This window comes from Notolepis coatsorum, assembly GCF_963971535.1.
Source record: "Notolepis coatsorum genome assembly, chromosome: 4".
Classification (NCBI taxonomy): Eukaryota; Metazoa; Chordata; class Actinopteri; order Aulopiformes; family Paralepididae; genus Notolepis; species Notolepis coatsorum.
This window is the reverse complement of record NC_140168.1, coordinates 94,939,939-95,226,957: the sequence shown is the minus strand read 5'-3', so window position 1 is coordinate 95,226,957 and position 287,019 is coordinate 94,939,939. Positions and strand designations below refer to the sequence as shown.

The following is a 287,019-nucleotide window of genomic DNA, read 5'->3' as shown; positions in this document are numbered from 1 at the left end:
GAGAGGTAGCTCAGTGTGACGTGACGGTGTGAAGACAGGTAGAAGCAGGGGGAGAGATGGCTCAGTGTGACGCGACGGTGTGAAGACAGGTAGAAGCAGGGGGAGAGAGAGCTCAGTGTGACGCGACAGTGTGAAGACAGGTAGAAGCAGGGGGAGAGGTGGCTCAGTGTGATGCGACAGTGTGAAGACAGGTAGAAGCAGGGGAGAGAGCTCTGTTGACACGACAGTGTGAAGACAGGTAGAAGCAGGGGGAGAGAGAGCTCTGTGTGACGCGACAGTGTGAAGAAAGGTAGAAGCAGGGGAGAGATGGCTCAGTGTGATGCGACGGTGTGAAGAAAGGTAGAAGCAGGGGGAGAGGTAGCTCAGTGTGACGCGACGGTGTGAAGACAGGTAGAAGCAGGGGGAGAGAGAGCTCAGTGTGACGCGACAGTGTGAAGAAAGGTAGAAGCAGGGGGAGAGAGAGCTCTGTTGACACGACAGTGTGAAGACAGGTAGAAGCAGGGGGAGAGAGAGCTCTGTTGACACGACAGTGTGAAGACAGGTAGAAGCAGGGGGAGAGGTAGCTCTGTTGACACGACAGTGTGAAGACAGGTAGAAGCAGGGGGAGAGAGCTCTGTTGACACGACAGTGTGAAGACAGGTAGAAGCAGGGGGAGAGAGCTCTGTTGACACGACAGTGTGAAGACAGGTAGAAGCAGGGGGAGAGAGAGCTCAGTGTGACGCAACAGTGTGAAGACAGGTAGAAGCAGGGGGAGAGAGAGCTCTGTGTGACACGACAGTGTGAAGACAGGTAGAAGCAGGGGGAGAGAGCTCTGTGTGACATGACAGTGTGAAGACAGGTAGAAGCAGGGGGAGAGAGAGCTCTGTTGACACGACAGTGTGAAGACAGGTAGAAGCAGGGGGAGAGATCTGTTGAGCTGTGTATAAGCAGTTACTTGAGTAAAAGTAGAAATACCCAGATAAATGAGTACTCTGGTAAAAGTAAAAGTCCTCCATTCAAATTCCACTTAAGTAGAGAAGTATTTCCCATTGAATGTACTCTAGTATCTAAAGTGAAAGTATGCATTCTTCATGACGTTTGTGTATTCCGGTGCTTGGGAGCGTTCAAAGCTCCATCCACTGACGTCTAAAGGTTCATGTTAAAGTGGTATGTGGTCCAGTTATGCTGCCCTGATTAAAGGTTGTGTTACAGTTTTTCTCAATTGCTTTGGTGCATTTCTCTGATCAGAATTAAAGTTCTCATAACTGTTAGTGCATTTCTCAAAACAATTAGTACAAACTGCAAAACCTAGTTGATAACCTGCAGAAGCGTGTCACTTGCTCAAAATGGATAGTTCATTCCTCAAAAGCAAGTATCCATGTCAATGAAAGTGTCACTGTCATCAAAATGAAAAGTCCTGACACCATTGTTTATGAACAAGATAGTCAAATGGCTTTGTCATGTTTTCATTATGACAGATCACTCTGTAAGTGTTTTCCAATGCAAAAAAGTCAGATATTGGTGACACTACTTGAAAATGCTCAAGACAGCACTATACACTATTTGCACAGCCATTTGAAATCTACAGTTACACATTACTGTACACACATTGTACACATTGTAATATTCCCTCCTTGTTGGTCTGGGACATCAATGGTTGCTCTCTGTCCAATGGGATTTCTTCCACGCGGTCTACCTTTTGCCAGATTGAAACCCGCCTCATCAACGTATAATGTGTGCAGTGGTTCCCTGGTACACGCTTTATCCCAGAAGAGAGAGAGATAAAAACTATAAACTTTTCCTGTGTAACATAATGCATTTTGGACAACATATTGTACAGTATGAACTGTCATGTAAGTGTACTGCATGGCACTACACAAAGTAACCAGTTTACAGCACTGAACATTAGAGTATGCATAGAACACATAAATGTTTTACTTGTGCATACTGGTGGCGGATCTCCTTCACTCTGTTCCAGTCAAATGGCTACTCATTTGTCAATTGTACTACAATTGTTTCATGCACATATAATTTCCACTGAGCACTCTGTCAATTGTAGCGATTGAAACGGATTCAATATTCCCAAAGATATTGTCATCATCTATAACAGCGCTTTGTATCTCTGTCAACCTTATGGCATTGTTTGCAATCACCATTGCACAAATGGCTTCCTCTTGTTGCGGAGTAAAAAGGGGCCCTCTTCTACCTCTGCGAGGTTGTCTTGCAATCCTATGTGGTGCAGAGTAAAATTACAGTAATGTACAGCAAACATGAGATATACTGCTTTACAGTAACCCATATTACTGTAGTGTACAATAATAGTGCTTCCTACTTGTAAAATAATGCAGTACAGTACTGTAATGGGAAATATTAATATTAATAATAGAAAAGTGTATTAACAATAAGAAGAAAGGTTATTTCACCGTGGCCACGTCTGAAAGGACAGTTTACAGTCAGAAACACATGTTCACACAGTAGCCTCTGGTCATAAAGTGACCCCGAGCTTTGGTCAGACATACAATTAAATACATGAAATGACGTAGAAGAAACAAAATGGCTGGTTAGAGAAATTAATAATACGACTATGTTATGGCTATAGCCTGGAAGGAAAACAGCTTTGTCTAACAGTTCCCATAACCTTGGGTTATGGCTCTGAAGAAACACAATCCCGTGACCTATAGTCTGGGCCTTTATAATAGAATACTCATTGTAACTGTCTATGTGGCTTATGGCCTATATGGCAGAACATAGTTTAATACACAAGGATATTCTGAAAGTCAACAGAAATGGCTCCCATCTACAGGAGTTAATAACAACATTGTTTTGGCTGGCCGGGGAGGACAGAGGATTATTGTGTGTGTCTTTTAAAGAGACACACACACATTACGCTGATCTCAGTGTAACAGTCTGTAAAATGATAAAACAACACAGATCCATAATGGCATGATAATATATTTCCACGACAGTTCCCTCCTCTGATAATAATCAATCATTATCACTTCATAAAGACAACAAAAAAAGATTATCATTAAACCAAAAATAACACAAATTATAATAACTCACAATCAAACTATTTTTATTATCCAAAAAACAAAAGATCCTCTGCACAGACCCCGTTTCATGTGCAAAAGAGAAGTTGCCATAACAGCCAACCACCATTAGCGTCTCTTTGCAAATGTCCAGACGGTGGTCTGAATAGTACAGTCCAGCCCCTGGTTTTGTCAAGGCCGTCACCAAGCTGAAAAATAGAATCACAAAAAAAATAAAAACAGGACAGTATTCCGCCAAAACAAAAACAAAATTTGCAGACTCTTCACAAAGAATGAAATATAATCTCAGGGAAGTCACACATAACTCAAGTTTACCATTGCAATGTACAGCATATTCAAAAACATCTCCATTTTTGCGTTTTGGTTCAAACTTGCCTCATTTATCATCCGTGACGAATCCCGGAACGGTCTCTCCTCCTTCCCCCGGCCGATGGTCCAAACACCCCCCTCTGCAGTCCATGTATGCCGTGGCTCGGTCCTGATGATCCTCCCCTCCGATGCAAGGAGCCTGTCCGGTGAATGGCTTAGACCTGCTGGAAACTGTCTCTAAGATCTTTATCTCTGGACCACTGATCCTATCAGACTGGAGTCAGCTGTCGGTTGATGGTCTTAGCGCCCCATCGTTCACTAGCCAATAGGCCCTCTGCCTCCTAGTTCTGGAGCAGATTGGGACAGCTTACTTTCTCAGAAACCAGCTGTAGTCGGTTCCCCCACTCAGGCCCTTGGTTGTGGCCCTGATGGAACAGGCCTGCTAGAAACTGTCTCAGTGTCCATGCTGTAGCTGCAGAGTGGAGCTCTGGTTCAGTAGATTAGCTGGGCCAGCGCTTGTCTCCCCGTGCTAGAGCAGTGGCCCCAGCTTCCTCTCAGTGGTCAGCTGGGCCCGCACATGTCAGTGGTCAGTGTCCTCTTCTCGGGCAGAGACGGGGTACTTGGACCGCACAGGAGACTGAAGAGAGACACGCCCATCGAGAGACTTCACCAAAGGAAAAGGAGAAAAAGAAATAAAAATAAAAAGCTGTCCGGTAACATTTTACAGTCAAAGCAATACATAGCTCAAAAATAACTGAAAACAAACATGTGCACGCCTGTGACAGACGTATAAGATTAAAGAGAGAGAAAGAAATAAAAAATAAAAAGTAATGTATTCTGAAGCTGGACGAAGGTCATTCAATTACACTGTCACTCAGGTTTAGAGGTTGGGGGTGACATGTTGTAGTTCTCACATCCTTACCAGAGGACAGGTCTAAGACTGAATTGAACTTAAGGGGAGACACTGCAGGTGAACTAATATATATCACAATGAAACTTCCCCAGTTGATTACTTATATTAAGACAATACTTTTTTTGTATTACAATTGTATGTTTAAATATGCAAATGAGGCCTGATCTACTTAAATATGCACAAATTTGCATATAATTCCAGGACAGAAATCTAAACATTGGATAAAGCCATTTTCAAAATTATAGTTTCATTTTGTTGACATATTAGAGCCAAAGGTTATTACAGAGGGGATTTTGGATATCTCTTTTTATCACTCCATAAATCAGAAAATACTCCATTCAGTCAATTTTTATGGTAAAATTCCATATTTCCATGTTTTTAGGAATAAAATGTGATATAAATCAGGGTATGAATGCGATATCAACAAACCCCTCTGCAAATACCTTCAGAACATAGATATGAAGAATAGAACTGGAAGGTTTGGTGTATGTGAGTACTACTGAAGTGGAGATTTCTGGCTCAGAGTATGAGGAAAAACTCTTAAAACAAATTTTTTTTTGAAAATGCCTTAAAAGTTCTGTATTTTTTTTAGATAGGTCATTGTACTATATTACTTGACCTCTTTATTTAAAATAAGTTGGTGAATGGGGGTGTGGGTGGCACAGAGAGTGAGCAGGCTACAGTAACCGTATCTGTACATGTGTGTATTGTATTGTGTACTTGTACTGTATGGAATGTTTTACCAATAACCAAACTCAAACAAACAAATCATAACACATAGTGGACCAAAAAGTCAAGCTCAATAATGCATACCACCCACAAGACTAACCCTGTGGAGTCACATATATATATGTAGACATTTATCCCAAATATAATGGAACAAACGCTCTTCAGCAACACAAACAAAGTGAGGCAAAACCTCCTGTGTCACCCTCAAGCAACATCTAATAAACAAACTCAAACAATTCAAACAGGTGCTCCTTACAATCTGATATGACTCACAAATAGCTTCTAAAACCTACACTGCAGCCCAAAGAAGGACTGCTAGGCCCACCACATGTCTAATCTAACAAAAAATACTTACATCAGGTCCTAACACTAATTATTTCTCCGGCCCCCTAACCTACCTATATTGAAAACGAATGCACTGTAGACCTAGCGTTCTTCAACCACTCCTGCTACCAGCCAAAGATCATATCGACCATATACCCGTCAAGTATTTTGTATAATACAAGATAAGTATATCGTACTAATCCCTTCAATGACTGCCCCAGGGTTACGTGGTACACAGGAAGCTTAAACACAGCCAGAAAACAATGAAAGTACCTACCTGTGGTGTCCACTAAACTAAATATTTAAACAGCATATAAGTGGTCAAATCAAATTATAAATTAAGAGCATACTCACCTGTTTGAAGACCCGCTAGAGCCCCCATGTTACATTCAAGCCTAAAGTATGGCTCGTGTAGGCCTTGAATGCAACGTGGTGGACACAGAACAAAACAGGAGTTTATCAAAAATAACAATATCTATTGGAACAGCTATTACATGGAAAACAAAAACAGGAAGAAACAGTGTGGTGACGTGTCTTCAAGACTCTGCCTATTTATTAGGTGTGAGAAAGCCCCCCTAGAATTCAAATTCCCTCTTTATTCCATAACTAACCCATTCAAATAACTGCACCATCTCTCTCTGTGCTCATTAGATTCTCTAACTTGAATCACTCCCCCACTTCGCCACTAGATGGTAGTACAGACCCAGAGGATTTTAGCTGACGTGTCACTTCCTGGTTCTAATCTCCCCGTGGCTCTGCGGCCATTTTGTCTTGGTGCAAATTTGTCGACCTTTCCCCTGCCCTGCACTGTTCTGGTCCCACACTCGCTATCTTACATTGGAATGTAAACATTCAGCCGTGCTAGTTGTCAACTGGCAGCTGCATTAAATTGGTATGTGTTCCATACAAGCTCTTACATTTCATACATTTATTTATAATATTAATATAAATGCCCCCCCAAGAAATGTAATACCTGTGCAAATTAAATTTAATATCTTTTAAGGCCTTAATTTCTTGCATTTTTTGCAAACCGCCCAGAACAGAGCTGCAAGGTTAGTTTTTCAGGAACACTGTCTTTTCGTCTCAACCTGTTTTCTTATACCAACAAATTGTCAGATGCAACCAGGTTCATTCTTATTTTACTAGGTCAGCTGATGACGGACAGATTATGTTACCACGTCCAAAATCAAATGCTTTAAAAAGGACTGTCGTTTATCGTGCCATCAATCACTGGAATAACTGCCCACTGAACATAAGTAAATTGAATAGTAAAGTGTCTTTCAAATACCACCTGAGAATGCACTACTTAAATATGTGAGCAAAATATTCTGATGTTGATAATGATGTCTACAATATTTTACTGTTTTTAGATTATCATTGTTGTGATTGTCATATGTATCTCATGTTGTTATGTTTTGTGTCTTCTAAGCCAAGCACATTTCGACCTCTCTGACCTGGCACCTTTAGATGCTACCATCTTAAGATGAACCTCTCTCCCTCCTGCTCTGGGCCTACAGTACACTCTTATCTATGTTTTCTTCCAAGGAATTCAAAACAAACACCCTCGCTGGCAATGATACTATAGAAATGTGACCATTAATTTGCTACTGTCTGTTTTAGTAAACTTTAGAGCATATTGCTTTATATTAGTTTATAAACCAAAATATACATTGAAAAACTCTCTGATTCCCCCCCCTATGATTCTAATAACCCCAGAATCATAAATCATTATTTGGTTTCTCAATTAATTATACCCAAAAATAGGCCCCCTCCTCTCGCTCCCATCAAACCTGTCTCAATGTATAGCAAATGGACTTTTTATCCATGATTGAATGAGTTTGAGCAAAATGAAACTGGACACAAGCCCTCTGTCTGGCTCTTTGTCATCCTTTTAACATGTACATGTATTATTAATGTACTGTTGGGGAAAATGTGTATATGAACTGAACTAGTTTAATATGGGTCAACTAAGCAGTACTGAAAGACGGTCTGGCTGATGTTCTTAAAACAACTTTGCAGATAGACATTTCGGTACATCACGTCGTGTGCTTTAATCTGGTACATCATATCTTAATCTTTTCTCTCTTTCACACACATACATATACACACATCTCACTAATCTTTTCTCTCTTTAGTCTTTTCTCTCTTTCACACACATACATATACACACATCTCACTAATCTTTTCTCTCTTTAATCTTTTCTCTCTTTCACACACATACATATACACACATCTCACTAATCTTTTCTCTCTTTAATCTTTTCTCTCTTTCACACACATACATATACACACATCTCACTAATCTTTTCTCTCTTTAATCTTTTCTCTCTTTCACACACATACATATACACACATCTCACTAATCTTTTCTCTCTTTAATCTTTTCTCTCTTTCACACACATACATATACACACATCTCACTAATCTTTTCTCTCTTTAATCTTTTCTCTCTTTCACACACATACATATACACACATCTCACTCAATCGCATCTCTCTTCGATGTTAAATCTATGTGTCATTTTAATGTACGTCATGTCATATCTGATATAATGTGTCACGTCATCTTATCTGTCATGGGGGGGGCAGGGCTGAGAAGGTATTTATGGGACAAGCAGAGGGATTGAGGAGTTAGAGTGTTTTTCTTCAACTGTGGTGACCGTCTGCTGATCCATAGCTTCTGCTGTTAAAACTTTCTTTCATTAAACAAATTGCCTGTTGAAATTGGAAATATCGTCTCCTGCTGTGTTAAACAACCTTCAGCCACAACATTTGGTGACCCTTGACCTGTAGATCGCTCCACCGGGCCTTTCATACGGCCAGTTCCTGGAATCTCCCGTAGACATTCTGGCGGTTGTCGACAAAAAAGGTAAGCGTTGTGCTTTTTATTATAATATCCGTCAGAGATTCTGCGGGAGGAAAAAGTGAGCTGGCTGTGTGACTGGTTTTCGGGGATGGACGACTAGAAAATGAACACGAGTGGTGAGGTGTTGACACTAGGGCGAATCCTCTTTTAACAGGCTATAAATGCGCCACTAATCAATTTTTAATTGCATGTTTTCGACCTCTGGTCAAACTTTTCTCTCTGGTCAAACTTCTCTCTGACCCTTTACAACACTCTCCCCATTCCCCACTTCCTTGTTATAACTGTGGTTGGCTGGTCATGGTTGGTTTTTAGGTTCCGGCCCTCTCATACACACACATACACCGACACACGTACACACATAACTCTCTCAGAGACACATACACACTCATTCTCATCTAGGAGAGACAGATGTGAGTTCACTCTGATCCTTTTAAGAACGAAGATAAGTAGATAGTGCATCCGTGGGTGGGTAGCTACAGAGAGGCTAGCTGTGATAATATGAGCAGAAAGTGAAAAACAATTTGGGCAGCGTTTGACGAGACTCTAGTTGTTTCCACTGTTGGGCCTAGACACACACACACACATTCCTGTGTCACAATACACACATACAATACACACACACGTCTGTGCAAAGACACACAGACACACACAGACACACACAGACATACACACACACTCACCACACACAGACACACACACACAGACACACACACACACACACACACACAGTCACCACACACAGACACACACACACACACGTCTGTGCAAAGACACAGACACACACAGACACACACAGACATACACACACACTCACCACACACACACACAGACACACACACACACACACACACAAACACACACACACACACACCGACACACACACACACACACACATTCCTGTGTCCCGGTAGACAGCGGGTTGTGAGGCAGGCGGGTGGAGTTAAACCTGCTGATTACAGACATACACACACACTCACCACACACAGACACACACACACAGACACACACACACACACACACACACACACAGTCACACACACACACACACACAGTCACACAGACACACACAGACACACACACACTCACCACACACAGACACAGACACACACACCGACACACACACACACACACACACATTCCTGTGTACACACATACAATACACACATACAATACACACACACGTCTGTGCAAAGACACACAGACACACACAGACACACACACACTCACCACACACAGACACACACACACAAACACACACACACACACACCGACACACACACACACACACACATTCCTGTGTCCCGGTAGACAGCGGGTTGTGAGGCAGGCGGGTGGAGTTAAACCTGCTGATTACAGACATACACACACACTCACCACACACAGACACACACACACAGACACACACACACACACACACACACACACACACAGTCACACACACACACACACACAGTCACACAGACACACACAGACACACACACACTCACCACACACAGACACAGACACACACACCGACACACACACACACACACACACATTCCTGTGTACACACATACAATACACACATACAATACACACACACGTCTGTGCAAAGACACACAGACACACACAGACACACACACACTCACCACACACAGACACACACACACAGACACACACACACACACACCGACACACACACACACACACACATTCCTGTGTCCCGGTAGACAGCGGGTTGTGAGGCAGGCGGGTGGAGTTAAACCTGCTGATTACAGACATACACACACACTCACCACACACAGACACACACACACAGACACACACACACACACACACACACACACACAGTCACACACACACACACAGTCAGCACAGACACACACAGACGGACACACACACACACACACACACACACACACACAGACACACACACACACACACACACACACCGACACACACACATACACACACACACACACACACACAGTCACACACACACACACAGTCACACACAGACACAAACAGACGCACACACACACAGTCACACACAGACACACACACCGCATTGTAGAACCAGGTTAACTGTGTCCTGGCTGTAGTAGAACCAGGTTAACTGTGTCCTGGCTGTAGTAGTAGAACCAGGTTAACTGTGTCCTGGCTGTAGTAGCATTGTAGAACCAGGTTAACTGTGTCCTGGCTGTAGCATTGCTGTAGTAGAACCAGGTTAACTGTGTCCTGGCTGTAGTAGTAGAACCAGGTTAACTGTGTCCTGGCTGTAGTAGTAGAACCAGGTTAACTGTGTCCTGGCTGTAGTAGCATTGTAGAACCAGGTTAACTGTGTCCTGGCTGTAGCATTGCTGTAGAGTAGTAGAACCAGGTTAACCGTGTCCTGGCTGTAGTACAACCACACACACACACACACAACACAATAAACACACACACACACTAAACAACGATGCATACAGCAGAAGACATACTGTTAGACCGGAACCCGCTCCTAAAAAATATAATTCTCAAGGTAGGTGTCCGTTGGCAGAGGCGTACAAAGGCCGGGGACACAAAATGGCCTTCCGGAGGTACTTTTGATCTCGACGTATGCGAAGAGATTAATGTAATGATTCGTAACCACAAGCCAGGCGACAACAGCAAAAAGAGGGTGAAAAAGAGGACAGAAGAGTTGGGGGTAATGAAGCTCTACGCCCAGAAGGGGAGAGCATACAGGCAGGAAGCTTTGGCGCTAAATCAGAGAGAGACGGATATAGGGAAACCAACATCCCCACCTTATGTCACGCAATTGCCAGTGGGCACTGTGACAATAAGAGGAGAATATGAGGAGGCGGAATTAGAGACCTCCGCTAGGTCAGAGACCCCCGCTAGATCAGAGACCTCCCTTAGGCGAGATACCCCCCCCAAACGGACCCCGCGGGATCTCTATCCGAAAGTCCCGGCGGCATATAACGAGACAGTACGTCTGAAGTTGTATGATGCAGAGGAAGAGGCGGTAGAGAACCTGGGCAGGCAGAGGGAGGGAGTCGGGAGGAAGATAGAGGAAGAGGCCCGTCAAAATGTGGCACAGCAGACATCAGGGAAACACGGGGCGTGTGGCCACACTAAACTGTTGACTGAGGAGGAAGATGAGAATGACACGAAACCAGGACAGGAGAAAGGAAACATTACAGGAACCCTGACTTTCGCCCCTACATTCGTGGGAAGTGTGACAAGCACAGGCCAGTTTCCCCTGCTAATAAAGGGGAACGATATCTTTCACATGCCATGGTCACCTCTAGACATCGATGGTTTAATAGTAAGACTACCGGACCTTTCAGAAGGAGCCTCCAGGTGGATCACGCAGTTTGAGGAAAATACGTCATCTTTTCTGCTAGCAGTGGGTGACGTCAAATCCCTGTTGGCGCATTTGCTAGGAGTTGGTGCCTGCCGGGACATCATGGGTGATACATCGATGCGAGTGGCATGCGACATGCAGGCCCATGATGGAGACATATTCAACGCGCATAGAGCGGCGTTGTGGTACAAACTCAGGAATCAATATCCATCACGTATTAATCCGGCAAAACTGGCAGGCAACCCCATAATGGAGACGGAAGGGCCTGGCGCCTATGTGAACAAAGTACTGAAGGAGTGGAGAGGTGAGCTAAAACACAACCCAGAAATTGACCCGTTGCAGAGAGCGATGTTTAGAGAAAGTGTGATGAGAGGGCTTCCAGAGGTGGTTAAGAATAGACTGGAAGACGTGGTGGGGTTAATGGACATGACTTATCCTTTGTTCTGTGCACATGTAACACATAGTGTGGAGAAGCAAAGGGCTCAGGAGCAGAAAGTCAGGGATCAGGATAGAAATGACGCAAGGAAGTTAACTCAGCAACAACTGCAGCCCCAAAGGAGGCTGCAGGCAGTAATGGTGTCATCTGCTACCTCTCCACCCATGCAGGACCAGGGACCCCCGCCTGCACCTCAGGTAGTGAGAAGCTATGGCTATGGTTCACAGAACCAGGCGTCCAGGCGGCAGGCAGGGAATGGGCAATCAGGCCCACGGTTTACACAGGGAACAGGGAACGAACAACAGTTTCCCCGTTTCCACTGTTGGAACTGCGGCATGCAGGGACACAGGGAAATGAGATGTGGGCAACCATACCGTCCCGGCTCGGAGTATGGAAGACCCGTGCGCCAGGGGGAGTCACAAGGGCCCCACAACCAGGGGGAGACAGGAGGGCCCCGAAACCAGGGGGGTAATCACTAGGGGTGCCCAGAGAATGCGACGGGGGGAAATCAAATGATTGTGGTTTCCAAGGGAGCTGAGCAAGAACCTATTCTGCAGGTCCTAGTGGAGGGCAAATTAACAGAGATGATGGCAGACACTGGAGCAGGTTTTTCCTGCATAAAGCAAAAATACGCCGCTCACTTACCCCAGTCTGGACAATATGTTCGGACGGTCGGATTCTCGGGAAAAACACAATTAATACCCACGTCAGATCCAATCTCTATGACGTATAACAATAAGACCATAACAATACCTGTATTAATTTCGGACAGCACCCCACGCAATCTCTTGGGACGAGATGCAATGTGTAAACTAGGCTGTAAAATCCTATGTACGCCTGAGGGGATTCAAATTGAACAAGACGTGTACCAAATTATGTTACAAGGGACAGGGGAGAAAGAGGCCACTGTGTTCTGGCTGGGCAACATAGATGCAGAGCTGCAAAGGGTCTGTGACCCCTGGGAGCCATTTCTGAAAACCCAACTGCCTCAGTCTAGACAAACAAACATGGAGGCACATTGCACACTACAGTATTTGACTAATAGTGACCTAGTTAGGAACAAGGCATGGTTGCAGGGACAGCCCGAGCAGGTGCAGATTAACTCATCTACGATAATTGTAGGGAGACAGGGCGCGGCGTTGAGGGTTAACACGAGTAAGTATCTACGGGAACAACATAGACTAAGAGACGCCGCCCCACACATCACTCTGAGAATAAATCCTGGTTACGAATCCGAACATCTAGGTTCAATGATACAGGAATCCGAGACTCAAAGGTGGGTCTCCACGGAATCTCCGCTAATTTGGAACAGCGCAGATGGGAGTTTCATAAAAATAATGATTTCCTTTTCAGTTTTGGCAAAACCGCAAGTAATCAGATTACCAGGAGACCCTTGCGTTATTCCAGAGGCGGATGCTTTGCTGGAACAGGACATGTTGGCGCGCACCCCAGAACGGTTGTGGTCAAAACACGACACAGATGTGGGTCTAATATTGTCGGCACAGCCAGTGAAGGTCAGGTTAAAGAAGGGTTCTAGACCACCCTTTATCAGACAGTATACAATGAAGCCAGAGTCGGAGGAAGCTATATCACATCAGATTGAGGGACTGTTAAAGGCAGGAGTGCTCGTCCCTTTCAAATCCAGATGTAATACACCTATCCACCCAGTGCTAAAGGCGGACAGGGCTAGGTACAGACTGGTACACGACTTGAGGGCGGTGAACGACGTGGTGTCTGGACCAGAGGCGGAAGTCGCTAATCCACACACCCTCCTGACAAACATCCCGAGTAGCTCTCAGTACTATACGGTCATTGATCTCACGCAGGCATTCTTCAGTGTTCCATTGGAAAAAGAGTCTCAGTATTTGTTTGCTTTTACCCACAGGGGGAAACAATACTCTTACACCCGGTTGCCACAAGGGTTCGCGCACTCGCCACATTACTTCTCGAAGGCGCTCAAGGAAGACTTGCAAGGAGTGTGCGACACACTACTCAGCACGGTCTTACTGTATGCAGATGACATTCTAATCTGCTCGGATACACGTCAGCAGTGCCATGAGGACTCCATCAAAGTTTTGAGTGGATTGGCCGTGGGAGGCCACAAGGCATCCCGTTCAAAACTGCAGTACTGCCAGCCAAAAGTTGAGTACTTGTCTCGCGTCATTCAAAAGGGCATAAAAAACATCTCACCCACGCAGCTCGAAGCTGTATCCAAGGCACCTAGGCCATTGACGGTCCGACAGATGATGACGTTTTTAGGGATGACTGGGTACAGCTCTGAGTGGGTGGAGGACTATACGATAGCGACAGCGCCGTTGAGGATGATGATAAAAGAGGCGGGTACAGACAAGCTTCGCGCTCCCTTGACATGGACCGAGGAGGGGGAGGACGCGTTCATAAACATTAAGCGTCTGTTGTTACAGGCCCCTGCCCTGGCGCTGCCGGATTATGAGAAGTGTTTCCACCTATTCGTCTCACATAGAGCGCAGCATGCGACAGCTGTCCTGACTCAAACACAGGGGGGGGGGTGGGAAAAAACAACCGATAGCATATTACTCTAGAGCTCTTTCGCCGGTAGAGCAGGGTCTGCCACCTTGTTATCAGGCCCTGGCCGCAGCACATTTGATGTATGAGAAAGCAACGGCCGTGACAATGGGATATGACATTTGCATTTGGACACATCACAAATTGGCAAACTTGATTGAAAGAGGCAAATTTGTTCTGACCAGCCAACGGCAACAGGCTTACATGAGGCTCCTGCAGTACTCGGACGTTACGATAAAAACATGCCACGGCAGTAACCCGGCGGATCTGGTACCACTCCCGAGCGAGGGTCAACCGCATGAGTGCGAGGTGGAGGTACAGGCTTTCGTGAAACTCCGTCCTGATTTGGGAGTCGACCCGCTCGCGATAGCAGAACTCTCACTTTTTGTGGATGGGTCCTGCTATCGGGAGGGGGAAAATTTAAGGTCAGGATACGCCGTCGTACAGTGCAAACCTAACGGAGAAACACTAACAAGAAAGGCCGGACAATGCATGCAACCATGTTCGGCCCAGCTTGCAGAACTAATAGCACTAACAGAAGCATGCATAATAGCTAAAGATCGCACGGTTAACATCTTTACAGACTCTGCTTATGCGCATGGCGTATGCCACCTATTCGCGGCCATTTGGAAGGCAAGAGGCTTTAAGAAATCGGACGGCTCACCGATCCTTCACCACAAGCAGGTTGTGGCGCTTATTCAGGCTGTAAAGTTGCCCAAAAGCATTGCTATCGTAAAGTGCCAGGCACACAGAAAAGACCTGTCTTTTGTGACGACGGGAAACAACGCGGCGGACGAGGCCGCGAAGGCGGCGGCTGCGGTGCCGTCCACGGCTGTTCTGATGTTTGCGGCCGAACTGACGACTGAGGTAACTGAGGATAATTTGAGTGATCTTCAGGACTCAGCCACGCAGGCCGAGAAACAGTCGTGGACGGAGAGGGGGGCTGTAAGGGGGGCAGATGGTCTGTGGAGGAGTCATAACGGTTTGATAGTCGCCTCCATCGATCTTCTGTCCTTGGTGATACCTGAGGCTCATGGTGTTGATCACTGTGGAAGAGCAGAGATCCTGAAACGAATCACGAAAATGGGATTTTGGTCCCCAAAGCTTCAGGCACAAATTGACGTTACACTAGCCAGGTGTTTAACATGCTTACAGGGCAATGTGCGCAAAGGAGTACCGACAGTGGCGGCTTACACACCCCTCCCTGAGGGACCATTCAGACATCTGATTATGGACTACACGGATATGATAACGCCAGTGCAGGGCAAACGATACCTCCTGGTAGTAGAGGACTGCTTTAGTCGCTGGATTGAGGCCATTCCATCTAAACACAAGAACGCGGACACAGTGATCAAGTTCCTGTGTCGCGAGGTCATTCCGAGATTTGGAATTCCCACGATATTACAAAGCGATAATGGCCGCGAGTTCATCGACAAGGTGGTTAAAGGGCTGATGCAGAAATTAGGTATAAGACAGCGCCTTTCCTGTGTCTATAGTCCCGGGTCGCAGGGAAAGGTGGAAAGGGCCAATCTGGTCATTAAAAACAAACTGTTGAAAATCTGTATGCAAACTAAGCTTAACTGGATTGATGCTTTGCCACTTGCTCTGATGGCTATTAGAAGCAGCGTAAACCGCCAAACACAGCTAACACCGCATGAAATGCTTACAGGCCGCAGCATGCCAGCACCGCCATTTAGACACCTGGCTAGGGGCCCGGCATTAGATATTTTTGAGCAAGATCTGAAAAAATATCTTCAGCAAGTGACTAAAATACATGAAGCTGTGTTTCGACAGGAGCAGAGAAAGGAGAAAAAGGGGGTGAAGGAGGCGGAGAAGGAAGCCACCAAACCGAGGCTGATCCCTGGGGACCTGGTCTTCGTAAAGGTCCACAAGAGAAAGTGGTCATCACCCCGGAGAGAGGGCCCGTACGAGGTGATCCGATCGACTGGAACGGCAGTCCAAGTCAAAGGATCAGCGACCTGGTTCCACTTCAATCACTGCATAAAGGCCAGCGGCGATCTCTTGGGGGATACAATCGATCGCAGTTATGCAGAACCCGACATGGAGGGCCCGAGACGGCAACTGGAAGGTGCAGTGCCTGCTGATGCTCCCGCAGATGTTGGCAGCAGTGTGCGGACGGTCGGCCGGGCGCAACGACGTCATTGAGAACCGTCACGGTCGACCCGTCCTTGAGGATGACGGGTTTGAGTGGGTAGGAGTCCCACGGGGTCCCGCTCAGGCTCAAGTACCGGCAGGCTTTCATGACCAGGCTCAGAATCAGGCGCCCCCTCTGCCCTCCATCGAGGAAGGAAGGGAGAAGATAAGACTACAACCAAAAGGGGTGTTTCCCGGAGGACCGCAAGGGCATGTTTTTGATTTTGACCATTCCCCTGTTACAGGCGGGGATACTTACCATTATACTAACGAGGATCGGGTTGTGGGGGTAGATAGGAGGGTTGAGCCTGTCCCGAACCAAGCACAGGGGACAGGGGTGAGGGGAAAAAGGGAGGTCAAGGACGCTGAGTCGGAAGAGGTGGGGGGACAGGATATGTTCCAGAGGACAGCCGGAACGTTGAGGGACTCAGTGGGCTCACTCTGGGCCAGGTTGAGGGGTTTGCTTCCTTCCGGGGAACAAGATGGGGGCGACTATGACTATGACGAGGAAGACCCGGAGGCTGACCCGATGTATAGGGCGGCTTTAGGGAATGAGTGGTTTAAGTGGGTCCAGTACACGAGCGCGCAGAATCAGATAGAGGATTGTTATGTCTGCTCCAAGGCACGTCCGGATAGGCTGCTGGTGAAGGGCACGAAGTTCAGTTGGGCTCAGTGTGACAGGGACGCAGAGGCATGGGAGGGGCCCCATAATAGTCGCCCTTGGTGCGAGCCAGAGTGTTTGGGGTTTCTCGGCTCTAGTCGTTTTAAGGCGGCAGGAAACGTCATGGATTTCAAGGATGTCACTATGCGGGAACGTTGTAGGAAATTGGATGTACGTGTGCAGGGGGTAGCGACGGGGTTGCCAATACCCAGAGGTGTCAAACTATGGCTGACCAAGGATTTCGAGTGCTTGCAAAAGGAGGGGACCCGGGACGTAGGGGAGGTGGCAGAGGGGCGGTGCACTACTATTTGGAGCATCACGACTAACTGCACGAAAGAAGGAAAGTGTGGACACGGGGTCGTGTTAAAGGGAGTGGATACCAACCCACGGCCTGTAGCTTGCCCTTTTCATGTCCAGGATATAGCACTGGCGGACCAATACTGGCTCTGCGGCGGTAGGAGGTTGAGGAATACACTTCCTTTAGATTGGTCAGGTAGATGTGCCCGGGTTCAGGCGATCATGCCAATGGTGGTCCTACCATTATCAGTGACGGAAGGACCTTCTGAGTCTCCTATCTCTCGAACGAAGCGTAGCTACAAGGCAGACCCAAGGGTGTATCTGGACAGCATAGGACAGCCAAGGGGCATTCCAGCCGAGTTCATGGCTAAGAATGAGATTGCGGCAGGGTTTGAGTCTATTCTGCCATGGATATCGGTCAATAAGAACACCGGGTGGATCAACTATTTGTTTTACAATCAGCAGCGGTATCTCAACTACACCGAGGAGGCGTTGGATGCAATGGGGGACCAGATGCACGCGACCAGTACGGTGGCGTGGCAGAATAGACAGGCTCTGAACTGGTTAATGGCGGAGAAGGGTGGAGTCTGTTCCATGTTTGGACAGTACTGCTGCACATTCATTCCGACGAATGTGGGGCCAGGGGGAAAGTTCTCCGAGGCCATGGCTAAGCTGAAGGATTTGAGGGAGGAGTTGAGGGGGAATTCTGGCCGGAATGAAGAATGGTGGGGGAGTGGGGTGTTGGAAAGATTGGGACAGTGGGGAAGCATAGTGATGCAGACGGGGATATCCATTGGGGTGGCAGGGTTGATATTGGTTCTCCTTTTCTGTTGTGGTATGCCTCTCTTGGGTAGGCTGGTAACTTCACACGTAACGAGCCGAATGCTGATGGTGGGACAGAAAGAGATTGAGCCACAAATCGGGCCATGCCCTCAGCTTTATGCTGCCTTAGAGGGAGACGAGGGGATAGAGGATTAGGGGTATGGTGAGGTAGGGACATTTTCTTTCTGTTTGGTTCAGTTTTGTTTGTTTTATTCCTTTAACTAGGCGTATGGTGAGGAAGGGACATTTTCTTTCTGTTTGGTTCAGTTTTGTTTGTTTTATTCCTTTTAGAGTGACGGGGGATGGTCTGAGTGATGGTTTATTTTTTATTATTTTTGTTTATTTTACTCATGGTCCTGGTCAAACCGGAATGGAAGAGGCATCGGTATGGAATGGTACGGAGTGTCGGTTCTGAGCCTGAGGAAGCATTGAGAAGAAGCGTTCTGGGGATCGGTTCTGGGGACTGAAGGGACAAAGGGGGGGGCTAACGCAGTGGGCAAGATGGGCACCTCCCGTCGAAGATGGGGGGACACGTGGTGAGGTCGGGACCAGCGCCTCCCGTCCAGGCATGGGGACATGCTTCTACGGGGACTGGAGGTGTGGCGTGGTAATTGCTGTATTGGCAAAATGTGACTTTTGGCAATACGGTGAGGAGACTATGGCGTGGGCATGGAAGGGGGGCTGAGCGATGGACACTAGGACTCAATGTTATGGAAGAGACAATGTCATTTTTTTTGGGGGAGGGATGTTCTATGTTTAGTTCTGACGGTCAACTTCTCCTTTCCCTGATGAGAGTCGCGGTTTCCGGCCGGAACTGTGGCTCATTTGGTAAGCGGTGGAGGTTGGGGGGATTTGTCTGTCAGGTTAGGATTATAAATTGGGGTATTTTTTTGATGTTTTGTTATTACTCTTGTTTTGAGCGGTTTTGTGTTTATTGTGAGAACGGTAATCAGCCTTTGTTGGTCCGTTAGGGGTCCAGGGAATGAAGTAAGCGTTCTTGTTTATTTAGACATTTAAAATGTATTAGGTTTCTTGTTTAGATTAGGCATTTAAACTTTTATTATGTAAATATGGTTTCTCGTTTAGTTAGACGTTCACATTTTCTTGGTTATATGATTTGGGTGGGACTAGGGATAGCCCCAAATGGGGGAATGTTGGGGAAAATGTGTATATGAACTGAACTAGTTTAATATGGGTCAACTAAGCAGTACTGAAAGACGGTCTGGCTGATGTTCTTAAAACAACTTTGCAGATAGACATTTCGGTACATCACGTCGTGTGCTTTAATCTGGTACATCATATCTTAATCTTTTCTCTCTTTCACACACATACATATACACACATCTCACTAATCTTTTCTCTCTTTAGTCTTTTCTCTCTTTCACACACATACATATACACACATCTCACTAATCTTTTCTCTCTTTAATCTTTTCTCTCTTTCACACACATACATATACACACATCTCACTAATCTTTTCTCTCTTTAATCTTTTCTCTCTTTCACACACATACATATACACACATCTCACTAATCTTTTCTCTCTTTAATCTTTTCTCTCTTTCACACACATACATATACACACATCTCACTAATCTTTTCTCTCTTTAATCTTTTCTCTCTTTCACACACATACATATACACACATCTCACTAATCTTTTCTCTCTTTAATCTTTTCTCTCTTTCACACACATACATATACACACATCTCACTCAATCGCATCTCTCTTCGATGTTAAATCTATGTGTCATTTTAATGTACGTCATGTCATATCTGATATAATGTGTCACGTCATCTTATCTGTCATGGGGGGGGCAGGGCTGAGAAGGTATTTATGGGACAAGCAGAGGGATTGAGGAGTTAGAGTGTTTTTCTTCAACTGTGGTGACCGTCTGCTGATCCATAGCTTCTGCTGTTAAAACTTTCTTTCATTAAACAAATTGCCTGTTGAAATTGGAAATATCGTCTCCTGCTGTGTTAAACAACCTTCAGCCACAACAGTACCTTGCCCCGCAGTACCAAGTACAAAATGTTAACAAAGTGTGAGGAAACAAACTGGAAACCTTTTAAACATGATGTACTCGAGTACTCGCGGAGGAAAACGCTGTGTTTTAGACCTTTATTTTGAAGCCCACCGACCGGACCGGAAGTATTGTTGTGTGATTATCCTATGCGCGAACAACTTGTCTCGTCCGGTTCTGTGTTTGATAAAACAAATGTTGAGATTGTTGGTGAACAACTAACTTTAGGTTCGTTTTAATGTTAGCTACTAACGTTAGATGCAGCTACTACAGGCAATCAACGATGAGGAGGAAGCGTCAAATCCGTATATCCTAGAATAGCAGCCCTGTGGTGTGTAGGCAACCTACCCGTTATAATAAATTGATTCATGTTTAACTTGTCCCCGCTGTCAGTCCTTTGACCAGTGCCCACCCGTTTATTGTAAACAATGATGCATGTAATTGTGTTAACGTTATTCTGTGTCGTAGCCACGCTATACGTTGTATTCATTTTGTTAGCTATTTAGCTAATGTTGTTATCACTGAACGAACACCACCGAACGTTACTGATCTCTAATCCTCATTTAGCAGCCCAATTTCTCCGGCAGTAGCAAGTAACCACTTGGGCAGTGGCGGCCGGTGGGTATTCGCCACTAGGGGCGCTATACCAAATATTTTGTACAGTACAGTACAGTACCACGCAACACTCATGGCAAGACGTGAGCGATTCGACTCACGCTCACGGCAATGAATCGGCTCTTATGAACGAGTCGCTCAGCTGTTACTACAACAACACACAACCAGTCAAATAAAGTATAGTCTAGACTCTAATTCACAACTTGAAACACAATATATAAATAGAAAAGTTAGAAACAAAACTCGCCCGTCTACAAACACAGGCAGATCTCTCCCTCTCTCCTTCTCTCTCTCACACACAGCGCGACGTGGAATCGATTTGTTACACAATCAGACCTATTATATACCAAGAATAACTTCAGTATGAGTACAGGGCTGTACACATATTTTGCATATTGTTAAACGAGCCAAGGCTAGCTATTAAACTATCGATATGAATCGAAAATCTGGGACCCTGATGTAAACAAGACAAACGTCTTTCTCTGGTCTGCATCCCCTTAACAATTGTGTGTATTGAGCCGTACTGTATTGTACCCATTCTGCAATCTGTTAATAAAGTTCTCATTCATTCATTCATTCAAACATAGACGATCTCTCTGTCTCTCGGATCAATCAAATCAAATAATTAACACATGTATGTTGTCATTTTAAACAACTCACCATTCATTCATTATGCATCAGCAGCATCAGAGAGCATTTTAGTAGTTACATTTTCAACAAGATTGCTGCTATTTAAACACTTCATGGAAACGGGGTAACGTTAACCTTATGTCGACTGTAGTATTGTATGACCTCGACATAACGTTTAAACGTTAACGTTACTCCGTTCCATGCACTAAGTGGCCAGCTAAGCTAACGGAGCTAACAGCTAGCAGTACAACGTTATGCCTGCGGCATCAGTAGACAACGTATCATGTATTAAACTAGAGTTAAGATCGCTAATCTACCTTGTTGTTGGCTTGTTGATAACGTATATCCACTCCATGGCATTGTCCATCCAGCCTGTGTTGATGTCCATCCATTGTCCATACATGTCCCTCCACACTGCATCCATATATAGCTTGTTGTTAGTTAGCCAAGAGCTGTGTCTTTGTCCAGACTCCATTTCCGCCTCGAACAGCCTGCAAACTACCTGGCGTTCTATCGCCATGCTCTAAGACAAACTCTAACCTTAACCAACTTTGAAAGAGTGCCTAAGCTCAGTGTAGTAACAGTTGCTGTTGTTGTTGACGAGTCGACTGAGTTGCATTCTAACCAACCCGAGAAATGCGGCAATGGAAAAAAACTGGCATCGCGTCGGCCAATCAGAGAGCGTCTCCGCGAAATGCGGCTATGGAAATTCTTCACGGAAGTTCACACGCTGCTGGCTAGACCGCTTCAAATCGCGCTCGGATTCCAACATAATAGTCATATTTCAACGCACAACGCCGTATGCACTGATTGGCTGTGACGGAGACAGCGATCAAACTGTGACGCGCACGCAGAGCGCTATCGCTTCTTGCCCGGGCGAGAAATACGAAAAAATAAAAAAAAACGTCACTTCCTGCCCATGAAAACGCTGTTTTTTTAATTTAGATAATAACGTTATATTGTGCATTGGAAATACAAACATACTTAAAATGAGTAAATATTATTCATTTTAAACATGTTTATATTATTTATAGGGCTATAAAACAAAAAACAAAAAGGTTTTTTTTTCTTCTTCTCTCATTTAACAGGTGGGTCGGCGCCCTAGCGCCACCAGTGGCGAGCCGCCACTGCACTTGGGTCTAAAAAACAACAAACGTTACACTACCCATAACGCTACTCGGTTAAAAGGAAACACTATTGAGAAATGTAGTTAAGCTATATGTTGCTGGTGTTGCTATAGGCAAGCTCAAAATCATTGCATTCATTTTAATCCTCGTGGCAATTAATCGATTTATTTATTGTATGATAGCGCACATAATTCCAGTGGGTCCCTTTAGACCAGGGGTCAGCAACCTTTTTGACATGGAGTGCCTGTTTGAAATATAGTTGTAACTAGTGTGCCTCAACAATATTCCATGCATCGTAATTTTTTTCTTCTCATAATCAGGTATTTTTAATGATAATTTTTACATTATTACATCATTATTGTTATTGTTATTATTAACAATATTATTATGATGGTTGTATCAACCCTAAATCTGAGTTGGGGGGGGGTGGAATGCAATGCAGACAAACAGCTGCATACAGTGCGACCATTTCACTCACATTTGCCCATTCATTTTTGGACACATCACACACCATCGGTGTGTGTACTGTACGTGTGCTGTCATAGCTCCACCTACAGGCCTAATGGAGAACACCAGGATGTGAATGGAGGGTGAATGTGAGGTATATCGTGTAAATAAGTTCTGATTGATCGCAAGACTACACTGTAAAAAATTTTATAATAATAAGTTACCAGAACTTTAAAATATTGAGTTCAGTTACTGTGCATTAAAGTTTTCAGTTTTCAATCCATAATAAGTTAACAGAAAAATAAGTACACAACCACATTATTTCAACCTAATAAAACTATGTTTATTGTCATTGTTTTAAGAACACAAGTTGACTTGGTAATACTCACATTTTGAGTAAAAAAAATGGCTTTTAACATGTGCAATGTTCAATGAAATAGAAAAATAAATAATAAAATTTGTTGATTAATCCCACTGGTCACAATGGTGACCGTAATAATGTTTTTGTTATAAGGCTCTGCAAATGTTACTGAATGTATTTCCAGCTCAATTGAAATAATAAACAAATAAAGGGTCTCAATTAAATATGTGGTAGTAAAAAGAACCTGTGGGAGGATTTCAACAAGATAAATGCGACAACAGTGCAAAATATTTCACTATAATATTTCAAAGCAAAAAAAAAAAAGATTATAATATTTTTTTTAAATATTTTTTATTTTTTATTTTTTATTTTTTATGCTGCCCCCTGTGCCTATGAAAATGCCCCTGTGTGCCTATGCAGGCACGCGTGCCTATGCAGGCACGCGTGCCTAGGGTTTCCTACCCCTGCTTTAGACCTTTAGACCTAGTGTCGTCTCTCTACGTGATACGTGCTCATATCTCTGACCATATGCCTGTCCTATTTTCTACTGCCCTCCTCTTCACCATTGCATGCTACTGTACTATATCTGTGCTGTATAAAAACAACACATTCGACCCGTAGGATAGTTCTATGTATTGATCACAGACATAAGTGTTTATGTAAATATTGATGAGTACTTTGGTGGCTGGTACAATGTGATGACGAGAAAAAACAGTCCTCTTCTGTATTGGGGAGAAGTGATAACAAACCCTGCGTTTATAAAAAATAATGTCACCTAGCCGGTCTCAACTAGGAACATGCATTGCAAACTACTTTCAGTTATCAGATCATTGATTAAGAAAGATTTGTTGCTCAATGATCTAACATTCAGAAGGGCCATTGTCAGAGATTTGTTAACATGGCCGGTCTTAATAGATTTCTGTATCTGTATTTCTATCGATCAGCACTTTGCTGTGTGCAGACCTCAATGTACACTGTGCCTTTCTAAGACACTCTGTTATAAATTTGATAGGGTTTTTCAGTGGAAATATCTAATGAAAAAAATGCATTTCAACTAGAATTGTTTTCTTCCCTTCTCATAGCGTGCGTGCATGTAAACATGTGTGTGCGCTATACTCTGCCTGCCATCATCATGTCCTCAGGTCGATGCCTTCCAGCCGTGCCCCCCAGCCAATGCGCTGCCGGCCTCCGTCCCGCCTCGCAACTCTGTTTTCTTCCGTCTCGGGATCCTCTGCCCCACGGAAGCTGTGAGAAAAGTCCTCACCAGGGCTAACTGTGACTGCCCGACCGTCCAATCTCCTCGCAACGAGGCCGCTGTCGTGGCGGGAGGGCCGGTAACGCATCCGGGAACCTGCAGACGGGAAAGCACCGCCGTGGGGGAAGAAAAATAAAACAAAGTGTTAGCCTCTTCCCTCACACCCCCCACAGGCTGCTCCCTGCTCCTTTAAATTGTCCACATCCTCCATTCTTTACAGTAACACGCTTCTTTTTCCTTAACAGACAAAACCTAAACAAAACAAAAATAAAACATGTGGCCCAAAAACAAATGTGTTTCCCCTAAGCACTCTGGGATAAAAAGCTCTGTGAAACAGCGTATTAACAACGCCCTATCCTATTTCTTTTCAGAAAAACTGCAGTTTTGACCAGATAGGTGATAGAAACTAATCACACAACACAGCACCTGCCTCCCCTCTTGGTATTCCCCACGCACGGACTCTCTTCCCGCCTCCTTGTGAAAGAAAAACCCCAAAAAACTGAATCAGTGCTAAAAGATAACCCACGCCTTGTGTCTAAATAGTGGGATTTATTGCATGAACTCCTGTAATTCCCAACATGCTCACAGTACACTTTGCACACGCCTACCTTATCGGATACAAATGTAATTCTCGCTAATTACCAGAACGTACCCCTTAAATCCAAGTGGTCAGAGGAAAACAAGAGGGTTACACACAAAAAGAAAAACTATGTTCTAATGTTAGACACCCACTTGACCCAGAACCCCAAAAATAACTTCAATATCCCACTCGCATCCCCATAGGTTTACCTGTCAGAGTTGACAAGACAGTCGTAGACAGGCGTCCCCCTTCTCCTTGTTTATATCTCGGAGGCTTTGAGGCAGGAGATATTAATTCTCCCCTGGACTGCTCGTCGGCAATCACCACTCTGTGTCATACGCTATCTGGTCAACCTAGACGTCCTAATCTAATCGTAACCTAACTACTTTATAGATGCAAAACAAAACCGCTTTAAACAGAATGCCAACAGCTCACCGAATGTTCCCCACGCGTTCCCAAGGTTCAAGCCGGAGGTGACAGCAAAACGGACGGCGCAGCTGGTTCCCTCCCCCCCCCAATTCGCGGAGGAGTTTGAGACAGGAAAGCGCTTCCCTGGAAACCCAAAATTCACCCCGTCTGCAGAGCCCGCTCCGCGGCCACCTCGACTCCCATCGCTTTAAAATCGAATAAACTAGTTAAAAAAAATATCCCATAATTTCTCTCGTCGCCATCTGTAATGGGAAATATTAAAGGACTAAACGATGAGCCATTTACAAATCATTCTGAGTCATTATTAATAATAGAAAAGTTTATTAACAATAAGAAGAAAGGTTATTTCACCGTGGCCACGTCTGAAAGGACAGTTTACAGTCAGAGACACATGTTCACACAGTAGCCTCTGGTCATAAAGTGACCCTGAGCTTTGGTCAGACATACAATTAAATACATGAAATGACGTAGAAGAAACAAAATGGCTGGTTAGAGAAATTAATAATACGACTATGTTATGGCTATAGCCTGGAAGGAAAACAGCTTCGTCTAACAGTTCCCATAACCTTGGGTTATGGCTCTGAAGAAACACAATCCCGTGACCTATAGTCTGGGCCTTTATAATAGAATACTCATTGTAACTGTCTATGTGGCTTATGGCCTATATGGCAGAACAAGGATATTCTGAAAGTCAACAGAAATGGCTCCCATCTACAGGAGTTAATAACAACATTGTTTTGGCTGGCCGGGGAGGACAGAGGATTATTGTGTGTGTCTTTTAAAGAGACACACACACATTACGCTGATCTCAGTGTAACAGTCTGTAAAATGATAAAACAACACAGATCCATAATGACATGATAATATATTTCCACGACAGTACCATACTGTAAATATGGCAAATATTTACTGTAACACTACTGTACACTACAATACAGTAAATCTGTGCTGCAGTAAAGCTGTCTAAATGTAAAATGTAAAAAGTGACAAGTTATTGTCCCACTGCAAGCTTCATGTATGACACAATGGCAGTAGTGCAGTGCAGATTGTTTAGTGCTGAATTACTGTCCAGTATACACACCTGCTCTCCTGACGAAATGTTTGAATACAGTAATTTAATTTACAGTGGTTCTCTCAACATTTGGCTGCACCCTTTGACCAGCCTCAGCCATTGTGAGGCCGTAATTGATAGATTTTGACAACTAGTTCAACATTTTTGTATGTAATGACTCAATCAATGAAATGAGGACTATTCGTTTTATAGGGAATGACTATTCAGCAGTCATAAGTATAGTTAATTTTGACTGACATGACATAAGCAAATGATAATGTTATAAAACAGCAGAGAATTGTATGAAAGCAATTGATGCATGTTCAAAAGCATTTGCAATTTGTTCGGAGGAATGAGAAACTGCTACTATGATGTGCACAAATGACAAAATGTTGTGGAGGTTGAACTAACAGTTATGAGAACTTTAATTCTGATCAGATAAATGCACCAAAGCAATTGTAAAGTGGTATGTGTTCCAGTTACGCTGCTCTGATTAAAGGTTATGTTAAAGTGGTATGTGGTCCAGTTATGCTGCTCTGATTAAAGGTTGTGTTAAAGTGGTATGTGGTCCAGTTACGCTGCTCTGATTAAAGGTTATGTTAAAGTGGTATGTGGTCCAGTTACGCTGCTCTGATTAAAGGTTATGTTAAAGTGGTATGTGGTCCAGTTATGCTGCTCTGATTATAGGTTATGTTAAAGTGGTATGTGGTCCAGGTATGTTGCTCTGATTATAGGTTATGTTAAAGTGGTATGTGGTCCAGTTATATTTCGTATCTGGCTTATCGCGTCCCGCTCTTAAGCCTATTGAGATACCCCTTATCTCCTGTACCTACTGTACTCCACCACGAAAACAACTTGTACACCCACACCTGACCGGGTCCCGCCTCTATGGAGGCGTAGCCTATAAGACCATGGCCATGGTCACCAACGCACCCTTCCTCTATTTTCGTTCCATCATATTGGATGCAGTGCACCTTATGTAACTAGTAGTATGAAAAAGATTGGAGGAATTGCGTAATGTTGAAAGCTTACCGGAGGTTTGCGTGCCCCTGGCATCTTCGAAGCATGTTTCAGCGACACGACGGGCCCATGTTGATGTTTCCTCGTCTGACGACAGCAGATCGAGGGGCAGCGTACATGGTTTGGCTATCGGGGCGGCTTGTACAACGGTGAGCCCTGTGTCATCAGGCACGGGTATTAGTGTTAGTAATGCTGGGTTGTTTGTTACACAACCATGTTGTGTGTCGGCGCCAGGGGGGGATGGTTTAGTGAACGTTCACTGCGGTGAACCGGTTCAAAACGGTCCTGCAAGCGTGCTGTTAAACAACTAATGCTAGCTACATGCTAATACTAATGCTACATGCTGAACTCTACTGCTACGCTGTTCTAATGTCTCCGCCGTGAGATGTTGTCACTTCTCCCTCCTCTTGCCCGGTTCATCAATGAAGGTCAGTCGGTAGCTGTTGTGGGGGTTTTGCTGAGTCCTATTTACCTTTTTACGGGTAAATGGGTTGACAACAGGGTAGGCCGTGGCTAGGTAGCCTAGCCAGGTACGTTACCTTTGTGTTCCGGCGGGGTCTGTTGAGAGCTATACTACTGCAGGATGGGACTTAACGGCGGGTTAGGGCTCAGCTGGCTAGTTCCTATCCACATTGGCGTCGGGTAGTGGGGCTATGGGTCCAGCCGACATTGTAAACATGTTGCGTGTTTGTGCGCAGGTGGTTGTTGATCTGGGTTCCACATCGCCTCACGCTAGGCTGTAGTAGTGTAGTGGGCTACTGTTTTGTTCTGTCACTCTGCTATGAGAAGGTCTGTCTATGCTACAGCTTTCTCTCCTCTCAACCATTCATGCTGATGGTCAATCTGTGTCTATTGGGGGAGTATGCACGGGGGGGCTTTGTTTACCTTTTTTGGTAAATGGGCTAAGCTAGGGCTGGTGTGCTGTTGTAAATATTTTGAATGAAGGCGGGACTAGTTCGCTCTGGTCCGCCTCCCCTTAACGTTGTATATGGGTTTGCTCATTCTACAGTATTTTGTGGTTTAGTTCTTTTATTCATTTAACCCTTTCATGGTGCACACCACAGTGGAGGGTGCTGTTTGCAACCACCAATGGTGCTCCGTGTTAACATCAGTCCTTTGCTTTTGACATATTGAAACAGTGCCCCGCCCGGCCGACGCCATGGGTGGGTCGGCCTGGCGAGTGGCTGGTGGGCTGCTAAAGCCTGTACCGCCACGGTATGGAATTGTCAGCGATTAGAACTGTGTTCGAATTGCTGTTTTTTCTATAAAAAAATGGTGTCTGGTGGCGGGGCCTTGAGGGCCAGCCGACGTCGACACATCGCGCGAGGTTGTTGACGTTATTAGCTTTGACCTAGCCGCAAGCTATAACCGCTCAGGGTTCTCCTCTTCGCAGGGGATTTTGGTCTGCAGGGCTACGGTGTGTAGGAACCCATGGGGTCCTTACACCTTGCATGTCCGGCTGCAGAACAACTCCTCAGCATGTTCTGGAGGGGTGTTCAGTGGGGGGGCTTTTTTCACCTAGAAAGCCCCCCGTATCAAACCGGCCCTTTCTGTCGGGGTCCCCCCTTGGGTGCGATTGCCTCATGGGTGGTGTCAGGGTCAGATGTCCCGACACGGAACGCTCTGCTCGCACGGTTCCAGGGTTGGCTACGCACAGCGGGTGGGACCGGGCCAACTATCTACAGTTCCTGGCGGACCTGCGCCACATGGCGGCGGGTGCGTTGGGAGTGTCATCACATATGACTACGGCAGTACCATATGTCGAGGTGGATGGAGAGAACGCTGAGGCGGGGACTTGTGTTTACACAACCCCACCCGTTTTCGGGTTTGGTACAGACCCTATTGTCAGGGTCTCCAGCAGTGACAGCTCTGGTCAACGAGATCCAATCTCTGTGGACGAAGCAAGCCATCGTCGTGGCGTTCTCCTCCCGGTGTTCTCTGGTGCCTGAGAAATCGGGAGGGGGGGGTGTCAGACCCAGGCTGGACCTGTCCCATGGGAAGGTTCAGCATTTTTTGGATCGTCTCCTACCTGTTGAACACTGTCAGGTGGGGGTCTGGTTCTCCTCCATAGACCTGTAGGATGCGTATGCGCATCTCCGATCTTCCATCCTAGGGCTTACCTACGCTTCCTTTGCAGGGTTAGCATATGAGTACCAGAGGCTGCCGTTCGGTTTTCTCTGGCTCCCCGCATCTTCACCAAGTGCGTGGAGGCCGCACTGGGGCCTCTGCATCGTCAGGGGTTACGGAGTGTATTCTGCCCTGACGATGTTCTGGTCCTTCGCAGTCAAGGTGGATCGTCAGGTCTCGTACCAGGCAGGTCCCTACCTGCCTAGGGTTTGCTGTAGAGTGGAAGTAGAGTACTCCTCTTCCCAGTCAACGGTTGGAGGGCTATGGGCATCCCTCTCAGAGCGTGTTGTCAACACGCTCGGGAGGTTCCGTCCTAGGACGGTTACGGCGCTGTCTCACGTCACGTTTTTCACCGACGCCTCCCTCGCTGGTGACGCGTCGGGCCAACGCAGTAGGGGGCAGCTGGCAAACCATGCTGCCCGGTCTGCGCTACATTCAATGTGTTGGTATTGAAAGCGGTCCTTCTGGTCCTCAAACGGTGTTGATCAGGACGGACAATGCGACGTCAGTGTCGTATATCGACAGACAGGGAGGAGTACGCTCCCCCCGTCTGCACCAGGCGGCTGGCTATGGGTGTCCTCCATCTGCGCGGCCTGAGGGCTCCCCACATCCCCGGCAGGGAGAATGTGGGTACAGGTGTACTGTCGCGGGCGGTCCTCATCCTGACGGGTGGGGATTACGTCCGGACATAGCCAGGCAGGTCTGGGACCGATGCCGTGCCGCCTGGGATTCTTCCCCATACATCTGTTGTTGGGACGGGTACGTTGAGGGGCGCAGGTTCTTGATCCTGATGGTGTTACCATCCGGAATGCGCATGCTCCCTCCACTGTCGCGCTTTACGCGGGCAGATGACGTATGTTCCAAGTGTGGTGTAAGGCGGGGGGCCGGGACCCAGTCTCCTGCCCCCTGGATGCTGTCCTTAGTTACCTCCAGTCTCTCCTTGATAGACTGTCGGCTTCGACGGTGAGGGTATATGCAGCAGCTATATCCTCCTATCATGAGGGATTTGAGGGGATGTCTTGTTCAGCCACCCTCTTGTGAAGCGTTTCCTGCTTGGCGCTCGACGCGTTAAGCCGGTGCAACGCTCCTTGGCTCCGACTTGGGATCTTCAATTGGTCCTCGGTCGGTTGTCCTTGGCCCCGTTTGAGCCGCTCGAGCAGGCGCCGTTGGAACAGCTGTCGTTCAAGACCGCGTTCTTGCTGGCCGTCACCTCCGCTGAACGTGTGGGTGTGCTTTGTGCTCTCTCGGTACGTCCAGAGTGCCTGTCTTTCGTCCGATTGCGGTGCCACTCTGCGGCCTAATCCTTGATGTGGGCTTACGGGTCCTCAGGGGGTACATCTGTCGGGTCTCGCGTCCGCTCTAACCCATATCTCAATAGGCTTAAGAGCGGGACGCGATAAGCCAGATACGAAATATAACGATAGGTTATGTATATAACCTAGTTATATGAGTATTGGCTGAGCGTCCCGCTCTTAAGCTGCCCTGAGTTCCCTTTTGAGGGATCTTTTACTGGAACGGGATTTTGGCGAGGAAGGGTGTGTTGGTGACCATGGCCATGGTCTTATAGGCTACGCCTCCATAGAGGCGGGACCCGGTCAGGTGTGGGTGTACAAGTTGTTTTCGTGGTGGAGTACAGTAGGTACAGGAGATAAGGGGTATCTCAATAGGCTTAAGAGCGGGACGCTCAGCCAATACTCATATAACTAGGTTATATACGTAACCTATCGTTATGCTGCCCTGATTAAAGGTCATGTTAAAGTGGTATGTGGTCCAGTTATGCTGCCCTGATTAAAGGTCATGTTAAAGTGGTATGTGGTCCAGTTATGCTGCTCTGATTATAGGTTATGTTAAAGTGGTATGTAGTCCAGGTATGTTGCTCTGATTATAGGTTATGTTAAAGTGGTATGTGGTCCAGTTATGCTGCCCTGATTAAAGGGCATGTTAAAGTGGTATGTGGTCCAGTTATGCTGCTCTGATTAAAGGTTGTGTTAAAGTGGTATGTGGTCCAGTTACGCTGCTCTGATTAAAGGTTATGTTAAAGTGGTATGTGGTCCAGTTATGCTGCTCTGATTAAAGGCCATGTTAAAGTGGTATGTGGTCCAGTTATGCTGCCCTGATTAAAGGTTATGTTAAAGTGGTATGTGGTCCAGTTATGCTTATGTTTGTGTTGTGTTTCCGAAGGGATCGACAGAAAGCTCAAAGAGTCTCGACAAAGGCTGGTGGGGTGAAAACACTGTTGCTTTCCAGTAACGGCACCTTCTTCTGTGGCTTTCCGGTAACGGCATCTTCTTCTGTGGCTTTCCGGTAACGGCACCTTCTTCTGTGGCTTTCTGGGAAAGTCATTAAGGTGCCATTACCGGAAAGGAACAGCTCAGCTGGAGGATTTGAAAGGAGACTTCGTAGTGAAAAGTGTAATTCTATACTGGATCTGGATGTACAAAAAATCTTTCTTAAATGGGTATCTGGAAGAGGAAGTGTGTTGATTGGGAGTGTGTGTAAGATGTAAATAAAAAAATAGAAGAAATTATGTATATCATATGGTATTTATTTAGTATATTATATATTTATTGGTGCTGTCAAACGATTAAAATATTTAACTCGATTAATCGCATGATTGTCCATAGTTAACTCGCGATTAATCGCAAATTAATCGCATTTTTATTTTTTTATTTTTTTTACCTAAAAACAGATATTTTTCAAGTTCCAAGTTTTAATACTCTTATCAACATGCGAGTCAACAAATGCTTGCTTTGTGCAGCCATTTAACACAAAAGGATGACCCTCATGCATTGCAAATTTGCATCAAATTCAAAACAGAGTGATGCACAAAATAACTTAAAAGAAAATAATAATTTAAAACAATGAATAAAGTGTGCATGAAATAATAGGGGAAAGAAAACGTTAGGAACTTGTTACATTCACACACACAAGGGCTGATTAATCACACACCCCCCTCTCTCCCTCACACACACACTCTCCCAGCTCTTTTTCTCTTTTGCCCCTTCCTCATCTCTCTCACCCCCCTCTCTCTCTATATCTCACACACACACACACACACACACACACACACACACACACACACACACACACACACACACACACACACACACACACACACACACACACACACACTTCAGAAACAAACATAGTATCAATGAGAGCATCAATAATACACCTGATGTGAGGTTTCTGTCCTTGCCTTCTCACTCGTTCTGTTCCTTTAACCACCCTCGCTTTGTTTTCATTCATTTTTTCTGTCAAGTATTTCAATTCCCTCGTTCACACGTTTCTCCCCGCTGACGTCATCTGAGACGTCGCTGATTGGTTCCCTCACTTCCCCACGCTTTTCAATCACATTCCCCAGCTGTCACTGCCTTTCAATCAATCGATCCCTCATTATTTATACCCCGTTTTCCCCACCCTAAGTTGTTGGTTCGTCTTGATTTGTCGCTGGATGTTTTTCCCCGTTGCTTCTGTTTCACTGTGCTATTCTCCAGGAATTCCTAGAAGCCTTCGCTTGGATACCTGCTCCGTGGCGCGCGCTCGCCTCCACTGTAGTTCCTGTTCCTTTACGCAGCTCGTCTGGGTGAGTTTTTCTAGATTGACTGTCTTGACCTATTTCCGATTTTCGTGTGTAAACCTTTACACTGAAGTCTACCACCTTTTTGTCAGACAGTCACTCACCCAGCCATTATCGTTTTTGCTCTTTCCTTTTTTGGAATAATATTTTGGGGATCTTCCACCTCCCACTGTGTATTGACACGAAGATATTATTTCACATTTGGACTGTGTTTGGATTTTTGCTCACTGTGTATTTACACGAAGATATTGTTTCACATTTGGACTGTGTTTGGATTTTTGCTCACTGTGTGTTTACACGAAGATAGTATTTCACATTTGGACGGTGTTTGGATTTTTGCTCACTGTGTGTTTACATGAAGATATTCACTTGGGCTGTTTTTGGAATATTGCACATCACTGTGTTGTTTAACACGAAGAATATAACACCCTGTCCTCCAGCTCGTTTCAAGTCTGCTCTGTCACTGACCCGTTCCCTCTCTCCCTCTCTCGGTCTTACACAACATCTGAGAGGTCCGCCGTGAGAGTCTGCAGAGCGGTACAGAGGTCTGCTCCTGCTTCCCAAGACTACCCTTCCGGGAGAAGCTGCAGAGCAGCAGAACTTTGCCCCTTGTTCATTGTACCTGTTCTTGTTGACCTGCTTTCCCTGTTTCACTAATTCCTATTATCAAATAAACAAGCCCTCGTATTTGGCAACTCTGAATCCAACTCTCTTGTGTCGTTAGCGTTTGGGGTCGGTGTCAAACCATAACATTACGAACCAACCATGACGACCCCAGCCGACACAGAGGGGGTCAGAACCGCACTTGCAATTCAAGTCGAGTTGACCAGGGATCACGGTCTCCAACTTGAGCGGGCTGCGGCTGCGGTGCAGAACCTCAGGGACCAGGTCCTGCCTATGCAGGGTTCAATGGCCGCTATGGCGGGACAACAGTCCGAGATTCTCGCCCAGCTTAACTCGCTGGGCGACGCCGTTAATACTTTTCATCTCTCACACCCTTCAGGAACATTCCCCGCAGCCCCAGCAGATCTCGCACCTCGGGAACCCCTTCTCTCCGTCCCACGGCTGTTCGACGGTAATCCCGAGGAATGTGCCACATTCATCATGCAATGTGAGTTGGTTTTCCGTCATCAACCAAGCCGTTTTTCTGCTCAGGGGTCCCGAGTGGCTTATATAACCAACCTACTTTCAGGCCATGCTGCCCAGTGGGTCACTTCCTCCTGGGCAATGGAAGCAGATTTTTTGTTCTCCTACCCAGACTTCGTGGCGGAGCTCCGCAGAGTGTTCCACCATCCAGCCCGAGGTCTGGACCCTGGAGCCCGGTTGGGGACCTTCCGACAAGGGAGCAGCAGGGTGACGGACTATGTCATGGAGTTTCGACTGGCGGCGGTGGAGAGTGGATGGAACGAACCTGCTCTTCGCCTAACCTTCATAAGGGGGCTCAGTGACGCAGTCCGGGACCAGCTCGCTACCAGGGAGGTGCCCGACTCCCTCGAGGAGCTTTTTAGCCTTGTCATCCGTATTGACGGACGCCTCCTGGAGAGAAGGCGCGAGAGGACCCGACTGTCACCTCCTGAAACACCCCGGACTCCTGGACGCCCCGTCCCCAACACTACTGATGGTAACAGGCTTCCCCGTCCGGTGCGCGAGGAGGAACCCATGCAGCTGGGACGCTCTCATCTGAGCCAGGCGGAGCGTCAGGCAAGGCTCAGGTCCGGTCTCTGCCTCTACTGCGGAGGTGCGGGACACCGTATCGCCGACTGCCCTATCCGGCCAAAAGATCGGGCTCACCAAGACCCCGGGAGATCCTGGTGAGCCGTTTTTCCCATTCCCAGCGCCGCGCACCACCTGACCATCTGTTGAGCGTCACCCTGGCCTGGGGGGACCAACGTGCCACGGTGGAGGCCCTCATCGACTCTGGGGCAGACGAGAACTTCCTCGACTTCGAGTTTGCCACCCAAGCCAACATACCTCTTGAGGCCCTTGTGAGGCCCTTGGAGATCTTTTCGTTGGACCAACACCGCCTGGCCGACATCTCTCAACGGACCGGCCCAGTCTTGCTGACCATTGCTGGGAACCACGTAGAGAGGATCCAGTTCCTCATTACCCAATCCCCCCTTGTCCCGGTGGTCCTGGGTAGGCCCTGGCTCGCGCTGCACGAGCCCCACATCGCCTGGGCCTCCGGTACCATCAGGGGCTGGAGCTCCTCCTGTCACGCCCGCTGTCTACAGGCGGCGTCTTGTCCCCCGCCCCGGAGACCGGCTGGTGAGTTGCCCCCGGATCCCTCGTCCATTCCTCCCGAGTACCACGACCTCATGGAGGTATTCAGTAAGACCAGGGCTCAGTCCCTTCCACCTCACCGCCCCTATGACTGCGCCATCGACCTCCGCCAAGGGGCTCCCCTTCCCGGCAGCCGCCTCTACAGTCTGACTGTCCCGGAGAAGAAGGCGATGGATCTCTACATCTCTGAGTCATTGGAAGCAGGACTCATTCGGCCTTCCTCCTCCCCGGTGGCGGCCGGGTTCTTCTTTGTTGGTAAGAAGGATGGGGACCTGCGACCCTGCATCGACTATCGTCAGCTCAACGAGATCACCATCAAGAATAAATACCCCCTACCTCTCATGAGCTCCACCTTCGAGCCACTGACCCAGGCCTCGTTCTTCACCAAGCTGGATCTCCGAAGTGCCTATCATCTTGTCCGTATCCGTGAGGGCGATGAATGGAAGACCGCCTTCAAGACCCCCAGGGGCCACTATGAGTACCTTGTGATGCCGTTCGGCCTCACCAACGCCCCGGCGGTATTCCAGGCACTCATGAACGATGTCCTCCGTGACATGCTGGAGGTGTTCGTGGTGGTGTACCTGGACGACATTCTTATCTTTTCCAGGACCCTCGAGGAACACATCCTGCATGTCCGCCGGGTGCTGGAGCGCCTCCTCCACAATCGGCTCTTCGTCAAGGCGGAGAAGTGCCGTTTCCACTCCAACTCCGTCGACTACCTGGGCTTCATCGTGGAGAAGGGCTTGACCCGAGCGGATCCTCGCAAGATCCAGGCTGTGGAGGATTGGCCGGAACCCACCACCCGGAAGGAGCTACAGAGTTTCCTCGGGTTCGCAAACTTCTACCGAAGGTTCATCCGGAACTACAGCCAAGTGGCGGAGCCTCTTACCAAGCTGACCTCCCCCGCTCTGCCGTTCGACTGGTCCCCAGCGGCACGCGCTGCGTTCCGCTCCCTCAAGAGAAGGTTCACTTCCGCTCCTATCCTGCTCCACCCTGACCCCAAGAGACAGTTCATCGTGGAGGTGGACGCTTCGGATTCTGGCCTGGGCGCTGTCCTATCTCAGCGTTCTCCTTCCGACCAGAAGGTACATCCTTGCGCCTTCTACTCGCGTCGCTTCCTCCCCGCCGAGAGGAACTACGACACCGGCAATCGGGAGCTACTGGCGGTCGTGGCTGCTCTGGAGGAGTGGCGTCATTGGCTAGAGGGTGCCGAGGAGCCTTTTACCATCTGGACGGACCACAAGAACCTAACGTTCATCCGCGCTTCCAGGCGCCTCAACGGTCGGCAGGCGAGATGGGCCAGTTTCCTCAGTCGGTTCGACTTCTCGCTGACCTTCCGCCCCGGTTCCCGCAACACGAAGGCCGACTCCCTGTCCCGGATGCACTCCAAGGGGGCTCCACCCTCTGAGGACCCATCTCCCATCATCCCGGAGGCCCGAGTGGTTGGAGCCATCTCCTTGGGCATCGAGGGTGTGGTGAGGCGTGCCCTACGCTTCCAACGTGCCCCAAGCAACGTTCCTAGGAGCCGTCTCTTCGTCCCTGACTCTGTCCGGTCCCAGGTACTGCTGTGGGGCCATACCAGCCGGTTCGCCTGCCACCCAGGCGTCCATCGCACGTTCTCCTTCCTGGCTCGTCGTTTCTGGTGGCCCACCATGCGGAACGACGTCAAGGAGTTCGTTTTGGCCTGCGCGGTCTGTGCCCGCAGCAAGGCCTCTCACCAGGCACCCTCCGGGCTCTTGCAGCCACTTCCCGTTCCAAGCCGTCCGTGGTCACATGTGGCGCTCGACTTCGTCACTGGTCTACCCTCCTCCCAGGGGAACACCTGCCTTCTGACCGTGGTGGATCGATTCAGCAAGGGGGTCCACCTCGTGGCCCTCTCCAAGCTTCCCTCAGCAGCCGAGACGGCGGACCTCCTGACGCACCACGTGTTCCGCCTTCACGGCTTTCCCCAGGACATCGTCTCTGACCGGGGGCCCCAGTTCACCTCCCAGGTATGGCGGGCTTTCTGCAAGGGATTGGGGGCAACGGTCAGTCTCTCCTCTGGCTACCATCCCCAGACAAACGGGCAGACGGAGAGGATGAACCAGAGCGTGGAGTCTGCTCTTCGTTGTGTGGCAGCCGAGAGGCCGGCATCCTGGAGTCGTTTCCTTCCCTGGGTTGAATACTCGATCAACTCAATGGTCAGTTCCGCCACCGGCCTCTCCCCTTTTGAGGCCTCCCTGGGCTACCAGCCCCCTCTTTTTCCCGCACTGGAGACGGAAGTGGCAGTTCCCTCCGTGCAGGTCCACCTCGACCGCTGCCGTCGCGTTTGGGAGATCACCAGGACCGCGCTGCTCCGGACATCTGAGCGCGCCTGTCGTGGTGCCGACCGGCGCCGGGTTCCCGCGCCGACTTACCGCCCTGGGCAGAGGGTGTGGCTCTCCGCGAAGGACCTCCCGCTACGGTCCTCGGCCAAGAAGCTCAACCCTCGCTTCGTCGGTCCTTTCGAGGTCCTGAAGGTACTCAGTCCGGCGGCCCTGCGCCTGAAGCTTCCTGCATCCATGCACATCCACCCCGTGTTCCATGTCTCCCGGGTTAAGCCCGTCTCCCTCAGTCCCCTTATGCCTCCGGCTCCTGATCCACCGCCTCCTGTGCTAGTGGATGGTCACCCCCAGTGGCAGGTCCGCCGGTTGATGGGCGTTCGTCGGCGGGGCCGGGGATTCCAATACCTGGTGGACTGGGAGGGTTACGGCCCTGAGGAGCGTAGCTGGGTCTCCCGGCAGCTCATCGTGGATCCCGGCTTGATCACCGACTTCCATCGGGCCCATCCTGACGAGCCGGGTCGGCCTGGTCGCCGGGCGGCTCCCGTGGAGGGGGGGGTACTGTGAGGTTTCTGTCCTTGCCTTCTCACTCGTTCTGTTCCTTTAACCACCCTCGCTTTGTTTTCATTCATTTTTTCTGTCAAGTATTTCAATTCCCTCGTTCACACGTTTCTCCCCGCTGACGTCATCTGAGACGTCGCTGATTGGTTCCCTCACTTCCCCACGCTTTTCAATCACATTCCCCAGCTGTCACTGCCTTTCAATCAATCGATCCCTCATTATTTATACCCCGTTTTCCCCACCCTAAGTTGTTGGTTCGTCTTGATTTGTCGCTGGATGTTTTTCCCCGTTGCTTCTGTTTCACTGTGCTATTCTCCAGGAATTCCTAGAAGCCTTCGCTTGGATACCTGCTCCGTGGCGCGCGCTCGCCTCCACTGTAGTTCCTGTTCCTTTACGCAGCTCGTCTGGGTGAGTTTTTCTAGATTGACTGTCTTGACCTATTTCCGATTTTCGTGTGTAAACCTTTACACTGAAGTCTACCACCTTTTTGTCAGACAGTCACTCACCCAGCCATTATCGTTTTTGCTCTTTCCTTTTTTGGAATAATATTTTGGGGATCTTCCACCTCCCACTGTGTATTGACACGAAGATATTATTTCACATTTGGACTGTGTTTGGATTTTTGCTCACTGTGTATTTACACGAAGATATTGTTTCACATTTGGACTGTGTTTGGATTTTTGCTCACTGTGTGTTTACACGAAGATAGTATTTCACATTTGGACGGTGTTTGGATTTTTGCTCACTGTGTGTTTACATGAAGATATTCACTTGGGCTGTTTTTGGAATATTGCACATCACTGTGTTGTTTAACACGAAGAATATAACACCCTGTCCTCCAGCTCGTTTCAAGTCTGCTCTGTCACTGACCCGTTCCCTCTCTCCCTCTCTCGGTCTTACACAACATCTGAGAGGTCCGCCGTGAGAGTCTGCAGAGCGGTACAGAGGTCTGCTCCTGCTTCCCAAGACTACCCTTCCGGGAGAAGCTGCAGAGCAGCAGAACTTTGCCCCTTGTTCATTGTACCTGTTCTTGTTGACCTGCTTTCCCTGTTTCACTAATTCCTATTATCAAATAAACAAGCCCTCGTATTTGGCAACTCTGAATCCAACTCTCTTGTGTCGTTAGCGTTTGGGGTCGGTGTCAAACCATAACACCTGAGTGAAGTCTAGTAAAAAAAAAAAAAAAATGTTTAGTTAATCTTGAGTTAAAAAAATTAGTGACATTAATAGAATCGGGAGTTAACGCGATATTAACGCGATATATTTGACAGCCTTAATATTTATATAAATGTATTTATATATAAATGTATTGGATTGTATAGAGAGATACAGCGTTTATACATATAATTAACAATAGAATAAGATTATATAATTTGTAAGGCTGTCAAATATATCGCGTTAATATCGCGTTAACTCCCGATTCTATTAATGCCACTAATTTTTTTAACTCAAGATTAACTAAAAAATTTTTTTTTTTTTTTACTAGACTTCACTCAGGTGTATTATTGATGCTCTCATTGATACTATGTTTGTTTCTGAAGTGTGTGTGTGTGTGTGTGTGTGTGTGTGTGTGTGTGTGTGTGTGTGTGTGTGTGTGTGTGTGTGTGTGTGTGAGATATAGAGAGAGAGGGGGGTGAGAAAGATGAGGAAGGGGCAAAAGAGAAAAAGAGCTGGGAGAGTGTGTGTGTGAGGGAGAGAGGGGGGTGTGTGATTAATCAGCCCTTGTGTGTGTGAATGTAACAAGTTCCTAACGTTTTCTTTCCCCTATTATTTCATGCACACTTTATTCATTGTTTTAAATTATTATTTTCTTTTAAGTTATTTTGTGCATCACTCTGTTTTGAATTTGATGCAAATTTGCAATGCATGAGGGTCATCCTTTTGTGTTAAATGGCTGCACAAAGCAAGCATTTGTTGACTCGCATGTTGATAAGAGTATTAAAACTTGGAACTTGAAAAAGATCTGTTTTTAGGTAAAAAAAATAAAAAAATAAAAAATGCGATTAATTTGCGATTAATCGCGAGTTAACTATGGACAATCATGCGATTAATCGAGTTAAATATTTTAATCGTTTGACAGCACTAATAATTTGTGATAAAAAGGGGTAGGAATTAAAAAAAAATTATACTTCTTCCTACTCCTTTTTCAAACAGGGTAAACTATGATTTGTTTATCTGTTTCTCTTTTTGTTTGTTTTTATACTTGTTCGGAAATAAAAAATCTTTCATTCATTCATTCATTTATTCATTCATTCATATACTGTGTTTCTGCAGCGGCTTTCAGCCCACCAGCCGTTGTCGAGACTCATTGAGCTTTCTGTTGATCCCTTCAAAAACACAAGGCGAACTTGCAATAATAGAGTATTATTACATGTTAGTACTCATGGCCAGTACAGAGAGACTCGAAGGAGCTTCTATCCCCAGGCCATCAGGACGCTCAATGACTCTCTATGTAACATCATCAACCCACCCATCTACACTCATTGCACACACATCCACATGCACACACTCACTTTAAACAAACACTCACCTTAACACTCAATTTAGACACTCTAAACACTACACTATATCTTATCTATTCATTAAAGAGATTTGCACTACAACAACCATACCTAATTTTTGCATTTAGCATTTTTTTTTTTTAAGTTTGCATTTTCGTACCTCATTGTCTGCATTTTTACCTCATTGTACTTAGGTTGTACTTTTTACTGTATGAAGCACATTCTCTGGGGCTCATACAGAACCAAGCATTTCACTGTAACATACATGTACTTTATACGTGACAAATAAAAGCAAACTTGGGACTTGAACTTATGAACTTATGAGCTCACAGCCAGCTCTGTACATACATATCATCAAGCCAGAGATAACAGCCCTGAATTACATGCTCCAGGCAGCTTCCAGCTTTACAAAAGACAACACAGCTAAAAAAAAAAAGGCGCAGGTGTCAGTACATATAGTGCCGGCCTAAAGCTCGCCACTCCTACCAAACACACACACGTATAGTGTGTATAGATGTAGTGTAGCAGTACTGTCTATCTATGTCATGTATGTCATATATGTTATGATGAATTGAAAATGGGGGACCCTGATGTAAACAAGACGAAAGTCTTTCTCTGGTCTGCATCCCCTTAACAATTGTGTGTATTGAGCCGTACTGTATTGTACCCATTCTGCAATCGGTTAATAAAATGTTCAATCAATCACGAGGAGTGAAGGTTACTCTGTTGCCTGGTTGAGAAAGTGGGAAGCTGATTGTAATTGTAGTTCTTAGACAATGTTGTGAGGGTGGAGGGTATAAGTCAATATGACGCTTAGCTCTACCAAGTTAGCACCTTCCATGGCCAGCGTTTCTAAGCAGAGGCACAGCCACATAGAAGGAATTCATCAATTATGCCTCAGTCTGGTAAATTACTTTAATGTTGTTTTGTGGTGGAAGTCCCCTTTTAAGTAGTATAGGCCATATACCAACCAAATATATCAAGCATTTGGCTTGTGGCTGGTGCTGGTTAGAATCGTGAGATTATTCTCTGCGTGTAATCTGATACAGATAACTGATCACCTGTGCATAATGGTAATCAGTAATGTAATTTATTGGATTATTAAAACGATAATGTAATCTGATTGTTTTGAATTGTTTTGTTGTTATCCATTTACAGAACATCCGGTTTAGATACAAAGTCTTTGTGAAGCCTTCTTCTACCCCTGACTATTCCATCTATGTTTCACATAGGCTTGTGCAAGGGGCCAATGACAGTGATATACCATGAATGAATGAATGAATGAATGAATGAATGAATGAATGAATGAATGAATGAATGAATGAAAACTTTATTTAACAGATTGCAGAATGGGGACAATACAGTACGGCTCAATACATACAATTGTTAAGGGGATGCAGACCTGAGAAAGACGTTTGTCTTGTTTCCATCAGGGTCCCCCATTTTCAATTCATATAGACATATATGACATACATGACATACAGATAGTCAGTACTGCTACATCTATACATTTATGACATACCAGATTTGCAAATACAGTACTGTTTGTGATACAGAAGGAGTCAAGAAAAGGGAGTATATACATTTGACGTAGAAACTGTACATTGGAGGTTGGGTGGGGGGGGTTGGGTACATTGGGATATTGACAACCATACTGGGTAATTTACATTGGAGGTGGTTGGGGGGGGGGGGGGGGCGGGGGGCACACTGTATAAACAAGTAACACTGTACATTGAGGGGGGGGGGGGAGGAGACTCTGTACAAACAAACACAATTGTACATTGAACTATTGACAAAACCATACTAGGTAAATGACTGTACATTGGAGGGGGTTGGAATGATTGGGTTAGGATATTTACAGGGGCCAGTGTTGAATTGCAGTCTCCCGTAGGTGTCCCTTGAGAGAGGTTTTGAAAGTGGGTAGTGATCCACATTCCTTTACAGCTTTGGGTAGGGCGTTCCACATTGATGTGGCATAATTGCGAAACGTGTTTAGTCCCTTATTTGAGCCGAATCTGGGTTTGACATGATTTGTGGAGCTCCCTCTGGTGTTGTGATCGTGGTATTCACTGACCTTTGGGAAGTATTTTGACATGTACATGGGTACCTTGGTCGTGTAGTGTATCTTGTAGACCAGGCCCATTGCAAGTTGTTGTACTCTGTCGTCTACTCTAAGCCATCCTAGGTTGTCGAAGTGGGCAGGGGTGAGGTGGGTTCTAGGAGTAAGGTCAAGCAGTAGTCTGACCATTTCTCTGAGGTCTACAAATCGAGATGCCTATAGGTTAATGTTACTAGTCACTAGCCTCTTCAACTCGTCAATGACCTCACTTTGAGAAGACCATCAAAACAAAACTATGTGAAAATACAAAAGTAGTAGTGTAGCGTCAAGAGGAGAGAAACTCAGCTCCCCGTCACTCCGTCCAGCAGGGGGCGATCTGCCATCTGTGGCGCAGAAAAGTGCGCACACCCGGAAAAGCTCTCTGACGTCACCTCCTGACGATGGTCAATGGTGGCAGCCAGTCAGTCCAAGCTTTTCAGTCACGCAACATTTCTTCTGAGTTTATTATCATTTCTTGTATTCCACAATATGTCTCACTTACAGCTGTTGCGACTGCTCATCAGCGACCGCTTGACCGCGGCGGCCAACGAGATCTTCGGGGCCGTGGAGAGGACGATAGCCGAGTACGAAGAGGAGCTGTCTCGGTCTCAGTCTGAGAGCAGTCATCAACAACACAACATGCCTCCCGAAGGCACCGTCCTGAAACACGAGATGCAGCAGCTCCGCCGCGGTGCAGCAGGTTTGTGTGGATATATTAGGGTTCTCTGTTGTTCACACGCTTTCTTTATCACCACGTCGACTAGTATCAACAGTAACGGTGTCAACAACACTGTTGTTAAGGTGCACTCATGGTGTGTAGCGTGTTGTTATGAATTATGAAAATGGGGGACCCTGATGTAAACAAGACTAGAGTCTTTCTCTGGTCTGCATCCCCTTAACAATTGTGTGTATTGAGCTGTACTGTACTGTACCAATCAATCAATCAAAAGAAAAGCTGGATGTAGCCAATTACTTAAATAGTTTCTTCACAAACATAGCCACAACACTGGTAAACAAACTACCCTCCCACTCAGGGCATTATGGGGTAGAACACATAGTAGCATACTACAAGAACCTAGGGGTCCACAAAGACGACTTCAAACTTGAAATGGTAACAACAGATGAGGTACTCAAAACTGAGCGCCCTCCAACCTAACAAGGCCACTGGCCATGACAACATCCCCTCCAAATTCCTCAGAGACTCAGCAGCCGCCATCACCCCAGTCATCACACACATAATAAACCTCTCCATAAAACAGGGACACGTCCCCAAGGACTTCAAAATCGCGAGAGTGACCCCTCTGCACAAAAAAGGCAGTAAATTAGACCCAGGCAACTACCGCCCTGTTTCTATCCTTACCTCCATCTCGAAAGTCATGGAAAAAATTGTATACGAACAGGTCGAAAAATACCTTGCGGAAAAAAATCGAATCTACGAATTCCAATCTGGCTTCAGAACATCCCACTCCACTGACACATGCCTTCTCTATTTAAACGACCACATCAAACAAGAGGTGGACGCGGGCAAATACTGCGGCATGGTCATGCTGGACCTACAAAAGGCCTTCGACACTGTCAATCACACCATTCTGATTGACAAGCTAAAAGCAATTGGTTTTGATAGTCTTGATAGTCTATCAGTGAGCTGGATGCAATCCTACCTGGAGGGGAGAGAGCAGATGGTGGAGGTAAACGGTACCCTATCCCCCCCCCCCCTCACAGTAAGCTGTGGTGTTCCACAAGGAAGCATACTAGGTCCGCTACTGTTCCTAATTTATGCAAATGACATGTCATCAGCTTGTGACTGCAACTTGTTCCTGTTTGCGGACGACTCAGCCCTGCTGGTCTCTGACAAGAACAAGTTACAGGTCGAAAAAGCCCTCGGCTCAGAACTAGGCAAAATCTGCATATGGCTCGCTGATAACAAACTATCATTACACATGGGCAAAACAGAGTCCATTCTCTTCGGTTCAAATAACAAACTCAGCAAGACCGACGGCTTCTCAGTTACAGTGGGTGACAATATTGTCACGAGGAAAGAAGATATTACCTACCTGGGTTCCATCCTAGAGGCAAATCTTTCCTGTGACAAAATGGCATCCAATGTAATAAAGAAAGTCAACCAACGAACTCGATTCTTGTACCGGATCTCCTCACTGGTAAACAAGAATACCCTGAAGACTCTGGCAGGAGCACTCATTCAAGGGTACTACGACTATGCTTGCACCTCATGGTACCAAAGCACCTCAAAGGCGCTAAAAACAAAATTACAAACATCTCAAAACAAACTGGTCAGACTACTGCTTGACCTTACTCCTAGAACCCACCTCACCCCTGCCCACTTTGACAACTTAGGATGGCTTAGAGTAGACGACAGAGTACAGCAACTTGCAATGGGCCTGGTCTACAAGATACACTACACGACCAAGGTACCCATGTACATGTCAAAATACTTCCCAAAGGTCAGTGAATACCACGATCACAACACCAGAGGGAGCTCCACAAATCATGTTAAACCCAGATTCGGCTCAAACAAGGGACTAAACACGTTTAGCAATTATGCCACATCAATGTGGAACGCCCTACCCAAAGCTGTAAAGGAATGTGAATCACTACCCACTTTCAAAAACACTCAAAAAACACCTACGGGAGACTGCAATTCGAAACTGGCCCCTGTAAATGTCCTAACACAACCCCCTCCAATGTACAGTAAATTACCAAGTATGGTCTTGTCAATATTCCAATGTACAGTTTTGTTTGTACAGTTGTACAGTGTCCCCCACCCACCCCTCCTACCCAACCTCCCACTCCACTACTGCATGACGCATTTACCAGATTCAGATTACTTTATTCACCATATTGTATACAAATGGAACGTGATTCGACATTACAGTGCATGATTTTTTTTTCACAAATAGGAATAAACATAATAAATAAATAAGTGCAAAACAGGACAGAACAGTGAGACAACAATAAGACAGTAAAGTGCAGTGGTTGGGGACATGGATACAGTGCAGCACAAAGTTCAAGTCCAAAAGTCCAGCCCTAGCAGCTCGCCATAGAGGGGGGGGGGGGGGGGGGGAGCAGGGGGACACCTGACTCGTTTACCAGGCGAGCTGCTGAGGGAAAGAAGCTAAGTCTATGGCGGGACTTTAATGTCTTTGGCAGCCGTAGCCGCCCGCCCCGGGGGAGCATGATGAAGAGGCCGTGACCCGGGTGGGCGGGGTCTGCCATGATCTTCCTCGCCCTCCTCAAGGCCCTGGTGGAATGTAGGGACTCGAGGGAGGGAAGGGGGCAGCCGATCACCCTCTCCGCTGCAGCTTGGCCTTGTCCCTGACCGTGTTGACTATACCTAGAGCTGCCGCGGTTACCGCATTACCGCGGTATCGCTGTTACATCACGCCCACCGCAGAGTTAAGCTGAATACCGCATCACCGCTGTTTTTTATAAGAAGAAGAAGAAGAAGAAGAAGAAGAAGATCCAACATATGTGTAAAGAAACAACATATTCCAGTTAACGGTATATTTTTTTAATGATTCGTTACGGCGAAATCAATACTCCATTTGTATAAATTAGGTTAACTGGAGCGTAGTATTGCTGCCTGGCTGAGGGCCGCGTCGCGGCTCATGCGCGCGCTCGGCCAATCGGAGCGCAAAACGGCAACGCGGAAACCCAACTGCGTTGTAGAAAGCATAGACGCGGTCGGGACAGAGCCCTGGGGACTACAGGTATTCACTCTTGGTCGACGGGAAGGGGAGAGAGGCGCGCGCCTCAGCTCCTCAACAGACGCGTCTACCTCAAGTGAGCCTCACGTTGTACCTCACTGCAAGCGTCAATAAACAGTGTTCACTGTTCAGTAGCCCAGTGGTTCCCAAAGTCGGGGTCGCGACCCAGTGGTCAGGCCCAGGGTACAAAATAGTTAGACGCCCAGCGCCACTGGCTTGTAGATTTATTATTTGGCGATTAGAATTTAAGGTCTGCCCGCCACCTGGCGGCTAACAAAATACACTGCATCTACCGCTTCTCCTCCGCTACAATCCACTCCCTCCAGACCGCTCACAGTGGTTTAACACTGGTGTAATATACATGTAGTACAATGCCAAAGCAACAGATGGCGATGTACAAACATGAAGGCCATTTTCAACCAATGAGAAGGGTGAACCTGTGATATCCTGTTCAGGCTTTGTCACTCACATACTGTTAGAAAAGGTTTTGACGCCATTGTTGTTGTCGTTAGCTTACATGCTAACGTTAATGGCAGCTATCATCGCTTAATAGAGCTAGTGAATGGATAAACAACATTATTTAACATTGCAGAATGGGTACAATTACAATGCGGCTCAATACAAACAATTGTTAAGGGGCCCAGGGGGTGTAGACTGTTGTAGTTTGAGCTAATTTACACCATGCTCCAAAAAAATTAAAAATCTGCCGAAGCGATGTGGAGCGGGGAGCGCTCGATTCAAGGTGAGCGGTGAGCGACTTGGGGGCGGGGTCAACATGAGCGATTAGCGGAGCAATTCGTTTCCTTATATCGCTTCCTCCAGGGTTCCAACTTGTGTTGACAAAATGCAACCCTGTTCAGCTACGGGGAATCAGCGCTCTCTCTAGACTAGAAAGGTGCACTCAGTAGAGCACAGATGTCCGCCAGGCCGGCAGCCACACATAATAATAATAATAATAATAGATTGGATTTGTAATGCACTTTTTGTTCACTGGGATCCCAAAGTGCTACACTACATGGTTAAAACAGTTTAAAAAAATAGAAATAAAATGTGTGTCCCGACCCCACTTCTATGTTTCAATAAATTATTTGCATTTAAAACTATTAACGCTGACTCATTCCTTCAGTCCACTCAAAATTATGCTAATATTCCTTATGTTGTTTATGATATTAATTGAAAATAGCATATGAGAGTATTATATGTAATAATAACACATGGCGAAATACTAAAAAGCTATTTATAATTTTTGGCTAGTAAAAAATCTGCCCGGCTGGTACTTTTAAAAATCTACCAGCCAAATGGCAGGTAAGTCAAAAAGTTAAGTTTGTTCCCTGGTCAGGCCACTGAACTTAGAAGCAGGCCAGGACAGTGTTTCTAGTTGTATTCTAAAATTCTATTCTATTATATTCTAAAATGTGACTATATGGTTTTATATTAACTTAATAAATAAACAAAAATGAAAAATCTACTTATTTCAACGAACATTTCAAACTAAATAACAGATTATGCACAAAAAACGCTGAAAACAACCGAAGCAACAATAGTATTTTAATGAGGCTATTATTATTATCATTATTATTTTGCAACAAGTTAGCCCTCTCATAAATAGCACATATAAATGAATAACTAACTTGAACTAACTTAATAGGATTGAAGTGATATTTGGCTTTAAAAATCGGTCGCCTGGCAAAAAAAAAAAAAAGCCTGACGATGTGCATTGGGCCGCGGCTCTCTGACGCCTTATTTTCTGGGTCCCGGCCTGAAAAGTTTGGGAACCCCTGCAGTAGCCTATGTTGTCTGTGTTTCACTTTCAATAACGAATGCGTGCTTGCCGAATCCCAAACAATATTCATGCTGCAAAGTCATCCTCTAAAGATAGACATTTAGACTAGAGGCAGGCTATATGCTATAAAGAATAGACTACTAAAAAAATTAAAAAATGCATTAAAAAAAAATTGTGGTTACCGCGGCGGTTTCAATAGCTTCGCAAATTTGTGCGGTAAGGAAAAAATCAATACCGCGGCAGCCCTAGCTATACCACATGCTTGGTAGGAGCTGTAGTAATACTACAATTCTGTACATCTGATTAGCATTATACTCTGTAGTACTAATTTATACATTTGATATCCAGTTGAATCAATTGTACATTGTATATTACTATTGCACTTTACTGTTATTTGCACTCTGGTTGGATGACAAACCTTTGTTGTTTCACCCCCCCCCCCCCCCCCCCCCCTCTCATACAGACCCCCCACAGCTCTCTGTCTGTGAAGAGGAGCTTCCGTTAGAGACCCAGCAGGACGAGCAGGAGTGGAGTCCGGAGGGCTATTACAGCAGCCCCAGTGACCAGGACCAGCCCCCGCAGGACCAACCACAACCCCCGCAGGTCAAACAGGAACGCCAGGAGCCCTGGAGAAGACGAGACGAGGGGGTGCGGCAGCTGCTGCTGCAACAACAGGAAGCGCCGGAGGAGCCGGACGCCGCGGACTTCTCGTTCAGCCCCACCTGCGTGAGGAGTTTCGTCTATCAGGAGGACTTGACTACTCAGCTCCAAACCCCAGACGTGGGCAGTGAAGGAGGAGGAGGAGGAGACGGTGACGACCCCGTGCCAAGCACTTCTTCGGCCGAACAGGCGAAGGCTTATTCCGACGGAGAGGATCAGGTGAAGTCGGACCCGAGCGGCGAGCGGCGGCCCCTCTCGCCCTCGGACCTCTCCGTCGCTCCGGGCCACGCCGCCGGCCCTCGGTCGGTTTTAAAGAAACCGTTGCGTCTGAGCAAAGGCCACAAGTTGGTGCGCAGGAGGACACCCGCGGGGAACATCGTGTTCACCAAGGGCCCGGAGTCGCACCACCACAGGCCTCAGGCGGAGAGGCAGAGCCGAGAGAAGGCGTACGCCTGCGGCGTGTGCGGCAAGGAGTTCACCCACAGCGCGCACCTGATCACGCACACGCGCATCCACACGGGCGAGCGGCTGTACAGCTGCAAGGTCTGCGGCAAGGAGTTCCGGCACGGCCACAGCGTGATCGTCCACATGCGGATCCACAGCGAGGAGAAACCCTACTGCTGCCAGCTCTGCGGGAAGCAGTTCCGCCAGGTGGGCAACCTGAACGTGCACATGCGGGTCCACACGGGGGAGAGACCCTACAGCTGCAGAGTGTGCGGGAAGAGGTTCAGCAGGAACAACTTGATGACGAACCACATGGCGATGCACAAAGGGGACAGTTTGTACGCCAACCTTTTAACGGACTCCTGAGTTGTAAAAAAGGAAAAGGTACACGGCTTCTGCGCAACTTAAACATTTTACAACGGCTATTTGAATTGGTGCAACAACAGAAGTGTGCAGATGTTTCCCCCCCCCCCCCCCCCATTATCTCTTATATCTTTGCCAAGTCCTCCTGTGTGGTCAGCAGATTGTTCAGAAAATCTTAACAAGTGATTTTAAATTTTACAAAATATTGGCTGGACTGAATGGAAGTGTTTAGCAGAGTGTCTTGCCATTTTTGCACCCGATTTCTAGAGGAGTGGTGCTTAAAGGAACACGCCAACATGTTGGGAAATTAGCTCACCGTCTTCTCCAGAGAGAGACGAGAAGATGGATACCAGTTTCCTCTCGGTGCGTTCAGTAGAAAGCCATCTGGCTGCACGTTAGCCTAGCTCAGCACAATGAATGGAAGCGGACATGGCCGGTTAGCCTAGGCATTGTCCAACTAACACCTCTCCCGAAGGCTAACCGGTGATGTCCGCTTCCATTCATTGTGCTAAGCTAGGCTAACGTGCAGCCAGATAGCTTTCTACTGAACGCACCGAGAGGAAACTGGTATCTATCTTCTTGTCTCTCTCTGGAGAAGACGGTAAGCTAATTTCCCAACATGTGTTGGGAATGTGTTCCTTTAACCTTCTCTCCTGACGAGGACCCCCGCATTGACGCACATTGGGCTGCTGCAGATGTGGCCCATTTGACGAGGTTCCGTCTCGAGAAACTCACACCCGAGCAGATTCTTCTCAGATAATGATCACGTCCAGAATTTCTGTCTTATTCTAGTCGAGGAGACGGTGGTACAGAAACTGAAACTCACTAGTATCCAAACAAGTCACTCCTCTATTTTCTTGTGAATGAAATGGTGGAATTAACCCTTTCACTACCACACTACCAAATGGTTAACCATTACACTGCGACAATACAGAAGGTTAACCCTTTCACTGCCACCTGCCAAAGGGTTAACCCTTTCACTACTGCACTGCAGAATGTTAGACCTTTCACTAGGAGGAAGGGTTAAAACAATTCCAAATTTTTCTGTGGACCCCCTGGAAAGCCCCCCAGGACCCCCACCCCCCCCCCCCCCCCCCCACACACACACATTGAGAACCGCTGTTCTAGAGAAACACGACACTAAACGGATGTTCTCAACGAGGAACGTGTGATCCAGGAGTGCTGCGAAGAGCTCCATTTTCTGTTTAGCGGATTGATTGATTGATTGATTGATTGAAAACTTTATTAACAGATTGCAGAATGGGTACAATACAGTACGGCTCAATAAACACAATTGTTAACACTTTCATTGCCAGCCATGCGGTGCGCCTTACCCCCCTTGAATGCCACCACCCACTTCAATGATAGAGCTCTCATATTTGTGAACGCATAAACTATGTCTTAAATTATGGCTATGTGTCTAATCTGGCCGTCGCTTATCAATAACTTGTTTGCAGTCAACATTGTCCAAACGGATTGTTTTTTAATCGGTTCATATCCGTTTTATACCATTTTGAAAAACGCTCATTTCAGGAAAATATAAAGATTCTGTGATAATCGCCCTTTACTGGAATATTCTGGAATACACAAAAAACGTTGTAATTTTTCGGCCTATATATGAATCGTTTTCAAATAACGCTAGATTACCGATAGTATATGTGTACGTATGCACGCTGTAGAAGCGAGCTGAAAAATCTATTCTCATTTCCTGATCAACACACACACACACATAGGGCACACGTTGATATCTCTGTGAAAAAAGGTCTGATTATCCTAAGACTGGTAAAATAGATTCCTTACCTCAGATCAGATGTTCTCCAAAAAGATTATTCCAATTCCTGATCGCCATTCCAAATATCGATCGTGTTTATTGATCCAACGCTGGGTACTGGAAATATGTATTCCACGCTGTTCTGATGGTCCACAATGAATCCGATCCTCTCGGGTGACTTGCCCGAGAAGTAAAATGAGGAAGCAGGATTTTTTTTTTTTACCATGTGTTTCATTCAATTCATTCCAAAGGGGTGCAATACAACAGGGAGAGACGATAGGGGGCGGTATTTTCCCAATGGAGCTCAGAGAGTTTGCAGCACTAACGTGAGACTAGATTGATGAAATATGAATTCAAATTGCTAATTAAAAAAAAACTAGATCTCTCGTCGTTGGCAATGAACGGTCGGCATGAACAAACAAGATATCTCGTTGTTGGCATTGAAAGTGTTAAGGGGATGCAGACCAGAGAAAGACTTTCGTCTTGTTTACATCAGGGTCCCCCATTTTCAATTCATAATGACATTTATGATATACACGACATACAGATAAACAGTACTGTTACATCCAGACATTTATGACATACAAGATATACAAAGAGACAGAGTTTCTAAAAGATCACCAGGAGACTTTTAATCTGGCTCTCTAGAAAAGTTAGTCCATGCATTTTACTTGCCCTTAAAAGGTAGAATCAGTAATGTCGTCAAACAGTGCCCTCTACATTACATCAGTCATTTAGCTGACACGTTTATCCAAAGCGACTTGCAAGTTTTGTACGACAAGTTAGTAGGAAGGGTACAACTCTTATCAGCTGAGTAACAATGTTCATCAAAGTGTTAAGACCTGAGTGTATGTTAGTATATTAGGAAGAGTGCATGACAATAAGAAGGTTCGGTTTTTTTTTCATTTCAGATACTGATTGAAGAAGTGTGTCTTTAGTTGACGGCGACGACGAGAGAGCCTTGCATGGTATTGCACTTTGTTTACATTTTCTGTCTTGGTTTGATGGGTGTGGGTTGAAGTTAAGTAACTTAATATTATACTGTGAATTCCCCCCGGACCTCTCTTGGAAGAGCCTGAGGTGTGGCCAGCAGTAGCACCCCCCCCCCCCCCCCCCCTATCCCCACTCAACTCCAACCCACACATCGGACCAAAACTAAATAATGTAAACAAAGTGCAGTACCAGTACCTAGTGCCTAGAGGTCACTGTTTGACCGCGTTACGGATTCTATTCTAGTTGATGCATTGACCCAAAAGCAGGGGTGTAAAAAGTACCCAGAAATTATACTTAAGTGAAAGTATGGGTACCGTCTTAAAATCGTACTCAAGTAAAAGTCAGAGTATCTGGCTAAAAACACACTTGAGTAAAAGTAAAAAAAAGTTTCTACTTTTAAATGTACAAAAGTTAAAACTTTTTTCTGACTGTCTATTCTTCTGCTAGCAGGTGTTTAATCAAAGATCCCGCTTTCTAGTCTTGCACAAAGACCAATCAGTATGGGTATGGGCGGGTTAATTTTCCATTGATGGGGATTTGATTTGCTGTTTTTAAATAAAGTGCGGCCGCAGGATTAATAACGTTACCGTTAGTTCGGTCAGAGAAACAAATATACTAATTAAAATGGTTGGACCTGTGAGATTTGTACTTTGTAGGTCATTTTAAATGTAAGGAGTAAAAGTATGTTTTTTTGTCCCTCTGAAATGTAATTGAGTATAAGTATACAAACCTAATAATACTCGGAGGCGGCTGATTGGCGCAGTGGGCAAGGCGCTCGCCACTAACGCAGGAGACGCTGGGTTCAAGCCCAGCTCTCGGCGTTGCTACCGGCTGGCCGGTCGTTCATACTAACACAATTGGCAAGTGTTAGAGGGTGGGAAAGCCGGTGGGTGGGGATTGGATGTTGTGGACAGCGACTCCTACAGGTCGGTTTGGTGACGCCGGTGCGGCGGAAGCAGGAAGTAGCGGGGGCAGCGTGAGCCTCCCACGCGTTACTCCTCGCCACAGAGTTCGAGCTGCTGCGGTGAAAAGATGCGACAGGCTGCCTCCTCGTGTACCGGAGGGGACACATGATGCAAGGCTTCTGTCCTCACTACAGCCGACCAGTGGGAGGCATAGTCTAGCAACGTTCAAGACGGGAGGGAAGAATTTGATACTACGAAATTGGGATGGGAGAAAAATAGAAAATGGGGAGAAAAAGTGGATACAAAAAAAAACCTAATAATACTTGAGTAAAGTACAAATCCCCAAAAACACTACAGTCCTTAGGTATTTTAACGAAGTACAATTACTCAAGTACTTTACACCCCTGCTCAAAAGTATGATCGAAAAGAAAGAGTGGTCATTATCCAAAGACATACAGTATGTGTTTACAGAATACTTTTAAATGTCCTCATTCTATATTAGGTCTGGAATATTGCCTTTACCTTTGGAAACTGGATGTCATGTTGGCACTAAAGAACAGGATAGGTTTTATTATTTATGTGGGCTAAATGAAATTGAAAACAAAATACATTTAGTCTTATACTGTTTAAGACTCAGAAATACTTAAACGTTACTGCGAGAAGGAAACATTTGCCTTTGTGGATTATTTAGATAAAGCTTGGACACTTAGAAAACACAGGTTGTATAACTGAAGGTTCTGTATTATACTCGTTACCTCAAGTCTATTATTATAATTATTATTATTATGCTAAGTGACCGTGAAGACTGTGTCTTAAATGTTGTTGTAATTGTGTGTCATGTACTCCCATGTGGGATGGCCATTTGGATGGTGACACAAAAATAAAAATAACATTCGTTCATTCCCACTTAAAATATCACCGTTTCATATTTTCATTTCTCTTACCCGGTGTGATTTAGCCGTTGTCGTGGAAATTACTCTAAGAGAAGAAACGATTAGCTGAGTAATTCTGATTGAGTCGAGTTGTAAAAAATGAACATGGATGTATTCATTGTGATCACAGTGAAAGTGCTCAGTTGCTAATCAGAGACCAAGTGTACACAAGCGTCTGACCAGAAAGTGAGACAGAACCCTGGTCAGACGTACAATTAAATACATCACTGAACATGTCATGACGTACATTAAGATGACCAAACAGGTAAACATAGATTTAACATAGAAGAGAAGATAAAAAACAAGATCTCAGAAGGTCTGAGGGTTTCTCGTCCCTGAGACAAACTGGAGTCAAGATTAAACAAGAAAAGAACAAGATGTGATTTACTTGGAAATGTCTATCTATCCCGGCCCTTGAGGTTGTTTTAAGAACATCAGCCAGACTGTCGCCCCCTAGTGTCTTTGAGCTCTGCTAGTTGACCTATATTAAACTAGTCGAATATGTATGATAGAATATGTATTTCAACACAAATCTATAATGACATGATAATATTTCCATGACACCGTCAACCTCCGATATTACACTCTCCCTGGAGTGACCAGTGACTTAGCCATCAACCTCCAATATTACACTCTCCCTGGAGTGACCAGTGACTTAGCCATCAACCTACAATATTACACTCTCCCTGGAGTGACCAGTGACTTAGCCGACGGTCAACCTACAATATTACACTCTCCCTGGAGTGACCAGTGACTTAGCCGTCAACCTCCAATATTACACTCTCCCTGGAGTGACCAGTGACTTAGCCGACGGTCAACCTCCAATATTACACTCTCCCTGGAGTGACCATTGACTTAGCCGTCAACTTCCAATATTACACTCTCCCTGGAGTGACCAGTGACTTAGCCGACGGTCAACCTCCAATATTACACTCTCCCTGGAGTGACCATTGACTTAGCCGTCAACTTCCAATATTACACTCTCCCTGGAGTGACCAGTGACTTAGCCGTCAACTTCCAATATTACACTCTCCCTGGAGTGACCATTGACTTAGCCGACGGTCAACCTCCAATATTACACTCTCCCTGGAGTGACCAGTGACTTAGCCGACGGTCAACCTACAATATTACACTCCCTGGAGTGACCAGTGACTTAGCCGACGGTCAACCTACAATATTACACTCTCCCTGGAGTGACCAGTGACTTAGCCGACGGTCAACCTCCAATATTACACTCTCCCTGGAGTGACCATTGACTTAGCCGACGGTCAACCTCCAATATTACACTCCCTGGAGTGACCAGTGACTTAGCCGACGGTCAACCTCCAATATTACACTCTCCCTGGAGTGACCAGTGACTTAGCCGACGGTCAACCTCCAATATTACACTCTCCCTGGAGTGACCAGTGACTTAGTCGTCAACCTCCAACTCTCTGTGGAGTGTGTCACCCCAGAACACAGGAGAAACGAGTGACTTTGATCACACTTATCAAGAATCAAGAGGTTTATTTGTCACATACATTATACCAGGGCATACAGTGAAATGCGGGTGGTCATGCCTGCATCGATTGTGCAAAATACAATAATAAAAATAAGCATAGAAAAAATAAAATAGGTAAGACACAAGATATGCATGATAAAAAAAATACATGCTAAGTTCCTGAGAAACTGGTTCCTATGTACACTACTATACAATTTACAATTTTAACTCTTAATTTATCTAAACTATACTATACAATACCTCCTTCCTTTAAAGTGACTTTTCCATTATTTAAAGTGACATTTTGTTTAAAGTGATTGTTTTAGCGGTTTGCAATGTACCGTAAACACAGTCCTGACTGATGACTATCAACTTATTTTGATACCAAAATGAAATGTGTCTTTAAATCCAATGTTGATTTTGTAGACATTGGAACCAAGCAAGCAGCGTATCTCTTGTATAGTCTTCAGGGATAATGGAAGTGATTATAATATGAATTATTTAGATTTTTATGGAAAGGGTGAGTGTCGCACTGGCATCTGGATAATAGGACATTTTCATAGGTTGTGTTTACAGTCCTATATTTGTATTTATTTGCAAGTTGCATTGCATCGTATCGCATCTGTACATTTCAATAGATCCAGACTGGTACTGGTTCTCCAGCGGGAGATGTTTTTATGGAGCCACTTTGCTGCTACTCTTCCAGAAAGGAGCGTGCAGCTGAACATCCGAGTTTACACACAGACCCACGTGGATTGGAGTTGCCATGGAGACGGATGTCAACATTTGCACGTTTTTGTTGTTGGAAGGTTGAAGCCCGTCTATCTGTTTGCAGTAACTTACGCTCTATTCTTTTTTTCGACCGTGAGAAATGTCTGCTGTGAACAAGAAGCTGATACAAAACCTCGCCGAGACTCTGGCCAAACAAGTGAAACAGTGTAAGTGTTGATTTCGAGTTTTCGACCATATAGCCACTTGCGTTGCTATTGTGTGCATCAGCTAACGTTAGCAACAGCTAATTTGTAATAATGTTAGCTAGATAAATTAAGCAGCTGTTGTTGTGGCCAACTGTGCATTGTGCCTTCTGTTACTCTTACTCTATTAATAATAACGTCAATAACACGGTCTGACTGACACTGTTATTCTTTTACAAGTCAACAAGACGGAGGCGGGGTGTCTGATCCGACTGTTCCACGGCCTGTTGGGGGACCACACGGCGCACGGCCTGGACAGAGGGGGGTTCAGAAACATATTGCACAACACCTTCGGAATGACCGATGACATGATGATGGATAGAGGTACAGTAGGCGTCCACTGCCCTTTTTTGATGCCGTTGAGCAAGGCACTCAATCCCTTGGGAATACACACACTTTATGTCTCAAGGCTATAGTTACATGTCTCAACAAATGCGCATGTTTGTATTAATTAATGATTGTGTGCCATTATTACTATCAAATGTAATGATTGTGAAATATTACTGTAATGATTACAGAATGAGTTGTGTGTGTGTATGAATCAAGCATCCTTGACTCCAGGGACAACGATGGAAATAAGTCTCGGCTTTTCGTTTCTATCCCTGACAAAGCAAATACTCATGTGATCTGTGTTTGTTCAGTTGTCTAAATAAATACCTACTATACCCAACTTGTCCTAAACGGTAAATGGACTGCATGTATCCAAAGCGCTTTACAAGTGCCAACCTGCTCACGGGAGAAGTTGGGGGTTAATAAATGCATTCATTTATTTGCATTTATTTTAAATTTGTTGGACCTTATGGTGTTCTTATTTTGTTCTTGACTTATTGTTATGTTTCTTCTTGACTTGTTTAAAGAAGACTTGTCCGGCCCATGGGGACATTAACGTGTGTTGTCGGGCCTTACAAATACATTTGATTTGATTTAATACACAATTATATCATACAGTAATGTTAAATAACTGCCAGATATTGAAATATTAAGTAATAAGGAAAAAGGGGCAAAAGCACTTACTCCTAGGACATTCTTTGACAATTTACAAAATACTAAAAGGTTCCAGGCGAAATTCTATAATGGTAGGTTTAAATGGGTTAAGTAAGTGTCTTGCTCAATGGCACTACGACGTGCTGCTGGGAGGAGCCGGAATCGAACCGGAAACCTTCTGATGATTACCAAACGACCCCTGCTCTCTACCTCCTGAGCCACTGTCACAGTTTCTGTAAATATGTACAGGTTTAAAAAGCAAACAAAATAAGTTGCTATTGTAATTCAATCATTGCAAAATTGTAGTATGATTAAGATTTTAAAACATTTAAAGGAACACGCCGACATTATGGGAAATGTGCTTACAGTCATCCCCAGAGTCGGACAAGAAGATGAATACCAAATTTCTCTCCGCTCGTTCAGTAGAAAGCTATCCAGCTGCACACTAGTACAAATGAATGGAAGCAGATACGGACCAGCTAGCCTAGCTTAAAACTTCGGCAGAGGTGTTTTTGGCCAACAGCTAGGTGAGCTGGTCCGTCGCGGCTTCCATTAATTTGTGCTGAGCTAGGTTAGCTGGTCCGTCTCTGCTTCCATTAATTTGTGCTAAGCTAGGTTAGCTGGTCCGTCTCTGCTTCCATTAATTTGTGCTAAGCTAGGTTAGCTGGTCCGTCTCGGCTACCATTAATTTGTGCTGAGCTAGGTTAGCTGGTCCGTCTCTGCTTCCATTAATTTGTGCTAAGCTAGGTTAGCTGGTCCGTCTCCGCTTCCATTAATTTGTGCTAAGCTAGGTTAGCTGGTCCGTCTCTGCTTCCATTAATTTGTGCTAAGCTAGGTTAGCTGGTCCGTCTCTGCTTCCATTAATTTGTGCTAAGCTAGGTTAGCTGGTCCGTCTCTGCTTCCATTCATTTGTGCTAAGCTAGGTTAGCTGGTCCGTCTCTGCTTCCATTAATTTGTGCTAAGCTAGGTTATCTTGCAGCTGGATAGCTTTCTACTGAATGCACAGAGGAAATTAGTATCTTCAGACAGTAAGTGCATTTCCCATGATGTTGGCGTGTTCCTTTAAGCTAAACACGATTCACTGCATAGCAGAAACGGAAGCCGCGGCTTAGAGGACAAGGCACATGGGAAAGTCTCCGTTCTGTCCTGTCGTTAACGATGATGTCTTTTCTCCTAGTCTTCCATGCCTTCGATAAAGACAACACCGGTTATGTCTGTGTGAGAGAGTGGCTCGAGGGACTGGCCATCTTCCTACGTGGGACCTTGGAGGAAAAAATGAAATGTAACGTTTGTTTCTCTTTACTTTCGAGGTTTCCATGCCTTGTGGGGACATTCCATTGATTTCCTTGTCCTTGTGGGGTCCGACCAACCACACACACACACACACACACACACACACAGAGTTACAGGCTGATGGAGGCTGGTATGTGACCAGGCCCAAACACAGAAATGACTGGGCCCCTGAAGAAGTGAATAGAATAGAATAGAATAGAATAGAATAGAAGTACTTTATTGATCTAGAGGGACATTCAGCACTACAGATCGCTCACAGTGAACACTTAGGTAGTCAAAAATAACGAATAAGAATAAAATAGGGATATACATTCTGAGATATGTATATACATTCTAAAATATACAGCCAAAAATATACAGTAAAATGTACAGTAATAAGTGTAAAATTATAAAACATCGGTTTAAAAAGTAAAAGTCCAGGAAGATTTGCCAGAGTTGTACTGTCACTCTGTGCTCAGTGAGGCGTTACATAGTCTGATGGCTGTCACTCTGTGCTCAGTGAGGCGTTACATAGTCTGATGGCTGTCACTCTGCTCAGTGAGGTGTTATACAGTCTGATGGCTGTCACTCTGTGCTCAGTGAGGCGTTACATAGTCTGATGGCTGTCACTCTGCTCAGTGAGGTGTTATACAGTCTGATGGCTGTCACTCTGCTCAGTGAGGTGTTATACAGTCTGATGGCTGTCACTCTGCTCAGTGAGGTGTTATACAGTCTGATGGCTGTCACTCTGCTCAGTGAGGTGTTATACAGTCTGATGGCTGTCACTCTGCTCAGTGAGGTGTTATACAGTCTGATGGCTGTCACTCTGCTCAGTGAGGTGTTATACAGTCTGATGGCTGTCACTCTGCTCAGTGAGGTGTTACATAGTCTGATGGCTGTCGGAATGAAGGGCTTCCCGTGCTCCACGAATGGGTCCTCGTCAAACATGCTTAACACATACAGTATATTAACATGTGTTTATCGTTGGCCTCCATGGTACCCCCCTGATGGTACACACACACCAGTGTCGTAGTACTCAAGTCAGAGTCCTGGAGTGATTTTCAGGACATGTGACTCGACTTGGGACTTAAACACTGATGACTCGGACTTGAGCAGCATTGACTGCATTCGGACTCGGAAGGTGCAGACGAGGACTCCGACTTGTTCATTGATGAGTTATTTATAAATAAAAAAAAATTTAATAGGCCCTAATCATTTGGCATAAGATATTGATCGCTAGTGTATTTGTTTGGCTATTGTGTCACAAAGTAAATAAACTATAATGTAGACCTTTTTTTATTTGTACGTCAGCTCTTTGACTGCCAGAGTGGAGTGGACTCAGCCTTGATGACTCGGACTAGGGTAATGGGGACTCGAGACTCGAGATTTAGTGACTCGACTACAACACTGACACACACACAAACAACAAGCTGATGTCCTGTTCTCCGCTTGTGTGTCTCAAACTGCTTCGATGTATATGACCTGGGCGAGGACGGCTACATCCCTAGCCTCCACACACACTCTTATAAGATAAGAATCCTTTATTGATCCCCTTGGGGAAATTCGGGTGTCAAAGCAGCATGGGGGGGGGAATACAGGGTGGGGGATGCATAGCTTCACAGTCCTATACAGTCCAGTATCTATATACACTATAGATACTTAAGGTATAGATACAAATACAATATAGTAATATAAAAAGTACAAACACAAGATAGTTGAGTCTTTAGTGCAAAGAAACAAGATAGTCGGTACGGTGATGTGAGTCTCTAGTTCTCAAGTCCTGAGTTGTGACAGTGATGATCGCTCTGGCAGCAGAACCGGCCGATCCGGCCGCCCGAGCCCTTTGTTGTAGAGCCTGATGCCGGTATAAAGGACCGTCCCAGGCGGTTTGTGGTGTGTCGGGGGGGGGGATGAGTCTTAGGCTGAACGTACTCTTCATTCTGGCTAGCTCCTCGTAGAGGGGGTGAGAGGGGTTCTCAAGGATGGCTTCTAGCTTTTTCCTCATCCTCCTCTCAGCCACCACCTCTAGGTTATCCAGCTCACCACCCACTACTGAGCTAGCCTTCTCAACCAGCTTGTTCAGCTTGCTGGAGTCCCTCGAGTTGATGTTGCCCCCCCAGCACACCACAGCAAAAAAGAGGACGCTGGCTACAACCGACTGGTAGAAAGATAGCCAACATTATGGGAATCATATACAGTATTCGCTCCAGAGAGAGACAAGTAGATAGATACCAGTTTCCTCTCTGTGCGTTCAGTAGAAAGCTATCTGGCTGCACGTTAGCCTAGCTTAGCACAATGAATGGAAGCGGACAGTACTGGTTAGTCTAGGCAACACCTCTCCCGAAGTTTAAGCTAGGCTAACCGGTACTGTTTGCTGCCATTCATTGTGCTAAGCTAGGCTAGCTTGCAGCCGGATAGCTTTCTACTGAACGCACAGAGAGGAAACTGGTATGGTATCCATCTTTTATTTTTACAAAAAAAAATCATCTTCTTGTCTCTCTCTGGAGAAGACGGTAAGCTAATTTCCCATAATGTTGTCATGTTAAATAAATGAATGTTCTCCGTTTGCGTGTGTCTCAGACTGCTTCCACGTATATGACCTGAACGGGGACGGTTACATCTCCAGGGAGGAGATGTTTCTCATGCTGAAGGACTGTCTGATCAAACAGCCCCACGAGGAAGACCCCGATGAGGGAGTCAAAGACCTGGTGGAGATCGCTCTCAAGATAATGGTGAGTGGCAGAGTTACTCTTCATCACTCACCCCTTCTCTGTAGCAGGGCGGGTCTCCCTGAAAACACGGTGTTTCACCCTTCTTTGTAGCAGGGCGGGTCTCCCTGAAAACACGGCGTTTCACCTGGGGGTGGGGTCACAGAGTGCTGTGTGTTCCTGATGCGAATACTGTAATAGTATATTATGTGACGTGACATACATCTGCACAAACCGTTCACATATGACATACATCCAGTGGTGGAAAGTAAACGAGTCTTTTTACTAGTACTGTACTTAAGTACAATTTCAAGCTACTTTTACTTTATGCGAGTATTTTCATTTTATGGAACTTTTACTCCACTGCATTTCAAGGGAAATATTGTACTTTTCACTCCACTACATTTATCTGAACCCATCAGTTACTAGTTACTTTGAAGAAAAGGATTTTTGCATAGAAATCATAATATATAAAAAGAAAATATGAAGATTATATACTTTCACATTTGAAGCCTGTCAACTTCAAGAGGAACGTAATCAGCATAACTGGACCACACACCACTTTAACACAACCTCATGGATACGGAAACGCCATGTAGAATGTGTACTTTTACTTTAGATACTTAAGTACATTCAAAAGCAAATACTTCTCTACTTTTAAGAAAAACAACGGTGTACTTCTTCCACCACAAATCTGCACAAATAACCTCATATTGAATGCATCTATTATTCAGTGTAGTTTGTTAGCGTACACCACTACGTCCTGCAAAACTACACCCAATCCGGGCGGAACACCATGCTTTTGGGGACCATTTCTTTGTCATCATTGAATAAAAAAAATAAATAAAAAAGTTTTCCACAACTAGGATGTGGAAAATGAAATCTAGAAATACAAATAAGATGAAGTGACCAGAGCACCCACAAAGCTACTCACATGACCCCCACCCCCCCACGCTGATGTAATAAACAGTCTTTGTTGACAGGACCATGACCACGACAGCAGGATCTCGTACGCAGACTTTGAGAAGTCGGTGAGAGAGGAGGATCTGTTGCTGGAAGCTTTTGGACCCTGCCTCCCTGATGCTAAGGTAATTATGAAGTAAAGAAAAAACTGTTGACACACAATAGTGAATGGTTTTTGATATTTTTTCCCCCTTTAAGTTAAAGGAGCTATAAGATACAATTTTATGTAGTTATTATTATTATTATACCTTTTTTTATAATACATCCACAGAGCTTTTTAGAAAGGTGCAGAATAAAAGTATTGCCCCCCCCCCCCAAAATATTGATCCATGAATTTATCAATTTATTTATTTATGATTCATATTTATTTAAAAAATTGGCGGGTCCAAAATGAATGTTGTTGTTTACATGGAATGCACCCGATTGGATAAATGACATGCTGGTGCTCTAGTGCGGCATTTAGTGGCTGAATGTCGTCTATAGCAGTGGTTCTCAACAGGGGTGCCGCGGCACACTAGGGTGCCTCAGAGAGCTGCCAGGGGTGCCTTGAGATTTCTCAAAAAATAAAAATATATATATATATATTTTTTAATATGATTACAGAAAATTTTCACTAAAGTCTTCCATGAAAATACCATATTTGGATAAGTTTGACCATTTCTCAAAAACAGAAAATCATTATTTGTTTGTGGTAGCTTTTTCATTTGTTTATTGGACAAGTCCGGCAGAGAGGAAGGATGGGAGAGAGATATGGGGGAAGACATTCGGCAAAGGTCACCGGGTCCAGGAGTCTAACCCGGGACGGCTGCATTGCACTGCATAATTTATTAAATCATTATTTAATAAAATACAGAAAAGGATCACAGAGTTACTCTGGATAAAGAACCCCTTTACAGACAACATTGAGACAAAGCTTCCTGACACATCCCCATCCAAACTCTTGGAAGAACTCATTGAAATCTCATCCGATACCACCTGGAGAGTTTGTTTCAGTGAAGTGCCCCTGGAAACATGTTGGTCTGAGTGTGGAGCTGAGTACCAAGTATCTCATGATGATGCAGCAGTTAAGGTGTTGATACCATTCAGCACCACATATCTGTGTGAAGCTGGCTTTTCATCCATGACAGCTCTGAAAACAAAATATAGGGCCAAGTTGAGCCTTGACGATGACATGCGTGTTGCCTTGTCAAAGATCTCCCCACGTATTGACCGTATTATTAGCCAGCAGCAGACCTCGCATTGAGCTAGAAATGTCCACTGAGTGAACGAGTGCTTATTTTCTGTATTTATTTATATTTTTTGAGAAATGGTAACTTGGTGATCCTTTTCTGTATTTAAAAGAAATACATGATTTTCTGTTTGAGAAATGGTCACACTTATCCAAATATGCACTTTTTATGGAAGACAGTGCAGCTGCAACAGGTGATACATTTCTGTAATTTTATAAAAAAATATATGCCATTTGATTTACTACTAAAAGCAGTGTAATGTCAACAGTACTAACTAAGCCATTTAGACCTGAAACGCCTGCTAATAATGCATTATATAGCCTGCATATACACACAAATGCGTTTCCCGGTTTCATAAACGTTATTTTGAAAGCAAGCACTTTTGTCATCATTGTAGCAAAAAAGACAGGACCGGAAAAGTCTTTATCGTGTGTAGGTAGGGGTGCCCTGGAATATTTTATTGGACACAGGGGTGCCTTGGCAGCAGAAAGGTTGAGAACCCCTGGTCTATAGCAAGTTTCAAGTTTCTTTAATAGTTGTCATACAGAAGTACAGAATACTTTCATACAAAATGCTTCTTACTGTTACGCTCCAGAGACTGTGCTAGACAAGATAGTATCAAATAACATAGTATAGCATGTAATTTAGAAGAAGAAAATGAGGTCACAGTGTTCGGTATAGACATATGTACAATGTTCTGAGTTACCATATAATATACAATACTATGCAGTGTACTAATGTACAGTACTATATAGTGCAAAGCAGAAATGGGATGAGGTACAATTTAGGTACAATTTACAGTAAGGTGTACGGGTTGTAGTGCAATCCTTCATCAATAAATATAAAGTGTGGGGAGTGGGTGCTACAGTGTGTTTGTTTAAAGTGGGTGTGTGCTATAAAGTGTGTGGAGTGGGTGCTACAGTGTGTTTGTTTAAAGTGAGTGTGTGCGTGTGGATGTGTGTGCTATGTGCGTTTGGTGGTTGTTGTTGTGTAGTGTTCATTGTTCGTTTAGCAGCCTGATGGCCTGGGGATAGAAGCTTCTTCTGAGTCTTTCTGTGCTCGCCTTGAGACTCCGGTATCGCTTGCCTGACCGCAGCAGTTCAAAGAGGCAGTTGTTCGGGTGACTGGAGTCTTTAATGATTCTCTTAGCCTTGCCCTTGCAACGCTTGTTGTAAATGTTCTGGAGGGTGGGGAGCCCCCCTCCAATTGTGTGTTCGGCTGAACGTGTCACTCTTTGTAGTCTGCTTCGGTCTTGTGCAGTGCTATTCCCAAACCAGGAGGTGATGTTGCCGGTCAAGATTGTGGCAGTGTGTGTGAACAGTGAAACCAGATAAAAAAGTAGAATAAAAGAATTTGGATAAAATCATGAGTCACCAATTAAAACTATAGGAACAGTGAGGACAAGAAAAAGTGCCTATGTATGACCAAAGGCCTGTCTGAACAAATGTGTTTTTAGTTGTTTTTTTAAAAGAGTTTACAGAGGGGGCAGTTTGCAGGACCAGGGGGAGAGCGTTCCAGAGCCTTGGTGCTGTCACCTCGAAGGCTCGATCACCCCTTGTTTTCAGCCTGGACCTGGGGACCACCAGGAGGTGCTGATCGGCAGATCTGAGTCAGCGGGTGTTGGTGTAGGGATGGATGAGTTCAGTGATGTAGATAGGGCCCTGACCGTGGAGTGCTCTGAAAGTGAAAGTGAGGACTTTGAAGTGAATCTATAGTGTACCGGGAGCCAGTGCAGGGATACCAGAATGGGAGTGATGCATGTGACATGATTTTTTTGACCTTGTGAGTAGCCTGGCTGCAGCATTTTGGACCATTTGTAGTTTGTCTGTGGATTATTTGGTGAGACAGGTGAAAAGTGAGTTGCAGTAGTCAAGCCTAGAGGAAATAAAAGCATGCACGGACAGTTCTAGTTAAATTATTGTTATTGAATATAATCTAGATCAATTATTCTGTTCTATATTTTACTTCTTCTGTTACAGGTCACAATGGCGTTTGAGCAGCATGCATTTCGAGATCCACAGAAACACTGAGGAACTCATATCTTGTTTTTTTATTTCGTATTTCATATCAAAATAACTGCTCCAATTCTGATGCAAAGTGTATGAATAAAACAAATGACCAATGCCTTTACAACATCAGTCTAAATTGTCTTAATTACAATGTAAGATCTTCATCAAATCCTACGACGTGGTTTTGTCTTTTTCTCCACTGGTTTGACGTCAGGAATTGCTGCCACCTAAGAACAATGACAAATAAAGATTTCTCATTAGATAAGATTGGCAGGAAATGTTTTGAGTTTTTTCTGTGAAGACTAAAAGGAACACGCCAACATTTTAGGAAATTAGCTTATCGTCTTCTCCAGAGAGACAAGAAGATAGATACCAGTTTCCTCTCTGTGCGTTCAGTAGAAAGCTATCTATCTTCTTGTCTTTCCCTGGAGAAGACGGTAAGCTAATTTCCCAAAATGTTGGCGTGTTCTTTTAAGCAATTTTTTCCCTCTCTATTTCATATCAGAAAATCAGGGATACCTTCTTCATGGCGTTTCTGATCCGGTTGGCCGTTGTGTTCAGCGATTCGTCCTCCATGTCCGTTTTAGGCGGTTCTGGAAGCTTTGGTCCAATCAGCGGCTCGTCTTCTCCCGAGACACCGATCACAGAGTGGTCCTTCTCGGTTGTCTCCAGCCTACGTTTCCTGATCTCCAAGTGTGCGGTCCTTGGCACAAAGCGGGGCACAGCGGGAGCCTGGAGCGCCACGGCTCCGCTTCCCGTGCCTCCCTCTCCATTAGAAGAGGCTTGTTGTCCCGAGCTCGAACTCTGTGCGGCTGGCTGCTGTTTTGTATCCATGACGATGGCACTGTGAAGTGTCCCCATTTTGTCTTCCGTGGGCATGGTCCTTTGTGTTGCGTTATGTCTATAGTGGTGATCTTCTCGAGGAGGCAGCGGCAACAGAGGAAAGTCAGAATAGCGGCCGATGCTTGAAGGCTCTCCAGCGCTGCTGTCGCCAGGGACCGGTTCAGCCCTCCAAGGGGCCCTCTCCGGGACCGGTTCAGCCCTCCAAGGGGCCCTCTCCGGGACCGGTTCAGCCCTCCAAGGGGCCCTCTCCGGGACCGGTTCAGCCCTCCAAGGGGCTCTCTCAGAGGCCGGTTCAGCCCTCCAAGGGGCTCTCTTCGAGGCCGTGACAGGCCGCATGGGCTCCTTGGTCCCTTCCTCGGTCCCTTCCTCCCTCTGCTCCTTTTCTCTCGCTGAAGAGAAGACATTTTCTTTTTAAGGAATCATTAAAAAAAACATAACCCAATGAAAAATAATTAACAGTTCTCATTGCATAACGAATGTCAAATACAAATTCAACAGTATTTTCATGTGTCTGTATGAGCAGGGGTATCATGCAAGCCAAAATTGTGGATGGTCACAATTAGGGGGGGGGATATCAAAGGCCACTTTTATTTTTGCATATATTTTCCTGTGCCGCCTGGCACATATGAAGGCACAGGGACTCGTACTACTAACCACTTCAGCACCACCGTTAATGCTGTATGAATGAATGAATGACTTTTATTTATATAGTACCCTTCACAGCACGAATGCACAGGGTGCTTTACACTACAGCTTAATATAAAAAACACAACAAAACAAAATCAGAAATAAATGACAACAACAACAGACAGCAGTTAAAAAACAGTGAAACCAGATAAAAAAGTAGAATAAAAGAATTTGGATAAAATCATGATTCACTAATTAAAACTATAGGAACAGTGAGGACAAGAAAAAGTGCCTATGTATGACCAAAGGCCTGTCTGAACAAATGTGTTTTTAGTTTTTTTTTTTTAAAGAGTTTTCAGAGGGGGCAGTTTGCAGGACCAGGGGGAGAGCGTTCCAGAGCCTTGGTGCTGTCACCTCGAAGGCTCGATCACCCCTTGTTTTCAGCCTGGACCTGGGGACCACCAGGAGGTGCTGATCGGCAGATCTGAGTCAGCGGGTGTTGGTGTAGGGATGGATGAGTTCAGTGATGTAGATAGGGGCCTGACCGTGGAGTGCTCTGAAAGTGAAAGTGAGGACTTTGAAGTGAATTCTATAGTGTACCGGGAGCCAGTGCAGGGATACCAGAATGGGAGTGATGTGACATGATTTTTTTGACCTTGTGAGTAGCCTGGCTGCAGCATTTTGGACCATTTGTAGTTTGTCTGTGGATTATTTGGTGAGACAGGTGAAAAGTGAGTTGCCGTAGTCAAGCCTAGAGGAAATAAAAGCATGCACGGACAATTCTAGTTCAGAGTGAGATATGATGGTGCGTAGTTTTGCAATGTTTCTGAGGTGAAAGAAGCAGGTGAGTGTTTTGACATGTTTGTCTAGGTTCATGGCCTGGTCGAAGACAACACCCAGGTTTCTCAGGTGGGGACATATGTTGTCTTTAAGGGACCCTAAGTGAGTGGCCACTCTAGCTGCAGTCTTTTCAGCTGCTACGATCAGCACCTCAGTTTTTTTTGCATTTAACTGGAGGAAGTTACTCCCCATCCAGCTCTCAATGCCGAGCAGGCACTCCTGGAGAAGGCTGAGTTTCTCCAAATTGTCGGGCTTAAAAGAGCAGAGTAGTTGTATGTCGTCTGCGAAGCAGTGGTATTTAATGCCGGTGAATTTATTGATGAGGAGGCCTAGGGGAAGCATGTAAATGGCGAAAAAGGAGTGGTCCTAGCACCGATCCCGGTGGTACCCCACATGAGAGGGGGGTGGGGTCAGATTTAAAAGGACCCACAGCCACCGAGAAAGTTCTCTCCCTCAAGTAAGAGGCAAACCAGCTTAGATGTAGCTGTAACCTACATTTCCTCTCCTCCGATGCACATGAGAGTGCTGCAACTCTTGGAGAAAGAAACTTAATACCATAGGGAAAGAGGGTGTGTGGCTTTTTGAGGTATGATCTATGACATAATTAGCAGAATGCGTTTTACTTCATAATATAAAATGATCATAACTACATATTAAAACAATTATAGTAATACAATTTATTTTAAATATAAAATAATCCAGATATCAAGAATCTGGTGGGGCACATGCCCCTCAGTTTGAATGGGCACGGCGCTTCTGTGTATCAGTGATGCCGATCTATTTGATGTGAACTGTAGCAAGCTTCCTTTATTTATTTATTTTTTATTTTTTTATTTTCTTTGGCATTTTACTGCTTTATTATCGGACAGGCCCGACAGAGAGGAAGGTTGGGAGAACTTGGAGAAGACGTGGGGGGAAAGACATGCGGCAAAGGTCTCCAGGTCCGGGAGTCGAACCCAGGACGTCCGCCTTGCACTGCAGCGCAGCTACGTGGTGCGCCACCCTGGCGCCCCAAGCTACCTTTATTTTGAGCAGTCCTCGTCACATATCGCCGCCTGTCTTGCAGTTTCAGCCTGGTGTCTTCCACAGTCTCGTGTTCAGGGACGTAGCACACGTGCAGAATGCCGCCGTAGAAACTCTTCTCATCCATCTGTCGTTTGGCTGCCCTGATACAGAGTTTGGCAGAATCAAAAACTGTTTGCTAAATCAAATGAATGTACAGGAGGAATATAACATGGTTGCTGCTGCCATTTTTAATGTCCCTCTCGGGTATAATAAAGACCACTTGAACTTGACACGTCTGTGAGGGAAATGTCATTATAGATCTGTGTTGAAATACATATTCTATCTCGGATAGCCTTGACTAGTTAATATAGGTCAACTAGCTACAACCCAGACACTAGGCTACAGTCTGACAGTGGCTCTTAACAACGAACCAAGGTTAGGAGATATCTCTTTCAGTTCTAGTGTGGAGCCATAACATAAACCCTAGCCAAGGCTTGTTATGATTCTCTAACTGGGGCATAATACTTGTTTACCTTTCTTGTCATATCTGGTGTCTAATGTACGTCATTTCAGTTATGTATTAATGTACGTTCTGATCAGAGCTCTTTGTCACTTTGTGGTCAGAAGCTTTGTGTGTACAACATGTGTCTCTGATGATAAACTGATCACTTTCTCTATGGCTATGGAGGCAGAAATAAACTATGTTCTATATTTTTATACAAACTGACTCGATCTGAAATTCCTACAGCTTACTGTCATTTAAATATTCCACAACACGTCTTAAAGGGGAACTCCAACATTTTGGGAAATTAGCTTATTTAACATCTTCCCTGGAGTTAGACAAGAAGATACATACCTTTTTTGTCTCTGTGCGTGCGTGCATTTAGCTTTGGGAACAGACGCTCCGTTAGCATAGCTTAGCTTCATCACTGGAAGTGAGGCAGATCCGGAGCCTTACAGTGCCTTACAGTGTATAGTTTGATTGATTGATTGAAAAGTTTATTAACAGATTGCAGAATACACTCCAAATACAACTCCAAAACGTTCATGTAAACATGTTGTGACCTGTGTATTCACCACGTGGCGTCTGTTCCCAAAGCTAAATGCACGCACAGAGACAAAAAAGGTATGTATCTTCTTGTCTAACTCCAGGGAAGATGTTAAATAAGCTAATTTCCCAAAATGTTGGAGTTCCCCTTTAAGAGACAAAATTACAGAGCTTATAGTGTGTGTCTGGACAATCCAGAGAGACTCCCTGGGCAATCTGCGAATGTGGAGGTTGGGGGAGTAGGTGCGGAAAAGTGACTATAGCACGACCGAGAGAGTGCCGATCGCCTTGTGGTTGGTCTCTCAGTGTTCAGGAGACTCGGGCGTATAAAAAAAAAAAGTCTATTGGATCATGTCTCCAGCACCCCCACAGCCGTAGCTACAACCACTTGATGAGAGTCACAGCTCTCATCAACATTCATTCATTTTACCCCCCCTCGCGCTCTCCCATGGGCTGAAAATACCGTAAGTATTGCGGTGGTCTATAGAGGCAGTAGCACATACAGACAGTAGGCTATGTACACATTACTCTACATACAGTATACGTTTAGTACTAGTACATGAATTGTAAAATATTCTAGTTCAGCGACAATTATGGCCAGGTCTATTTTAACTTGCAAGGGCACTGGAGCAGTATATCCAAGAACCCAGGGATGGATCACTCACCTTGCACTGGAGCAGAAGATCTAAGAACCCACGGATGGCTCACTCACCTTGCACTGGAGCAGTATATCTAAGAACCCAGGGATGGATCACTCACCTTGCACTGGAGCAGTATATCTAAGAACCCAGGGATGGATCACTCACCTTGCACTGGAGCAGTATATCTAAGAACCCAGGGATGGATCACTCACCTTGCACTGGTGAGTTTCTGGAACTTGACAAGGTAGACCTCCGTGAATTGCTCAGCAGGGTACTCATCCAGTGGCCTGTATTCCTCCACAGCACCGTACAAGGCACAGAGCTGGACTAGTTCCGTCATCACCCCAATGGCTGGAACCCCCTGCACCATCAGGTACCGGGACTCCAAGTTGATGGTGTACACCTGAAGGGATACACAAGAAAGATAAGATCTTAAAGAGCACCTACGGGAGGCTGCAATTCGAAACTGGCCACCGTAAATGCCCAAAACCCCCACCACCTCCTAATAGACAGTCTCCTCCCCACCGCATGTATATATTCCCTCCCCGCCGTATGTATATTTCTCTCCCACCCACCCACCCCCTCCTAATGTACAGTCCCCTCCCCATCATATGTATATACTCTGTCAGGATCTAGGGGTAACAGTACTGTATATTTGAATACCGTTTATGTCACAAATGTATCAGTACTAAATACCTATATGTCCCTATGCCATAAATGTCATGTATGTTGTGTATGTCATAAATGTCTATATTGAAAATGGGGGACCCTGATGGAAACAAGACAAACGTCTTTCTCAGGTCTGCATCCCCTTAACAATTGTGTGTATTGAGCCGTACTGTATTGTACCCATTCTGCAATCTGTTAAATAAAGTTTTCATTCATAATAAGATGAGGATGTTAGTCAGTAAAGCCAGACAGGGGGAGTAGGTGCAGTACAGTACAAATACAGTACTGTATTTGCAAATCTGGTATGTCATAAATGTATAGATGTAGCAGTACTGTCTATCTGTATGTCATGTTATGATGAATTGAAAATCGGGGACCCCAATGTAAACAAGACAAACGTCTTTCTCTGCTCTGCATCCCCTTAACAATTGTATGTATTGAGCTGTACTGTACCCATTCTGCAATCTGTTAATAAAGTTTTCAATCAATCAAAACAGATTGATTGGAAATTGTATTAACAGATTGCAGATTCTGGGTACAATACAGTACAGCTCAATATACACACAATGGAGACCAGAGAAAGACTTTCGTCTTGTTTACATCAGGGTCCCAGGCGGACTGAATAGTATTATAATGTATAATTGCACTGCAAGACCACCAAAAGGTTAATCTCATACTCTCAAGAGCCTCTGGGTTTCTGGCTGCTGTATTGATGTAACACGTTGTTAGCCAGCTCCACTGCGTGGTGTGTGTGTGTGTGTACTTTAACCTAAAGTATGTAGAGAACATCCTTTACCTTAACTGCTTTAGACCTCCTCCCCTCTCTGTATTTTGGTCGAGAGATGCACACTTTTCGCTGTTCGTGGTGTTTGTAAACCTCGGGAGGGCTCCAGCAGCTCCGCTTGTTTACAGGCGCCGCCATGTTGCTGCTGTAACAAACCATCAACATCCGCCTTTTGCACTTCAGAATAAGAGTTCAGTCGCGTCACAGGGACCGTCGGTTACACTGTGTCGCTCTGCGAGAGCTTTTATTTTCCATCATCAGCTGCTCTGGCCTGGGCTCGACACAGACAGAACACACCGATCACCGAGTCAGAGCCTCCTCCTGCATGCAGAGCACAAGTAGGGTTCAGGGGCACTACAGCTATGTTTGGCAACCAGGGCATTCAACCCGTCACACTGGTTTACATTAACACAAAAAACTGCTTTCTTCACCTCCCTTCTAACCTGATCTCGCATCTTTCATTGCACGAGGTACGTTTGCTAATAGCTGTGATGAATTGAAAATGGGGGACCCTGATGTAAACAAGACGAAAGTATTTCTCTGGTCTGCACCCCCTTAACAATTGTGTCGTATTGAGCCGTACTGTATACTGTACCCATTCTGCAATCTGTTAATAAAGTTTTCAATCAATCAATCAATCAATAGCCAAGCCAGTCAAGTTAGGGTTGATTTCCTTATCAGTGATATTGGTTAATATATATACAAGGGTGGCTGACGTCATGTTTTGCTTGCAAAGGATTATTACTAGTTGACAGTCAGACGACACCACCGTCTTCTCAGAATCGTTTGGTGTTGTTTCTCGCTTGACATTAGTTTACTCTTATCTCCAGACCTCAAAGCTGACACAAATCTAAGTCAGACAGTATTTAATACTGTAATACAAATGTGTGTGTGTGTGTGTGTGTGTGTGTGTGTGTGTGTGTGTGTGTGTGTGTGTGTGTGTGTGTGTGTGTGTGTGTGTGTGTGTGTGTGTGTGTGTGTGTGTGTGTGTGTGTGTGTGTGTGTGTGTGTGTGTGTGTGTGTGTGTGTGTGTGTGTGTGTGTGTGTGTGTGTGTGTGTGTGTGTGTGTGTGTGTGTGTGACAGAACCAGGCGTTGGAGCTGTCCTGGGGCGATGGGCCCCCAGTGTTCCTCAGTTGGACTCCAAGCAGAGGCTCCTCCAACACGGGGGACCACAAGGTCGAGCTGAGTCGCCAACTGGGAGAGAAGCTCGGCCTGAAGGACGGAGAGCAGGTGGGACTGTTCAAGTTTCAAGTTTCAAGTTTCTTTAATAGTTGTCATACAGAAGTACAGAATACTTTTGTACAAAATGCTTCTTACTGTCTGAGCCAGTTCATAATATCTGAATATTGTGTGATACTTGTAGCCCTTGGATGAGTCCCTTTCAGAACTACAGACACCGCACCACCATTAGGTGGCATTATCGCACACTAATGTTCTCACTAAGGTACCCATGTACATGTCGAAATACTTCCCAAAGGTCAGTGAATACCACGACCACAACACCAGAGGGAGTTCCACAAATCATGTTCAACCCAGATTCGGCCCAAACAAGGGACTAAACACGTTTTGCAATTATGCCACAACAATGTGGAACGCCCTACTGTAAAATAATGTGAATCCCTACCCACCTTCAAAACCGCTCTAAAAGAGCACCTACGGGAGGCTGCAATTAGAAACTGGCCCGGTAAATGTCCAACCCCCCCCCTCTAATGTACAGTTTCTTCCCCCTCAAATGTATATATTCTCTTTTAGAAACTCTTAAACAGTACTGTATATTTGTATGTCATAAATGTCTGGATGTAAGATATTGTGTATGTCATAAATGTCTAGATGTAGCAGTACTGTCTACCTGTATGTCATATTATGTTATGATGAATTGAAAATGGGGGACCCTGATGTAAACAAGACGAAAGTCTTTCTCTGGTCTGCATCCCCTTAACAATTGTGTGTATTGAGCCGTACTGTATTGTACCCATTCTGCAATCTGTTAATAACATTTTCAATCAATCAATCAATCAATCAATCACAATGGTCTGTGTGTTTGCTGTTTGTCTGTGTATTTAAGTGGAGTGTCTTTATAACATGTGTACTGTGTGTTCAAGTGTTGCCCGGTTTGATTACCCGCTCTTAATGCGTGTTTAGCAAGCTATACTGTTACACTTGCTTGAAGATGAGAGGCCTATATGGTTTTAGAGGGAATATAGCAGATATTTATACTGACATTGTTTTGAATGTATACATGTTGGGACATATTTTATACTAATACAATTGACAAATGCAAAGCAACTCAGACCCACAATGATTGTCACTCACTCACTCACTCACTCACTCACTCACTCACTCACTCACTCACTCACTCACTCACTCACTCACTCACTCACTCACTCACTCACTCACACATATCTAGATGTTCTCCCTGTGAGATGTTGAGTCTGCTGCTTAGCCCAGCTGGTGTTTGTCTTAACATGTTGTATGATTTCATCACTGAGCACAGGGTGACAGTACCATCTTCCTGGACTTTTACTTTAAAACCGACATTGTACAATTGTATACTTTTACCGTACACTTACTGTATATTTCTGTATATTTTTACTGTATATTTTATATTAGAATGTATATACATAACATAGGAAATGTATATCCAGGACCGTATTTTATTTTTAGGCTATTTTTATTCGTACTAGTGACTTTTGTTTTTGTCTACCTAAATGTTTACTGTTTACTGTGAGTGATTTGTAGTGCCAAATTTCCCTCTGGATGAATAAAGTATTTCTATTCTATTCTATTCTATCCAGGGCTTCCTGAGACCATGTCACCAGGTGTCATCAGTACATCAAGTGTTTGTGGAACCTCTCTCCTCTGATGACTGGGAGATCCTGGTGAGTGGGTGAATACAGATTTTACTGTATAATAATTAATAATAATAATAATAAATAATTCATTACATTTATATAGCGCTTTTCTAGACACTCAAAAGCGCTCCCCACTACCGTCTGTAGTGTGGTAGTGAAAGGGTCAACATTTTGTAGTGTGGTAGTGAAAGGGTTAACATGTTCTAGCTTTTCCTCAGACCCACGGCCAGCCCCCACGGGACGCACAGGTCACAGGTCAACCCGTCGATCACTACTATGTGTGGTGTGCTACTGACTACAGACTACAAAATGATGGAGAATAATTCATAATCAGAATCGCTTTATTCTGCAAATGTACATTTACCAGTTATCATTTAGTGGGTCTTACATGTCAGGCTATAGTACTGTGTACCGGTCTGGTCACCCTTTGCCTCCATAACAGCGCCTGTAGGTGAGGTAAAAACAAACAAAGGGCTTAAAGGAACATGCCAACATTTTGGGAAATTAGCTTACCGTCTTCTCCAGAGAGAGACAAGAAGATAGATACCAGTTTCCTCTCTGTGCGTTCAGTAGAAAGCTATCTGGCTGCATGTTAGCCTAGCTTAGCACAATGAATGGAAAGCGGACATGACCGGTTAGCCTTTGGGAGAGGTGTTAAGTTGGACAATGCCTAGGCTAACCGACCATGTCCGCTTCCATTCATTGTGCTAAGCTAGGCTAACGTGCAGCCAGATAGCTTTCTACTGAACGCACAGAGAGGAAACTGGTATCTATCTACTTGTCTCTCTCTGGAGCGAATACTGTATATGATTCCCATAATGTTGGCTATCTTTCTACCAGTCGGTTTTAGCCAGCGTCCTCTTTTTTGCTGTGGCGCGCTGGCGGGGCAACATCAGAGAGGAAACTGGTATCTATCTTCTCGTCTCTCTCTGGAGAAGACGGTAAGCTTAATTTCCCAAAATATTGGCGTTTTCCTTTAACTTGGACCTCACAAAATCAAACACTTTCATTAGTATATATAAATATATTTAATAAGTCTTTGTGGAGGAATAATATCTCCCTCAGTTGAGGTCTTTCACCCTTCCCCCCAAATGTTTATCCCCTCCCTTCTCCCAAATCTACAGTTTATGCTGTGTCCCCCCCCCCCCCCTCTGACTATAAAGGAGCCCCTCTCTCTCATTCTCTCTCTTCTCCCTGGTGTCCTAGCTAGTAGCCTGGATGAGAGCCATCCAGCCATTCTCTCTAACTATTTTGTATGTGTAACGGAGGTACCGCGAGTATATCCACAGTCACGATGGACTTCAAGTGTTGTGAAGTGACTGTGGCACGTAGCGGTACTGCAAGTAAACTCACTCCCCCTTAACACTTTGAGTGCCAGCCACGACATATGTCGTTATTTCATGCCCCCCGTTGAGTGCCGACGACGCAAATTGTAGTTTCATTTTTTTATTAGCGATCTGAATTCATATTTCATCAACCGAGTCTCCCGTTGGTACAGCAGCCCCTCTAGGAGCTCCGATGGGAAAATACCGCCCCCTATCGTCTATCCCTGTGTAACTGCAGGCCATTCGATTACACTGGTGGATGTGTGGTGGATGTGTGGAGGGGGAGCCTACTGGCTCCACTATGCTGGCGAGCCGTCTGATCAAGAGGGAAGTGATTGCGAGACGGAAAGCAGCCTGGAATATATATTTACAGCAGCCAATAATCAATCAATAAACGTGATCGATATTTGGAATGGCGATCAGGAATTGGAATAATCTTTTTGGAGAACATCTGATCTAAGGTAAGGAATCTATGTTACCAGTCTTGGGGTAATCGGAGCTGTTTTGACCTATATCTCAGCGTGTCCCATGTGTGTGTGTGTGTGTGTGTGTGTGTGTGTGATGTTGAGGAAATGAGGTAATCGATTTCTCAGCTCGCTTCTATAGCGTGCATAAGTACACATATACTATTGATAATCTAGCGTTTATTTGAAAACGATTCATAAATAGGCAGACAAATGACAACGTGTCTAGTGTATTCGAGAATATTCCAATAAATGCCGTTTATGAGGGAATCTTTCTATTTTCCGGAAATTTTAGAGAAAACGATAGCTTTTCGAAATGCTATAAAAAGGATATGAACCGATTAAAAAAACAATCCGTTTCGACAATGTTGACTGCAAACAAGTCATTGATAAGCGACGGGCAGATTAGACACATAGCCATAATTTAAAACATAGATTATGCGTGGCAGTATTAGAGGGTGGGAGAAGCTGGCGGGGTGGGTCCGGGTCGTTGTAAACAGTGACTCCTACAGTTCGGTCGGGGCGCCTGCTAAGCACGGATAGGATCTAAGTGGGATAGTGTGATCCTTCCACACGCTACGCCCTCTCAGTGAGAGTCCGCGCTGCCAGGTGAAAAGAAGCAGTTGATTGGCTGGACGTGTGTCGGAGGAAGCACGTGATAGCCTCCACTCTCCCAGACCGACTGTGGGGGGTAAGTGCACAGCGACCAGGAAGGGGATTGGGAATTGGCATAACGACTAACATTGGGATGGGAGAAAATCTGAGGAAAAAGGAGGGAGGAAAAGAGAAAAAAAAAAAAAAAAAAAAAAAAACGTGTTAAAACGAACTTAAAAGGCATCCCAGACACATTACCAAGTGGTGAATTCACCTCTTGGTATAGTGGTCTGCGATGTCGCTCCGCGGCGCGGGAGACCGGGGTTCAACTCCCACTCAGGGCATGTCAAATAAGACCGGTTTCATATTGATCATTCTGGGTTAATAAATCGTATGAACCCTTTCACTACCACACTACAGAAGGTTAACCCTTTACTATCACACTACAGACGGTTCTTTACTATCACACTACAGAAGGTTAACCCTTTACTATCATACTACAGACGGTTCTTTACTATCACACTACAGAAGGTTAACCCTTTACTATCACACTACAGACGGTTCTTTACTATCACACTACAGACGGTAACCATCTGTAGTGTGATAGTAAAGGGTTAACCTTCTGTATTGTCGCAGTGAACGGGTTAACCATTTGGTAGTGCGGTAGTGAAAGGGTTAACCATTTGGTAGTGCGGTCGTGAAAGGGTTAAGCCTTTGTCGTGTGGCAATGAAAGGGTTAACATTCTGTATTGTCGCATGAAAGGGTTAACCATTTGGTAGTGTGGTAGTGAAAGGGTTAAGTGTGTCCCCCACGTCTCTGTTCCTCAGGAGCTTCACGGTTCCTCCCTGGAGCTGCAGCTGCTCGACCAGATCCGGGTGGTCTTCCAGGACGCCGTGTTCCCCGTGTGGGTCGACCAGCGCACCGTCATCTTCATCAGGATAGGTCGGTCAGCATGGCCACGTCACCTCTTCATCACACTTATCATTTCAAAAGGAAGGCAAAACAATATCAAGCAATAATGAGAAGAAGTCTTTATTTCTTTTAGTCTTTAAGAAGTCATGCAGATTTAACACACACACACACATGCGATGGGTGACCCACAGGAACACACACACACACACACACACACACACACGCACACGCACACATACACATGCGCTGGGTCAACACCAGGGGTGTAAAGTACTTGAGTAATTGTGCTTCGTTACAATACTTAAGTACTGTTTTTGGGGATTTGTACTTTGTACTCGAGTATTATTAGGTTTGTATACTTGTACTTTTACTCAATTACATTTCAGAGAAAAATAACATACTTTTTACTCCTTACATCCAACTCCAACACTTTTAATTAGTATATTTGTTTCTCTGGCTGAACTAACGGTAACGTTATTAATCCTGCGGCCGCACTTTATTTAAAAGCCCATACCCATGCTGATTGGTCCTTGTGCAAGACTAGAAAGCGGGGATCTTTGATTAAACACCTGCTATCAGAAGAATAGACAGTCAGAAAAAAAAATTTTGATTTATTTTTTAGCGTTTATCGCTTTTTCATGGTCAGATGAACGGGAGAAGAGGCAGGGAAGACATGCGACAAATGGAGGTCACCGGGAGTGGGAGGCGAACCCGGGACGGCCGCTTCGCGACGCAGCGCGATACATGGTGTGCTACTAGAGCGCCCCTTACTTTTACTTTTTAGTACTTAAGTACATTTAAAAGTAGAAACCTTTTTTCAAGTGTGTTTTTAGCCAGATACTCTGACTTTTACTTGAGTACGATTTTGAGACGGTACCCATACTTTCACTTAAGTATAATTTCTGGGTACTTTTTACACCCCTGGTCAACACACACACACACACACACACACACACACGCACACACGCACGCACGCACGCGCACGCACGCACGCACGCACGCACACACACACACACACATTATCAAGTAAAGTCCTCATATTGGTACTCTGAATGGGTGAGTACTCAAAGCTAAAGTACTCGCGCCTGTACTTTTAAAGTGGTTTCGATGCCCCTCCTAATTTCAACCCGTTCCTCACCCTCCCCAGCGGCCCTCTCCCCGTCCGTACCGTACGGTCGACTGGAGCAGTTCACGGAACTAGTTGTCTCTCCCAAGATCCGCTCCGCCGCCGCCGACCTCGCCGCCTCTCCCCTCGTCGGAACCGGTCAGAACCGACCTCTTCGTGGACCGGCGAACCCTGACCTTTCGCCGTCCCCCCCGGGGTCGGGGAGCGGCGTTCGAGAAAGTGACCCGGACGTTCCCGCCGTCGACCGCCGGTGGGGCGGGTTAGACGACTTAAAGAGCCTGGTGCTGCGCTACGTGCTAAACGGGAGCTACGGCCCCGTCAAGGAGGTGCCACCCGTGCCCCCCGTGCCCGCCCTGCCCCGGGACTCGGTCTACCGGGTGTGCCGCGTTCCTCCCGGCTCTCTGGGCGTCGTCGTGGTCGGGCCTCACGCCACCCCGGGGGTGGTTCACCTGCTGCCCCTGTGGCCGCGGGCGGAGGACGAGCTGATCGGGGGCCAGTCGACCACGGTGACGCACGGCCTGCTGTCCAAGGTCTGCTCTCCCAAAGAGGTGAGCAGGGTTCGCACAAGGTCCTTGTGCTTAAAGTGCTTGATTTTTTTACCCAACAAAAGTCAAGGCCTTGAAAAAAGCCAATATTTGAACAAGGTGCTTAAGAAAGTCCTTGAAATTCAAATCAACCATTCGCATTGAAAGTTTTGTTCATCCATGATAAAAAATGTCTGAATCAAGAAATATTACTTATTTTATTTAAAGTGTAACTAATTGTCGGAAATTGGTTTTTAAGCCATAAATATTGGATCAAATCTTTTTTCTATAAAAAACAGCATTTAAAAGTGAATTGTATCCTTTTTTAATGCCCTTTTAAAATGAAAAAGAATGCTTAGGAAAGTACTTGAAAGTCCTTGAATTTCATTTTGCAATGTCTGTGGGAACCCTGGGCGAGGGAGAGAGCCAAGCGAGCGATAGAGAAGGAGAAGATGAAGAAGATGGTGAATAAGAAGAAGAATAAGAAGAAGAGTGGAGGTGCTACCGAGGCTCCTGCTGGTTCAGAGGACGGAGGAGAGCGGCAAGAGGAGGAGGAGAAGGAGAAAGTGGAGGAAGGGGTGGTCAAGGTGGTTTGTCACAACGTGGAGAGGTTGGGAGCGAGCCAGAGAGGTTCCAACGAGGGAGACATCCATTCTGGAAAGGTCTGGGTGAGTGCGTCTGACGTGGCTGACCAGTGACCATAGCCCTGTTCGTTCGCTCTTTGTTTTGTCACAGCTCTTAAACTGTGGTTCTTCTATGTGAGACATAATGCAGCCATGGACATTCAGTTCAGTTCAGTTATTTTTTATTTCAGGCTTTGGCCACATAACAATGGTCATTCCATAAACCGCCAACGTTTTACCAGCTGCTATAGGGAGGTGTAGTCTGACGTCACTGGTTGTTCCACCCGTATAGGGATTTATCATTGGGAAAATGGATTATCGGCTATTGTAACAATTCTGCCGCATGGAAATTGAAAAGCTTTACATTTTTGCACAAAATGAGTTCCCTTCTACCACTAAAACGTTAGATTTTTTTTATGATTAATTGCAAATATTTTCATGTTGAGCTATAGATTGTGGATGAATAAGCACAGAAAGGTACACCATGCCAATGTTAATGCTTTATTTGTTTTAAACGAGGCGATTTAGAAATGGGCAATGGGGAAATGCATTGCGTTGGACAGAGGGTGGAACACAAAAAATGGCAATGACGTAACCACTACACCTCCCTATTGCAGCATTGTCCAATTGTCCGAAAAGGGCTAGGGAGAAGCACTAGGCTTGTCGGGCCCTACCCTTGAAGACTTATGTTTATTTAAAAAAAATAAAGTATTTACAACATATAGTACACATTACAGTACATACATATAGTAAACATTACAGTACACATTTACAGTATAGTATACCGGCAGTATATAATAGTATATAGTATATAATAGTGTATACAACACATATATAATGTACCGTCCGGTACATGATATATACAATATAATATAGTACCATAATATAATAATATATAGTGTAAATATAGTTTAATATAATATACAAATGAACGTTTAACGTAAATGAACGTTAACATAGCTGTCATCCTTTTTTTTTACAGATCCCACAGCACTTGAGGACCAGGTTAAACATTGACCCTCATTCAACAGTGAGAATCAAGTCTGTGGAGTCGACAGCTAAAGTAGCATCCGGTATTCGCCTGCAGCCTCTAAAGCCACTGGTGAGTGCTACTTTGAAGAAAAATATTTTGCATAGAAAACATGGCAAAAACGTATGAAGATTATATACTTTCACATTTGAAGCCTGTCAACTTCAAGAGGATGTAATCAGAGCAGCATAACTGGACAGCATACCACTTTAACATAACATTTAATCAGAGCAGCATAACTGGACCACATACCACTTTAACATCACCTTTAATCAGAGCAGCATAACTGGACCACATACCACTTTAACATCACCTTTAATCAGAGCAGCATAACTGGACCACATACCACTTTAACATAACCTTTAATCAGAGGAGCATAACTGGACCACATACCACTTTAACATCACCTTTAATCAGAGCAGCATAACTGGACCACATACCACTTTAACATAACCTTTAATCAGAGCAGCAGAACTGGACCACATACCACTTTAACATAACCTTTAATCAGAGCAGCAGAACTGGACCACATACCACTTTAACATAACATTTAATCAGAGCTGCATAACTGGACTACATACCACTTTAACATAACCTTTAATCAGAGCAGCATAACTGGACCACAGACCACTTTAACATAACTTTTAATCAGAGCAGCATAACTGGACCACATACCACTTTAACACAACCTTTAACCAGAGCAGCATAACTGGACCACATACCACTTTAACATAACCTATAATCAGAGCAGCATAACTGGACCACATACCACTTTAATAGGGATGTCTGATATTATCGGCCGATATCGGCATTAAAATGTGATATCGTAAAATATCGGTATCGTTTTTTTTTTTTTACATTTCTATAACCTTTATTTACCCAGGCAAGCAAGTAAGAACAAATTCTGATTTTATTTATTGTCAAAAGTATGCATAATGTTGTGTTAATTCCACAACAAGAGATATGTAATGTTAATTACCTGAAATTATAAAAAAAAATTGGGGGGGGGAAACCCTGCATATATCGGTATCGGTTGATATTGGTTGATATCGGTGTCGGAAATTAAGAGTTGGACAATATCGGTATCGGTAAAAAAGCCAATATCGAGCATCCCTACACTTTAACATAACTTTTAGAGGTCAATGGATCGAGGATTGAATGCTCCCAAGCACCGGAATACACAAATGTCATGTGGAATGCATACTTTTACTTTAGATACTTAAGTACATTCAATAGAAAATACTTCTCTGCTTTTAGTCAAGTAGAATTTAAATGGAGGACTTTTACCAGAGTACAAATGTATCTGGGTACTTCTACTTTTACTTAAGTAAAGGAACTGTGTACTCCTTCCACCACTGTTTTTTAGCAAGACAGTAGAGCGTTAACACATTCCCTGCCACGCTTATATCCATCAATGCCACCAGTCTAAGCCTATGGAGATGTTTACCTTCTTTGCAGGGCTATAACTTTTTTAATTGTATTGCTAAATTGACATTACTATGGCCCATTCAACATCGATTATCTATCGTTCAGGATGTAGGAACGTTTTACTTTTCCATTCATAGGTTCATACGAAAATACCGTCTAGAATATAAATATGTTTTTATCGTTTTCTGCAGTAATTCCTAGAACGTGAGATATAGGCATAAACGCATATATTGATTATCAACTGCCGTTTGTTGCAAATACACGCTATATTAAACATTTCAACTGTACATGATCCTAAACGTTATGACTGATCATGTGCGGGTGAACGGGGGGGAGGGGGGGGGTCGTTTATAATTCCGTGATCGTCGGTAAATGCTTTATGTAGTATGGGTGATATATTGATCGGAGCAGTTTGCATGGATAATAATAAACAAACGCGCTGAAAATGACGTCAGTGTCCTCTTACCGTTGGCCGGTGAGACTGGAGCAAAAAGATCCCACTTATTTGATGGCGATCGAGTCGATCCATTTCCGGTTTGTATAATAATAATAACAGCCCAAATCATATCGATTATTGAGTTATGGCAGCAATCCATATACACGGTGTGTGTCTTGAGTCCCGCGACAATATGCGAGTGCCGGACGCATTTCCAAGACGCACCGGGATCACAAGAGATCCACTTCCGGTTTGGCAACTCGCCGATCATCCACCAGGTGGCAGTATTGAAGCGTTGCAGAGTTGTGCATGCTCCCACTGCATCATACCAGGCTCCGTGAGGGAATTATGAATAACATGGCGAAAAAATGACATATGATCTCAATAACGTCGTACGCCGTGGATTGGCAGAATTCGCATGAACTTGAAACACGTTGTACGACGTTTATGGCACAGGATGTGTTAATGTAATATTGTAACGGTTAGAGGAGCTGTGAACTAAAGCAACCTCTCCTCCTCTCCTCCTCTCCCATCTCCTCCTCTCCTCTCCCGTCTCATCCTCTCCTCCTCTCCCGTCTCCTCTCTCTTCTCTTCTCCTCTCCCGTCTCCTCTCCTCCTCTCCCATCTCCTCCTCTCCCGTCTCCTCTCCTCTCCTGTCTCCTCTCCTCCTCTCCCATCTCCTCCTCTCCCGTCTCCTCTCCTCTCCCGTCTCCTCCTCTCCTCTCCTCCTCTCCCATCGCCTCCTCTCCTCTCCTCCTCTCCTCTCCCGTCTCCTCTCCTCCTCTCCCGTCTCCTCGCAGCCTGAAGCGGAGAGCGAGGAAGACCTCCAGACAGCCTTCCTCGGTTGGCTTCACACACAGAGTCATGAACCACTCTCCTGTCTGACCGCACGCTCCAGCAACATCCTGTTACATGAGACCGAAGGTGAGGCGACGAGGGTGGCCTGGTGGTCAGTCCTGTAACTCTGAGGCCACAGGTTTGATTCCCCCCATGCCCACCACTGTATACATCTACAGCGTGAGAAACGCTGAACACCTCTCCTAGAATGATAAGAGGATGGCATCGTTTGACCTCTCGACCTTTACCACATGGAGACACATCCCATCCCACTGTATTGTTATTTTTATTCTAACTAGTGTTTATACTAGTCGCTGTCTCGCGTGCTCCAACTGCTTTTCCTCATTTCTTCTTGGCGTGTGATGCTCTAGCTGGCAGGCCAAGAAGACAGCATTTAAAAAAACAGCATTTAAAAGTGAATTGTATCCTTCGAGTGACATCCTTGAAAATGAAAAATAGTGCATGGAAAAGTACTTAAAAGTCCTTGAATTTCATTTTGCAATGTCTGTGGGAACCCTGTCTCCAGGAAGTTGAAATTCGGTGTGTCCAGATTGCCGACTGCCCTCTTCTCTCTGCAGGGAAACTAGAGTTTGTTTTGACCGTGATGAAGCCGGCGCCTGACAGTGACCCGCCGGACCAGCTGTTTCTGCTCGCTCCAACGGTCCTACAGAACACAGACATACAGGTACTGGGAATCCATCATTTACATTTACATTTAGTCGTTTAGCTGAACGCTACGTTCTGTACGACAAGTCAGCAGGAAGGGCACAACTCTTACAGCTGAGTAACAATGTTCATCAAACAGTGCTAAAACCTGGGTGCTGCAGTGTTGAGTGTATAGTATTAGAGACATATTAGTATAGTAGGAAGAGTGCATGATAGTATAAGACAGTAGTGTTGAGTGCATAGTAGTAGAGACATATTAGTATAGTAGGAAGAGTGCATGATAGTATAAGACAGTAGTGTTTTTTTTTATCCACTTTTTCTCCCCATTTTTCTCCCATCCCAATTTTCGTATTGTCCAATTCTCCCCTCCCCTGTCTTGAACGTTGCTAGACTATGCCTCCCACAGGTCGTTGTAGTGAGGACAGAAGCCTTGCATCACGTGTCCCCTCCGGTACACGAGGAGGCAGCCTGTCGCATCTTTTCACCGCAGCAGCTCGAGCTCTCAGTGGCGAGGAGTAACGCGTGGGAGGCTCACGCTGCCCCCGTCACTTCCTGCTTCCGTCGCACCGGCGTCACCAAACCGACCTGTAGGAGTCGCTGTCCACATTTACATTTTACATTTAGTCATTTAGCTGACGCTTTTATCCAAAGCGACTTACAAGTTCTGTACGACAAGCCATCAGGAAGGGCACAACTCTATCAGCTGAGTAACAATGTTCATCAAAGTGTTGAGTGCTACAGTGTAGGTTAGTTTATTAGGACAAGTGCATGACAGTACGGTTAGTTAGGGTTAGATTTTTTTTTTTTTTTATATATTTTTTTTTAAATTCAGATAATGGTTGAAGAAGTGCGTCTTTAGTCGACGGCGAAAGATTGGACGTGATTCGGCTGTCCTAACTGGGGTGGGTAGTTCATTCCACCATTGTGGGGCAAGGACTGAGAATAGGCGACTTCTCTTTGATGACCCTCCCGGAGCTTGGATAGGAGTAGGTCTGAGGCGGCCAGAAGATGCAGAGCGTAGGGGTCTTGAGGGTGTGTAGTTAGAGACCATTGACCGGAGGTAGGCGGGAGCGGTTCCCTTTGCCGCACGGTATGCTAGGTCGAGGGCCTTGAAGCGGATTCGTGCAGCAATGGGGAGCCAGTGCAGGTCCCTAAGAAGTGGGGTGACATGGGCCGACTTCGGTAGGTTTGAGATCAGGCGGGCCGCTGCGTTCTGAATGAGTTGAAGAGGCTTAGTGGCAGTGGCCGGGAGGCCAGCGAGCAGTGCATTGCAGTAGTCGAGGCGGGAGATGACTGTTGATTGGACGAGGAGTTGGGTGGCTTCTTTTGTCAGGAAGGGGCGGATCCTTCTGACGTTGCTCAGGAGGAATCGGCAGGTTCTGGTCGTCGCTGCAATGTGAGCAGAGAAGTCCACAACGTCAAATCCCCACCCACCGGCTTTTCCCACCCTCTAACACTTGCCAATTGTGTTAGTATGAACGACCGGCCAGCCGGTAGCAACGCCGAGAGCTAGGCTCGAACCCAGCGTCTCCTGCGTTAGAGGCGAGCGCCTTGCCCACTGCGTCAATCAGCCGCCCCCATTAAGACAGTAGTGTTGAGTGCATAGTAGTAGAGACATATTAGTATAGTAGGAAGAATGCATGATAGTATAAGACAGTAGTGTTGAGTGCATAGTAGTAGAGACATTAGTATAGTAGGAAGAGTGCATGATAGTATAGGACAGTAAGAAGGTTAGTGTTTTTTATTTATTTTATTGTGTTGTAATTCTGTCAGGAATCACTCAAGTCATTAGTTTAACCATTTATTATGGTTGGTGGTAGTAGTAGTGGTAGTAGTGGTGGTGGTGGTAGTAGTGGTAGTAGTGGTGGTGGTAGTGGTGGTAGTGGTAGTAGTGGTGGTAGTGGTAGTAGTGGTGGTGGTGGTAGTAGTGGTAGTAGTGGTGGTGGTAGTGGTGGTAGTGGTGGTGGTGGTAGTGGTGGTGGTGGTGGTAGTAGTGGTGGTAGCATGGCCGTAGCCAGCTATGAGCCATTTTAAATCATTTTTATAAACGAGTAAAAAAAATCACTGAGCTAGCCTTGGCTAAAATGGCTGCTTCCGCATTTTCACGCAGGAGCGCTGTGATTGCTGGCTGCTTTGTCACGTGCCTGGTGCGCCCAGCAATCACAGCGCTCCTGCGTGAAAATGCGGAAGCAGCCATTTTAGCCAAGGCTAGCTCAGTGATATTTTTTTACTCATTTATAAAAATGATTTAAAATGTTTATTAGCAACGCAGAGCTTTCAAACCCTGCCGCTTGTGTGTGTGAAACCCTAATGCAACGGTGGGTACCTTTTGAAATTTATATCTGATATATTTTGGACCCACCGCTCGTCTTTAACCAGTGCTTGATGTGCACATTAACATGGCTAGTAACGTGGGAACCAGTGACTGCGTATTCAAGCGAGGCTTGCATCGCAGTCACGAAAGGGGCTATGCGAAATATAGCCCCAGTCAGGCCACTTTTTAAGCGGGGGGGTCCCTTACCAGGACATTTTGTGTTACAAAGACTTAATTTCCTGCATTCTGGTGCAGGAATTGTTTTATTTGTACCCTTTAAATGCCAGTTTTGTGATGCATGACTGCATTAAAAAGAAATTAATAATAATAAAAATTAAATAATTTCTTTGTGGAAATCATCTGGCGACCCCCCCCCCCCCCCCCCCCACGGCAGCTTGCGACCCCCCACTTTGGGAACCACTGACTTAGAGCAGTGGTTCCCAAACCTTTTCAATCATTAACGGGGACAACCAACATGTAGTGCCGTGTTTAACCACCACTCATCGGGTCAAAAGGTCAAGGGCCTCTCATTTTCCATCACTAAACACGTTCAGGTGGACAGAGAGCCTGTGGTGATCGCTGGACCTGACGCACCAAACCCAGACCTTCCTCCACTGAGTTCTCTTGGGTAAGTCTCTCACTACTTCCTGTATCAGGGTCTGCTCAGTCCTACGTTCGCTTCAGGCTATTTCCCCCCAACATTTTTATATTTAAAACATTTTTGGCTTCAATAAGGTTGTCATATTCAACTTCTTAGGAAATAAATGAACTATCATCATTTAATAAAATGTAACCCCAACCCTCCTGTTTACAATTATTATATATATATATATATATATATATATATATATATATATATATATATATATATATATATATATATATATATATATATATATATATATATATATATATATATATATATATATATATAATAAAGTTATTACTCCACCTTCATCTCTCCTTTCCCCAGAGGAGTGGAGGAGCTGAGCAGGACAGGGTTCGAGTTCATCTCCCACAGCCTTCTGGGAAGTCCCCTCGCGCGAGAGCTGGTGCCCACCAGCCAGGGGCTGAGGGGCGGGGCTTTACTCATCACAGGAGCCAAGGTAACGGGCTGAGGGGCGGGGCTTTACTCATCACAGGAGCCAAGGTAACGGGCTGAGGGGCGGGGCTTTACTCATCACAGGAGCCAAGGTAACGGGCTGAGGGGCGGGGCTTTACTCATCACAGGAGCCAAGGTAACGGGCTGAGGAGCGGGGCTTTACTCATCACAGGAGCCAAGGTAACGGGCTGAGGGGCGGGGCTTTACTCATCACAGGAGCCAAGGTAACGGGCTGAGGGGCGGGGCTTTACTCATCACAGGAGCCAAGGTAACGGGCTGAGGAGCGGGGCTTTACTCATCACAGGAGCCAAGGTAACGGGCTGAGGGGCGGGGCTTTACTCATCACAGGAGCCAAGGTAACGGGCTGAGGGGCGGGGCTTTACTCATCACAGGAGCCAAGGTAACGGGCTGAGGAGCGGGGCTTTACTCATCACAGGAGCCAAGGTAACGGGCTGAGGGGCGGGGCTTTACTCATCACAGGTGCCAAGGTAACGGGCTGAGGGGCGGGGCTTTACTCATCACAGGAGCCAAGGTAACGGGCTGAGGGGCGGGGCTTTACTCATCACAGGTGCCAAGGTAACGGGCTGAGGGGCGGGGCTTTATTCACCACAGGTGCCAAGGTAACGGGCTGAGGGGCGGGGCTTTACTCATCACAGGTGCCACGGTAATGTCTGACATCATGAACGCACTTCGATTTCTGTGTTCTATTTAGTAAGAATTGAGATTGTCACGGTACGTGTGTGGACCCAGGAGCAGACGAGACGAAGGCAGGCAGCGAGTCCAAGGGTTTTTAATGAACATAGATATCAAACAGAACAAAGGAACAAAACTAACAACTAATAACAAAAACTAAAAACCTCAGTAAAAACTGGAAGAGGGGGAAAAGGGGAAAACAAAAGAGCTACCACTAAACTCTAACCAGAACATCAAAACACGAGGAACACTTACTTGCAAACAGAGACAATGGACCGACACAGAGAACAGGAAGCAAGGAACTCAAATACACAGGAACAAACGAGAAACACCTGGGATGATTACAACTGGAGACACCTGGGAGGGGAAAACAGACAAAGAACTACAAGAAACAACACAAGCAACTACAACTGTGGACGACAAGACAAACACCAGACACTGGGACAAAACAAGCAGACTACAAATGTAACCGGTCTTATTTTGACATGCCCTGAGTGGGAGTTGAACCCCGGTCTCCCGCGCCGCGGGCGGCATCACAGACCACTATACCAAGAGGTAAATTCACTGGGTCTGGATGCGTGTAGCCTTTTTACAACACTTCCGGATTCCCGTTTTGCGCTCTGATTGGCCGCTGACCTACGCTAGTACGCCCCCCTCGCTATGAGCATAGCAGGAGACGCTGAAAATCGAACAGCTGTAGATCAGGGCATGTAGAGGAGTTTGGGGAACGAGTAAAATCATGTGCAGGTCCTCTTCTCAGACCTGTGGGGCAAAGCACTGCACACGCATCATGCAAGCTACACGTCAGTGACTGTGATGCACCGAGTGGGCTACTATTGTGCTATCAACATGCCGCGACGTGTAGCTTGTTAGCCGGCATGAATGCCAGATTTAAAATGGTTCTCTCCTCTTTGTATACCTTTGTCCTCACAAGTATTCTGCCAGGGAACTTATGGACACGACAATAGTAGTAGTTATATGGTGTTTGATCATTGAAACGTTATTTAGCTCATAGCTATCGTGGTAGCCAGTTTCGTGAAAAGGGTTAATATAATACTTTGAGCTTTAACGTGACGTGTGTCCCAGGGGAGTGGGAAGACCGCTCTGTCCAGAGCCCTCTGCAGGAAGGCTGCAGAACAGCTGGACGCTCATGTGGAGGTGGTGGACTGCAAGAAGCTGAAGGGTAGGAACACACACACACACACATATACACACACACACGTATACACACACACACACACACGTATACACACACACACACACACACCTATACACATACACACACACGTATACACACACACACACACCTATACACACACACGTATACACACACACACATATACACACACACACACACACACCTATACACACACACACACACACGTATACACACACATACACACACACACACGTATACACACACACACGTATACACACACACACGTATACACGCACACATACGCACACACACACACACACACATACACACACACACGTATACACACGTATACACACACACATACACAAGCATACATACACATTCACACACACGCATACACGCACACACACATATACACATACACACACATATACACATACACACACACACACGTATACACACATATACACACACGCATACACAAGCATACACACACACACATACACACACACATACACATTCACACACACGCATACACGCACGCACACGTATACACATACATGCATACACACATATACACACATACATGTATACACAGGTACACAGATACACACACACACATGCATACAGTACATACTGTACACACACACTTAGGTTGAAGCGAATGAATGATAGCGAATCGATACACAACGTTAGAATGATTGCATTAACGATGGCAATTAATGATGAAGAAGATTTTATTTATTTCCTTCTCTCCAGGCAAAAGGGCCGACACGGTGCGGCAGCTGCTGGAGGAGGTTTTTGAGCAGGCGGTGTGGAGGCAGCCCTCCGTGGTCCTACTGGACGACCTGGATCATGTGACCGGGGCGCCGACCTCGCCGGAGCACGAGCATGGCCCCGAGGCCCTCCTGCGCCTGCACATCGCACAGAGTATGTGTGTGTGTGTGTGGGCGAGTGTGTGTGTGTGTGTACGTGCGCGCGCATGTGTGTATGCGTGTAGCGTGTGTGTCTGCATGTGTGTATGTGTTAGGGGTGTAAAGATGCATCGATTCTGTGTCCATACTCAACGTAGATTACAAGATGTATACATCGATAATATCAAAAAGATTTGAGACGTTTATGCCAGACATTATAGATGAAGATCAAACTGGATTTATTAAAGGGAGACAGACACAGGACAACGTGAGAAAGACATTACACATAGTAGAGGAGATACAAAAACAAGGGGGTAGCGCGGTACTGATTAGCCTAGATGCAGAAAAAGCGTTCGACAGTGTGAGCTGGACATTTTTATATAAAACATTGATGAGGTTCGGACTGAACGGGAGGGCGATGAAGATGATCAAGGCGCTATATCAAGAGCCGACAGCGAGGGTTAAGGTGAATGGCAGCTTGACGGATAGAATCAGATTAGAGAGGGCTACCAGACAGGGATGTTGTCTCTCACCAACGCTCTTCGCCGTTTTCATAGAACCACTGGCACAACTGATCAGGCAGACCGAGGACATCAAGGGAGTAAGGATAAAGGGAACGGAATATAAACTAGGCCTATTTGCGGACGACGTGATAGTATACATGAGGCAACCAGAAAAGAGCTTCCCGGCACTGATGGATCTACTGAAGGAATATGGTCACTACTCAGGATACAAACTAAACGTGACAAAGACACAGACCTTAGCATGGAACTACTCTCCAACGACGGAAATTAGAGAACAGTACGGGATAAGATGGGACATGGACAAGATTAAATACTTAGGGGTAAACATCACGAGAGGGGTGGAGAAACTGTTTGAGGCGAATTATACACAGATAAATCAGAACATCAAGAGAGACCTAGAGAGATGGACAGTAATGCCCTTGGACTTCAATTCAAGAATAGAGGTCATTAAAATGAACATACTATCAAGGTTACTGTACCTATTCCAGTCACTACCGATACAAATACCACAGAATCAATTCAGGGAGTGGGACAGACTGATATCGAGGTTCATATGGGCGGGGAGAAGACCACGGGTCAGATATAAAACACTACAACTACCAAAGGAAGAGGGAGGGATGGCAGTACCCAGCCTACAAGATTATTACTATGCAGCACAACTGAGAGCAGTGACGTGCTGGTGTAACGACAGATATGAGGCAAGATGGAAAGACATTGAAAAAGAAGGGGAGGGATACAAGGTACAAGCTCTGGTGGGGGATAGGGAACTATTTAAAGAAAAAGAGGGACTATTAGATCCAATCACCAAATACACCTTGACCATATGGAACAGAGTAGTAAAAACACACAAATTGGAGAAGCAGTCAGGGGTCCTGAGATGGGTAGCACATGACAAGAGATTCAAACCAGGGAGGTTAGACCATGGATTCAGAAGGTGGGAGGGGGGGGGGGCAACAGCAATATGCAAAATGATAGAGAAGGGAGAAATGCAGACACTACAAAAATTAAAGGAGAAATTTGGACTAGAAAACAGGGACCACTTCAGATATCTACAGGTTAGAGACTACTACAACAAAGAAATAAGGGGGGCCAAAGATGAGGAACAGAATGGAATAATAAAGATGATAGTATGGGCATACGAAGGGGGGCAAGGAAGAGTAATATCAGCAATATACCGGGCTATAATGACCAGCAAGGGACACACGACCGATTACATAAGGGAGAAATGGGAGAGAGAGCTAGAGATAGAAATAACAGGGAAGGAATGGGGGAACATATGCGAGGTACAACACTCAACAACAGGATCGAGAATATGGAAAGAATTTGGATGGAAAAACATAATCAGATTCTTTATAACCCCAGAGCTGAAGGGAAAATATGCACCAACACAAAAAGCATGCTGGAGGATGTGTGGGAAGGAGGGGGCAAATCACACGCACATATTCTGGGGATGTCAGAAGCTGAAGGGGTATTGGGAGGAGATAGGGGAAGCAATGATCAGAATATTAGGATACGGGATACCACAAACAGGACTGGTGCTTTACTTAGGAGACCTGACACACGAGGGAATACAAGGGGGGGACAAATATTTAATAAAGATAATGTTGATAGCGGCCAGAAAAGCAATAACGAGACTGTGGTATAAGGAAGACCCACCGACAATAGCAAAATGGGTAGGAATAGTGGAAGAAATACAGGATATGGAAAGGATAACACACATGCTGAGGTTACAGGAAGAGAAATTTGGGGAAAGATGGGGAAAGTGGGAGGATTATAAAAGGAACGAGAACGACATCACAGAGGAAGAACCAAATGCAACACAAGAGAGCGAAGGGTAAAGGAGGAAAGATGTTCAAGCAGGGTCTATGAACCCATGTCACACACCTGTACTTTAGTTAATATTATCTATTTTGTTTTTGGGATATTACAAGTGCTGAATGCTTTTATACCTTATTATTTATGTCTGTTTAACGGTGTGATATTAAATATTCAGGGATGATGTGGTTTGTGTATGGGTGAAACAAAAGGCAAAGTGAAAGTTAATAAACAAGAGAAAAAAAAAGAAAGGACGAAGGAGAAGGGAAGTAAGAAACTCAAGGAGGGTCTCTGGACCCAGATCACACATACAAACCTTAGTCAGCATTTATTGTCTTTGAGTAGGAATTACCTGTTTATGCCTGTTTAAGGGAGATACACAATCAGCCTTTGTATCAAATACCTAGAAAACAACAGTAGGGGAACCAGACAACTAACCATGTGATACCCATGTAAATATTTATGTGCACTGTTTTTTCTTTTTGTTTTTATTGTGATACTAGTCTCTTCATTTTTTATTATTTATTTTTTGTAAGTGCTGTCTGTCTAAATAAATGTTAATAAAAAATGTAAGTAAAAAAAAAAGAAAGATGCATCGATTATAATGTGACGATTCAACTGCATCAATTTGAAAATGTTAGAATCGATTATAATCTAAATTAAAAAAATATATATATATATAAAAAGAAAATTGTAATAAAAAAAAAAAACAATTTGTGTATTGTTTTTATTGACCTATAGTCCATTCATGCTGAGTGAATCAGTTCCCCCAGCCACATTTGTGTATTCAAATTTTTTTGCGGAATTAACCTATCGAATCGAATCGAATCGTGGTCAAATGAAGAGATTTCATGATGCATTGAATTGTTGCTTGAAGAATCGTAATAGAATTTAATCGTTGTGAGGTCGCATCGTTACACCCCTAATATGTGTGTATATTAGGGGTGTAACGGTACGTGTATTCGTCCCGCAAATGTACGGTACGGTCGCCACAGTGCGGTACGCGCAGCCATACGGCGAATATACGCCCCACAGCGCAAACACACGAGTCATGCATGCAGGCACTCGCGAGGTTCGTGCGAGAACAGCGCGCGTGGCCGGGCACACCGAGTCAGACTTCAGTTCAGAGCGGGCGAAAGTGCACGGAGGAGAAAGGCACATTTACATTGGAACAGCTGCGGGGTCATTACAGTTTTACAGTTTTCTTTCGTTTTCTTGTTCGCCCCAATAACGTTAACCAAATGAAACCAATGGAAAGAACTACCGCGGCGATATTTTTTTTTCTGTTGTACCGAACTCGTACCGAACCGTGATCCCAATACCGAGGTACGTACCGAACCGTGGCTTCTGTGTACCGTTACACCCCTAGTGTATATGTGTGTGTGTGTGTGTGCGTGTGTGCTCGGAGTAGTAGAGCAGTCGTCTGGCAATCCGGAGGTTCCCGGTTAGATTCCCGCTCCTCCCCGGGCAGCGTGTCGAAGTGTCCTTGAGCGAGACACTTAACTGCTCCCGATGAGCAGGTCGGCACCTTGCCTGGTCGACCCGCCCCCCCCCCGTCGGTTGTTGAATGTGTGAGTGAATGGGTGAAATGTGAGGAACAAATTGTAAAGCGCTTTGGATAAAAGCTGTTATATAAATGCAGCCATTTACGTGTGGGGGGGGGGGGGGGGGGGCGTGTCCATAGTCCTCTGTGATGCCTTGCTAAAGTAAACAGCACCCAGAACCTGTAGGCTTTGGTCTCAAAGGCCACTTTCAAACGAGCATGGCAGGCAGGTGAGATGGAATGGGATTCACTCAAATCTCGTGCCATGCACCGCAGCCAATGGGCGGTTGAGGTGAGGCGTCGGGTCCAATGAGGTTCAGGTTAGGGTTAAGGTAGGCGTGGGCTTATACATGAGATACCAAGTTTTTAGAGAGTCTCGAGATGGAACTTCATTTAGTCTCCTACAGAAACCATTTAGCAAATAATATGCTGACGGGAGAGAATAACACTGTCTGTCTGTCTTGTCTGTCTGTCTCGCTCTCTCTCCCCCTCTCTCTCTCACTCCCCCCCTCTCTCTCTCTCTCTCTCTCTCTCTCTCTCTTTCTCTCTCTCTCTCTCTCTCCCCCCCCAGGTGTGATGGACGTGGTGGATGACTTGGTGCCTGGAGCCAGCCTGGTGTGTCTGGTCATCACCTCCCAGAGCCAGCACTCCCTCCACCCCTCCCTGACGGAGGTCCAGGGCTCTCACTTCATCCAGGGCTCTGCCCACATCCAGCCCCCCGATCAGGTCAGTGCATCTAAACCGCTTCATTCATATCCCACACGGGGTGTGACATTCTCAGTGACTAATGGGTTTCCAATAACACCAGGCAGTCTTAACTTCTTTTTATGAGCTACAAGAATGTTTTTGAACAGTAGGGGTGTTAATTTCAAGCCTTTTAAAGCACGCTAAATCATTTAGATACAGCAGATCTGCCTCGGCGTGCAGATATGGCATTGATGTGACAACTAGATAATGACACACACAAGAGGAAAAGGCACAAAGAAAGACTGTTCACACAGTGTGTTTGCATGTGGGGGCAGGAGAGAGGTGTTTGTGTGTGGGGGCAGGAGAGAGGTGTTTGTGTGTGGGGGCAGGAGAGAGGTGTTTGTGTGTGGGGGCAGGAGAGAGGTGTTTGTGTGTGGGGGCAGGAGAGAGGTGTTTGTGTGTGGGGGCAGGAGAGAGGTGTTTGTGTGTGGGGGCAGGAGAGAGGTGTTTGTGTGTGGGGGCAGGAGAGAGGTGTTTGTGTGGGGGCAGGAGAGAGGTGTTTGTGTGTGGGGGCAGGAGAGAGGTGTTTGTGTGTGGGGGCAGGAGAGAGGTGTTTGTGTGTGGGGGCAGGAGAGAGGTGTTTGTGTGTGGGGGCAGGAGAGAGGTGTTTGTGTGTGGGGGCAGGAGAGAGGTGTTTGTGTGGGGGCAGGAGAGAGGTGTTTGTGTGTGGGGGCAGGAGAGAGGTGTTTGTGTGGGGGCAGGAGAGAGGTGTTTGTGTGTGGGGGCAGGAGAGAGGTGTTTGTGTGTGGGGGCAGGAGAGAGGTGTTTGTGTGTGGGGGCAGGAGAGAGGTGTTTGTGTGTGGGGGCAGGAGAGAGGTGTTTGCGTGTGGGGGCAGGAGAGAGGTGTTTGCGTGTGGGGGCAGGAGAGAGGTGTTTGTGTGTGGGGGCAGGAGAGAGGTGTTTGTGTGTGGGGGCAGGAGAGAGGTGTTTGTGTGGGGGCAGGAGAGAGGTGTTTGTGTGTGGGGGCAGGAGAGAGGTGTTTGCGTGTGGGGGCAGGAGAGAGGTGTTTGTGTGGGGGCAGGAGAGAGGTGTTTGTGTGTGGGGGCAGGAGAGAGGTGTTTGCGTGTGGGGGCAGGAGAGAGGTGTTTGTGTGTGGGGGCAGGAGAGAGGTGTCTGTGTGTGGGGGCAGGAGAGAGGTGTTTGTGTGTGGGGGCCAGAGAGAGGTGTTTGTGTGTGGGGGCAGGAGAGAGGTGTTTGCGTGTGGGGGCAGGAGAGAGGTGTTTGTGTGTGGGGGCAGGAGAGAGGTGTTTGTGTGTGGGGGCAGGAGAGAGGTGTTTGCGTGTGGGGGCAGGAGAGAGGTGTTTGTGTGTGGGGGCCAGAGAGAGGTGTTTGTGTGTGGGGGCAGGAGAGAGGTGTTTGTGTGTGGGGGCAGGAGAGAGGTGTTTGTGTGTGGGGGCAGGAGAGAGGTGTTTGTGTGTGGGGGCAGGAGAGAGGTGTCTGCGTGTGGGGGCAGGAGAGAGGTGTTTGTGTGTGGGGGCAGGAGAGAGGTGTTTGTGTGTGGGGGCAGGAGAGAGGTGTTTGTGTGTGGGGGCAGGAGAGAGGTGTTTGTGTGTGGGGGCAGGAGAGAGGTGTTTGTGTGGGGGCAGGAGAGAGGTGTTTGTGTGTGGGGGCAGGAGAGAGGTGTTTGTGTGTGGGGGCAGGAGAGAGGTGTTTGTGTGTGGGGGCAGGAGAGAGGTGTTTGTGTGTGGGGGCAGGAGAGAGGTGTTTGTGTGTGGGGGCAGGAGAGAGGTGTTTGTGTGGGGGCAGGAGAGAGGTGTTTGTGTGTGGGGGCAGGAGAGAGGTGTTTGTGTGGGGGCAGGAGAGAGGTGTTTGTGTGTGGGGGCAGGAGAGAGGTGTTTGTGTGTGGGGGCAGGAGAGAGGTGTTTGTGTGTGGGGGCAGGAGAGAGGTGTTTGTGTGTGGGGGCAGGAGAGAGGTGTTTGCGTGTGGGGGCAGGAGAGAGGTGTTTGCGTGTGGGGGCAGGAGAGAGGTGTTTGTGTGTGGCGGCAGGAGAGAGGTGTTTGCGTGTGGGGGCAGGAGAGAGGTGTTTGTGTGTGGGGGCAGGAGAGAGGTGTTTGTGTGTGGGGGCAGGAGAGAGGTGTTTGCGTGTGGGGGCAGGAGAGAGGTGTTTGTGTGGGGGCAGGAGAGAGGTGTTTGTGTGTGGGGGCAGGAGAGAGGTGTTTGCGTGTGGGGGCAGGAGAGAGGTGTTTGTGTGTGGGGGCAGGAGAGAGGTGTCTGTGTGTGGGGGCAGGAGAGAGGTGTTTGTGTGTGGGGGCCAGAGAGAGGTGTTTGTGTGTGGGGGCAGGAGAGAGGTGTTTGCGTGTGGGGGCAGGAGAGAGGTGTTTGTGTGTGGGGGCAGGAGAGAGGTGTTTGTGTGTGGGGGCAGGAGAGAGGTGTTTGTGTGTGGGGGCCAGAGAGAGGTGTTTGTGTGTGGGGGCAGGAGAGAGGTGTTTGTGTGTGGGGGCAGGAGAGAGGTGTTTGCGTGTGGGGGCAGAAGAGAGGTGTTTGCGTGTGGGGGCAGGAGAGAGGTGTTTGTGTGTGGGGGCAGGAGAGAGGTGTTTGCGTGTGGGGGCAGGAGAGAGGTGTTTGTGTGTGGGGGCAGGAGAGAGGTGTTTGTGTGTGCGGGCAGGAGAGAGGTGTTTGTGTGTGGGGGCCAGAGAGAGGTGTTTGTGTGTGGGGGCAGGAGAGAGGTGTTTGTGTGTGGGGGCAGGAGAGAGGTGTTTGCATGTGGGGGCAGGAGAGAGGTGTTTGTGTGTGGGGGCCAGAGAGAGGTGTTTGTGTGTGGGGGCAGGAGAGAGGTGTTTGTGTGTGGGGGCAGGAGAGAGGTGTTTGTGTGTGGGGGCAGGAGAGAGGTGTTTGTGTGTGGGGGCAGGAGAGAGGTGTCTGCGTGTGGGGGCAGGAGAGAGGTGTTTGTGTGTGGGGGCAGGAGAGAGGTGTTTGTGTGTGGGGGCAGGAGAGAGGTGTTTGTGTGTGGGGGCAGGAGAGAGGTGTTTGTGTGTGGGGGCAGGAGAGAGGTGTTTGCGTGTGGGGGCAGGAGAGAGGTGTTTGTGTGTGGGGGCAGGAGAGAGGTGTTTGTGTGTGGGGGCAGGAGAGAGGTGTTTGTGTGTGGGGGCAGGAGAGAGGTGTTTGCGTGTGGGGGCAGGAGAGAGGTGTTTGTGTGTGGGGGCAGGAGAGAGGTGTCTGTGTGTGGGGGCAGGAGAGAGGTGTCTGTGTGTGGGGGCAGGAGAGCCGAGCAGCTGGATCTTCCAGGCCGTGTGGCGGGATATGATGTTCTCTATAACAATGAGCAGTGATGTATAAAATACTTGAAAGCCATACTTGAGTAAAAAGATATCTTACTTGGAACCTCTTTTGGTGACCCCTCTCACCCTGCGACTTGGCTATAATAAGGTAATTTATAGGCCTGATATTCTATATTTTATAATATTTCAAATTGCATGTGTCCGGATGGAAGAATTCAGTACTGTATCTACAAAACCTTCTGTTTAGTCATCTTCCCTTTATTCATTTGCTTAGATCTTTTGTACACGTGATTTCAAGACGGTGCTGAATGTCTGGTCAATTTTAGCATGGTGTTATTCACCGTCAAAGATGAATTAAAAAAATGTTATTTGATATTCTCCTTTGGTTCATTACAATTTACTCGAGCCTAGTAAAATACACAATATTTCTGACACTGAGAATACATTCCCCGAGATCCATAGATGTCCCTAGAAGATACCAAGAACATGCAAATGGACCTTGTAGAAGTGGAGCAATCTTCCATTTATTTAGGTATGTATTTTTAGGCGGATTTTCAGAAAATAGGGCTAGGGCTCAAGAGGTTAAGGCAATATGCACTTTAAAGGATCACTGAGCTCTTTTATGCACTGTAGCACTGTTGCATTTTTCGGAAATGTTTGAATGTTGAATGATATGTTTGTTAAATATCTATCTATCTATCTATCTATCTATCTATCTATCTATCTATCTATCTATCTATCTATCTATCTATCTATCTATCTATCTATACACGTGTGTGTGTGATATAAAATCCTACTTTTATTGGATTCAAATAAAGTAATGTAAAACGCGTTGTTATCCTTATCCAGGCCCAGAGAGCAGAGATCCTGCGTTGTCTGATCCTCAGGAAGACCCGCCTCTCCGAGGAGACCCTGGACACTCTGGACCTGGGGGCCGTTGCCAAGGAGACGGAGGGTTACCTGCCCCGTGACCTGGCCCTGCTGCTGGAGCGGGCCGTCCACGCCAGCGCCTCGCGCACCAGGCCCGGCGGCCAGGGTACAGAGTCTTAAACTGCACACATGAGCGATGCGTTTCGAAATGGTCGGATGAAGCGATTTACTCGGCTCCGTCTAAATTCAGCGCCCGGAGGGGTTTAAGTGTAACACACGGTGAGATATAAGGTTTCAAAGGGTGGGCGATACTGCCACCTAGCAGGATGCGGCCGGTATTGCACTTTGGCGATCTCAGAATAATTTCCTATGGTAACACAGTGGTCAGTGGATGAATAATGAATAAAAATATCGAAAAAAGAAAAAAGTATCCGAAAACATAGTATTACGTGATTGGCACTCAACGCATGGCGAGCAAACACGTAATATTACGTGGATGGCACTGAAAGTGTTAAACTGCACACAGATCCAAACTCGTACAACCAAGGCACTCCTCATCCTTTGTTGAATGTTTAAATATCTTTTATTGTGTCTGCATACTAACTAACAAGGAAATGTAAAAAAACACTCTGGCTAAGGAGCCTTCATCAGATCAGAGTACTAACATGGTGCCTTCATCATCAGATCAGAGTACTAATATGGTGCCTTCATCATCAGATCAGAGTACTAATATGGTGCCTTCATCATCAGATCACAGTACTAACATGGTGCCTTCATCATCAGATCACAGTACTAACATGGTGCCTTCATCATCAGATCAGAGTACTAATATGGTGCCTTCATCATCAGATCAGAGTACTAATATGGTGCCTTCATCATCAGATCACAGTACTAACATGGTGCCTTCATCATCAGATCACAGTACTAACATGGTGCCTTCATCATCAGATCAGACTACTAACATGGTGCCTTCATCATCAGATCAGAGTACTAACATGGTGCCTTCATCATCAGATCAGAGTACTAACATGGTGCCTTCATCATCAGATCACAGTACTAACATGGTGCCTTCATCATCAGATTAGAGTACTAACATGGTGCCTTCATCATCAGATTAGAGTACTAACATGGTGCCTTCATCATCAGATCAGACTACTAACATGGTGCCTTCATCATCAGATCAGACTACTAATATGGTGCCTTCATCAGATCACAGTACTAACATGGTGCCTTCATCATCAGATCAGAGTACTAATATGGTGCCTTCATCATCAGATCAGAGTACTAACATGGTGCCTTCATCATCAGATCAGAGTACTAACATGGTGCCTTCATCATCAGATCACAGTACTAACATGGTGCCTTCATCAGATCACAGTACTAACATGGTGCCTTCATCATCAGATCACAGTACTAATATGGTGCCTTCATCATCAGATCACAGTACTAACATGGTGCCTTCATCATCAGATCAGAGTACTAATATGGTGCCTTCCTTCCTGCCCTCTGCCCCTCCTCAGGTCTGTGTCCATCATGGAGAGACTTCCAGCAGGCTCTGGAAGGCTTCACCCCTCCCTCCCTATGGGGGGCAGAGCTCCAGACTCCCAGCGGGGCGGGGCTAGAGAAGGTGGGCGGGCTCAGAGAGGTACGAGCGCAGCTGATGGACACCATCCTGCTCCCTGCTAAGGTCAGTTTTGTCAAAGAGGGTTCTCTTGGTTCCTGCTAAGGTTCGTTTAGTCAAAGAGGGTTCTCTTGGTTCCTGCTAAGGTTCGTTTAGTCAAAGAGGGTTCTCTTGGTTCCTGCTAAGGTTCGTTTAGTCAAAGAGGGTTCTCTTGGTTCCTGCTAAGGTTCGTTTAGTCAAAGAGGGTTCTCTTGGTTCCTGCTAAGGTTCGTTTAGTCAAAGAGGGTTCTCTTAAGGCGGCTGGGTGGCGTAGCGGAGATTGCGCTCGTCACCAATGCAAGAGACTTCGGTATCGAATCCCAGTCTCAGCATTGCCTTCGGCTTGGGCCGGCCGTCGTACTGGCTCATTTGGCAGAGTCAGCGGGTGGGGATTGGACGTTGTGGACAGCGACCCCTACAGGTCGGTTGACGCCTGCACAGCAGAGACAGGAAATGGCGGGGGTAGTGTGAGCCTCCCACACGTTACTCCTCGCCACTGAGAGTCCGCGCTGTCTGGTGAAAAGATGTGACAGGCTGCCTCATCGTGTACCGGAGGGGACACGTGATGCAAGGCTTCTATCCTCACTACAGCCGACCAGTGGGAGGCATAGTCGAGCAATGTTCAAGACAGGGGAGGGGAGAATTGGATACACGAAAATTGGGATGGGAGAAAAATAGAAAATAAGGAGAAAAAGTGGATAAAATAAAAAATAGGGTTCTCCGGGTTCCTGCAGAAAAGCTAACTTTGAATTCTTCATTTCAGCCAAAGCTTCCGGCAGGTTCATAAGTTCACCGGACACTTTCATTAGTCTACCACCCAAATCAGACTTTACAAGAAAAGCTTTTATAGAAAAGAGTCAGTTTGCCAACGTTTCTAGTCGAGAAGACAAACTTCCCGGACAAATGACTAAATGTATCGGCTGCTGCTGGCGTTCATTTATTTATTTATTTTGCACCATTTCAGCAAAACAGTAAAAATCTAAACATTGATCGTGACAGAAAGTGTATATAAAGGTGCTGAGTAGAGGCAAGAGACCCAGATGGGCCTATACGGGGCCTCAACTCATCGATTAAATAATCGGATTAAAAAACAAAAAGTAAAGTGAAATAAAGAAATTCATTAATTGTTTTACATAATAATACGATAATAATTATAACAATAATAATCAAAGTAATACTAATAAGGGCGGCTGGGTGGCGTAGCGGAGATTGCACTCGTCACCAATGCAAGAGACTCCGGTCTCGACTCCCCGAGTCAGCGTTGCCTGCAGCTTGGGCCAGTCGTCATACTATCTCAATTGGCAGAGGTAGCGGGTGGAAAGTCGATGGGTGGGGATTGGACGTTGTGGACAGCGACTCCTACAGGTCAGTTGGGTGACGCCTGTACAGCAGAGACAGGAAGTGACGGGGGCAGCGTGAGCCTCCCACGCGTTACTCCTCGCCACTGAGAGTCCGCGCTGTCTGGTGAAAAGATGCGACAGGCTGCCTCCTCGTGTACCGGAGGGGACACGTGATGCAAGGCTTCTATCCTCCCTACAGCCGACCAGTGGGAGGCATAGTCTAGCAACGTTCAAGACAGGGGAGGGGAGAATTGAAGGGGAGAATTGGCGATACGAAAATTGGGATGGGAGAAAAATAGAAAAATAAGGAGAAAAAGTGGATACAAAAATATATAATACTAATAATAACAAAAACAACAATATTAATAATTAGTCAAAACAAATGAAGATGAAACTGTAAAACAAAGTGACATTAATGGTTTCATGAGAGTGAAGCTATTCACAGTGATTTCCCGGGTTTGATGGATCCGTCTTCTGTCCCGTGCGTCGCAGTACCCCGTCCTGTTCGCCAACCTGCCGATCCGGCACCGCTCCGGGGCGCTGCTGTACGGAGCTCCCGGCACGGGGAAGACACTGCTGGCCGGCGCCCTGGCCAAGGACAGCGGCATGAACTTCATCAGCATCAAGGTCAGGTTCAGATCTGCAACGAGCACAATGCAACTCTTACTCTCTGTTCGCTCCACAGCATCGAGGAATAAAAAAGCAACAATTTACACAATAAAAGAGCAGGTATTTATATACAATATAATAAACTGTCTGCGGTATGTGCAATAGTATAAGTAGGTAAGTAAAGTTTATTTATATAGCACCTTTCACAGACCAGGGTCACAAAGTGCTTCACATAGTAGAAACATCAATAAAGTGCAAAGATAGCAGCATGGTAGAAGAAAATAATTAAAAACGTGAAAGATCAGGAAAACCAAAACAGATAAAGTGACATAGAAGATTTACACAGAGAATAATTAGCCAAACGCCTGTTTGAACAGCACACTCTTTAGCTGCTTTTAGAAGGTGTTTACCGAGACCACAGATCTAAGGTCCAAGGGCAGAGCATTCCATAGCCTGGGGGCCACGGTTTCGAACGCTAGGTCCCCTTTTGTTTTTAATCTAGACCGGGGCACAGCCAGCCACTATAAGTAGTACAACTACTGTGTAGTGTGGTAGTGAAAAGGTTAACCTTCTGTAGTGTGGTAGTGAAAAGGTTAACCTTCTGTAGTGGGGTAGTGAAAAGGTTAACCTTCTGTAGTGGGGTAAAAACGCTGTTTCCGTATAAACGAAAGGCACATCCGTAAAAATATTTTTGCGGATTCACCTGCTAGCGTTTCCGTCTAAACGGGGCCTAAGTATACAATTAAACTTTTTTTTAAATAAGTACACAGACAAGCAAAAATGATACATTATGCACAAGGGAGGGTGCAGTAAAGTGTCTGAGCGTTGTAGAGGTAGGTACCGTAAGGGTAACTTACTACTAACCTTTGTACTGCCTTTTACTATCATGCACTCTACTACCTTGCCTATATTACTACCTATACCTACTATGCTAATATGTCTTTACTACTATTTTACATTTACATTTACATTTAGTCATTTAGCTGACGCTTTTATCCAAAGCGACTTATAAGTTCTGCACGACAGGTCATCAGGAAGGGCACAACTCTATCAGCTGAGTAACAATGTTCATCAAAGTGTTGAGTGCTACAGTGTATGTTAGTTTATTAGGACAAGTGCATGACAGTAAGGTTAGTTAGGGTTAGAATTATATATATTTTTTTTTAATTCAGATAATGGTTGAAGAAGTGCGTCTTTAGTCGACGGCGAAAGATTGGACGTGTTTCGGCTGTCCTAACTGGGGTGGGTAGTTCATTCCACCATTGTGGGGCAAGGACTGAGAATAGGCGACTTCTCTTTGATGACCCTCCCGGAGCTTGGATAGGAGTAGGTCTGAGGCGGCCAGAAGATGCAGAGCGTAGGGGTCTTGAGGGTGTGTAGTTAGAGACCATTGACCGGAGGTAGGCGGGAGCGGTTCCCTTTGCCGCACGGTATGCTAGGTTGAGGGCCTTGAAGCAGATTCGTGCAGCAATGGGGAGCCAGTGCAGGTCCCTAAGAAGTGGGGTGACATGGGCCGACTTCGGTAGGTTTGAGATCAGGCGGGCCGCTGCGTTCTGAATGAGTTGAAGAGGCTTAGTGGCAGTGGCCGGGAGGCCAGCGAGCAGTGCGTTGCAGTAGTCGAGGCGGGAGATGACTGTTGATTGGACGAGGAGTTGGGTGGCTTCTTTTGTCAGGAAGGGGCGGATCCTTCTGACGTTGCTCAGGAGGAATCTGCAGGTTCTGGTTGTCGCTGCGATGTGAGCAGAGAAGTTCAACTGGTCGTCGAGGACAACACCAAGGTTCTTGGCGGTCGGGGACGCGGTCACAGCTGCATTCTCGACTGTGATGGAAAGGTCGGTCAGGGGGGAGGATTTGGCCGGCAGGTGGAGCAATTCTGTTTTGCTTAGGTTCAGTTTGAGGTGGTTGGTCGTCATCCAGGCGGAGATGTCGGACAGACAGGCCGAGATCCGCTCAGAGACGTGGATATCTGAGGGAGGGAAGGAGAGGAAGAGTTGAGTATCGTCGGCATAACAATGGTAGGAGAAGCGGGGCGGCTACGTGGCGTAGTGGGCAAGGCGCTCGCCACGAGTGCGGAGACGCTGGGCTCGCCTGTTCGAGCCCAGCGATCCACATTGCTTTCAGTTTAGCTGGTCGTTCATACTAATACACATTGGCCGTATTAGGGGGTGGGAAACTGATGGGTGGGGATCGGGCGTTGTGGACAGCGACTCCTACAGGTCGGTTGGTGCGCTTGTGCAGTAGAATCAGGAAGTGTCGGGGGCAGCGTGAGCCTCCCACGCGTTACTCCTCGCCACTGAGAGATCGAGCTGCGCAGGTGAAAAGATGCGACTGCTGTTACCTCAAGTACCGGAGGGGACTTGTGCTATGTATGACTTAGTCCACATTGCAGCCGGCTTGTGGGAGGCAAGAAACAGCGTTCGTGACAGGGGAGGGTTGAATTGGATGATACGAAATTGGGATGGGAGAATATATAGAAAAAATGGGAGAAAAAGTGGATAAAAAAAAAAACAATGGTAGGAGAAGCCATGCACTCAAGACTGTAGCACCCAAGTTCAACACTGTTTGACGAACAATGTTATTTAACCTTAGCTGCCAGAGTTGTGCCCTTCCTGCTGACTTGTTGTACAGAACTTGTAAGTCGCTTTGGATAAAAGCGTTCAGCTAAATGACTAAATGTAAAATGTAAGGCTTGGCTTAGGCTTTTCTAGAGAAAGCTGAATGGAAGAGTAGGCCTAACACAAGGTATTTGTGTTACAAGGTATTGTGTGTTACACACACACAAAGACACACTGCACTGCACCTTAAGATCCACATACACTTTTACCTAAGACACTTTCTGTAAAAATGTACTATTCTATTTTATCTTACCTCATTTTATGTTTTAGTTTATCTTACTACTACTACTTATTGTTATTGAACACACACACACACACACACACACACACACACACACACACACACACACACACGCACACACACGCACACACATGCACACACACGCACACACACACACACACACACAAAAATGCACCCTGCACTGCACCTTAACACATTCGGGGCCAGAAGATATCCCGGGTTAACTCGCCATGCGCTGGGCGCCAAACCCGAGATATCTCGCGTTTTAATCGTTATTTCTTTTATTCGCTATTGCCATTCTTTTTTTTATCCACTTTTTCTCCTTTTCTATTTTTTCTCCCATCCCAATTTCGTGTTTCCAATTCCCCCCTCCCCTGTCTTGAACATTGCTCGCATATTCCCCCCACTGGTCGGTTGTAGGGAGGATAGAAGCCTTGCATCACGTGTCCCCTCCGGTACACGAGGAGGCAGCCTGCCACATCTTTTCACCTGCCAGCGCGGACTCTCATTGGCAAGGTGTAACGTGTGGGAGGCTCACACTGCCCCCGCTATTTCTTGTCTCTGCTGTGCAGGCGTCCCCCAACCAACCTGTAGGAGTCGCTGTCCACAACGTCCAGATTACCACCCATCGACTTCCACCCGCTGACTCTGCCAATTGAGCCAGTATGACGTCCGGCCCAAGCCAGAGGCAATGCTGACACCCGGATTCGAGACCGGAGTCTCTTGCATTGGTGACGAGCGCAATATCCGCTGCGCCGCCCAGTCGCTATTGCCATTCATAATTCATCGGGGCAGCCTGTTCTGAGTGTGTCTGAGATCGCAGACGGTCAATACCGCCACCTAACTCCTTGCGGCCGCTATTGCACTCCATTTGAAACGATGTAGTTTGTTTTCTGGGCCGAGCTGAGCCGTGCGGGCGGGGCCAAAATTCTCCGGCAAGACGAGCGCTTACAACGATGCATCAACTAGGCTGCCCCCCCCCCTGTTCATATGCAATGCCGGATAACGTGGGATGGACTGCCGCGACCAGTACTTGGAATGGCGATCAGATAATTGGATAATTTTTTTTGCATTACATCAGAGACAAGGTAAGGACAGTATATATCCAATCTTGTGTTGATCCGATATTTTGATCCCGCGATTGAAGCCTGTCTGTGTGGAATGTGTGTGTGCTGTGTCCCGTTGGTCATCATCACAGCACGGATGGGCACCCCGCTCTAAACCACATTTCATGCTTGCATGAGGAAGGATAATACCGATAATCTAGCATTGATTTCAGGATGATTCGATAATCAGGCGAAAAATGACAACGTGATAACTGGATTTCACTAAAGGGCTGTTTTCGCGTCTTTTCCTGGCATTACTCAGAATCACCCAAACTATACTCATATTCACCACGGTATAAAACGAAAATGTACAGATGAAAAAATTATCTGTTTCTTGCATGTTGACTGGAAGAAACTCACTGACAATCGACAACGTTATTAGATCCATAGCTATAATATTTGATATAGTTTTCAGCACTGCAAACGCGGCATTCTCCTCATTGAACAAGGCGCTGGCAAGCAACGGCCCAATGACCATAGCGCCCTCTGGCGTCCAATGTGTTAACATGCACATACACTGACTACACGCAAGACACTTTCTGTAAATAATTGACTTTTATCTTACCTCATTTTCTATTTTATTTGATCCTACTTCTACTTATTGTTACCATTCTTCTTGTATTCATTGATGTTCCTTAATTGTGCACCGTTGAGCCCGAGCTCAACATTTCATTACCTGCAACGCCCCTGTATTGTTGTGTATTTGACCAATAAAGAACTTGAACTTGACTTTGTTGTGATATGGTGTGTTGTGCTGCATCTCTCTCTCTCCCTCCCCAGGGCCCTGAACTCCTCAGCAAGTACATTGGAGCGAGTGAGCAAGCCGTCCGAGACGTCTTCCAGAGGTTCGTTGCTAACTTCGAAGTCCTAACCCACATTGTAGGAGCCGTTCATTATGTCTGTGTATTATGTGTCTGTGTATACCAGGGGTCTCAAACTCGCGGCCCGCGGGCCAATTGCGGCCCGCTGGATGATATTTTGCGGCCCCCCAGATGATTTCCAAAAAAATAAAAAATAAATAATAAAGATTTGCCAATAATTTTTATTTTTTTTTGCTGTCATGTCATCACAAACACTGGCATTTAAAGGGTACAAATAAAACAATTCCTGCACCAGAATGCAGGAAATGAAATCTTTGTAACACAAAATCTCCTGGTGGGGGACCCCCCGCTTAAAAAGTGGCCTGACTGGGGCTATATTTTGCACTATATTTCCTGGCCTGAATGATTTCCCCAGTCTGGCCCTGGTTAAAAGCCTCCAATGCTTATTAGCGTTTGAACGTTTGCATGTTTCAACCATACATTTCCATACAAATAAAAAAAAATACTTGAAATCCTTTTTGTGTGGAATATTTGATGTGGCCCAGCCTCACCCAGACTCTATCTCCAGCGGCCCCCAGGTAAATTGAGTTTGAGACCCCTGGTGTATACTCTGTAGCCTGTATCAAGTTTAGCGTAGCGTAGATTAATCTGCTAGGTGGAATCTATATGTGCATCAGGTCTAATGAGGAGGGTGATGGGAAGGTCTCACGGTTTTTACTGCTTGCACACGAGGGAGCCAGGCCAGGTAATAATAATAGTAACTTTATTCATATAGCGCCTTTCATACATGGATTGCAGCTCAAAGTGCTTCACAGCAAATAGCATCGAATGAAAATAGGCATAACATTTGCATATAGTTGACAGAATAAAAAGAAATGCATGAAGTGCAGACATAAGAATAGGTATAAAAGACAATAAAAGTAGTGCAATGTAGAAAGTGCAGACATAAGAATAAGTACAGTGTTGCTCGAAAGCATGAGAACCCCCCCCCCCCCGGAACAGCCAGTCCCCCAAACACCCCAGACATCAATCCTCACCACATCCCCAATCCAAGACCCCCCCCCCCGATAAAGCACGTCATGACCGAAGGAAAACACAAACAGCCCCGAAAGATGTACGTTTATCAGTATTATTCAACTAAGTAACATTGTTGTAAGTAATCTTCACCGCACTACCAAACGGTTAACCCTTTCACTGCGACAATACAGAAGGTAAACCCTTTCCCTGCCGCACGACGGCAGGTTAACCCTTTCACTACCACACTACAGAAGGTTAACCCTTTACTATGTAGTGTGGTAGTGAAAGGGTTAAATGGGAACCCAACCTCAGTGAACACGCTGTGCTCTTCTCTCTGAACCCCCCAGGGCCCAGGCAGCCAAGCCCTGCATTCTGTTCTTCGACGAGTTCGACTCGCTGGCCCCCAGGAGGGGCCACGACAGCACCGGGGTGACGGACCGCGTGGTCAACCAGCTGCTCACCCAGCTGGACGGAGTGGAGGGCCTGCAGGGTATGTCAGGGTTCGCACAAGGTCCTTGAAGTGCTTAAAGTGCTTGATTAAATTATTTTAAATAAAGTCAAGGCCTGGAATTCCTTGAAAACAGTAATTTTTTTTAACAAGGTGCTTAAAAAAGTAATTGAAATTCAAATCAACCATTCGCATTGAAAGTTTTGTTCATCCATGATCAAATTGTCAAGAAATTAACACTTTGATCGCCATGGTTAAATTCATAATTTACCATCCCTAGCCAGCTCTATTTGTCTATGGAGAAGTTCCCCTTCTTTGCAGGGCTATAACTTTTTAAATTCTATTGCTAAATTGACATTATTATGGCCCATTCAATGTCCTATATCCATTGTTCAGGGTGTAGCAACGATATACTTTTTCATTCACATATTCATACTAAAATATGGTCTAAAGTATAAGTATGTTTTTATCGTTTTCTGCAGCTTTCTCCAGAACTTGATTTATAGCCCCAAATGCATTATATTGATGATCAAATACAGTTTGGTAGCGATCGGTGCCAGATGAAAAATTTCAACTGGAGGTACTTCTAGAAGTTACTACGTATCATCTGATATTGACCGGATGGGCGAGGGGGCGTTTATAATTCCATGGGCAACGTTATACCATTCATCTAGTGTGGGTCATATGATCATCAGATCAGTTAGTATAGAAGACGTTAGAAAATAACGTTGAAACTCACCGTATCTTCCTCGCGCCGTTGGACGATCAGCTTGGAGTAGACAGTTTTCGATTATGGGATGTTGATCCTGATGAACCATTTCCAGGTTGTATAATACTATATACGTCCAAATAACGTTGTTTATTGAGTTAGGGCGAGCGATTGATTATCCAGTGTGTTGAGATAGAGTCCTGCTAATGATCGCGAGTGCCCGGACGAAATATGGATGAGCACTTCCTGTTTGACAAGTCACTTCCTGTTGGCGATCTGCCGATCGGCCACCAGATGGCGCTCTTGAACCGCGAGAGAGTTGAGTGGAGATCAGCTGTACATCTCAGGTCCCCGGAGGAGAAATATGATTTCGATCACAGATTTTTGAATTATTGATATCAAAGACGAGTTACGGCGTCTTCGGCAGAATGAGCATGGCTAGGAAAGACGTCCAAAGGCGTTTTGTGTTAAAAAAATTATTTTAAAATGTAACTAATTGTCGGAAATTGTTTTTGAGCCATCCATATTGGATCTGATATTGGTTCTATAAAACGGCATTTAAAAGTGAATTTTGTATTGTATCATTTTAAATGCCCTTTAAAATAGAGTGCTTGGAAAAGTACTTGAAAGTCCGTGAATTTCATTTTGCAATGTCTGGGAACCCTGTAACCAGCTCCTCACCCAGCTGGACGGAGTGGAGGGTCTGCTGGGTATGTTGCTCACACCAGTAGATATAAGGGTTGACACAATTTCCACTACAGTGTCTTCAGTGAAGTGTGTGTGTGTGTGTGTGTTTAGGTGTGTATATGCTAGCAGCCACCAGTCGTCCAGACCTGATCGATCCAGCTCTGCTGAGGCCTGGTCGACTGGACAAGTGTCTCTACTGTCCTCCTCCTGACCAGGTACAGTGTGTCCAGCGTCCAACGGCAACAGTTGTGATTGGAGGATCAAGAAAAGAGGGTTGAAGCTTGCTTAGAGGTCAATTGACCATACATTCTTAACACTTTGGGTGCCGGCCAAAAATCCGGAAAATGACTGTCGGTTGCCAGGATTCCTGGACGATTCTAGCATATCTCATGATCTTAGCGGAGCTATTTCTATATTTTATATTATAACTATGGGGAAATGGTTGGGCTCATTTGAAGACGACAAGTTGATGTACACAATGCAAAAAACCGTTTGTTTCTGCATGTCTTCGTTCGTTCACAATTACAAGTTAAAAAACGTCAACAAAAGATAAAAGTGGAGGTAAATTATTTAGAACAGAAGTTACAGGCACTTTTATGAAAGGTGTGCCGGCGGGGTGATAATAGGTACTGAACGTGTTATAAAGCAATTTAGACTGGGATGGATGGATGGATGGTTTGATTGATTGATTGTTTGACAGATTGTTTTATTGGTTTGATTGATAGAATGTTTTATTGTTTTGTTGATAGTTTGATTCATAGATTGATTTGTTTGATTGATTGATTACTTTGTTGGTCATTTGATTGATAGAATGTTTGATTGTTTTGTTGATAGTTTGCTTGATAGAATGTTTGATTGTTTTGTTGATAGTTTGCTTGATAGAATGTTTGATTGTTTTGTTGATAGTTTGATTCATAGATTGATTTGTTTGATTGATTGATTACTTTGTTGGTCATTTGATTGATAGAATGTTTGATTGTTTTGTTGATAGTTTGATTCATAGATTGATTGGTTTGATTGATTGATTACTTTGTTGGTCATTTGATTGATAGAATGTTTGATTGTTTTGTTGGTAATTTGCTTGATAGAATGTTTTATCGTTTTGTTGATAGTTTGATTCATAGATTGATTGGTTTGATTGATTGATTACTTTGTTGGTCATTTGATTGATAGAATGTTTGATTGTTTTGTTGATAGTTTGATTCATAGATTGATTTGTTTGATTGATTGATTACTTTGTTGGTCATTTGATTGATAGAATGTTTGATTGTTTTGTTGATAGTTTGCTTGATAGAATGTTTGATTGTTTTGTTGATAGTTTGATTCATAGATTGATTGGTTTGATTGATTGATTACTTTGTTGGTCATTTGATTGATAGAATGTTTGATTGTTTTGTTGATAGTTTGATTCATAGATTGATTGGTTTGATTGATTGATTACTTTGTTGGTCATTTGATTGATAGAATGTTTGATTGTTTTGTTGATAGTTTGATTCATAGATTGATTTGTTTGATTGATTGATTACTTTGTTGGTCATTTGATTGATAGAATGTTTGATTGTTTTGTTGATAGTTTGCTTGATAGAATGTTTGATTGTTTTGTTGATAGTTTGATTCATAGATTGATTGGTTTGATTGATTGATTACTTTGTTGGTCATTTGATTGATAGAATGTTTGATTGTTTTGTTGATAGTTTGATTCATAGATTGATTTGTTTGATTGATTGATTACTTTGTTGGTCATTTGATTGATAGAATGTTTGATTGTTTTGTTGGTAATTTGCTTGATAGAATGTTTTATTGTTTTGTTGATAGTTTGATTCATAGATTGATTGGTTTGATTGATTGATTACTTTGTTGGTCATTTGATTGATAGAATGTTTGATTGTTTTGTTGATAGTTTGATTCATAGATTGATTTGTTTGATTGATTGATTACTTTGTTGGTCATTTGCTTGATAGAATGTTTGATTGTTTTGTTGATAGTTTGATTCATAGATTGATTTGTTTGATTGATTGATTACTTTGTTGGTCATTTGATTGATATGCCTGGCGCTAATGAACAAGTAAGTTTTATAACTACTGGTGTAGGTCCAGACAACATTATTATAAAATACAGAATACTTTACAATGCAAAAAACTTGAAACTTTGATGCCATGAACATTTTTATTGTAAAATATGTTCAATAAACTGGGTGACAAGTCATCAGTACCAACCATTGTTGCTGTGCATTATATGCTGGTAACATTCACAGTATAGGATTATGGTAATTTACCAAGACAATACCTTATAAAAAGTGAACACTGGAGGATAATCAACCATTGTTTCAGTGCATTTAGGAGTTTGTTGGTAACATTCACAGTATAGGATTATGGTAATTTACCAATACAATACCTTATAAAAAGTGAACACTGGAGGATAATCAACCATTGTTTCAGTGCATTTAGGAGTTTGTTGGTAACATTCACAGTATAGGATTATGGTAATTTACCAAGACAATACCTTATAAAAAGTGAACACTGTGATGATAACCAACCATTGTTTCAGTGCATTTAGGAGTTTGTTGGTAACATTCACAGTATAGGATTATGGTAATTTACCAAGACAATACCTTATAAAAAGTGAACACTGGAGGATAATCAACCATTGTTTCAGTGCATTTAGGAGTTTGTTGGTAACATTCACAGTATAGGATTATGGTAATTTACCAAGACAATACCTTATAAAAAGTGAACACTGGAGGATAATCAACCATTGTTTCAGTGCATTTAGGAGTTTGTTGGTAACATTCACAGTATAGGATTATGGTAATTTACCAATACAATACCTTATAAAAAGTGAACACTGGAGGATAATCAACCATTGTTTCAGTGCATTTAGGAGTTTGTTGGTAACATTCACAGTATAGGATTATGGTAATTTACCAAGACAATACCTTATAAAAAGTGAACACTGGCTGATGATAACCAACCATTGTGTCAGTGCATTTAGGAGTTTGTTGGTAACATTCACAGTATAGGATTATGGTAATTTACCAAGACAATACCTTATAAAAAGTGAACACTGTGATGATAACCAACCATTGTTTCAGTGCATTTAGGAGTTTGTTGGTAACATTCACAGTATAGGATTATGGTAATTTACCAAGACAATACCTTATAAAAAGTGAACACTGGAGGATAATCAACCATTGTTTCAGTGCATTTAGGAGTTTGTTGGTAACATTCACAGTATAGGATTATGGTAATTTACCAAGACAATACCTTATAAAAAGTGAACACTGGAGGATAATCAACCATTGTTTCAGTGCATTTAGGAGTTTGTTGGTAACATTCACAGTATAGGATTATGGTAATTTACCAATACAATACCTTATAAAAAGTGAACACTGGAGGATAATCAACCATTGTTTCAGTGCATTTAGGAGTTTGTTGGTAACATTCACAGTATAGGATTATGGTAATTTACCAAGACAATACCTTATAAAAAGTGAACACTGGCTGATGATAACCAACCATTGTGTCAGTGCATTTAGGAGTTTGTTGGTAACATTCACAGTATAGGATTATGGTAATTTACCAAGACAATACCTTATAAAAAGTGAACACTGGAGGATAACCAACCATTGTTTCAGTGCATTTAGAAGTTTGCTGGTAACATTCACGTCACATGAACTACAGGGCATATCTTACTTGGTCTCTCGCATCGATGACTGCATTGTCCATTGATAAATGGATGAAGCGCCAGATGATCTGTGGACCAAAAAATATCCAATACATGCTTCCAAAGTATATAAATAATAGGCCAATGGACTGCATTAGAAAAGTGTGGTATGTTACCTACAGTATATACTTTTTTAAACTGGGTGACTGTCAGCAACCATTGGTTCTGTGCAAACGGTAAAAATGAGGGGGGAAAAAGATAAATAAAAAAAAAACTATATACACACACAATGCAAATTATGAATGGAGTCGATACAGCTAGATCGCTAACATAACGTCTCATCTGCAAGTGGTCCAAACATGCCTATGCAATATCGACAACCGTGGCCCAAATACATGTGTTCAACGCATTTGTCTTGTACAGAAAACAGTGCAACTACCCATACACTATACTATACTATACTATACTATACTACAATATACTATACTATACTACACTATACTATACTACACTCAGCTAGCTATACTATGTACCGGTACACATGGTTCTGTCTGTATCACACAATGATGGATTATTTAGAAGTAATCTGTACTTCTGTGTGCCGGATTATTTAGAAGTAGTCTGTACTTCTGTATGACAACTAATAAAGAAACTATTTAGAGAAATCCCTCTTTGTGTGGTACAGAGCGAAGCATTTGTCACGATGCAGGGGGACTTTGCACGATGTGCAAAAATATCTGGTCTCACTCCTGATGCCACGCCTACTGCAGACACGACATTTCCTACACGGTAGCTTTTTCTTCGGGGTGGCTTTGTATGCAACCATTACATGCTTCACAAAGCCACCCACTAATCTGCTCTGCGGGTCCCCCAGTGGGGCCCTAGGGTCGACACGCCCCACCTGCTCAGCCCCTGCCTCCTCCTCATCCCCACCCCCTGCCTCCTCCCCTGCCTCCTCCCCTGCCTCCTCCCCTGCCTCCGCCTCCGCCTCCATCTCCGCTGTCACCCCAGGAATCTTCTTCTCCTTACCGTCTGTGTAGGTCCGCGCCACAGCCCTGGTGAACCGGAAGAGGTTGGAGTAATGCCCTTGTGGGTGCTTTTTTTTGTACAAGACAAAAGCGTTGAACATACATATTTGGATCAGATACATCACAAACTTTTTGGTCCACTTTCCAGTCTTACGTGTAACCGGATAGTACGATATATTCTGATCCAGCTGATCGACGCCGTTCATGAATTTATTGTACTCCATGATTGATGATGGCTTGAGCATCTCCACCCTCAGCGCTTTGCCCTTCTTCTGCTTCTTCCACACCATCGCCTTTTCCATGGTGTCCTCGTGGAAGCTGCTGATGGTCTTCACGATTCTCTTATCGCGCCATGCCACGATCAGGACCTCCTTGTTGTTGACCGCAATGCGCTCCCCCACACCGATGTCACGTTTGGTCATGTTCTTGATGATGGCTGGCTCGCCCCGGTGCTTCCTGAGGGTACCACAGACGTCGGTCCTCAACTGTCGGAGCCTGGCGGACATACGTACCGAGTTGTAGAAGTTGTCCATGAAGAGCGTATAGCCGGCCCCAGACAGACGTCCAAGCAGACCGACGACCGTGTCCCCCAGGAGCGAGCCTTCCCGACAATATGGCTTAAATGAAAAGCAATATCCTGTGCGAGATTCGCACAGGAAGTAAGACTTGATACCATAGCGGGTGGGCTTGTTTGGGTCGTAGACCCGGAAGGTCAGGCGGCCTCGCCATGCCATCACCCCCTCGTCAATGGCGAGCTCGCGTTCAGGCTGGTACAGCTCCTTGCACCTCGCGTTTACATGGTCGACTACAGGGCGTACTTTGCACAATTTGTCTCTAACCTCCAGGGAAGTATTGTCCGCAAAGTGGAGGAATCGCCAGATCAATTGGAACCTGTTGCGTGGCATGGTCTCAGAGTAGTATGGTGTGCACATCATGTCGTCAGTGGTCCACATCTGGTCCACGCGAGGCTTCCGCAGGACACTGCTAAGGAAATTGAGTCCGAGGAACTTCTTCAGCTCCTTCAATGTGAGGGGCTTCCAAAGCAGTGCCCTGCTACTGGTTAGCGTGGGGTCCAGCCGGGCAATGGACTGCTCAGCGTAGAGGTTGGACTGGGCAACAATAGAGTTCAGAAAAGCATCTGTCAGGAACAGATCCATCCATTTCGCAGGCCGGTAAGATCTGAGTGCCATGGCGTCCTGGAGCAACCCCGGTTGGGCTGTGAAGGGGATCCTTTGAGGCACCCAGCCCTCACGAGACCAGGCATTCTCCTCTTCCTGGCGGATCGCAGCCCTGCTCTTCGCTCCTCCACGTCGCACGCCACGACCTGTCAATTATACAAATATACTATAACACCCCTACTGTAGACATTCATATGCCACGTAGTTACAAACTGTGTGAGTGAATGAGTGAGTGTGTGTGGGGTTCAGATGTCAGAGCTGGACGTGGTGTGGGGGTCAGAGGTCAGCTGGAAGTGGTGTGCAGAGTGAGGCCAACTTACCTCTCTTAGATGTGCGTTTCCGCCCTGCAACGGGTTCCGGCATGTCCAGACTAGCATCCAGTTCTAGAATCACATGATGTAATACATTACACTAGGGCAACGTATTGTCATTGTATTTACCACCATCACCACCAGACCAGGCCCTGCAGCAGCCTCATGCAGCACTCCTCCATCACATCCAGAGAGCAGACTGTAACATGAGGAGGATCACTGTGTTCAACATGCAGCACTCCTCCATCACATCCAGAGAGCAGACTGTAACATGAGGAGGATCACTGTGTTCAACATGCAGCACTCCTCCATCACATCCAGAGAGCAGACTGTACCCCCCCCCCCCCCCTCTTGTCCCAGCTCCCTGCAGACCCTCTCTAACCCCCCCCCCCTCTTGTGCCCAGCTCCCTGCAGACCCTCTCTAACCCCCCCCCCCCTCTTGTCCCAGCTCCCTGCAGACCCTCTCTAACCCCCCCCCCCTCTTGTCCCAGCTCCCTGCAGACCCTCTCTAACCCCCCCCCCTCTTGTCCCAGCTCCCTGCAGACCCTCTCTAACCCCCCCCCCCCTCTTGTCCCAGCTCCCTGCAGACCCTCTCTAACCCCCCCCCCCCCCTCTTGTCCCAGCTCCCTGCAGACCCTCTCTAACCCCCCCCCCCCCCTCTTGTCCCAGCTCCCTGCAGACCCTCTCTAACCCCCCCCCCCCTCTTGTCCCAGCTCCCTGCAGACCCTCTCTAACCCCCCCCCCCCCCCTCTTGTCCCAGCTCCCTGCAGACCCTCTCTAACCCCCCCCCCCCCTCTTGTCCCAGCTCCCTGCAGACCCTCTCTAACCCCCCCCCCCTCTTGTCCCAGCTCCCTGCAGACCCTCTCTAACCCCCCCCCCCCCCTCTTGTCCCAGCTCCCTGCAGACCCTCTCTAACCCCCCCCCCCCCCTCTTGTCCCAGCTCCCTGCAGACCCTCTCTAACCCCCCCCCCCCCTCTTGTCCCAGCTCCCTGCAGACCCTCTCTAACCCCCCCCCCCCCTCTTGTCCCAGCTCCCTGCAGACCCTCTCTAACCCCCCCCCCCCCCCCTCTTGTCCCAGCTCCCTGCAGACCCTCTCTAACCCCCCCCCCCCTCTTGTCCCAGCTCCCTGCAGACCCTCTCTAACCCCCCCCCCCTCTTGTCCCAGCTCCCTGCAGACCCTCTCTAACCCCCCCCCCCCCCTCTTGTCCCAGCTCCCTGCAGACCCTCTCTAACCCCCCCCCCCCCCCCTCTTGTCCCAGCTCCCTGCAGACCCTCTCTAACCCCCCCCCCCCCCCCTCTTGTCCCAGCTCCCTGCAGACCCTCTCTAACCCCCCCCCCCCCCTCTTGTCCCAGCTCCCTGCGTCCCAATTACCTGCAGGAGTAGAATGTGATCCCATGTCGTTGCCAGTCTCAGCGTCACTATCGGCAGGGTCTGCGCCAGAATCTGAATTGGATTAAATTCATTCAGTAAGTAAGTCTCACAAAACACAATAGTAATACATTTACACATACATAAATGTAGTTAGTACATACCCAAGCATGTTGGTGTATTGGCCCCGGATTCGGTTTCGGAGTGTTCTGCTGTGTGAACACAAAATAAATCAGCGGCCATCAAAGCATGTACATGTGTGTGTGTTGTAATCAATGGAATTTTACATATGCTACACAACCATGCATTTAAATATAGGCCTCGCCATGTGCCCATGCCATTGTGTATGTGTGTGCTGTAATCAATGGAATTTGCATATAGAGGCCTCACCATGTACTGCGAAGTTCAAAGGTGTTGGAGAGGATGCATGCCTTTTGATCTTGTGTGTGTGTGTGTGTACACACACTGCACACACACACACACACATACACACACACATCAAATGGCATGGGGTGAGGCATCTACACACACACACACACACACACATCCATGTAACTAAATGTAGTGGCCTGTACATGCCTACTATATCCTATATCATTCAACTATCGATTTGAACATGCACAAAACAATATTCACATTGCAACATGATACCAATTACCACGTCGACCACCACCACCACGTCGTATCATGCCCAGCATGCAACTATTATCACTTACATGATAGCTACACACTTCAAAGAGCCACTTCAAAGGGCGTGCACATGCACACACACACACACGCACACAAGACCATTACAACCTAACTGTAGCACATGGTGGCGTGGCCTGTACTACATGCCTACTATATCCTATATCATTCAACTATCGATTTGAACATGCACAAAACAATATTCACATTGCAACATGATACCAATTACCACGTCGACCACCACCACCACGTCGTATCATGCCCAGCATGCAACTATTATCACTTACATGATAGCTACACACTTCAAAGAGCCACTTCAAAGGGCGTGCACATGCACACACACACACACGCACACAAGACCATTACAACCTAACTGTAGCACATGGTGGCGTGGCCTGTACTACATGCCTACTATATCCTATATCATTCAACTATCGATTTGAACATGCACAAAACAATATTCACATTGCATTAGTAAACATGACGTACCGTTGCCCCGTCGACCACCACCGCGTCCGACTCCCACGTCTGAATCGTGCGATGAATCAGACTCATACCTCCGACCCAAGCCGAGATCATCGTCAGATGATTCCGGAGCTAGAATATAATAAATGCATATCAGAGTTAGGTTTGGCAAACTAACGTTACATAGTCACAGAATAAGCGGTAGGTAAATCATCAAATACACGTTTCACACACACACACAATCACATGCATATCGCCGGCGTTGGTTTGTCGAACTAACGTTACATAGTCACAGTATGTAAATCATCAAATACACGTTTCACACACACACACAATCACATGCATATCGGCGTTGGTTTGTCGAACTAACGTTACATAGTCACAGTATGTAAATCATCAAATACACGTTTCACACACACACATATATATATATATATATAAGACCGTGTAATTACCTGGTGGTTCCCAATCGGCGCTCCCATCAGATTCGTGGGCGGTCGAATCGCTGTCCCCTGACTCGCATGAAGAAGCTATGACCACAGCGGCAGCCTTCCTCTTCCTCGAACTGCGTCGGGTAGAGCCGCTCCCGGTCCCGGGGCGAGACGCGTTACTGGGCCCAGCAACGGTCTCACGGCTCTCTCCGATCGGAGCTACCAAAGACGTTGGTGCTGTTGGTGCTGCTGCTGCTTGAACAACCGCGGGTCCAAACGCCAGCTTCGTCTGAACAAAGCGACCCGCCGCCGGATTGTCCCCTCGCTTTCCTACACTACGTCTCTTCATACTGATCTAATAATCTAAATGAAACTACTAACTGATCAAACTACTATTACTACTACTGAAATATACTACCTAGACTACACACTAATCCCTCGAATAGTACTACTACTTAGCACGACTAAGTACTTTCTAAAGCACAGCTGAAACCTTACAATTAGTCTGATACTACCACTATACTGTATAACACTATAAATATAGACTATAGGCTGATCTCAATTCAAATATCTCTCAATCTCTCTCTCTCTCTCTATCGCTCTATCTATCTCTCTCTCTCTCTCTCTCCAAAACCTCGTCGATTCTGGGATCGCGCTAACGTTTTATACCTGTGGTTACATTGGCCAGGTATGCTGGCCAATCAAATGCCAGATTCATTGTGGGGTACAATATTCCCCCTATTGTGATAGTGTTAGAAAATAGGGGGACACTGCCACCTAGTGAAATTTGAGAGGAAATGCAGTTTCCGGTTAAAATTTTCTTCCAAAAGCTCGGCGGTGAAGTTCAGACGGGGAAAATCGAAAAAAGATGTAAACAGATCAAAGACGCTGTACAGCGTCCTCGGCACCTTGAGCATGGCCGGGAAAGACGTTGTAAATCGTTTCTAGGCACCCAAAGTGTTAAAAGGAAAAAAAACACACATTTCAATGACAATTGGAACAGGTCTTGGAAGTTGTCCTTGAAGTTGATCCATGTGCACAGTTTCAGTACACAGTCTCAGGCTGCGGTTACACCTTTCGTATCATTTCGTATTGTTTTCTTATACGTATCGCCGCGTATCGCCGCAACGTCATGCGCCTCGAGTCACACTTTCGTTTTTTTTTCGTTTTTGTCAGCCGAGCACACTGATGTAGTACACTGCCAAAGCAGTAGGTGGCAGTAGGTGGCAAACATGAAGGCAATTTCACACTAATCAGAACGAATGTGCCAATACACTTCCTGGTGGAAGCTCCAGCAAAGAAAATGTCAACAAGGCGGCCACCATCTTTTGCCTATTTACTCAATGCAGCAATAATTTTTCAGCAAAGCCTAATAAAAGTGCAATAAACAAAACGGATACATTCACTGTGTGTTCTGCCTGTCATTTGTTGATGAAACAAAACTAACATCAACACAAGTGACCACCAAGAGCGGATAGTTTAGTCTAAAAAACGATCGGTAGCATTGTTAGCTGCATGCTAACGTCAATGGAGTATGCCATTATAACAATATAGCATTGTGGCTAGAAGCTAACGTTAGCTCACGCTACTTAGCACCAAAACTGATGATATCGCGAGCTATCAGTAGTTAGATAACATTAGAGACAACGCTGTGTGTATTAAACAAAGGTGAATAGATGACTGGGCCATTTTGTTTAATGCTTGTTAAGTTGAAAGAGGAACTCTGAGCTAACAGGGTCTGAATCCTGATAGCTCACGTTAGCCAGCTGCTCATGCAATCGGTAATGCTAGCAGAATGAATGGATGTAAACTTTATTTAACATATTGCATATGGGTACAATACAATACGGCTCAATACAAACAATTGTTAAGGGAATGCAGACTGTTGTAGCTTGGACTGGGGTCCTTATAACAATAACTTGACAACACATGGTAGCTGAAGCTATTTTGGACACGGAGCTCTGTCCCAAACACACACACTGTTGTCACCGGAAGGGCACGCAGATGGTATCTACTGCGCATGGGCGTTTTCGCAACAACTGCTCCGTGCTGACTACACGCTGTTGTCGAAGCGTTTTTTTTGCGTATCTCCAAACGCAAACACAATTTTGCGTTTCAGCCGTATCCACAAAAAAACGCCAAAAAACGCATTTCTGTGTAGATAGGACATCAAACGTCGTCAAAAACGTATAAAAAAACGCCAGGAATACACTAGTCTAACCATAGCCTCAGTACACACTAGGGCTGTCCCCGAAGCCATTTTTTTGGCCTTCGAAATTCATCAGGGTTTTTCGAACGGACGTTCGAACCTTCGTTTTTAATAATAATAATTTTTTTGTTTTGTTTTTTATAAATATCCTTAAACTAAATCCTCAATTTGAATAAAGTGATTCATCTGATTAAATTAGTATTTTATTTGATTAAATCAACTTTCTTTAACACATTCAGCGCCAGAGGTCACTGTGGGCCGTATGGCAGTGTGTGCCAGCGCTTTAATGAATGGGGATAAATGCCAGTGTTTGCAGGGCTAAAACTATATTAAATATCAGAGCTATGGATATAAAACTATTGCCCATTTGAAATCGAGTATCTATCGTTCAATTTGTGAAAAAGAAAGAATTTTTTCATCCATACATTCCCGTTTTATACCGTGGTGAATATGAGTATAGTTTTATAGTAATTCTGTGTAATCCCAGGAAACGCCACTAAGCAGCGTTTAGTGCATTTCACTAGAAACCGTGCTGTTCCTCGCCTGGATCAACAATCAATCTGAAATCAACGCTATATTATCGGTATTATGTTTCTTCATGCATGCATGAAAGGGTGTGGGGGGGGGTTCTTTGCTTCGATCGTTACCAATGGAATACGTTACACAGTACATATACACACACGCTCCGATCGCGGGTAAGGGATTATTGGATCAACGCAAGATTGATACCATATAGCCCTTACCTTGACTGGGATGTACTGCAAAAAGAATATTCCAATTATCTGATCGCCATTCCAAGTATTGATGTCGATCGTGTTGCCAACATAATCCACCAAAGAACATGAACCGGCGGTGCTCGATTCTCCCCAATCCATGTGTTATAAACGTTACTCCTACCCCACTAGGAAAACCCGGACCGAACTTTTTAGATCGACGGACAGACCAAGCTAGAGAGTTTCCAAGGATGTGTAATACCGGCCACAAGGCGTTAGGCGGTGGTATTGGACGTTTGCGATCTCAGACCCATTCAGGACAGCCTGCACATGCTGCCTCGATGGATTATGAATGGAAATAGCGAATAAAAGAAATAACGACCCAGAAACGAGAATCTTCGTTTCTGGCACTGAACCGTTGGGCCACAGAAACGAGAATTCTCGTGATCGGCACTGGATGTGTTAATGAATAACAGTTTTAATACTATAATATTAGTGTAGCCTAATCTTTATCTGCAACTGTGAAGAAAAATCCCATTGGTTTAAACAGAATGAATATTAGAGAAGAAAAAGAGCAGAAAAGAGCTATTAGAATAATAAACAAAGCTAGTTACCTTGAATCGACAAATCCATTATTCATAAAGTCCTGCACATTAAAATTTGTAGATATGGTGTACATAAAAACCTTGGAGATCATTTTTCGTGCTAAGAGTAAGAACCTACCAGTTTGTATTCAATGTCTCTTTCAACCAAGAGAAGGAAAGTATAATTTAAGAGGGTTGTGTATTCTTAAAACATGTAAAAAGGTAAGAACTAATGTAAAAGCTAGATGTGTTTCAATTTTGGGAGTTAAATTGTGGAATAGCCTTAGTGACGGGTTGAAGTTGTGTACTTCTCAGGGGAGATTTAAAAAGGCCCTAAAGGATAAAATAATTCAGGAGTACAGTTTTGAGTAAAACATCAAAAAAAAATTATTTAATTTTTTTTATATCTTGCAGCATATTTAACGTTTTTCTTTCTTATATTAAAGTATATTTAGTTTTTAAGAATTGTAAAGGATAGGCAAAAATAAGCATGTGCTTCAGCCTATTCCTTTTTTCGGTCATTGAGTTTGGATTTTGTGTGTGAGCTTACTTTGAATATGTACATTTGTGATTTTTTTTGAAAGTCCACACAAGTGTGTTTTTGATTGATCTGTAAACAAAGACAGAAAATAAACTATTCATCATCATCATCATCATCATCAATAGACACAAAAGATCAAAATAAAAACATTAAAAAATGTTTTATTAAAAATTATAAATTCGAATGTTGATTTAGTCTCAGTCTCAGTGCACACTACAGTCTCAGTACACTACAGTCTCACTACACTACAGTCTCAGTACACTACAGTCTCAGTACACTACAGTCTCACTACACTACAGTCTCAGTACACTACAGTCTCAGTACACTACAGTCTCAGTACACTACAGTCTCACTACACTACAGTCTCAGTACACTACAGTCTCAGTACACTACAGTCTCAGTACACTACAGTCTCAGTACTACAGTCTCAGTACACTACAGTCTCAGTACTACAGTCTCAGTACACTACAGTCTCAGTACACTACAGTCTCAGTACTACAGTCTCAGTACACTACAGTCTCAGTACTACAGTCTCACTACACTACAGTCTCACTACACTACAGTCTCAGTACACACTACAGTCTCAGTACACTACGGTCTCAGTACACTACAGTCTCACTATACACTACAGTCTCAGTACACTACAGTCTCACTACACTACAGTCTCAGTACACTACAGTCTCACTACACTACAGTCTCACTACACTACAGTCTCACTACACTACAGTCTCACTACACTACAGTCTCAGTACACTACAGTCTCAGTACACTACAGTCTCAGTACTACAGTCTCAGTACACTACAGTCTCACTACACTACAGTCTCACTACACTACAGTCTCAGTACACTACAGTCTCACTACACTACAGTCTCACTACACTACAGTCTCAGTACACTACAGTCTCACTACACTACAGTCTCAGTACACTACAGTCTCACTACACTACAGTCTCAGTACACTACAGTCTCACTACACTACAGTCTCCGTACACTACAGTCTCACTACACTACAGTCTCACTACACTACAGTCTCACTACACTACAGTCTCAGTACACTACAGTCTCACTACACTACAGTCTCAGTACACTACAGTCTCAGTACACTAGTCTCACTACACTACAGTCTCAGTACACTACAGTCTCAGTACTACAGTCTCAGTACACTACAGTCTCACTACACTACAGTCTCACTATACTACAGTATCAGTACTACAGTCTCAGTACTACAGTCTCAGTACTACAGTCTCAGTACACTACAGTCTCACTACACTACAGTCTCACTATACTACAGTCTCAGTAAACTACAGTCTCACTACACTACAGTCTCACTATACTACAGTCTCACTACACTACAGTCTCAGTACACTACAGTCTCAGTACACTACAGTCTCAGTACACTACAGTCTCACTACACTACAGTCTCACTACACTACAGTCTCAGTACACTACAGTCTCACTATACTACAGTCTCAGTAAACTACAGTCTCACTACACTACAGTCTCACTATACTACAGTCTCACTACACTACAGTCTCAGTACACTACAGTCTCACTATACTACAGTCTCTGTAAACTACAGTCTCAGTACACTACAGTCTCACTACACTACAGTCTCAGTACACTACAGTCTCAGTAAACTACAGTCTCAGTACTACAGTCTCAGTACTACAGTCTCAGTACACTACAGTCTCAGTACACACTACAGTCTCACTACACTACAGTCTCAGTACACTACAGTCTCACTACACTACAGTCTCAGTACACTACAGTCTCACTACACTACAGTCTCAGTACTACAGTCTCAGTACACTACAGTCTCACTACACTACAGTCTCACTACACTACAGTCTCAGTACTACAGTCTCAGTAAACTACAGTCTCACTACACTACAGTCTCAGTACACACTACAGTCTCAGTACACTACAGTCTCAGTACACTACAGTCTCAGTACACACTACAGTCTCAGTACACACTACAGTCTCAGTACACTACAGTCTCACTACACACTACAGTCTCAGTACACTACAGTCTCAGTACACTACAGTCTCAGTACACACTACAGTCTCACTACACACTACAGTCTCAGTACACTACAGTCTCAGTACACTACAGTCTCAGTACACTACAGTCTCAGTACACACTACAGTCTCAGTACACTACAGTCTCAGTACACACTACAGTCTCAGTACACTACAGTCTCAGTACACACTACAGTCTCAGTACACTACAGTCTCAGTACACACTACAGTCTCACTACACACTACAGTCTCACTACACACAACAGCAAATCACAGCATCTTATTAGCACTTATTGCACTGATAATCCGACCCCGAAGTAGCACCCCAAAGCAGCCGAGGGACAGTTGAATGGTTGTTGCCCTTGCCACACATACCAACATTATGAATATAGTATACAATGCTAATTAATACTAACCTACCCAAAAAGGGGTTAAAGATGGCACATATAAATATATGTAGCATAAGAAACAAGCTAGCTGGGGGCTCCAGTAGCTCACCGCGTATCTCGGCGCTATTTCTGCGTCGGGAGGAGCCGTGCTGCGTCACGGTTCTGGTTGACTCCGAGTTCGATTCCCGGACCCGCTGTCATTTGCCGAATGTCTTCCCCTGTTCTCCCTCCCGTTTCACTCTACAACTGTCGGTCATGCTTGACCAGAAAAGCGATAAACGCTAAAAAAAAAAGTAAAAAAAAAAAAAAAAAGCTAGCTGAGATATCAGAGATTTTACTATCAGACAATTTCCATATTTTAGCTATATCAGAAACACACCTTGATTCTACATTTGAGGATGGGGCATTGCAAATTGATACACTACAGTCTCAGTACACTACAGTCTCAGTACACTACAGTCTCAGTACACTACAGTCTCACTACACTACAGTCTCAGTACACTACAGTCTCAGTACTACAGTCTCAGTACACTACAGTCTCAGTACACTACAGTCTCAGTACTACAGTCTCAGTACACTACAGTCTCAGTACTACAGTCTCACTACACTACAGTCTCACTACACTACAGTCTCAGTACACACTACAGTCTCAGTACACTACGGTCTCAGTACACTACAGTCTCACTATACACTACAGTCTCAGTACACTACAGTCTCACTACACTACAGTCTCAGTACACTACAGTCTCACTACACTACAGTCTCACTACACTACAGTCTCACTACACTACAGTCTCACTACACTACAGTCTCAGTACACTACAGTCTCAGTACACTACAGTCTCAGTACTACAGTCTCAGTACACTACAGTCTCACTACACTACAGTCTCACTACACTACAGTCTCAGTACACTACAGTCTCACTACACTACAGTCTCACTACACTACAGTCTCACTACACTACAGTCTCAGTACACTACAGTCTCACTACACTACAGTCTCAGTACACTACAGTCTCACTACACTACAGTCTCCGTACACTACAGTCTCACTACACTACAGTCTCACTACACTACAGTCTCACTACACTACAGTCTCAGTACACTACAGTCTCACTACACTACAGTCTCAGTACACTACAGTCTCAGTACACTAGTCTCACTACACTACAGTCTCAGTACACTACAGTCTCAGTACTACAGTCTCAGTACACTACAGTCTCACTACACTACAGTCTCACTATACTACAGTCTCAGTACTACAGTCTCAGTACTACAGTCTCAGTACACTACACTACAGTCTCACTACACTACAGTCTCACTATACTACAGTCTCAGTAAACTACAGTCTCACTACACTACAGTCTCACTATACTACAGTCTCACTACACTACAGTCTCAGTACACTACAGTCTCAGTACACTACAGTCTCAGTACACTACAGTCTCACTACACTACAGTCTCACTACACTACAGTCTCAGTACACTACAGTCTCACTATACTACAGTCTCAGTAAACTACAGTCTCACTACACTACAGTCTCACTATACTACAGTCTCACTACACTACAGTCTCAGTACACTACAGTCTCACTATACTACAGTCTCAGTAAACTACAGTCTCAGTACACTACAGTCTCACTACACTACAGTCTCAGTACACTACAGTCTCAGTAAACTACAGTCTCAGTACTACAGTCTCAGTACTACAGTCTCAGTACACTACAGTCTCAGTACACACTACAGTCTCACTACACTACAGTCTCAGTACACTACAGTCTCACTACACTACAGTCTCAGTACACTACAGTCTCACTACACTACAGTCTCAGTACTACAGTCTCAGTACACTACAGTCTCACTACACTACAGTCTCACTACACTACAGTCTCAGTACTACAGTCTCAGTAAACTACAGTCTCACTACACTACAGTCTCAGTACACACTACAGTCTCAGTACACTACAGTCTCAGTACACTACAGTCTCAGTACACACTACAGTCTCAGTACACACTACAGTCTCAGTACACTACAGTCTCACTACACACTACAGTCTCAGTACACTACAGTCTCAGTACACTACAGTCTCAGTACACACTACAGTCTCACTACACACTACAGTCTCAGTACACTACAGTCTCAGTACACTACAGTCTCAGTACACTACAGTCTCAGTACACACTACAGTCTCAGTACACTACAGTCTCAGTACACACTACAGTCTCAGTACACTACAGTCTCAGTACACACTACAGTCTCAGTACACTACAGTCTCAGTACACACTACAGTCTCACTACACACTACAGTCTCAGTACTCTACAGTCTCACTACACACAACAGCAAATCACAGCATCTTATTAGCACTTATTGCACTGATAATCCGACCCCCGAAGTAGCACCCCAAAGCAGCCGAGGGACAGTTGAATGGTTGTTGCCCTTGCCACACATACCAACATTATGAATATAGTATACAATGCTAATTAATACTAACCTACCCAAAAAGGGGTTAAAGATGGCACATATAAATATATGTAGCATAAGAAACAAGCTAGCTGGGGGCTCCAGTAGCTCACCGCGTATCTCGGCGCTATTTCTGCGTCGGGAGGAGCCGTGCTGCGTCACGGTTCTGGTTGACTCCGAGTTCGATTCCCGGACCCGCTGTCATTTGCCGAATGTCTTCCCCTGTTCTCCCTCCCGTTTCACTCTACAACTGTCGGTCATGCTTGACCAGAAAAGCGATAAACGCTAAAAAAAAAAGTAAAAAAAAAAAAAAAAGCTAGCTGAGATATCAGAGATTTTACTATCAGACAATTTCCATATTTTAGCTATATCAGAAACACACCTTGATTCTACATTTGAGGATGGGGCAATGCAAATTGATGGATACAACATTTTTAGAAAGGACAGGAATGCATTTGGGGGAGGGGTTGCTTTTTATATTCAGAATCTTATTCCAGTGAAGATTAGGGAAGATTTAATGAATAATGAAATTGAAACATTATGGCTGCAAGTACACATGCCTCATTTGAAGCCTATGTTGATCGGTTGCTGTTATAGACCACCTAGTGCAAATAATGTGTATCTAGAACAAATATGTGACATGTTGGACCAAGTGTGTGATTTGAGTAATGAGATTTATTTTATGGGTGACCTTAACATCGATTGGTTTTCATTGAAATGCCCATTGAAAAAACGACTTCTAACTGTAGCAAATGCATGTGGTCTATCACAGGTAATTAACAAACCAACTAGGATATGTTTGAAAAATGATGGTAACCAGGTCTCCACCTGCATTGATCACATTTTTACTAACAATGCGGAGCTATGTTCCAAGGCGGTATCTGTAACTGTTGGTTGTAGCGACCATAACTTAATTGCTATTGTGAGGAAGACTAAAATGCCAAAACTGGGACCTAAAATAATTTAGATACCATTTTTATGCCACTTGTTGACAAACATGCACCATTGAGAAAGTTTACCGTCAGAAGCGTCAGAACACCATGGTTGGATGATGAACTAAAAGAATATATGATAGAACGTAATAGAGCTAAATTAATAGCAAATACATCAGGTTATAAATCAGACTGGGAGGTATATTGTAAATTAAGAAATGTTGTTACAAAATGTAATAAAAATAAGAAGAAATTGTATTATGAAAATAGGTTTAATTATATAAAAAATGACAGTAAATTATTATGGAATACTCTAAATGAAATAATGGGCAGGAATAAGAAACCTACCCCATCCTTTCTAGAAACGGAAGGAAAATTCCTCACCAAACCAGTTGAGATGGCTAATCATATTAACAATTATTTTATTGGAAAAGTAGATAATTTAAGGAATAATATGCAAATAATAGATAATGAAAAATCTTATTTATTAACACTTTAAGTGCCGAAAACGTGTTTAGGCGTCCTTCCCCGCCATGCTCAAGTTGCCGAGGACGCCGTAACTCGTCTTTAATATCAATATTTCAAAAATCTGTGATCGAAATCATATTTTTCCTCCGCAGCCCTGAGACACAGTGCTGGCCTCCTCTCAAACCTCTAGCGGTTCAAGAGCGCCATCTGGTGGCCGATCGGCAGAAGCGCCAAACAGGAAGTCATGTGGATGAAGTGCTGATCGTCCATATTACTTCCGGGCACTCTCTATAGGTCCCGGGACTCGATCTCGACACAATACATAGCGATCTGTTGCCAATAACTCGATAAACAACATGATTTGGACGTATATACTATTATACAACCTGGAAATAGATCGCGTATTTCTACATCCCATAATAGGAATATTTCAGTTCCACGCTCATCGTCCAACGGCGCGAGGAAGATACGGTAAGATTCAGCGTTATTTTTGAACGTGTTCGATATAAACTACTCTGATGATCATATCACCCACACTAGATGAATGATATAACGCTGCCCTCGGAATTATAAACGATCCCCCGCCCATCCGGTCATCATCAGATGATACGTAGAAACTTCTAGAAGTACGTCCAATTGAAATTTTTGATCTCGCACAGATTCCTACCAAACTGTATTTCATCATCAATATAATGCATTTGGGGCTATAAATCACGTTCTGGAGAAAGCTGCAGAAAGAGATGAAAACATACTTATACTTTAGACCATATTTTACTATGAATATGTGAATGAAAAAGTTTAACGTTGCTACACAATGAACAATACATATAGGACCTTGAATGGGCCCTAATAATGGCAATTTAGCAATAGAATTTAAAAAGTTATAGCCCTGCAAAGAAGGGGAACTTTTCCATAGACAAATAGAGCTGGCAAGGGATGGTATATCATGAATTTAGCCTTAGGCAATCAAAGTGTTAATAAAGAATAAAATAATGAAAGATAAAAATTGTAAATTTAATTTTGATAGTATGACTATAAGTAATGTAGAACATATGTTAAGTACCACTAAAAACAAACCACCAGGTGTTGACGGTCTTGACGGGAAACTTCTGAAATTGGTCCCTGATTTAATTGCCCCTGCTATCTGTCATATTATAAATCAACCCTTTAGTGAATGTTTGTATCCGCAACAGTGGAAAACTGCCAAAGTAATACCACTGCCAAAACATTTGAAATTGCCATTCTCAGGATCTAATAGTCGTCCCATAAGTTTACTGCCAGTTTTAAGTAAACTGATGGAAAGAATAGTAAGTGAACAGAGTAAAAGCTACTTTTCTTTTAACACATTGACCACTGATTTTCAACATGCATATCGTGAAGGACATTCAACAGCGACTGCTTTAACCCAAATGACGGATGATTGGCTGAAAGAGATAGATAAAAAGAAAATGGTTGGAGCTGTCTTGCTTGATTTTACTGCAGCATTCGACATCATAGATCACAAATTCTTACTTAAAAAACTTGAATGTTACGGTTTCTCCTCATCTGCACTATCTTGGATGCAAACTTATTTAGCAAACCGGAAACAAATAGTTTTTTTTAATGGGAGTTACTCAGAAGTTAAAACGGTAAGGTGTGGAGTACCCCAAGGAAGTTGCCTTGGGCCTTTGCTCTACACCATATTTACAAATGACATGCCTCTGGTCCTAAATAAGTCCTATATTTCTATGTATGCGGATGATTCAACGATTTACACATCAGCCTCAACAGCCAATGAATTAAATATGGTCCTAAAGGCAGAGTTGCAATCAGTGATGGAATGGATAAAGAATAACAAACTAGTTCTAAACATATCAAAGACAAGTAGCATCATTTTCGGTTCAAACCATACTCTAAGAACGAACCCAGTCTTGAAACTTTTGATAAGTGATGTGGTAATTAATCAAGTCCAGGAGACTAAACTCCTAGGGGTAACATTAGACAGTAAATTGTCATGGTCACACCATATAAAAATATAGTAGTGAAAATGGGAAGAGGGATTTCTGTTGTTAAAAGATGTGCTCATTTGTTACCACTAAATTCTATCAAACAGGTAATTCAAGCTCTGGTTTTGTCAAATCTTGACTATTGTCCTGCAGTATGGTCGAATGTAACAACGAATAAACTGAAAAAATTACAAATGGTACAAAACAAAGCAGCACGTATATATCGCTTCGCTGTGAGTACAGAACTAATGTTGCAGCGATGCACAGTTGTTTAACTTGGTTACTTGTCAAACATAAATTACTCTGCTCACTCCTTGTATTCACTCGGAATATTCTTGTTACAAAGATCCCCTCAATTTTATATAACAATTTATCAATAAGTCTTGACAGACACAACCATTCCACCAGACATGCTTCTGCACGAGGTTTTACACTTCCAAAAGTGAGGTCGAATGCAATGAAGCGAACTGTCATGTTCCGTGGTATGCAGGAATGGAACTCTCTTCCCAGACATGTTAAGCAGGAGAATAGTAAATGTCGTTTCAAAATCATGGTAAAACAACATTTTCAACCAAAGAAATTGACATTCCCTAATAGATAGTGTGTACGTAAATGAAAATGTATGTGTCTGATAAAGAGATAGGTATATATGGATGAAAAGGCATGTGTCTGATAGGGATATATTATTAAAATATTGTATAATTGGCTGATATGAACATAGATAATGTATGTAAAAGCTAAATAGTATATTATGCTGTATTGTATTATGAATTAATTATGAGTAGGTATTATTGTATTGTATTATGATGAATTCATAAGGCGTATATATTGTTATATTGTATTATGAATTTGATTAGGGTTTTTATTGTTGTTTTAATTGTATGTATGACATGTAAATGTTGTGAGTGTATAAGTCTGTACCTGTATTTTATGTGTTATGGACCCCAGGAAGAATAGCCCCAGCACTGCTGTGGCTAATGGGGATCCAAATAAACTTAAACTTAAATTGTCCACTCTTAAAGGGGAACTCCAACATTTTGGGAAATTAGCTTATTTAACATCTTCCCTGGAGTTAGACAAGAAGATACATACCTTTTTTGTCTCTGTGCATGCATTTAGCTTTGGGAATAGACGCTCCGTTAGCATAGCTTAGCTTCATCACTGGAAGTGAGGCAGATCCGTAGCCTTACAGTGCCTTACAGTGTATTGCAAGGTCTGACATTGACCAAACTTGATATGCATGACCTTGGTGGGCTCTAGGTCAACTCCTGAAAAGGGGGTCAATGTCAGACCTTGCAATCAAAAGTTAGGGGGCGCACTGAAATTATGGCAAGGGTTATTAGCCCCCTAACTTTTGATTGCAAAGTCTGACATTGACCCCCTTTTCAGGAGTTGACCTAGAGCCCACCAAGGTCATGCATATCAAGTTTGGTCAATGTCAGACCTTGCAATACACTGTAAGGCACTGTAAGGCTACGGATCTGCCTCACTTCCAGTGATGAAGCTAAGCTATGCTAACGGAGCGTCTATTCCCAAAGCTAAATGCACGCACAGAGACAAAAAAGGTATGTATCTTCTTGTCTAACTCCAGGGAAGATGTTAAATAAGCTAATTTCCCAAAATGTTGGAGTTCCCCTTTAACTCTCAAACATCAGGGGGGGGTGGGGGGCAGACAGGCCTAGCCTACATACACACATCTAATGAGAGAGATTGCACTTCTTTGACTGGGCAATGGCAGAGAAAGAGGGTTCATAGGAAGTGAGGGCTACCCGCAAACAGTGATGCAAATGCTCATTTGTCAAGGAGGCACGGTTGCTTGTTTTAATGGCATTCATGTGAGAGAAACTGGATTCACAGGTGTATGTTGAGCCAAACATTGTTAGCACAGATATTGCCAGCGTTTTTATTTTGGGGAATGTGTTGACATGAATACACTTTATCCAAAATGTTGTGGTGGATTCATTCTCAAGTGCCTGCTTCAGAGCAGATGATGCTTGCATGTCAATTATTTCAAGTTGCAGGAGACCTTCATCAATGTGAAGTGATGCAAGGAACTCTTGTCCTTTTGTGGAAATAGCAGCTACATTGGCAAATGGGTTGCTCATAAAATGCATCAATTCTCTGGGCATGTCAAATTCATCAAATCGACTTGCAAAGTTTTCCCTCAATTTATCAATGAAATCTGTCATTAATTGAGTGACTTTTGGCTCAATTGTGAGTGTGAATATATATATTTTAATTATCATGTAATCTTTTGCGGGCCGGTCAGAATCATCCCACGGGCCGGATCTGGCCCGCGGGCCGCCAGTTGAATAGCCCTGCACTACAGTCTCACTACACTACAGTCTCAGTACTACAGTCTCAGTACACTACAGTCTCAGTACACTACAGTCTCAGTACACTACACTACAGTCTCAGTACTACAGTCTCAGTACACTACAGTCTCAGTACTACAGTCTCACTACACTACAGTCTCAGTACTACAGTCTCAGTACTACAGTCTCAGTACACTACAGTCTCACTACACTACAGTCTCAGTACTACAGTCTCAGTACACACTACAGTCTCAGTACTACAGTCTCACTACACTACAGTCTCACTACACTACAGTCTCACTACACTACAGTCTCAGTACACTACAGTCTCAGTACTACAGTCTCAGTACTACAGTCTCAGTACACACTACAGTCTCAGTACACACTACAGTCTCACTACACTACAGTCTCAGTACACTACAGTCTCAGTACACTACAGTCTCACTACACTACAGTCTCAGTACACACTACAGTCTCAGTACACTACAGTCTCAGTACACTACAGTCTCAGTACTACAGTCTCAGTACACTACAGTCTCAGTACTACAGTCTCAGTACACTACAGTCTCAGTACTACAGTCTCAGTACTACAGTCTCAGTACTACAGTCTCAGTACACTACAGTCTCAGTACTACAGTCTCAGTACTACAGTCTCAGTACTACAGTCTCAGTACTACAGTCTCAGTACACTACAGTCTCAGTACTAGGGGTGGGACAATACATCGATCCAGATCGATATATCGATCTATTATCAATAATCAAATAGGATCGACGCAACGTAAAAAGATCGATTCATATTGCGATACTCTTATTTTGAAAATCCCCGCGAGTCATATCCGCCGGCGCCCAGTATTGTGAAACTCCGTGTAGAAATTACAGCAGTGTTTGCGTCTGCTGTAAAGCACTACAGAGCGTCTATTTTGCGAGCCGATATAAGTCTGTGCAGTTTTTTCCCCGCAACGGGTCAAATGCATATAACAGGCGTTGCATCGTCGCCATTCCTTTATGCCAACGTCGCGTTAAATATCTAAATGAACGTCGCGTTGGCTGCTAAAAGCTAAGCAGCTAACCGTGAGAGAGAACAGGAGAGTGGAAAGGGGACTTGGAAGGAGGAGGGGTGGGGGCTGTGGGGGACTGTGTGTGTGTGTGTGTGTGTGTGTGTGTGTGTGTGTGTGTGTGTGTGTGTGTGTGTGTGTGTGTCTGTGTGTGTCTGTGTGTGTGTTAAAGCTCAATATATAAAAACAAAAGTGAACAGGAGGTCTATTTGTATTAAAAACAATAGATTGTTTTTCATTTAAATGTCTGGAAGAGCTCAAAAATAAATACATCAATTGATATTTCCGTAGCCTTTTTTTAGTTGATCTAAATGTGACTGATTGTGTTAAATGGGCACATAATATCGCCTCATATCGATCGCAGACACCCGAATTGAATCGTATCGTATCGTATCGTGGCAGACTTTGTGATATCGGCAAATATCGTATCGTTGTCCAAATAATCGATATCGTATCGTATCGTGATGAAACTGATGATTCCCACCCCTACTCAGTACTACAGTCTCAGTACACACTACAGTCTCACTACACTACAGTCTCAGTACTACAGTCTCAGTACTACAGTCTCACTACACTACAGTCTCACTACACTACAGTCTCACTACACTACAGTCTCAGTACACTACAGTCTCAGTACACTACAGTCTCAGTACACACTACAGTCTCCGTACACTACAGTCTCAGTACACACTACAGTCTCAGTACACTACAGTCTCACTACACTACAGTCTCACTACACTACAGTCTCACTACACTACAGTCTCAGTACACTACAGTCTCACTACACTACAGTCTCACTACACTACAGTCTCACTACACTACAGTCTCAGTACACTACAGTCTCAGTACACTACAGTCTCAGTACACTACAGTCTCAGTACCCTACAGTCTCACTACACTACAGTCTCACTACACACTACAGTCTCAGTACTACAGTCTCACTACACTACAGTCTCACTACACTACAGTCTCAGTACACACTACAGTCTCCGTACACTACAGTCTCAGTACACACTACAGTCTCAGTACACTACAGTCTCAGTACACACTACAGTCTCAGTACACTACAGTCTCACTACACTACAGTCTCACTACACTACAGTCTCACTACACTACAGTCTCACTACACTACAGTCTCAGTACACTATAGTCTCACTACACTACAGTCTCACTACACTACAGTCTCACTACACTACAGTCTCAGTACACTACAGTCTCAGTACACTACAGTCTCAGTACACTACAGTCTCACTACACTACAGTCTCAGTACACTACAGTCTCAGTACACACTACAGTCTCAGTACACTACAGTCTCAGTACACTACAGTCTCAGTACACTACAGTCTCAGTACACTACAGTCTCAGTACTACAGTCTCAGTACACTACAGTCTCACTACACACTACAGTCTCAGTACACTACAGTCTCAGTACACACTACAGTCTCACTACACACAACAGCTAATCACAGCATCTTATTAGCACTTATTGTCCACTCTTAACTCTCAAACATCAGGGGGGGTGGGGGGCAGACAGGCCTAGCCTACATACACACATCTAATGAGAGAGATTGCACTTCTTTGACTGGGCAATGGCAGAGAAAGAGGGTTTATAGGAAGTGAGGGCTACCCGCAAACAGTGATGCAAATGCTCATTTGTCAAGGAGGCACGGTTGCTTGTTTTAATGGCATTCATGTGAGAGAAACTGGATTCACAGGTGTATGTTGAGCCAAACATTGTTAGCACAGATATTGCCAGCGTTTTTATTTTGGGGAATGTGTTGACATGAATACACTTTATCCAAAATGTTGTGGTGGATTCATTCTCAAGTGCCTGCTTCAGAGCAGATGATGCTTGCATGTCAATTATTTCAAGTTGCAGGAGACCTTCATCAATGTGAAGTGATACAAGGAACTCTTGTCCTTTTGTGGAAATAGCAGCTACATTGGCAAATGGGTTGCTCACAAAATGCATCAATTCTCTGGGCATATCAAATTCATCAAATCGACTTGCAAAGTTTTCCCTCAATTTATCAATGAAATCTGTCATTAATTGAGTGACTTTTGGCTCAATTGTGCGTGTGAACGTTGACATGAAAAAAAAAAAATATATATATATATATATATTTTAATTATCATGTAATCTTTTGCGGGCCAGTCAGAATCATCCCACGGGCCGGATCTGGCCCGCGGGCCGCCAGTTGAATAGCCCTGCACTACAGTCTCAGTACACTACAGTCTCAGTACACTACAGTCTCAGTACTACAGTCTCACTACACTACAGTCTCAGTACTACAGTCTCAGTACTACAGTCTCAGTACACTACAGTCTCAGTACACTACAGTCTCAGTACTACAGTCTCAGTACTACAGTCTCAGTACACTACAGTCTCAGTACTACAGTCTCAGTACTACAGTCTCAGTACACTACAGTCTCAGTACTGTTAGATCCTGATCAAACTGGCCAGTATCACGTCTTCGTCTGTTTGGCCCTCCATCCAATTCCTCTGCGTTGTGTCATTTTAATGGTCCTGACGTCTCTATACTGGCTGATAAGATCCTTATCTCTCCCCGTTAGTACAATCCGCAAACCATAATAATTCTCCACCTCCGTAAGAATTCGACACTCCGACAACGTGAAATACCTTATGAGGAAAAGCGTTGTTTTATTGCTATAAACAGAAACCTCAGCTCAGATGTTAACAGATTGTATTGTCCTTGAAGAGTCTATTCTAATGATCTTTCGGTGTGTTCGTCTATCGTCCTTTTGTTATTCAGTCCAATAGTGTTCAGGCCTGGTCGTCAGCCTAACCCTCCTCGCGTTAGCCGAAGCTAATGATGATGTGGCATTCTCCCCCCCCCCCCCCCCCCCCCCCCTCCTCTCTGTGATGAGAGGAGAGAGTGTCTTCTGTGTGATCTCAGTCCTACTCGCTCTTGGTCAGATTCTAGTCTGCCTTACACCCGGAAACACCGTTCGACTTATAGATCCTCGCCGTAGCAACGATAGCCCACCCCTTTCTGGTTGTCATGTGCCGCGTTGTCATGACAACTGCGTTAATAACCTTTCACACCATTAAACGTTTCATTCACTGTTGCATTAAAGAGGTCACCCCTCTCCCTCCTGCTCTGGGAGACACTCGCTCTTATCTCAGATGTTCTTACAAGGAATGCAAAACATTCGGCTGGCTGCTAAACATTCTGCTGGCTACTGCCTCTGAACCGCTTCTTCTATCACCGTCTTCCATGCACATTTCGATCACCGTTTTAGCTGTGATCATCTCCCCCAATCTATACATCACATACATTGAAAAAGCACCCCAAATCCTTCAGTACACTACAGTCTCAGTACACTACAGTCTCAGTACACTACAGTCTCAGTACACACTACAGTCTCAGTACACTACAGTCTCAGTACACACTACAGTCTCAGTACACTACAGTCTCAGTACACACTACAGTCTCAGTACACTACAGTCTCAGTACACTACAGTCTCAGTACACTACAGTCTCAGTACACTACAGTCTCAGTACACACTACAGTCTCAGTACACTACAGTCTCAGTACACTACAGTCTCAGTACACACTACAGTCTCAGTACACTACAGTCTCAGTACACACTACAGTCTCAGTACACTACAGTCTCAGTACACTACAGTCTCAGTACACTACAGTCTCAGTACACTACAGTCTCAGTACACACTACAGTCTCAGTACACTACAGTCTCAGTACACACTACAGTCTCTCAGTACACAGTCTCTCAGTACACTACAGTCTCAGTACACTACAGTCTCAGTACACACTACAGTCTCTCAGTACACAGTCTCTCAGTACACTACAGCAGTGGTTCTCAACAGGGGTGCCGCGGCACACTAGGGTGCCTCAGAGAGCTGCCAGGGGTGCCTTGAGATTTCTCAAAAAATAAAAAAAATATATATATTTTTTTTAATATGATTACAGAAAATGTTCACTAAAGTCTTCCATGAAAATACCATATTTGGATAAGTTTGACCATTTCTCAAAAACAGAAAATCATTATTTGTTTGTGGTAGCTTTTTCATTTGTTTATTGGACAAGTCCGGCAGAGAGGAAGGATGGGAGAGAGATATGGGGGAAGACATTCGGCAAAGGTCACCGGGTCCAGGGCCCTCATGCATCAACGTGTTCTACGCACAGATCTGTGCTTACCCTGTGCGTACGATCATTTCTAAGCAAAGAGTGGGATTCATCAACTTCAACTTGAACTTGACTTTGTGCGTACATCTACGCACTTTTCAGACCTGGCGTACCTAGCGCCCAGTGGTAGAATATATTATTACAACAAGGAAATGAGCTTCTGTGCATAATAACACTGGCACGTTCTGTACGAACCGTAGTTCATTATAGTTCATTGTAAAATAGCAACAGTAGTGTAATTATGGTCAAAACCCTATAAATAGCATTTGGAATAATAGATCTTTCTCTCAGAATGAATGCAGCATGGTTTATATAGCGTTATCGGAATATATAAGTAGGCTACTGACTGACTGCGCTCCGCGTAGCTTGATTGATTGATTGATTGAAAAGTTTATTAACAGATTGCAGAATGGGTACAGTACAGTACAGCTCAGTACATACAATTGTTAATTGGGGATGCAGACCAACTTTCGTCTTGTTTACATCAGGGTCCCCCATTTTCAATTCATCATAAATCATAAAGCTCAACTCGTTATTATTCTGCGCAGACCGCAGAAACACGGGAACGTTTTGATTATATTTAAAAGGCTTTACGTTAAACGAAACAAGTGGAACTTCGAAGCTGTAAGCAGAATACAAGTCATATTAATATAGTGTTCTTCCCCCTTTTTACTGTATAAGAAAGAATAGAAAACGCATTGCAATGACACTATAGTGGACAGACTATGTATATGATGGGATTCAAGTTCATGTATTGAAAGGCAGGCTATCATACATGCAGTGAGATTCATTGTTCTTGTATATGCTCTCGTATTATATTGTTTATATAGGCTACCCAATACTGACATCAAAATAGATTGTAGTATGCCTCTAGAAATCATATGCAGCAGGTAGAAAATTGACGGGAGATCCATCGCGATTTGGAATAAAATTGAGGAGAACTTTAATCCATGGGGTATTAATCAAACAACACGGGAAAAGGCAGTCATATTCCAGCGCGGTCTTTATTAGCCGACAACAAAATAGATGCATCTAAAAATCATATAGCCAATCGAACACAACTAATAAAGGCATTCATATTACAAGCACGGTTATAATGACACACAACCAACGCCAAACAGTGGTCAACGAACGGTCTTTATTAGTATTTTGAGCTGTCCAGGCAGAATTGCAGCAATGGTCTTAGGGAGCCGTTGATATCTGACATCACCGTTTACAAATCCACCTTTTATTTATCCCACAATACGCGATAGTGTCTTCTTGGTTCGACAGCAGTGAATTCTCCGTGGAGTTTCTCGGAGTCCCGCTCGGGTCGGTCCATTATTTCACATCCCATGGGGGGTGTTTCCTCATTTTCATGACCATATATGGATAATCATGCACGAGCATTGACGGTAGAACAAAGTGGTATTCATCAACACGGAGGACCATAGAGCCTGCGTACGCACGTGTGATGAATGCCGACTTCCCTGTGCGTACGCTAGTTCTACATTCCGTGCTTACGTGTGGAAGTAGGTCAAGTTCAAAGTCCACGTTGATGCATGAGGGCCCTGGAGTCTAACCCGGGACGGCTGCATTGCACTGCATAATTTATTAAATCATTATTTAATAAAATACAGAAAAGGATCACAGAGTTACTCTGGATAAAGAACCCCTTTACAGACAACATTGAGACAAAGCTTCCTGACACATCCCCATCCAAACTCTTGGAAGAACTCATTGAAATCTCATCCGATACCACCTGGAGAGTTTGTTTCAGTGAAGTGCCCCTGGAAACATGTTGGTCTGAGTGTGGAGCTGAGTACCAAGTATCTCATGATGATGCAGCAGTTAAGGTGTTGATACCATTCAGCACCACATATCTGTGTGAGGCTGGCTTTTCATCCATGACAGCTCTGAAAACAAAATATAGGGCCAAGTTGAGCCTTGACGATGACATGCGTGTTGCCTTGTCAAAGATCTCCCCACGTATTGACCGTATTATTAGCCAGCAGCAGACCTCGCATTGAGCTAGAAATGTCCACTGAGTGAACGAGTGCTTATTTTCTGTATTTATTTATATTTTTTGAGAAATGGTAACTTGGTGATCCTTTTCTGTATTTAAAAGAAATACATGATTTTCTGTTTGAGAAATGGTCACACTTATCCAAATATGCACTTTTTATGGAAGACAGTGCAGCTGCAACAGGTGATACATTTCTGTAATTTTATAAAAAAATATATGCCATTTGATTTACTACTAAAATCAGTGTAATGTCAACAGTACTAACTAAGCCATTTAGACCTGAAACGCCTGCTAATAATGCATTATATAGCCTGCATATACACACAAATGCATTTCCCGGTTTCATAAACGTTATTTTGAAAGCAAGCACTTTTGTCATCATTGTAGCAAAAAAGACAGGACCGGAAAAGTCTTTATCGTGTGTAGGTAGGGGTGCCCTGGAATATTTTATTGGACACAGGGGTGCCTTGGCAGCAGAAAGGTTGAGAACCCCTGCACTACAGTCTCTCAGTACACAGTCTCAGGTGGGAGGATTTAGAGAACCGGACATTCTACAACGGCTACTGTTAATGATCCCTTTCCTCCTCTGCTCTCCTCTCCTCCTCTTCCCCCTCTCTGCTCTCCTCTCTTCTCCTCTTCTCTCCTCTCCCTCCCTCCTCTCCCCTCTCCTCTCCCCCCTCTCTCCTCTCCTCTCCCCCCTTCTCCTCTCCCCTCTCCCCCCCTCTCTCTTCTCCCCCCCTCTCCTCCCTCCTCCCCCCCCCCTCTCCTCTCTGCAGGGGGCTCGTCTGGAGATCCTGCAGGCCCTGAGCGGGGGCATGGCCCTGGCGGCTGACGTGGACCTAGAGCAGGTGGCTGCGGCCACAGAGCTGTTCACCGGGGCCGACCTGAAGGCCCTGCTCTACAACGCTCTGCTGGAGGCCGTCCACAGCAGCCCGGGGCCCGGCACACTGCAGGTCAGACCAGGGGTCATACCACTACAGAGGGTGGGGGGGGGTGGATCATACCACTACAGAGGGGGGGGAGTGGACCATACCACTACAGAGGGTGGGGGGGTGTGGATCATACCACTACAGAGGGGGGGGAGTGGACCATACCACTACAGAGGGGGGGGGGGGGGGGGGGGGGGGGGTGGAGGATCATACCACTACAGAGGGTGGGGGGGGGTGGATCATACCACTACAGAGGGGGGGGAGTGGACCATACCACTACAGAGGGGGGGGGGGGGGGTGGATCATACCACTACAGAGGGGGGGGAGTGGACCATACCACTACAGAGGGGGGGGGGGGGTGGATCATACCACTACAGAGGGGGGGGAGTGGATCATACCACTACAGAGGGGGGGGAGTGGACCATACCACTACAGAGGGGGGGGAGTGGACCATACCACTACAGAGGGGGGGGGAGTGGACCATACCACTACAGAGGGGGGGGAGTGGACCATACCACTACAGATGGGGGGGGGGGGGTGGGGTGGAGGATCATACCACTACAGGGTGTGGGGGGGGTGGATCATACCACTACAGAGGGCGGGGGGGTGGATCATACCACTACAAAGGCGGGGGGGGTGGATCCACTACAGGGTGTATGGGGGGGGGGGTGGATCATACCACTACAGTGGGGGGGGGGGGAGGATCATACCACTACAGAGGGGGGGGGGGGGGGGTGGAGGATCATACCACTACAGGGTGTGGGGGGGGGTGGATCATACCACTACAGAGGGCGGGGGGGTGGATCATACCACTACAGAGGGGGGGGAGTGGACCATACCACTACAGAGGGGGGGGGGGGGGTGGAGGATCATACCGCTACAGGGTGTGGGGGGGTGGATCATACCACTACAGAGGGCGGGGGGGTGGATCCACTACAGGGTGTATGGGGGGGGGGGGGTGGATCATACCACTACAGTCGGGGGGGGTGGATCATACCACTACAGTGGGGGGGGGGGGGGGATCATACCACTACAGAGGGGGGGGGGAGTGGACCATACCACTACAGAGGGGGGGTGGGGTGGAGGATCATACCACTACAGGGTGTGGGGGGGGTGGATCATACCACTACAGAGGGCGGGGGGGTGGATCATACCACTACAAAGGCGGGGGGGTGGATCCACTACAGGGTGTATGGGGGGGGGGGGGTGGATCATACCACTACGGGTGGGGGATCATACCACTACAGAGGGGGGGGAGTGGACCATACCACTACAGAGGGGGGGGGGGGATCATACCACTACAGGGTGTGGGGGGGGTGGATCATACCACTACAGAGAGGGGGGGTGGATCATACCACTACAGAGGGCGGGGGGTGGATCATACCACTACAAAGGCGGGGGGGGTGGATCCACTACAGGGTGTATGGGGGGGGGGGGGTGGATCATACCACTACAGGGTGTGGGGGGGTGGATCATACCACTACAGAGAGGGGGGGTGGATCATACCACTACAGAGGGGGGGGGGGGTGGATCATACCACTACAGAGGGGGGGGAGTGGACCATACCACTACAGAGGGGGGGGAGTGGACCATACCACTACAGAGGGGGGGGGAGTGGACCATACCACTACAGAGGGGGGGGAGTGGACCATACCACTACAGAGGGGGGGGGGGGGTGGAGGATCATACCACTACAGGGTGTGTGGGGGGTGGATCATACCACTACAGAGGGCGGGGGGGTGGATCATACCACTACAAAGGCGGGGGGGTGGATCCACTACAGGGTGTATGGGGGGGGGGGGGGGATCATACCACTACAGTGGGGGGGGGGGGGGGGGGGAGGATCATACCACTACAGAGGGGGGGGGGGGGGGGGGTGGAGGATCATACCACTACAGGGTGTGGGGGGGGTGGATCATACCACTACAGAGGGCGGGGGGGTGGATCATACCACTACAGAGGGGGGGGGGAGTGGACCATACCACTACAGAGGGGGGGGGGGTGGAGGATCATACCACTACAGAGGGCGGGGGGGTGGATCCACTACAGGGTGTATGGGGGGGGGGGGTGGATCATACCGCTACAAAGGCGGGGGGGTGGATCCACTACAGGGTGTATGGGGGGGATCATACCACTACAGTGGGGGGGGGGGGGATCATACCACTACAGAGGGGGGGGGAGTGGACCATACCACTACAGAGGGGGGGGTGGGGTGGAGGATCATACCACTACAGGGTGTGGGGGGGGTGGATCATACCACTACAGAGGGCGGGGGGGTGGATCATACCACTACAAAGGCGGGGGGGTGGATCCACTACAGGGTGTATGGGGGGGGGGGGGGTGGATCATACCACTACGGGTGGGGGATCATACCACTACAGAGGGGGGGGAGTGGACCATACCACTACAGAGGGGGGGGGGGGGGATCATACCACTACAGGGTGTGGGGGGGGTGGATCATACCACTACAGAGAGGGGGGGTGGATCATACCACTACAGAGGGCGGGGGGTGGATCATACCACTACAAAGGCGGGGGGGGTGGATCCACTACAGGGTGTATGGGGGGGGGGGGGTGGATCATACCACTACAGGGTGTGGGGGGGTGGATCATACCACTACAGAGAGGGGGGGTGGATCATACCACTACAGAGGGCGGGGGGGTGGATCATACCACTACAAAGGCGGGGGGGGGTGGATCCACTACAGGGTGTATGGGGGGGGGGGGGATCATACCACTACCACAAAAGCCAAAATCCATGTTTTTGTTTTGGATCATACCACTACAGGATGTGGGGGGGGGGGGGGGGGGTCATACCATTACAGAGGGGTGGATCATACCACTACAGAGGGGGGGGGGGGGGGGATCATACCACTACAGACGGGGGGGGGGGTGGATCATACCACTACAGGGTGTGGGGGGGGGGGGGGGGGGATCATACCACTACAGGGGGGGGGTGGATCATACCACTACAGAGAGGGGGGGTGGATCATACCACTACAGGGGGGGGTGGATCATACCACTACAGAGAGGGGGGGTGGATCATACCACTACAGAGGGGGGGGGGGGGGTATCATACCACTACAGAGGGGGGGGGGGTGTATCATACCACTACAAAGGAGGGGGGTGGATCATACCACTACAGGGGGGGGTGGACCATACCACTACCACAAAAGCCAAAATCCATGTTTTTGTTTTGGATCATACCACTACAGGGTGTGGGGGGGGGGGATCATACCAATCCCACAAAACCCAAAATCCATGTTTTTGTCACTCTAGTCCAGTGGTTCCCAAACTGTGGTGCGCGCACCCCTTGTGGTGCGTGAGCGCCCTCTAGGTGGTGCGTGACATGAAAAGGCTAATGGTGGTAAATTTTTTATTTTAATTTTTTTACAATAAAATTTCATAAAAATCTTTAGTCAAACCTTTAGTATTTTTTTTTTTTATCCACTTTTTCTCCCATTTTCTATATTTTCTCCCATCCCAATTTCGTATCATCCAATTCAACCCTCCCCTGTCACGAACGCTGTTTCTTGCCTCCCACAAGCCGGCTGCAATGTGGACTAAGTCATACATAGCACAAGTCCCCTCCGGTACTTGAGGTAACAGCAGTCGCATCTTTTCACCTGCGCAGCTCGATCTCTCAGTGGCGAGGAGTAACGCATGGGAGGCTCACGCTGCCCCCGACACTTCCTGATTCTACTGCGCAGGCGCACCAACCGACCTGTAGGAGTCGCTGTCCACAACACCCGATCCCCACCCATCAGTTTCCCACCCCCTAATACGGCCAATGTGTATTAGTATGAACGACCAGCTAAACTGAAAGCAATGTGGAGCGCTGGGCTCGAACAGGCAAGCCCAGCGTCTCCGTCATTCGTGGCGAGCGCCTTGCCCACTACGCCACGTAGCCGCCCGTCAAACCTTTAGTATTATGGATATTAAACATGCTGGCAGAGTACATGCATCCATGTTGTCGTGAACATTTTAATTAAATAAAGAAATACCCTATCCATAGTCGCCGTGGGAAGAGATAAAATAAAAAATAAAATAAAATAAATTCCCTACCTACTCATGGCCTTAACTGACAACCAACAGGAACCAAACAATATATATTTTTTATGCCTAATAAATATAACTAATATACATTATTTCAAATGGGGATTTTCACTGTGTAAATCAGGGGTCGGCAATTAGGTTTGGCCGCGGGCCAATTTTTCCCCAAGCCATTATATGGCGGGCCAGAACCAAAAACAATGGCTAATTTAATATAATGATAGTGAAAAATGTTTAACTGTCAAAATAAACGAGCTGCATAGGTGGCATAATAAACTGTAAATGACATATACATGCACTGAAATTTATACCTTTGTCTTTTTTCCATTGTATTATAAAGCGCCTCTCTCTATCGGTCTATTACGCGCAACCGTCTATCTGACGGCCACGGACCGGTTTAATGTTGAATGTTTAATGTTAAAACTATCTATTTATATGGAATTCGTTAAACTTATCCATTGTCTTACTTATTATTATACTTATTGAATCTCAAACCAGCCTCGTCTTGTTAAAATTTAATCATTTAATGAGACGGTCTGGTCTACGGAGGAGACTGGGGCTGACGCATCCAGATTGGGGAATCCCCCGCGATCGATTATTGACACTTCCGCTAAATATATTAATCTAGCTACTAACTGGGGAGACTGATCAATTACGGATAAAGGAATATAGTGGGACGATCGATTATGATAGTTAACCTTGTTAGACGAGGCTGCACTGGAAATGGAGCTAATGGACTTCCGAATGTCTCGTAATTCAAATACCTATACATTTCAGGAGCTTCTTCAAGCACTCTTTTTGTTTAAAGTTTAATTGCATTGTTTTTGCATTGTTTTTAATTGCATTACTGTTCACATGCATGTGTGGTGCCGTCAGTCATGAGTAAAGATAAAGCTTGAATGACTTTGAACTGGTGTTTTTATTTCATGGACTGTGTTTCCCATTTCAGCACCACGCGCTGTCCACCTCACATTGAGCAAGCCTATATATACGTACATTGCCCCTCACTGCCTATACCTGTTATTCACTCTCAACATGGATAAAACATAAAGTATGCATATAATAAAAATTATATGATGAAAATAAAATTATCTATGTATTCAATTTTATTCTAGTGGTTTCTCCACGTTGAGTTTTATTTTAGCTCTCATTCCCCCTTTTTCTTTTTTTTTTTTTTATCTTACATTGTTCTTTTCTATTTTTCTTCATTTTAAGGTGTTAGTGTTTGTCTACAATCTTTTCCTTTTTCTGATGTTTCCTACATAAGTTAGTAGAAGGTTCAAATGAATATATCAATGAAGGTATTCTTTTTTTTCATTTTTCATAATATTATTTTACTACATTAAGGGAAGGCGCAAGACCAAAAGCGACATTCGATTGAATTAGAATGAAAATGTTAGATCCTATGGCAATTAGCATAGGACGAGTAGGATTACAAAGCTCAGTTTGGGCAATCCGGTGGCCTAAGGGAGGGAGTCATACGCGGAGGATGTGTCTAAGGAACACAGGCCTGTACGACTCTCTGGGAGAGGGGGAAAACCCCAACACCACATTGCCTCATCTGCTCAAGTTGATTGAGAACTTTGGTGATTTATCGGGATTTAAGATAAATTGGCCGAAGTCGGCTTTCCTTCCACTTAACACCCCTGCAAAAAAAGATATAACCCTCCCAGGAGAGATACCTATGGTAAAACATTTTAGATGCTTGGGAGTGGAAATATTCCCCACCATAAGACAAACGGTGAAGCACAATTACACAAAAATCCAAAACAAAATCAAAGACGACCTTGATAGGTGGGCAAAACTTAAAAACTCAGTACAGGCACGGATATCAATAGTTAAGATGGATGTACTACCTAGAATCAACTTCTTCAGTTCAATGCTACCGTTACCCCCTCCAGAGGGTTACTGGAAAAGATTACACTCCTCCACATACAAATTTATTTGGAATAACAAACCACCACGTATAAAAAGATCCACCGCACAGAGAAATAAAGCAGACGGTGGCATGGCATTTCCAGATTTTTTCCACTATTTTAAGGCGTACACATTAAGACCATTGACAACATGGTTTGACCCCCAAGCATTAGTATCCTGGAGAAAATTAGAAGAAAACATAGTAGCCCCACATAGACTGAAGGACATAGCATACACTAAACTACCAATCAAGCACTGTGAACGGAAATTTGGCCCCATAATTACCCATGCGATCCGGATAGGGCGTGAAACACAAAAAAAATATCCTAACCCACAAAAATGGCACAATCATACTCCCTTATTCAATAACAATGCACTCTTAATTGAAAAACGACCTATAAGATTCCCTATATGGGAAGAGCAAGGCATACACTCATTAGGGAATGTTTTTAACAAACAGGGTTTTTGTAGTTATGGAGAAATATGCAAAAAATGTAATCTCACCATGTCCACATGGCTTTTTTACATACAGTTACGGCTATGTTTGAAGTCTCACAGTGTTCCATTAGACATACCAATTGAACACCACAGATACCACAAATTCTTCTATCAAAGAGAGACATCGAGAGGTTTTGTTTCAGATTTTTATCATCAATTACTAACGTCCTCGTATGAAACCCTCCAACTAGACTCTGTCTGGAGGAGGGATATACCAGACCTGGAAAGTGACTTTGATTGGCAAGGAGCCTGGGCAAATGTCCGACTTACATCAAGGAACCCGGACCATCAACAAATCAATCTTAACTATATTCACAGGACATACTTGACTCCTATAAGACTGAACAGAATGGGTCTTAAACAAGACTCCAAATGCTCCCAATGTACAAACGGGGACGAAGGGACATTTATGCACATGTATTGGGACTGCCCACCAGTTAAGACATTCTGGAAAGATGTGACCCAACAAATATCAAAACTCGTATCTTGGAATATACCTGTACACCCCTCTGTATTACTATTGAATGATGTTTTTGAGTTTGCAGTAAATCCACAGCTAAAGAGATTGGTTTTATCGGGTATCACAGTAGCTAAAAAGCTGATCGCATCACGCTGGTTTCAACCGGAAAAAATGTGCCGGAAAGTTTGGTTTCTTACATATCTCGATGTGATTTATCAAGAAATATCTACCTAAGACATTGGTATAAATGGTAATTTTGTTGGATATACACTGTATATTAATGCTTGTGTATCTTATCGTGTGTTGTCATGTTTGTTTATATGTGTGTTTAAAAAAATAAAATATAAAAAATTATGAAAATAAATATCATATTCTCAAAATAAACTGACGGGCCAGAAATTATTGCTGGCGGGCCAATTTCGGCCCACGGGCCGCCTATTGCCGACCCCTGGTGTAAATCATGAAATTCAAGAAACGTTTTAATAAAAATCGTACGTTTTAATAATAATAAACAATAATGTCTCGGGCGTGTCTGACACAGGTGTGCTTCATCTGTGCACGGAGACCAGCAACAATGTTTTTTTTACAGAAACCCATTGGGGGGTGCGTCAGCTAGGTCGGGAGGTGACAAATCACCATGAATATACCACTGCGCTGGCTTTAGTTAAATCACCATGAATATACCACTGCGCTGGCTTTAGTTAAATCACCATGAATATACCACTGCGCTGGCTTTAGTTAAATCACCATGAATATACCACTGCGCTGGCTTTAGAATGTTGTAAAAAGTTTCAACTGCCATTCATCAAACGGAAACTGTCAACATGACCTACTCCGCGGACAACGTTACGTTTGATTTAACGTACCCGTTAACTATAAATAGAAGGACGGGCCTACATCTAACTGTTAAATAAATAGAGGACGGGCCTACATCTAACGGTTAAATAAATAGAGGACGGGCCTACATCTAACGGTTAAATAAATAGAGGACGGGCCTACATCTAACGGTTAAATAAATAGAAGGACGGGCCTACATCTAACGGTTAAATAAATAGAAGGACGGGCCTACATCTAACGGTTAAATAAATAGAGGACGGGCCTACATCTAACGGTATTCATAAAAACAGCATTATTAGACATGCCGCTGGAGAAAAGCTGCAATGAATCCTTCAACACCACCAAGTCGAGGGCCTGGGCACTGAACTGGCCCAACTCCCGGAACTGTCCGAGGTGCTGATGACTTTTTCCGGCTTTCGCTTGCATTAGACTAACACGTCATTCGTTTGCGTAGCCAAGCTTCTTGGTAGCCTACTCCATTTGAAATTCCATAGCAACGAGACATCTTTAGGAACTATTATTTTTTTTTAGTTCACTGAAATCGATATAAAATACCCTAGAATTGTCTGTATTCATCCTATATTTTTCCCGACACAACCTGTTGTATAAAACCAATAATACACTCGGAAGCCAGTGGGATGTCATGAATATTGCCACGGCTGTGATGTGACTCGAGCTTCACTCTCGTGTCTGCGGGCGCATCATAGCCGTGGCAATATTCATGACATCCCACTGGCTTCCGAGTGTATTATTGCTTAAGTATCTAAAGTAAAAGTATACATTCCACATGACATTTGTGTATCCAAATGCTTGGGAGCGTGCAAACCTCCATCCACTGACATCTAAAGGTTCATGTTAAAGTGGTATGTGGTCTAGTTACGCTGCTCTGATTAAAGGTTATGTTAAAGTGGTCTGTGGTCCAGTTACGCTGCTCTGATTAAAGGTTATGTTAAAGTGGTATGTGGTCCAGTTATGCTGCTCTGATTAAAGGTTATGTTAAAGTGGTATGTGGTCCAGTTATGCTGCTCTGATTAAAGGTTCTGTTAAAGTGGTATGTGGTCCAGTTATGCTGCTCTGATTAAAGGTTATGTTAAAGTGGTATGTGGTCCAGTTATGCTGCTCTGATTAAAGGTTATGTTAAAGTGGTATGTGGTCCAGTTATGCTGCTCTGATTAAAGGTTATGTTAAAGTGGTATGTGGTCCAGTTATGCTGCTCTGATTAAAGGTCATGTTAAAGTGGTATGTGGTCCAGTTATGCTGCTCTGATTAAAGGTTATGTTAAAGTGGTATGTGGTCCAGTTATGCTGCTCTGATTAAAGGTCATGTTAAAGTGGTATGTGGTCCAGTTATGCTGCTCTGATTAAAGGTTATGTTAAAGTGGTATGTGGTCCAGTTATGCTGCTCTGATTAAAGGTCATGTTAAAGTGGTATGTGGTCCAGTTATGCTGCTCTGATTAAAGGTTCATGTTAAAGTGGTATGTGGTCCAGTTATGCTGCTCTGATTAAAGGTTATGTTAAAGTGGTATGTGGTCCAGTTATGCTGCTCTGATTACGTCCTCTTGAAGTTGTGACAGGCTTCAAATGTGAAAGTATATCATCTTCAAAGTAACTAGTATCCGATGGGTTCAGATAAATGTAGTGGAGTAAAAACTACAATATTTCCTTTGAAATGTAGTGGAGTAAAAGTATAAAGTTCCCTAAAGTGAATTATACTCACGTAAATTACAAGTAGCTCAAAATTGTACTTAGGTACAATACTCGAGTAAAAGTACTTAGTTACTTTCCACCACTGCCTGAACCATGATGTTTCTGCATCACACTGACTTGACTTCATGGACAACAGTGGCCAGAACCATAGAACCATAAGAACCATGGTATGGTATGGTTTATTCTTAATCCCAGAGGGGAAACATGGTTTGCCACCAGAGCGAATACAAATACACAAACAAGAAACAATTACATACAGTACAAGTTACATAACACGGTAAAAAGAAGAGAAGAAGAGAGCTTCTCAACACAGAGCGGTGTCCGTTAAATAATTTAACCGCAGCAGGAACAAAGGACCTTCTCAGTCGCTCAGTAGAGCATTGAGGCATCAAAAACCTATCAATAAATTAGCTTGTACAGAGGGTGGCCTTCAAAAGATAGAATGGCGGGCGGCTGGGTAGCGCAGAGACTCTGGGATCGAATCCGGCTGTCAGCAGTACCTCCGGCTTTGTCAGTCGTCCCTACTAACACAATTGGCAGTGTTAGCGGGTGGGAAGCCGGCGGGTATGTGTCCTGGTTGCGTGAATACTTTCGGCAGCCAACATGCCCTTCCGCGTTGCTCTGATTGGCCGAGCGCGCACATGCGCATGAGCCGCGACGCGCTCCTCAGCCAGGCAGGAATACTAAACTCCGCTTAATGCAATTTATATGCATGGAAGTATTGATTACGCCCAATCATTAAAAAAATATACCGTTAACTGGAATATGTTGTTTCTTTACACATATGTTGGATTATGTAATTGGTTTGTCATGACAAACCAATAAAAAATCGCGAATTAACCGGTGGCTACAACAACACACAGTAACTACATGCATGGTATGGTATGGTATTTATTTTAGACAACAAAACATATACAGATCATTACATCACATATTTGCTTTTGTCAAGGATAGGAACGAAAAGGCGCAATGACTTATTTACATCGTTGTCCTTGGATGTCAATTAGATTAGCCACACCGTTCATTGTAAACAATGATGCATGTAGTTACTGTGTGTTGTTGTAGCCACCGGTTAATTCGCGATTTTTTATTGGTTTGTCATGACAAACCAATTACATAATCCAACATATGTGTAAAGAAACAACATATTCCAGTTAACGGTATATATTTTTAATGATTCGTTACGGCGTAATCAATACTTCCATTTGTATAAATTGCGTTAAGGGGAGTTTAGTATTCCTGCCTGGCTGAGGAGCTTGTCGCGGCTCATGCGCATGCGCCCGCTCGGCCAATCAGAGCAACGCGGAAGGGCATGTTGGCTGCCGAAAGTATTCACGCGTCCTGGTCGTTGTAAACTGCGGTTCCTACTGGTCTGTCGGGGGGCCTGTTCAACAGGAAGGGGATCGGGGGGAAATAGCGTGAACCTCTGCACGCGTTATGTTCCCCCAGTGAGAGTCCTCGCTGTCAAGAAGCGGCTGGTTGACTCCACATGTATCGGAGGAGGCATGTGGTAGTTCTACACCCTCCCCAGGCCGACAGTGGGGCAATGCGCGCAATGACCAGGAAGGGAATTGGCATAACGACTCAATTGGGATGGGAGCAAAAAATACTGAAAAACGATAGAATGGTGTTCAATTTAGTTCTAGTTCGCTTGGCAATAATGATCTCCAAGGAATCAGGAGGAGGGAGGCCAATCACTGAGCCAGCCTTTTTAATGATTTTATTTATACGTTTTTTATCAGTAACAGTAACCATAGAACCTCGCCGGCTCTTCTGCTTGTTTAGCATCTCGGAAGATAATCTGCTCTTTCAAAACAACACTCTCCTCTCCACGCACTGAAACATGATTTACTCTGAAAGTAGGTCTATATGGTCCAATGTACAGTTTCTACGTCAAATGTATATACTCTCTTTTCTGGACTATTTTCGTATCACAAACAGTACTGTATTTGCAAATCTGGTATGTCATAAATGTTTAGATGTAGCAGTACTGTCTATCTGTATGTCATGTATGTCATATATGTTATGATGAATTGAAAATGGGGGACCCTGATGTAAACGAGACGAAAGTCTTTCTCTGGTCTGCATCCCCTTAACACATTGGCGACCACGGTTTGCAGTGTAATATGGTTCTGGACGACCATGGTTTGTCAACAAACCGATGTACTTTTTAACAGCTATATATATACTTTATAGTATTGCTATCTGTCCATTCTCATTGTCACTTGAGTGCATAAACGGTGCCTTCATAATGGCTTAAAGAAAATAAGAATCCATCGGTTGGTTGTCATTTTATAGCATCGTGAATATAAGCTTTATCGCAGTTTTCGTCTCGTCTTTTTTCTGGGAAGCTAGATATGAGGCTAAAGGCTAGTCACGTTATATCAAACGCCATTTCTGTTGTATATATACGAATGAAATAAAACAAACTGCGTAGCATCCGGACTATTACAGAGCATCTATGGATGAAATGGGGGCGGCGGGGGAGGCCGATTAGTATTATTGATTAGCAATATAGTGTGTGTTCAAGTAGCCATTTTCACTGATCGATCACTTGCGTGTTACAACAATATCCAATCCGGCTGTAATTTGGGTGAATAGTATCCTACCGTCAGCCCATGTGATCACCGGCAGCATTTCGTCATTAGTCATTGGCATCTGGTAGATCGATATGTCCATTGGCTGATCATAAATCCCATTATTCCAGGCTGAAATCTGCGTTCCGTAACGTGATCAAAGATGGAGGATGTTCGGCTGGGATCCAGGCTCATATGAAACGCCCCTAGACAATAAAAAAAATAATGTTCCCATTCTGCCTCAATGATACTGCAGTGGAGCGAAATCAAATATGCGGGTAGATCCTGCAAGTCGATCGGGGACGTTAATACCGTTATTAATATGGAATAAAACAATAACAACTTGCCACGAGTTAACTCGTTGGCTCTGGTCCTCAACGGGTGGAATCGAAACACGAGTTAACTCGTGGCTGGTCCTTAAAGTGTTAACAATTGTATGTTTTAGGGGGGGCAGGTGGCGCACGGAGATTACGTTCGTCACCAACACCGGGAGACACTAGGATTCGCCTGTTTGAATCCAGCTCCCGGCGTTGCTATCAGCTTGGCTGTCCTCTCACGCTGATACAATTGGCTGTATCAGGGGGTGGGAAGCTGAAGGGTGGGTCCTGGGCGTTGTGGACAGCGACCCCTACAGTTCGGTCGGGGCGCCTGCTCAGCGAGGGTTGGATCTGAGGAGAGATAGTGTGGCCTCCCTCACGCTACACTCTCCCCGGTGAGAACCTGCGCGGCCAGGTTGGCCTGCCCCAGGCTGCACATGCGTCGGAGGAAAGCATGTGACAGTCTCCGGTCTCCCGGACCAACAGTAGGGGAAAGTACGCAACAACCAGGAAGGGTGGGATGGGAGAAAAATCGGGAAAAAGGAGGGGAAGAAAGATAATAAAAAAATAAATAAAAATTGTATGTTTTGAGCTGTACTGTACTGTACCCATTCTGCAATCTGTTAATAAAGTTGTCAATCAATCAATGGCCTGAGAATAAACCATTCTGAGAGAAAATTTTATATTTTTCAGCTTTATGAATAAATAAACAAATTATAAAAAGATTTAGTTTTGCGAACCAGTAAATTACACATTTTGTGGGTGTGCGTTCAAAAAACAAAGTAACAACACTATACTTATTGTACTTATTTTATGCCTATTCTTATGTCTGCACTTTTTATGTTGCACTACTTTTATTGTCTTTTATACCTATTCTTATGTCTGCACTTTATGCATTGCTTTTATTCTGTCAACTGTATGCTAATGTTATGCCGATGTTTTCATGCTCTCCTCTCTCCTCCCCTCTCTCCTCTCCCCTATCTCCCATCCTCCTATCCTCTCTCCCCCTCTCCTCTCCCCCTCTCCTCTCCTCTCCCCCTCTCCTCTCCTCCCCTCTCTCCTCTCCCCTATCTCCCCTATCTCCCCTCCTCTCCCCCCTCTCTTCTCCTCTTCTCTGTGTGTTGTGACCAGGAGCTGACCTCCGGCTCCGACAGCGACATGAGCCTGTCCTCCATGATCTTCCTCAACCACAGCAGCGACTCCGACGACTCGGCCGGGGAGGGTGACCCCTGTCTGGGTCCGGGTCAGGGTCTGGGTCTGGGTCTGGACCAGTCCCTGGTTCTGCTGGACCACAGTGAGCTCCAGGCCGAGCCGGACCAACACCACAGCAGCAGCGGCAGCAGCAACCCCTGGAGGCTGTACTTTGGGAGCTCTTACGAGTCAGAGCTGGGGAACCCCCTGCCTTCAGGACTGGTGAGAGATCGGGCTATAATTGTGTGCTTATAGATGCATTTGACTGTTTTACTAGTTAGCCCTTCTTATTTTATGTTCTTTTTATTAGTTTTAGCCATTCACATTTCATGTTCTGTTTACTCTTTTACTAGTTTTAGTCCTACTTATTTTATGTAGCTGGAGTTAATATTCCACAATGGATATTTTAATCTATGCCTTTCATCAGTGGATGTGTGGGGATGTTTGCTAAACCTTATTTCTAGCCTCCTGTCCTGCAGGTGTCTCTCTAGTTCGCCTTGTGTTGCGTTTCTGCTGAACTACTACAGAAACGTACATTATACCAAATTATATCTTTTGACAATGATGGCAGCTAGAAGATACACACTAGACACACACTAGTAGATACACACTAGTAGACACACACTAGTAGATACACACTAGATACACACTAGTAGACACACACTAGTAGACACACACTAGTAGATACACACTAGTAGATACACACTAGTAGACACACACTAGTAGATACACACTAGTAGACACACACTAGTAGACACACACTAGTAGATACACACTAGTAGACACACACTAGACACACACTAGTAGATACACACTAGACACACTAGTAGATACACACTAGTAGATACACACTAGTAGACACACACTAGTAGATACACACTAGATACACACACACTAGTAGATACACACTAGACACACACTAGTAGATACACACTAGACACACACTAGTAGACACACACTAGTAGATACACACTAGATACACACTAGTAGATACACACTAGACACACACTAGTAGATACACACTAGTAGATACACACTAGTAGATACACACTAGATACACACTAGTAGATACACACTAAATACACACTAGTAGATACACACTAGATACACACTAGATACACACTAGTAGATACACACTAGTAGATACACACTAGATACACACTAGAAAAGAAAGAAAAAGAAAAGTGACATGTCGTTTGATGTTGTGACTCTCCCTCTCGTCTCCCTTCCCTCCTCCCTTCTCAGAACTCCCAGTGTGCCTCGGGGCCAGACTCCGTGACCCACGACCTCACGGGGGCGTCGGTGCGTGACCCCGGTGACCCCTGCCCCCCGGCCTACATGTCTTCCTTGCGCGGCGGCTACGAGGAGCTGGGCCCGGAGCAGCTAGAGCGCCTCCTGCTGGACGTCGGCGTCATCAAGAGCCACTACAGGAGGAACAACGTGAGTTGAGCCACTACAGTATTAATAACTGTATTCATCAATGAACAAGTCTGAGTCCTCGTCTGCACCTTCCGAGTCCCAATGCAGTCAATGCTCGAGTCATGAGTCCTGAAAATCAGTCCAGGACTCCAGGTTGGTGACTAGGACTGGGACCCCCCACTCATTCTGCACTAGGACTGGGACCCCCCACTCATTCTGCACTAGGGCTGGGACCCCCCACTCATTCTGCACTAGGACTGGGACCCCCCACTCATTCTGCACTAGGACTGGGACCCCCCACTCATTCTGCACTAGGGCTGGGACCCCCCACTCATTCTGCACTAGGGCTGGGACCCCCCACTCATTCTGCACTAGAGCTGGGACCCCCCACTCATTCTGCACTAGGGCTGGGACCCCCCACTCATTCTGCACTAGGGCTGGGACCCCCCACTCATTCTGCACTAGGGCTGGGACCCCCCACTCATTCTGCACTAGGGCTGGGACCCCCCACTCATTCTGCACTAGGACTGGGACCCCCCACTCATTCTGCACTAGGGATGGGACCCCCCACTCATTCTGCACTAGGGCTGGGACCCCCCACTCATTCTGCACTAGGGCTGGGAGCTGCCACTCATTCTGCACTAGGACTGGGACCCCCCACTCATTCTGCACTAGAGCTGGGACCCCCCACTCATTCTGCACCAGGGCTGGGACCCCCCACTCATTCTGCACTAGGGCTGGGACCCCCCACTCATTCTGCACTAGGGCTGGGACCCCCCACTCATTCTGCACTAGGGCTGGGACCCCCCACTCATTCTGCACTAGGGCTGGGACCCCCCACTCATTCTGCACTAGGACTGGGACCCCCCACTCATTCTGCACTAGGGCTGGGACCCCCCACTCATTCTGCACTAGGGCTGGGACCCCCCACTCATTCTGCACTAGGGCTGGGACCCCCCACTCATTCTGCACTAGGACTGGGACCCCCCACTCATTCTGCACTAGGACTGGGACCCCCCACTCATTCTGCACTAGGGCTGGGACCCCCCACTCATTCTGCACTAGGACTGGGACCCCCCACTCATTCTGCACTAGGGCTGGGACCCCCCACTCATTCTGCACTAGGGCTGGGACCCCCCACTCATTCTGCACTAGGGCTGGGACCCCCCACTCATTCTGCACTAGGGCTGGGACCCCCCACTCATTCTGCACTAGGACTGGGACCCCCCACTCATTCTGCACTAGGGCTGGGACCCCCCACTCATTCTGCACTAGGGCTGGGACCCCCCACTCATTCTGCACTAGGACTGGGACCCCCCACTCATTCTGCACTAGGACTGGGACCCCCCACTCATTCTGCACTAGGACTGGGACCCCCCACTCATTCTGCACTAGGGCTGGGACCCCCCACTCATTCTGCACTAGGGCTGGGACCCCCCACTCATTCTGCACTAGGGCTGGGACCCCCCACTCATTCTGCACTAGGGCTGGGACCCCCCACTCATTCTGCACTAGGGCTGGGACCCCCCACTCATTCTGCATTAGGACTGGGACCCCCCACTCATTCTGCACTAGGGCTGGGACCCCCCACTCATTCTGCACTAGGGCTGGGACCCCCCACTCATTCTGCACTAGGGCTGGGACCCCCCACTCATTCTGCACTAGGGCTGGGAGCCCCCACTCATTCTGCACTAGGGCTGGGACCCCCCACTCATTCTGCACTAGGGCTGGGACCCCCCACTCATTCTGCACTAGGGCTGGGACCCCCCACTCATTCTGCACTAGAGCTGGGACCCCCCACTCATTCTGCACTAGGGCTGGGACCCCCCACTCATTCTGCATTAGGGCTGGGACCCCCCACTCATTCTGCACTAGGGCTGGGACCCCCCACTCATTCTGCACTAGGACTGGGACCCCCCACTCATTCTGCACTAGGACTGGGACCCCCCACTCATTCTGCACTGGGGCTGGGACCCCCCACTCATTCTGCACTAGGGCTGGGACCCCCCACTCATTCTGCACTAGGGCTGGGACCCCCCACTCATTCTGCATTAGGGCTGGGACCCCCCCACTCATTCTGCACTAGGACTGGGACCCCCCACTCATTCTGCACTAGGGCTGGGACCCCCCACTCATTCTGCACTAGGGCTGGGACCCCCCACTCATTCTGCACTAGGGCTGGGACCCCCCACTCATTCTGCACTAGGGCTGGGACCCCCCACTCATTCTGCACTAGGGCTGGGACCCCCCACTCATTCTGCACTAGGACTGGGACCCCCCACTCATTCTGCACTAGGACTGGGACCCCCCACTCATTCTGCACTAGGACTGGGACCCCCCACTCATTCTGCACTAGGACTGGGACCCCCCACTCATTCTGCACTAGGGCTGGGACCCCCCCACTCATTCTGCACTAGGACTGGGACCCCCCACTCATTCTGCACTAGGACTGGGACCCCCCACTCATTCTGCACTAGGGCTGGGACCCCCCACTCATTCTGCACTAGGACTGGGACCCCCCACTCATTCTGCACTAGGGCTGGGACCCCCCACTCATTCTGCACTAGGGCTGGGACCCCCCACTCATTCTGCACTAGAGCTGGGACCCCCCACTCATTCTGCACTAGGGCTGGGACCCCCCACTCATTCTGCACTAGAGCTGGGACCCCCCACTCATTCTGCACTAGGGCTGGGAGCTGCCACTCATTTTGCACTAGGGCTGGGACCCCCCCACTCATTCTGCACTAGGGCTGGGACCCCCCACTCATTCTGCATTAGGACTGGGACCCCCCACTCATTCTGCACTAGAGCTGGGACCCCCCACTCATTCTGCACTAGGACTGGGACCCCCCACTCATTCTGCACTAGGGCTGGGACCCCCCACTCATTCTGCACTAGGGCTGGGACCCCCCACTCATTCTGCACTAGGACTGGGACCCCCCACTCATTCTGCACTAGGGCTGGGACCCCCCCACTCATTCTGCACTAGGGCTGGGACCCCCCACTCATTCTGCACTAGGGCTGGGACCCCCCACTCATTCTGCACTAGGGCTGGGACCCCCCACTCATTCTGCACTAGGGCTGGGACCCCCCACTCATTCTGCACTAGGGCTGGGACCCCCCACTCATTCTGCACTAGGACTGGGACCCCCCACTCATTCTGCACTAGGACTGGGACCCCCCACTCATTCTGCACTAGGGCTGGGACCCCCCACTCATTCTGCACTAGGGCTGGGACCCCCCACTCATTCTGCACTAGGGCTGGGACCCCCCACTCATTCTGCATTAGGACTGGGACCCCCCACTCATTCTGCACTAGGACTGGGACCCCCCACTCATTCTGCACTAGGGCTGGGACCCCCCACTCATTCTGCACTAGGACTGGGACCCCCCACTCATTCTGCACTAGAGCTGGGACCCCCCACTCATTCTGCACTAGAGCTGGGACCCCCCACTCATTCTGCACTGGGGCTGGGACCCCCCACTCATTCTGCACTAGGACTGGGACCCCCCACTCATTCTGCACTAGGACTGGGACCCCCCACTCATTCTGCACTAGGACTGGGACCCCCCACTCATTCTGCACTAGAGCTGGGACCCCCCACTCATTCTGCACTAGAGCTGGGACCCCCCACTCATTCTGCACTAGGACTGGGACCCCCCACTCATTCTGCACTAGGGCTGGGACCCCCCACTCATTCTGCACTAGGGCTGGGAGCTGCCACTCATTCTGCACTAGGACTGGGACCCCCCACTCATTCTGCACTAGAGCTGGGACCCCCCCACTCATTCTGCACTAGGGCTGGGACCCCCCACTCATTCTGCACTAGGACTGGGACCCCCCACTCATTCTGCACTAGAGCTGGGACCCCCCACTCATTCTGCACTAGGGCTGGGACCCCCCACTCATTCTGCACTAGGACTGGGACCCCCCACTCATTCTGCACTAGGGCTGGGACCCCCCACTCATTCTGCACTAGGGCTGGGACCCCCCACTCATTCTGCACTAGGGCTGGGACCCCCCACTCATTCTGCACTAGGGCTGGGACCCCCCACTCATTCTGCACTAGGGCTGGGACCCCCCCACTCATTCTGCACTAGGGCTGGGACCCCCCACTCATTCTGCACTAGGGCTGGGACCCCCCACTCATTCTGCACTAGGGCTGGGACCCCCCACTCATTCTGCACTAGGGCTGGGACCCCCCACTCATTCTGCACTAGGGCTGGGAGCTGCCACTCATTCTGCACTAGGACTGGGACCCCCCACTCATTCTGCACTAGGGCTGGGACCCCCCACTCATTCTGCACTAGGGCTGGGACCCCCCACTCATTCTGCACTAGGACTGGGACCCCCCACTCATTCTGCACTAGAGCTGGGACCCCCCACTCATTCTGCACTAGAGCTGGGACCCCCCACTCATTCTGCACTGGGGCTGGGACCCCCCACTCATTCTGCACTAGGACTGGGACCCCCCACTCATTCTGCACTAGGACTGGGACCCCCCACTCATTCTGCACTAGGACTGGGACCCCCCACTCATTCTGCACTAGAGCTGGGACCCCCCACTCATTCTGCACTAGAGCTGGGACCCCCCACTCATTCTGCACTAGGACTGGGACCCCCCACTCATTCTGCACTAGGGCTGGGACCCCCCACTCATTCTGCACTAGGGCTGGGAGCTGCCACTCATTCTGCACTAGGACTGGGACCCCCCACTCATTCTGCACTAGAGCTGGGACCCCCCCACTCATTCTGCACTAGGGCTGGGACCCCCCACTCATTCTGCACTAGGACTGGGACCCCCCACTCATTCTGCACTAGAGCTGGGACCCCCCACTCATTCTGCACTAGGGCTGGGACCCCCCACTCATTCTGCACTAGGACTGGGACCCCCCACTCATTCTGCACTAGGGCTGGGACCCCCCACTCATTCTGCACTAGGGCTGGGACCCCCCACTCATTCTGCACTAGGGCTGGGACCCCCCACTCATTCTGCACTAGGGCTGGGACCCCCCACTCATTCTGCACTAGGGCTGGGACCCCCCCACTCATTCTGCACTAGGGCTGGGACCCCCCACTCATTCTGCACTAGGGCTGGGACCCCCCACTCATTCTGCACTAGGGCTGGGACCCCCCACTCATTCTGCACTAGGGCTGGGAGCTGCCACTCATTCTGCACTAGGACTGGGACCCCCCACTCATTCTGCACTAGGGCTGGGACCCCCCACTCATTCTGCACTAGGGCTGGGACCCCCCACTCATTCTGCACTAGGGCTGGGACCCTCCACTCATTCTGCACTAGGACTGGGACCCCCCACTCATTCTGCACTAGGGCTGGGACCCCCCACTCATTCTGCACTAGGGCTGGGACCCCCCACTCATTCTGCACTAGGGCTGGGACCCCCCACTCATTCTGCACTAGGACTGGGACCCCCCACTCATTCTGCACTAGGGCTGGGACCCCCCACTCATTCTGCACTAGGGCTGGGACCCCCCACTCATTCTGCACTAGGACTGGGACCCCCCACTCATTCTGCACTAGAGCTGGGACCCCCCACTCATTCTGCACTAGAGCTGGGACCCCCCACTCATTCTGCACTGGGGCTGGGACCCCCCACTCATTCTGCACTAGGACTGGGACCCCCCACTCATTCTGCACTAGGACTGGGACCCCCCACTCATTCTGCACTAGGACTGGGACCCCCCACTCATTCTGCACTAGAGCTGGGACCCCCCACTCATTCTGCACTAGAGCTGGGACCCCCCACTCATTCTGCACTAGGACTGGGACCCCCCACTCATTCTGCACTAGGGCTGGGACCCCCCACTCATTCTGCACTAGGGCTGGGAGCTGCCACTCATTCTGCACTAGGACTGGGACCCCCCACTCATTCTGCACTAGAGCTGGGACCCCCCCACTCATTCTGCACTAGGGCTGGGACCCCCCACTCATTCTGCACTAGGACTGGGACCCCCCACTCATTCTGCACTAGAGCTGGGACCCCCCACTCATTCTGCACTAGGGCTGGGACCCCCCACTCATTCTGCACTAGGACTGGGACCCCCCACTCATTCTGCACTAGGGCTGGGACCCCCCACTCATTCTGCACTAGGGCTGGGACCCCCCACTCATTCTGCACTAGGGCTGGGACCCCCCACTCATTCTGCACTAGGGCTGGGACCCCCCACTCATTCTGCACTAGGGCTGGGACCCCCCCACTCATTCTGCACTAGGGCTGGGACCCCCCACTCATTCTGCACTAGGGCTGGGACCCCCCACTCATTCTGCACTAGGGCTGGGACCCCCCACTCATTCTGCACTAGGGCTGGGAGCTGCCACTCATTCTGCACTAGGACTGGGACCCCCCACTCATTCTGCACTAGGGCTGGGACCCCCCACTCATTCTGCACTAGGGCTGGGACCCCCCACTCATTCTGCACTAGGGCTGGGACCCTCCACTCATTCTGCACTAGGACTGGGACCCCCCACTCATTCTGCACTAGGGCTGGGACCCCCCACTCATTCTGCACTAGGGCTGGGACCCCCCACTCATTCTGCACTAGGGCTGGGACCCCCCACTCATTCTGCACTAGGGCTGGGACCCCCCACTCATTCTGCACTAGGGCTGGGACCCCCCACTCATTCTGCACTAGGGCTGGGACCCCCCACTCATTCTGCACTAGGACTGGGACCCCCCACTCATTCTGCACTAGGACTGGGACCCCCCACTCATTCTGCACTAGGGCTGGGACCCCCCACTCATTCTGCACTAGGGCTGGGACCCCCCACTCATTCTGCATTAGGGCTGGGACCCCCCACTCATTCTGCACTAGGGCTGGGACCCCCCCACTCATTCTGCATTAGGGCTGGGACCCCCCACTCATTCTGCACTAGGGCTGGGACCCCCCACTCATTCTGCATTAGGGCTGGGACCCCCCACTCATTCTGCACTAGGGCTGGGACCCCCCACTCATTCTGCACTAGAGCTGGGACCCCCCACTCATTCTGCATTAGGGCTGGGACCCCCCACTCATTCTGCACTAGGACTGGGACCCCCCACTCATTCTGCACTAGGGCTGGGAGCTGCCACTCATTCTGCACTAGAGCTGGGACCCCCCACTCATTCTGCATTAGGGCTGGGAGCTGCCACTCATTCTCCCCAAGCCATTTCACTCCAATTCACAAGATCCTGATTCCATTTGATTTCCGATCGATTCAGTTATAGGGATATTTCAGTCACAATAAAAAATGTGCATGGATATGAAAGATTCTCAGAGAACTAATGCTGTAAATTGTACAAGGAACCCTCTAACCTGGTGCATTATTACAAATATGAACGTTTATATTAAGAATTGACCGCAAAGCAGTTACATGAATGTACTTTTTTATTTAACATGACCAACGCACTACAGCAGTCAAAACACAATATAGCATAATATATTAAATCTTTTTTAGAATTTTATGAATCGTAATCAGATTATTCAATTGAAGATCGATTCAAATTGGAAGAATCTATTTTAACCCAGCCCAATTCAACACAAGAGAATGAATGATGATGGTGATGATGACGATGTGGTTCGATCATGTTCAGTTCAGTTCAGTTCATTTTTATTTTCGGATATTGGACACGTAACAATGGTCATTCCATAAATTGCCAAAGTTTTACCAGCTGCTATTGCAGCATTGTCCAATTGTCTGAAAAGGGCTAGGGAGAAGCACTAGGCTTGTCGGGCCCTACCCCTGAAGACTTACGTTTTATTTATTTTTTCATTTACATACATGCATTACTATACACATATATACCTGCACATGTCTACATACATACACACCTACCCATATTCATACATGTATGACTACATGATGTTTATAGCATTGCTCTGCATATATACATATACATACATATCCATACACGCATACATGGCAAAGGGCACCCCATAGTTGGTATACACAGCTTATTATTTAGAATATGATACAGTATTTATGGGATACATATGATGATTTATACATTAGTTTATGTGATATAGTGTTGGATTTTATGTGTGTATGTCTGTGTATAACGTGTCTGTGTGCGTGCCTGCATGCGTGTTGCTTATTGACAGCGGAAGAGTGCAAAAATGCTTCCGCGTTCGTCACCGCACGCCAGTACGGTAATGCGCCTTTCCTTTCGCTCCGCTCAGACAAATGCATATGTACATAGCAACACAAATGCAGCATTTCCGCGTACATTGCAACGAATCACTTGGAGTTTGAAAGTGATATCAGAAGAAACTACTCAACCTCGGCTGTCTTTAACTATGAGTGAACACAACGCATTGTAACGTTAACGCAGCTGTCAACTGTACTTTACTATGGAATATACATGTATATTATCGCGACGCGTCGTCACAGACTAAACAGTGTTGTGAACACAACACATTGTAACGTTAACGCAGCTGTCAACTGTACTTTACTATGGAATATACATGTATTGTTAGAAAATGTTTTGGATCTAAATCACTTGGAGTTTGAAAGTGATATCAGAAGAAACTACTCAACCTCGGCTGTCTTTAACTATGAATGAACACAACACTCTAACTTACCATGTTTAGATAATGAAGTACTCAACCTCTACTGTATTTAACTACTGTATGAGTGAACACAACACTCTAACTTACCATCTTTAGATAATAAAGTACTCAACCTCTACTGTATTTAACTATGAGTGAACACAACACTCTAACTTACCATGTTTAGATAATGAAGTACTCAACCTCTACTGTATTTAACTATGAGTGAACACAACACTCTAACTTACCATGTTTAGATAATAAAGTACTCAACCTCTACTTGTCTACTGATGTTAGCTCAGTAGTGCTCAATCAATCAATCAATCAATCAATCAATCATGTACCTCGGCGCAGCTGAATAACAGTAGGAGTGATCGCCTGCTGCGTCCATCACGTGTGCGTGATTAATATGAACCAAAGCATATGTGATTAATATGAACCAAAGCGTGATTATGAACCAAAGCGTGTTAATATGTGTCGAACCAAGCGGGGATCTCATGTGCGTGCGAGCGCGGCGCGAGCACCTCGCGAGCACGCCGGTGCACCTGGGCGAAGGAAAAGGAAAGGCGCATTACCGTACTGGCGTGCGGTGACGAATGCGGAAGCATTTTTGCACTCTTCCGCTGTCAATAAGCAACACGCTGCCTGCACGGGTGCGTTTGTTTCATTCGTGTGCTCGTGCAGGAGGAGAGCGTCCACGTCCACTCCGGGTCCAGCCGGCCGGGCCTGCTGCTGTGTCAGGCCCACATGACCTCCGCCCTGGCCGTCACCAGCCCCTCCCTCAGCCAGGCAGACTGGAGGAGATACGCCAGCCTGTGAGTCGAATCAAACACACCCCGTCAGCACGACTAGAATCACAACACGACCTGTCAGCACGACTAGAGACACAACACGACCTGTCAGCACGACTAGAGACACAACACGACCTGTCAGCACGACTAGAATCACAACACGACCTGTCAGCACGACTAGAGACACGACACGACCTGTCAGCACGACTAGAGACACGACACGACCTGTCAGCACGACTAGAGACACGACACGACCTGTCAGCACGACTAGAATCACGACACGACCTGTCAGCACGACTAGAGACACGACACGACCTGTCAGCACGACTAGAGACACGACACGACCTGTCAGCACGACTAGAATCACAACACGACCTGTCAGCACGACTAGAGACACGACACGACCTGTCAGCACGACTAGAGACACGACACGACCTGTCAGCACGACTAGAGACACGACACGACCTGTCAGCACGACTAGAGACACGACACGACCTGTCAGCACGACTAGAATCACGACACGACCTGTCAGCACGACTAGAGACACGACACGACCTGTCAGCACGACTAGAGACACGACACGACCTGTCAGCACGACTAGAATCACAACACGACCTGTCAGCACGACTAGAGACACGACACGACCTGTCAGCACGACTAGAGACACGACACGACCTGTCAGCACGACTAGAATCACAACACGACCTGTCAGCACGACTAGAGACACAACACGACCTGTCAGCACGACTAGAGACACAACACGACCTGTCAGCACGACTAGAGACACAACACGACCTGTCAGCACGACTAGAGACACAACACGACCTGTCAGCACGACTAGAGACACAACACGACCTGTCAGCACGACTAGAGACACAACACGACCTGTCAGCACGACTAGAGACACAACACAACCTGTCAGCACGACTAGAATCACAACACGACCTGTCAGCACGACTAGAGACACGACACGACCTGTCAGCACGACTAGAGACACGACACGACCTGTCAGCACGACTAGAGACACGACACGACCTGTCAGCACGACTAGAGACACGACACGACCTGTCAGCACGACTAGAATCACGACACGACCTGTCAGCACGACTAGAGACACGACACGACCTGTCAGCACGACTAGAGACACGACACGACCTGTCAGCACGACTAGAATCACAACACGACCTGTCAGCACGACTAGAGACACGACACGACCTGTCAGCACGACTAGAGACACGACACGACCTGTCAGCACGACTAGAATCACAACACGACCTGTCAGACACAACACGACCTGTCAGCACGACTAGAGACACAACACGACCTGTCAGCACGACTAGAGACGCAACACGACCTGTCAGCACGACTAGAGTCTAGGGCTGTCCCCGACTAAGGATTTGGATAGTCGACTTTGATTGGCCGAAATTAGCCGATAGTCGACTATTAGTCGACTATGAAAAAAAAAAAAAAAGAAAAAAAAAGTATAACTTTTTTTTATTTTATTTATTTATTTTGTATCATTCCATTTGGGCTGTGGGGGTGCTTAATGTCTGAAGGAGTCGACTGAAGGCTTCTTGTCCTCTGCAAAAGCATGCAATTGGTCCACTGATGGATACATCTTGATATTTGTCTAGTCTAGTGTGTTCATTAGATGGGTGAAATCCTCTTTCAGTGCCTCTGTGCCTGTTTTCGTAGGCAGTTAGCCTCTGGTATGCGTGCCATTAGCGCTAGCCACGCTTCTAGGCCTCTTTTCTTTTGAAAAGAATGATAAAAGATTATAATAAATGTTTTCTTTTATTTTTTACATTCGACTAAGAGGTTGGCAGTCGACTACGGCTCCTTTCAATCGATTAGTCGACTATTCTACTAATAGGGGTCAGCCTAGTCACAACACGACCTGTCAACACGACTAGAGACACGACACGACCTGTCAGCACGACTAGAGACACGACACGACCTGTCAGCACGACTAGAGACACGACACGACCTGTCAGCACGACTAGAGACACAACACGACCTGTCAGCACGACTAGAGACACAACACGACCTGTCAGCACGACTAGAGACACAACACGACCTGTCAGCACGACTAGAGACACGACACGACCTGTCAGCACGACTAGAGACACGACACGACCTGTCAGCACGACTAGTCAAGAATCACTTCATCAAAATTACACTGGACTGCATGTTAATGGAAGTGTTCAAAGTGAACTTCCAATAGATGTTTCAATAGAAATATTTGATCAAACATTTCAAAATGTATAAAACAAAATCTCTCTTTCTCCCTCTCCCTCTCCCTCTCCCTCTCCCTCTCTCTCTCTCTCTCCCTCTCCCTCTCTCTCTCTCCTTCTCCCTCTCTCTCTCTCCCCTCTCTCCTCTCTCTCTCCCTCTCTCTTTCCCTCTCCCTCTCTCTCTCTCCTTCTCACTCTCTCTCCCCTCTCTCCCCTCTCTCTCCCTCTCTCTCTCCCCCTCTCTCTCTCTCTCCAGATATGAAGCCTTCGGTGGGCCCGGGGAGGGCAGATTACAGAATCCTGTCACATTCCAACATGGCCAACGCGTGACGCTTGCGTGATCAAGCGCATGTCTCTTTCATACGAGTCTTTTATATTCGTTTAATGGTTGGTTTATTTGTAACACCGTTATCAATAATTTATTAATTTGTAATCAATTGCACGCCCCATGGGGTCTATGTAAATGAGATTGGGTTTGATATGAATAATTGTTTCATATTGACTTGAATATTGAATTGAATATGAATGTGTCTGTATAGAAAACTTGCTATAATAAATAACATCTTTAGTTAAAGATTCCTCAACCCGTATCTATTTATTAAATAATCATGCATTCATATACTTGAAAAAGGTTCATCTTAGTTCTAACTTAAAGATAAGATAAGATGATCCTTTATTAATCCCCTTGGGGAAATTCAAATCAGCATGGGGGGGGGGATACAGAGCTTCACAGTCCGATAAGATACAACTATAAGATACAATATAAAAAGTACAAGATACAAGATAGTACAAGGTAAGTAGGTATGCCTACAGCAGAATTACCCATAATATTTGTATACCTGAGACTGATTGTATATAAATAAATATGAGCAAATAAATAAATATATGTTGACACTGTAGCGGTATGAACAGAAAATGTAATAAAAATAAAATACTACTAAATAATTAAAATACTACAAGCTGTTTGTATGTACAGCCTAGTAAACATATATATTTTTTTACCTCGACATTGTTGGCTGTAATTTTAACGTCGCTTTCCTCAGAATCACAGACGTGTGATTTGTTGTTTTCGTAGTTATCTTGGACCCATCTCAAGCCCCACCCTCTTTTCTTGATCCTCCAATCACAACTGTTGTAATTGGAATATCGTGAAAAGAGGGCAGGGTTTGAGAGAGGTCTGTTGCATAATATAGTTGCATATTATGTCTCAACAACACCCTGTGATGATTCTGAGGAAGAAGGCAGTAAAATGTACTAATCTCAAACCCTGCCCTCTTTCCTTGATCCTCCAATTAGGACTGTTGTTTCCCTCGGACAAGCAACAGTTATGATTGGGGGGATCAAGAAAAGAGGGCAGGGTTTTGGATAGGTCAATTACAATTACTGTGCAGGTAAAAAAAAACGTGTACCAGTTTGTACAAACGAATAGCTTATAGTATTCTTTGTATTACTGTTCTTCTGACGACCACAGGATGGAGACATGCGAAAATGTATGAAAATAACCTCAGCCTGCTTGACTCAAAGCCAGCATTTATTGAGAAAAGTGTTCAAAATGTTACCTAGTACATGCACAGGGATGTAATTCTTGATTATTTCAAACCAGGTAATCTTTTGGAGTAATAGTTTTAATATGAGCGTAGGCCTTTGTAAATTTGAATATTGTGATTACTAAAATAGAGTTTTATTGCAAATCTACCGTCTACAGAGCATTGTTTATTATATTATATTATGTGTCACAAAATCTCTATTTATTAAATAACCGGAAGGCACAGATCTATATAACTGATTTATTTCAAAAGAGGTCACAATTCTCTGCATTTAAAGCAGCATTTTAAAATGATGACCATGTAGACTCAAATTAGATTCAATAAGAACATAAATTATCTTTGAATTGCAAATTGGAGGACCATTTAGACAGGAGCACCTGATTTAGAACTCAATTATGTTCTAATTGAATCATTTGTATGTGGTTGAGTCTACATTGTCCTCATTTCAGAAGTAATCAATGCAGCTTTGAGATGATAATCAGTCAATGTAAGAGGAGTCTAATGAACAGTGGTGGAAGAAGTACACTGGTAAAAGTGAAAGTCCTCCATTCAAATTCTAGTAAGTAGACAAGAATTTGCTATTGAATGTACTTAAGTATCTAAAGTAAAAGTATGCATTCTACATGATTTTTGTGTATCCATTGACCTCTATAGGTTATATTTCAACTGGCTATCGCTTTCTGCTTCGCTATGGGATGTCCTCTGCGCATACGCAAACCTATTTGAAACTTCTCATGTACCTTCTCATCTGCCTGGTCACGCCCACCTCCGGCCAGCATATAGCCCAGGTGGGGTGATCAGCTCCCCCTTCCTCACTTTTCAACGAAACGATAGCTCATAGGCCTTCGCCCTTCGGCAGTGTGAAAGACAGAGTGTTAGCTTAGGAGCATAAAAGAGAGAAACAATTATGGAGCAGTCATCGAGATGTTCGGGACTCCCGGGACGATTTGTCCGGCAGGTCGCCACGTTGCGCCCTGGGCTCCCGCTGGACCATGGTTTTTGGGCGGCGGAGCCCCGGCAGCCTGTAGATTTCAGCCAGTGCCTCGACGGCGGCGGCGGCAATGACGACGAGTCACACGTGCCTTCCAGCGTTGTGAATGTGGCCGGACCGCATGTAGCCTTTTTCCAACGAGTCCGTGTTTCCGGGTTCCCGTTTTGCGCTCTGATTGGCCGCTGACCTACGCTAGTACGCCCCCCTCGCTATGAGCATAGCAGGATGGACGATGAAATCGAACAGCTGTTTCCGCGAGTACGCCCCCCCTCGCTATGAGTGTAGCAGGACGCTGAAATCGAACAGCTGTTTCCGCGAGTACGCCCCCCCTCGCTGTGAGTGTAGCAGGACGCTGAAATCGAACAGCTGTTTCCGCGTGACTTTATGTGCGCTAAAGTTCGCGTTTAAAATGCTTAGAAATGCCGGTTCATTCATGCTTTGAGGCACACTTCCTGACAGGATTTTATAATATTGTATTTTATAATATTGTAGCTTGACAATTTTAAGAAACTACGCTCTCAGCTGAGAGTCAAGAAACGACTCTCAGCAGTCATCTTATGCAGCATCACTTTTCACATCAAAACAAAAGTAGAACTGTAATGTGGAGTGGACTTAAACATATTTACAATTAGCATTTTATAAAGTAGAACTGTAATGTTTACTTTCTCAGTCAGTGCTAAGTGCAGCATCCCTTTTGACATCAAAACAAAAGTAGAACTGGAATGTGGACTCTCATATTCATCACCAACCACCGTCGACAACAGATTGACATCTCCCTTAACAGTGTTACAGAGCTTGATCAGGCTTTTACAGCTAAATGTACTTTTTCTGAAAACCCAAGTAGTAGCCAAGCATACTGTTCCATAGCATACCCCTTCAGTTGATCATGACAAATCCTCTCTTACCTTAGTAAATAGTATTCCCATGGCATGGTGCTGAGCTGCAGCCAGCTAGCGTTGATGCTATCCAATGCTAACAATATTAGCTAAATAATTAGCGTCACATAGCTGGCCTTTTTCTGAAAACCCAAGCACATATTGTTCCATAGCATACCCCTTCAGTTGATCATGACAAATCCTCTCTTACCTTGACGATTAAAAAGCCTCCATAATTTAGTAAATAGTATTCCCATGGCATGGTGCTGAGCTGCACCCAGCTAGCGTTTATGCTATCCAATGCTAACAACATTAGCTAAATAGCTTAACAACTGAGGTAAACGTTAAATACAGACAACGTTTGCTACAATTACAGTGGTATCCTGAGGTAACGTTAAATACAGACAACGTTTGCTAGTCGAAAGGACTGGACAGTGGACACACACACGGACAAGTTAAACATCAATTAATTTATTACAACACAGGTAGTTTGAGCTGCCTCCGACCGCACCACAGGGCTATTATATTATATACGGCTTTGAGCTCTCTCTCCTGCCGATTAAATCCACAGCTCTTCCTCCTCCTCATCACCGGCTGCCTGTGAAGCTGCACTCGCGCCGCGATCTGTGTGTGTCTCTCCGTTGAAAACTAGCGTCAGCTCAAAACAAAGTACTCGCGGAAACAGCTGTTCGATTTAGTGTCCGTCCTCGCTCATAGCGAGGGGGGCGTACTAGCGTAGGTCAGCGGCCAATCAGAGCGCAAAACGGGAACCCGGAAACACGGACGCGTTGGAAAAAGGCTACACGCGGCCGGACCGCGGGCCGGCACGGACGCTCCGTCACTGACTGCGGACGACCTGCGGCGGGAGCTCTCGTCACAGAACCGGCACTTCCAGGAGGGGAGTGTCCAGACTCCAGAGTGGTCCGTTGACAGAGCTGTAGTACGTGGGGCCGGAGGGCTTCGAGCCCCGCGTGGACCTTTGCAGAGGGGCCCTGGGGGCCGAACCACGGGAGGCCTACAAGGGATTGGACACCCCCTGTCGGTGTCGTCAATGGAGGTGTCGGGGCTGATGCCGCACCCGACTCCACGTGACGTCGCCCTGGAAAAAGAAAGACTGCGCCGGGATATGAGGATCATCTTCCCAAGGGTTATGGCAGCGGCGGCTGTTGCAAACGGCGTCCCGCTTCCGGTACCACCACCAGGACCCGCTCCGGACGACCTGGTAGGCAATTTTTTTAGGGAAGACCCACGTGGCAAGCCTGACATGCTATGCCCGGCTCTTCCATCAATCCTTCCCTATGTTGCCGCGGGCCGAGAGGTGCCGCACATCAGGGGTCTTACTAAGGCCTACCTCCCTTTTACCCAGGTAGAGGGTTGGGTACAGGGCATGACGACAGGCGTGCCTCGGCTGGATAAGCCGTTGGCATCCGTCTTATGCCCAGAAATGATGTGGCACCCCAGCCTCAAGCCTATGCCGAAAGGCAAGATGGCTCAGCAGGTGGCGGAGTGTGCTGATAAAGCCTACGTGGCCGCCATGCAGAACCTGGCCGCGACTAACAACATCAGCGAGATTTCGGCATTCATGTCCAAACTGGTGACGAGGGGGGAGCTGTTGAGCCTTGAGTCTATCGGGGCTATTCTGCATCTGACCCAGTTGCAGAGTATAGCCACCGGTAAACTAGCAGCTCTTTCGGCGCTAACTCATAGGACCCTATGGTTGGAGCAGTCGTCCCTGGAGGGCCGCAGGAAGCTGCCTCTTCTCCTCGCCCCCCTCTCCGATGACGGGCTTTTTGGCTCGTCCATCGATGAGGTAGCAGTGGCCTGTCGGCATATGGAAGAGCAGCGGTGGCTCCGGGGGAGCCATTATTCCACGGCGAACGAGGCTAAGGACGCGCTGGCACGCCCCAACGCGAAGCGCCGAGCGTTCCCCCCCATTCGCCCCGATTTGATTATGTATATATTTTTTGTTGCTGCGACTGTTGGTAGTGGGACGCTCACGCCCCCCCCCCCCCTCGCCACATGTACATAATTCATTGTTTGCACTGTATATATATGTTTGTTGTTAGACGTTATTTTTTCAAATAAAAAGTCTGGGTAAAACCGGCAGGTTCTTGTTCAGCAATCATTTCCCCCATAAATATGCCTGATATGATGTCAGACAGCGGGTACACCACGTTACCATTCCTGGTTTGGGAAGGTAGGTGGTAGGCATTTTGTATGTCTTTCTTTTCAGCGGGTTTTTAACCGACTGATGTGTGTTAGATTCTTCTAGGACCCCCGCCTTCTTATTGTTATTTAATCAAATGTGGAGCCGCTGTCTCTTGTGGCGTATAGCCCAGGGCCTGCGGGTGGTGCTTGGTTCCATTTTTCGATTGAAACTTGGAACTGGCTTTACGACTGGGGGTCCCTGAATCTGCTCATTATATGTTGTGATATGATGCTGTCTAGAGAGGGAAAGCCCCCCAAGGGGGTGTTTTCTTTTTCATCAAGGCAGAGCCTGGCGTTGAACATGGCAACAAATGAAACTCAGGTTTTTCACCTGTATGTTAACTGGGAAAAGGGCTTCGTTACGCTCCTCGCGTAGTGACGTATGTACGTAGAAATCCCACCCAGGCAGGGTGACCTGACGCTGTGTCCGGCGCCAGAGCTATATTAGCATATCTTTCTTGACATAAGGTAGGTTCCCCGCTATCCGCCAACCCGGATGTGTGGGGATCCTTGCTAGCCCTGGCATTAGCAACTAGGGGAATTATGTGCGCACTTCCCCGGTTAATTTTTTTTTACTCAAGGCTCATTTTTGTCACGCACTGTTACGAACCTGGCTCTGCTATGATAAAGCAGATGCCGCAGCTGCTACAATCTTGGCCAGACAAAATCGATTTAATTCTGAATTTTGTTGGCAAAATAGGTCAGTTACAGTCCCAGTAATGGGATGTAGTGAGAGGGTCTGCCCCTGTTTTCTTAAAAAATAGGGGGGGGGGGGGGATCAGATCCATACCGTGCATATCTCCTGATCGGTTGATTGTAAGAGGAGACATGGTGGGTTTCCATCCTCGGTGTAGCCCTCCCCTGCTGAAAAGGGGGATGACGTCTGCCCACGCTGTGGCCCTGCTCGTCGTCCGAATGTAGGGAGGGAGAACACACATAGCCCTTTTACACCGGCCAGGCTCCGTGCTGGAGCCGGTTCCCGAACGTAATCTCGCACCGGCTGGCGCGTTCACACAACGGGATTAATTGGTTCAGAACGTGACAAATCGGTGCTCAGCTGGCACCGAAAAATTGTTGGTTTTTCCTCGCGAACCGTGACATCATCAGTGGGCGTGTCATATTCTAGGCTGTGAAGACTAGTAAACGGGGGAAAGTAGCGAGTCGGCATTGCACTCAACAGGAAGCGATTTGCGACTGCTCTCAAAACAAGATTAGATTTAAATGTATTGTTATGATACAGCACAAGTACAATACACCATCCAACCAGAGTGGATAAAGAAATGCTCCAGAAATGCGTGGAGAAAGGCTTAGCGAGCCTCAACGCGCGAGCGCACACACACACACTTTGAAATGAATCATTCCAGCAAAGTAGGCTTCTATTATTCGAATTACTGTTTTAATGTGTATCATAGTAGTAAGTCCTACTGTAGAACATGACATATTAGCATGACATCTGATTTATTAATGCCAATACTAAAAATTAGGGACAAACGCAATTGGCACAAGTGTAAATGATGGATTAGTCACTCAGTTTTGACATCCAACTGATTAGCTCAACTCATTAGTCCACTGGCTGTGGATCCTATGGTCACAGGTTCAGTCTAGACGCTGTCACCCCCCCCCCCCCCCCCCACTCTTAACTTCTGCAGTGTAGACGCTGTCACCCCCCCTCCCCCACTCTTAACTTCTGCAGTCTAGACGCTGTCACCGCCCCCCTCACTCTTAACTTCTGCAGTCTAGACGCTGTCACCCCCCCACACACACACTGTCAACGCTCTGTGCCGACTGATAATGAAGGTTTCATGACGAACACATGATGTAAAGCTAGTTCTATTGTCGCACTTTTGGATGAGAGCCTCCGCTCGGAAGTGTCACAACATGCCACATAAAATAAATATAAAAGTATAACGCTTTTCACCAATCCCTAATGTCCCCTCCGCCACCACTGTTTCATACTCAGCGACGGTGAAACAGCAGGAGACAAAAAGTTGGGTAAACTATGATGTCTGTGTGATGGTCACAGTCAGTACACAGTTCCTAAGTAAAAGTAGAAATACTCAGATAAATTAGTATTCTGGTAAACGTAAAAGTCCTCCATTCAACTTCAACTTAAGTAAAAGTAGAGAAGGTGCGGCTGGGTGGCGCAGCGGACTAATGCGCTCGTCACCAACGCAAGAGACACTGGTATCGAATCCGGCTGTCAGCGTTGCCTCCGGCTTGGCCGGCCGTCATACTGGCTCGATTGGCAGAGTCAGCGGGAGGGAAGCCGGTGGGTGGTAGTCTGGTCGTTGTGAACAGCGACTCCTACAGGTCGGTCAGGGCGCCTGCACAGCAAGGAAGGGAGATGGTGAGGGTAGTGTGACCTCCCACGCGTTACACCTCACCAATGAGAGTCCGCGCTGGCAGGTGAAAAGATGCTGCTGGCTGTCTCCTATGTCTCGGAGGAAGTATCTGTTAGACTTCAGGGCTCCCTAGACCGACCAGTGGGGGGCATATGCGAGCAACGACCAGGAAGGGGAGGGGCGAATTGGCATAACGACTAAAATTGGGAGGGGAGAAAAATACAGAAAAACAGGAGGAGAAAAAGTGGATCAAAGTTTTTTTTTTATTCACTTTTTCTCCCATTTTCTATATTTTCTCCCATCCCAATTTCGTATCATCCAATTCAACCCTCCCCTGTCACGAACGCTGTTTCTTGCCTCCCACAAGCCGGCTGTAATGTGGACTAAGTCATACATAGCACAAGTCCCCTCCGGTACTTGAGGTAACAGCAGTCGCATCTTTTCACCTGCGCAGCTCGATCTCTCAGTGGCGAGGAGTAACGCGTGGGAGGCTCACGCTGCCCCCGACACTTCCTGATTCTACTGCGCAGGCGCACCAACCGACCTGTAGGAGTCGCTGTCCACAACGCCAGATCCCCACCCATCAGTTTCCCACCCCCTAATACGGCCAATGTGTATTAGTATGAACGACCAGCTAAACTGAAAGCAATGTGGAGCGCTGGGCTCGAACAGGCAAGCCCAGCGTCTCCGTAATTCGTGGCGAGCGCCTTGCCCACTATGCCACGTAGCCGCCCAAAAGTGGATCAAAGTTAAAGTAGAGAAGTATTTGCTATTGAATGTACTTAACACTTTGACTGCCAGGGGGCGTCTTTAGACGTCTTTGCTGGCCATGCTAAAGTTGCCGGGGGACGCTGTACGTCGTCTTTATATCAATATTTCAAAAATCTGCGATCGGATTCATAATGTCCCTCCGCTGGCCTGAGATTCACCAGCAGGACCCACTGAGCTCTCTGGCGGTTCAGGAGCGCCATCTGGTGGCCGATCGGCGCAAGCGCTTAACAGGAAGCGCACTAGAGGTTTTGCTAGACGTCCGTATTGCTTCCGGCCACTCGGTACATGTCCCGTGACTCTAGCTCGTCACTCTACATAGCGATCGATTGCCAATAACTCGATAAACAACATGATTTGGACGTATATACCATTATACAAGCTGGAGATGGACCGGGTAATAATATATCCCATAATGATAAAATTTCTACTCGACGATGATCGCCCAACGGCGCGCGGAGACTGGGGTGAGTTTCAGCGTGTAACGTTACCGTCTTCGATAATAACTGATATTATCAACATTTGACCCACATTAGATGATTGGTATAACGCTGCCCACGGAATTATAAACGCCCCCTCGCCCATCCGGTCAACATCAGATGACGTGTAGTAACTTCTAGAAGTACGTCTAGAATTTTTTATATCGCGCTGATTGCCATCAAACTGTATTTCATCATCAATATAATGCATTTGGGGCTATATATCACGTTCTGGAGAAAGCTGCAGAAAGAGATGAAAACATACTTATACATTAGACCATACTTTACTATGAATATGTGAATGAAAAAGTTTAACGTTGCTACACAATGAACAATACATATAGGACTTTGAATGGGCCCTAATAATGGCAATGTAGCAATAGAATTTAAAAAGTTATAGCCCTGCAAAGAAGGGGACTTTCTCCATAGACAAATAGCGCTGGCAATCTATGGTATATCATTAATTTAACCTTAGGCAACCAAAGTGTTAAGTATCTAACGTAAACATATGCATTCTACATGGCGTTTGTGTATCCATTTACCTCTATAGGTTATGTTAAAGTGGTATGTGGTCCAGTTATGCTGCTCTGATTAAAGGTCATGTTAAAGTGGTATGTGGTCCAGTTATGCTGCTCTGATTAAAGGTCATGTTAAAGTGGTATGTAGTCCAGTTATGCTGCTCTGATTATGTCCTCTTGAAGTTGACAGGCTTCAAATGTGAAAGTATATCATCTTCATACATTTCTTATTTTGTATATATTATGTTTTCTATGCAAAATCCTTTTCTTCAAAGTAACTAGTAACTGATGGGTTCAGATAAATGTAAAAAGTACAATATTTCCCTTGAAATGTAGTGGAGTAAAAGTGTAAAGTTCCCTAAAGTGAAAATACTCACATGAAGTACAAGTAGCTTGAAACAGTTACTAAAGTACAGTACTTGAGTAAAAAATACTTAGTTACTTTCCACCACTGCTATAATCACACCTGTAACAATGAGTCAGCGCTGAACACTGGACGCCAGGGGCTAGATAGACGCTTCACACACCTGCCCCTCAACAGGGGAGGCTCAACCCAGAGGACCCAATGATTGACAGGTGCCACTCACAGTGAGTGACAGGTGCCTCGCAGAAGAACCCAATGGTTGACAGGTGCCACACACAGTGAGTGACGGGTGCCTCACAATGGTACTGTATGAGAGGATAATGATTAATAATTCAAATATAACACAAACAGAGACATGGCAAAAGTGATACTATAAGAAGCAGCATACAAACTCTTCTCTCTCCCCCACTTTCTCCCTCTCTCTCTCTCTCCCTCACTCTCTGTTTCTCTCTCTCTGTTTCTCGTGCTATTGCACTTTTTCTATCCATCCCTCTGTCTTTCTCCTAACATGCCACTTAATCTCGTCCCCACACACACACACACACACACATTCAAACCTTATCACACCTTGACTACTGCCCAGCAATCTGGTCAAGTGCAGCAAAAAAAGATCTAAAAAAACTTCAGATTGTGCAGAATAGAGCAGCTCGTCTTGCACTCGGGTGTTCTATGAGAACAGAACAGGTGTAGACCAAATACATAGGGATCTTGCGTGGTTGAAAGTAGAGGACAGATCGACACGCACCCTACTAACACTATTCAGAAATATAACTGTGTCTAAACAACCAAGCTGCCGGTACTCAAAAATAACCTTTTCCCAACACAGACATGAGCACAGGACAAGACAAGTTACCAGGGGCGATGTTTCAATTCCTCTACCGAGATCAAATGCAATGAAAATAACTGCTATGTATAGGGCCATCTCACAGTGGAATAGGTTGCCATATGCAATTACTCAAGCAACAAGCAAAGAACGCTTTAAAAAGCAAGTAAAGAGGTTACTTTTGGGTACAGACACAATGCTTGACATATAACATTTTATTATTTTACATTTTGTAATATTTTGATATAATGCTAATGTAATGAGTTGGGTTGGATGGGTGTGGGGGGGGGGTGTTTGATTATGTTATGTATAGTGTTTTGTATGTTTGTTATTGTTGGTTTTATTTTTTATTATGTTTGTTTGTATTTATTGTTTTCTGTGGACCTCAGGAAGAGTAGCTGTTGCCATTTGTAACAGCTAATGGGGATCCAAATAAACTTAAACTTAAACACACACCTAATTTATGCAAATGACATGTCGTCAGCTTGTGACTGCAACTTGTTCCTGTTTGCGGACGACTCAGCCCTGCTGGTCTCTGACAAGAACAAGTTACAGGTTGAAAAAACCCTCAGCTCGGAACTAGGCAGAATCTGCATATGGCTCGCTGATAACAAACTATCATTACACATGGGCAAAACAGAGTCCATTCTCTTCGGTTCAAATAACAAACTCAGCAAGACCGACGGCTTCTCAGTTACAGTGGGTGACAATATTGTCACAAGGAAAGATGAAATTACCTACCTGGGTTCCATCCTAGAGGCTAATCTCTCCTGTGACAAAATGGCATCCAATGTAATAAAAAAAGTCAACCAACGAACTCGATTCTTGTACCGGATCTCCTCTCTGGTAAACAAGAACACCCTGAAGACTCTGGCAGGAGCACTCATTCAAGGGTACTACGACTATGCTTGCACCTCATGGTACCAAAGCACCTCAAAGGCGCTAAAAACAAAATTACAAACATCTCAAAACAAACTGGTCAGACTACTGCTTGACCTTACTCCTAGAACCCACCTCACCCCTGCCCACTTTGACAACCTAGGATGGCTTAGAGTAGACGACAGAGTACAACAACTTGCAATGGGCCTGGTCTACAAGATACACTACACGACCAAGGTACCCATGTACATGTCAAAATACTTCCCAAAGGTCAGTGAATACCACGATCACAACACCAGAGGGAGCTCCACAAATCATGTTAAACCCAGATTCGGCTCAAATAAGGGACTAAACACGTTTCGCAATTATGCCACATCAATGTGGAACGCCCTACCCAAAGCTGTAAAGGAATGTGGATCACTACCCACTTTCAAAACCTCTCTCAAGGGACACCTACGGGAGACTGCAATTCAACACTGGCCCCTGTAAATATCCTAACCCAACCCCCTCCAATGTACAGTCATTTACCTAGTATGGTTTTGTCAATAGTTCAATGTACAATTGTGTTTGTTTGTACAGTGTCTCCTCCCCCCCCCCTCAATGTACAGTGTTACTTGTTTATACAGTGTGCCCCCCCACCCCAACCACCTCCAATGTAAATTACCCAGTATGGTTGTCAATATCCCAATGTACCCAACCCCCCCCACCCAACCTCCTCCAATGTACAGTTTCTACGTCAAATGTATATACTCCCTTTTCTTGACTCCTTCTGTATCACAAAAAGTACTGTATTTGCAAATCTGGTATGTCATAAATGAATAGATGTAGCAGTACTGACTATCTGTATGTCATGTATGTCATATATGTCTATATGAATTGAAAATGGGGGACCCTGATGGAAACAAGACAAACGTCTTTCTCAGGTCTGCATCCCCTTAACAATTGTATGTATTGAGCCGTACTGTATTGTACCCATTCTGCAATCTGTTAAATAAAGTTTTCATTCATTCATTCATTCACACACTTAACAATATCATTCAAGGCTAAAATGATGCTTAGCAACAGTGCCAACAGTAGCAAGGCCCTCTGATACATTATATAAGGATTTGTATGGCAGCAGGTGAGGCGAGGTCACCTTCATCCCAGTGTAACGAGGTTGAAACCACGTAGCAGCAGTAGCCCCTTGGTGTAAACTCACACTAAATGGACTGCCAACGCTTCATTATCCCTGCATTGGATCCTTGTCGGGTGATGGACTGGATACGATGGTGTTTGTGTTTTCCTTCGGTCATGACATGCTTTATCAGGGGGTGTGTCTTGGATGGGGATGTGGTGGGGATTGATGTTTGGGGGACTGACGGTTCGGGGGGGGGGGGGGTGGGGTTCACATGCTTTCGAGCAACACTACTTATTGTACTTATTTTATGTCTATTCTTATGTCTGCACTTTATATCGGTTGATATCGGTATCGGAAATTAAGAGTTGGACAATATCGGTATATCGGTATCGGTAAAAAAGCCAATATCGAGCATCCCTAATTATTGTTATTAGTTACAGAATAGTAAAACAAAACACCCTCCACAGCGCCAAGAGGGACCCAGCTCAGAGGAGAAACTAAACAAAATGATCCAGTTTAAACTCCATAACTCAACCATCATCTGGTGCATGAAATATCTTGTTCCTCGACCTCAGTTTGTTAGGCTGGATGATGTAGTATCAGATGTCATCTGGACAAAAACTGGAGCCCCTCAGGGAACAGTTCTGGCTCCCTTTCTGTTTATTCTGTATACTGCGGACTGCAGACACAGCGAGGCCATAGAATAGAATAGAAATACTTTTATTATCCCGTGGGAAATTAGACACTGCAAATCGCTCAACATTTAAACATTTAGACAGGACAGGTCACAAATTAGAATAATAACACAAATCAAATCAAGTTGCCTAGGATAAGAGTAGAGTAAAATAAAATAGCATAAAATGAAATGAAATAATATATACAGAAATAAATACAGTAAGAGTATACTGAGCATACTGAGCATGGGGTAAACAATTGTCAATATAATTATAATTTAAATCTAAATCTAACTAAATGAAATATGTACAGTATTCAGTGTAACTAGGTGCAGTATGCTTTAGGTAGTGTATTGTCCTCCTCGGGTTCCAATAAGACTTAGATCAATGTCTGGCAGCCGTCGCTGCCCCCTGTTGTGGAGCCTGGAGGCCGCTAGTCGCGTCCTCCTGCCACTATTGAGCTGCCGCTCTGTGCTCAGTGATGCAGTGAGGCACAGTGATGCATTATATAGTCTGATGGCTGTTGGAATGAAGGACTTCCTGTGCCGTTCAGTGCTGCATTTGGGTAGTGTGAGCCTAGCACTGAACATGCTCCTCCTGTCAGCCAAGTCTGTGTATAGTGGATGGGTGGGGTTTTCCCTGATGGCCTGGAGCTTAGCGAGGCTCCTCCTCTCCGCCACCCTCGCTAGAGAGTCCAGCTCCACCCCAACCACGCTGCTGGCCTTCCTGACCAGCTTATCCAGCCTGGTTGTGTCCACTGCTCTCAGTCCGCTGCCCCAGCAGGTCACAGCGTACAAGAAGGCGCCCGCCACCACCGACTCATAAAACATCCTCAACATCCTTGTACAGACATTGAAGGATCTCAGCCTTCTGAGGAAGTAGAGTCGGCTCTGGCCCTTCTTGTATAGTGCTTCTGCATGTTTTGACCCGTTCAGTTTGTTGTCGATGTGCACACCGAGGTATTTGTACACCTCAACCATGTCCACATCAACTCCCCTGATGGAAACGGGGGTCACGGGTGCACTCCTCCTCCTCCCTAGCTCCACCACCAGTTCCTTGGTCTTCGCCACATTTAGCTGCAGGTGGTTTTTGTCGCACCATGTGACAAAGTCCACTACCAGTTCCCGGTATTCTCTCTCGTCACCGTCCTTTATACATCCCACTATCGCAGAGTCATCAGAAAACTTCTGAAGGTGGCAGGACTCTGACCGATAGTGGAAGTCGTTGGTGTAGACAGTGAAGAGGAAGGGAGAGAGGACTGTCCCCTGCGGGGCCCCGGTGTTGCTGACCAGTCTGTCTGACACACAGCTCCGTAGGCGCACGTACTGTGGTCTTCCCGTCAGATAGTCCACAACCCAGGACACCAGGGGGGCCTCTACTTGCATCGCCTCCAACTTCTCACCCAGTAGCCCAGGCCTTATGGTATCGAAAGCACTGGAGAAGTCAAAGAACATGATTCTCACAGTGCTCCCCGGCTTGTCTAGGTGAGTGTAGGCTCGGTTCAGCAGGTAGATGACAGCATCCTCTACCCCCAGTCGGGGCTGGTAGGCGAACTGGAGTGGGTCTAGGTGGGGTTTGGTCACCGGGCGGAGTTGCTCCAGGACTAGCCTCTCCATGGTCTTCATTGTATGAGAGGTTAGAGCCACCGGCCTGTAGTCCTTGGACGTGCTGGGACGCGGGCACTTGGGTACAGGGACCACACAGGAGGTTTTCCACAGTGTCGGGACTCTCTGCAGCCTCAGGCTCATATTGAATATGAACTGGAGCACATCACATAGCTGAGAGGCACAGGTTTTGAGTACCTTTGGGCTCACCCCATCTGGACCCGCAGCCTTGCCTGCGTGTAACTTGCTCAGCTGTGTACTCACCTGGTCTGTAGAGAGCCATACTGTGGGGGTTTCGGGTGTTGGGGGGGGGGGGGGGGGGGGGGGGAGGGGAGGAGCGGGTCTTCAACGGTCATGTGCCATATGCAGAAATTCTCAGATGATACTGCTCTGATCGGTCTCATCAACAAAGGCGATGACCGGGCCTATAAAAAGGAGATTGATTCATTTGTCCACTGGTGTGATGCCAATTTTTTACAACTTAATGTCGAAAAGACCAAAGAGCTAGTCATCAACTTCAGTAGGAAGAAGGTGAATGTCTCTCCTGTCATCATTAGGGGGCAGGAGGTAGAAATAGTCCAGTCCTATAGGTATCTTGGTGTCCACCTGGACAGCAAGCTGGACTGGAAGAAGAACACAGATTATGTGTTCAAGAAAGCCCAGTCTCGGCTTTTTCATTTGAGGAAGCTTAGATCCTTTGATATCAGCAGGTCACTTCTTCATGTGTTCTACCAAGGTATCCTGGCTAGTGTCCTTTTTTATGCCAAGCTCTGCGGGGGGGGGGGGGGGGGGGGGGGGGCAGCATCACGGCCAGTGACAAAACCATATAAATAAAATCATTAAAAAGGCTGGCTCAGTGATTGGCCTCCCTCCTGATTCCTTGGAGATCATTATTGCCAAGCGAACTAGAACTAAATTGAACACTATTCTATCTTTTGAAGGCCACCCTCTGTACAGTATATTTGATGCTCTGCTGAGCGACTGAGAAGGTCCTTTGTTCCTGCTGCGGTTAAATTATTTAACGAACACAGCTAGCTCTGTGTTGAGAGGCTCTCTTCTTCTCTTCTTTTTACTGTATTATGTAACTTGTACTGTATGTTATTGTTGTTGTTTGTGTATTTGTATTCGCTCTGGTGGCAAACGTACGGTTATGTCTATAACCATAGTTATATTAGTGTAGTGACGCTCTGTAATACTGCCATATCAGTATTAGCACTGAATACATTTTCACATGCACCTTTACACACCTCATCTGCCTGGCCACACCCCCATCCGCTCCTCTACATAAGCAGGGGTGTGGCCATACTAACAGCTCCTTCCCAAGTCTTTCACCACAAAGGCAAGACCACGGGGTCCTCAGTGAGTCCGACGCAGAGGGTCACTACACTCATATAACTATGGTTATAGACATAACCGTACGTTATAGTATCGTGTAGCTCCGCTCTGCATCATACTGTAATACAGGAGCTAAGCAGAGCGGGAGCTCGACAAATGTACCCGCTGAGGTCCCCCACAACCATCAGAGCCGGGGAGGACCCGAGCCCCCGGACCCCCCTAATGGAGGACGGGAGGGTATCGGATCCGACTGTGCAAAGAGGAGTTTTCAACTCAAACGAACAGGGTGAGCAGACCGTGGGACTTACCTTCCACAGAAGAACCCACGACTACACAAACGCGCAACCCACATGCCACTAGGGAACGAACGGGAAGAAACAAAACCCCCGTTACAACCCCTAATATCACGGGGTCAAGGGCAAAAACCCAACCCCGTGGCAAGGCCGTAGCAGTGGAGCGCGAAGGAGGACCCAGCCCCAGGAAGGGACTGGACCCCCCGGAAAAGGGGGCCTGGTGAGGCCAACGACGCCGCAGCATCGAGACCCCACCAGGCGGTCACTAGTGACACCACCCCCCACATCGCCAGCGTATTCGGACAGGGCCCATCCAAGAGCAGGCGCTTCCCCCCAACAGCACGCCGCCCCGAAGCACTCAAAAGGCTACACCCACAGCGGGACCAGGCAGCGCACCGGGGAGACAACCCTCAAAGAAGTTGATCCCTCAATCCAGGCAACAGGCCACACGACCTGAGCCTGGAGCACTGCGGACTAGACAGGCGCCAAAGGGGTCTGCTGAAACAGCACCCCGGCGGAAGGGGCGTATGCTGGTACACAAAAAAACCCGACCCTCGAGAGGGGCCGAGGCAGAGAAGGCTGACATGATTGGCAGACGTCATGAAAGGTGCGGGGGCACACTCACAGGCAGACGGGGCCAAGCCCGGCCTACCCCGAGAGTTGACTTCGCTACCAACACACCAGGGAACCAACCACCCCCTTGGTTCTAACATGAGGCGGTTGTTCCTATAACCCCCCAAGAAAAAACTCCAAAACACAACTGCGGGTATACACTGGCTATACAGCAGTACAAGTGTTTCAGTTTTCAAGAAGGGGTTAACCCAGGCCAACAGGTCGACGAAAACAATTTCTAACCCGGGCCCGGCGGACCGGGACGTACACAGGGATGCCAGAGGAGTTCTACAAGAACCACCTCAACAGCCCCCTCCCAGCCCCGCCAAGCAGGAGAAGAGAGGGGTGAAAAGAATGGAGAAGGACCAGGCTCCTTCAGCACGGCACAAGGTACAACACAACATGGACCAAGCAACAGTGAGGGATAACATGTAGTAACATAACCACGAACATCTCCATAACGTCAAACCCTGCAACGCCTGGGCCGACCCGGCATTTTCCCCCCGAAAAATCACAAGTCCCTCAGGGTACCAGAACAGCAGATCTGCGCCCCGGCGGACAACGGGTTAACTGACCTGGTCCGGCGCGACCAGAACCAGTCCCGTGCCCTAATCACGCCGCAATCCCCAGTCCCAGGAGGGGGGTAGGTACGCGTGTCGATCCAAAACATTATAGAGGGCGCCACCCAGACGGTCAGAACACAAAGCACCGCGCCCGGTGGCCCACCCCAAGGGCGTGAGACCCCTCTACCAATGCTTTGATCTATTCTGTTAACATCCCCCAGAGATGAACGAGAATTCGTCGAGACAAGCCTAGTACACTGGCGCTCGGAAGAGACAAACTCCATCCCAGTTGCCCCATAAAAACGCTGTTTCAATGATGAGCAACCAAGGCGCGCAAGCCCATGCATGGTTCCTATCAGAAGCACCCAGGGCCAGCACTATGTACACGTCGAGACCCAAAACATATCAATGGACATTCTAACAAGAACCCAGATACCGTTCCTCCAAGCCGCCTGGGAGAACGACAAGAAGCCGTTTTTTTCACAGAAAAAAATACAGACATGGGTCCCATATGACGCGGCTGAGGGAAAACAACACCCTGTCAACCTGCTCCATAAAAGAGGGGACGGGGAGTGACGTACCCTATGGCGGGGGGAATCCCATGACTCAACCGACCATTACAGGCGAGGAGTCAGGGAACACCCTAAACAACACCCTGTCAACCTGCTCCACAAAAGAGGGGACGGGGAACCCCCAGAGAGACTTCCCACGTGAGCAATAAATTGAAAAGACATATGCAACATTGAGCTATGTAACAATTGGACTAGGACTCTCTGAGGAGGAGGCTCTGAAACTCTGAGGAGGCTCCCTCACTGAGAGGGAGGCTCTGAACTTACCGAGGAGGCTCTGAAACTCCCTGAGGAGGAGGCTCTGACCCAATATACACACTACTAGTAGGGAGCAGAGCAGAAGAACAAATCGTCTCTACTGCATTGCATCACCTACCAAGCTCAATACACATACAACAGAGCAGAACTTCTTTTTAAGTTCTACTCATCTTGACAATCTGAGGAGGAGGCTCTGAAACTCTGAGGAGGCTCCCTCACTGAGAGGGAGGTTCTGAAACTCACAGAGGAGGCTCTGAAACTCCCTGTAACAGAGGTCCACAATATGGAGCCTGAAAAGAACTCACGAAAGTCTCACAACCAATAGAAACGCGCCCAGTGACGTACTCTATGGCGAGGGGAATTCTGTGGCCCACCGCCCAATATGGCGTGGGACCAGGAAACTCCCTTCCCTTGAGGGGAGGGGGGGGGGGGCCCAGGGGAAAACCGGGGGGAAAAAACCACCCCTCACCACCTTACCCCTGATACGACTTGTTTGAACAGGTACAGCCCTGTTAATATGTGAAACACGCCACCTGTTTATTGTCATCACAAGCTGAGAGAGGGACTCACCCCTCGATCACATGCCACTATGCATAGCTTTGCAGGGTTTTTAACCCAGCCAGTTGTGAGCTCAGCTACGTTCTAACGTTACATGAACACACAACCTCTCATCATACAACAAAACCAGTCCATTTTACACACGTAAAAAACAACGCTGTTTTCTAGGTAGAGAGAAAGCTATACCAGCGATCAAGACAATTCACACACAACACATGTCGCATCCCCAAATGTAGTGAAGCAACATACATTTTGGAAAAAATATCGTTATTACAAAACATTCGGAAAGGGGAAGGAAGAGGGGGGAAGTGTCCAATGGACCCTTACCTGCACCAATGAACGCAGTCTGAGAGGACCGCAACAGGCTGGTCTCCTTACGTTGACGAAGGCCCTCGCTGGCGGGGCAAAAGAAGCTAAGGCCGGAGCGAGGCTCCGCGAGACGCCCCCCTCTAACAGCCGATCATGGTGCAGGGCCGACTACATCCTCTGTCAAAGATGACGTCGTAGTCAGAGTGTTATGGCCTGCTATTCTCACGGCTAATGTTCAACGGTGTAGCATAAGCTAACAGCTAACTCCAGGCTAACTGGTAGCATCAGGCTAACGTTCCCAGCCGAGCGAGCGTACAGAGCTAGCATCGTAGCTAACAGCTAACTGGCTAACAAGTAGCTCAACCCAGCTAGGATGCAAGCTAAGCAGCTATCACCGAAACTGTACAAAGAGAGAACACAATATAGGCCAACACTTCAGACAGCCGCCGTCTGTCCTTCTCCTCATCCGAAGAGAGAAGAGGAAAATAAGTCAACACAGTCTTCAGAACGGTGATTAACAGACACAGCGGTGCCGGCACAATTCCCTCATGGGCTGCAGCCGACTTGAGCGTGGAGGAATTCCAAAACCCACTTCCCTTGCGCCGGGTAACTTTCATCTTGAAAGCCCGCACGGTGACAGAGAGTATCCGTTTGTCCAGAAATCCGGGGGATTGAACCGCAGATTCGGATACGGTCCCAGGCAATAGAGTTCCCGATGAGGAGCTCATGTAACGTGGGCGTCAAACCAGAACCCTCTCCACGCCGCTAATAGGCAGCAAAAAAGGGTACCAGCCTGGAGCCGGCTTTCGTAAGTCGTGTAGCCATTCCCCCCATAGCAACACAACTGGCGCTCGCATATCAAAACCATCACCCACCCGGAGAGGCAGCTAGCCCTCACACAGCCGAGTGCCTCTCAAGCAAAGTCCAACTGCAGAGCGGAGGTAATACCTGTCCAACTGCAGAGCTGGAAGAATGCCGGTGGGGATTAGGCCAGCGACGCGAGCCCATAATACGAAAATGCCGGTGGAGGTCAGAATGATCATCATCTTCTTGACACCCCGGTGGCGAAGACATTATCGCTGTATTTCCTCGAAAAAATAGTGAGAGAGAAAATAAAGATATAATGTCAACGCAGCTCCTTCATCGTAGTTCCTCTTCAACATTTCACTAGTCTCAAAGTGGTGTATATAGACACTTGCCGTGGTGAAAACAAGGAAGGAGCTGTTAGTATGGCCACACCCCTGCTTATGTAGAGGAGCGGATGGGGGTGTGGCCAGGCAGATGAGGTGTGTAAAGGTGCATGTGAAAATGTATTCAGTGCTAATACTGATATGGAAGAGTATTACAGTATGACGCCGAGCGGAGCTACACGATACTATAACCATGTTTCCCCTCTGGGATTAAGAATAAAACCATACCATATCATACTAAAGAGTTGAGGGCAAAACACCCTCCACAATGCCAAGAGGGAACCAGCCAGTTTAGAGAAACTAAATGGTGCACAAATCTAGCAGATTGGTGCAGTAACCTCTGCAGATTGGTACAAACATTTATTGGCTACCAAATTAGAAGAAAGAGGGATAAAATCAGATAAAAATTTTGAGGGCGGAGCTAGGCGATCATGGAGTAGACGTGTTTCACGTGAGCTCCCTTCTATCGTGCGAAATATACTTTTCTCCCCATTAGTCTTTATTTTATTTTTATTTGTTATTTGTCTGCTTGTTGAGTCGTCGAGTTTCAACTACTGTCAACTACTGACTTTTTTCAACTTTCTGCGATGTCGGTGGTGGAGACCAGATCCATGAGCACCCCAGCCAGCAAACTGCCACCGGGCCTAACCGCGCCGTCGCCCGGTATCAGTGAGATAAGCGAAGCTGTACTCTCGGTCATGACCAAACTCCATGCAGACTTTGAGACACGCTTCGCTGAAACACAAAGAAAAGTGCAGGCGGAATTTTTTGATAACCTTCATCGAGAGATGTCAGAGGAAATTAGGTTGGCGGTCGACCCGTTGAAAGACAAGATGGAGTCGCTGCACGTTGTCTCCTCGGCTAATGCTAACGAACTAGCCACGCTAACGACAGAGGTCTCACTACAAGGCGAGAGGATGGCGGGTCTGGAGACCTCCCTGCTGGCTAGGCAGGCTGAAGTTGCCAAACTACAGTCGGTAATTGTGGAAATGCAGTCCCGGGAGAGACGCTACAACATCAGGATTGTTGGTGTACCGGAGGGCAACGAGGGAGGCCGTCTCTCGGAGACCATGCCGGAATTGCTGCAGGAAATACTGGGGAAAGATGTCCTCCCCAGCCCTCCTGTATGTGAATCGGCCTACAGAGCGGGCAGGACCAGTCCTGGAGTGAACAAAGAGCCGAGGCCCATCATTGTCAAGCTGAACAGGCTTCAGCAGAGGGAGCTCATCATGCGGTCGGCCCGTGCCAGAAGGGGTAAACTAAGTCTTGGCGATCACAAAGTGGCCATTTTCGAAGACTTTACGCCGGAGGTTCAAGCACAGAGAGGCGAATACAAAGTGGTCATGTCCAGGCTATGGAAACGAGGCCTACGCTATTCGCTCCCGCGAAATTATCTGTGCTGGGTAAGGACGATGATCGGCGTTCATTTTGGTCTTTGGCTAAAGCGAAGGAATATCTCGGGGGGATAGCCGAGACTGTAGCTTGATATCTATGTCGGGTGAGTGACTTGGCGGTGTGGGCCTGAATACATTGATGGGGCGGACTACTGACAGATGCTTGTTGTCATGCCAGACATGCTAACTGTCCACTGCCCATCCAAACTAGCGGGGCTTCCCCATGACTTCTGTTTAAGCATTACATCACACGCAGGAGTGGTTTGTGACCAATAAACCATGCCTAGGGGTGGTTGTTAGGCCCGAGGCGCAGCCGAGGGTCGTTAGACCCCCCTAGGCATGGTTTATTGGTCACAAATCACGACTGCACGTGGTGTAAAGCTTTTATACAACTGCTAGATTCATCCAACCTTATTTCTATACAATAAACACACATTAATCGAAGATTTATTGAAAAAACCATCCGCCAGAAAAAGTAGTTCCCACAACTCCATGTGGAAGCAGCTTGAAGTGCATCCAACCAAACTAACACATCCAACTGTGTATTATTGGAATGATTGAGAGAAGTTGCCTCATGTGGAAGCAGCTTGAAGTGCATCCAACCAACTAACACATCCAACTGTGTATTATTGGAATGATTGATTGAAAATTTATTAAAACGTTTTCTTTGCCCTATAGGAAAAAAACGTTTTCTTCGCCCTATTTTTTTATTTATTTCTTTTAGCCTAAACTTAACCAGTTGGAAACCAGGGGTACAGTAATAAAATTAGCAATCAACCAATCAATCAATTCAATAGACCATGCTCACTTAAAACAGCGCTGCTTCTCTCTCAGTCTGACTCCCCCGCTGTTGCAGACAGGAGTGTGTGTGTGTGTGTGTGCGTGTGTGTGTGTGTGTGTGTGTGTCACAGTGTGTGTGTGCGTGTGTGTGTATGTGTGTGTGTGTGTGTGTGTGTATGTGTGTGTTTGTGGGTACGCCAGCGTCGGACAGTGTGAGAGAGAACGCTGCAGTCGGAAAGTAGGAAGGAAGAAATTTAAATCAATCAATTAATCTATCAATCAATCCGCGATTTTTCTTTTGTTCTAGATTGAGTCAAGACCCATCAATTACATCATCCAACATTGTTTAAAATACTAACACACTCCCCTTGACAGAATCGCTTCATATTTAGTCGTTATGGTGCTTTCAACATAACCATTTGTTGTCCGCGCGATCCTGTTTTCTCCCGGAGTGAGCCGGGGAGGGTTATGTGATTTGGTTGTGGGCGGGTCCTGAGCCCAGGACCGTGGATTGTAGCCAATAAAGACGTGTGAATGGCCAATCAGAATCGAGAAATTTGCATGCCGTTGTATAATACTTGCTAATGCTGACCTCATGGTCGTACGTGTGTGTTGCCTCTATGAAAGCTAGCGAGCTAGCTGAACTATGTACAAAACAGATTCTAGCGTGCTAGCCGGATTCATCACTAGCTTACGCGCTAGCCTCGGGCTAGCTAGCAGGCTGTGTCTATCGCCCGCGCCGAGACACTCGAGACCCGTTAATGTTTACGTATTTTGGTTGTTGTTGCTGTTTAAGTGACATCGGTTTGCACAATTCAACAGTGATCGGGTCCTTAACTAACTTCTTGTATGCTTTTATTTTTATATCCAGGCTGTTTTGAGCTTTGGGCTCCAGTAGTAGAAGGTCGGTTGAATATATATATACAATATATGATAACAGGTTGTGTCAGGTATAGCTTATTACTATCCCCGGGTTAATGAAGGTGTTTAATTCTATTCTTACATAGGTTATGTCATTCCAGCCGTTGTGCCTGATCAGAGGGGCTGTTACATGCGTGCACTTTGACCATAACCCCCTTTTTTCCCTTTCTTCTTATTGTCGATGTTTAAATTACATCTGTTTGCGCAATTTACCTGTGATCCGATCCTGCCTTAGACTATCTGCTGGTATGCTTTAATTTAATTTTGTTTTGAATTTTCCTTTATCCATTTATGCTATAACATTGCGACATTAATACGCAGACTCGGAAGTAGATGGTTACAGGGTTGATGTTGAGTTATTATATAATAATGGCTATTTTTTCCATTATAGTTGTCTCATGTTAGGGCCAAGGCTCACGGTGGTTTTCGACCGATATCTTTATTGAATTTTATTTGTGTTTATTGGACTAGTGGGGGTTTAATCAGGGGTTTATCTAGAGGGGGGTCGGAGTGGAGAGCGTCTTATTGGATCCATGACTCCAGTGGGAAATGATAGGAAGATGACCATCCTTAGTGGATGGGGCATAGGGAGGGGATTGGAGAGTGGGTATAGGAGGGTTTATAATAGGACGGGTGGGTTAGGGTTTAGAGTAGAAGGAGGGGGGGTTGTAACTGGGGTGGTATTTTTCTGTGTTTTATGTACTGTTGTCTTATATGTGTGTAATTGTTCCTCCTCTGAACTCCTGGGATTGACCGCCTGGGCCCGCCTGGATCAGCGCCTCTGTACTCAGCCTGGCTGCACTGGTATGTTCTCTACGCATTTAGACAAACTCGACCATGGCTAAATTGAATATTTTAATTTGGAACGCAGGGGGTCTTAACGCCCCACACAAGCGTGCCAGTGTCCTTTGGTTATTGAAGAGAAGAAATATTGACATTGCTCTCCTTAGTGAAACGCATTTATTGGTGGGTGATGTGTCAAGGCTAGCAAATCGACAATATCACGTTATCTCCTCATCCTCAGCCGATGATAAGACGAAAGGAGTCGTCATAGTTACAAGACGTAACCTTGATATCAAAGTCCTGGTTGTGTGGTCGGACACGGAGGGAAGGATTACTATAGCAAAAGTTGAGTTCTCTCATAGGAAGATGGCAATAATAGCATTGTATGCCCCTAACACATGTGATTCAGCGTTCTATAATACAATCACGAAGAATATGTTGGAACTTACTGGATACGCTCTCATTGTGGGTGGCGATTTTAATGCGTGCTGGGATGCGGAGATGGATAGGTCCGAGTCCTCTGAAACAAGCGACCAAAAACGGTCCTCTAAGGCCCTCAGGATGTGGGCCCAGGACACGGGGCTCGCACACCTATGGCGCTTGTCCAATCCCACCCTCAAGGATTACTCTCACCTGTCAGCCAGACACAAAACCTTCTCTCGAATAGACTATGCATTCGCGTCCCCTAATATGTTTGATAGTTTCGACGTCTCATTGGTTCCCCTGGCTCTCTCGGACCACAAGGGGATTTTCCTTGTGGCAACCTTTGGCAGGCGTTTTAACTCAACCTTATTAAAGAACGATGATTTCTGTTCTGAGTTCAGGAGTAAACTAATTGAATTCTTGCAGATCAATGTTGGCACGGTCGATGACCCCAGGGTCCTATGGAACGCATTGAAAACGAATTGAAACTTTTCGCCTCCAATTTGCGTAAATCCCGGTCAAAAATACTAGAAGGACTGGAAACATTATATGCGGACCTATACGCATCTTTGCAAACTAACTATAGTGAACGACTAAACACACAACGTAAGATAGTCAAGAAAGAAATAAACTCCATACTTAAACAACAGTCTGAGTTCTTGATACATAGGACAAGGCAAAATTACTACTTTCACTGCTCCAGGCCTAGCCATCTATTGGCAATGATAATACGCTCGAATGATCATTTCTCGGATATCCCCTCGATCAAGACGCGACAGGGTACAGTCACTACTGATTCGAAAAAGATCAACAACACTTTTAAAGAGTTTTACTCACAGTTATATAGCTCAGAGGTTAATCTCGACGACTCTAAATTTGAATCGTTCATTGGCGGGCTTGAGATACCCCACATTTCTGAGGAAGAGGCTAAGGAACTGGGGAAACCGATCACTCTTATGGAACTAAGGGAGACGATTGCTGAAATGCAGAGGGGTAAGGCACCAGGCTGGGATGGTATTCCACCCGAGGTGTATTTAGCTTTCTGGGACCAACTGGGTCCATTGATGCTCGATATGATCAATTACGCTATCGAACAAGGGGAGTTCTCAAGAGATGTCAACATGGCGTTGATTTCTTTACTTCTCAAGAAGGACAAAGATCCCAATGATTGTGGTAGCTATAGGCCCTTGAGTCTTCTAGGGGCCGATTTAAAAGTGTTTGCCAAGGTGCTGGCCCGCCGCCTGCAGAGATTTATGACGGTATTGGTACACTGCGATCAAACTGGTTTTATCTCGGGGCGCCTGGCTGCAGATAATCTTAGGAGGCTGTTGCATGTAGTCGATAACAGTAAAGACAATACAGCTCCGTCCACAGTTCTGTCTTTGGATGCCATGAAGGCGTTTGACAGACTAGAATGGTCATACCTGTGGAAGGTACTTGAGGTCATGGGTCTTGGAAAGAATTTTATTCATATGATTAAAGTCCTGTATGCCTCGCCGTCTGCAATGATACTGACAGGCAAAAACTGTTCCACACTTTTCCCAGTCTCCAGATCTTCTAGACAGGGTTGTCCTCTGAGCCCAGGACTATTCGCGCTTTCCCTCGAACCATTGGCCCAATTTATTAGGCAATCGGAGGACATCGTCCCCATAATGATCAATAATACACCACACAAAATTGCTCTCTATGCGGATGACCTACTGATTTTTATGGATGACCCTTCCCGGTCGGCCACAAAATTATTGGGAATAATCGACGACTTTGGTAAATTGTCAGGCTTTAAGATTAACTGGAACAAATCAGCCTGCCTACCTCTCAATGAGCTGGCCAAAGCGGTGAGACTACCAGCTGATATCCCCATAGTGGAACATTTTAAATACTTAGGCATAGAGATATTCCCCACGCTGAGTCAAACTACTAAGTTCAACTTCACGGGTACTTGCCAGGATCTAGACAGATGGTCGTCCCTTCCTAACTCCTTACAAGCCCGAGCTTCCATAATCAAAATGAACGTCCTGCCTAGGATACATTTTGTTAGCTCAATGCTCCCCCTGCCCCCTCCAATAGACCACTGGCGCAAGGAACAATCGATGGTATCTAAGTTTATCTGGAATAACAAACGCCCGAGAATCAAAAGAGCTACTACTCAACGTAGGAAACAAGATGGGGGTCTCGCAATCCCTGATTTTAAGCTTTATTTCTGGTCCTTTTCACTGAGACCTCTGATGTGCTGGCTAGACCCTGTAGATGCTGTATCTTGGCGCTCCTTAGAAGCGGCGGCGGTCTCACCGCTAAGATTGCAGGATGTGGTGTACTCCACTGTCCCTATTTCGAAATGCCGACTGAGGTATGGACCGATCATAACTCATGTGATCCAGATGTGGCGTAATGTACAGAAGTCGTGTGGGGTTAAATGCCCATGGCACCTGGACTCTCCAATTTTTAATAACCAGCAATTACTTGTTGGGCACAAGCCGGTTAATATTCCTCAATGGCAAAGGAGGGGGGTTCATACTCTGGAGGATATTTATGATAAGAACGGCCTCCGTGCGTTTCAGGACTTAAGAGAATTTTATGATCTTCCCGGCGAGTCCTTCTTTCTTTACCTTCAACTAAGGTCAGCGCTGAGGGCGCATGGCGTGCCGTGGGCTCAAGCTTTGCAACCACACCCCTTCCTCAGGCTCATAGTGGACAGGACGACCTCCAGAGGGTTTGTCTCAGACTTTTATACGCTCTTAATTGAGTCCACGTATAAAAATGTATCATTGGATACAATCTGGCGTGTGGATATCCTGGAGTTGGACCCCGAGTTTGACTGGGATGATGTTTGGGCAAATGTGGCATTGTCTTCCCGCAACCCCAATCACCAGCAAATTAATTTTAATTATATTCATAGGACCTATCTTACACCTAGGAAGCTATTTGCTATGGGACTGATAACCGACTCTCGGTGCACTTTGTGCTCTCAAAAGGCCACTGGCACTTATATGCATATGTATTGGGATTGCCCACCAGTGGCCCGCTTCTGGAGGTCAATAGCGGACAAACTTTCAGATCTGTGTGGCTTAACTATCCCATTCACAGCTGTTACGCTACTCCTGAACGATATAACAACACTACCCGCGTCTGTACAACTGAAAAGGGTTGTCCTAGCGGGCGTCACAGCGGCGAAGAAGCTAATAGCAATGAGATGGAAGGAGCCTGAGAAGCTCACAGTGATTAACTGGTCCCTAACACTGTTGGATGTGATTTATCTTGAGATATCCACGGCGCGGGTGATTGGGGTGGGGCAGGCTGGGATTGACCTATGGTTCGCAGCAGCTGAGAAGGTTAGGACCGCCGTGTGCGGCTGAGCGGGGTTGGGGTGCTTGTTCGGGGGAGTCCGGCGGTCTCGTGGGAGGGGGAGGAGGAAATGTCTTGTCTGTCTTGTCTTTTGTGATGTCTTGAATTTAACTAGGGATTTTATTGGGGGGCAGCTATTTAGCTAGTTCTTCGCTATTTGGTCATCTATTAGATAGTACCCCTGGAATTTTGAATTTAAAATTTAAAAAGGTTGAACTCTGTTTTCATTTCTTTTTGTCTTTATAATTTATAAATTGTTATATTCTGTATTATTATTGTTTTTCTTATTTTCCTGTGAAGTTCTGTGTATTGTGATTGTGATTAATGTGTTGTCTTGTTTCATGTAAGTAATAATAAAAAATTTGATCAAAAAAAAATCAGATACAAATTTATGAAAAAAGGAAATGTGGGAACATAGGGCCTAATTTATTTTGTATTGAAAATTGGTTTTAAGGTTGAAGATTTAGCAAGCTATGGTTATTTCAATAGTACATGCACCACAGACATTTGTGTTACGAGTGGGCGTGCTGCCTGCGACAAGATGGCCACCTGTGAACTACGCTGGGGACTCAAAGTTTTCAAAGTCTCTTTGGGTGTTTGCAATTTGTTGAAAGTATATGTCTCTGATGTCTTGGTATAGTGGGCAGGTTGTTAAGAAGTGTAGCTTGGTTTCCACCTCATCTTGTGTGCAGTGGGTGCACAGTCTGTCTTCTCTTGGGAGCCAGGTCTGCCTATGGCGGCCTTTCTCGATGGCTAGGCTGTGCTCGCTGAGTCTGTACCTAGTCAAGGATCTTCTTAGTTTTGGGTCAGTCACAGTGCACAGGTATTCTGCCACTGTGTACTCTCTTTTTAGGGCCAAATAGTATTTCAATTTGCTTTGGTTTTGGGTTGATTCTTTCAGATAGTTTTCTTTTAGTTTTCTTATAATTTAATTACATTTGCTTGTTCGAGGGAGTCCGGCGGTCTCGTGGGAGGGGGAGGAGGAAATGTCTTGTCTGTCTTGTCTTTTGTGATGTCTTGAATTTAACTAGGGATTTTATTGGGGGGCAGCTATTTAGCTAGTTCTTCGCTATTTGGTCATCTATTAGATAGTACCCCTGGAATTTTGAATTTAAAATTTAAAAAGGTTGAACTCTGTTTTCTTTTCTTTTTGTCTTTATAATTTATAAATTGTTATATTCTGTATTATTATTGTTTTTGTTATTTTCCTGTGAAGTTCTGTGTATTGTGATTGTGATTAATGTGTTGTCTTGTTTCATGTAAGTAATAATAAAAAATTTGATCAAAAAAAAATCAGATACAAATTTATGAAAAAAGGAAATGTGGGAACATAGGGCCTAATTTATTTTGTATTGAAAATTGGTTTTAAGGTTGAAGATTTAGCAAGCTATGGTTATTTCAATAGTACATGCACCACAGACATTTGTGTTACGAGTGGGCGTGCTGCCTGCGACAAGATGGCCACCTGTGAACTACGCTGGGGACTCAAAGTTTTCAAAGTCTCTTTGGGTGTTTGCAATTTGTTGGAAGTATATGTCTCTGATGTCTTGGTATAGTGGGCAGGTTGTTAAGAAGTGTACAGTAGCTTGGTTTCCACCTCATCTTGTGTGCAGTGGGTGCACAGTCTGTCTTCTCTTGGGAGCCAGGTCTGCCTATGGCGGCCTTTCTCGATGGCTAGGCTGTGCTCGCTGAGTCTGTACCTAGTCAAGGATCTTCTTAGTTTTGGGTCAGTCACAGTGCACAGGTATTCTGCCACTGTGTACTCTCTTTTTAGGGCCAAATAGTATTTCAATTTGCTCTGGTTTTGGGTTGATTCTTTCAGATAGTTTTCTTTTAGTTTTCTTATAATTTGGTTTAGTCCAGTGTGGTTTCTGTCTGGTGGCTCTGCTTGTGTTTGTGATCAGAGTCCCAGAACCATCTGGCTGAGTGGGCATCTCTCTAGGGTCTCTCTGTAGGTGAGGGCTTTGTTATGGAGTGTGTCTGGGTCACTTTCTTTTAGGTGATTATAGAATTTAAATGCTCTTTTTTGGATTTAGATAATTTGTGGGCATCTTCCTAGTTCTGCTCAGCATGCATTATTTGGTGTTTTCCGTTGGGTGCGGAGAATGGATTTGTGTTCTCTCTCCCTCCCTCCCTCCCTCCCTCCCTCCCTCCCTCCCTCCTCCCTCCATCTCTCTCTCTCTCTCTCTCTCTCCCTCAACCCCCCCCTCTCTCTCTCTCTCTCTCTCTCTCTCTCTCTCTCTCTCTCTCTCTCTCTCTCTCTCTCTCTCTCTCTCTCTCTCTCTCTCCGTGGTGTTCAGAACCTCTCCCCCCCCCCTCTCTCTCTCTCTCTCTCTCCATCATCGTTCATCCAACACGGGACACCATTCTGTCAGATGAAAGTCTGCCAGCACAAAGCACATGGATGGTAGCCCTGCAGGGAAAAGAAAAATGTAATTAAATAAAAAGTGTCACATTCGGAGGAGAGACAATCCCCCTGTTGGACACCTGAGGTAGCGTTCAGCTCGTTGCGGCCTCTTCTCTCCTCCACCAGCGTCCTTTTTAGAACAGAACGCCTCCATTTTCTCTTTTCTCGGTTGATTGATAAACGACATCAACGCTCCCGGGATGAGCTCCAGAGGGGGGGGGGGGGGGGGGTGTGGTGAGGGGAGAGGAGGCAGACATCAAATAGGAAAGAAAGAGACTTGAGACAAATGGGAGGGAGAGAGAGAGAGAGAGAGAGAGAGAGAGAGAGAGAGAGAGAGAGAGAGAGAGAGAGAGAGAGAGAGAGAGAGAGAGAGAGAGAGAGAGAGAGAGAGAGAGAGAGAGAGAGAGAGAGAGAGAGAGAGAGAGAGAGAGAGAGAGAGAAGAGAGAGAGAGAGAGAGAGAGAGAAGTATTTTCATTTTAGGGAACTTTATACTTTCACTCCACTACATTTCAAAGGGAAATGTTGTACTTTTTACTCCACTACATTTATCTGAACCCATCAGTTACTAGTTACTTTGAAGAAAAAGATTTTGCATACAAAACATGGCAAAAATGTATGAAGATTCTATACTTTCACATTTGAAGCCTGTCAACTTCAAGAGGACATAATCAGAGCAGCATAACTGGACCACATACCACTTTAACATAACCTTTAATCAGAGCAGCATAACTGGACCACATACCACTTTAACATAACCTTTAATCAGAGCAGCATAACTGGACCACATACCACTTTAACATGACCTTTAATCAGAGCAGCATAACTGGACCACATACCACTTTAACATGACCTTTAATCAGAGCAGCATAACTGGACCACATACCACTTTAACATAACCTTTAATCAGAGCAGCATAACTGGACCACATACCACTTTAACACAACCTTTAATCAGAGCAGCAGAACTGGACCAGATACTACTTTAACACACACACTACTAATAACATGATCATGATCAGAGAGAGAGAGTGTGTGTGTGTGTGTGTGCAGGGGAGTAGCTGGGGGGGGGGGGGGGGGGTTAGGATGATTCCAAGGGCCCAGCAAATGGCCCAATTTTTTTTATAGATTGGGGGCCCCACATTTTTTAATAGATTGGGGGGCCCACAAATTGTTTCTTTCATGGGGCCCAGAATCTCCAGCTACGCCCCTGTGAGCGCACCGTTCTACTCTAGAGAGCTGTCATGACCGTGATGCGCGCTTGAATGAACTGCGAGATAACTCATAACTCGTACACACACGCACTCTGTCTGCCATACAGTAGTTTATGTTGTTTTAGCGCGACGTGGGTATATACACGGGCGAGGATGAAAAGCATAAGACTACTTTTAATACATAAATTAACGTTCTGTCGGGTCCCGTGTATTCTCGAGAGAGAATGATAATAATAATAATAACCGTGATGCGCGCTTGAATGAACTGCGAGATAACTCATAACTCGTACACACACGCACTCTGTCTGCCATACAGTAGTTTATGTTGTTTTAGCGCGACGTGGGTATATACACGGGCGAGGATGAAAAGCATAAGACTACTTTTAATACATAAATTAATGTTCTGTCGGGTCCCGTGTATTCTCGAGAGAGAATGATAATAATAATAATAACCGTGATGCGCGCTTGAATGAACTGCGAGATAACTCATAACTCGTACACACACGCACTCTGTCTGCCATACAGTAGTTTATGTTGTTTTAGCGCGACGTGGGTATATACACGGGCGAGGATGAAAAGCATAAGACTACTTTTAATACATAAATTAATGTTCTGTCGGGTCCCGTGTATTCTCGAGAGAGAATGATAATAATAATAATAACCGTGATGCGCGCTTGAATGAACTGCGAGATAACTCATAACTCGTACACACACGCACTCTGTCTGCCATACAGTAGTTTATGTTGTTTTAGCGCGACGTGGGTATATACACGGGCGAGGATGAAAAGCATAAGACTACTTTTAATACATAAATTAACGTTCTGTCGGGTCCCGTGTATTCTCGAGAGAGAATGATAATAATAATAATAATGCAGGACCAGATATCAACGACAGACAGTGAGAAACACAACCCCCCCTCTCGCGCTGAAGAATATGCATATTAGATCACTCAGTGATTAACACCTATGCGCTGTTGGTGTGTGTGGTGTGTGCGCGCGTCCATGGATGTGACGCGCGATGTAGTTTTTATCGCAAATGGAGATTATTACAAGCATACCATCTAGCAAGAATTAAACGTATTTACAAGTCGTATTAGGTTTAGCAAGTTGGGGGACTTATACCTTACATGTCAAAGCACTAGAAATGGCAATTTTTCTATTTTTATCGATTTCTGAAAAGATGTCCTTTTTGAGTATTTAAGAGGGATTCGAATTTCTTTTGTTGTCCGCCGACGGGTTCAAAGCTCCAGCGTGACTCCTAAGGGAAAACATGAGTAGTAAAACAGTGATAAAACAAAAGTTAAAAGTACCATTGTAATCTTATAGAGGAACTAGGTTTAATCAGATCCATAAAAACAGGTTAAAATATATTATACTGGGCTATAGAAAACGGGAGAAAGAATGGTATTAATCTAGTTACCAAATAGAAAGTAATCTAAACATGAAATTCCGTATAAAACAATGCATTTCATAAAACCAGTGATTTGAAAATAGGATTCCCCCGCTATAGGAAGATCACGTCAGGGGTCACCTTGTAAAGCCGTTTCGCAAGACCAGGATGACGTGTCACTAAAAGGGGATACCTTCTATAAGTAATTTAGCCAATAGAGAAGCGAGGTCCCTGGTTTGACGTCACGTTCAATAACAGGTATTCACTCTTGGTCGACGGGGAGGGGAGCCGGGAGGAGAGGCGCACGCCTCGGCTCAACAGACCCGTCCACCGTCTACCTCGGAACGGCCGGGCTCCCAACACGCCTGCCGCCCGTCCGCCCTACCACCGTTCCGAGGTAGACGGTGGACGGGTCTGTCCACCGTGCGCCTGCTGTTGTTTCCAACGCAACCACCTCCCGCCATGAAGCTCGCGCTCCGTGGCCGAAAAAGGCTGGTATTCATTAATGATCCTTCTGCAGGTTCACCTACGGAAACCTTGTTACCGATTACTTCCTCGGCGGGGAGCTAACTACGGCTCCCCGGTAGCTACGGTAAGTCTGTTGAGGCTTCTCTCAAGCAGATCAATGGCGGCATTGCCTGAAGTAAAAAACTAATAAACGCTTGCCGATTGGTGGTAACAGCAGAGGCGGGTGCAAGCGGTGTGACGTAATTGGCAGAATCGCCTGTCAATCAAAATAGAGCTCTGGTTGAGAAATAGTATCCCGCTGCAGCCCGGCAGACCATACTGGTTGAGCCGAGCGCCTCGCATTCACATCACCTCAACCCCGTGCGCATCCTTTATTTTTTTTTCACCGAACGTTCGAACCTATTAATTAAAGTCAGAATGTCAGCGTAACGAACGTTCGAACGCTTGAATGTTCGGGCTCAGCCTTACTGGACGGCGCAGGAAAAGTGGGAGGAGTTGTCTCTTCTTAACTGCAGGTGGAAGCTGATGGAGACACACAGCCACAGACACAGACGGAGACAGAGGCGACTCGCAGCAGGGATCCACAGAGAGAAAGACGAAAACGAGCGCTCCCCCAGCTCTGAGATCACGGAAGGCCTCGTGTTGCCGGGCCAACCATCAGCAAATGAAGGGGTTTCCGAGACAACCAAACCAGGAGAAGCCGCTCTGAGCGGCATCAGCCGATCAGACAATGGACCAACTGCCAAACAGAAGACGATGATTAGATATAGAAAGAAAATCCAGTACTTATTTGATTCATCTAGTTTGTGTTTTTTTTTTTTTTTTTTGATCCACTTTTTCTCCCATTTTTTCCATATTTTCTCCCATCCCAATTTCGTATCATCCAATTCAACCCTCCCCTGTCACGAACGCTGTTTCTTGCCTCCCACAAGCCGGCTGCAATGTGGACTAAGTCATACATAGCACAAGTCCCCTCCGGTACTTGAGGTAACAGCAGTCGCATCTTTTCACCTGCGCAGCTCGTTCTCTCAGTGTCGAGGAGTAACGCGTGGGAGGCTCACGCTGCCCCCGACACTTCCTGATTTTACTGCGCAGGCGCACCAACCGACTTGTAGGAGTCGCTTGTTCACAACGTTCGATCCCCACCCTTCAGTTTTCCCTCCCCGTAATACGGCCAATGTGTATTACTGCGGACGACCAGCCAAACTGAAAAACAATGTGGAGAGCTGGATTCGAACACGCGAATCCTAGCGTCTCCACACTGGTGGCGAGTGACTTGTCCACTACACCACCTAGCCGCCTCATCTAGTTTGTGTTTATTGGAAATGGAATAAACACAGTTCTGTTTTATTCAAAACATCTCGTCCTGCTTCCTTCCTGCAACCGAACTCAATTGAAATGCAACTAATGCAGATGAGAAGGGTAAATACCACTATACGATCACAGAGATGATAGATATTAATGAATAATACTTCAATAATTTTAATGGAAGACTTTTACTTTTACCAGAGTACTAATTTATCTGGGTATTTCTACTTTTACTTAAGTAAAGGCACTGTGTACTTCTTCCACCACTGCTTTCAAGAAAGGGAGGCTCACTTGCCACACAGAGACAAATCGATGTGACAGGTGCAAAAATGGTCTCCCAGGCAGGGAGGAGGAAAAAAACAAGCATTCTATAAATAAATGTGCTGCTGCGCCCTGCAGAGTTTGTCTCCCAAAAACAAAGAGACAGCTAGTTTTCAAATGGTTATTTCATTTATTAACTCATTGACTGCCACGCTGTTTTCCCATCTTTACTCCCTGGCGCCAGCGTTTCAGACCTGTTTGACAATGTTTGTAGACCCATCATATATTCTATATTATAGCTATGGAGACCATACTATGGTTCATTTGAAATGCTTATATTTATACTCCCAACAGGGAACAAACCGTTTATTTCTACATACATCCGTTCCTGCGCAATCCCAGGCTAAAGAGTGGCCAGTTTCCCACAAATCCCTGCTCATTTTCTAGTAAGAGAGATATTGCGTCTTTTGTGAAGCATGTGCAGTTTGTGCTTGTTGCTCAAGACTTATACATTTCCAGGTCAAAGGGCTCATGTTGATACATATTATTGTTCTATTCACAAAAACACCATGGGTAATCTTACCTGCTTCTCGACTTGGCGTCCATTCCGGCTCATTTGGGTCTGACTCTGTAATCTCGCTGTCTGTGTCGCTATCACTGAGCATTTCAGTGAAATATTCGGGCTCTGGAGTGGTAGGTAGGTAGGTATTTATTTAGACAACAAAACATATACAGATCATTACATCACATATTTGCTTTTGTCAAGGAGAGGAACGAAAAAGCCAATGACTTATTTACATAGTTGTCCCTGGAAGTCAAGGATGCTTGATACATACACATACAACTCATTACAGAAAATCATTCACAATTATTACATTTGAATAGCAATAATGGCACAATCCTTAATTAATACAAACATGTGCATTTGTTGAGACATGTTAAACTAGCCGTGAGTCTGTGTGTCTCAGAGCACTCCGAGGGGAGGGGGTGGTGGGGGGAGGAGGTTGGACGGAGAGAAATTCCGGACTTGACCCTGACTACATTTGCCGTCAGCTAGGACCGGAGTCAGCTGGGAGATGACTACCGTTGCCGTCATAGGGGGTGGGATTTTGGCGATGAGACAGTCACTTTGGCACCCCTCCAGCACTTGCGTGGGATAGGGAATTGGGTGTTGGGATGGGGGGGGGACCGCTACTAATCTTATCTTCTCCAGACAGCCCTGCTTTTCTTCGGGAGGCTTCGTTCTTGGTACGCCATGTACAGCCCTTACTCCCGACGTGACCTTGATGCTTTCACTTTCTGCAGCAGACGGAGATGGGGGGGGGGGTGCAGCAGTGACCAATTTGCTGCTCAAATGCTGCTCCAATTTAGTTTAATCACGATATATCACAACCTTAATTTCCTGCGCGATGTCCAGAATGGCCTTTGACCTCGATTGTTCATCTGAGTGGTAGGCAACGAGTCTCTCCAGAATGGCCTTTGAGCTTGATTGTTCGTCAGAGTGGTAGACCGCAATGCTCTCCAGCATGGCCTTTGCGCTCGATTGTTCTTTAGATTGATAGACAGCGAGTTTTTTATAAAGTTCCACCTGGTTGGTTTTGATCCTGGCTATTGTCACAGCCAAAGGATCTACGCCTCTCCGAATTAGGCTAAGGCAGTACCATATCCATATGCTGATCGCGCCCATTCCGATCATCATGAATATTAGTAGATACACATCTTCAACATCTTCAATCTCCAGTGGATAAAAACAGATTGGGTTCCATTTACCATATGTATCGATCGTAAAGCCCGACTGGAAACTCACGAGTGGACAGAGCGGATCAGCCGCATCCTGCTTCCTCGTAGAAAATATGCGATCTATCGCTGCAAATGACCAGCTTATTAGATCCATATCGCAGTTGGAAGTTGAGTTGATTCTGTTGAAAAAGCTTGAGTCAACACGGCAGGACGGCTTCAGGGAGGTAGTGGTGATGAAAGACGAGAATCCAAACGGCAGCCAGACAGCTTTTGGAACCGGCAGAGGATGGAATGCTCTTGCTCTTACGACTACTGCAGTGTGGTGAACAGATAACATTCCATCCTCTGCCGGTTTGGCTTTAGTATTTTTCTGATTTACCAGAAATGCGGACTCCAACGTAGTCTGGTGAAAACGCACCTTCTGGATAGTCTTCACCTTGTTTTTCCTCGTCATAATAATCTCCATTAATTCGCTACTACACGGATCACTATTGCTGCCTCTCTCACAAACAGTTTGCTGGTGGGGGACAGGAAACTGGCCCAGATGTACTCTAAAGGTAGGCGACACTGCTATCGGGATTCGATCGTTATCACAGGGTTACCACATCCATACACAAGGTGCGAGAGAGTGTCTAGTATTGTAATAAATAAAAATAAACATAAAACGAATATACTGTGGTGACCTATATTAAGAGACATTCACCAAGGTGGGCTTGTGCCTTTAAGAGTGTGGGTTTTACTGTTTAGGGTAAAGGTTAAATACCACGTCCGGTTCCGGGTGACAGTTGTTGTTATTGTGAATGCTATGTGCAAGGATAAGTAAAGTACCTCAACTCGAACTACGTCTCTGGCTCGCTACTTTCTTATCGCCACATTGGTGACCTTGTGAAGAAATTTTTTGAACATTAACATTATGTCTCAAGGCAACGGCGTCGCGCAACCGCAAGCACCCGCACCGAATGCTAACAATGCTAATATGTTACAAGTGCACATTTACGCTGCGACCGTCAAGTTGCCTGACTTTTGGCAGCATAATCCCCGGCCGTGGTTTCAGCACATCGAAGCCCAATTCCAGCTGAGAGGAATAACGCAGGACATAACCAAATACTTCCATGTTGTGGCGGCGTTGGATGCTTCAACGACGGCATGGGCGATGATGCTGTTGGAGGATCCGCCGGCAGCTGACAAGTACGATGCGCTAAAGACATTCCTTCTGAAGCTGTATGAACTGTCAGAGTTAGAGAAAGCGGACCGCCTGCTGTCCCTCAACGGCCTCGGCGACGGCAAACCATCAGAGTTGATGGAGAAGATGCTGGCTGTGCTGGGATCAGCTGATCCCTCCTTTCTGTTCACACATTTTCCTACGGAAGCTTCCAGTGCCTGTGCGCACAGCACTGGCCAGTTCCCTCCTCTCCTCCACCAAGGACTATCGCGGCCTGGCTGCAGAAGCAGACAGGGTTTTCCTGGCCAACAGGCAGCAGCAGTTTGTCCATGCACTGCTGCCCCACCAGGGCACCTCGGCCCTGCCACCACTGGAGGCCTATACAGACAACGCGGCTGCGGTGACAGCCCGACGCCAACCCGACGATGGGCTCTGTTATTACCATGCCAGGTTTGGGGACCGGGCCAAGCAGTGTCACAAGCCATGCAGTTTCAAGGGGCAGGGAAATGCCAGGGCCGGCGCTCATTAGTGGCTGTGGGTGCCGGCCATGACTGCAAGCTGTTCATCACTGACTCCTTGTCTGGCCGGCGGCTGCTGGTGGACTCGGGCGCACAACGCAGCATCCTGCCGGCACAGGGCGTGGACATCATGGACGGAAGACACGGAACGCCCATACGTACTTACGGCACCAGGTATGTGGAGGTGTGTTTTGGCTGTCGCTAGATCGATGCCCTCTCTTTTTCCTCTTACCCCTGCACACTTGGGGAGGTTGGGGGGGGCGGAGCTCTCTGCCTGTTGAACACACTTGCCACCGGGGACCCGTATGAACGCCTGCTCGCCGGGTTCCCTGACCTCACCACACCCACGTTCTCATCTGCAGTGGCCAAACACGGTGTGGAACACCATATTACCACCGAAGGCCCCCCAGTCTATGCCCGGGCCCGGCGTCTCGACTCAGCCAAACTGGCAATCGCCAGGGGGGAGTTTTCCACCATGGAGCGACTTGGCATTGTGCGCCGCTCGAACAGCCCGTGGGTTTCTCCATTACATATGGTTACAAAAGCTGGCGGGGGGTTGGCGCCCCTGCGGCGATTTCTTAATAACGTCATAACCCCCGACCGGTACCCTGTTCCGCACATACAGGACTTCTCTACCCACCTGGCGGGGGCCATCATCTTCTCCAAGGTGGACCTGGTGCGCGGGTACCACCAGGTGCCGGTCCATCCACGGGACGTGCCCAAAACAGCTGTCATTACACCCTTTGGACTTTTTGAGTTCCTAAGAATGCCTTTCGTGCTCATGCGCAGACGTTTCAGTGGCTGATGGACTCGGTGCTCCAGGACATGCCATTTTTGTTTGTGTATTTGGATGACATTCTTGTAGCCAGTGCGTCCATAGAGGAGCACATGACACACCTCCAGCAGCTGTTTGAGCGGCTCAGTAAACACGGCCTCATCGTCAACCCGACCAAGTGCCAGTTCGGGCAGTCCTCCATCACCTTCCTCGGACACCACGTCGCTCCGCAGGGAGCCACCCCACTCCCCGCCAGGGTGGAGGCCGTTGCCAGTTTTCCTCATCCCCGCACCGTACGGTCTCTACAGGACCGTAACAAGATATTACTGCCGGAAGAATTTCCTTGATGCACAGATCGCCACTTCCGGTTTAGCATGAGTGTAACTCGCCCGACCATCCACCAGGCGGCGGTATTGAGGCGTTGCAATCTCAGACAGGGTGCCGCTGCAGTCCGGAGGGAGGCTGGATGAATTCTCTCTCTCTCTCTCTCTCTCTCTCTCTCTCTCTCTCTCTCTCTCTCTCTCTCTCTCTCTCTCTCTCTCTCTCTCTCTCTCTCTCTCTCTCTCTCTCTCTCTCTCTCTCTCTCTCTCTCTCTCTCTCTCTCTCTCTACCCTGCCCCCACCACTTCTACGTGATGACCAGACTACCACAGCGCCTCTGTGGATGATGACCTTGGCCAGTGTCTTATCTAACAGGCCCTGTCTGTGACTTTCACAGTCTAAATTGAAACACACACGTGCATAGGAGCTCTCTCCTCAGCATTTATAGTTTAACAAATCTATAGGTTGTTATAACCAAAAATGAAAACCATTGATTTCAGTCCTTTCCGCCCCTTGCTAACGTTGCTCTCTGAGGCTGCGGCTGCCATGCCAGCTAGCTTAGCCGAGGTGCTACGGTACTCGCACGAGTTGAATTTGTCAGTTGTTTCTGCTTGATATGGCTTATTGTACCGCAGTACTTTTATACAATAGTGCATGAATGCAAGACGGTCATAAACGTCAAGATTGTTCGATTTGGAAAAGTTTATGAAAAGTTTAGACGGAGCCCCTCGTTTGCACGTCTGCTCACTGATACATCAAACTGGAAGCTGGAAATAAGTGTTTTAAGTCATTATTTTAGGTGCATACGTCTGAATACAGGGTCATGATGCTTGATTGCTATGTATGATACTTTAAAAAAAAGAATTCCTAATAAAAAAAAATTATTAAATTTTTTTTTAAGTAACTATTCTAGACAGACATCTGCTCCTCTGAGACTCCATTATTCAACAACAACTACACTTCTTTCCCGAATCAGAGCCTTGGGGGCGTGTTGCACATGCCACGGCCAGGTGAGCGATGATCATAACGCTCTGGAGAAACGGACCTGTCCTTGTGTTCATCGACAACGTCAACGTGGAAACACAACTCCCCGCCCCGAGCCTCTGACTAAATAGACCAAACATCTTGGGTAATGAATAACCTCACAGAGCAGGCAGTGAAAACAAGTCAATACAAGTGACAAGCAGGATGGAAGAAATAGAAAAGCACCCGCAAGCCCCCCCCCCTGTTCCTCCGGCCCCTAGCTCCCTTTTCACCGCTGCCAGATTTGTGATTTACTCAAAGTAAGATGGCATTTCTGTCAATAATAAAGCCCATTGAGGGAGGAAGGCAGTGCCATGGCAGCCAGTTCAATAAGAGAAGGCAGAGAAACGAGAAGTTGGTTGACTCCTCTTAGTCCCCCCCCCTGCCCGTCTTTTCAATACTTCAAAAGAAGAAGAAGAAGAAGAAGAAGAAGAAGAAGAAGAAGAAGAAGAAGAAGAAGAAGAAGAAGAAGAAGAAGAAGAAGAAGAAGAAGAAGAAGAAGAAGAAGAAGAAGAAGAAGAAGAAGAAGAAGAAGAAGAAGAAGAAGAAGAAGAAGAAGTCTTTATTTGTCATGCAGATTTAACAATGCAAGATCCACAATTGCAAATGTGTAACATTTGTATTTTATAAAAAGAAAAGGGTATAAATAATTTGTTTTCCTGTTCTTTTTTCACCTAAACATCATCATTGGATCCTATTGTTTAGTCTTGCAATGCCATTGGCCAGAATATTTGCATAAGGTACCCCCCACAGAGGCAGGACACGTCACAACGTCAACATCCATAACGTCAAACCATAACCATATAAATGAACCCTTAAGTTGTTTTAGTGAAGTATATAGACATTTGCCATGTTATTCTGACAGTGAGTAAAAATGGCCTATAGGAAATCCTGCTACCTGATAGAACCACAGTTGTATTATTACAACATTTCAATAAAATCTGAAAGTACAAATATATCCGGGTTTAGGCTTGTTAATCTGAAGACCAAACAGTAAGGATGTACCAATGTACCCCCCCCCCCTCCCACCTTAGCATCCAAATAACATCTCAGACTTCCAAATCAATACAAAGAGCCATTTTCAATAACATGTCCCCTTTAACAACTTTTCAGAAGGGCACTTTCTGTGGAGAACAGGAACAAGGGCAGAGGGCTGGCGTTTTGGTGCGCCGTGCCAGGCTGCTGGGGGAGCCCTGCTGCGGAACACTGCGTGCCCATATAATCAGTGCCAGGCCTAATCTGATCTGATCTGATTAGTGGGTCTTGCTGTAAAGGAAGAGCAGTCAACCCCGCTGTACTGATCTGTGCTGAGCTCTCGGGCTGCTGTCACAGGCACTGCGTGAAGTCCCTCGCTTCCCCCGACTTTCATCAACAAAAGTACACCGAAAAACACATGCCCTCTCTCTCTCTCTCTCTCTCTCTCTCTCTCTCTCTCTCTCTCTCTCTCTCTCTCTCTCTCTCTCTCTCTCTCTCTCTCTCTCTCTCTCTCTCTCTCTCTCTCTCTCTCTCTCTCTCTCTCTCTCTCTCTCTCTCTCTCTCTCTCTGTGTTGCAAAAAAAGCTTGTGGAGTTGGTATACCAAATATCAAGGGATACCAAATATGAAGGCGTACCGTCATGGATCTATGCAGCATTCTTACCATGCTGTCCGCAACGATATGCAAATCATTAAATGATCCATTTATCTTTTAATTGAATCTATAAATTGTCCCTTGCAGCAGTATTATAAAGGTTTTGGGATCAAATGGGATTCAAATATACCATTTTGAATGAAAAACCACCATGAGAGTTGTATTGATGTCATATTTTGACCATATTGCACAGCTTTACTTTCAGTATCACTTTTTTGTTAAAGAAAGTAACACTGGAAGTACTGCAGAGGTCAGGGGTCAGGGGTCAACCTCTACCAGGGTTCACAACACAACCATGTACAAGAATCACAAGTCATCTCAACTTAAATCATAAATAGAATATTTTCAAGTCACCTATTTGGGTGATTTGATGATTTGATTTTTATTTAGTACATACAATTTATACAGAAGTATAAAAACAAGGGGTACAAGGATAACATGTGAAAGTATGTCGACTTGTTTCCAACATGGTCCCAAGAAGAATACAATAAATCACAAAGAAAGAGTTAAGAAGATAAGATAGATACAAGTAGATAAAATAGACAACACAATTTTCTGAAAGAGCCTCTGTGGTGATATTTGACATTGAATTTCATAACTAATATGTGTGAATAATTAGAGAATCCATAATGTAAAAGCAGGGCTTAGCCAAAAGTGATTATTGGTGTTAGATAAGACATTCCAAACAAACCCCCGCTCAGGGTAAGACTGGATTAGAGAACAACAGTTGCAGGTCATAAAAGCCCGCAGGGGAAGTCACACCCCACAGGAAACGGTGGCTCACTCTAACTAGCAGAGGGACAGCCGGTCTAGCAGATAACTAGCAGACACATCCAAGGAACTATTAAGTCAGTATACTTTATATAGGAAATCTGGTATTACTTATTACATTAACCATATCAATGTAGAAGGTAACTTACAAAGAAGAATACCATTTAGAATGTCACCCGAGTATGAAAGTAATAGTGTTATTTCACTCTTGTTATAAAATCCTGGTATATTTATCACAGTTATATTATCTGGTAAATAAAGGTTGGTGTGGTCTCCTATATGATGTCTGGTATCAGCCTAGAAGCAATGACTGTACTGGGATGATATGAGAGATCTGTAGGTCATTACACAAACCATATAGATTGGAAAATCAAAATGGTACACGAAGGAATGTTAAAGTATTGGATTCATTCAGAGGAGACTTGAGCAGCCAAGGAGGGGGGTCATCAAAAGCGCCCTCCTCTGTACTCATCAAGAGGCCACACCGACGGGGACCACCAGCAGACCCCCCTGTTCACTGAAGGAAGACACCGACGGGGGTCACCGGCGGCCCCCCCTTCTGTTTACTGAAAGAAGACCGGTACTTGTGATTGGTTCAACCAGTTTAAAAATAAGTGAGGTCATTTAAACCTATAAGTAGTAGAGTAGTACCGTTAGTTGGTAGGCCAGCCCACCTACCCCTCCCCAGGGGGGTCCGGCTGAGCCTCCAACCACACCACCAGAGAAATGTGCTGTTATGCATGTGAGTAGAATCATGGACTCATTATTGTTGGCTAGAGTAACATGTCATTCCTACCTTAGACCAGGTTGTGCCCATGTGTATGGCTTAGTACATTCTCGTTTCATACATAAACATGTGCAAAAATGTCTTGTTGTAAGGAAGCCACTGTGAATGGGCTATTTTGATTAACCTCATCAAACCTTCTGTACAATCATGTATTATGCTGAATAATTCCTGTGTGTAAACTGATGCCTTATCCACCCTTGGCCCTTTGGCAAATAAATCAGTTGAGTTGAAATATAGTTCCTTTTGTCTGGACTGCACGTTTATTTCTCATCTGACGAAGTCAGGGGAGAAGACCATGTTTCCATCGCTCTCCTTTTCCTCCTTCCAGTTAGCGACCTCCTTGTGCTGCAAATAACCTTAGGTATTGTATAGAATATACGACACCTCATTACAGCATGTCATGTTCCTGTTCTTCAAGAGTGGAGGCCAAGCAACCTCTGCAACCTATTGTTGCAGATGTCGCTTCACACCCCTCTTGAAGACAGCAATAGTGGGCGAGTTTTGGATGGCCCTGGGCAGAGAGTTCCACAGCCGGCAGGCTGTAGACAGAAAGCCATTCTGTAAATAGGAACCCTTTCTAGGCTCATAAACTGAGAGCTGTCCAGACTGTAACTGTAGTCCGTGGACCTGGCCACGCAGGACAATGCGAGAGCATAAATATCTGGGGGCAGATCCATTTAACATTTTATACATATGTCCCAGTTTCAGAAAGGAGACCCTCTGCTCCACAGGGAGCCATCCCACCTCATTGACGTGACATGGCTCAATATGGGTTCGAGGTGGCAGATTTAGGACCAATCGTATGGTCTTATTTTGGCTGGTGTGTAGCCTGTGTTTACTTTCCACTGTAACACCACTATACCACTATACGGGTGGGCTTTTTCTAGTTGTTTGTTGTGAATAGGAGTTGAATTAACTAACTAGGAGTGATGTCAAGTAATTTAAACAATTTATTAGATAAAATACATAAGAGAAGACCAGATTGTAGGCCCTGACCTGGCCCTGGTCTGGGACCCGGAACTGGCTCCTTCAATCATAGAGCACGTCGATATTTGTACAGGACATACATTGAGTTTAGCAACTTTTCTCCCGTCAATTAAATAACTTTATATCGTCACTTTTTCAACTTTCCAGAATATCAAACGTGGGTCTAACAGATGCCATGTCTATACTAATTGAGTTATATGTCTCATTTCATGCCCCATATCTCACAGATTAATGTATTGGATTTAGGTGGAGCTAGCTAACTCACCTTTTACATGAAATACAGCACAAAAACCTTAAAAAAAGTGACGATAAAGTTGTTTAATTGACGGGAGAAAAGTTGCTAAACTCAATGTATTGTGAAGGGACCGGAAGAAGTCTACAGGGCTAGAGATATGACGCCCCCACATTGTGCAAGTGGAGAATAGGTTATGTTGAAGTGGTATGTGGTCCAGTTATGCTGCTCTGATTAAAGGTTATGTTGAAGTGGTATGTGGTCCAGTTATGCTGCTCTGATTAAAGGTCATGTTAAAGTGGTATGTGGTAGTTATGCTGCTCTGATTAAAGGTCATGTTAAAGTGGTATGTGGTCCAGTTATGCTGCTCTGATTAAAGGTTATGTTAAAGTGGTATGTGGTCCAGCTATGCTGCTCTGATTAAAGGTCATGTTAAAGTGGTATGTGGTCCAGTTATGCTGCTCTGATTAAAGGTCATGTTAAAGTGGTATGTGGTCCAGTTATGCTGCTCTGATTAAAGGTCATGTTAAACCTCAAGGCCAGACCCCCCCTCCCCTCCCCCAGACTAGGACCTGAACAAATTCAATTTTTATTTTTATATTTTTTACACAATTTGAGAATTTAGTAAACCCAGTTACACCCGTCTGAACAGGTGCCCATACTTCTATACCAAACAAATAAATATCTAATGGTACATCTTTTCTCTTCAAAGAGCAAATAATAACATTTACAGTATTATTCATTGCAATATATACCCATCAGAAAGACAAAAGGGAGCATCAATAATAGCCTACATCGTCAACCTACTATATAATCTGTTCTAAGTATTGCCTAAACCCAGCCCAGCATTTATCAAAGAGATGTGGTTTTTTCTTAAGATTGAACATTATTTTCTCTGATGCCACGTACGAAGAGATTTCACTAAGCCACATAGACATGGGGGAGGGATTCAGCACTTTTCCACAGCATGGCAATACACTTGTTCCCTGCAATCATGGCCAATTTAATGATCCGCACCTTGCCTCTCTTATCTGGAGAAATGTCAGACATGTCTCCTAATAATGCTAATTTAGGTGTACATGGGATCTCAAACCCTGTGACCTCTTCGAGAATCTCCCAAATTGAGCCCCAGTAAGGTCTTAGTTTGTTACATTCCCAGAACATGTGGAGCAGGCTACCTGTTTCCGTTGAGCACCTAGGGCAAAGGTCAGAGATAGCATCATTCATCCTGTGAAGTCTTTCCGGCGTAAAATAGGTTCTATGGAGAATGTTAAATTGCATACGTTTATGTCGAGTGTTATATGAAAAAGATAGTGCGGACTCACATAGTGATTCCCATTCATCTTCATCAAAGGTACAGTCCAGGTCCCGCTCCCAATTGTTCTTGGCGTTTAGGGGTATTATTTCTGTACTGGTCAGAATTCTATTATATGTTAATGATAGGATGCCTCTAGTGTGAATAACTCCTTTTAGAATATCATCTATGAGGAGGGGTTTTGGAAGAGTGGAGTTTCCTCCCTGACCTGTACCTATGAAGTGTCTGACCTGTAGGTATTTGAAGAAATTAGTAGTTGGAAGGTGGAAGGTGGTGCGTAACTGTTCAAAGGACATAAGTATGTTATTATCATATAGGTCCCCAAAAGTTTTAATTCCCTGAGTGTACCACTTCTTGGTGATGCCATCTCTAAGTGATTCTGGTAAAGCTGGATTGTTGTGGAAGGGAGTATTCCTGTGAAATGCAATTTTATTTAACCTTTATTTTACCAGGTAGTCACTTGAGATCAAAGATCTCTTTTTCGAGCAAGACCTGGCCAAAATGGCAGCAAAAACAAAAACAAACATACAAAATACACAAAACACAGACAGAGACATAAAAGGCAAAGTGGGGCAACGGGATACATTTGAGCTGCAGCAAACTAGATTGAATGGGATTGGGGGAGATTGGAGGGTAGGGTAAAAAGGTAGAAAGAGGATGGAAGGTGAGGCTTTGCAGGAGGTTGCTGGGGAGAGAAGGTCAGGTTAAAAATATAAAATATAACACCACAGTATGCAGTGAAGCAGCAACATTCTCCCATCTCATTCTATAAAATGCCCTTAATTTGAACTTTAAAATCAGATATGGTAGTGAGGGCCTGCAGTTTCAACGTTTTTTGAAGTCCATGTCAGGCAGAGGGAGCAGAGAACATGAAGGCCCTTTTCCCAAACTCTGTGTGGGTTCTGGGTACTGAGGCATATAAATAGTCCTGGGATCGTAAGCTGTAAAATGGGTTTGATGTGATGGTGAGGTATTGTGGTGGATTTTCCCAAGCAAAATGTATAAATGTACAGGTCTGACGTCCGCTACAGAGTCGTTGCTAAATATGGTAACAGTGCATCACACATTTCTGATTCAAGCGGTGTCTCCAACCCCCCCTGGAGCGGAGGGGTGGAGGGGACACAGGTTGGATTAGCACAGAGTTGTAAAAGGACGATACTCAGGCAGTCTCTCTGCAATAGTAAACACAGCCTAGGCCGGGGGACAGAGTAATTTAGCATATCAAAGGTCCCAAGATCCTGCTGGCAAGTTAAAAATAGATTCTGAATAGATATGATGTTGATTTATAGCCGGCTATAGTGAAACAGTCTCAATAGAACAATCAGGAACAGGAAGTAACACCCGCCAGGCGGAGTGGAAATACCCCAAGATCACCACCTACCCCCCTCTCTCTATGGTGGGGGAGACAAACACCTCAAACAGACGGTGGCCAGGTGGCTTACAAACTAGTCTCACAAACACTTGGACCATAGGACTCTTATGCTAGAGATGTAGTTAAATTGTACATTGGATCTGGGAAACTGGACAAGAGCTAAACAGTGAAGCTTTTATATTTTACTAAGAAATATGGAAGCGTCTTTGTTCCTTTCTAAGCAAGCAAAAAAGGATAAATACTTAGTGATATGACTCAGAAAATGACACACATTTACCCTCAAGGATAGTCTTGTTAATCTTAAACTATCAATAAAGAAACCCTTGTTTAGACACATTTCTGCCAAGCGGGCAAACTAAACTTCAGAAATATATAGTTTAACTATGAGCAAAAACAGAAGAATCTTCTAACAGCAATACACAGTCAGGCTATTAAAAGCCAACATATGCCTTATACGATATGCCTTAATAAGGACATATCCGGGTAGATAAGCTACAAAGGCTGCTACCTAGTTTCACCCAATCAGAAGTGTAGGTGGGCTACAAAACGGCCGCCACACTGGTCCTCCAATTGGAAGCTCTCTCTCTCATAAAAAGGTCCGCCCTTCCTGACGTAATGCTGGGGGAGGAGTTAGTCTTTAAAGTGAGCGGTTCAGAGACAGAGAGAAACACAACAAGAAACAACACGACCAGAAGCTTGCTTTTCCCCTACTGGACGGAAGGACGACGACGCGTTGAGACGAGCACCAGCGAACCAACGGACAACGAGGAGGAGCCGAGAGAGATTCTTTTAATTGAAGTGAATTTTAGTCTGGAACCCACGGTCGATGGCACAGTATCGGGCATGATTGGGTTTCATTGCATTGTTTTTCATTCAAATCTTTTGTTATTAACGTTGGGATTCCATTAAAACCGGATTCTTACAATAACTTCCTCTCTGACTCCTCTTTTCAACCGCCGTCTCTTTGTCGTCGCTTTAAACCACTTAGCTGGTTTTTGAAAGTACATAGGGCTTTTAAGAGACACAATTCACAACGCAGAGTAGGTTTGTTCTGAGCCATCAGAACAGAATATAGACCCTTTGTGACTTCAGTATGAACCGAGGTAAAAAGCTACCAAGATGTGTCTGAATCTCAAACCATGTTCTTGCTGTGTGTTTAATAAATGGGTTATCTGAACTATTCTTCATGGTGTGGTACTTCCTGATAAAAGGAATTCCGGCCAGCGGTACGTCCATCGTATGGCATTGTTATATTTGTCTCCAGGCAGGGGAATTAGTCGACTCATTCTGCCAAATCCACAGAGCCCTTGTCTGTGCAGCCCAGTAATAGTGTTGGAAGTCCGGGAGTTTCAGTCCACCACACTGGGGGGAATTATATAGGGTTTTAATTTTAATTCTAGGGACCTTCCTTCTCCATATGAATGCAGATATTATCCTTTGTAATTTCTTGAAGAAGTTCTTATGTATAGATATAGGGAGGGTTTGAAAAAGATAGAGAAATTTAGGAAGGACGTTCATCTTAATGCAGTTCACACGTCCAATTAGCGAGAGAGGTAGCTGCATCCATCTATCTAGGTCCTTCTCCACCTTTTTAAGTAGTGGGTCATGATTTAGTAAGAAAATTGTATCTATTTGGTTCGGGATCTTTAGACCCAAATATGTTACAAATTGTTCCACTGGAAGGGGAAATTGGACCTTGGTATTTTTTCGGCTAGTGAGTTAAGGGGCATGGCCATGCTTTTTTGTGCATTAACCTTGTAGCCTGAGATTACATTATACTTTGACAGTAGTTCCATAAGGGCAGGCATGGATGAGTCAAGATTGGTTAGAAACAGGACTATGTCGTCCGCGTATAAAGAGATGACATGGCTCTCAATACCCACTTTGATCCCACTAATAGCTTTATGTGACCTTATTGCTATAGCCAGGGGTTTGATTACCAGCGCAAAAAGTGTAGGGGAAAGAGGGCAACCCTGCCTAGTACCGCGCCTTAGAGGGAAAGAAGGTGAAATCTCGGAGTTGGTCTGTATCCTGGCCGTAGGGTTAAGGTACAGCATATGGATCATTCTTAGCATATTTGGGCCAAAGTTCATTTTTTGTAGAACAGCGAAGAGAAAGTGCCACTCTACGCGGTCAAATGCCTTCTCCGCATCCAACGCCTTCTCCGCGTCCAACGAGATCGCTATGACTGGGTCTTCTATGGATTTGGCACAGTGCGTCAAGTTAAGAAATCTTCTCACGTTGTCTATTAATGAGCGATTCTGTATGAAACCGGTCTGGTCCGTATTAATAAGTGAGGAGGTTACTCTCTCAAGTCGAGTGGCTATGATTTTAGTAAAAAAATTATATTCGTTGGAAAGGATCGAAATTGGTCTGTATGACCCGCATACGGTAGGGTCCTTCCCTGGTTTTGGCAGGACTATAATAAGAGCTTGCTCAAGGGTATCCGGTAGCTGGTCATTCTCAATGGAGTAGTTGAACATTTCTAGGAGAGGGTCTATCAATTTGCTAATAAATGCCTTGTAGAAGTCTATAGAGAAGCCGTCCGCCCCGGAAGCTTTCCCTGGCGTCAGTTTTGATAAGGTATCTATTATTTCTTGCTTAGTTATCTCCCCGTCAAGGTCCCCCCTTGTACCTTTTGTTATCGTAGGTATATCTAGGTTGTCTAAGAACTCACATATCTCCTGTCTCTTCTCCCCCTGCGAGGAGTAGAGAGACTTGTAGAAGTCTGAGAAGGCCCGATTTATGAGCAGTGGGTTCCGGGTCAACTCCCCTTTGTTGCTTACCCTAATGGCCGGTATACACCTATCGGCATCCTCCCTTCTAATTTGCCACGCTAGTAGTTTCCCTGCCTTGTCACCCTGCTCATAGTAGCGATGTTTCAACCTTGACATAGCGTTTTCTACCTCTCGCGAGGTGATAGTGTTATATTCTGCCTTTTTTGCCGTTATCTGATCCAATAAGGTCCGTGATTGTAATAGGGAATGTCGATTTTCAAGCGCTTTTATATCAGTCTCTAGTGAGCGTAATTTGGTTTGATATTGTTTCTTTTTCCAGGAAGAGTAACTAATAATGGAGCCTCTTATGTAAGCTTTAAGGATCTCCCAGACTATAGCTGGGGAGGCAGAGTTTCTATTAATCAATAAATACCAGTCCAACTGTTTGTTAATTAATTTGATAAAATCTTTATCGTTGTTTAGAAAGTTAGGAAACCTCCAGCGTTTGGAGTTTGTGTGAGAGTAGCTTAAGGCTATTTTTATTGATCTTTTTCTCCCTCCTTTTTCCTCCGATTTTCTCCCATCCCAATGTTAGTCGTTATGCCAATTCCCAATCCCCTTCCTGGTCGCTGCGCACTTACCCCCCACAGTCGGTCTGGGAGAGTGGAGGCTATCACGTGCTTCCTCCGACACACGTCCGGCCAATCAACCGCTTCTTTTCACCTGGCAGCGCGGACTCTCACTGAGAGGGCGTAGCGTGTGGAAGGATCACACTACCCCCCTTAGATCCTATCCGCGCTTAGCAGGCGCCCCGACCGAACTGTAGGAGTCGCTGTTTACAACAACCCGGACCCACCCCGCCAGCTTCTCCCACCCTCTAATACTGCCAATTGTATTAGTGTGAACGGCCAGCCAAGCTGGTGACAACCCCGGAGCTGTGAGCTGGATTCGAACAGGCGAATCCAGCGTCTCCGGAGTTGGTGACGAACGCAATCTCCGCTACGCCACCTGACCGCCAGCTTAAGGCTATTTTAATCAAAAGGGGGGCGTGATCTGAGTGTGTCATGGCTAAGTATTCGCAGGATGAAACAAGATGGAGTTTTGCTGTATGTATAAAGAACGTATCAATCCTAGAGTAGCTGTTGTGCATGTTGTGCTGTTGAGTAGAAGCTATATTCCCGTTGAGATGCATGCCCCTCCCACCATATAACCAACAAATTAAGATGTATAAGTTATTTTTTAAGAGCCTTGGCTGCTGAGGTTAAAGGTTTAGGGGTAGGGGAGGATCTGTCCATAGCAGGGTCTAATACCAGGTTAAAATCACCACTAATTATAAGTTCTGAAGGGGTGCATGTCACTTTAAGAAAAAGGTTCACATAGAAGTTAGGGTCATCGTGGTTCGGACCATATACATTTAGCATAGTGACCAGTTGGTCTCCCATATATCCCCTGACTAAAATATATCTTCCCCCTTTATCCTTTTCAACTAGGTTTGGTTGGAAGGGCATCCCTTTTCTTACCAGAATAGCCACCCCCCTTGCTGAGGATGTAAATGAGGAGACAAATATTTGACCTTGCCATTGTTTCCCCAGTTTGCGTGCTCTGCGTCATCCAAGTGGGACTCTTGCAGGAAGGCCACGTCTACTTGATGTCTTCTGATGAAGCTAAGAACTTTACGGTGTTTAACTTGCCGGTTAAGACCATTAATATTCCAACTCAGAAACGAGTATGTCATTCACCCATGTGGTTGGTATAGCTGGTTAGTAGGACACTGGGATACCTGAAAACATAGTATACAACACCTAGATGTGTAAACATAAACCAATTCACAAAAACAGTCCTGTCTGAACCCCTCCCATTCCCCTTAATACCCCCCCTTCCCATAAAAAAATACGCTGGCCTATATATCCTCCCATAATCTTGCGTAGTAACATACCCTATCCTACCAAGCGGATCCGGGCTCCCTACTTGGTTTAGGTTAAGTAATTAAAGGTGTGGGTACGAACAACTCCTTTAAGCATTTCAAAACATGTATATATATATATACACCCTTTTTTTTCAGGGGTAATATCAACGCTTAAAATGCATAAATGTACTGTGCACACATATAATACCTGTACACCTACATATACCCATAAGCACATAACCATCTTGAAATTAACCGTAGTAATATGAAATCACATCAAAAGGTCCCGTGAGGCTTAAACATCTCAAGTCCAGTGTCGCCAATAATGACACATATTACCCGGCGGTTATCATTTAAAAAAGTAATTAGAGTATGAGGCTTATTGCCTGGTATGTGTCTTTATTTACCGCTCCTTTCTGGTCGAGTGAAGACCGCTGGATACTCAGATACATCTCCGCCGACCCCGGCGAGTTAAAGGTGCGTCTGCCCTCCGGCAGCTCCAAGCTCAGGTTGGTGGGGTCGAGTACATTTACATTTACATTTAGTCATTTAGCTGACGCTTTTATCCAAAGCGACTTACAAGTTCTGTGCGACAAGACAGCAAGAAGGGTATAACTCTATCAGCTGAGTAACAATGATCATCAAAGTGTTGCGTGTTACAGTGTAGGTTAGTTTATTAGGACAAGTGCATGACAGTAAGGTTAGTCAGGGTTAGATTTTTTTTTTTATCATTTCAGATAATGGTTGAAGAAGTGAGTCTTTAGTCGACGGCGAAAGATTGGACGGGATTCGGCTGTCCTAACTGGGATGGGTAGTTCATTCCACCATTGTGGGGCAAGGACTGAGAATAGGCGGCTTCTCTTTGATGACCCTCCGGGAGCTTGGATAGGAGTAGATCTGAGGCGGCCAGAAGATGCAGAGCGTAGGGGTCTTGAGGGTGTGTAGTTAGAGACCATTGACCAGAGGTAGGCGGGAGCGGTTCCCTTTGCCGCACGGTATGCTAGGTCGAGGGCCTTGAAGCGGATACGTGCAGCAATGGGGAGCCAGTGCAGGTCCCTAAGAAGTGGGGTGACATGGGCCGACTTCGGTAGGTTTGAGATCAGGCGGGCCGCTGCGTTTTGAATGAGTTGAAGAGGCTTGGTGGCAGTGGCCGGGAGGCCAGCTAGCAGTGCGTTGCAGTAGTCGAGGCGGGAGATGACTGTTGATTGGACGAGGAGTTGGGTGGCTTCTTTTGTCAGGAAGGGGCGTATCCTTCTGACGTTGCTCAGGAGGAATCTGCAGGTTCTGGTTGTCGCTGCGATGTGAGCAGAGAAGTTCAACTGGTCGTCAAGGACAACACCAAGGTTCTTGGCGGTCGGCGACGCGGTCACAGCTGCATTCTCGACTGTGATGGAGAGGTCGGTCAGGGGGGAGGATTTGGCCGGCAGGTGGAGCACTTCTGTTTTGCTTAGATTCAGTTTGAGGTGGTTGGTCGTCATCCAGGCGGAGATGTCGGACAGACAGGCCGAGATCCGCTCAGAGACGTGGATATCTGAGGGAGGGAAGGAGAGGAAGAGTTGAGTATCATCGGCATAACAATGATATGAGAAGCCATGAGATGTGATAATGTTACCCAGTGATTTAGTGTAGAGGGAGAAGAGAAGGGGTCCTAGGACCGAGCCCTGGGGGACACCCGTCCAGAGGGGGCGGGTGGCCGACAGAGTCCCTCTCCATGACACTTGGTAGGAGCGGTCATTGAGGTATGATGTCAGCCATGTCAGCGCAGATCCAGCCACTCCCATTCCTGCGAGGGCCGCGAGGAGGATCTGATGGTTGACTGTGTCGAAGGCTGCAGATAGATCTAGGAGAATCAGGACAGAGGAGAGGCCTTTCGCTTTTGCTAAGTGAAGTGCCTCTGTGACCGCAATGAGGGCCGTTTCTGTGGAGTGGCCAGTCCGGAAGCCAGACTGATTGGGGTCTAGGAGGTCATTCTGTAAGAGATAAGCAGTAAGTTGGTTGGATACAGCACGTTCAAGTGTTTTAGAAAGGAAGGAGAGAAGAGAGACAGGACGATAGTTGGCTATGACGGTGGGGTTCAGCGTTGGTTTTTTTATGAGGGGCGTGACTCTGGCTTGTTTTAGGGAGGTGGGGACCACCCCCGAGTTGAGTGAGGAGTTGATGGTTGCAGTTAGGAATGGGAGGATGTCCGGTGCTATGGTCTGGAGGAGTGGGGAGGGTAGCTGGTCCAGCTGGCATGTAGTCGGACGGTTCGACGTTACCAGTGTCAGGGTCTCGGCTTCTGTAATGGGAGAGAAAGATGACAGAGTGATGAGGTTCTCGATTCAGCGTTTGGAATGGGTGGGGGTTGGGAGAAGGAGCTGCGGATGTTCTCCACTTTTTCCTCAAAGAAGATCGCAAAGTCTTCGGCAGAAAAAGATGAGGGAGGAGGAGGTGGGGGGGGGAGTGAGGAGGGAGGACATGGTAGCATGCAGTTTGCGAAGATTCTTGGCAGAGGCCTCGATCCTATGGTGAAAGAAAGAAGCTTTGGCATTAGTAATGGTTTTGGAGAATGTTAACAAGAGGTTGTGATATGTGTCGATGTCAGCAGTGAGGCGTGACTTTCTATACTTCCTCTCAGCCGCTCTCAGGACCTGTCTTTGTTCTCTCACTGCATCCGTCAGCCATGGACTGGGTGGGGAACGGCGGGCAGGTTTCTCAACAAGGGGACAGAGCTTGTCGAAGGAGGTTGCAAGGGCTGAGAGGAGGGTGGAGGTTGCCATCTCTGTGGGGAGAGCAGAGAAGGTGTCACTCAAAGGTAGAGCGGATATTATGTCAGAGGAGAGGGTGGAGGGGGATAGGGAGGGCAGGTTGCGTCTGAGTGAGACGGTTTGAGTTGGGGTGAAGACTTTTCGGTGAAGCATGAGAGTTAGTGAGAAGGATATGAAGGAATGGTCAGATACATGTAGGGGAGTTACCGTGGTGTTAATGATGCTGGAGTTACGGGAAAATATGAGATCCAAGGAGTTGCCTGCTTTGTGGGTGGGAGGCATGGCAGTGGGAGTCAGGTCAAATTGTTGTAGGAGGGAGACCACTGGGACCGACTGAGATGAGTCAGGCAGGTTGAAGTCGCCCAATAGAAGGAGCGGGGTACCATCTTCCGGTAAGGAGCTTAGAAGCATGTCCAGCTCATCTGTGAAGTGATCGAGGGGACCTGGAGGGCGATAGAGTGTAACAATGGTGAGATTGAAAGGATTAGAGACAGATACTGCATGATATTCGAGGGAGGAGAGTGACAGTTCTGGGAGTTGCGTTAGGTTTGTAGCCCATGAAGGAGATGTCATGAGGCCAGTGCCTCCACCCCGTCTGGAGGGTTGAGGTGTGTGAGTGAAGTTATAGTTTGTAGATAATGCTGCAGGTGTTGACGAGTTATTGGGGGTTATCCAGGTCTCAGTTAGAGCCAGGAGCTGCAGATTTAGACTATGGGCGTAGGCAGTAATGAAGTCAGCTTTCTTGACTGCTGATTGACAATTCCATAAGCCTCCCTGTACTGTGACAGGTGTATTAGTGGCTGTAGGAGGGTAGGAGAGATTAGCCGGGTTGCTAGCAAACTGGCGTGGATGGGTTGATTCTGTTCTTGAGGAGCAGATTGTGGATCTAGGTATGAGGCACATTGTGGTGTCAAGAGTGGTAGGAGGAAGTTGAAGGGGGTAGGGAGGAAGCGAGATAGTAGGGAAATAGCAGAGTGGGAGGGAAATATGGGATTATGGTGTACTTAGCAATGGGTGGATCGTGGATCCCTCGGCAGATAACTCCAGGAAAACTCCTCCTCTTTGTCCCTTTTCGTTTCTCGACGCTAAGCCAGCAAGTCTTTAAATCACTATCACTAATTACTGATGAGTGACACCTGCAGCAAAAGGCCACACCTCCAGTTTCTGTCAGCTGGGTGAAACTAATTACAAACAATTTCCACAACACAATTTAGTCACACACTTCAAAATGATGTACACAGTATTATTCAGTTAAAAGATCCTACCCTCTCTGCTGTTGTCCTCAGAATGATTCCAACAGAGAAAAAGCTGGTATTTAAGCAAAAAAACTGTCACAAGTGCCCACTTAACTACAAAAGCCACATGCACAAAGGCCACACCTCCAGTTTCTGTCAGCTGGGTGAAACTAATTACAAACAATTTCCACAACACAATTTAGTCACACACTTCAAAATTATGTACACAGTATTATTCAGTTAAAAGATCCTACCCTCTCTGCTGTTGTCCTCAGAATGATTCCAACAGAGAAAAAGCTGGTATTTAAGCAAAAAGTAGTAGCCTGAAGAAGACGTTGTTCTCGTGTAGCTTCTTCTTCAACGGCATGAAGGCTTTTCTCTTTTTGTAGAGGGCCGTGGACATATCCTTGAAGATCTTGATAGTAAAATTACCGTATGCCAGTGATTTCTTTTTCCACGCCGCGTCCAGGATTCTTGTCACATCGGTGAAACGGAGTAGCAGGATCACTATGGCTCGGGGGAAGCTGCCCTCTTCGGGACGGCGTTGGAGTGTACGGTGAGCCCGCTCTATCTCAATGTGTTGCCCGGTGTCCAGGTCCAGTATTTTGGGGAGCCATTCTTGTAGGAAATCAATAGAGTTTTTCCCCTCCACACCTTCTGGGAATCCCACCAGTCGCAGATTCCTTCTTCTCCCTCTGTTTTCCAAGTCGTCCAGCTTTTCTTTCAGACCGCAGATTTCCTCCTCTGTGTCTTGGTGTAGGGAGTCGAGGCTATCACCGAAGCTAGCTTGCACTCCCTCCATTTCCTTAACACGTTGCCCCAGTGCCTGGTTGTCATTGATAAGTCTTTCCACCGAGATGCTTAGAGAGTTCATCTTAAGTTCCATCATGGCTTGAATTCTGTCGAATACTTTCTCCAGTTCCCCAATAAACCATGTCGGCGGTGTTTCATCGTTAGCTTCGACGTTAGCTGGTGCGTTAGCTTCGACATTAGCTAGTGCATTAGCTCCTTGCGGTCTCATGCTAGCACTAGTGCTAACGCCAGGGTTTCCGTTAGAAAAAATTGTTGCCGGTCTCCGTGACCTGCAAGATTTCAATCTACCGGACAAATGAGATTAATTCCGGTCATAGTTTATTGAGCTTTAAAACAATTGATAGGCAGGCAATATAAAGAATGTCATCCTCAAGGCATGTAGATTTATAATATTATTACTTAAAACTAGGCTACTTTTGCGTATACAGTCATTAATTAATATATTCCAAATAAAATAAGTCCCTCGATACTCCGTGCTGCTGCTGACTTGAACTAAAATAGACCGCGTATGTGGGCAGTCGGTCCGACACTAAACAGCAGTCTGTTATAATCACATTTTTATGAGCTAACGAATTCCGTTATATTGGACATTTGTATTAATTATATCAAGCGAAGAACTGAGAAAGCAGAGAGACGGCAACATTATCGTGGTTTGCGTGACGACTCTCTCCACCTCGCAACGACTTATTTGCAAAGAGTATGGCGCTGCAGAGAAGCTGATTTAGCTGTTATTGGCTCTTTTCTGGGAACCGCACAGCAGCGCCCCCCACCCAACATTGGCTGAAAATGGCCAAATTGGAGTACTGCTGGAATACTGCATTGTGCCGTTGCCTCTCTGGCTCTGCAGCTTCACACAAAAGTCCGCACACCAGCACTAAGCTCTCGCCGACAACGTCGTTGTCATTATTAGAAGCAACGAGGAAACAAATGTAATGATCGTTTCGTTCATCGCATAGGCTATTTAATTTTAGCCTATTTTAATACAATTCAAATAATCAAATTGTGCTTAGACTCAGGGAATTATTTTCACCGGACATTAAGACCGGAGATATTAAATAAGTCGGACTTCAACAGATTTTGCCAGTCAAAAACCGGTAATTACCGGCTAACGGAAACGCTGGCTAACGCCGGGCGATGTCACCGTCTTCCTGCTCGGTTCTGTCCTTTTGGGTGGCATTTCTTTGTTGGATATGTGATTAATAAGCGTGAGTTGACATAAACTTAAGTTAGGCGGAGTATGTTTGATACATCAGGTTTTTGTGTAGGAGCACGTTCCACTACGTCCTTCCTCTACGCCGCCATCTTCTGATCGCATATTATTAATTTGATTGAAATTACATAGTTATGTTTACAGTGATATATTGGGGGGGACATCATATTTTTCATATGATCAAAAAGTGGGGGTGCAAAAGCACACGTTTGCTCCCCCAAGTTCAATTGTGGGGATGCACCTGCTCCGTTTGCTCCATTGCTCAGGCGCCCGTGCGCACACACACGCACACACACACACACACACACACACACACACACACACACACACACACACACACACACACACACAAACACACTTGCGCGTGCGCACACACACACAACCAAACACTCTACCTGAGAGACAATGACTTCATGGGGCGACAGTGGATCAGGATGCAGAGTGTTCGTCTGGTAATTGGAAGGTTCCCGGTTCGATTCTGGCTCCTCCCAGCAGCGTATCGAAGTGTCCTTGAGCAAGACCCTTAACAACTAACTGCTCCTGATGAGCAGGTTTGCACCTCGCATGGTTACCTCTGCTGTCGGTTTGTGTTTACGTGAGTGAATGGGTGAATGTGAGGCATAAGTTATAAAGTATTTGGGATAAAAGCGCTATATTAATGCAGTCCATTCATAACTGCTGCCTGGTGACACACACTTAACATTCCGTTCACATGTTACTGTACATGTTCTAACTGCTGCCTGGTGACACACACTTAACATTCCGTTCACATGTTACTGTACATGTTCTAACTGCTGCCTGGTGACACATACTTAACATTCCCTTCACATGTTACTGTACATGTTCTCATAACTGCTGCCTGGTGACACACACTTAACATTCCCTTCACATGTTACTGTACATGTTATAACTGCTGCCTGGTGACACACACTTAACATTCCCTTCACATGTTACTGTACATGTTATAACTGCTGCCTGGTGACACACACTTAACATTCCCTTCACATGTTACTGTACATGTTCTCAAACGTCTTCATGTTAAAGGAAAACTCCAACATTTTGGGAAATTAGCTTATTTAACATCTTCCCTGGAGTTAGACAAGAAGATACATACCTTTTTTGTCTCTGTGCGTGCATTTAGCTTAGGGAACAGTCGCTCCGTTAGCATAGCTTAGCTTTATCACTGGAAGTGAGGCGGATCCGGAGCCTTACAGTGTATAGTTTGATTGATTGATTGAAAAGTTTATTAACAGATTGCAGAATACACTCCAAATACAACTCCAAAACGTTCATGTAAACATGTTGTGACCTGTGTATTCACCACGTGGAGAAATAAAAAATTATTGAATTAGACAATTACGTTTTATAAGCAAATATACTCTGAACAATTTTTTTGCCCAACCACTCCTCTCTGAGCGCAGCCAGTGATTTCAACGTGACGCTGTGTTTGTTTACATTCTCATTCATTCAAAAGATCCGAACCGATTGAAGTTTATGGATACCATGACTTGAAATCCTCTTACCTTGACGATTAAAAGCCTCCCCAATTTAGAAAACAGTAATCCAAGCCCTGGTATATTGTTATACCGGACGCTCTGAGCTAACCGGAGCTAACGCAGAACAGGAGGATGGTAAAGCATATATAATGACTTCCTTTCTGGGGTTGTCAAAATAAAAGTGCAACGTTTATAGCAGCGGAAAACGTTTATTTTGTACATTATCTAACGTTAACACGAACCTAAACGTTAGGTTATGTATATAACCAAGTTCTGTGAATGCTAGTGACGCTCAGCGTCATATTGCATAATATCTCGCTTCAGTGGATATGCACTGAATACATTTCAAAATGTACCTTTACATGCCAGCATTCATCTGGCCACACCCCCATCCGCTTACCTACATAAGCAGGGGTGGTGCCACACACTCATCTCCTTCCCAACAAATTTCACCACAATGAAAAATCAAGGGCCGCAGCGGCGTCTAGACGCTGAGCGTCACTAGCATTCACAGAACTTGGTTATATACATAACCTAACGTTCTGTTTCATGCTAGCTGCCGCTCAGCGTCATATTGCATAGCAGGAGCTGAGCGGGAGCTAGAAGCTCGACAAATGTACCCCGCTGAGGCCCCCCACAACCATCAGACCGGGGAGGACCGAGCCCCCCCGACCCTCCCTAATGGAGGATACCCCCCCTATTGGAGGTTCACGGGAGGGCGACGGATCCGACCGTGCGAAGAGGCACTCAAGCAACTCAACGCACAGGGTGAGCAGACCGTGGCTTGACCCCACGACTACACACACGCACAACCCGCATGCCACCCGGGAACGAACGGAAGGAACAACCTCGTTACTGCCCCCAGAAATCACGGGGTCAAGAGCAAACCCAACCCCGTGGCAAGGCCGTAGCAGCGGAGCGCGAAGGAAGACCCAGACCCACTGAAGGGACTGGATCCCCTGAAAAACGGGGGCCCGGAGAGGTCAATGACGCCAGGCATCAAGACCCCACCAGGTGGTCACTTAGTGACACCGCCCCCCACATCGCCAGCGTATTCGGATAAGGCCCCTCCAAGAGCGGGCCATTTCCCCCCAATAGCACACCGCCTGGCACACTGACCCTGCAGAACAGGCAGTCAGCATGGCCGTAAGCACACAAAAAAGGTTAACCAACGGAAGCAGGCAGCGCACCGGGGAAACCAGGCAACAGGCTGTAACCTGAGCCTGGAGCACTGCGGACGAGACAGGCGCCAAAGGAGTCAGCTGAAAACAGCCCCCCTGGCGGAAGGGGCGTATGCTGGCGTTGGTGCATGACAAAGCCTCCATTAAAAAAAACCCACCCAGAGGGGTCGAGGCAGAGAAGGCTGACATGATTGGCAGACGTCATGAACGTGCAGGGGCACACTCAACCGGGTAACCCGGGAGTTGACTCTGCTCCAACACACCAGGGAACCAACCACCCTGTCGTTACCAGATGCGGTGGTTGTTCCTATAACCCCTCAAGAAAAAACTCCAAAACACACCTGCGGGCATACACTGGCTATACCGCAGTACAAGTGTTTCATTTTTCAAAAAAGGGTTATCCCAGGCCTACGGTATCAACAAAACTTTACTTTGGACCGGGCCCGGCGGCACGAGAAGCACAGGGTTACCAGAGGAGGTCCAAGACCACCCCAACAGCCCCCTCTTTGCCATGCGTGAGAGAGGAGCGAAGAAAAGAGAACCAGCCCTAAGCACACCGCACTTGGTATTCCCAGGCGGTCTCCCAACCAAGTACTAACCAGGATCGAACCTGCGTAGCGTCCGAGATCGAACGAGATCGGGCGTGTACAGGTTGGCATGGCCGTAAGCCATTACGATAGTGCAGAGTACAACATGTACCCAACAAAGGGTCTCCATAGCACCTAACCCTGTGACACCCGGACCGACCTGGCATTTTCCCCCCCGAAAAAAGCACAAGTCACTCAGGGTACCAGAACAGCAGATCTGCATCCCCGGCGGACAACGGGTTAACTGACCTGGACCAGCGTGACCAGACCAGTCCCGTGTCCTAACCACGCCGACATGCCCACTCCAGGAGAGGGGGTAGGTATGCGTGTCGACCTAAAACATGAAAAGAGGGCGCCACCCAGACGGTCCCCATTTAGACCGTGCTCAGTGGCCCATCCCAAGGGCGTGAGACCCCTCTACCTATGTTCAGATCTATTCCGTTAACATCCCCCAGATATGAACGAGAATTCATCGAGACAACCTAGTAAACTGGTGCTCGGAAGAGACAAAACTCCATCCCAGTTGCCCTACAAAAACGCTGTTTTAACAAGCAACCAAGGCGCACTTAGCCCCTGTGTGATTCTGTCACAGAAACACACCTGAGCCAGCACTATGTATGCGTCGAGACCCAAACACATCAATGGATAGTCTAGCAAGACACTAAACATTGTTCCTCCAAGTCGCCTGGGAGAACGACACGGAGCCGTCGTGCTTCATGTACCGTCCTCTTTTTATTCAAAAAAGAAAGAACACAGACTGACATGAATCCCTCGTGACGACGCTGAGGGTAACATTTTTTACATTTTTACATCCCACCACCCTCCCATAGGGAGGAGACGGAAATCCCCAGAGAGACTTCCCACGCGAGCTGTATAGATTGAAAAGAATATATTGCAACATTGAGCCATGTAATATTTTGGGTTAGGGCTCTCCGAGGAGGAGACACTGAACCAATACACACTCAATAATCGAATTGAATCGAATACACACACAATAGAGCAGGACTCCTTTTTGAAGTTCTACTCACCTTGACAATCTGAGGAGGAGGCTCTGAACTCTGAGGAGGCTCCCTCACAGGGAAGGAGAGTCCTAACTCACAGAAGGCCCGAGTAGGAGCTTCGTGAGGAGGAGCCCTGACCACTCCCTGAAACAGATCCATCATATGGACCTGAACAGCTCACGGAAGTCTTACCAACAGAGACGCGTACAGTGGCGTATTCTATGGCGGGGGAATTTCTGCGGTGCACACGCCCAATCTTCCAGGGCGTGGGACCAGGAAACTCCCCCCCCCCCTCTTATATACTCATTCATTGTCTCGTCTGCCTAAGTAGTATTAATGAATTGACCTCTAATACACCAAGAATAAAAAAATATCTACCCCTAACTAACCTTACTGTCATGCACTTGTCCTAATAACCTAACCTACACTGTAGCACTCGACACTTTGATGAACATAGTTACTCAGCTGATAGAGTTGTGCCCTTCCTGATGACCTGTTGCACAGAACTTGTTGTAAGTCACTTTGGATAAAATTTCAGCTAAATGACAACAATGTAAATGTACACCTTTGTACGTTTTGATAGTCATTGTGTTCCCATTGGTGGTTTTGATATTTGCAGTCATGAAAAGTACTTGAAATAGCAAGGATTTTAGTGGTTATAAGCAAAGGAGAGAAGGAGGAGAGATAGCATGTAAGTTATGTTATATTCATCATTAATCTTTCGTATTGGGCACTTCTACTTTGTCTGATTTTAATCAGAACTCATATCTCTAATTTGTCTGCCTTCATGAACAGAGAGATGATGAAAATAACTGGTTAGTTATTCTGTTAGTATGGGAAATAAGTAGTTTTTTTTTCATAACTGCAACATCATCACCTGTGTCTAATTCATGTTAAATAAATGAACAAGGATTATGTTCATTTTAAAACATTGCATTCATTCATTGCATTTTATGTTTTGTTACCATCCAGTCAGGTGAGTTTCGGTGGGAATAATGAGAGAATCTGCATCTAAAGTGATACTTCATACTATACTAAGTTGAGTAAAGATACTAAGTTGAGCCTCTAGGTGTGGTCAGAGTCCTCCCTAGCTATTTGCATTGTCTTGTCTCTCTCATGTCCTCCCTTGTGGGTTTCAAGTGCCCACTTTGAATAGCGTTTGTTATCGTCTTTGTTCCTTTAAAACTGAATTTACATGTGGGTGTTTGGATGCAGATTTGTTTCAAATGGTTGTTCGATTGTCTTTCAGTTCCACACCATCCTCAGCTGATTCTCGTGTTCAAATGTAGATTACTGGGGTCTCAATTTACATGACTGCAGTTGGTATCTCTCAGTCGATGTCTTGTCTATGTTCACATGCAAATCATTGGAGTTTCATGTATTATGTCTTTTGTGATACAATTTGAGTGTTTAAACACTGCTCTGTAATAAAATGTTGAGTTAAATCGGTCTGTCTCCTGGCTGCTTCCTGTCTCCTTGACTGTCTGTGCGCTCAAAACACATCGGCTAGTCCTCATTGATTTGATCATAGGATGTAACAATATAGTGTGTTCATTCAACGATATTGAATATATACACATGCTTTATAATTATAACAATAAAGAACCACACAGTATACATGTCTCATCAATGTTAATTTGGGAGAGAGGATCTTCTTGGCTTCTCATGTTATTTAGACAAAGGTTGGTGTTAACTTCTATTTAACTTCTTAAATCAAACATAGTTATGTTATGCTAAACATCTTACTCTATGTCGTTTGTGTTGAAGTATTCTAAAGTTAAGGCTTAAAATCTAAATAACGTTGTTTGTGTGGACTACAGATCCCGTCATGCCACATTCCCGGAAACAGGAAGTGTTTGTTTAGCTCTCTGTATAGGCCAGCATTTCGCTTATGCAGAATACGTTATAGTTTTTTTTTTTTTTTTTTTTTTTTTTATCTTTCTTCCCCTCCTTTTTTCCAGATTTTTCTCCCATCCCACCCTTCCTGGTTGTTGCGTACTTTCCCCTACTGTTGGTCCGGGAGACCGGAGACTGTCACATGCTTTCCTCCGACGCATGTGCAGCCTGGGGCAGGCCAACCTGGCCGCGCAGGTTCTCACCGGGGAGAGTGTAGCGTGTGGGAGGCCACACTATCTCTCCTTAGTTCCAACCCTTGCTGAGCAGGCGCCCCGACCGAACTGTAGGGGTCGCTGTCCACAACGCCCAGGACCCACCCTTCAACTTTCCCACCCCCTGATACAGCCAATTGTATCAGTGTGAGAGGCCAGCCAAGCTGATAGCAACACCGGGAGCTGGATTCGAACAGGCGAATCCAGTGTCTCCCGGTGTTGGTGACGAACGTAATCTCCGTGCGCCACCTGCCCCCCAGAATACGTTATAGTTGATGCACGCTTCTCTATGTAAACCGTATCAAAACAATAGAGACGCGGGAGTTAAAACATACACTGTTTCAAAACAGAAACATATACTGTTTCATGTAACATTCGGGAGCCTATCCTCCTTAGGATAGTATCCTACTGTCTACCTGGGTCACTTCCTGTTGTTGTGGGTTCACCTTGTATGTCACCACTGATTTGCTGTCATCACTAATTGTCTGTCACACCTGGGTGCTGTCATTGGATGTCAGACTGCTGTCACTTATTGACAGCGTGGAATGTTTGGTATGTGCCTATTTAACGTTTGCTCTATCTCTGTCATTTGCTAGAGCTTCACCTAAAACTACGGACAAGATTACAGCTGGAACAAAGCGCTGACCTAAGTCTCTCTCTCTGTACTTGAATACTCTTATCCTATTAATAAACAGTGGAACCTGTTTTGGAAGAGTTACCTATTCTCTGTCTCATTCTTCTCGACAACTTGGAACTCACTTACCCCGTTCGTAACAGTTTCACAACAGTAATGATTGGTTGAATAAACGTAGCACATTTGCCTTATCACTAGCCTCACGCACATTCTAAGATATAGAAACCTATTTGAGGGGCGAGCCTACCGGCGCGCTCACAGATGCATTACAAATCTGAAACAGACATTGAGATTAGCTTTATGTGACTTATAACGTGTACATTAATGAAAAATAAACACTCAAGCAATATAGGATAGCTGTAATTCACTGTAAATGAGAAGATAGTTATGTCATGCGGCATCAAGGTTTGTTTCATACTCACCAGAAAAAGTTGTCAGGTTCTCTTAGTTCAGTTCAGTTACTGAATAACCATATAACTTACCCCCTTTTTTCGTTTATGTGTAGTTTAAATCGAATATGTTCCATCCTCTATTCGGTTGAAGATAGTTTACGATTAGTGGTCGAGGCTGTAACACGCTACGTGTTGTCAACGCAACGCTCTGCGCATTTCTCCGGTGGTCTGAGACCTTGGAAAAACTTGTTTACATCTCGCTAGAGTAACACGGCAGGTTCCAATAGCGTGTACATACACATAAAAATAAAACAGATGACTAAACGAGGATTTCATACACCCCTCGGGCATATAAAACTTCACGTTAGCACACGGATAGCCTCGTATCAAACTCCACAGTGCACATCATGGGACGTCATCGCTTCCAGCGACGTTCGCGCGTTCCCATTCACCTCGGAAATAACGCTTGCAATCCATGCCTTTCCTCGAGCTCTCAATAGCCCGGAAATCAACTAAAACAGCGTTTTGTAACCGAATGAACGAGCCTGTGCATCATATGCGGTTCCATGTAAAACGTAAACAAACAGACAAGACAAATGATAATAACATAAAAACAGTAATGTGTAGGGCTGACCTTCAAAGCTTTTTTTGGCAATCGAAGCTTCGGGGCCGAGCTTCGATTTTAATTCGAAGCTTCGAGATTTTTTTATTTTTTTTATCTTATGTTGTGGGACTTGTACAGCACTTTGGTAAACTTTGTTGTTTTTAAATGTGCTCTATAAATAAAGTGGATTGGATTAATTAATTAAGTAGCCCCTTTCGTGACTGTGACGCAGCCTACAAGGTTTCACTCGGCTGCCCTGCCTGGGTGCAGTGGGGCTGCTCTCACAGCCAACGACATGACATTACATAATTATGTTGCAACCTTCGTCTATCAAGCAAACAATTATATAAATATTTATATGTAGTTGATAGAGACAAAGGCAGAATTCGACTTAATTAAGCACGTTTTATTAAGACATATCTTTATATGGGTCGGGACACTTTAAAAAAGCAGCACAATGAACACATCTGTCCGACATAGTCTTAAATAACAAACGGCATTGCTTCGCTTCTTCGTCGACATGTCTGCTGCCTGCACATGTCCTTGTTGTTTTCAACACAGATAATCTCCACATGCTTGTTGTAGAGGTGGAGTCGAGGCGCCGCTTACTTTCGTTTCATTGGAATGGAGGCAGGAAGGCGCCGCTTACTTTCGTTTAATTGGAATGGAGGCGCAAGATTTTGGAGACAAAACAAACAAAAAAAAAAAATTTTTTACTTCGATTTTTTTTTTATGTTCGAAGCTTGTGCCATCGAACGAAGCCGTTATGCTGCGATAAAGCTTGGTTACCCTTGATTACACTATACACCGTTAAACACGGCCAGACCTGAAATCTGTAATTAAAACAGCGATATCGAACGGCGTTTCGGCTATAGAGAAGCTAGAGCTAAAACGCAAAATGCATATTGTCGGTATTGATGGTCCACCATGAATGCATGAAGGGGGGGGCGGGGGACATCGTTTCTGATTATTGATTACCAATAACCTCGTTAGCCTCAGTAGCCACATTCGCTGATCGGGTGGATAGCTATCATAACACGGTCAGCGTGTAATTTACGTGAAAAAGATCTTACCGTTGGCCGGTTGGATCCCCAAAATGATTTCCCAGTTATCGATCGCCATCTGGTAGATCGATATGTCCATTGGCTGATGATATATTCCTTTACTGCATAGTGAATTCGGCGTTGCAAAAGGTATTCCAAGCTACAGGCTGCACATATATAATCCAGCTAACTGGAAACTACATTGAAAGTAAAAAAAGAATAGTGCACCGTTCTGCCACAGGGCACACTGCATTATCGAGACAGCGCCCCTAAGAGGATCTGGCCGTTAATGCACTTTTCAGAATTCAAAGAGTAGGGTACTTCTGCAGTGCAGCTCGGTGACATCGAGTAGGTTATTAAAATGGAATAAAAGCCAAAACAACCTTGCCATGGCCCTCTAGTGGTGGATTCGAAACACTGACATCTCCGTGGCCGGGCGCCAATGTGTTAACACTCGTGACAAATGTCCCGTTGTTTCATCTACCCGCCTATCTGTAATGACAATAGTTAACTTAACCTGACTAGATCGCTTTCAGGAAGGAAGGGGAAAATAATAACCACAACGTCTTTTATGGCCAAACTTGGAGCTTTTGAATAATACAACAATAATTGGATGAATTACCTCAATCCCCTGTTGTCAGTCGCATGTCCTACCCATCACAGAGACCGAGAACAATCCGATCCAAGTATTGCCTCCAAGAATCACATACAACCGTATAGCGTTAGCTATGCGTACAAACACACATACTCTCGGTCGAGCCGTACGCACACAACAGATTTTTACCTATTTTTCAGTCTGCAACACCCAAACTTGGATTAGTACACCACAACCTTGTACCTATTTTAGTCGGCAACACCCGAACTTGGATTAGTATACACTACAACCAGCAAATCCCCCAGTAACACTGTAGAGGACTGGGACACGCGCGTTCTCCCGTAACGGTGTACAATATAAATCAGATATATTAATGCACATTACCCTCACTCAGCCATGATCTCAATATTAACAACATACCGTAACATTCACGTGGCACAGAGAAAAGCGGGAAGGTTTTAATTCCTTGCCATACATTTGGTCAACCATCTATATCAGTGATCACCAACCTTTTTAAGCCCAAGATCACTTTTTTTTTTGGTGAAGGCAAGATCTACCTATTGAAGCGTTGAGAGAAAAAAACAGCCAAGATTGTACTTTAAACTAAATTACTTTTATTTGCCTGTATTCTAATTACATGCAATGCTTTGGTCCAACATTAAAACGTTGTGGTATATTCTTACTCAATATCTAAGGTGATTTTACAGTACAATGCGATTTCTATCTGGAAGGAGGAAAGAAGGTCATCAATGATTCAAATGGTCTTTCTCTACTGATAGAGAAAATAACTGTTTAGGCCAGGCAAAAGAAGAACTATAGTTCAAACCCATTTATTTGCCTCTGGGGCTCAGAGTGAATTAGAAGTTTGCTTTCTCATACAAGGATTATTCAGAGCACATTAACATATGTCTGTACAAAGGATTACTAGGGTTTGCACATCAAACCGCGCATGTACATACACAGTCATGTCAACATCAAATGAAAATAGAGAATCTACTGTAAGCATTTTACACATGAGTAAGCCTGGTTTTTAAGATAAGCATCTAAATCTATATATCACAAACAGTGACTACTCCATCCAGCTTACTCACATGAAAAATCAGCAGACAGCCTTCTCTGAATTAACACTGTGTTCGATCTTAAATACTATCATTTTCCAACAATCCTAGCAGTCTAGTAGTACGTTTTGGTCCAATCCGGTGGTCTTCTGTGAGGGCGGTCCGCCCCTCCCCCTGGTTTCCTCTGTGGGGGCTGGCTGCCCCCCCCTCCTTGATCTCCTTGTCGGTGTCTTCCTTCAGTAAACAGAGGAGGGTGCTTTTGATGACCCCCTCCTTTGCTGCTCAGGTCGCTTCAGTCCAGGGGGTCTGTGGCTTTCTTCCACAGAGACATCTCCTATTTAAACATTTTACCCAAATATCTCTAGTGGATTCTGAATTACACTCTTCCAGTTTTATCACAGTTTCTACTCTTTTGCGTGCATTTTGATACTAAACAGTTGATTAATAGATAACTTGTTTGTGAATTAGTTTCCATGAACTCTTAGCAAAAACAAGTTAGATCTGTGTTCCTCTGCCTGTATTCTGTTAGGCGCTGGGTGTGACTTATATTTACATACAGTCTTTGTTCTCCACTGATTACATCTGTTAGAGTGGGGGGTTTGGAATGTCTGTCTCTTGTAACACCAATAATATCACCTTTGGCTGAGCCTGGCTTTTACATTATGATTCTCTAATTATTCACACATATTAGTTATGAAATACAGTCAATGTTTACCACAACGTCAAAGTAGAACTGTAATATGTACTTTCTCAGTCAGTGCTAAGTCATCTTATGCAGCATCATAAGATCAAACAAAAGTAGAACTGTAATGTGGACTTTCTCATATTATTAACATTGACAAACATATTTACAATTAGCATTTTATAAAGTAGAACTGTAATGTGTACTTTCTCAGTCAGTGCTAAGTGCAGTCAGTGCTAAGTGCAGCATCACTTTTCACATCAAAACAAAAGTAGAACTGTATTGTGGACTTTCTCAGTCAGTGCTAAGTGCAGTCAGTGCTACAGTAAGTGCAGCATCACTTTTCACATCAAAACAAAAGTAGAACTGTAATGTGGACTTTCTCATTTTATTTGTAGACGCCAATTGTGGGATATCGTGGATATCCTGAAGAACGTACTCAGTCAACCGAGATCCAGTTAATAAGGTTTATTAGCCAGATAGATCAAATATATACAAGTAGTTAGAGAGAATGGCTGAGGCTCTCGCCCAAGGTGATCAGCTGAAATCGCTCAGGTAGAGAAGAAGGATCTTTGTGAGGAGGGGGATTATATAGTGTGAAGGGGGAGGGAGGGGCCCCATTTGATAGGTCAAATGGGTGGGGGGGGGACACAGGATAGGGGAGGGGGGTGTCTTTACATGAGAGTTGGGGGTCAATATATTATTCCACAGCTGATAGTCATTTATTAATTTCTTAGGATTTCTTCTGGACTGGTCTAATAAATGTTTACGGTTCTTAGATGGTCCCCCCGCTGCCTCCTCCTCCTCCTCCTCCAGGGGTCACGGCAGGGGTCACTGCAGGGCAGTGGAGGCTGCTGACCAATTTTTTAGGTGAAGCACAAATTATTATATTATATTATATATTAAATTATATATTTTAAACATCCCCAACGCTGCAACACCCCCATTCCTCCCAGGTGTCAGGCTCCTCATTCGCTTCCATTCATTTTGGGGACCATGTTTAAATATCATACTTCTGAAGTATAAACAAACTATACTGCTGTGACGATTTCAATAAAACAGACCATTCTGAGTCAATGGTATGCAAAACTGTACATTGGAATATAATATAGTATTTACCACCTTCCTCTGCATGAGGCCACAGATGGGTTTTATGTAACACAAGGACAATGAATGAATGAATGAATGAATGAATGAATGAATGAATGAATGAATGAATGAATGAATGAATGAATGAATGAATGAATGAATGAATGAATGAATGAATGAAAACTTTATTTAACAGATTGCAGAATGGGTACAATACAGTACGGCTCAATACACACAATTGTTAAGGGGATGCAGACCAGAGAAAGACTTTCGTCTTGTTTACATCAGGGTCCCCCATTTTCAATTCAGTGCCACATACACACAGTCCTCATATCCCTCCTAGTTACACACAATCATCATATCCCTCCCATACAATACGCACAACACAACAGACTAACTCGTCTTGCTCAATACTTGTTTATGAGTTTTAAGAGACAGCACTGTAATCTCTCTCAACCAAAGCTCTACTAGTTAACAAAGATCTCCACCTTGCTATCTGAAACACTGACACCATTATCAACCTAATAATATCAACCTGATAATATTGAAACATTATCAATATAACGTTAGCTACCAACTTTAGCTAACGTTAATGTAGCAGGGCTCCTAATAACACAAGATACATTTCACTATGAATTGAAAATGGGGGACCCTGATGTAAACAAGACGAAAGTATTTCTCTGGTCTGCATCTTGTGGTAACCTTGACTTCATAATTTCATAATTTCATAATCAAATTGTTAGAATAACCCTGAAAACAGAAAATATCTGTAGTGAGGCATTACATAGACTCTCAGAGCACATTTTGGAGAAAACCTGCAGGCCAAGCCCATAGAGTTGTTTACACAGTTGTACAAGAGCCATTCCAATCCCCCAAGAACCAAACACCTTCTAGACATGTGACAATAATAGATTACCATTTTAGGAATGCCAAAGCTGGTTCCTTTCATAGAATAATACAAAGTGTCAGTTTGGTAGATGGGATTTGGTGCTGGCTCTTGTGGACTGAATAGTATTAACCTAAGACGCACTGAATATACTGGGTTAATATTATATCAACACAAACACTATTAAGGCAGAAGACACCAGACCTCATCATGTTGAAAATCACCAGGCGACACCTCTCATGACGACATTGTTTACTCAGTCACACACCACAGAAAAACGGTGACTACAGCAGTAAAGACAGTTGTCTAACCAAGATTAGAGGTCACAGGAAACATAATTGCATTATATTAGTTTAGAAATGAAAAACAATGTTGGAATAATAAAACAAGAGTATAGTAACCTATTAGAAAAGTAACTTACAGAAGAACCAAATAGAAGGAATGTTAACATGAGTGATTCATTCAAAGGAGGCCACAGTCCAAACCCCCCCTCTGGCCAAAAAGGAGGGGGCTACCCATGGCTGTTACAGACACATACGACCAGGAGACACCAAATGAGGACTGCCTGTGTTTAGATACTGGTGATTGGTGGAACTAGGTTAAGAAAAGTGAGGTCATGAAATCTATAAGTATAAAACAGTGGGTTTTGGTGAGGAAGGCCAGGCCAGCTCAGGACACCCGCCACACACCGTTACCACAGGGGGTCTGAGTTTGGTCTCCACCACCACCACGACCATGGTCTACTTTGTCCCTATGTGAGTAGAAACTGTATATGGAATAATGTAATAAACTAGAGTAAGATGCCTATCTTAGGCCCAGGTTTCATCATGTGGTGACAGAGAGTACTATGGTCTTATTTCATTAACATAACATGCAGGGGAGGAAACTAACTTTTTGGCTTACCAGCCAACTGGCGAGTATCTGATTTTTTTTACCAGCCAAACAGATTTTTTACCAGACAAAAAAAATCGCTAATTGTGATAATTACTTCTTTGTACGTCTTCGTCTAAATTGATTTTCAATCATAGTAAATTAATCACACTGTCTCTACTCTTCAAAATATTACATCATTAAATCACATATTAACATGAAAGAGGGAACTATTCTGGACTGGGTTGGGCTGAACTGGGCAGTGAAAGATGCTGGGTTGGGCTGGTCTAGGTTATACTGAATGATGAATTGAAAATGAATTGAAAATGGGGGACCCTGGTGTAAACAAGACGAAAGTCTTTCTCTGGTCTGCATCCCCTTAACAATTGCATGCATTGAGCCGTACTGTACTGTACCCATTCTGCAATCTGTTAAATAAAGTTTTCATTCATTCATTCATCACAGCTCAACTACTAGGAATGTGTGTCTGACTCTTAAGTGCAGGAAATATTCATCAGAAAGGGGGGACATGATGGAGGGAATGGAAAGAGCAGGTTTGACAGGGGCAGGGTTGAAGGGCATTGGAGTGTGGAGGAAGTGGACAAGGCATTAAGCAAACAGGACTGAAATGGGGGACCCTGATGTAAACAAGACGAAAGTCCTTCTCTGGTCTGCATCCCCTTAACAATTGTGTGTATTGAGCTGTACTGTATTGTACCCATTCTGCAATCTGTTAATAAAGTTTTCAATCAATCAATACTGGGTTGGGCTGGTTTAGGTTGGACTGAGTTGGGCAGTGAAAGAACCAAGCATTTCACTGTAATGTAATAGCTAAATAAAACAACTTGAACTTGACTTGTTACATTTGCACTCTGGTTGTATGCCAAATGTATTCTGGTTGTACTGTACTTGTGCTGTAAGATGACAATACATTGGAACCGAATCGACAACGCTAGGGGTTCAGCAGGTGTATTCTGAATGCCAAGTATGACAACATCACCGTTGTGAAGGGCATATGGGCGAGTCACAGTGGTGATATGGGGGGAAACCCGGTAATAATAAAATGTCACTCGGCTGCATTTAAGCAAAGCCGCTCAGTATAGTCGTCCACTATGTTGAATGCGCGTTATGGTAGCTTGTTACATGCTAGGTAGCTAGCCGGCTAATGTTGTTGACTTGTCATTCTCATCCGACTCGAAGGAGACGCGTCGCATGCTGTTGTTCGCCCCCATGTCAGACCGCACTGATATCCGAAAGCGACGACTCTACATGCAATTATTTTCATCCACTGGTGTGTTTTTGTCTAAATTTGTCTACGTTGTCAAGCCGGCTGCCGGTGGCAGGAGTCTGTAGGTCCGCGCGGCGCGCGCAGTGATCTGTCCACTTCCCCTAGATGGGCGGCATCTTCTAGAAAATGAGTGTTCATTGGAGGAGCTTAGAGCGCATCTGTACAACGATGATGTTCATTGGTTATGGTCGGATTATTATGAGGCGCAAATGGGAGGAATCAAGGGGGGAGTCAGAGTTCGGCTTGTGCCAGTGAGCGAATCAGCAGATTGCAGAATGATTTTTTTGTTTTGTTTTGTAATTACTAGTACTCGCCAGACTGGCGAGTGCTCTTCATGAATTACTCGCCAAATGTAAAAAATACTCGCAATTGGCGAGTAAAGTGGCCTAATTTCCTCCCCTGATAACATGACTAAAATGTATGTACAATACTGTCTTTTGATGTAAAAAGCCAACGAGGGCTATTGTGATTTACCTGCATCAAATCCTTTTGTACAAATCATGTATTATGTTTGAAGTGTCCTGTGTGTAACCAATGCATTATTCCAATCTCGGCCCACGCTGCAATTAAATGAATATTGGACCATAGCTACCGGTTGTCTGGCTGTATACAACTTATTCTCTACTGGCTAAATTTGGGAGCCCAGATGAGGACCATTGTTTCTATCACACTGTGATCTTTCCCTTCCTCTAGTTAACAACCTCACTACTGTGCTGTAATTAATGGATATTCATGTTGTGAATATACAACAATCTCCTTAACACTTTCTCTGCCACGCTTATATCCATCAATGTTTGATCACTGCCAGCACTGTAAGTCTATGGAGATGTTTACCTTCTTTGCAGGGCTATAACTTTTTAAATTGTATTGCTAAATTGACATTACTATGGCCCATTCAACATCGATTATCTATCGTTCAGGATGTAGGAACGTTTTACTTTTTCATTCACACATTCATACGAAAATACCGTCTAGAGTATAAATATGTTTTTATCGTTTTCTGCAGTATTTCCTAGAACGTGAGATATAGGCATAATGAATATATTAGATTATCAAATGCCGTTTGATACGATCCACGCTATATAAAAAATGTCAACTGTACATGGTCCTAAACGTTATGACTGATCATGCGCGGGTGAACGGAGGGGGGGGGGGGGGGGGGTGGGGGTCGTTTATAATTCCGTGATTGTCGTTAAATGATTTATGTAGTATGGGTGATATATAGATCAGAGCAGTTTGTATGGATAATAAACAAAAACGCTGAAATTCACGTCAGTCTCCTCTTACCGTTGGGCGATGAGAGTGGAGCAAACAGATCCCAGTTATGTGATGGGGATTGAGGCGATCCATTTCCGGTTTGTATAATACTAATACATGCCCAAATTATGTCGATTATTGAGTTATGGCAACGATCCATATCCACGGTGTGTCTTGAGTTCCGCGACGATATACGAGTGGCCGGAAGGATTTGGGAGACGCACCGAGCTCCAACGGGCATATCCGGTTTGGCAACTCGCCGATCAGCCACCAGGTGGCAGTATTGAAGCGTTGCAGAGTTGTGCCGGCTCACACAGCATCAGACAAGGCTCCGTGAGTGAAATATGAATACCATGGCGAAAATATGAAATATGATCACAATAACGTCGTACGCCGTGATCTGGCAGAATTTGCATGAACTTGAAACACGTCGTAAGCCGTTTCCGGTGTGGGATGTGTTAATAATTATGTGTATTGAGCCGTACTGTATATTGTACCCATTCTGCAATCTGTTAAATAAAGTTTTCATTCATTCATGCCTTTTGAAAAGTGACATGGTCGGTGTAGGAGTTATGATGCGGTTTCAATTCGGTTACAGTAACGTTACACAAACTGACATTCTAAAGCCAAGACACTTACCCATAAAGACGGTATCTCGATCGATCTCATCTTTCGTTGAATAGTGCAGCTTCTCCATGTGACGAGTCCGACTCGAGCCGCGTGCATTAATCCCATGGAAAATGTAAACAATAGCCATGTGCATCGCGAGCCAGCTTGTTGCATCAAATTTATGTTTGGCTTTTGTCTCCTGAGTGAAGTTAGAACTACACTACTGTTACGGACACGTATTGTTCTTTAAACAATTCGGCTGGCTAACGTTAGCTAACGTTACGGACACGTATTGTTTTCTAAACAATTCGGCTGGCTAACGTTAGCTAACGTTAGCGTCCAGGCTAAGCAGGCTTTCGTTTTACAAACACTACAACTATCTTTTTTCTGATCCAGATGCATACGTCCACTTCTTCATGTTGCTCAGTTGCTGGTTTATACTTCGGTCCTAATGTTGGCGCAAAGTTTAATTTAGCTTACTGTGTTGTTACAGCTGTACAGCTTACTAAACTACTAGCTTGCTCTTTCAATGCTGTATTGCACACAGTCAAAACAGTCCAGCTGCAGTTCCGTAGGTTAGGTTTAGCTGGGGCCAATCTCAAGTTTCTCAAGTTTCTTTATTAGTTGTCATACAGAAGTACAGAATACTTTTATACAAAATGCTTCTTTCTGTTACATTTTGTATAAAAGTATTCTGTACTTCTGTATGACAACTAATAAAGAAACTTGAGAAACTTGAGATTGGCCCCAGCTAAACCTAACCTACGGAACTGCAGCTGGACTGTTTTGACTGTGTGCAATGCAGCAATCTCTGATTGGATTTGAAGGTTGTCAATCATTCAAACCGCGTTCGTGGGTGGCGTGAGGCAAATCTGCACGGGCAGTGCTTAGATGACTCAAATAGCCTATTTTGATTGGATAATAGAATGAAAAGAACTGCCTGTGCAGTGAAAGTTTCACTGAGTGATTGACAGCTAGCCATGACTGACTGCAGCCCTGACCAAAGAGCTCAGAGCTGTCACTTTTGGCCATTTTTGAAAAAAATTATTAATTCACTGGCATTTTTTTACAGAGGAAAACATTTCTAATAATAAAAAAATTATAATAATTTAAAAAAATATATAATTATATATATATGTAAATTAATAATAATTATGAATTATGAGTGAATTTGTGTTTCACGTGTTGTCATAGAGAAACCTCCACTGCTGCAGGGGTCACGGCAGGGCAACACGGGGAGCGGCGTACTGGCTCATATTAGGCAGGCCATGCATTATGCAGCAGCTTAGGCGACTGCGCTGGATCTCCATGTCCTCTGCTACAGTCCACCTGTCGCTGCTCTGGTCATAGCGCTCCACGTTGGAGATGGTGGTGAAGTCATTGAGGCCTCCGGCCACGAAGAGCAGGTCGTCCAACACCCCGATGCCAAAGTTGCTGCGCGGGGTGAGCATGTCGGGCAGGGCACGCCAGGAGTCAGTCAAGGGGCTGTAGGCCTCGGCGCTACGCAGTTCGTTTTCACTGTCAAACCCTCCCACCTGAGGACAGGACACATGAGAGGAATGTTTTAGTATGTGGTTAAGGCAGGCAGGCAGGCAGACACTGTATTAATCCACTTAGGGAAATAAGGGCATCACAGCAGCATTGCAAGTCAAATGATACATATCTATAGAAATATCTAGTATAAAGCATTTGTCTCTGTGTGCACCTACCACATAGACTTGTCCTCCGTATGCAGTGACTCCCACTCCGCCACGCCTGCTGCTCATGGGGGCGATCAGAGTCCACTGGTTAGTGTCTGGGCTGTAGCACTCAGCTGTGAGCAGACACTCCGCCCCGTTGTAACCACCACAGATGTAAACCTGTAATAAGAAAGAATATTCAAATCCTTCTACTTTAATTGTCTGTTAATGTTGATGCACCAAAGGACCAAGACAAATTCCTTGTATGTGCAGCTGACTTGATTTCTGATTTTGAATGATACCAATCGCTTAGTTTTTAATGTGAACATTCCTTGTGTTCATCTACCACCTTGTGTTCCTCAGTTATACCCACCTTGGGTTCATCTACCACTGTGTGTTCCTCAGTTCCACCCACCTTGTGTTCATCTACCACTGTGTGTTCCTCAGTTCCACCCACCTTGTGTTCATCTACCACCTTGTGTTCCTCAGTTCCACCCACCTTGGGTTCATCTACCACCTGTGTGTTCCTCAGTTCAACCAACCTTGTGTTCCTCTACCACCCGTGTGTTCCTCAGTTCTACCCACCTTGCTGTGGAGGACTGCTGCGCCGGCTTCGCTCCTGTGCTCCAGCATGGTTGAGATAAGTGTCCACTGGTTGGTTTCAGGCTCGTAGCGCTCGGCGGTGTTCAGTTCGTCGCGTTCGTCGTACCCTCCCATGGCGTAGATACAGCCGTCCAACGCGACCACGCTGCAGTGACAGCGGCGTGAGTGCATGGGAGCCGCCTGCAGCCAGCTGTGAGTGACGGGGTTGAACCTGCGCACACTGCTGAGACACCTTACGCCGTCAAAGCCTCCGACGCAGTAGACCAGACCGCGGAGATAAGCGGTGTCGTGGTCGGCCCGGGGACTCTCCGCCTCAACGCTGACGTCCATCCATCCACCGGCTCGGATATCGTAAGCCTCCATGACATTGGTCATGACATTGCTGCCACTGGAGCCTCCGATGGCCAATAGGACCTCCTGGGGCAGGCGTGGGCGCGTCAGGGGGTTTGGGAGCCTGTCGGAGCCAGGTGGGTGCAGGACGCTGAGGATGAGGGGCCTGCAGTCAGGGCTGTCCCTCACCACAGGGTTGTTCTGGACGTTGTTCAGAAAGTAGTCAGGCCTCATCAAGCCCATGCGAACCTGGGAAGAGACAAGCAGACAGCGGGTACAACTTAGACAGCGGTTGTAGACGGTTTCCCTGGAATTCTGTTGCTAGGGAACAGTTTGGACCCAAATGAACCACTGTACTAGTGTTGTTTTAATGTAATGCACAGTAATACAATTAGTTACCTTGGGCAGCAGCAAAGGGATGTGTGTTTTACGCTCCTCACAGGAGTGGTCGATCCAACGGAGGATGGCCTCGAACACCGTCTCCTCGTTCTTCACGTTTAGATCATCCCTCTCAATGATGTCCACCAGTTGCTGCAGGGACAGCTCCACAAACTCCTGTGAGACACGCAGCATCTCCTCAAAGTGACACACGATGAAGAGATGGGCCTTGCGCCTCAGGTCAGGGTAGCAGTAGATGTCCGCGAACCTCCAGATGCCAACACAATTTTCCAGAGACAGCTGGCCTTCTAGGAAGTCATAGCATGCTCTTATTATGCCAGTGACGAGAAGCTGGTCTGCAGCCACCAGAAGCTCTTCCACGTTCTCTGCTGTCACCGGCACAAAGCGTGTGTAGGCGTACTCTATGATGAGTTGCATCATAGCCATGGACACCCCAGGGATAGTGTAGACTGTTTCGTCTGAGTCGCTCCAGCGAGTGAAGAGGGTTCTGTGGGATGCAGAGTATAGAGATATCTGATGACAGTAAGCAACATTCTGTCCTGTGTAGTAATATATTTTCAATGTAGAAGTATAGGGTCTTAGCACAGTAGAAGTATAATATATTTTCACAGTAGAAGTACAGTATAGTATATTTTTACAGTAGATGTACAGTATAGTATCTTTTTACATAATATAATATATATTTTTAATTGAAGTTAAAATAAATGTAAAATAATAATAACGTTATTTATATAGCACCATTCATACAGATTGCAGCTCAAAGTGCTTTACACAAAAAACGAAACAAAAGGATACAAAAAAAAATAAGAAAATAATTACAATCACTCCATAACTAAGGATGGAAATTATAAGACATGAAAATTATAAAAACTGTAATAAAACGACTAGATAAGATAGTAAAAATAGCTAAATAAGACAAACAGTAAGACAATAACATAAGACAATAAAATAATTACAAATAAAATAATAATAAAGACCGAAAAATGTAATAGTTAAAATAATAAAATTGCTATAAGAACAAATTTAATAACACTAAAATAAGACATTAAAAAAGAACAAATAAAAGTATTAAAAAAAATACATAAAACAATAATAACAATGATAATAAAATATTTAAGTAAAAATAATAGAAATATTCCGGTATGAGAGCGGAAGGGTAACACGCATGCGGTGGAGCTCCTGGTCAAAAGAGTGAAAAAACGGATAAAAAAGGACCCGAAAAGTGATTAAAAATGAAAATGCAAACGAGAAGGAAGGAGGAAAAAACAATTGTGAGGGAGAGAGAAATGGAGGACTCACAGGAAGAGGAGAGTTTGATGGAACAGAGCCCCCGAAACGAGACCGAGAAGGGTCAGGCAGAGGAAGGAGGAGGATCGGCTGGGACAAGCACGGGAATGCCAGGATGGGCCGTGGTCATGCAGGCCGGGATATTGGAGACCATAACAGCGACGATAAAACTGAACACGGACACGATAAGGAACGATATTGGGAAGTTACGGGAGGAATTGAGGAAGGAACAGGAGGACTTCAGAGGTGAAATTAATACAGAACTCAAAAGGGTGGATGAGAAGATGGCGGAACAGGACAGAAACGTAACTGAGTTACAGACAAGAACGGCGCAAGCGGAGGAATGGAACACAGAGATACACGAGGTATTAACGTGTGCGATTCAACAACAAGAACAGATGGAGACAAAGCTATCGGACATGGAGGGGAGGTCACGGAGAAATAACATCAGAATATGGGGATTGAAAGAAGGAGTCGAAGGGGAATCGGTGACCCAATATGTGGAAAAGCTTATCAAGGAACAACTGGAGGAGACGGGACTGGAAAAAATGGAGATACAGAGGGCCCACAGGGCGTTGGCTCCGAGACCGAAACCGGACAGACCTCCGAGGGCGGTGATTATTAACTTTCTGAGATTTGAGATTAAGGAATTGATACTCAGAACCGCGTGGACCAAGAAGATAGAAATCGAGGGGAAAAGACTGTCGTTTGATCACGATTACTCGACAGCGGTAGCAATAACACGCAGGTCCTACGCGGGACTGAAGAGAATTCTGAAAGAAAACGGAATGAAATTCCAATCACCCATGACCTCGCTAAGGATTCACTGGAAGGAAGGGACGGTGAAGAGAGGCGGGAGGCGGCGGAGGAGATGAGGCGACGGGGGATGCAGATGGCGGAGGACGGAGAAGGAAGGGGAAAGGAGGGCCAGACGCTGAGCCTGCAGCACAGATTGGAGAAAGCACGCAGATGGACCAGAGTAGGAGATCGAAACCCGGGAGAGGAGGGAGGAGAGAGGAGAAGGCCGAGGTGAGACGTGACAGACCGATGGCGGAGACAGACGAGGAGGCCAGAGACGGAGAAGGAGGAGAGAGGAAGCGGGAGGAGACGAACGGATGAGTACACGCACAAGAGATTGAAAAAACTATCCAAATAGAGACAAAATATAGAAACTGAAATAACATATACATAAACACACATTCCCAGGTAGAGGCAGGATATAGGAACGAACATAACGTATACATGGACACATAATACACAGGCTGATGGAGGAAATAAATGGAAATATAATTAGGTAAAATAGACGGAACACAGAACATATTGAAACAAATACATAGACACACGCTGTGAGCAACACAGTTGGAAGGGATTAAAGGGATAAATGGACATCACATAGAAAATAGAGGGGAGGAAAAGAAAGTAAAAGGGGTACACAGAAGACACCACACACGTGTTTGGGAGGAAGGAGGGACATTGGAACATATGAGCCACACTGAGAGGGACCTAGGAAATGGGGGTCTTTGATCAGAATGAAGGACAGAGCGCTTTTGACCAGGAGCTCGACAGCAATAAAAACAGTAAGAAGGCTGGACAAATATGATGAGCGGTTGGGGGTAAGGGTTTCAAACCCCCAAGCCGTCAGGAGGGGGCCTCTCGCCAGGAGAGCAATTACCCCTCACCCACCAGCAGGGGACAGGGGGGGACACAGGGACCCCCCGAACGCCTTGGGAGCACTTTATGTAAAGTTTATGTTTTTTATTTATGTTAATCATTATATGTATTCGGTGAAGAGAGCGGAGGCTACAACAGGAGGGGGGAATGACTGTGACATGGGGGGGACTGATAGACGAAAGAAGAAGAAAGATGACAGAGGTTAAAGGTATAAAAATGATGTCGTTAAACGTTAATGGAATGAATAATACGATAAAGAGGGGCAAAGTGATGTTGAAGTGTAAAAAAAGTGAGATGGAAGTGATTTTTTTGCAGGAGACACATTTGGTAGCACAGGATCATGAGAAACTGAAGAGATTTGGATATGAAAATGCATACTATAGTTCCTTTAAACGGAACCTGAGGAGAGGAGTAATCACGTTAATCAAAAACACAGTCAAATTTGAATTGATCAAGGAAGTAAGAGACAAGGAGGGAAGATTTGTTCTGGTGAAGGGGAAAATGGAGGGCCAAATGGTTACATTAGTGACTGTTTATGCACCCCCAGAGAGTGAGAGGGATTTATATGAGACCATTTTTGATATGATAGTGATGGAACTAGAAGGGATATTGATATGCGCGGGAGATTTTAATGTAGTACTGAATCACGACCTAGACACCACGAGTACTGGAAAAGGACGGACACAAATCAGTAGATACATGAATATTCAGATGACGGAAATGGGAATTATAGATGTTTGGAGGGGGATGCACGCCATGGACAGGGAATACACACATTACTCACACCCGCACGTGACATATGCGAGAATAGACTACTTTTTGATGATGACGGGGGACAGTTACAGGGTACGGGAGAGCAGAATAGGAGTAGCGGACATATCGGATCACAGTGCCATATATCTGACAGTAGATCTAGAAGGGAGACGGAGGAACACGATCTGGAGACTAAATATAGGAATATTAAATAACAAGGGGGTGGTGAGTCAGATCAAGGAGGAGATAGCCAGGTATAAGGAAGAAAATGACAACGGGGCGGTAGATCCGAACATTCTATGGGACACACTGAAGGTGGTGATAAGGGGGAAATTGATGGAGAAGACAGCAATGCTGAAGAAGGCCAGAACGGAGACATATCACAATCTGATAGGGAAGCTGAAGAAGCTAGAGGGGAGACACCAGATATCAAAAGAACAGGAAACGCTCGGAGAAATCAAAGAAGTAAAGGCCAGGATAAATAGGGAATTATTGACGGAAATAGAAAAGAAAGCGAGGTTCATGAAACAAACATACTATGAAGGGGGACCAAAAGCGACCAGACTGTTGGCTAGGAGAATTAGGACACAACAGAAGTTGAACACGATACACACAATAAGGGATACAAAGACTAATGAAATATTGAGAGACCCAGCTGAAATAGAGAGGACATTTAGAGAATACTATGAGAGACTATACACACAGCCAAAAGCAGCGGGAGAAGAGGAAATAGAAGCATATCTGGAGAAGCTAGAGTTACCATCGATAGGGAAAGAACAGAATGAAGAATTAAATAAAATAATTACGGAACGAGAACTGGAAGAGGCAATTAGTAGAGCTAAAAATAACAAATCTCCGGGGAGCGACGGATTCCCATCGGATTTCTACAAGACATTTAGAACGGAATTAGCACCCATGTTAGGGGCGGCGTTCAGACACACGATGGAAGAGGGCAAAATGCCCCCCTCGTGGAAGGAAGCCATAATCACCACGATACCGAAGGAAGGGAAGGATAGAGAATTATGTAGTAGTTTCAGACCTGTGTCCATACTCAACGTGGATTACAAGATGTATACATCGATAATATCAAAGAGATTTGAGACGTTTATGCCAGACATTATAGATGAAGATCAAACTGGATTTATTAAAGGGAGACAGACACAGGACAACGTGAGAAAGACATTACACATAGTAGAGGAGATACAAAAACAAGGTGGTAGCGCGGTACTGATTAGCCTAGATGCAGAAAAAGCATTCGACAGTGTGAGCTGGACATTTTTATATAAAACATTGATGAGGTTCGGACTGAACGGGAGGGCGATGAAGATGATCAAGGCGCTATATCAAGAACCGACAGCGAGGGTTAAGGTGAATGGCAGCCTGACGGATAGAATCAGATTAGAGAGGGCTACCAGACAGGGATGTTGTCTCTCACCAACGCTCTTCGCCGTTTTTATAGAACCACTGGCGCAACTGATCAGATAGACCGAGGACATCAAGGGAGTAAGGATAAAGGGAACGGAATATAAACTAGGCCTATTTGCGGACGACGTGATAGTATACATGAGACAACCAGACAAGAGCTTCCCGGCACTGATGGATCTACTGAAGGAATATGGCCACTACTCAGGATACAAACTAAACGTGACAAAGACACAGACCTTAGCATGGAACTATACCCCAACGACGGAAATTAGGGAACAGTACAGGATAAGATGGGACATGGACAAGATTAAATACTTAGGGGTGAACATCACGAGAGGGGTGGGGAAACTGTTTGAGGCGAACTATACACAGATAAATCAGAACATCAAGAGAGACTTAGAGAGATGGACAGTAATGCCCATGGACTTCAATTCAAGAATAGAGGTCATTAAAATGAACATACTATCAAGGTTACTGTACCTGTTCCAGTCACTACCGATACAAATACCACAGAATCAATTCAGGGAGTGGGACAGACTGATATCGAGGTTCATATGGGCGGGGAGAAGACCACGGGTCAGATATAAAACACTACAACTACCAAAGGAAGAGGGAGGGATGGCAGTACCCAGCCTACAAGATTATTATTATGCAGCGCAACTGAGAGCAGTGACGTGCTGGTGTAACGACAAATATGAGGCAAGATGGAAAGACATTGAAAAAGAAGGGGAGGGATACAAGGTACAAGCTCTGGTGGGAGATAGGGAACTGTTCAAAGAAAAAGAGGGACTGTTAGATCCTATCACCAAATGCACCTTGACCATATGGAACAGAGTAGTAAAACACACAAATTAGAGAAGCAGCCAGGGGTTCTGAGATGGATAGCACATGACAAGAGATTCAAACCAGGGAGGCTGGACCATGGATTCAGAAGGTGGGAGAGGGGGGGGGGGGGGCAACAGCAATATGCAAAATGATAGAGAAGGGGGAAATGCAAACACTACAAAAATTAAAGGAGAAATTTGGACTAGAAAACAAGGACCACTTCAGATATCTACAGATTAGAGATGACTATAATAAAGAAATAAGAGGGGACAAGGAAGAAGAACAGAATGGAATAATTAGGATGATAGTAAGGGCATACGAAGGAGGGAAAGGAAGGGTAATATCAGCACTGTACCGGGCTATAATGACCAGCAAGGGGCACACGACCGATTATATAATGGAGAAATGGGAGAGAGAACTAGAGATAGGAATAACAGGGAAGGAATGGGGGAACATATGCGAGGTGCAACATTCAACAACAGGATCGAGGATATGGAAATAGTTTGGATGGAAAAACATAATCAGATTCTTTATAACCCCAGAGCTGAAGGGAAAATATGCACCAACACAAAGAGCATGCTGGAGGATGTGTGGGAAGGAGGGGGCAAATCACACGCACATATTCTGGGGATGTCAGAAGCTGAAGGGGTATTGGGAGGAGATAGGGGAGGCAATGATCAGAATATTAGGATACGGGTTACCACAAACAGGACTGGTGCTTTACTTAGGAGACCTGACACACGAGGGAATACAAGGGGGGGACAAATATTTAATAAAGATAATGTTGATAGCGGCCAGAAAAGCAATAACAAGACTGTGGTACAAAGAAGACCCACCGACAATAGCACAATGGGTAGGAATAGTGGAGGAGATACAGGATATGGAGAGGATAACACACATGCTGAGGTTACAGGAAGAGAAATTTGGAGAAAGATGGGGAAAGTGGGAGGATTACAAGGGGAACGAAAACGACATCACAGAGGAAGAACCAAATGCATCGCAAGAGGGCGAAGGGTAAAGGAGGAAAGAGGTTCAAGGAGGGTCTCTGAACCCATGTCACACACTTTTGACTTAGTATTAGTATTTGAGTTAGTATTTTCTGATTTTATTTTTCATTTTTTTGGGCATTACAATTGTATTACATTTTTTGTACTTTATTATTTATGTCTGTTTAACAATGTTGTATTAATAATCAAGGAAGATGTGGTTTGTAAATGGGTGAATCAAAAGGCAAAGAGAAATTTAGTATAAAAGAAATAGAAAGGGCGAAGGATAAGAGAAGAAGGAAATTCAAGGAGGGTCACTGGACCCATACCATACATATTTGCCTTAGTCAGTATCTAATCCTTTTGAGTAGGTATTACATTTGTTTATACCTGTTCAAGGGTGGTATACAATCAGTCTTTGTATTAAGTGCCTGGAAAACAACTGTAGTGGAAACATATAACCAACAATGCTATTCATGTAACCATTTATGTTCACTGCATTCTTTCATGTTGTGTTATGGGATCCATTTTTGTGTAAGTGTTGTTTGTCTATAAATGTTAATAAAAATTTAAGTAAAAAAAAAAAAAAAAATAGAAATAAAGAAAGTACAGTATAGTATCTTTTTACAGTAGACGTACAGTATAGTATCTTTTTACAGTAGACGTACAGTATAGTATCTTTTTACAGTAGACGTACAGTATAGTATCTTTTTACAGTATAGTATCTTTTTACAGTAGATGTACAGTATAGTATATTTTTACAGTAGACATACAGTATAGTATCTTTTTACTAACCAAGCTAACCTGAACCAAGCTAACCTGAACCAAGTTCTATATCATACTGGCTGCCGCTCAGCGTCATCTGCACTAACCTCACTTCGTGCACATGCACTGAATAAAAATCCACAATGTACCTTTACATACCAACATCCGTCTGGCCACACCCCTATCCGCTACCTTCATAAGCAGGTGTGTGGTCACCTACTCGCCTCCTTCTTCACTTTCACCACAAGGAAGTGCCTGTTGTATACATCACTTGACGAGGTTGTTTTAGCTAAAGAAAGTTGAGTTATGTGTTTAGATTTTTTCTTGCTTTTTTCTTTCTCTCATAAACTTTAAAAAGAAAAAAGCTAAGTCATAATTTTACCTCGGAGGGTCGCACTAGCAACGTTACCCTTCACCAGCGGTTCTCCATTGCCTCCTCTGTCGTGCGTTTTGGAGCAAGGTTGAGGCCTCTTTCGTGGTCGGCAGCCGCGCCCGGTAGGCGTCCGATAGGTAGTTTGCCTCTCCAAGGAGCTGGTGCACCAGCGCCGTCTCCTGTGCGATGGCCTGGTTCCGGCTCTGGTTCCTTTGCCTCCGGAGAGTCGTCCGCTGTTGGGCGGCCGGCTCCTCTGGTGGCGGAGGATTTGAGACGCAAACTTTTTGCGTCGGCTCGCTCCCGTCGTAAGATGGTGGCTTGTAGACGCGAACGGCCTGGTTTTGGTGAGTTGCTGGAGCCGGATGAGGATGCGTCTGATTCTCCATGGCCAATGGAAACAGAGGACTACATGGTAGAAGCGGACGGGTTCTTGTTTGACGCCCCGGTGGAGACATGTCCGCCACCCCGTCCAGGTAACACTGATAGGTCTCCTTGGGGTTCCTCGTACGTGGATGTTGGGATAGAACCTCCGACTCGGCGGCGGGATGCCCTGCTATCAGCCACATCAGAATGTGGCTCTGTAACCAGTAGTCTGCTGCATGTGAGGGACGTGAGCTCGGTGGGGGAAAGTATGCAGGGGGAACTGTGTGCTTTGTTCCTTGAGCTCATGGCGGCGGCGGCAGTCGCAAACGGCGTGCCGCTGCCGCGGCCACTGACTGTTCCTGTTCCTGATGATCTCATAGGTCATCTATGGCAACGCCGTCCTGTGAGAGAGATGGGCGTTGTCTGTCCATTTTTCCCCTCGACGGAGGCCTACGTCCGTCAGGGACAGGTGGTCTCCCACATCATGGGCCTCACCTGGTTTAAGGGATCGACCCCCTCTGGGGTCGTCTCCCCGGTGCGCTGCCTGCTTCCGCTGTAGTGTAGCCTTTTGAGTGCTTCAAGTTACGGCCATGCTGACTGCCTGAGTTTGCCAGGGTCAGTGTGCCAGGCGGCGTACTAGTGGGGGGAAGGGCCCGCTCTTGGAGGGGCCTTGTCCGAATACGCTGGCGATGTGGGGGGCGGTGTCACTAAGTGACCGCCTGGTGAGGTCTTGATGCTGTGGCGTCATTGACCTCTCCGGGCCCCCTTTTTCCGGGGGATCCAGTCCCTTCAGTGGGTCTGGGTCTTCCTTCGCGCTCCGCTGCTACGGCCTTGCCACGGGGTTGAGTTTGTTCTCAACCACGTGATTTTGGGGGCGGTAACGAGGTTTGTTCCTTCCGTTCGTTCCCTGGTGGCATGCGGGTTATGCGTGTGCGTAGTCGTGGGGTCAAGCCACGGTCTGCTCACCCTGTGCGTTGAGTTGCTCGAGTTTCTCTTCGCACGGTCGGATCCGTCTCCCTCCCATCCTCCATTAGGGAGGGTCGGGGGGCTCGGTCCTCTCCAGTCTGATGGTTGTGGGGGGCCTCAGCGGGGTACATTTGTCGAGCTTCAGGCTCCCGCTCAGCTCCTGTAGTGCAGATGACGCTGAGCGGCAGCCAGTATGATATAGAACGTAAGGTTATGTATATAACCAAGTTCTATGAATACTGGTGACGCTCAGCGTCGGGACGCCACTGCGGCCCTTGATCTCGCCTTGTGGTGAAAGATTGGGAAGGAGGCGAGTAGGTGACCACACACCTGCTTATGAAGGTAGCGGATAGGGGTGTGGCCAGACGGATGTTGGTATGTAAAGGTACGTTGTGGATTTTTATTCAGTGCATGTGCACGAAGTGAGGTTAGTGCAGATGACGCTGAGCGTCACCAGTATTCATAGAACTTGGTTATATACATAACCTTACGTTAACCTGAACCAAGCTAGACTTACCTGAAATAGGCACTGCAGCCACACAGGATGGCCTTGTGGGCGTTAAACTCAGTGCTGTTGACTTTAATAACCACATCACAGAACCTTCCCTCCAGACGCAGTTCATTAAGGATTGTACAGGACATAGTTTCCTTTTCCATGTGGGGATTTTAAAATTGTATCTACAGTATATATTCAAGCTTATAGACAAGTAGCTGGAAACAACAAGTGAGACCTTCACTTGTCTTCTGATATCTGAGAGAATTGTTGAATAGATACACAAATGTTCTAGAATGTTTGATTATGACATCATACTGTGACATCACAACAGAACATCATACTGTGACATCATACTGTGACATCACAACGGAACATATTTGAGTACCATTTGAATAATATAAATAATATGTATGATATGATATAATGTAATGTTATATATTATAATATAATGTAATATAATAATAAAGTATAATATATTTAGCTCCCATTTGAATAATATAGATATTATGTCTAAAAACATGACATTCTTTAGAAGTCTTAAAATATATATTTTTAATTTAAGTTAAAATAAATGTAAAATAATAACGTTATTCATATAGCACCATTCATACAGATTGCAGCTCAAAGTGCTTTACACAAAAATCGAAACAAAAGGATAAAAAGAAATAAGAAAATAATTACAATCACTCCATAACTAAGGATGGAAATGATAAGACATGAAAATGATAAAAACGGTAATAAAACAACGAGATAAGATAGTAAAAATAGCTAAATAAGACAAACAGTAAGACAAATGTAATAGTTAAAATAATAAAATAGCTAAATTTGATAGTAAACAATAAGAAAAAAATGTAATAATACTAAAATAAGACATTAAAAAAGAACAAATACCTAAACTTAGAAAATATATTGCAATTAAAAATGAGTATTTTACTGAACCTTATGTAATGTTAAACTTAAAGAGAAGACGGAGGTCTCTGTGTGCCCAGTTGAGGTCTGGCACCCTGCCATTGGCTGTGGAAGTGGGTAGATTCCAGGGTAAACCTGAGGAGGAGCGGCTGTGTGTTCTGTGTGATCTGGGAGTGGTGGAGGATGAATATCATTTTGTTTTTTATTGCCCTTTGTACACCACTTTGAGGAGGGCTTTATTTGAAAAAATTCAAATTGCAAACCCAGATTTGTTTTGGCAGTCTGAGAGCTGTATGTTGAGTTTTTTTTTTGTGGAGGACATCTTCGGTTTTGCAGGATTTTTGGAGAAGGCATGGCACCTGAGACAAAACACACTGTATCCTATATAATTGTATTTGAATTCACCTTGTTTTTCTGTTTTTCTGTTTATTTACATTGAGTACAGCTTGTGTTATATTACGTTTTATTGTATTTTCTTGTATTTTTCTTTTTTTATGGCCATCTTGGTCTATGTCATTTGTTAAGTAATTGGTAAAGTATATTATTATATACTTATTGTTATGTGTCTTGTAAGCCCATATGGGCTGGGCATACATCTGTATGTAAGACACGAAAATAAAAAATATCAAATCAAAAAAATCAAATACAAGTATTTAAAAAAATACATAAAACAATAATAACAATGATAATAAAATATTAAGTAAAAATAATAGAAATAAAGAAAAATAAGACAATAAAGATAATTCATTTAAAAGCTATTTTAAAAAGGTACGTTTTGAGCAGTGCCAACCGAGTGTGCTGAAGTACAGTATAGTATCTTTTTACAGTAGACGTACAGTATACTATATTTTTACAGTAGACATACAGTATAGTATCTTTTTACAGTAGATGTACAGTATAGTATCTTTTTACTAACCAAGTTAACCTGAACCAAGCTAACCTGAACCAAGCTAAACTTACCTGAAATAGGTGCTGCAGCCACACAGGATGTTCTTGTGGGCGTTAAACTCAGTGCTGTTGACTTTAACACGTTGAGTGTTAAAGTCAACGTTGAGGCTGCACCACACTGTGTACGGTGTAATAGCTCCGGAGCATAGATGCTCATTTGTACTCATCCAAAATGGCGGCCTCGCCGCGCCACCGTCGTCCGGAAGGCAAGATGGCGTTGCACGCTCTCGGCGGGGTTGGAGCAGAGGGCAGTGTTGGGCTGAGAGCGTGTGCTGGGTGGTAGCGACCTCTGTCGGTCTCTGAAGGCAGCCGGGTGCAGGTCTGGTTGTAGACAGCCGGTGCGGACTGGTTGTAGAGTTGGTGCTGGGTCGACACGCGGATCTAACTTGCCCTCACTCACACTGCAGCTAAACTCTGGGTCCCAAACAGCCCTTCTGCTAGACGGGATCATAACGCAGGGTGCTCCTAAACACCGGTCCACTTCACGCCACGCTGGCGGGACGCCTCGCTAGAGGGAATAACTTTAACTTAAGCCCAACTCGGCTATACCGTTCTTATTCTAGGATAACTCGTGGTATATCACTAGGGATATTCAGGGAGAAACATGCAAGGCTCCACTACGAGTACATTCATAGGATAACCCGTAATATACTCAGGTTCAATACGGGGCTCTCCAGACACGACCGAACCGGTCCAAGTCCAATGTCGAAGAGGCTGCTTCCTCGCACTTCTGTCCACTTCCTTCTCCGTCTCTCACGTACGCTCTCTGCCTGCCACCACCCCCTGCTGGCGCCGCCAACTAGTCACAAGGAAGAGGCTGATAGAGTAGGGTCCAGTAATCCTGTTCATAATCCATATTCCAGTGAGTAGAACAAGGAGGGGCGAGCATCATTGTTCGAGAGAATATTAGCGGAGACTAATTAGAATGTCTTGGTGCATCAGGGGAGATAGAAAGGCAAGTCAGCACATCTGGATAATAGGTATATTTTCCAGGTTGCTACACATAGGGTTTACAATAGATCACCTTTTTGGTCTATTTGAGATATAGGGTTGAGATAGGTCAATTACAAAAACAGCTGGCAGTGTCCTAGTAACATGTACAGTGTAGATACTGTACTGAAGACACAGTATCACGGTTGTGTTTGGAACCCAATTTGCAGACAAGGAGAAACGGCAGACAGGTTTAAACCCAATATGGGTATATTTAATGGAATGGTCCAGGCAGGGGTCGAGGGTGTGCGTGGGGGAAAGAGAGTCAGACAGACGGGGTCAGAGCAGGGACAGCGATAGTCAGCCAGGCAGGTGTCAGAGCAGTTCCTTGTGAGCCAGGCCAGTGTCTCCAGGTCTTCGCCGAGCAGGCTGAGGAGAGAGGACGAGACTACAAAGTTAGACACGGTCAAAGAACATGAGATCCAGGCGAACAACTAGAAGCATCAGAATAGAGAATACGAGCAAAGTAACACGACTAACTGGTAACGAGAGTTTACGATCTGACAGCTTCTCCACGTCTGGGGCGGGGTTATATACCCTGATGTAATATGCCCACAGACCTCAGATCAGCTGCCTCGCTGAACACCACACCTGCACCTACTTGACCATAATGAGAGCGGGAGAAGGGGGAAGAGAGACAAAGAGAGGAAGGAGCACTGCCAGGCAGGAACCATGACAATATGGGACAGACCTTTCAGGAATCTTCAGATTTTGCAGTTGGGGAGATGTTGAGCCAAATCAGATCTCAGAACAGTTCTCCCAGGATAAAGGGAGGGATAGTTTCACCAATCACCACATCACCTCCATGAGCGAGGAGCACTCGTTTTACAAGCCATCACGCACACACGCACGCACGCACGCACGCACGCACGCATGCACACACACACACACACACACACACACACACACACACACACACACACACACACACACACACACACACACACACACACACACACACACACACACACACACACACACACACACACACACACACACACACACACACACACACACACACACACACACACACACAGGAGACAGGGAGAGGATAAACACACACACACACACACACACACACACACACACACACACACACACACACACACACACACACACAGAGACAGAGAGAGACAGGAGGAGGAGCGGATGCCTCAGTTACCTGTGGACCGGGAAATAAATATGGCCCTAAAACAGCCGAGCATGTAATGGGAAAACTCAGAGACCGAGACGAGGCTTTAGAGTCTGCACATGCACACACACACATGCACGCAGGCACACACGCACATATACACACACACACACACACACATACATACACACAGAGCTGCAGTAAACTGTTACACACTGGGAGAGTTATGAGCTCCAGGGGGTTCTTTATGGGAGTCGATACACGTTGTATTGCCATCTTTTCTCCATGATTTAGATGCATCGTATAGCCATTAAATTCAGGGGGGGGGGGGGGTCACTTTGAATGAAAACGTCACGCTAACCTTTAAAAATGTCAGCTTTCTCCTTAACGCTCGTCCCTCTGCGTCTGAGGGACGGACCCTCAGAAGTCGTATATCACGGCGAAGTGACACATCGGAGGTGAACACGCCACTTTCATGACTCTTGGACACGTTTAACCTCCCCTCTCTCTCCCTTCCTCCCTCCCCATCTCTCTCCCCCTCTCTCTCCCTCCCCTCTCTCTCTCTCTCTCCTTCCTCCCTCCCCATTTCTCTCCCCCTCTCTCTCCCTCCCCTCTCTCTCTCTCTCTCCCTTCCTCCCTCCCCATTTCTCTCCCTTCCTCCCTCCCCATCTCTCTCCCCCTCTCTCTCCCTCCTCTCTCTCTCTCTCTCTCCCTTCCTCCCTCCCCATCTCTCTCTCTCTCTCTCTCAACCCTTATGCATCCGGCACATTTTAGCATAACACGCCTGACGATTACATTACCCATAGTCAATTGCGATTTATTACTTGAACCACTTATAGCACATGCTTTTGAAAGGAGACATTCTGAACTTTCTTCCACAACAGGAAGAATCACTCTGAGCGCTAAATGTAATAGAGTTAGAGGTTTGAACACACTGAAATAAAAGTTTAGTTTACTCACGTCTTTGTTTACTTGCAAACAGATGCCTGTTTTTAAGTTCCAGCTGAGAGGTAGTTGCTGGAAAACATAACTGTTCCATAGCCTGAAGTGGTATCTAGTACAGTTCCAAAGTTGATAACAATCCCACGGAAAATGAGTGTCTTACACACTTTTGTAATGCTTGTATCAGTAATAATTCGCAAAACTGCGGACCGCAACAATTCCTTTGGACGGGCGAGTGAAAAATCCTCCAACAAATGACTTGTCCGTTTTCTTCTGTCCCTTTACCGTAGGAATCAGCCCTTGTGTAATATATCATTAGCTCCAGAATTTCATTGGCTACTACAACCCATATAGAACCACAGACAGCAATCAGAATACTGGCATTTCCATCACACTGTGATTATTTATCAGTGTTTCCCCTGCCATTGCCTTGAAGGGGAGGCCCACGTTGCGTGCAACAAGTATTTCTCTCCGCACGCAACACACACACACAGAAACCTTTCTGTGTGTGTCAGTGTGTGTGCGCCGCGCATCCCAAATCTGGCACACTTTTGAACAAAGTTATACTGTAATAGAGCGCAGAGAATTAATGTGTTCACAATTACGTTCATCTAGCGGAAATACAGTACGTTCAGTTCACGTTCGCCCAAAATATGAACGAGTTCATTGAACGCGTTCAGGTACATCACTGGTCATAGGTGACTGGTCCGTTCAGAGCCAGCCAAAACCAGACGTGGTCACTTTCGGCCTTGTAACCCGAGATTGGAAGCATGTAATAGGCGGCCATTTTAGGAATAAAAGTGACGCGAAGTGCGCGTGTGCGGGGGCCCCCAAACAACGTTAACAGGTTAAAGCCTCAATCTGGATTAAATTTGATTGCCATATGCAGTAAGTACTGGGTGTATATTCACATACAATCTAGAAGAGTTTAGTAGATGGAACATGTACTTTTTGGAAACAGGTTTTTATTTATTTTTTTTATTTATATGAATCAATGTTGAAGTGTCATTGGAAATAACATTGAAATTATCCTGAAATGTTGTCTGCTTTTCCAACATAAAAAAGACATCAGCTGTCAAACCTTAATTCAACCTCAACCAAAATGATGATTCTGATGTAATTTCAACGTTGAATCAATGTCACTTTGTTCTCCGGGAAATTAGGCCCTGTCCACACGAGCGCTGGATTTAATATAACCATGTACCATGTGCGCAGTTGCACTGTTCGGCCACACACAACCGGGGATTTGCTACACTGCAACCGCGGTCTTGAAAACCGGAGCCCAGGGTGAAGTTTTGCGGTTTTGCAGTTGCGTGTGGGCATAGCAACCGAGGTTATTCCCAGTGTTTACAGCAGAGCTGTCGCAATTATTTCCCATGTTCACGGCAGACTGTCAAACAATAGTAAGTTAGCAACCGAGCGCGGGGTAGAGAGATTAGAGCAGAGCCAGCTACACCAGTGTTTACAGCAGAGCTGTCCCAAGTAGCGTTATATGAAAATGATTGTAACAAACTTTTGTTCGAAACGTATCGTCTGTGTTGAAGAGTGTTGTGATCGACTGATATCTGTTGTCGCATTCCTGACCTGATGCTCAGAGTAAACATGTAGCTGCGGCTAAACTAAACTCATGTGTTGTCAAGTTATTGTTATAAGGAACCCAGTCCAGACTGCATCCCCTTAACAATTGTTTGTATTGAGCCGTATTGTATTGTACCCATTCTGCAATGTGTTAAATAACGTTTGCATCCATTCATAGCGGTAACGTTACCACATTACGTTAGCATTTAAGCTATATACTATACATAGATATAGCCATTCACATTAGCATGTAGCTAACAACACCGGCGGTCTTTTGTGAGACTAAACTATCCGCTCTTGGTGGTAAATTGTGTTGCTGATGGTTTTGTTTCATCAACAAATGAGAGGCATGAACACACAGTGAATGTATCCGTTTGTTTATTGCGCTTTTATTGCAGTTTCTTTCTTTGCTGAAAATATATGTTCCGTTGGCAAAATGATGGCTATGGTGTTTCTAAACAGGAAGTTTAGTGAGCGTTCAACCTTTTCTGATTGGTTGAAATGGCCTTCATGTCTGAACAACATCGCCGCCTACTGTTTTGGCATGGTACTACATGTATCGGTTGCTGGTTTTTCCAGACGCCGTGGGTACGCAATTATATGCGGTTGTTCACCTGTGTGGACAGAGGTTTATTTTTTTCAAACTTCGGTTACATTAAATCCAGCGCTCGTGTGGACAGGGCCTTAGTTACAGCCCTGGGATCCAGCTAATCCAACTGAAATGGAAGGAATCTCCATCTTCGATTCAGCCGACCGACTTCACACTTGGCCGGTGTGTTGCTGAGGATGCAAGAAAGTGCAGTGTGTCCCATGTCCACTTCAAGTTCAAGTTTCTTTATTAGTTGTCATACAGAAGTACAGAATACTTTTATACAAAATGCTTCTTTCTGTTACGCTCCAGAGACTGTGCTAGACAAAAATAGATAAGTATAAAATAAAATAAGTATAGCAGTATAAAATAGAAGTCACATACGTAGACACAAGTGTTCAGTATGTACATATACAATGTTCAATGCAGAATAGAAGTAACTGAGTTACCATACAATATTATACTATACAATATACTATATAGCGCAAAGGAGAAATGGGATGAGGTACAATTTAGGTACAATTTACAGTAAGGTGTAATGAGGTATGGGTTGTAGTGCAAATTCTTTACCAATAAATATAAAGTGTGTTTAGGTGTTCTAAAGTGTGTAAAGTGGGTGCTGCAGTGAGTTGTTTGTTTAAAGTGAGTGTGTGCATGTGGATGTTTGTGCTGTGAGTGCATTTGATGGTTGTTACATAGTGTTATTGTTCATTGAGCATCCTGATGGCCTGGGGATAGAAGCTTCTTCTGAGTCTTTCTTTTTTTTGAACAAATGTTTTTTATTTTCCCTTTTTTAACATGAAACAAGACAAACAATACAGTAACAGTAATAATCAATGATAAATCACAGGACAATAACAGAAATAATAACAATAATGACAATCCAGTAATTAAATCAGAATGAATGTAGATTAAAAAGACGTAAAAAAAAAAAAAAAAAAAATACAATACATGGGCTCTTGCTCGCTCTTCCTCGCTCTTACCTTCCCCTTCCCTTCCCTCCCCACCCCACCCCCCCTCAGGACCCCCACATGGACTATACATCCACTACTTCATTTAACATCAGAAAAATACAAATTTATATGCGTTCCTTTATCTTCTCCACCACAGCTACCCAGACTGCTATGCTGGCTTCATTAAAGGGGAACTATCTTATAAATGACCTTTTCCTGTGTTTAGGGTTATTTTCTAGCTATGTGGACTTATAGTAATAGAATCTATGTCTCTAATTCTCGATTTGGCGCATTCTTCCAATTCTCCCCTCACAATAATGTCCCTCCCTCAAGTGAGTCATCTGAAAATTTGCCTATATGGGACGTCATATGGTGCATTTGCATAATAACACCCGCCCCTTCTAGCTGCCCGCCGAGTGAGAGAAGCAGAGAACTGTAAACGCTCTGCGTCTCCCTCTCCCTCTCGAGGAAGTCCACCACCGCGCTGCGCCACAGACAGCTCATGCTCCCGAACCGAGAGAGAGAGAACTGTAAACACTCTGCGTGTCCTCCCGGCTCAAGTCCACCACCGCGCTGCGCCACAGACAGCTCATGCTCCCGAACCGAGAGAGAGAGAACTGTAAACACTCTGCGTGTCCTCCCGGCTCAAGTCCACCACCGCGCTGCGCCACAGACAGCTCATGCTCCCGAACCGAGAGAGAGAGAACTGTAAACACTCTGCGTGTCCTCCCGGCTCAAGTCCACCACCGCGCTGCGCCACAGACAGCTCATGCTCCCGAACCGAGAGAGAGAGAACTGTAAACACTCTGCGTGTCCTCCCGGCTCAAGTCCACCACCGCGCTGCGCCACAGACAGCTCATGCTCCCGAACCGAGAGAGAGAGAACTGTAAACACTCTGCGTGTCCTCCCGGCTCCCTCTCCCTCCCTCTCCCGGGAGGACACGCAGAGTGTTTACACTTTTTTTTTTCCTCTCTCTCTCTCTCTCTCTCTCTCTCTCTCTCTCTCTCTCTCTCTCTCTCTCTCTCTCTCTCTCTCTCTCTCTCTCTCTCTCTCTCTCTCTCTCATAGCAGCAGCAAACTAACACAACGTATAGACATAGGGTGTCTGTCTGTCTGTCTACACCCCCTCTCTCTCTCTCTCTCTCTCTCTCGACTGACTGTCACTCAAAGTGCTTATGGGCGGAGCCAGGCCATAACAGCCTGATTTCTTGTGGCTGAAAAATGATGGGTTTGAGTACTTGATTAGAAATATAAACCAATGCATTTTTTTTTTTTAAACGTACAGATGTCTTCAATAGACTGACAGGAATTGTTTAAAGTTGCCCAAATAGTGCTAGGAATAGTCAAATAGTTCCCCTTTAACACCTAAAATTCGTGCAGTGGATATCTCTAGATAAATCACATCGAGATAGGTAAGAACCCATACCTTCCGGCACATTTTATCCGGTTGAATCCAGCGTGACGCTATCAACTTTTTGGCAGCCGTAAGACCCGCCAAGATGAGTCTCTTTACATGTACAGAGGTCGATAACTGAGAAACATCATTCAACAACAATACAGAAGGCAGTAGGTATGGTCAGAGACAAAAATTCTGATAATTGAGTGGTTACATTTTTCCAGAAAGTCTTGACAGGAGGGCATTCCCAATACATATGCATATATGTACCAATAGCACCCTTTGAACACAAGGAACATCGAGAGTCCGATCTGAGACCCATTAGGTGCAATCGTCAAGGGGTCAGGTAAGTCCTATGAACAAAATTAAGATTAATCTGTTGGTGATCTGGGTTGCGTGATGATAGCCGAACATTTTCCCAGACTGCATCCCAATCAAAATCTAGTTCCAGGTTTGGGATATCCTTCCTCCAAACTGAGTCTAGGGGAAGGACCTTATATGAAGACGTAAGTAAGTGGCGATAAAAGTCAGAGATGAAGCCTCTCGACGTCTCCTTATCATAAAATAATTTGTGAAACCTGTGGTGCTCAAGTGAAATATCTAATGGGACTCCGTGAGCCCTCAAAGCTGCTCTTATTTGTAGATGGAAGAGATAAGTGGAACTGGTGAGGTTAAATTTGTTGAATATATCTCGATAACTGCGGAGACCATGGTCATCGAAGATATCCCCCAATGTATGTATGCCTTTCTTTTCCCATCCATGATATCTGATAGGTTGTTGTGCAATAAGGATTGAATTGTTATTAAATAGGGGAGAATGCCTGTGCCATTTATGGTGGTTAGTACACTTCTTCTGTGTGTCTAGCCATATCCGGATCACATGTGTAATAAGAGGGCCAAATCTCAGGTTGCATTGTTTAATTGATAAGTTGGTGTACACTATATCCTGCAGTCTATGTGGTGCCACTAGTCTATGTTCTCCTCTAGTTAAAGCGCCATCTTGGGGCTCGGGATGTCATTCTACTGAATGAGGCTTTTAGGAGTAAATAATTGTGGTCTGACAGTGCAATGGGCCTCAATTCAACGTCAAAGCTATCAAATAGTCTAGGGGATGCAAAAACATAATCTATTCTAGAAAATGTCCTGTGTCTTTCTGAGAAAAAGGAAAGCTCTCGCGCCGTTGGATTGAGCGATCGACACAAATCATTTACTCCTGTGTCCTTGGACCAGGCCTGTAGTGCCGTAGAGGACTGTCTCTGGTCATAGGTTGTGGTGAGACTAGATTTATCGATCGAGGGATCCCAGATGGCATTAAAATCCACACCAATTATAAATGAATATTCAGGGAGATCTAGCATCGCTCTAGTGAGTGAAGCATAGATGTTCGCGTCATAGACATTAGGGGCATAAGCCGCTACCAAAGCAATTTTCCTGTTAAAGTAATCTATCTTGGCAATAGTTATTCGACCATCTGCATCAGACCACACGTCCAACAATTTAATATTCAACTTCCGTTTCACTACTATAGCTACACCACGGGATTTGGTGCCAAAGGAGGAGGAGCTTATGTTTTGATATACTTCATCCGCCAGCTTTACATTGTCAGCCAAGATGCGTTTCACTTAAAAGAGCCACGCTTGTGCGTTTATGTTGACCATTAAGACCCCCAGTATTCCCAATCAAGATATTTAAATTAGCCATAGTCTATACAGGTTGCAGTATGTCTGAGTGTAATTAGTCTGGAGTAGCATTTCATAATAGATATATATATCCAACTGTTAAGGTCCTGTTGAGATCCGAGCTTAAACATAAGAACAAACATATAAAACAAAAAAACATATAATCCCCTATTCCCACCCCCCTCCCACCCTTTAAAATACATAACCAGTATCCCCATATGGAGCATATCAACCATATCCATCCTATGCTAATTGCCATAGGGTATAAACCTCTCAAATCTACCATAAGTAGATTATTCTCTCAGTGGCTGCTAGCCACTCTCCCTTTAACAAAAAAAAAAAAATACTCAAAAAGTAGAGTACATTCACTTAAACCTTATAAGAACATGGCTAAGTTTAAACACGCAGAATAAAGAGAAAAAAAGGCCTAGCATTGGAATTATTGCAAAAGAAAAGAAGGAGGGGTTAAATATGTGTGCAGTGCGTCCACCAGGCCAGGGGAGGGCGATGTTCCGCTGTGAAGGCTGTTGTTTCCTCCGATGATGACCTATGCCATGTGTGTGGTTAGCAGAATGTATGTAGAGGTTACAGAACATTCCATTTTAGTAAAAGTGCACCTAATCCATCCTGTCAGGAGAGGCTTCTAATATGTCGACAACAAGTAATAGTAGATGATGAAGCTGGCGGTGGAAACCACTATATGTCGAGTGAGTGGCTGGCAGAACGTGTCTGAAACATTAATGGATCTTGAAGTCCAATAAAATAATTATGTACACACACAAAGAATACATAAAAAAAAAAATCACAGACCCACGGAGGTATTAAGCCAAGTCATGGTTCAACATAAATGACATGCATAAAAGTCATAGATCATTTAAACAGAGCTAACGTTTATCTCCCGAGCCTTAGTGGACGTTCAATGGTTATCAAAATAAAACCGACCAAACCCCCCTTATATCAGATGTTGCGAAACATTTAAATAAAGTATCTAGGCGATATCCAGCATCATATAGTTAACCTATTTATAAAAACAAAGTTATCGAAATTATATGACTGAGTCTTTCTGTGCTTGCCATGAGACTCCGGTATCGCTTGCCTGACCGCAGCAGTTCAAAGAGGCAGTTGTTTGGGTGGCTGGAGTCTTTGATAATTCTCTTAGCCTTACCCATGCACCGCTTGTTGTAAATGTTCTGGAGAGTGGGAAGCCCCCCTCCAATTGTGCGTTCAACTGAACGGGCCACTCTCTGTAGTCTGCTACGGTCTTGTGCGGTGCTATTCCCAAACCAGGAGGTGATATTGCCAGGCAGGATGCTCTCTATTGTACATGTGTAGAAGTTCTTAAGGATCTTCTGACTGACTTGATTGGATGAATGGTTATGGAGAAAGGTCCACACAGCAACACCGTGGGCCAAGCAACAGACCTGTTCGCTGTCCACGTCACTCAGTGTGTGGCGCATCAAGGGGGCAAAAGGGAGGTAATCCTGGTCAGAACAGGGCAGACTACAATATATTTGCATTTGTTAGCCATGCTAGCGATCTAAACAATCAATCCATGCTAAAGCTAGATATGTAAAAGGTGAAAGACTCACACTCACAGCCATGCTGATTTGGCTAAATGACATCCAGCCGTTTTCGTTTGAAACAACTTTTAGTCAGGGGAGTGTCATACTTTTTTTTAGCGCAGCAGCTCACGCAAGGTAGGGGGCAACTTAGTCACATGACTCAGTTGGTATTGCTGATTGGCTCTAACACGGTAGATTTGTATTAGAGCTGGGCCGTTAACGGCGTTAACGTGCTGCGTTAACGCGTGACTAGTATCGCACGATAATATAATTGACACCGTTAATCTATTAAAGAAAATTATTTTTAATTTTTTTTAACCTTTATTTACCCAGGGTAGGTTCGCTGAGCACAGATGCTCTTTTTCAGGAACGCCCTGCTTCACATTCACACAGTTCCATTCACACCTGGGAGCTGCCTAGTACAACCACAGTTGACACCATTGGCCACTGAGCAACTCCACTGGAGCAGTTGGGGCTCAAGGGCACTTCAGCGGTTGGTGTTCCTGCCGGTCCCGGGGATCGAGCCGGCAACCTTCCGGTCACAAACCCGCTTCTCTAACCTTTAGGCCACCGCTGAACTGAATTGAGTGACCTGACTGGTGTATGGGAGTTTAACACACATGCTGGACTGAAAATGAATTGTTTGTTTTATGAAATGTTTGCTTATGATTTGAATTGAATCCAATACATGGACATTTTGATTTTGAATTGAGCATGACTCTTGAGTGGTTTTTGAATTTATGAAAAGGTAATTGATTGTTACATTTTAGCAAACTAACCTATGATTTACTTTGCTCTGTAGTCTAGGCCTACTATTAATTAAATTATTTGTCTATTTGTCTTTCGCCGTCGACTAAAGACGCACTGCTTCAACCATTATCTGAATTAAAAAAAAAAAAAAAAAAAAATCGAACCCTAACTAACCGTACTGTCATGCACTTGTCCTAATAAACTAACCTACACTGTAGCACTCAACACTTTGATGAACATTGTTGCTCAGCTGATAGAGTTGTGCCCTTCCTGATGGCTTGTCGTACAGAACTTGTAAGTCGCTTTGGATAAAAGCGTCAGCTAAATGACTAAATGTAAATGTAAATGTACCTTTATGTGGTACAGTCTTATGCCGGAGCTATAGGCCTAATTAACCAATTAAAAAGGTAATTTGATTTGCATTGGCAGGGTTTGGCCCTGTCTGGCACCCAACGGGAAAAATATTATAGGCACTATAAGTAGACACTGCTACATAAAACAAGCTGGTCTGCCTGAGTGACTGGTGGAAGAAGGAGAAATAGAGATTGGACTGATTGAGTCAAGCCATGTCACATAGTTCAATTTGAAATGCTTCTTTCTGTTTTGCTCCTGAGAGTGTGCTAGATACTGTACTGTTCTGTACTGGTAATATTATTTATTTGTGTTAACTTCTGAATAAAACAACTTATTAAACACAAGTACATCTTATTGAACATTATTTTGATATTTCATTACCAATTATCATAGCAAAACAGCCTTTTCAAACAGTCTGTAATGCATTTTGGAAACGGGAGATGGGCTCATGGTGTAATGGGCCACCTGGCCTGAGAAACGTAAGGAGGAAAGAAAAAGTAAGGACTTACTTCTGGTCATTATTTGGGTAGAACACACATATTTTGAATGCCTAAGGCAGATTTTTATTTTTTTAGTCATTTTAATCTAGATTAATCTAGATTAAAGGGGACATGTACTATAAATGTCATTTTTCAGTCTCTAGCATTGTATTATAGTAATAGGAGTTAGTATCAATGTGTTTGTGTCTAAATACCATATTGGCGGATTGCTCTGATTCAGCTCAGATAATTTCCTGCTCCAGTAAATCAGTCCATCCTGATTTGAAGGCCTGAGTCACGTCATTCAGGCTCTGGGTAGAAGACAGTGATGTGATTGGCTCTGTGGTTGTAGCTAATGCCCGCCCACTTCCTCATACTGCGAGGCAGTGAAACCCGACACCTCTGCATACTCTGGAGGGAGAGAGAGAGAGAGAGATAGAGAGGGAGAGAGAGAGGGAGAGAGGGAGAGACAGAGAGAGAGAGAGGGAGACAGAGAGGGAGGGAGCACTTGGGGGGGGGGGGGCCTGCCACGCCACACAGGAGAGGGGAGGAAGGGAGGAAGGGAGGCCCCCCCCCACACAAGCTGCCGCAGGGAGAGAAAAAACAAAAGGAAGAGACGGCCTGTCTTTTTTTCTCTCTCTCGCACCCCCCCCCCCCTCTCTCTCTCTCTCTCAATTCAATTCAATCTCTCTCTGTCTACCAGTCGCAGACTGTGTGGACTGACTGTCACTCAAAGTGCTTATGGGCGGAGCCAGGCCATAACAGCCTGAAATCTTGAAGCTGGAAAATGATGGTTTTGAGTACTTGATTAGAAATATAAAACAATGCATTTTTTGGAAAAAAACCTTACAGATGTCTTCAATAGACTAACAGGAATTGTGTAAAGTTGCCCAAATAGTGCTAGGAATAGCAGTACATGTCCCCTTTAAATCCAGGATTGCAGATAGATTAATCTAGATTAAAAAAATGTATCTATGCCCACCTCTAATTTGTATACAGCGAACAGGTCTATAGGGAAGTGTAGTCTGATGTCACTTTAGTTTCCTGCACGGTCCACCCGTATAGGGATTTATCATTGGGAAAATGTATTATCGGCTATTGTAATAATTCTGCCTCATGAACATTGGCAAGCTTTCCATTTTTACACAAAATGAGTTCCCTTCTATCACTAACATTATTGTTTGAGCATTTTTGGTTGAAATAAAGTTAGTTATAAGGTTTTTAATTTGTCGTTAAAAAAGAACTACACTTACCAGTACACTTGTCCTTCAGTCAGCAGCGCCAAAGTTAGTGTAGTTCCTCAGTGAACGCAAACATAAACATTATTATTTTTTATTTAACTTTTACGATTAATTGCGAATTTTTATATGTTGAGCTATAGATTGTGGATGAATACACACAGAAAGGTACACCATGCCAATGTTCATGCTTTATTTGTTTTAAACGAGACGATTTAGAAATGGGTCCATTGGAGGAGGGTGGACCGCATGCAAATAACAATGACATAACCACTACACCTCCCTATAGGCCTGTTCCTAACCTGCACTTTAAAAACTGTACAATAAAAAACTCACATTTACCTGTTTAGTGTTAGTCCTTGTATCAAGAGCTCAGTCAATCAACTAGAGAATGAAAATATGTCTCAATTCCTATTGTTATTGCTGGTGGGGCCACCCATTTGTTTACATTGGGATCATTGATCGTGCCTTTAACACTTTCGGCGCCAAACCCGAGGTCCTGTTGTTCAGCGTCACAATGCTATTGGATAGTAAATGTGTTTATAGGTCCCACATTCTGGCCTCTGAAGTTGCTAATGTCTAATTGTATTTGGGCTTCACAGTGTATAACGCATTGTAACAGAAAAAAGGGACAAAGCAGAAATTGGTACGATCTTTAAATCTTTAATGTAAACAGCAGTTTGAGGGGCTTTGAAAAACAAAAAAACATCTGAAGGTATTAAATAGGGAGGGAAAGAATGATATAAATCATAATGGCAATAACAACCATGATCCGTTTTAAATAAAAACAAGAATAAAAATAAAAAAAAACATAACATAAACCTTCAAATTTTGTGGCCATATAGTCCTGAAAGAAATAAAATAAAATAAAATAAATCAAACCTTCCCTTTACTGAAACACAAACGTTCATGGTAATACTGACTACCTACTTGGCAGCGTCAACAATTAATGACTCAAATTAACACCCTTCTTACAAATGATAAAAGAAATATTGAATAAAAAAAAACTCAAATATTGCTTCGGAATGTTGTGTACAGCAGTCATGACAACAACAACAACCAGTCCTGACGGGGAGGATCAAGTGAGAGGAAGGTGTGTGTGTGTGTGTGTGTGTGTGTGTGTGTGTGTGTGTGTGTGTGTGTGTGTGTGTGTGTGTAGGTGTGTGTGTGTGTAGGTGTGTGTGTGTAAGTGTGTGTTATTCACAAGTCTTTTTTATTTTAAATTATTTTGTACTGTGTGTACAATATGCTAAAAGCGACGATGTCATATAATAAGAATAACAGTAGAAGACTTGAGAGAGAGAGACAGAGAGTGAGTGAGTTTCCCGTGTGATAGTGCCAGTTATCTTTTTTTATTATTATTTCTTTTTTATGATCGACACGTGTTAACAGTCTACAGTAGAGGTGGAACATGGAGATATATATATATAGGGGGGGGGGGGGGGGGGGGCAGTCGGTCATAATAACTGTACTTCTTTATCTTATCATATATCAATCTTAACCCTTTCACTACCACACTACCAAAGGTTAACCTTTCACTACCACACTACAGACGGTTAACAGTCTGTAGTGTGGTAGTGAAAGGGTTAACCGTCTGTAGTGTGGTAGTGAAAGGGTTAACCTTCTGTAGCGTGGTTGTGAAAGGGTTAACCCTTTGTCCTTTGTTAACACTTCTGTCCTTCTGTTGACTGTATTCAAACGATGGCCATTTTGCACTTATGTCATGCTCAGGTCTGGGGAAATCAGGTTGGGAATCCCAACCTGAGCATGACATAAGAGCAAAATTACCACCGTGTGTGAATAATGGTCTATTATTCGTTCTCTTGGGACACAGAATGCAATGGGGATAAAACTGATGTCACAAACACCGGCCCTCCTCCCACACAGGCCCCTCCTCCCACAGGCCCCGCATCCCACAAGCCCCTCCTCCCATACAAGCCCAACCTCCTACACAGGCCCCTCCTCCCACACAGTCCCCGCCTCCCAACACTATTTATACTAGAGAATCATCCCATCCCATCCGTCCCTCCCTTTTTTATCCCTCCATCTCTCCCTTCCCTCCCTCCTTGTATCATCATCCACCCCTCCTCCAACCCACAAAAGCCTGAGAAGAAAACAATCAAATTAACATAGGAAAAAAAAGAAAAATAGGACAACCAAAATAGTTGAATCAAATAGAATTTCTTAGCATGTTTCTACAACAACCTTTCAAGCCAAAATGGCTGCAGGTTCCCTCACACCCCACACCCCCCTGGGTGAAGGAGTGAGCGGGGCAAGACACAGGACACACACACACAAGGAGGAGGAGGAAGAAGAGAGTGAAGACGAAGACGACGACTCAAGAGACGACCCGTCGTGTTTACGTTCGACAGCTCGCCTCGGAATGAATACTTCCTGGTTTCTATCTCCATGGCAACGTAACGACTCGGCGAACGCCGTGTGTGAAAGCTGCTTCGACCCCTCGAGTCCCTCAAGTGCAGTGAATCTATTAAAATGCACAATTTTTTCCTGTTTTTAAAAAGAACGTTTCGCAAGAAGCAAGAGGAAAATAGTTCGATAGATCCTTTTTTTCTCTTTTTAAATCGCTGTTCTTTTTTTCACCATCATCACTTTAATCTTTTTATTTTCATTTTTTTTAGTTTTTATTAAGAAAGGGATATTGGTCCAGTGAGTACAGCAGGAGGGTGGGGGTAGGTAGGTTTGGATTGGTGGGTTTTGTTGGTTGCCTAGTTACAGTCATAAACAAAGTCATAGTTGCTAGGCTCTTTGGGAATGGGGGGCGGGGCCTCTGGGATCTGGATGTTCTCTAGGTCCAGGAGGCGGAGCTTCATCTCCATGGAGAGCAGAGTGTCCATGTCGGATTTGGTTTGGTCACTAGACATCTCCTTACCCAGCAGGGCGTTCAGACCATCTGTCCACACGCAATACTGGAGAGAGAGAGAGAGAGAGGGAGAGAGAGAGAGAGAGGGAGAGGGAGAGAGAGAGCAAGAGAGAGAGAAAGCAAGGGAGAGAGATAGTGAGCAAGGGAGAGAGATAGGAGAGCAAGGGAGAGAGAGAGTGAGCAAGGGAGAGAGAGAGAGAGTGAACAAGGGAGAGAGAGAGAGCAAGGGAGAGAGATAGTGAGCAAGGGAGAGAGAGAGCAAGGGAGAGAGAGAGTGAGAGAGCAAGGGAGAGAGAAAAGGAGAGAGCGCAAGGGAGAGAGTGAACAAGCGAGAGAGAGAGAAAAGGAGAGAGAGCAAGGGGAGAGAGAGAGAGAGTGAGAGAGTGAGCAAGGGAGAGAGAGAAAAGGAGAGAGCAAGGGAGAAAGGAAAGACACAGAGAAAACAGAGAGCGAGAGAGCGAAAAGGAGAGAGAGATAAAAGGAGAGAGAAAGGGAGAGGAGAGACACAGATAAAACAGACACAGAGAGCGAGAGAGAAAAGGAGAGCAAGGGAGAGAGGAGAGACAGAGAAAACAGACACAGAGCGAGAGAGAGAAAAAAAAGGAGAGAGAGTGAAAGAGAGAAAAGGAGAGAGCAGGGGAGAGGAGAGACACAGATAAAACAGAGACAAAGAGCGAGAGAAACAGAGAGGAAGGGAGCGAGAGAAACAGAGGAAGGGAACGAGAGAAACACACAAAGACAAAGGGAGAGAGATCAAGAGAAGGTCTAATGTAGCACATGATGTAAAACAATTTATACAACGGCATGCAAATTTCTCGATTCTGATTGGCTGAAACAGTCAACTTACACGTGGGTATTTGTCATAACCCAACGCTCTTGGTCCCAGGACCCGCCCACAACCGCATTACTATCACTTCGCCATGCGAGTTTTTAGAAGTGAAGCAATATGGTTTATGATAGGGTCATAAAGACTAAATAAAAAACGATTCCGTCACGGCGAATGTCTTCGTTTCTTAAACAATTTTGGATGATGTAATTGATGGGTCATGAGTCATTGTGGAACCAAATAAAAATCGCGCAAATTGATTGATTGATTAATTGCTAATTTTATTACTGTCCGCCTTGTTTCCAACTGGTTAAGTTTAGGCCCTCTTTTGAAGTTGGTTAAGGTTAGAGTTTGTCTTTAGAGCAGGGCGATAGACCACCAGCCCTGATTCCAAACTCTAACCTTAACCAACTTCGAAAGAGGGCCTAAACTTAACCAGTTGGAAACAAGGCGGACAGTAATAAAATTAGCAATCAATCAATTCAATAATCCACGCTCACTTAAAACAGCGCCCCTCCCAGCTGCTTCTATAGAAAGTCGGTATATAGGGCAAATATCCCCCCCCCCCCCCCCCCCCCTATAGGGCAAAGAAAACCTTTTTGTTGTTGTTTTACCTACTTTCTATAGAAGCATCTAAAAATGAAGTTATATAGAAAGTAGGTAAGAAAAGAAAAGTTGGATGTGTTAGTTTGTTGGATGTCTAGTTGAAAGACAGTTGGATGTCTTAGTTTGTTGGATGTCTAGTTGAAAGACAGTTGGATGTCTTAGTTTGTTGGATGCCTAGTTGAAAGACAGTTGGATGTCTTAGTTTGTTGGATGTCTTAGTTGAGAGACAGTTGGATGTCTTAGTTTGTTGGATGTCTTACTGAGAACAGTTGGATGCACTTCCAAGCTGCTTCCACATGGAGGCAACTTCTCTTTTTTTTTGGGAACTACTTTTTCTGGCGGATGGTTTTTTCAATAAATCTAAAGCGCCAGTTGTATAAAAGCCATTACACCACGTGCAGTCGTGGGTTGTGAGAATTAGACCATGCCTAGGGGGGTCTAACGACCACCCCTAGGCATGGTCTAATTCTCACAACCCACTCCTGCGCGTGATGTAATGCTTTATCAACAACCTCATTCTAGTGCAGTCAGTTTCCCTTTGCTAACTTAATCTGAACCGACTGGCTCCGCTAAGTAACTTAATCTGAACCGACTGGCTCCGCTAAGTAACTTCATCTGAACCAACTGGCTCCGCTAAGTAACTTAATCTGAACCGACTGGCTCCGCTAAGTAACTTAATCTGAACCGACTGGCTCCGCTAAGTAACTTAATCTGAACCAACTGGCTCCGCTAAGTAACTTAATCTGAACCGACTGGCTCCGCTAAGTAACTTAATCTGAACCGACTGGCTCCACTAAGTAACTTAATCTGAACCAACTGGCTCCGCTAAGTAACTTAATCTGAACCGACTGGCTCCGCTAAGTAACTTAATCTGAACCGACTGGCTCCGCTAAGTAACTTCATCTGAACCAACTGGCTCCGCTAAGTAACTTAATCTGAACCGACTGGCTCTGCTAAGTAACTTAATCTTAACCCCCACTATGCTGCTCACCTCGTGCTTATCAGGTGCAATGAAGTTTAGATGCTCGTCCGACTCGTAGAGCACAGAGAAGGCCAGCTCCAGTACCTCCTGGGGAGAGAGAGAGAGGGAGAGAGAGAGAGGGAGAGAGAGAGGGAGAGAGAGAGGGAGAGAGAGATAGAGAGGGAGAGAGAGAGGGAGAGAGAGAGGGAGAGAGAGATAGAGAGGGAGAGAGAGAGGGAGGGAGGGAGAGAGATAGAGAGGGAGAGAGAGAGAGAGAGGGAGAGAGAGAGAGAAAGATGAGATTGCACAGACACAACCAAGCTACCATACTATGACATCATCCTCTCCTCCTCCTAACTCATCTCCTCCTAACTCCTCCCCCCATCTCCTCTCCTCCTCCTCCTAACTCATCTCCTCCTAACTCCTCCCCCCATCTCCTCTCCTCCTCCTCCTAACTCATCTTCTCCTAACTCCTCCCCCCATCTCCTCTCCTCCTCCTCCTAACTCATCTCCTCCTAACTCCTCCCCCCATCTCCTCTCCTCCTCCTCTGATCTCCTTTCCATCACTAGCCTCCTGTGTTCTTTGTCAAGGCTTGAGGCTCCTTCAGCAGCTCAGCAGGGGGGGGGGGGGGGGTCAGTGAGTGCTAGAATGGGAGAACAGCCTAGAATACATGAGAAATGGAACAAAAAGCCTTCAACACTTCATTTCCTGCATTCTGGTACACTTTTATGCACCAATATGTGCCTTTTCTGCATCGATTTATGGTGGAAATGTCTTTATTTATGTAAAGGAAACGACTCAGGTGCTTGCTGACACAAATATAATGGAATATAATGCAGTAAGGACTTAATGTATTTATAATTTTTTTGTATTTTTTTTATTAGGCACAACATTTTTAGTGGTTGGGTCTAAAAGGTCCTCATCACCTTGCAATCTGAATGGATCTGAAATTATCCAAAAATTTACAAAGTATATATTAGGGCTAACCCAGATTAGTCGAATAGTCGACTAATCGATCGAAAGGAGCTGTAGTCGACTGCCAACCTCTTAGTAAAAAAAATAAAAAAAAATAAAAAATGTATAATTATATATATTTTTTTAACTTTTACAAAAATCATTCTTTCCAAAAGAAAAGAGGCCTAGAAGCGTGGCTAACGCTAATGGCACGCATACCAGAGGCTAACTGCCTAAGAAATCAGGCACAGAGGCACTGAAAGATGATTTCACCCATCTAATGAACACACTAGACTAGACAAATATCAAGATGTATCCATCAGTGGACCAATTGCATGCTTTCGCAGAGGACAAGAAGCCTTCCGTCGACTCCTTCAGACATTAAGCACCCCACAGCCCAAATGGAATGAAAAAAAAGAAAAAAATTATACTTTGTTTTTGTTTTATATTTTTTTCCCCCATAGTAGACTATCGGCAAATTTTGGCGACCACAAGTCGACTATACAAATCCTTAGTCGGGGACAGCCCTAGTATATATATATATAGATAGACGTAGATTTAGGGTGGGTTGCAGGGGACCTGTCCGCATGAATATTAAAGGCAACCAACTTGTGATCCGCTTTTCTCTGATTGGCCACGACCCCACGCCGCTAGCCCGCCCCCTTTTGCCGCGATCGCGGCAGGAACCTTCAAGTTCCCTGGTGCAAAATAAATCTGCTAGTTGGTTTTTGACGTTAATTAATAATAAACACTGTTAGGACTCTTAATAATAAACACTGTTAGGACTATCTGACTCTTAATAATAAACACTGTTAGGACTATCTGACTCTTACTAATAAACACTGTTAGGACTATAAACACTGTTAGGACTATCTGACTCTTAATAATAAACACTGTTAGGACTATCTCGATTCACGCGTCACTACTGTAAGTAGAAACTCTGGGTGTCACTGTACATCAGTGTGGAACTGTACGCTGTAACGTTATTATTTCGCGTTTTTAACGTCATAAACCAACTACCAGATTCACTCGTCACTGTACATCCGTGGAGGCTGCTGAAGCGCCAGCGGGGCGATGCGGTGGTTTGTCCCCGGCTTCCGTACGCCGCCGCCGGCTTGACTCGGTCCAGCTCCAGCAGCAGCAGCGGCCGTGCTCCGTTGTAGAAGCCCTTCAATGACAGAGCTCTCATATTTTGCGAATGCATAAACTATATCTTAAATTATGGCTATGTGTTTAATATGGCTGTCGCTTATCAATGAATTTGCGACAGCCATATTAGACACATAGCCATAATTTAAGATATAGTTTATGCATTCGCAAATATGAGAGCTCTGTCATTGAAGTGGGTGGTGGCAGCGTTACTAACAGCGTTCACCCTGATGTAAAGTAGCGATTTTTATTGTTTTGTCATGACAAACCAATTACATAATCCCAACATATGTGTAAAGAAACAACATATTCCAGTTAACGGTATAATTTTTTAATGATTCATTACGGTATAAATTAGGTTAACTGGAGCTGCGTATTGCTGGCTCTCATATTTGCGAATACAATAGCGTTCACCCTGATGTAAACAATTCTACAACGGAAGACGACCGCTGCCTCTCTGCCGCGCGGCCAATCAGAGAAACACTGAAGACAAGTTGGTTGCCTTTAATATTCACGCGACCTGTCCCCCTCAGAGACGAGGTAAATTTGAATGCTAACTAATGCCTGAGAGCCTTACTGCATATATTCCACTATATTTGCATCAGCGGTTACCCGAGTCTCGTCTTTTCCTTTACATAAATAAAGTAGGGATGCTCGATATTGGCTTTTTTACCGATACCGATTAATTTCCGATTATGCATACTTTTGACAATAAATAAAATCAGAATTTGTTCTTACTTGCTTGCCTGGGTAAATAAAGGTTATAGAAATGTACAATTTTTTTTTAAACCGATACAGATATTTTCCGATATCACATTTGAATGCCGATATCGGCCGATAATATCGGTAGGCCGATAATATCGGACATCCCTAAAATAAAGACATTTCCACCATAATATATATATTTATACAACAGGTAGGTCCGACCACGCATTGTGATCGGTCGAGAGCGTTCTAAGCCGTGAGTATATTCATGATACACTCACGGTTAAATCACCATAATGGCTGCATTTATATAGCAGCTTTTATCCAAAGCGCTTTACAATTTGTTCCTCACATTTTACCCATTCACTCACACATTCACACACCGATGGCAGAGGCAACCATGCAAGGTGCCAACCTGCTCACCGGGAGCAATTAGGGGTTAAGTGTCTTGCTCAAGGACACTACGACAAGCGGGGAATCAGGAGCCGGAATCTAACCGGGAACCTCTGGATTACCAGACAACTGCTCTACCTCCTGAGCCACTGTCGCCCCACCATGAATATACCACTGCGCTGGCTTTAGAATGTTGTAGAAAGTTTCAACTGCCATTCATCAAACGGAAACTGTCGACATGACCTACTCCGCGGACAACGTTACGTGATGCCTACGCCACTCAAGCTTCGCTCTCATGGCTGCGGGTGCATCGCAGCCGTGGCAATATTCATGATATTCCACTGGTTCTCGTGTATTATTGCTTAAATATATATATACGATGTGTAGATATCGTGGACAACAAATCCATACCTTTGCATGGATCCATAACACTATACCTTCAATCATATTCAGTGTATACCCCCGGCCCTAACGACCTTGGCTGCCCTGTAACGGTGAGTAATGAAATGTGTCTGCACTCCCGTTCACGGCCCCCGGGGACAGGGCCAGCAGACGGCCCACACGGCCCCCAGAGGACAGGGCCAGCAGACGGCCCACACGGCCCCCAGAGGACAGGGCCAGCAGACGGCCCACACGGCCCCAGAGGACAGGGCCAGCAGACGACCCACAAGGCCCCAGAGGACAGGGCCAGCAGACGACCCACAAGGCCCCAGAGGACAGGGCCAGCAGACGGCCCACACGGCCCAGAGGACAGGGCCAGCAGACGGCCCACACGGCCCCAGAGGACAGGGCCAGCAGACGGCCCACACGGCCCCAGAGGACAGGGCCAGCAGACGGCCCACACGGCCCCAGAGGACAGGGCCAGCAGACGGCCCACACGGCCCCCGAGGACAGGGCCAGCAGACGGCCCACACGGCCCCAGAGGACAGGGCCAGCAGACGGCCCACACGGCCCAGAGGACAGGGCCAGCAGACGGCCCACACGGCCCCCGAGGACAGGGCCAGCAGACGGCCCACACGGCCCCAGAGGACAGGGCCAGCAGACGGCCCACACGGCCCCCGAGGACAGGGCCAGCAGACGGCCCACACGGCCCCCAGAGGACAGGGCCAGCAGACGGCCCACACGGCCCAGAGGACAGGGCCAGCAGACGGCCCACACGGCCCCCAGAGGACAGGGCCAGCAGACGGCCCACACGGCCCCCAGAGGACAGGGCCAGCAGACGGCCCACACGGCCCAGAGGACAGGGCCAGCAGACGGCCCACACGGCCCAGAGGACAGGGCCAGCAGACGGCCCACACGGCCCCAGAGGACAGGGCCAGCAGACGGCCCACACGGCCCCCAGAGGACAGGGCCAGCAGACGGCCCACACGGCCCAGAGGACAGGGCCAGCAGACGGCCCACACGGCCCAGAGGACAGGGCCAGCAGACGGCCCACACGGCCCCAGAGGACAGGGCCAGCAGACGGCCCACACGGCCCAGAGGACAGGGCCAGCAGACGGCCCACACGGCCCCCGGGGGACATCTCTCCAGACCTGCACTTATCGACAGAGTAATAAAGACACAGAGCGGGGGGAGGAGCCACATGGTGGTGGGGGAGGAGCCACAGAGCGGGGGAGGAGCCGGCCCCCTTTGTCTTCAAGGATATTTATTCAACATCTAATAAATCAATGTCGTGGCCGGGGGGCAAGGTCTAGAGAGCTGTGTGTGTGTGTGTGTGTGGGGGGGGGGGGGGTAATATGTCCAAACACAGACATATGCGTGCACAGCTCAGTGTTGTAGTACTCGAGTCCAAGTCCTGGACTGATTATTCAGGACTCGTGACTTGACTTGGACTTGAGCATTGACTGCATTTACGAAGGTGCAGACTCGGACTCGGACTTGTTAATTGATAAATACTAGGGATGTCCAATATTATCGGCCTACCGATATTGGCATTAAAATGTAATATCGTAAAATATCGTTATCGGTTTAATTTTTTTTTAATATTTTTTAATAAAAATATTTTATATAGATATTTTTATTACAGTTTTTTTTAGACATTACAGTAGACACTACGAACGTGACATACATGTATAAACAAAACAGAAGAAAAATAATAATAATAAAAAAAACTTAACAAGCCACCAAAAAATATATAGAAAAAAATTATAATAATAATAAAAAAAAAAACAATTTTTTTTTAAATAATAATAAAAAAAAAAAAAAGTTCTCAGAGCACTTCATGTTACAGAGTCGTTCCTATACAGTGTCCTTGTTTCAGGAGGTGAGAGATGTAGTCAATCGTTCCACATAAGAGCTAAAGGGTTGCTTGCCACACCACATCAAATTTTCCACTTGTTCCCTGCAGAATATATTTTATCTTTTCAACTTTTAGATGGTACATTACATCGCAAATCCACCTGCCAAATGAGGGAGGATGTTCGTTTTTCCAGTTCATAAGAATGAGACGTCTTGCTAAAAGGGAGGAATAAGCGATACAGATCAGTTGTGCTTTTGGTAGATGTAAATCCTCGGAAAGAACACCAAAGAAAACCAGGAAATGACATGGTTCCAGTACCCGACCTGCCAGGTCTGAGTAGAGCTTAAATATGGACGACCAGAAGTCTGCTAGGCTAGGACATGACCAAAATGTGTGATACAGACCGGCCGGGGCTTGTTTGCATCTGTTACAAGTAGGACTAACCTCAGGGAAAATGTTTGACAGTTTGAGTTTGGACACATGTAGCCAATGTACGATCTTAAATTGAATAAGCCTGTGTCTCGCATCAAGGTTGAGTCCACTTCCCTCTGGCAGTCAAAGAGCTGACGTACAAATAAAAAAGAGGTCTACATTAAACATAAATGACACAGCGGTCACCATTTCAAAGGGAGTTTATTTACTTTGTGACACAATAGCCAAACAAAATGCACTAGCCATCAATATCTTATTTATTTTTGTACATTTATTTAACCTTTATTTATCCAGGCAAGCAAGTAAGAACAAATTCTTATTTTATTTATTGTCAAAAGTATGCATAATGTTGTGTTAATTCCACAACAAGAGATATGTAATGTTAATTACCTGAAATCATTCAGTTTTTTGGGGGGGGGGAAACCGTGCATATATCGGTATCGGTTGATATCGGTATCGGAAATTAAGAGTTGGACAATATTGGTATATCGGTATCGGTAAAAAAGCCAATATCGAACATCCCTAATAAATACAGTTATTTTTTTGGTAATGGGCCCTAATCATTTGGCATAAGATATTGATGGCTAGTGCATTTTGTTTGACTATTGTGTCACAAAATAAATAAACTCCCTTTGAAATGGTGACCGCTGTGTCAATTATGTTAAATGTAGACCTTTTTTTATTTGTACGTCAGCTCTTTGACTGCCAGAGTGGAGTGGACTCAACCTTGATGACTTGGACTCGGACTAGGGTAATGGGGACTCGACTCAGGCTCT

At 45.5% G+C, this 287,019-nt stretch overlaps 4 protein-coding genes across 4 annotated transcripts in view; 2 read left to right on the top strand and 2 right to left on the bottom strand.

Moving 5' to 3' along the window:
* The first annotated feature begins 43,814 nt into the window (after nt 1-43,814).
* On the top strand, nt 43,815-50,520 carry LOC311227758 (uncharacterized protein). The gene is made up of 2 exons (XM_084313542.1): nt 43,815-44,094; nt 49,366-50,520. Exons 1-2 carry the CDS (start codon nt 43,884-43,886, stop codon nt 50,370-50,372), a joined length of 1,218 nt encoding a protein of 405 aa, XP_084169668.1. The 5' UTR covers nt 43,815-43,883; the 3' UTR covers nt 50,373-50,520.
* A 6,746-nt stretch (nt 50,521-57,266) lies between these two features.
* On the top strand, nt 57,267-171,042 carry pex1 (peroxisomal biogenesis factor 1). The gene is made up of 32 exons (XM_084312037.1): nt 57,267-57,388; nt 57,605-57,748; nt 59,586-59,690; nt 62,261-62,412; nt 63,372-63,476; nt 67,095-67,282; nt 67,497-67,754; nt 73,378-73,516; nt 74,131-74,277; nt 75,843-75,926; nt 79,111-79,225; nt 80,343-80,869; nt 81,268-81,513; nt 82,451-82,570; nt 85,163-85,286; nt 85,778-85,884; nt 88,734-88,807; nt 89,153-89,285; nt 91,061-91,157; nt 91,893-92,063; nt 96,501-96,655; nt 100,745-100,931; nt 102,286-102,452; nt 104,258-104,392; nt 109,117-109,181; nt 110,522-110,664; nt 112,130-112,233; nt 143,776-143,952; nt 157,424-157,705; nt 158,729-158,923; nt 168,135-168,265; nt 170,732-171,042. Exons 1-32 carry the CDS (start codon nt 57,322-57,324, stop codon nt 170,814-170,816), a joined length of 4,929 nt encoding a protein of 1,642 aa, XP_084168163.1. The 5' UTR covers nt 57,267-57,321; the 3' UTR covers nt 170,817-171,042.
* Nucleotides 65,789-73,184, bottom strand: rbm48 (RNA binding motif protein 48; the record flags this gene model as incomplete). Its single annotated transcript, XM_084312515.1, has 5 exons — nt 65,789-66,816; nt 67,109-67,821; nt 69,920-70,065; nt 71,806-71,996; nt 73,059-73,184. The coding sequence occupies 5 exons, from the start codon at nt 73,182-73,184 to the stop codon at nt 66,754-66,756; spliced, it is 1,239 nt and encodes a 412-aa protein (XP_084168641.1). The 3' UTR covers nt 65,789-66,753.
* Nucleotides 171,043-277,160: 106,118 nt separating the features above from the next.
* elmo1 (engulfment and cell motility 1 (ced-12 homolog, C. elegans)) overlaps nt 277,161-287,019 on the bottom strand; it is a gene marked incomplete at its 5' end in the record, with an annotated part of 180,901 nt that continues 171,042 nt past the window's right edge. The window contains 2 exons of the mRNA XM_084312036.1: nt 277,161-278,023; nt 280,401-280,478. Of these exons, the coding sequence (XP_084168162.1) occupies nt 277,823-278,023; nt 280,401-280,478 (279 nt within the window). The 3' untranslated portion in view covers nt 277,161-277,822. The remainder of the gene's footprint in view (nt 278,024-280,400; nt 280,479-287,019) is intronic.

Excerpts from the sequence above, each read along its gene's own strand:
- LOC311227758 (XM_084313542.1), top strand. The coding sequence starts at position 43,884 with ATGTCTCACTTACAGCTGTTGCGACTGCTCATCAGCGACCGCTTGACC. Across the intron at positions 44,095-49,365 it reads GCTCCGCCGCGGTGCAGCAG|ACCCCCCACAGCTCTCTGTC; the intron begins GTTTGTGTGGAT and ends CCTCTCATACAG.
- pex1 (XM_084312037.1), top strand. The coding sequence starts at position 57,322 with ATGTCTGCTGTGAACAAGAAGCTGATACAAAACCTCGCCGAGACTCTG. Across the intron at positions 67,283-67,496 it reads CTACGTTTCCTGATCTCCAA|TGGTGATCTTCTCGAGGAGG; the intron begins GTGTGCGGTCCT and ends TTATGTCTATAG. Across the intron at positions 168,266-170,731 it reads TGGAGGAGATACGCCAGCCT|ATATGAAGCCTTCGGTGGGC; the intron begins GTGAGTCGAATC and ends CTCTCTCTCCAG.